The sequence below is a fragment of the Lithobates pipiens genome, unplaced genomic scaffold (assembly GCF_037356315.1).
Source record: "Lithobates pipiens isolate NorthernLeopardFrog02 unplaced genomic scaffold, aLitPip1_a1.2 Scaffold_19, whole genome shotgun sequence".
Lineage (NCBI taxonomy): Eukaryota > Metazoa > Chordata > Amphibia > Anura > Ranidae > Lithobates > Lithobates pipiens.
In genome coordinates, this window is record NW_027507764.1 from 345,858,471 (window position 1) to 346,146,828 (window position 288,358).

Sequence of the window (288,358 nt, forward strand, 5' to 3'; positions counted from 1 at the left end):
CGTATTATAACTTGCTTTTGGTCACAGAGAGACTTCAATGCGATTTTAGGTAGAGAAGTAGAGTGATATTTTTTCACTGGTAATTTAGCTAAATCGCTGAGTACTAAATCTCTAAAAATTTTCACTGCGGGAGCAATGGGTACCGGAGGGGAGAAAAGGGAAGGGTTAGATAACCCTGAGTGGACAGTGCCTGACGTGCTGGCATGGTAGTCTGTACGATACGGATTAGATGTAAGGTATCTTTGAATATTCAGCTTCCGTGTAAATTTGTGTATATCTATAAATGTGGAAAATTTATTGAGTTTATTAGGGGGTGCAAATTTTAAGCCCTTGTCTAAAATCAACATCTCTTCAGATGTGAAAGACTTAGAGCTCAGATTAAAAACCCCCTGCCCTATTAGAGCCTTCTTCTCTTTCCGTCTTTGTAATCTCCTTCCCCCTCTACAACCTCTCCTCGTTCTTGACCCCTTTTTTTGGGGGGTGGGTCCTCGTGAAAACCCTGTTCATAGTTGGTATTGGGAGGATTGTAAGGATAGGGGGAAGGAGAATGCCTGGTATAAGTGATGTCAGAACTCCTCACATCGCGTAAAGGTGCAAACCTGTTTTGCGAAGGAGGTATGTCCTCATAATGTTGGATACCTCTATTATAGTAATAGGGGGGGTTGGTTTCCCGGGGAGGGAGATAATTTTGATGGCTAGAGGAGTATGGTGTACGTGGTGAAAGGTAATATGGTGAATTATTATAATCCACAGGGGCTGAGATATTTCTATGATCAGAATGATCTCTTTGATGCCCACGTCCTCCTCTCTTACCTCTTGGGCCCCCCCTGCCCCTTTTGTGATTATTTGTCCTATATGGGCTAAAATGTTGAACATTGTGTGTTCCATTATCAGGCCCCCTCTGAACAGCCTCACTATATGTTCTGGGAGGTGGTATATCCTGGGAGGCAGAAGTACCAGGATTAGAGCCAACCTCCATATTCACAGAAGGGGAAGTTTGATTGAGAGGTGGTGCTAAAAATAATTTTTGCCATCTGAATACATTGTTTGTCTTATAGTCATTCGTGTCTCGGGAATATTTTTTCTGTTTTTTATTTTTTTGGTCTCGATCCTCTTTTTCCAAATGATTGAGTAAGTTGGACGAGAGAGAATTATATTCCGGCGACCCTTTATATGTATTTAGTTTATCTCTAATCTCCTTAATTTCCTTATCTATGTTTAATAAACATGCCTTTTTCTTTAAGATAAGGAAAGAGAGGAGATTGGTACCTGCCTCATTGAAATATTTGAACCAAGAATCAGGGTCTGATTCTCCCTGTTGTGGGCAAACGTCCCATCTGAGGCTACGGGGAACCATCTGTTCCGTGATATACTGTTGTAAAAATACCAAGTCCCACTCCAGGTGTAATTCGGTCGACATGATATTTTTCAACCTTATAAAAAGGCCTCCGATTTCAGTGTTGCTACTATCGGGGACAAATACACCATCTATGTTCACTTTATGTGAAGCTCTGTAGTCAAATACATCCATTGTAATTACGGGTGTTTCTTTACAAATGCTGCAATATTAATCCACTAAAACCACAAGAGAGATGTACACCAACAATATTGCGCAAAAGGAAAATTATAAATTGAAATAGATAAATACAAAGAAATGTATATGATGAGCAGCCAACACGCTAAAACTAGGGATTTTTTTTAGCTGGAAAATCGATAAAAAATGTAGTGCAAGCGCTCAGCCTATACACACTTCTTATAGTGCTACAAAATAATATGTGCTCAAATATATGTATAGTATTACCCAAAAGGAAAAAAATATAGATACAATGTAATAAAAACACAGAATATGAAATTGTATAAATATATACAGTGACCTATATATATACCAAGAGAAGAGGGTAATGGGATGTTGTATCTCTAAAAGAGAAAACAGTGACTATGAATATTTGTAAACAATAAACACAGTGATAAAATCCATAAATAACTGTGAAAACAGTGACTGTGAAGCTATATAGGTAAATATAATAAAAAATGCTGTGTTTACAACCACTTTAATGGTAGAATCACCCAGGTAATGTTTTAATGAGAGTTGCATTTTTACCATAATTTAAAATTACTTTGAAATTACATTAGCGCTTTTTAAAGCTAGTATGACATTTTTTGTGATTTAGTTTAGTCATACTTTAAGGTTGATTTTTTGAATTTATACAAATAAACCTTTTCATAATAGGAAATTGACTTAGACATTTGTTTCACTGATTTCCCACAAAAATGTTTCTCCCTACCTATACTTTGAAACTCTACTGAATACTCTATATACTGACAGGTTTGAAAATATAAAGAATGGAAAAATCTTTTAGTGGACAATCATGTCCCCTCTCATTAGTGCATACTTGCTTGATAAATACAGTCTGACTTTCAATCATTTGGTTTCATGAGCATTACCTTGAAATGAGCAGGGATTTAACAACTCTAAATGTGTTATTATCTTGCTAAAATTAGATTCCTGCTTAAGTGCTAAAATGAACTTTTATAATGATACTTCAAAGTTTTATTACTTTTATAAGAATTGCAGTACCTATACTGAGTGTAGTACTGGAAGCACTGTATATTGATATGGTTCTCATCTATATCTTACAAAAACGTGCTTTTAGAATAAAGACATATATAGGTGATGGAAATTAGGTTATCCTGCAGGACTGATGACATTACACCTTGTTGGTCTGGTCTTGCTTTCTTCAGTGATTGCTAAGTGGCTCTTGCTGGAACTCCTTCAAATTGTCCACCTGAAATACCATGAGTCTGATAAAAAACGTGCTAAAGGGATTATATTTTACAGGCATACCCCACTTTTAAGTACACAATGGGGTTTATTTACTAAAGCTGAAAAGTGCAAAATCAGGATCACTTCTGCATAGAATCCAATGAGCTTCTAACCCCAGCTTGTTCAATTAAGCTTTTGTAATAACGCTTGTAAGCTCATTGGTTTCTATGCAAAAGTGAGCCTGATTTTGCACTTTTCATCTTTTTCATCTGTAAAACACTTTTCATCTGTAAAACAAATGACAAAGACGATAACAGAGTGAAAGAACCAGTACTTAAAATAAAATACAAAATCGCAAGTCATATTGGAGGCGGAATGGTAGGGAAATACCTCCTTGCGCTGCTCGTATAACAATACTAATCCGGTGCCGGATTCAAAAGTGTACCAAATAAGATTCCACAAATAATGAGTATACAGGTTCTTTATAAAATAAAATAAAATTTAAAAAAAGCAGTTCTGGCCCTGATACGCCAAGCAGTAATAGAATACTTCTTATATCAGGAGATTCACAATCCCCTCTTCCTTCTAAAATAGGACTCATCTACTACTATTAAAAAAAAAAAGAATAAACTAATAAATAACCATGAGATGTATCTAGTTATAGACTCTCATCTCTGATATATCATAAAAGTAGAAAAATTTGCACTTTCCATGAAATATATTAAGGGAGACCAGATTTTCCTAAAATAGGGATGTCAATCATGAAGTTGTACTGATAATTCTTCCATTCTCATAAGTATTTGATTTGAGATCTCCAGTGCCTAGATTTAGCTGTCCTTGCAGCTACTAAGGAAAAAAAAGGGAAGATTTCTTTCTTGACTCTAGAAACAGATTTAGAAAACACTGATAAAAGTGCTATTTGAGGGGTCTGAGAAACTGTCTGAGGGCTGAGGCAAAAGAGTTATACATTTTTAAAACTTTATTCCAAACTGGGCCTGTAATAAGACCACCATATACTGTATGTTGCATACTGCCATCTTGAGTCAAACAAAGCCAACAACAATCAGTTACAGTTGGGAATATTTTATGTAAAAGAGAAGGGAATAAATATCATCTTGTGCGGCTCTATTTTTAGCGGCGTTTTACCGTCATTTTAGCGGTGGTATTCGGCTGCTATCAGGGTGGTTTAAACCCCTGCTAGCAGCTGAAAAAGGGTTAAAACCGCCTGCAAAGCGACACAGCGATTTCAATGGGTAGGAGCAGTTTAGGAGCGGTGAATACACCGCTCCTTCACCGCTCCAAAGATGCTGCTAGCAGGACGTTTTTTTACTGTCCTGCTAGCGCACTGATCCAGTGTGAAAGCCCTCAGGCTTTCACACTGGAGTGAAAGGGCCCGTTTTTTTAGGCGCTATTTTTAGTGCTGTAGCACCTGAAAAATGCCTCAGTGTGAAAGGGGTCTTAATGTCAGGCCCTTAAGTGGAGGCTGACACAGAACCCTTTATGGAATCTAAGCTGGAGCGACCAGATACAACAGGACTGCTAGTCCTGTGTTTGGGATCTGACATGTTGCACTGCTTGGTGGGCTCAGAGTACCTTTTTACCCCAAACATTGTATACTTTAACACCAGCTGCTAAAATCAGCAGAGGTTCAAATGGCCAGAGATGACCAGGTCAATGGAGACAGCAGAGAGGACTAACCAATGAGCAATAGCAAGAAGGGCTGAATAACGGAAACGGAGCACAAAGTGCACATGCGACAGTACCCTTAGTAACATCCCTAAGCCAGGCTGGTCACTTTTTTGTTTGCTGGTGTCCAAATCCTCCAGTAGGTAGCAGTATGCCTCAATTTGAATCATGTGCCTCTCAATAAAGGAGAAAAATAATAATTTCTGTAAATACACTTAAAATATGTGTGCTGGCAGGGTCAAGAAGACTAAATTACACATAACTTCCCCACTTTTTGCTAGGAGATGCAGGAGTTCTATCACCTGTTGTCCACATTGCTTTCTATGTTCTTTCATTAACAATTTTAGGTGTCAGCTTGTCAGACTCAGCAATGATCTCTAGAGCTATAGGGGTCAGCATATCACTGACATAATAACTAGCTCCCATTGTTGCATCTACGATCCAGCTCTTCTCTGAAGTTCGGGACTAGCAGTGTATCCCAGTAATAGTAAGTGCTGAAATAAAAGGTAGAAGCTGAAAAAGCAAGATATGATAGTCCCATAAAAGTGACTAAAAGTTCAAGTATGCAAAGTGAAACATAATAGAACAATGTCTGGTTAAAATGCCCTTTGGAACACACATCCTTTGTGATTTTCTAGTACCATTAGTTAACAGTGTGTTAGAAATTCAAGCATGAATGTGTATCTGGTTAAGAGTATCGTAACATTTAGGTAATGAAAGGAACTTTATGATACTTCACATAATTCATGCTCTAAAAATATTTCCATGGATAATTTGAATACATTCTAATATAAGAAACGCGCTTTGGAATTTATGAAACCAGTAGAGAAGTGGCTGACATAGAGCTTAATGTTTGTGTGTGGGAGCTAATGACCAGTTAGCATAAAAAAATACCTTAGATTCCAGCCAAACAAAAGCACATACTGAAAAGAAGTCATTACTCACTATTTACAACATGTCAGGTAAATGGAAAGCATCTTTGCTGACTTTACTTCTGATATAAAATATTTAATAGCACCATTCAACCATTCAATTTTGTTTACAATGGTCTGATTTTATAGTTTACACACACACAGATTATAGATTATATATATATATATATATATATATATATATATATATATATATATTATCTCACAAAAGCAAGTACACCCCTCACATTTTTGTAAAAAATGTATTATATCTTTTCATGTGACAACACTGAAGAAATTACACTTTGCTACAATAAAGTAATGTAAAGTAAAGTAAAGTAATGAGTGTAGAGCTTGTATAACAGTGTAAATTTGCTGGCCCCTCAAAATAACTCAACACACAGCCATTAATGTCTAACCCGCTATCAGCAAAAGTGAGTATACCCCAAGTGAAAATGTCAAAATTGGGTCCAATTAGCCATTTTCCCTCCCTGGTGTCATGTGACTCGTTAGTGTTAAAAGGTCTTGGGTGTGAATCAGGAGCAGGTGTGTTAAATTTGGGGGTGACAGAGGGTGGGGTGTTAGCAAGGTATCGGTGGGGTGCCAGGGGTGATGAAGATGAGGATGAGGATGACAGAGGGGGAGTGTTAGCAAGGTATCAGTGGGGTGCCAGATGTGATGAGGATGATGGGGTAGTGTGTTAGGAACTTTGCAGTGGGGTGCCAGGTGTTAGGAGGATGAGGATGACAGGGGGTAGTGTGTTACACACATTTTGGGCACAATTTGTATTATTTATGAATTTATAATTTAGCACTAACACCCGAAGGAGCTGCTGGTTTGATTGGGCTTACCGTTGCCTTCTTCCCCCTCGATTTGCGCGTCTAGGGGTTCCCGTGGTAGATGGCCCAGAAACTTTTGAGACTGACAACAGATCCACTTAAAGGGATTTTTATTTGCAAAAACGTAGTTAAGGAACAGTCTCTCAGTATAGGATCAGAGGGTTAGAAGGAAAAAGTCCAGGTACTCTTAGTGTCAAAGTCAATAATAAAGAACTTTCTTACTTTGACTAAATCCAGAGAATAGCAATTCACAGCTGGATGTTCACTCTAGTTGGATAGTCCCTTTCTTTGATCTGAGCATGCGTGGCACTTTGTCCGATCGGAATTCTCTACAAACGATCGGACAAAGTCCGATCGGATCATGTTGTCGGAAATTTTTTATATCCAGCTCTCAAACTTTGTTGGTCGGACATTCCGACGGAAAAAGTCAGATGAAGCCCACACACGGTCTGATTATCCAACAACACGGTCCAATCAGACATTTTCCGTCGGAATATCCGACTGTGTGTACAGGGGCTTAGACAGGGAAGTGGGTCCATATCCCTGACCCTAGATATTACATTGTACATCTGAGGTCAGTTTGTGAGAAAAATTGAATATGACCTCTAATGGTAAGAAGCAGAAATAAAAATATAGAAATTTGTACCTTCATCCAGAAATCAAATAGTATAGAAATTGGTAGCCTGATCCCCAACCAGGTTACCAGAAAATGGAGGCAGTTTGGACTATTACGGTACAATAAAAACAGTACAATGAATAATGTAACAAAATTATAATTATAAAAGATACAGATGATTTTATTGATGCCAAAAAACAAATCATCATTTACATATTAAAAACAGTACACGTATATCATCAGTGAGTAGTCACAATAAAGCTGTTGATCACAGATATCAGTTTCCTCGACTAGTTTTGCAGACTTTTTCCGCTTCATCGGGAGGTTTATCTGTGATTAGATCAAAAAAAAAAACAATAAGGTAATCAAAGCATTGAAAAAATAATAAAATGTTACCATACAGCATCATAAGGTCAGTTTGTGTTCCCACTTGGTATGGACTCCAGTTGTGCCTTTTTGGACCAATTGCACTGTCTTTTGTGTTTTGTTTTTGACAATGTGCTTATGTGGTTATGTTTACCTGAGTTGTGTATGTTGTAAATATTTGCATATATTCATTTGGTATGTTGTTTATATAATGCACTAATATTCTGATTTTGAATTATGTGGCAAATGCAATTTATTTTGTATTGTTCTAATGTTGTTTATGCACTACTGCATTTCTCTTAAAGTATAAGTAAAGGTAAAACATTTTGTTTTTCATTTTGTATAGAATGGAGAGGGATTAGAACACCTGTTAGGTATTTATTAGTTCTTCTGCCCCTATTAGGGTGATCTACCCTCTCTATTTGTCCTGTTTACCATTATTATTGAGAGTGAAAATCACCAGAAAAGTAATAGCGGGTAAATCTTCCAATGGGGGCACTAGCTCCCTGTGACCTGGGGGCCCCAAGGGATTCCTTTAATTTGCAGGGATTTTCTCACACTTCTTGTTTTGGCTATGGGACATGAAGTGAAGTTAAATCTCACCAATGGGACACATATGTAAAAAAAAGTGAAAGGGGTTATAACCCTTCCTTACTCTATCCAAAAAAAATAAAAAAATAAAAACAAAAAAAGGCTTTGCCTATCATTCTACTTCAAGTGAAAGTGTACAGGCATGTCCTGTGTACAAGCTATAGTTAAAGTAGAACTATATGTAAACCTTTTCTTTTTCTATTTGGATAGAGTAAATGAGGGTTATGACCCCTGTAAGTTTTTTTTCGCCATCTGTGTCCCATTGCAGAGATTTCCCTTCACTTCCTATCCCATAACCAAACAGGAAGCAAGAGGAAATCCCTCTTGTGTCTAGTGTCCCCTTTGGAAGAGTTACTCTATTACTTCTCTGGGGACAACCCAAAATCTGGGATTTTTTTTACTTTCACTTTCACTCAATGATAATGGTAAACAGGACAAATAAAGACAAACTGACATATATTCTAATTCTTATGCATTCTATTCAAAACGAAAAAAAAATGTTGCCTTTAGTTATACTTTAAATTGGATGTAAAACCCATTCATGAAATTTCAGCTGGGCACATATATATGTTAAGAATGAAAAGAACCGCGCTATTAACCACCAGGAGTAGATAAACCCAAGCCTTAGCCGGATAGTTATGAATACTCTATATGTCTAGTATACCTGTATGTAAAACTTTATATAAGGCTGCTGCCCCCCGAAGAAAAGGAATCCCCTAATAGGGGTTCTGTTAAGAAAACAATATAATATAGCGACCGGGGTAAAATGGCGCTGCCTAAAACCAGGCTCTCATTCCATCTGGACTCATAAAGGGTAGATGTAGGTGAAAATCAGGGTTCTTATCCAAAGAACCCAATGGCCTCCCTAAACCTTATACTATTGGACCCAGGAATAAATGTAGAAAAAACAGCTGCACCCAGGAAATGTTATAGCAAACAATATGTGTAATATGTCTCCAAAACAGCAGGAATACTGGTTTCAAGAACTGAAATTCTAATATCAGGGACTGATAATCAAACAACTTAAATAATATGTCTCCAAATCAACGGAGATTCTGATATCAAAAAACTGTTAATGCTAACTGTGATTCAACACAGAAACATAACAGTGCTGAAATAAGCCAAAAAACAGTGCTAAGATAGGCTAAAAACTCCCCACTGAGTATAATACAACAACCTCAATTACAAAAAACTACAAAATTTAACCAAAAAATAGTAGGATCCCACGTGTACCAAACTCCATGTATGACCTACTGCGATTATAACTCAAGTCGCATGTATACAAACATATATATAAAATGTGTCATTTAATAGTAAACCTAGTGACCTAAGATCCCATAAATACACTATACCAGTGTTTAATAACAAAGTATATATGTAATGTCTCAGTCAATAATCAACCTAAAAACCTGAAATTACATAAGTAACTATATCAGTGTTTGGTGACAAAAAATTTTTTTATACCCAATAAGTAAATGTGAAAAAATGTGTAAACACTCAGAAACCAAAAAACATGACAGACCCAAAATAAAATGTGTATATCTATACACACAAGGGGTTAATATAATACTTGATAATATAGTACGACCCCTAGTGATGAAAACCCAAAAAGATGCTCTAAAACATAAAGACCTTATATACAAAAATAGAATTAAGAATAAAATTAAAATAAGAATAAAAAATTAATTCATAATAAAGTGCAGGAAAATGTATAAAAATATATGATAAATAACAAGAAAAAATATATAAAAAAATATATAAAAAATATATTACATGAGTCCCAAATAAATGTTCATTAGTGCAAATCCAGAGAAAATTCAGAAAAAAATTCCATAAAGTGACTTTAGTGCTTCCCGTGCAATCTTCACCGTGACTTCTGTGCTCCCCCACCAGGAACCCCACTCACCAGAAATATGTACCCCTGCAGGGGTTGTTCGCCTTTAAGATTAATCTCCGGATATCCGGGTCTTTACTTCATAATTGGTGACTGAACATATTCCAACATGGATTCCAAATATCCTCATAAGAAAAAAATGGGAGCCTCCATAGTGTAAACCATATAAGAATTGATTTATTTGCACAAAAAATATAAAAATATATAAAAACAGCCGTAAAAAACAAAAGGACAAAACAAAAAATGAAAAATACTGAATATAACCACAACTCTCATGTATTGAGATACACTGTGGAAACACAGTCCACCAGGGGATTAATATGATAATCCCCCCTAATGTTCCGGAATTGCTCCAGAAAATACCATAAAAAATGAATAAATCTTATTAGAAGAACAAACGCTGATGTAATCTCCGTCTCAGGGGAACCAGAAAACCTCCTACTAGGGAAATGAAAAATTCGGGATAGAAATAAGAACCCCCTTGATTAGGGTACTTCTGCCGGAATTTATCCTGTAAAGGTGGTGAGTCTTAACTGTATTCCCCCCTGGGATAGAGTCTTTATCGCGTAGTGTTCAAAAAATATATCTCCTTGGAAGCCGTACGGTGGATATGCGGTTTGCGCTCCACCTGCGTTCCAACCACCGACGGCAACCCGGAAGTGACGTAATCAGCGTAGCTCCGTCGAACGCGTTTCGTCATTGACGTCTTCAGCGGCATATATATGTAGTGTGTTCTTATCTCTCCTCAAAGCCCTACATCCTGTGGCTTTCTCCTACTCCGTTCTTCTGTTATCAGCATGATAACTTCTGAGAAGTTCTTGGTCAACTGATAAAACCAGGCTGAATTTCATGTCAGGGTGGGTGCTTTAAATAGATTAGCAGAGAGCTGGCCTATTAACAGCACGGCTCTGAAAGTATCTTCCTATGTGAAGGGGGCTTTGCCTTCCTCCAATCAGCTGTCTCCCAGTGTGAGCAAAGAATCCACACCTAGTGCTGAAGGTGGAAGTGAAAATTCTAACAGGATGTGCACTTTCTAAACAGTGTGTAAAGCTGAAGACAGGAGTATGTAGGGAGATTTGTTTCATCTCTGTGTATCATCTGAGGCTGTTCACTTCACTGGGTATCCACTTTAAAGCTGGGAGTAAGGGTAGGCAGGGTTTAATGTATTGCCTCCTTTAAGAAGGTTTCCTTTTGAAGTCCTCCCAGGAAGGGGAATGATTTCATTTAGTACCTGGCAGGATCATTTATAAGCCTGGGGTGGAGCATAGCAAATGGGTATCCAGGGAGAGGCTAGACTGGCTAATGAGAAGAGAAGAGCCAAGAGAAATAGATGGTGGGAGGACTCAATTCTTTCTTTGCTACTCCTGGGACAGGCATCCCCGCTACTGGGCACAGAAGGTACACTCTTACAGATGGAGAACCTGCTCACTGCTGATTTACAGAGAATTCACTCTTTAGCTGTTATGTAAACAACCTCAATAATGTGGTGAAGTAGGATAGTTCCCTGTTAAGCCTATGCTAAGTTTAACAGGGCACATGGGGGAAAAGGATCCTTGTGAAAGCAACTCAAAGAAGTGTCCCCAGCTGGAAAAGTGTCACTATTTCAGGTGACAATGAGTATGGTGAGTGGGTGTACAGGGCACTCCATGTTTATGACACACTGTATGTACATGTGTGTGTGTACAATGGAGTACATAAACTTTAGGAGATAACACACACGCACACACATTGTAAGGATAATGACTTTGTATTGTACTTGATGAGGTTCTTATGTGACCACGGCTTGGTGTGCTTTGGAAAAGAGACTTTAACGGACCAGCCACACACATGGAGGGAGCCTGCCAAGCAAGGTACACCTTATCCCCTGAAGTTAATAAACATTTAACCCTTGTAATGGGGTGGACACAAAAAAACAAGAGAGATAGCCCTGGGACTGTAGATGAGGTGAGAGAGGTTTAGCCAATGTTCACAGGGAACAATGAGACAAAATCTATTTATTTGTTTCAAAATGTTATGTTACGGAGCGGTAACAACAATGATTGTGAGTTACCAGGCATAATAGTACACAACACAGATGAAAGTAAATATATAAAGAGGTCTTTGCTTCAGACCTCTCTTGCCAATCATTCCGCTTGCCCCCATTAATCAAAAACATACATGTATTGATGTTATCACTTACATTGCAGATACAACATTCATGCATCCGCCCCTAAAGGAGCGAGCAGGGTCTCGCGAAACGCGTAGGGCTTTATTGATGCTTGTTTTCTGCCAGTACATTCTGGGTATTTTTTATGTCTGCACTATGTTTACATACTTCCCTGTCCATATGTATGTACATTTTATTTTCTTATTGTGTATGTGTATCTACTGGCCTAGCAACTTTAAAGTTTTTATTGTTGCTCATTGATGTATAACATTTGTAATAAATATTTATACATTAAATTTCATCTGTGTTGTGCACATTGACTATTATGCCTGGTAACTCGCAATCATTGTTTTTACCGCTCCGTTACATAACATTTTAAAACAAATAAATTGATTTTGTCTCATTGTTCGCTGTGAACATTGGCTAAACCTCTCTCACCTCATCTAAAGTCCCAGGGCTATCTCTCTTGTTTTTTTGTGTACTAATAGGGATGGAGATGTCAGAGGGGTCACACCAGACCTTAATTTCTTTTTCTTCTTCTTCTTCTTTTTTTGTAATGGGGTGGGGCCCCCACAACAAGGGTAGTTTTCTCACAAACAGAATCAATAACACCCTATTCTGGCATCATATATTTTGAATGTGTAAATGATAACTTTTGCTTTTTTAGATTATTGCTTTGCTTAAATACAGTATCAGCAGCACCGCAATTTTATTTTGAAACCTAATAGCTTTTGTAGGTATTTAGGGTGCTGATTTTTTTATCCAGCAGTAATACACCTAAAAAAAACTGTGGACACAGCAGCCACAACATGTGTAAAAGCCAGGGCCAGTGCTACCACTAGGTAAACTAGGCGCCAGCCTAGGGCGCACTGCTGCCTAGGGTGCCCAGCCATTGGTGTTCCTACTCTCTTCTCTATGCAGCAAGCAACTAAGTCTCAGCATCAGCAGGCAGCCACCGCTCTGTTCGCACATAGTGTCAGAGGCCAGCTGCAGAGGAGGACTGTGCCTGTGTCCTGACTCCCGAATGAATGTAAGCAAGCAAACATTCATTGATGGGCACTGGTAGGCTGCATTGATGGGTGCTGGTGGGCTGGAATTGATGAGCACTTCATTAAAAAAGTGGGGTATACATGGGCAGGGCAAAGGGGGCGGAGTCAGGGGTGCAGCCAAGGGGGGGAGGCAAAATTAGGTTTCGCGTAGGGTGTCAAAAATGCTTGCACCAGCCCTAGTAAAAGCTACAGGAAATTCAAAATACAGACTTCAGCTATGTGTTTGATAGAAGATAGATAGCGCCAAGACAGTAACTAAGCTCTTAAGTGTCAGACTTTTTTTTATGTATCTCCTGTCTTAACAGCCCTGTTTTAGTATGCAGAACCTCAGCCACCATAACAGATGCAACTAATACACCATGCCCAAAAAAATGTTTAGTTGCAAAGTCCTAGAGTGGAATTGAGCAAATGGAATTGCATAAAAAAGGATACCATCAATCCCAGCACTCACAAAGTTGCCAAACCTGATTCTGCAGTTTCAACCACTTCTCCCTGGCAGGAAGACATTGACCTGAAAGGTATCTAGAAGAAAGCCCAAGTACTCCAAGTGATGTAACAGAATCAGAGATGACTTCTCGAATTTCAGGATCCTTCCAAGGTCCCCCAAAGTCCACATTTTGATGGACACATCGGAACCAAAGCCATGGAAGTCTGCTTTTTCACAGCAATTATCTAGGTATCCAGGAGTGGAATGTTTTTAAGATGAAGAAGACCCAGACCTTCTGCAAGGACCTTTGTGAACACTCTTGGGGCTAAGGCAAGTCTGAAGCGAAGAGCTTTTTTACCTGGAAAGATATTAATGTGTAAATATACATCCCTTATGCTGATGAATGCCAATAAACTGCCATGATGGAGACAATAACAGACCAAGTAGATTCAGACCTGAAGCAGACCATTTCTGGATAAAATCTGCCACAAAGGGATAAAGTGCAAGAAGCTGCTTAGAGGCATGAAATTGTTTGTTGAGATGTTTCCTATCATTGTAGATAAAATCACCAAATAGAAGAAATGCTTTGTTAGAACAAAGGGTCTATAAAAACCAAGCACTGTGTTAGAGAAAGGAACAGTGTACCTTTCCAATTTTAAAGTGAAACTAACAGCCTCAATTAGAAAGGATATAGTTTCCTTGAGTTTAGGCAGCAGAGTTTCCACTTCTAGAACTTAGGGAACGAATAATGCTCTGGAGACTCCCTGACAGAATCAGAAATACTAGCCATCTCTGCTGGGGAAGGTGGAAGGCATTTTAAACTTTTGCAATTAGGAGTAGAAACAAGTCATAAAACCTTGCATAACAGAAGAAAACACTCTGCTGTGAGGCAGGTAGAGAAATGAGCACCCAAGTCTGAAAGGGCCGTATCAGAATTGGCTGACAGTGCAAATGGTTCAGATCTGATGCGCGTCAGTTCCGATCGTGTGTAACCTAGTCCGATGGACAAAGTGCCACGCATGCTCAGAATAAATTCTGAGATGGAAGCTCGGCCAGGTAAAACTACCGTACGTAATCGATATAGCACATTCACCACGTTGCAATGTTAAAAATTGTTTAATGCAGCGCATTCTCTTTTTCTTTATAATGCTACAAGAATGAAGTTGTTTTGCTGCTCATATTCACACACACTTCTCCCAAACTTATTTCTTTATTCTTTTTCCTAATTTCATGAATACAATATTTTAATTCGTCACATCTCCCCAATAATTTTTTATTTATTTTTTCTGTAAATTTTGTGGTTGGTTTTTTATTCAAGATCTCCTTTTATGACATCTTGCTCATCTTCATAATTTTTTTTGTGTGTTTTGTGTGTCAACTTACCACAACACCATTATTATCTTTTTATTTTATTGTTTTATTTTTTAAATCTCTAGGAGGTTGTTTGGTGTTGGTGCCCCTTGTTTTAAATTGACTTTGTATTTTTGAAATATACCTGTCCACTCACAAATAAACTGTCCTTTTTGAAGTAAAACACATAGGCAAGTATTTATTGAACCAAAAAAAAACTTTATTTAGGTGTCATAAACAAATAAAGAGGGAGGCAGCACTGGAGAAACTGGGGAAATTAGTGAAGCCTTTGGCCCCCAGGGCACACATCAACTATTTAAACCCAAAAATTGAGTACATATCTGAGGGAGAACAGTCTGGTCCTGAAGTCCAAGAAACCCGCAAAAGCAGCAGATGACATCTATGTCCCCAGGCTGTGGTCATACAAGAGCCTGCATCTTCTGTCAGACCAGACTGAACCCAGGTCATCACTCTCTGGTCTTCCTTCCCCGCTTCCTTCCAGGCTGTGGCTGTGGTGCTGGAGGTGTGGCAGAAGGAGGAGGAAGAGGAGCATGGTCCAAATCACACAAGTGTGTTTATGTGATTTAGCCCTTCAACCCCTTATTGAGTGTTTGGACAATTAGCTCTTCACACATGGGGTGTTGCCCCTCCTCCATTTGCTGGAGTTTGCAGGCAGCCAAGGCGACAAAGGCCTCTTGATATGTGGCGGTGGCTTTGAGGGCCACTGAAACCTTCCCAATTAGCTTGAGAGCCAACTCCTCCACATTCCCCCCCCCCCTTTCTGGCCCTTTTGGGTGGAAGGTGGAGGGGAGGGATTCAATCAGGCTCCTAGGCCTGCCCACCTCTTGACTGCCACTTACCCCTGCCTTCTCCTGGCTGCCCGGTTCCACAGCCACCTCCTGGCTGCTGAATTCCACACCCTCCTCCTGGCTGAGGTCTTTTTGTGTATGAAAAAGGGACATAGATTTAATTTTTGGCTCATCAAACACACACAATGTTCAGCTCTTTACTGTTGCAAATTTTTAACAAATAGAAAAGACTATTATTCTGAGCCCAGCATTTTTCATTCTTGGCCCAAATGTTTTGGCCACTACTGTCTATTGATATGTGAAACACTTTCTAAAATCAGCAATTAGTGAACAAAAATCAAGTTAACATCATTCATTTTTACTCCAAAAATATGTAGAACAATACTATACCTGGTTCAAGCTGGGCTCCTCCAGTTCTTCCTGTCTGGAAGGCCCAGGTTGGGCACCGGAAGACTCAGCAGGGGTGGAATGAAGTGTAGAAGGAAGCGTGGAAGGAAGAGTAGAGAGGGATTCCCTGACCTCAGGCTGGTCTGACAGAAAATGCATCCTCTCATAGTACCACAGCCTGGGGACATAAACTTTATCTGTTGCTGCTCCAGTTTTCATGGACTCCAGCACCTTCTTGCGCTCCCTCAGATATGTACTCCTCAGGCCACCAATTTTATTTTTTAAAAAGGTGATGTCTGCCCTGGGGACCACTGGCTTCACAAACTCCAGCAGTTTCTCCATCACTGCCTGCCTCTTTAATTTGTTACCGTAGTGTGGATGTGTAGCTTGCCACAGACAGGGCAACTCCCTGTACTTATCGATGAACAGAGGGAGGAAACTATGGTCGTTAAAACCCATCCATATTCTCTGCAAGACACAACACAAGACAAACCCTAATGTCAGGCTAAACTCTACTAAATCTTGTCGCAATACAGGCCTCAATATAGAAGCAGTATAGGCTAGTGATGTATCAAGTTAAAATTGTACCTTAGTTTGAACGATCGGCACATCAGCTTCTCCCTCTGCTTCTCCCTCTGCTCACAGATCGTACGTACTACACACGCGTGTTGTGTTTTATATACAGTGCGCATGCGTGAAACTCCGCCGGCCCCTGACGTTCTTTCTAGTCTATTGCCCGCCCCTTCTCTTTCGGCGCAGTGGGGACTGGGAGAGCACATGGCAGAGACACAGTAGGGGCATGATAAGAATTCCACTAACGAGGAGGAGGACGAGGAAAGCCCAGAGCCTGAAATGTCCCGATCCCGGAGGAGAAGATTTAAGGTCTCAATTATGTCTTTTGGAGAGATGTTGGAGATGGTGGACATATTGACATATTGAAGAGGAACGACTATGATGGGAAGTATGGCCCTTACCCAAACCCAAATGTCAGAAAGGCCAAGATCATGACTAAAGTTGTGAAGAGATTTCAGAAGAATTTTGCAGTACGACGATCCAAGGATCAACTGAGAAAACGCTGGTCAGACTTGAATATAATAATATGAACACACAACAGCTACTTACTTTTTTGAAGCACTCGCTTGATCCTTCTGTACTGAGGGAGCACAATCAGTATAGAAGGATCAAGCGAGTTCTTCAAAAAGGTAAGTAGCTGTCGTGTGTTCATATTATTAGCTTGCGTACTGCTCCATGTGCTTTGATTTAATTTTGTACAGTTTAAAATGGCCACTTTCACGTTCATGGGTTCAATCATTCGTAATAAACATCGTTTGTTAGCCCACTCCAAAGACGATGTTTTGGCAAGTTGCACTTGACTACATTTGTTCACACAACAGGTAAGTATTCCAGATTTAGAAAGTGTCAAAAATAATGTTTTCACCTTTGAACTCTGCTAAAAAACACAATTGTACGACACTTCCAAGCAATGTTTCATATTCCTATTTCTGCCCTCAAATATCTGTGTGCTAAGTATTCCTTTTTTACATTCTCATAGGGGAGAGAAGACTCGGGACTAGGGATGAGCTTCGTGTTCGAGTCGAACGTACGTTCGACTCGAACATTGGCTGTTCGGGCGTTCGGCGAATTCCGAACGTTTTGGCCGTTCCCGTCAAAATTCGAGTGGCGCGCGCGCGGACCACAATGCACTGCGTTGGCGCAGTGCATTGCTGCCTCATGATTGGCCAAGCATGCATTGTGACCCCGCATGCTTGGCCAATCGCAGCGCCAGCAGCGAGGAGAGCCATGATTGGCCACAGGCATCCTGCCTGTGGCCAATCATAGCTCAGGCTGTGTAGTGCACGCCCCACACTATATAAGGCTGCCTTTGAGGCGGCCTCGTGTAGTGTGTTAGCATCTGAAGCAGTGGGTGTTCTGTGTACCTTCAACACAGTTACACACCAATCGTTTTTGGCTGATTTCCTATCTTGCTGCTGTGTAGTGGTTGTTGTCTGTGCCCTGACCGCAGTATACACCACTATATTCACCTCACCTATATAGCTAGTGATCTAGCTTTAACCACTTAACAACTGCCCATTGCCGATTAACGGCTTCAGGGCGGTTGTTTAACTCTGAGAGGCCGTTAATTAACGGCCTCCCAGAATTCTGCTCTCGCGCACCCCCCTGGGGCGCGCACTCGAGAGCATCCGTGACCGCCGGGTCCACAGGACCCGGCGCATCACGGATCACGGTAAACGGCCGCTCATAGCGGCCGTTTACCACGTGATCGCTCTGTCAAATGACGGAGTGATCACTTGTAAACAAACCGGCGTCATGTTATGACGCCGGTTCCTCCCTCCCCTCTCTGTACCGATCGGTACAGCGGAGGGGAAAGAGATCGGTGTCAGCAGCGATGTGGGCTGCATCTCCAGTGCCCACATCGCTGCTCACCGAATTTAACCCCTCAATTCCCTGCCAATACTCTGCAATACCAGTGCATACTCTGCAGTACCCTGCCATTACTCTGCAGTACCCCGCCATTACTCTGCAGTACCCCGCCATTACTCTGCAGTGCAGTACCCTGCCATTACTCTGCAGTACCCGCCATTACTCTGCAGTACCCCGCCATTACTCTGCAGTGCAGTACCCTGCCATTACTCTGCAGTACCCTGCCATTACTCTGCAGTACCCCCCATTACTCTGCAGTAACCCCCATTACTCTGCAGTACCCTGCCATTACTCTGGAGTACCCCCCAATACTCTGCAGTACCCTGCTATTACTCTGTAGTACCCCGCCAATACCCCGCCAATACTCTGCAATACCCTGCCATAAATTGCCATACCCAGCCATACTCGGAGATACCCAGCCATACTCGGTGATACCCTGAAATACCCAGCCATAGACGCCCCCCACCCCTCACCGCCCTCCGGTGCTTCTACCAACTCGCCAGTACGATCAAAGCCAGAATCTTTTTTTTATTTTTTATTTCAGGCTTCCCAGCCTAGAGGTGAGATGTGGGGTCATATTGACCCCCAGATTTCACTGTAAAGAGGACCTGTCACCCCATATTCCTATTACAAGGGATGTTTACATTCCTTGTAATAGGAATAAAAGTGATCAAAAATATATTTTTGGGGAAAAAAAATGTCAAACTAAAATAAATAAAGTAAAATGAACAATAAAAAAAAAAAAAAAAATTAAAGCGCCCATGTCCCCATGTGCTCGCATGCAGAAGCGAACGCATGCGTAAGCCCCGCCCACATATGAAAACGGTGTTCAAACCACACATGTGAGGTATCGCCGAGAACGTTAGAGCGAGAGCAATAATTCTAGTCCTAGACCTCCTCTGCAACTTAAAACATGTAATCAGTAAAAAAAAATTAAAGCGTCGCCTATGGGGATTTTTTAAGTAGCGACATTTGGCGCCATTCCACGGGCATGTGCAATTTTGAAGAGTGACATGATTGATATCTATTTACTCAGCATAACTTCATCTTTCACTTTATGCAAACATTGGGCTAACTTTACTGTTTTTTTTGTTTGTTTTTTAAGCACGAAACTGTTTTTTCCCCCAAAAAAACGCGTTTGAAAAATTGCTGTGCAAATACCGTGTGAGATAAAAATTTGCAACGACCACCATTGTATTCTCCAGGGTCTTTGCTAAAAAAAAAATATATATATAATGTTTTGGGGTTCTCTGTAATTTTCTAGCAAATAAATGATGATTTTTACATGTAGGAGAGAAATGTCAGAATTGGCCTGGGTGCTCCAGAACGCCTGATGGCGCTCCCTGCATGTTGGGCCTCTGTATGTGGCCACGCTGTGTAAAAGTCTCACACATGTGGTATCGCCGTACTCGGGAGTAATAGCAGAATGTCTCCCAGGACCTCCTGCTCTCTAGCTCCCTCATCACCTCCTCCCATATCCGCCTACAGGACTTCTCCCGAGCCTCGCCCATCCTCTGGAACTCACTACCCCAATCTGTCAGACTGTCTCCAAATTTATCCACTTTTAGGCGATCCCTGAAAACCTTCCTCTTCAGAGAAGCCTATCCTGCCTCCATCTAAGAACTTCACTATTCTCTCCATTAGCTCATCCCCCACAGCTATTACCCTTTTGTATAACTTGACCCTCCCTCCTAGATTGTAAGCTCTAACGAGCAGGGCCCTCTGATTCCCCTTGTCTTGAATTGTATTGCATTGTACTGTCTACCCCAATGTTGTAAAGCGCTGCGTAAATTGTCGGCGCTATATAAATCCTGTATAATAATAATAATAATAATAATGTGTTTTGGGGTGTAATTTGTGGTATGCATATGCTGTGTGTGTGAAATAACCTGATAATATGACAATTTTGTGGAAAAAAAAAAAAAAAGGAAATAGGCCGTCAGTACTTCAGGTGTGATCAATTTTCAGATATTGGCACCATAGCTTGTGGACTCTATAACTTTCACAAAGACCAAATAATATCCACCAATTTGTACTTATTTTTACCAAAGATATGTAGTAGTATGAATTTTGGCCAAAATTTATGAAGAAAAAATGACTAATCTGCTAAATTTTATAACAGAAACAAAGAAAAATTCATTTTTTTGCAGAATTTTCTGTGTTTTTTTCTTTTATAGCACAAAAAATAAAAAACTGAGAGGTGATTAAATACCACCAAAAGAAAGCTCTATTTGTGTGAAAAAAAGGACAAACATTTCCTATAGGTCCAGTGTTGCATGACTGAGTAATTGTCATTCAAAATGTGAGGGCACCGAAAGCTGAAAATTGGTCTGGTTATTAAGGGTGTTTAAGTGCCCAGTGGTCAAGTGGTTAATAATAGAGCTTGCAGTCACTAGTGTTAGGAGATAGTGTGTGCTGTCTGCGTGCTGTCTGCGTGCTCTGTACCCAGTACATACCGCTATAATATAGGGCAGGCCCCTACTTTCAAACATCCAACTTACAAACATCTCCTACTTGCAAACGCAAGGAGACAGCAGCAAGTGAGATGAAAAAAGATGGACGACAAAACAAATTATACAGGGGTGATAACCCTTCCCTATGTTTTCCAAAAAGCTTTAAAATAGTTTTTTTGAATGGAGCTACACTTTAAAAATGTACCAGTTGAAAATTACAAACAGATTCAACTTAACACAACAAACCTACACAGTCCCTATCTTGTTTGCACCGCCTGTATACTGCTGTTCTGAGTATATAGGGCCTCGGGGCCACACGCATTTCCTTTTTTTAATATGGGTACGGGGTTCCCCTTAATATGCGTACAAGACCTAAAGGGGCTGGTAATGGGCAGGGAGGGCTACCCATGCCATTTTTCTCAATGATTTTCAACCATATTGCAGGAACCAGATATAACATTAAAACCGCAAGCAGTTTTAAATGGTGTTATTTCCGTTTAATGTCATTTGGTGCAGGGACTGTTCTAAACACGGGAAACACGTGGCACTTCACAGGCATACTACAGACACCCCCCAGGCACCATATTTAAAGGAATATTTCACTTTTTTTTTTCACTTTAATCATCATTAAAATCAGTGCTCCCGCCAAAACGGCCGTTTTTAAAACTTTTTTTTGCAGTGACCCATGTCCCCTGAGGCAGGAGGCAGGTCCCCAAACCCTTTTTAGGACACTACCTTCCATATTAGCCGTTAAAATTAGCACTTTCCATTTCGAACGTTCGAGTCCCATAGACTTCAATGGGGTTCTAACGTTCGTGCCGAACGCGGGGGTCGTTCGCAAGTTCTGGTGCGAACCGAACCGGGGGGTGTTCGGCTCATCCCTACTCGGGACATCTGAGGACACCAGGGACCCCACACCTCCCAAAGAAGGGGAAATATCAACACCAGAAGCAGAGGAGGAGGAGGAAGGAGAGATTGAAGAAATTGGCGAAATTGGCTTCACAACAGGTGAGTGTCTGAGACCACAGCTTCTGGTAAGCTAATCAATGTATGCCTGCATATTTATAATACGCAGTGTTTTTTTTTTGGTTTATTTTTAGGTGATGTGGATTTTGCGGAAGAAGAATCTCATTTTACCAGTGAAAGTGCCCAGATCCTCATTGGAGAGATAATGGGGTGCAATCGCGATTTAGAGAATATCCAGAAAAACATCAATGATGTTCATCAAAAAAGGAAGAACATCATTGATGTTTTAGGGAGAATCTGAAACACCCAAAACTAGCTAGCATCCATTTACATTTTTCAATAACACTTTTATATTTTTAGAAAAGCCAAATTTGGAAGATGCACACATTGTGTCAACATGTCCTATCGCCCATCATGGGGGATCAATGTACGCATTTTGTGGGTGCAACCCCTTCCTTGCTACTAAAGTGGCTGAGATGAAGGGGTTTCACCCCCAAAACAATTACATTGATACCCCATGATGGGAGATAGCACATGTTGACATTAGGCATGGGATCAGGAGGAAATTGGCCACTTTTTGATTCTTAATTTGTGTGCATCTTCCAAATTTGGCTTTTACAGGGGTCACACCCCATCTGATGAAGGCAATATCAGCACAGTTTGTACATACTCATGTCTGATATTGTCCTCACTTTTCAAAGTTGAACTTTGTAAGTTCCTGTGTTCTGTATGTTACTGTATGCTTTGATACACGCCTGTTTACACAAAAACGGCAAGCTAGAAAAATGTTAACAAAAATAATGTTTTATATACAAATATGTTGGTTTGTTGTAAAAACCCTTTTCTAAATGCACATGTGAATGTGCTTTGAGTAAAAACTTAAATTAACAACAATGAGTGGCTTCCTTTTTCAATGCGCAAAAGCAGTATTTGTAGTAAAGTTGTTGTTTTCTGTGAGAATGGGTGTTATTTACTAAAGGCAAATTCACTTTGCACTCCAAGTGCAGTTTCAGGTGCACTTTTGCAGTGCACTTGTAGTGCATAGTGGATTTGCCATTAGTAAATAACACCCACAGTGATTTTTAAATTTCCCCAATCACGCCATTTTCATGACCCCACATATTGGTGCTGAAAATGAGCAATATTTTTGTCAGTAATGCACTACATACATTAACAACAAAAACAAGGTGTGTGTGTAGCAGACCTACAACATAATAAGATTATCTGAAGAAGAGACTGTCACCTCATCTCGCTCTGAAATTGGGTTTGCACTGTTGTAGAAAAAGGCCCAAAAAAACACAAAAAACATAGGAGAGACCTAAAACAAAGCCAAGCAGTAAATGAAAACAAAGATTATTGGAGTTTGAAAGAAAAATTTATTAAAAAAATGCCTCTCAGACATTGTCTGGCATATTAATGGCCCCCCTACCCACAAAGTACTCCACATATCTTGTTCTGACCTCGTGGGCCAGCGTCAAGGACCTCGCGGGCCAGCTTCAAGGGCCGTCAGGTTGGCATTTTCAGGTAAGTCTGCATCAGGCCCAACTGAGGCCACATAGTTTGGTGAGTGTTTTTTCAACAAATTGTGCAGAATGCAGCACGAAAGCACAATATGATTGAGTTTATATTCCGCCATGTGGATTGGAGTCAGAAATAGGCGGAACCGGCTGGCCATTATCCTGAAAGTGTTCTCCACTACTCTACTGGCTCTGGCCAGCCGCAAATTAAAGATCCTCTGGTCCGGGGTGAGGGTCCTCATTGGGTAAGGTCGCATCAGATGGTTTGCCAGAGCAAACGCCTCATCCGTGACGAAAACGAAGGAGAGTCCTTTCACATATAATAATAGTAATATAATAGTAATACATAACATAATAGTAGGATTCCTAGTTGTGGGGTGGGACGATGCGGGCATATTTCCCATCAATTGCACCTCCACAATTGGGAAAGTCCCAACGGTTGGCAATGTGGGAGGCCACAGTCTGCCATTCCTGTGGCGTTGAAGGAAACTGTGGAGTCAAACAAGAAAAAAAATAGTCATTTTGCACATCAACATTGCAAGCAGATTAGACACAAACATTTTTGGCCAAGATCAGTATAACATTTTTGGAAATGAGTATTTAAAGCCAAAAATATAAGGTCCCCTTATCAGATTCCTCAAACCCCCCCCCCCCCCCAGCTGATGGCCCATTGCAAAAAATTAGGGGGAGGGGTGTTTTGGACAGGTAACACGCTCCACTTCATTGAGAGCTTAAAGCATAAATAATTTGTGATACTTTGGCAAGCCCCTCCTTACTTACACTATTGGCAGCCCACCGGACAGGTAAGAAGTGTCATAATAGAAAAAAAAGGAACAAATGGAAGCACATTTTGACATTCTACTATTACCTATCAAGATAATAATAGGAGAAAAAATACTTTAAACTGTAGCATGTGAAAGTATTGAGGCAGGCCCTTGCACTACATGCTTTGGTGAATTCGTCCATAAATCTGACCACAAAAGAGGTAGGTATAGTGTGTATTGGGTTTGGCAAAGTCAGCAAATAGAGGATTGCTATCAGCTGACCTAGCAGTTGAGGGGAGGGGGGTTTCCTAATGAGTTTGGCCCACCAAAAAAACCCTCTGTCACTCTGCATAAATTTAAGCACACACATAACATTTGTACACATTTTAGGGGGTGTTTAGGGGAAAGCAATACTATGGGGCTGACAAAATACATTGCTAAGTGACTAGGTTATAGGTTTATGGGCCCAGAAGAGCATGCTGGAGAAGTTAGTAAAGGCAAATATGCATGAAGGACAAAAAATGAACTTTAAAAGCTTCCAGCATGCATCAGGACAAAGGGGCACAGCATATTAATTACAGCATATTGCAATCATGGTAAGTAGGGAATGAGGAAAGAAATACAATACATTAGCAAACATTAAATACATAGAATGTGATGTTAAAGGAGAAAACTTACCTTAATATAGTCCTTCTGCAGGACCTGTATGATGGCAGAATAGGTCTCTGGAATAATGATTCCCAGAGCCTGGGGGAAGATGCCTGTCGAGAACTTGAGGTCCTGAAGACTTCTCCCTGTCGCCAAGTACCGCAATGTGGCAATGAGCCTCTGCTCCGGAGTGATGGCTTGCCGCATGCAGGTATCCTGCCTGCTGATATAAGGGGACAGAAAAGCCAGCAGACGGGGAAAAACGGGGTCTGTCATCCGGAGATAATTCCTGAAATCATCAGGATTATTCTCCCGGATCTCACGAAGCAAAGGCATGTGCGAGAATTGGTCATGCTGGAGCAACCAATTCTTGCTCCACAAACTCCTCCTCGCCCTGTTCATGGACTGGGCTTGTGTCATAGCTAAAAGCCCAACACCAAGCCCCTGCACAGCATGAACTCTACGACGAGTACTTACATGAAACATGGCTTCAAAACGGTCACTGGTCAGAACGGGCTAACAGAAAGCACCATTAAACAGCAAGGCCTGAAAGAACGAACTGAAAACCAGAAACGAGCGGACAATAAGCATTGGAAATCAAAGCGTACTATATAAAATATAGGCCGCAATGACCAACAAATGCAAACTGACTACACGCACTGATAAGCAGATACGTACCGACAAGCACAAACTGAAGAGCAATAACGATCTGAAGCACAAATCTGAAAAGCATGAATCGTCTCTAACCAAACTTCTACTAACACGCGATAAACACAAGATCAGCAGAAGGAGCCCAAAGCGTGGCGCATGTGGTGCTGAACTTCCCTTTTCTAGTCCCGTCATACGCGGTTTACGCCACCGCATTCTTGTCAACCGGAAATTCTGACAACTTTGTCCGACCGTGTTGATGCAACACCACTTCCCGACTAAATACGTCAGAAATTATCAGACGGGTTTTGTGGTTGGAATGTCCGACTGTGTGTACAAGGGCTAAGACAATGTCAATTCAGTTTGTTGCAGCTGTAACTGACTGATGTTTTCCTAGGCAAAAGATGGAATATTTGTAGGATTGTTGCCAGAGGCAAGAGGGGTTATCAATAATTTAAATATATTTTAATGCAAACTGTTAGACAAGGTCAATTTGGTTTGTTGTAGGCTGGTTGAGCTGGGAATTTTTGTTTGTTGTTTTTTGACATGCGTCGCCCTTACATGTGCTCCTTGCTGCAAAGGCCAGTTATTGGTTGGGGTGGTTGTATTTGTTTTTACTATTAGAACAGATGAGCCTGCATTCAGCATGCTGTATCCAGCTGGATTTGTGCATAGAACCCTGAGTTTGGCACATATATTTCTGATTGAGGCTACATGATGTTAGGAAAGGTAAACTATTTATCCAATAAGCTTGTGCTAAACACATATCCAGTTGGAATTTAGCCTCACCTTTTTTTTCATGTTGAGGCTGTATAATATTAGGTAATATGAACTATACATCCAGGGTTTTTCCAGCGGACAAAGAAATATAACAACTCCAATTGACCAATATGCAGTTTTCCATATGGCATCCACTCCTCCTTTCCTTAGAAGAGAGTCTGCCTGTAGTATGGTCTGGAGAAACGCACATCAATTTGAGAGTCTCATAAACACAGGTTTCTCAGTTGAATACATTTATACATCAGCAACACCACATAATCCCGCCAAGGGCCAGCGGGTATGTGTAGTTTATAGTACTAACATTAAAGTTGCAGTGATGAATGTGATACACGGAACATTAGATGTACACAAATCTGTTCAAACAAAAAACAAAATTGTCAGCTGTACATGACACAAATCTTGAATAATATTCCAAATATTGGCAGTAATTTAACTGGTAATGCTACTTTTGTGGCAAAATTAAAACAGAATGTGAACCATGATGTAGCGCTAAGAAAACAATAGAATGAATATCATCTGCAGTATATATCATAAAGTGCATGTGGGTCAGACAGCAGTGCTGAATAATAAAGTGCTAAGTGCAAATGTGCAAATTCACTATACAATCCCTATAGATGATCCTTGAATTGGAGCCAAGGGAGAACATGAACCATACAGGAAAGGAACATCCAGTGTTTGCAGTCACAGCCGTGTAATTTCCAAGCAAAGAGGAGAGGAGACTAACATTGAGGATTACATAGATACTTCACTAGACCCATTGGGGGTCTTCCTCAGAGGTGAGAGGCTGGGCACACTGTGTGTGGATTGAGAAGAGAAAAAGAGCACTGGATCACTTTATGCACATTTCTGTTTATTTAACTGCTTGCTGACCAGCCGTCGTCATTATACTGCGGCAGATCGGCATGATCCTGCAAGCCGTCGTAGCTATAGGTCGGCTCCTTTAAGTGGAATAGCTGCACTGCGAGGGTGCCGATGCTCGTGGCCGGCGGTCATGATGACCGCTGGCCACAAGCGATTGCAGGCATGAGATGCAGAACATGGACGTATGTGTGTAAACACACAAATCCCTGTTCTGTTCTGTGAGGACAGACAGATTGTTAGTTCCTAATAGCTAGGAACCACGATCTGTCATTTCCTCTAAGTCAGTCCCCTCCCGCTTCAGTTAGAAACACACACAGGGAACACAGTTAACCTCTTGCTCGCCCCCTAGTGTTAACCCCTTCCCTACCAGTGAATTTTTTTATAGTAATCAGTGTATTTTTATAGCACTGGTCGCTGTATAAATGCCATTGGTCCCAAAAATGTGTAAAAAGTGTCTGACGCGTCCACCATAATGTCGCAAGTTCCAATAAAAATCGCAGCTCGCTGCCATTACTAGTAAAAAATAATAATAATACAAATGCTATAACTCTATCCCCTATTTTGTAGACGCTATAACTTTTGCGCAAACCAATCAATATATGCTTATTACGATATTTTTTTACCAAAAATATATAGAAGAATATATATTGGCCTAAACGGAGAAAAAATTACCTTTTTTAAAAAAAAAATGGGGGTATTTATTATAGCAAAAATTACAAAATTTGTTTTTTTTTCAAAATTGCCGCTCTTTTTTTGGTTATAGCGCAAAAAATAAAAACCACAGAGATGATCAAATACCACCAAAAGAAAGCTCTTTCTGTGGGAAAAAAGATGTCAATTTTGTTTGGGTGCAGCGTCGCATGACTGCGCAATTGTCATGTAAACGATGCAGTAACGAATCGCAAAAAATGACCCAATCATTTACCAGCCAAATCTTCCGGGGCTGAATTGGTTAAAGAGACTATTTTCACTTTTTTTTTTTTTTTGCACTGGACATATATATTTTTTGCACTGGACATTTTTTATGCATTGGTTTCTTCATCTTTGCACTTTGATGCTTATTTGTACATTCTTTGAGGATTTGCACAGCCTTATTGATAGCATTTTTGTTGAAAATTATTGCAACATTGCACAGATTGTATTGCACAAGTGTAATCATTTAGCGCTGCTCCACTTCATATATTCATTCATTCTTGGTGCTGGTGACATTATAGGAGTCCAGCGGCTATACACTCACTATTGCAAATATATATATATATATATATATATATATATATATATATATATATATATACATTTTACACAGAGTAGCGCCCAGAAGTATGCTTTTATACTATATTTCTCAGAAAATAGGTGTAAGTACTTTAACTTACCGTATATACTCGAGTATAAGCCGAGATTTTAAGCCTCTTTTTTGAGGCTGAAAGTGCCCCCCTCGGCTTATACTCGAGACATCGCTGTCTGCCCGCTCGATCAGCGTGACGAGCAGACAGACAGCGGCCATTCTGATTCAAAAGCCGCGCCTCCGGCTCCGCCTTCGCCTGTGATAGGCGGAACACTGAATTTCCCAGCAGCCTGTGTTCCGCCTATCACAGGCATCCGCTCATCCTCGTACTACGGACGAGGATGATACGACGTCCGTGATAGGCGGAACACAGGCTGCTGGGAAATTCAGTGTTCCGCCTATCACAGGCGAAGGAGGAGGCGCGGCTTTTGAATTTTACAATGGCCGCCGACGAAGAGGGCATGGGACGGAGGCAAGGCAAGGCACGGCACGGCACGGGACGGGACGGGACGGGACGGGACGAAGGCAAGGCACGACACGGGACGGAGGCTCGGGACAAAGGCTCGGGACACAGGTAGGCTGGACACACACACACACACACACACACACACACACACACACACACACACACACACACACGGATGGAGACACACACACACGGATGGATGGATGGATGGAGACACACACACACACAGGGATGGATGGATGGATGGATGGATGGAGACACACACACACAGGGATGGATGGATGGATGGATGGAGACACACACACACAGGGATGGATGGATGGATGGACACACACACACACAGGGATGGATGGACGGACACTCAGGGATGGACGGACACACAGGGATGGACGGACACACAGGGATGGACGGACACACACACAGGGATGGACAGGCATGTCTCACCCTCGGCTTATACACGAGTCAATAAGTTTGCCAGTTTTTTTGGGGGTAAATTGGGGGCCTCGGCTTATATTCGGGTCGGCCTATACTCGAGTATATACGGTACTTGCTTAATGTGAATTTAGAGTTTGCACACTACTGGGACTGTGGTGTCAGGGGAGGTTTAATGGAAACCTAGTCACTCCTCTACCCCTTTTGGCCTGTAGCCATAGACTCTATACAGGGGTAAATGCTGCTGAATAATGGTTCTTGAAGTGTTATAATTGCCTACTTCTTAGTTGGCTTAGTTGGCTTTGCCACCAAGTTTACCGACTGTGTCATATCCAATGCATGTTACTGTTACATGTTATAAACTCTTTGTGACGGAATTTGCTACCATTAATTTGCCATTAAAAAAATCTACTTGGTTTACTTTGCATATGTGTGAGCCTTTAAATTCTTTGTTTACAACAAAAATGTCAGAACCCAGAGTATTGGAGGTGTCGGAGGACTTGCAAGGTCAGGGAAACCAGTGCGGTACAGAATCTTTGAGTGGCCCTCACGGGGGTAGAGCTATGCTCCAATACCAAAATCTGAATTTTTTTTTATAGTAGGCCATGAGGGGTACTTATTCATTCTGTAGTGCATAAAGTCTCCACAAAGCTCTCAGCTGGTCTCGCCACATCCAGATGCCTAAATTAGGAAACTGGGATATGTATACTTGATCAGCAATTCCTATAACAATATGTGCATAATGTATTTATGCAACACAAGAGTATTTCTCTCTCATCAACTTGTGCGTGCAGCCGTATCAATCAAACAGAAAAGTAGCTACAGTATACATAGGCTCAACCAAAAATGCATAGCTACATGTTGGTTTGGTTTGTAATGAAACACAATATGTGAACTTAGTACAGTTAGATTAAGGTACAATATATGGTTTTTAAAATGCCATTAAAATGTAACTGAGATACAACGATCGAATGCTTCTGCAATACAAGAAACTCATTTGGATTCTAAAGGGATTCCAGTAAGATTATTTGTTTGTATGCCTACAATTTGATAAATGCAAGGAAAAATAGAAATGAACATCTCAGAGTTATTACTGAAAATAGCGCAAGGCTGAAAAGCAATGTGAAAGAAGTAGGTAGTATACTATATACAGTGTGTGTGTGTGTGTATATATATATATATATATATATATATATATATTTCTTTCTAGATATATATATATATATATATTTATATTTACATATATATTGAATTATATTTGTTGCGGCCATAACCCTTTGCAGGGCGGCCTTGACTTTTTGGCTTACTGGTTACCTCCGCTTGGCTTGTTCTTCCACGTCTAGGGGTTCCCAGGGTTGATACCCAACAACTTTGGATGCTGACACCAATAAAGTCCCTTTGAAAGGTTTTATTTTGGAGGGGTAACATCCAACAACACAGTATCGTATAGGAACAGAGGGCAAGGGTGAAGAACTCAGGCACCTTGAACTGCAGACATAACAAAGTCTCTAGTACCACCCAGAGAGTAGCCACTCGCAACTGGGTGCTTCAAGGCTGAACAAATCTCTAGCCAGAGATTATGGCAGTCAGCACTTTACATAGTTACATAGTTAGTAAGGTTGAATAAAGACACCAGTCCATCCAGTTCAACCTGAGTGAGTGTCTACAATTGCCCCTATCCCTGTACATTGCACACTCACATCGGTCCCTACCCTCAAGGATCCAACAATACAAGGTCCCCATTCATATACTAGGGCCAATTTGGGACAGAAGCCAATTAACCTACCTCCATGTCTTTGGAGTGTGGGAGGAAACTGGAGTAACCGGAGGAAACCTATGCACGCACAGGGAGAACATGCAAGCTCCAGGCAGGTAGTGTCGTGGTTGGGATTCAAACCAGCGACCCTTTTTACTGCTAGGTGAGAGTGCTAACCACTACACCACTGTACCGCCCACTTTTCAGAACTTGTAAACTCTCCGACCTTGAACAAGTTGTAACTGAAAGTGAACAGGAACCTTTTCCTCAGTACCTGGAACGTACTCTGTCTCCTTGATAGTACTGGAAAAGCGTAAATTTGTCAATGTCCTTCCCAACTCAGTAACCAGGCACTTCTCAGGATGCCAGCTTGTTGGCCTCCCCCGGTCACCTTCATGAGCTGCGGTGCCTCTCCAAGCCGAGAGCACACCCGGACACCTTGAATCCTCCCTCAGTTACTGCGCCTCGGACCAGCCGGTTCCGAGACTCGGAAACAGACGGATCCCTTCCCCAGTCCAGGAGGGTCTATTTGGGGTAACCAACTGAAGCATGTTGTGGAGCATCAAAAGTTCTGTGACCGGGACCCCTCACAGGGCTACCCCAGTCCAGGAAACAGAAACAGCCCGATAGGGCCTCACGAGCTAAACCACCCGTAACACGTGACCTCAACATCTTTAGTACCCCTCCCCAGACTCCTCAGCGGGGCCCGGCACACCCACTGATTGGCTCAGAGGAAGCTGATACCCAAACCGTCCAACCAGGCCTGGTTCTGGCCTGTCATGTGCACCTTACTGTACACATGACCAGGCAGAACTCTAACACAGCCCAGCCGAACTGATGTCAAAGTTAACCTATATAATTAACTCTCAGAACCCCATTACCAATCTGAGGCAAAAAATAAATTTACAATCTAATGACACTTTGTCCAAAATGTCATCTGCTACATATTGAGAACTTTTCATGCACAATTACTTATATTATTATACATGGTTATATTCTAATTGCACCCCTCCGCAGTTGCATACCAATAAAGCCCCATACACACTATCAGATTTTCTGCTGACTTTTTCCTTCAGATTTACCAAAACCATATAATATGAGGTCAAACCTTAGGAGTTTCAATTTGTATGCAATCAGGCAGGCCCTTCTACTACATGGTTTTGGTAAATCTGAAGACAAAAATCAGCAGAAAATCTGATAGTGTGTATGGGACTTAACATTGACAGGCATGTCAAACTGGTGTTTTTGGGTTCGGTTCAGACTTCTCATACTATATTTGTGGCCCTTGGTGGTTTTAAGGATTTTAACTGAACAAGGACTCTTCTCCAGGTTGAAAAATCTATACTTCCTTACTTAATTTTGCAGCTCAGTACTTCAGGAAATGTTTCCAAGTACCCTTTCATGGGTAAAATTGTGTAAACAATAGTAACTACAGTGATGAGCACCAAAGTACTGTAGATCTTCTTTTTTTTCTGGAATTGAGTAGATTTGGCGCTCAATAGACATGATGTTACCATTTGAAAATTAAATTAATTCTATTTAGTCTGTTGTTTCATTTGAGTTAACTTTGACATATTCGGCCTAGACCTTTACACATCCCCAACCTGAAAACCTTTTTATGTGTGCTTAATTCACTGTATGTTCTTCTTTTACACCTCATGATGGAACATCAATGCTCACTCATGCTACTTGGTTACATGCATTTGAAATGTAATGTTAAACAGATTGAATTGGAAGCATCAGTTTTTAATGTAGCACCTGTCCATTCAGCCCACCCTGTCCAGCAAGGTATACTCACTCTTCTATGCTCCAGTCTACCCACTGACGGGTTCAAGCTGCCATGTCCGATGGAGTCAAAGCTTTCATGGGTGGTTGGCATCACTACCGTTCATGTGACAGTACTGTCACATGCTCTGTAAAGCGATGGAGCAAGGAGCACAAGAAAGGTGATTATATCTTGTGAGAGTGTAGGTTATCAGGGGGCACTGTCACATTGCCCTGAATGGTCAAAATGACTGTGTAAACCTCCACTGAAGTTGCCTGTTGATATGGCAGCTCTAGCACCTTACACTTAAGCCTCATACACACGATAGGACTTTGTACAAACTTTCCCTTGGATTTTTGTACAAAGGGCGTCGGCCCTGAACTTGCATTGCATACACACAGCAGGACTTTTTCAGCCAACTTTCACCAAATCATGTGGTTTTTCTGCTCTTTACCGCCACCTTTGGTCAACTTCTGTATTGTTGTCTGATCTTTTGCATGGGTTCTGAGCATGCCTGTTTGTACTTTGTACAAAAGTCCTATGGTTTTCTGTACACACAATCAGACTTTGCTCCATCGGACTTTTGTTGCCAGAAAGTTTGTCCGTTCGCACAGCCAACAAAAGTCAGATGAAAACCAAAAAAGTTTGTCCGATGGAGCGTACACACGGTCGGATGTTGCTCCAAAACAGCTAATTTGCATGTTTGTTGTCAAAAAGTCTGATCGTGTGTATGGGCCTTTAGGAATAACTAATTTAGTCTGTAACATAATGACTATGCTCACTAGGCTTGTGCAATTCGTTTCGTAAATTCGGCCGAATTTTGCATCTTCTTTCGGACATTCGGATGCATTCGAATGTCTGAATAAAAAAATTATGAATAACAACGAATACAAAAGACATATAACGAATGAATTCGAATGAATTCGACATGATTCGGTAATTCTTTAAAGATCTAATGAAACAAAAGGTCAGCTCAAAGTAAATTTTATAGTCCAATCAGCTAATTAATTTTGTGCCGGAGGATGGATTACTGGCAAAGTGCATTCCTGAGAACTGAGTTAGAAGGGTGTTGTATTGTATTTGAGCCGAGGAAAAGAGATGTCGTCATTGTGTGTGTTAAAAGATTCAATAAACAAACGACTTTCCAAACTACGGATCATTATCACGAATGTCTATACGTACATAAATAGCGAATTTCAACAAATACGAACGAATGAATTGGACACTCTATGAATAATAACGAATTATCCGAAAATGTATTAACGTAACATAACAAATATAACAGAACGAAATTATGTATTTTACGAATGACAACGAACCGAAACTAAACTAAATTTTCCGTTGTGCACAAGTCTAAGGCCGCGTACACACGGGCGGATTGTCTGCCCAACTTAGTCCGCTGAACCGTGTTTCAGCGGACAATCCGCTCGTGTGTGGGCTTCAGCGGACTTTTTCAGCAGACAGTCTGGCAGACTAAGTCTTTCGGAATTTCCGTAATTTTGTCCGTCCAAACTTGGTTTTGTCTGTCCAAACTTGGTTTCAGCGGACAGTCCGCTCGTGTGTAGGCAATTTGGACGGACTAAGTATGGCGCATGCTCAGAAAGGATTTACACGGCCGAAGGTTGCATTGCAGTGTATTGGACGTCGTTTTTCTAGTCCCGTCGTACGTGCTGTACACGTCATCGCGCAAGCTTTCAGCGGACTGTCTGTTCATCGTGTGTGGTCAAGTCCGTTCATTCAAATGTTGGACGGACTGTCTGTCGGATTGTCTGACGAACTTAGTTGGGCAGACAATCCGCCCGTGTGTACGCGGCCTAATGCTCACACTTCTCTTAAGACATGTTATGTTTAAGACATATATTACATATTTTACAATACCAAAGCTACATCCTGCTGCAATCCAAAGGGAGATTTTTAACGCACTGTACACACAACACATCGAAATGCATGGGTGTGAATGCACCCCAAATTACGCCAAACTTTCCCATGACCTAACCTCTTTACAGCTGCTATAAGGTATGAGCCAGAGTGTATTTGTAGATGGCAAGAGCTTTACATCAACCCTCCCAAGTATGCTAAAACCTTCCTGATGTAAAAAGTCATTGCACCACATAGAACCTAATTTACTAAAATAAGTGAAAAACGAGCAGGGATAATCGCATAGCCTATCTGACTAATCATACACCGACATTCAATACATATTGTACAGTCCTAGTTTTCTGTGTACCGTATATACTCGAGTATAGGCCGACCCGAATATAAGCCGAGGCCCCCAATTTACCCCCAAAAAACTGGAAAACTTATTGACTCGTGTATAAGCCGAGGGTGAGACATGGCTGTCCATCCCTGTGTGTCCGTCCATCCCTGTGTGTGTGTCCGTCCATCCATCCCTGTGTGTGTGTCCATCCATCCATCCATCCCTGTGTGTGTGTCCGTCCATCCATCCCTGTGTGTGTGTCCATCCATCCATCCATCCCTGTGTGTGTGTGTGTGTGTGTATCCATCCATCCATCCATCCCTGTGTGTGTGTGTGTGTGTGTGTGTGTATCCATCCATCCATCCATCCCTGTGTGTGTGTGTGTGTGTGTGTGTGTGTGTATCCATCCATCCATCCATCCATCCCTGTGTGTGTGTGTGTATCCATCCATCCATCCCTGTGTGTGTGTGTGTGTGTGTGTGTGTGTGTGTGTGTGTGTGTGTGTGTGTGTGTGTGTCCATCCATCCATCCCTGTGTGTGTGTCCGTGCAGCCTTGTGTGTGTGTCCAGCCTACCTGTGTCCCGAGCCTCCGTCCCGAGCCTCCGTCCCGAGCCTCCTCCGTCCCGAGCCTCCTCCGTCCCGTGCCTCCTCCGTCCCGTGCCTCCTCCGTCCCGTGCCTCCTCCGTCCCGTGTCGTGCCGATGGATCGCCGCTCTTCTCGGCGGCCATTCTACAATTCAAAAGCTGCGCCTCCGCCTCCGCCTGTGATAGGCGGAACACTCAATTTCCCAGCAGCCTGTGTTCCGCCTATCACGGACATCCTCTCATCGTCGTCCGTAGTATGAGAATGAGCGGATGTCCGTGATAGGCGGAACACTGACTGCTGGGAAATTCAGTGTTCCGCCTATCACAGGCGGAGGCGGAGAAGGAGGCACGGCTTTTGAATTTTAATGTCCGCCGTCTGTCTGCTCGATACGCTGATCGAGCAGTCAGACAGCGGTGACTCGAGTATAAGCCGAGGGGGCACTTTCAGCCTCAAAAAAGAGGCTGAAAATCTCGGCTTATACTCGAGTATATACGGTATGTTGGATATCTAAATAATGTTTTCTATAATGGATCCTGTAAGACACAGCACAAAATATGCATGCCAATATTTTGTAAAATATAGATTGGAAAAAAAATGTGACCAGTTTACTAGGAAATGAAAGGCACATGTACCTGTGTGCTCTGTTGTCATAGGATAGGAAAAAAGCAATGTATGAATGGGTATTATCACTGTAATCTCTATTTCAAGCACTATTAAATATTGTGTTTTCAGTTACCACTCAAACATCTGCCAATACACAAAAAGACTTAGACATTACTCTTCCATCTATGGGTGTAGCATAAGGGTTTGAAAGGGTCACAATCGCAACCCCGCCCCTAGCTCCAGGGGGCCCCTGCAGCCTCCTTGTCATTCTATCATATCCTCCACAAAATCCAGCTCCGATTTGCCCTAGGGCCCCACAGCCATGCTCCAGTACTGGGCTTCTACTTTGCCTTCCACAGTCCACACCCCTCTGTTCCCATTGGCTGGGGAGAAGCCATTTCCTGAATGGAGAGCAGCATGAGGTGAGAACAGCCCAGGATGGCGAAGTGTCTGTGCTGGCAACATGGAATGGTAACCGACCTCAGCGAGGCAAGAAGAGGAGAGTGCCGTCCTGTAGCCACTATGGGACCGATGTCACTGGTGAGGTATGACAGTGCTCAGTGTCTCCTAGTCACCAGCTGGGATTCTCTGTACCCCCCACTCAAGGATGTCTACTTACCCCATTTCCCTGACAACTGGGGAAAAGACACACACCCCTGGGAGTTGACCTTCCCCCAACACCTGCCAACACTGACAGAGACACCTTCAGAAATTGCTAAAACAAATCCCTTAACACCTCCTCAGGGGGCCCCTTAAGGGCTGCAGGCTCAAGATTTTGTGTCACGTGGCTTTGCCCTCCCAGATCTAAGTTGCCTTCCCAGATCTAAGTTGCCCCCCCAAAAACCCCTGACCACCCCCTCCACCCTGCATGCTATGCCCGGCTACTGAGCTCCTCTGCCATTACAGCACTCTATACTGTTCCTCCTCCGCAGGGCTGAAATCAAATTTCTTTACAGCACAGAAAGTTAGTCATGATCTGCGCAGGGTGTATCTGCCTACTGCAACTACACTGCTGTTCCGACCAGAGAATTTCACAGGTCAGAAGTGCAACATAAAAGACTGATACACCCTGTAAAGACTGTGTGTAAAGGAATGTGATTTCAGCCCTGTGTAGTGTGGGGGTGGGAAGCTGTATACAGTGCTGGCATGGGAAAGGAGCTCTGCCAAGTCACCTGCCAGGGGTCCCTGTCCTCTGATTCTCCAGTGGTGATCCCTGTCCTCTGATGTAAAGAGGAACACTGGGAACTCAAAATTCTTAAGCCACTTTGAGTATCTTGGCATGCGGTGGATGTATTTGCGTGCATGTTCTAAGTAGTGGGGGGAGGGGCCAAGTCAACTTTTGCATCAGGGCCCACAAGCTTCATACTACACCTCTGCTTCCATGTACATATTTTTTACATTGCATGGATTTTTAAAAGCCTTCTTTAGAGATAGCAATGTGTACTTGGTATAGTTTTATTCCAATATGGTATACGCATTTAAAAATACTAATTAGACAGACCCAAAAGTAGCAGAGAAATGTTTATTTTATATACATTGGGGCTAACCTGGAGTCTGTTCAGGCACTGGAGCGTACATTCCATAGAAATTCGAGCTTGTTATTAAACTCTGTATATAAGTGCAGTAGCGATATGCACATTTGCACATATCGCAGACACATGCATAATCTTTAGTAAATCAGGCCCATTTTGTCCTCCAAAACTTCATATGATTAGCAAGAAAATCTGTATTTTTTCCAAAACTAACAATCACCAATCTAGGGAATTCAGTTCAAAGGATTTAAACATATTTTATTGTTTTTGCACAATGGAAAAATTCCAAAGTCCAGAGTACAAAGGTGCAATGTGCATGTTAAGCAAGCATAAACTATAATGACATATAATAACGCAAATAACATCTGCATACTTGGAACCAACCCTGCTTAAGCCTTGCCGTCCTGTGACAAAGCCAAGCAGATCTGTCTCATATGTGATTTCTCATCTTGCCGTACAAGATTTCTGAAGTTAATTGTGCCTAATGCCACATACACACGACCGAACTTTCCGGCAGACTAGGTCCAACGGAATCATTCCGTCAGATAGTCCGATCGTGTGTGGGATAGTGTGATAATTTTTCTTTAAAAAAATCAGATGGACTTAGAAATAGAACATGTTTCAAATCTGTCCGACAGACTCAATTCCTATCAGGAAAACAATTCGTCTGTATGCTGGTCCGACAGGCCAAATACGACACAAGGGCAGCTATTGGCTATTGAACTTGCTTTTCTAGTCCCATCATACGTCATCACATTCAAAACAAAGGACTTTATGAACGGACTTTAGTCCGTTCGTGTGTAGGCAATTCCGTTCATTCGGAAGTCCATCGTAACTCCTTTGAAAGTCCGTCTGACCTTTTATGGTGGAAAGTCTGGTCATGTGTACGCGGCATAATTCGTTGCCTAATGCCGCATACACATGACTGGACTTTCCAACAGAAAAGGTCCAACGGTCTTCCCGACATACTTTCGACTGAGTTACAATGGACTTCCGAACGAACGGTCTTGCCCACACACGAATGGACTAAACTCCGTTCGAAAGTCCATTTGTTTTGAATGTGATGACTTACGATGTGACTAGAAAAGGAAGTTCAATAGCCAGTAGCCAATAGCTGCCCTTGCGTCGTATTCGCTCTGTCAGATCAGCATACAGATGAACATTTTTCCCGATAGGAATTGAGTCCGTCGGACAGATTTGAAACATAATCTATTTCTAGGTCCGTCTGATTTTTTTTTAAGAAAAACGACTATCCCACACACGATCGGACTATCCGACAGAATGATTGTGTCGCACCTAGTCTGCCGAAAAGACCAGTCATGTGTACGCGGCATAATGGTGTGCTAAAGATCAAAACAAAACTGCCTGATAGACTGCATTTTCTCCCTATAGCTACATGGTTATAGCTACATACAGTATCTCACAAAAGTGAGTACACCTTTCACATTTTTGTAAATATTTTATTATACCTTTTCATGTGATAACATTGAAGACATTACACTTTGCTACGATATAAAGTAGTACATGTACAGCTTGTATAACAGTGTAAATTTGCTGTCCCCTCAAAATAACTCAACACATAGCCATTAATGTCTAAACCGCTGGCAACAAAAGTGAGTACACCCCTAAGTGAAAATGTCCAAATTGGGCCCAAAGTGTCAATGTTTTGTGTGGCCACCATTATTTTCCAGCACTGCTTTAAGCCTCTTAGGCATGGAGTTCACCAGAACTTCACAGATTGCCACTAGAGTCCTCTTCCACTCCTCCATGGCGACATCATGGAGCTGTTGGATGTTAGAGACCTTGCGCTCCTCCACCTTCCATTTGAGGATGCCCCACAGACGCTAAATCGGGTTTAGGTCTGGAGACATGCTTGGCCAGTCCATCACCTTTACCCTCAGCTTCTTTAGCAAGGCAGTGGTCGTCTCGGATGTGTGTTTGGGGTCGTTATGTTGGAATACTGCCATGCGGCCCAGTCTCCAAAAGGAGGGGATCATGCTTTGCTTCAGTATGTCATAGTACATGTTGGCATTCATGGTTCCCGCAATGAACTGTAGCTCCCCAGTGTCGGCAGCACTCATGCAGCCCCAGACCAGGACACTTTTCCACCATGCTTGACTGTAGGCAAAACACATTTGTCTTTGTACTCCTCACCTGGTTGCCGCCACACACGCTTGACACCATCTGAACCAAATACGTTTATCTTGGTCTCATCAGACCACAGGACATGGTTCCTGTAATTGATATCATTAGTCTGCTTATCTTCAGCAAACTGTTTGCCCGTTGAGCACATGCACGCAACCTTTTTGTTTGAACATGGTTTGCGGGCTTTCTTGAGCATCATCTTCCCACCCCTTCAATCTCTGCAGCAATGCTGGCAGCAGTCATATGTCTATTTCCCAAAGACAACCTCTGGATATAATGGTGAGCATGTGCACTCAACTTATTTGGTCGACCATGGCGAGGCCTGTTCTGAGTGGAACCTGTCCTGTTAAACCACTGTATGGTCTTGGCCACCATGCTGTAGCTCAGTTTGGGGGTCTTGGCAATCTTCTTATAGCCTAGGCCAGTGGTCATCAACCCTATCCTCAGGGCCCACTAACAGGCCAGGTTTGCAAGATAACTGAAATACATCGCAGGTGATATCGTTTGCTGTTAAGTGATTGCAGTATTCTAGTCTGCATCTCCCCGAAGGTAATACATAAAACCTGGCCTTATTAGCGGGCCCCAAGGACAGGGTTGATGACCACTGGCCTAGGCCATCTTTATGTAGAACAACAATTCTTTTTTTCAGATCCTCAGAGAGTTCTTTACCATGAGGTGCCATGTTGAACTTCCAGTGGCCAGTATGAGAGAGTAAGAGTGATAACACAAAATGTAACACACCTGCTCCCCATTCACGCCTGAGACCTTGTAACACTAATGAGTCACATGACACCAGAGAGGGAAAATGGCTAATTGGGCCCAATATGGACATTTCCATTTCGGGGTGTACTCACTTTTGTTTCCAGCGGTTTAGACATTAGTGGCTGTGTTGAGTTATTTTGAGGGGACAGCAAATTTACACTGTTATACAAGCTGTACACTCACTACTTTACATTTTAGCAAAGTGTTATTTTTTTCTGTGTTGTCACATGAAAAAATATAATAAAATATTTACAACAATGTGAGAGGTGTACTCACTTTTGTGAGATACTGTAGTTATGTATGCTTGATGTAATGGTAGCTTGACTTTCTTCCATGAAAACTGACTTTGTTGTGTATGTGTAGAACTTTGGTAGAGGTATTAGTCTGTAAACTGTTTTGGGTGAAGGGACTGGTGTAAATGATTAAAGTGGTTTTAAAGGCTGAAGGTTTTTTTACCTTCATGCATTCTTTGCATGAAGGTAAAAAAACCTTCAGGGTACTGCTCCCCTTGCATCCCCGCTTATACTTACCCAAGCCTAATCCCAATCCAGTGATGTGCTTGAGTGCCGAGTGCCCCTGGTTGGTTGAGACAAATGGCTCCTGCTGCCAGGAGCGATAAACACACAGACGTGGCTCAGTGCCCCAGAGAATTGCTATAGGGGCACTCGGCAAGGGATAACGTGCAGCCTGACCTCCATGCTGGGGTCTTAATAGCTGGTAAGCGTCTAGTGAGTGGGGTGTGCACTGTTAGGGTGTGAAGAATCCTTCTTCATTCACTTTTGAAATACTGGATTTTGTCAACCCTAAATGTTTATATGATCTTTTTTGTACGGAAGAACTTTATTTCCTGGTCTTTATGGATTGTTTATGGATTTTTCTATTACTTGCACATATGTTTTAAATCACATAGTTTTCTTTTTCACTTGATTGTATGATTATCACAATATTCATATGCACTTTCTAATGATAGTGCAACACAATATTTGTTTTATGCTATACAGAGTGCAGAGTGAGCTCATTGCTGCTTGGGACCAGATCACTTGCCACTGTTCTATAGGAATTTCCACATTGAGAGCTTTCTCCCATCAAGTCATATAGGCATGTTTTCTTTGTGTTTCTAAAGCCGCGTACACACGTAGCCGTCTGTCCGACGGACTTAGTCTGGCGGACTTCCCGCCAGACTGTCCGTCGGACTTTCCGAACGGGCTACTTGCCCACACGGTACTTTTTCAACGGACTAATACGGCGTACTAAGTCCACCGTACTATACGCCCTACTTTTGAAATGAACGGACTCGCCCACACACGCCGAGGAAAGTCCGCTCATTTCAACGCGTCTCCAGGTAGGCGGGGCCCGCGAAGGAGACGTCGCTGGCCCCGCCACCTGGTATGGACTTAAAGGGGAACCCCAACGCCGAAAAAAAACGGCGTGGGGGTCCCCCCACGGTCCACAACAGACCCTTGTCCGAGCACGCTACCCGGCCGGCCAGGAAAGGGGGGACGAGCGAGCGCCCCCCCCCCCTCCTGAGCCGTACCAGGCCCTCAACATGGGGGGTGCCTTGGGGAAGAGGGGGCCGCGCGGCCCCCCCACCCCAAAGCACCTTGTCCCCATGTTGATGAGGACAAGGGCCTCTTCCCGACAACCCTGGCCGTTGGTTGTCGGGGTCTGCTGGCGAGGGGCTTATCGGAATCCGGGAGCCCCCTTGGCAATCTTCTTATAGCCTAGGCCAGTGGTCATCAACCCTATCCTCAGGGCCCACTAACAGGCCAGGTTTGCAAGATAACTGAAATACATTGCAGGTGATATCGTTTGCTGTTAAGTGATTGCAGTATTCTAGTCTGCATCTCCCCGAAGGTAATACATAAAACCTGGCCTTATTAGCGGGCCCCAAGGACAGACGAAGCTTCGGAAAATCTCTGAAGCTGAACGGCGCCTGCGCCGTGAGTGGAGGTGGTAGCCCCACCATCCAAGCGGACATAGGGTTGTGAATTTTAGAGGGCCCCCCCACCCTATGTGAATGAGTATGGGGTACAATGTACCCCTACCCATTCACCTGTAAAATAAAGTACAAAAAAAAACACAACACACAAGATAAAATAGTTTATTGGACAGCTCCGGGGGTCTTCCGTCTTCGGGGGTCTTCTCGCCGGACTCGGGGGTCTTCTCGCTTGTAGCTCTTTTGCTAGCTGAGGAGCCCGGCACTCTTCTTCGTCGCCGCGGCCTCTTCTTCCGACTTCGGGGTCTTGTCCCCCTCTTCGGTTCTTCTGCCGGGCCACCGCGCCTTCTTATAGCTCTTTTACAGGCGGTGGCCCGGTCTTCTGTCCCCGCCGTCACCATCGCCGCCGCCGCCGCCTTCCGTTCTTCTTCTTCTTCTCCTTCTTCTCCTGGAGATGTTGACTCAAGGCTCTCTGCGGCCGCAATGCCAGGGACGCGCTGCGTGGCGACTTTATAGGGACAAGGGGCGGGGTCATCGGTTGATGTCACATGGGTTTATGTCACATGGGTTGATGTCACATGGCGACAGTCCCAGCATCATCCGGGACTGTGACATCGTAAGGGGGCGGGGTCACCATGTGACATCAACCCATGTGACATCAACCGATGACCCCGCCCCTTGTCCCTATAAAAGTCGCCGTTCAGCGCGTCCCTGGCATTGCGGCCGCAGAGAGCGTCGAGTCAACATCTCCAGGAGAAGAAGGAGAAGAAGAAGAAGAATGGAAGGCGGCGGCGGCGACGGCGGCGACAGAAGACCGGGCCACCGCCTGTAAAAGAGCTATAAGAAGGCGCGGTGGCCCGGCAGAAGAACCAAAGAGGGGGACAAGACCCCCGAAGTCGGAAAAGAAGAGGCCGCGGCGATGAAGAAGAGTGCCGGGCTCCTCCGCTAGCAAAAGAGCTGCAAGAATATAGCGGAGGAGTCTGGCGAGAAGACCCCCGAAGACGGAAGACCCCCGGAGCTGTGCAATAAACTATTTTATCTTGTGTATTGTGTTTTTTTTTTCTGTACTTTATTTTACAGGTGAATGGGTAGGGGTACATTGTACCCCATACTCATTCACATGGGGTGGGGGGCCGGTGTCTTGTCAAATAAGGTCCTCCATCGGATAGTGTCCACTGCATACTGCGCATGCGCAGTACACAGCAACACAGATTCCGAAAATTGCAGAGGATGAACGGCGCCTGCGCCGTGAGTCCAGGTTCTAGCCCCACTATCCAAGTGGACATAGAGTAGGAATAAAAAAGAGCCGAGCGCAGCGAGGCCGAGCCCGAAGCGTGGCGAGCGAAGCTCGCCCGCGAGGGGCCCTCTAAAATTCACAACCCTATGTCTGCTTGGATGGTGGGGCTACCACCTCCACTCACGGCGCAGGCGCCGTTCAGCTTCGGAGATTTTACGAAGCTTCGTCTGCTCCGTACTGCGCATGCGCAGTACGGAGTGGACACTATTTCATGGCCGGACACTATACGACAGAACACCGGTATCCGGGGGCCCCTTAATTAAAGGGGGCTCCCGGATTCCGATAAGCCCCTCGCCCGCAGACCCCGACAACCAACGGCCAGGGTTGTCGGGAAGAGGCCCTTGTCCTCATCAACATGGGGACAAGGTGCTTTGGGGCGGGGGGGCCGCGCGGCCCCCCCTTCCCCAAGGCACCCCCCATGTTGAGGGCACGCGGCCTGGTACGGCTCAGGAGGGGGGACACTCGCTCGTCCCCCCTTTCCTGGCCGGCCGGGTAGCGTGCTCAGACAAGGGTCTGATATGGACCGTGGGGGGACCCCCACGCCGTTTTTTTTCGGCGCTGGGGTTCCCCTTTAAGTCTATACCAGGTGGCGGGGCCAGCGACGTCTCCTTCGCGGGCCCCGCCTACCTGGAGACCCACTCGAAATGAGCGGACTTTTCTCCGGGTGGGAAAAGTCTGTTCATTTCAAAAGTACGGCGGACTGGCACACACGGCCGGATTGTCCACCGAAATGCAAGTCCGTCGGGAAGATTGGAGTGCAAAACTACTTTCTAAGTCCGCCGTACTTTCGGGTCAAAAAAGTATGCCGGAGGCTACACACGGGGGGATTGTCCGGCAGACTTGAGTTTGCCGGACTTTTCCACCCGCTTGTTTGATCGTGTGTACGCGGCATAAGGGGTAAGTATTTAGTATCTTATAACTATCGGAAATTAGGCCCTTCTGAGCAAAGCCTGACAGAATTAGGTTTGGTGCTATGTTTAGGGCGTAGTGGCGTATTTGCAAATACCCCAAAAAACACCAGGCAAGGCAGATCAAATTTGGTCTGAAGTTCAGTAAAGGGCAATAGTTTGCGTGATCTAGGGTCCCCTAGGTTCCCAAAGTCAAATAGATTCCGTGATGTCCACAGATATGACATTTGGTGGGGGAGGCTATCTGGCACCTTGGGATTGCAGACAAATGAAGTCAGGAGTGATCTTTCTGATGACAGTCCATGTAGGTGTGACAGTTTTCACCAAAGTCTCCGAAGTTGTGACAAACGTTTGGGGGCCACCCCCGCATTCACTCCAAAGTAAATTATTCGGGTGTGCCGGGATAAGTCAAATTTTTTCGATTTCTGTACACTTGTTATAGGATCGTTGGGTAAACCACAAAGCTATTGCACGAAGCTGGGTCTCCTGATAATATTTGATGAGGTTAGGAAATGCAAGGCCTCTGCCCGAGCTTGCCGCCATTAGTCGAGCGGAAGGGGGGGAATTTTCTTGCTATAGGGTGGGGAATTTTGGGGTGATGTGTATCCCGAGGTACTTTAAGGTGGTAAGTTTCCAATGGTAGGAAAAGTTGGCCTTCAGATCAATTTCCTCTTCAGGAATATTAATTGGAAAGGCCTCTGATTTAGATGCATTCATTTTATATCCTGAGAGGGCTCCATAGCGATCCAGTTCCCCATGGAGGTTCGGGAGGGAGATTCTAGGTTGAGTCAGGGTGAAGATGATGTCATCAGCAAATACCTCAGATAGAGATTCTAGGCTTCAACACAAAGTGCAAATAGCAGGGGTGAAAGTGGGAACCCCTACCGGGTGCCGTTAGCCACGGAGAAAGAGGAGGAGAGGGTAAAGGGAGTCCTAACTTGGGAAGAAGGCTTGGAGTAAAAGTGCCGTATCACTCGTAGGAAAGGCCCCCTGAACCCAACATGATGTAGCGTGGCGAATAGGAAGGGCCACCCAAGATGGTCAATGGCCTTTTCAGCATCCAAGCTGAGTAGCAAGGATGCTGAGTTCTCCCTGTTCGCCACATCTACCAGGTCGATCACCCTTATGGTGTTATCACCTGCCTGTCTGAGGGGGACAAAGGCCACTTGATCCTTGTGGATGAGAGAGGGGAGAACTATATTCAGACAAATTGAGAGTAGTTTTGTGAAGATTTTAAGGTCCAAGTTCAGCAGGGAAATGGGCCTGTAGTTGGTACACAGGATGGGGTCTTCGTCTGGCTTTGGGATCAGAATGATAAAAGATCGCTGCATGTCCGGTGGAATGGGGTGTCTTGGAGGAAGGCATTGAAAAGTTTGCACACGTAGGGGAGTAAAAGGAGAAGAAAAGATTTGTAATATTCATAAGGTAGTCCGTCCGGGCCTGAGGATTTGTGGGATGGTAGGGATTTAATAGTCTGTTCTAGTTCTTCGTCTGTATTCGGTGCATTTAGGGATAAGTCAGAGGGTTGGAGTTGGGGAACTCTGCTCTGCTCGAGATATTGTTGCATGGAAAGGTCTGGGGAGGGGGGGTCACTCAGGATGTCAGGATTATTATAAAGGTCTATGTAAAATTCTACAAAGGTATGGGGTCTGTCTTTGGGGTGAGATAGTAGGCAGCCTGATCTGTTCTTAATCTGGTGAGGTGTTGTCATGTGGGAGTTGTCATGTAGCTTCTAGGGTGTAGGGTAGGGTGTAGGGTGTGGGCTTTGTTGCCTTTGTTGTAATACAAATGTTTTATTCTAATCAGAGCTTTTTCTACTTGGCCCAATGCCAAATCGCTAAGGGTCGTATGCGGGTTTGTAATCTTCTTGAGGAGAGAGAAGGTAGGGAAAAGATGTAGCCGGCGCTCTAGGGCCTAAGCTCCCTCTTGGTCTGCAACTTTGTGGCCAATGCATCTTTTTTAATGGTGGAGGATAACACCATACATCTACCTTGGAGGACTGCCTTATAAGCTTCCAAAGTGTGGGAGGGATATGTTGGTAGTGTCATTTTCAGAGTAGTAGAATTTTAGGGTGGGGTTTAGTTCCGTTCTTAATGGGAGGTGTTGGAGAACGAATGTGTTTAGTTTCCAGTTGTAAGGCCTATGGTTGAGGAGCCTAGGTCTAATGTGAGGAAAATAGGGGTGTGGTGGGACCATGAGATCGGGAGTATGCATGCTGTGCGTATTATTCTCAGTGTGGGGTTGTTGATAAACAAAATAGTCAATGAGGGAGTGTGTGCAGTGGGGGGGCTGAGTAATAGGTAAACTGTCAATCTCCTGGGTGGAAAGCCCTCCAGGCATCAAAGAGAGCATAACGTCTGGAGAGTTGTCGAAAGAGATTTCGAGTCCCTGAGGGCTTGAGCCGGTAATGCCCAGAGGTTCACCACGTGGCGATCCCCAGTTGCAGATTGGGTCAAGTCGCCCCCCACCACCAAAAACCCATGGTCAGACCGAAAGAGGCAGGTGTACACCTTAGATAGGAATCTGTGTTGTTTAATATTCGGGGCATACAGTGCACAGAAAGTGACCGCTTGTGTTTGCCACAGGCCTCGAGTATGATGAAGTGGCCATGAGGGTCGCTATAGTGTTCAGAGCAGGTGAAAGGGGGCCCGTGTTTAATAAGTATGGCAACTCCAGCTCGCTTATGAGGTCCCGAGTTGAGGTAGAATTGGGGAAAATGTTTAGAGGCAAATGCGAAGGAGCCCCCTTTATCGAAGTGTGTCTCCTGGACAAAAATAACATCAGCACCTGACTGTCTAAACTCCCTTAGTGCCAGGTCCTCTTTATATTGGAGTTTAGGCCTTAGACATTCAGAGATAAGATCTTAGCCATGGTGTTGGGTAAAAGCAAGGGAAGGGAGAGGGTGCTTATCTGATGTGGTGAGGAGTTTCCGCAAACAGGAGACCAGGAGTAGGCACCCTTCAGCAAAAGATCCAGGCAAACCCCACGAACTGTGCAGTGAGCCATACGATGACAGAAGAGAAGAGGGGAGAGGGGGAAACTGAAAAAGAGAGTGAGAATTAGTGCGCAAAAAACATTGAGAGTATTGAACAAACGTTTTCACGAGAGGCTAACAGACCTAGGTCAATACAGTTTCCCAGGGATCCCCCTAACCTTGATCCAAGGGGATGGTTCAGATGGATACCAGGGAGCCCAAAACTGGTCATATAAAACAAACAAAAAAAACTGCAGTTAACTCTAGTCAGTTAACCGGGGGGTGCTGGATGAGTACCTACACTCCCAGGTCTCATCCAAGACATGCCTATGGGGTAAACTGGCGATTAAAACTGGGGCACCAGAGGGGACTAGAAGCTCAGAAGTGTCCAGGGCAGGGTCACCAGCCCGATTGGTTGGTGAGTCATTCAATAAGCAGGTATCACAAGAAAGGGAGTGCATATAGTTCAGCCGTTTCTGTGTTTGGTGGCTTTGCGGGATGCATCCGTGCTCCGAGGGCAGTTGGATGGGGGATCCCAATCCGGGAGTTGGAGGGCAGGGATCCCCAGGATGCCACAAAAGGTGGTTAGATCTTCTGGATATCACAGGGCAGCATATATTGTCCCTGGTGTTTAGCTGTGAGGCTGAAGGGGACCCCCCAGCAGTAGGGAATGTTTTCGTCTTGGAAAGTGTGCAGTAAGGGTTGAAGAAGTCTGCATTTTTGTAGGGTAATCCATGAAAGGTCTGGGTACAATTCTATTTGGACGCCCTCGATTGTCACTTTGCGTGCCAGGCGAGCCTACAGATGATATCCCTCGGTTTGGAGGTGGCGCTCTTAGGATATAGGGCTTGATGGGCTCTGTCCATTTCAATATGTTTAGTGGAGGGCTTGCCTAGTAGGTTGTTGAACACAGTCTGTAAAGTAGACTGTAGATCCTCGGGGCCTTCAGATTCTGGAATTCCTCTTACTGCGCCCCCTGTTGTCCAGGTCCTCTACGTGGATGCCTGTGCGGGTGGAGGGCCCTTATACTTTGTTCTCCAGAGAGATGGAGGGCAGGGGAGCGAGCCTTCTGTGTATAGGTGGCTGGCAGTTCATTATGATCTCTGGAGGAGCTGGGGTCTTGTGAAAGAGGCAGTCTCTGGGCTTTAGGGGGGGCAGTGCAGTAGCACTGGGGTTCAGATATTTCCCTTTCAGTGTGTGCAGCAGTACCCTATCTCCCTCTATTTCCCTGACGTGGCGCAGGAATACTTCTTTTCCACAGTGCAGTAGCAGAGGCACAAAAGGCCGCATGAGTCCTGCAGGCTCTTACAGTGGCTGGATGCAGGGGTACATAGGGCCTGGGAGGGCCGGGAAGTCCACAGAGAAGTCTGAGGAAGCAGGGGATCCAGGATCAGACCCGTGGACACAGGGATCCGACGCTGTCCTCAGTAATCTTGGGTAGGTGTCTGAACACTGTGTATATTGCTGAGGGGGGGCCGGGCATGGTGGCCTGTGGTCCGAGTGGCGAAGCCTCAGGAGATGTGGAGTGGTAAGGGGGACTCACCGCTCCTGAGAGTGAGGAAGCGTCCATGGGGCCCAAAGCAGCCAGCGGGGAACCAGCGGAGGTCCGGTTCATTGTGTGAGCCAGGGGAGAGCTGCATGGAGTTCTGGGAGTGGGATGTGGAGGCGCCCGGCGCCATCTTGTCGGCCCCGCCGGGTGGCATGTCCGTCTGTGAAAATAAGGACTGGAGGTCCGTGAAGGAACCTGACGGGGGCTGTGAAGATCCCTGGGCTTTTGACGAGTAGGTGGTCCAGGATTTGTCCATGAAAGTGCAGCGGAATGTCCCAAAATGTGTCTTTATATTATGGGCTTTCAGGACGAATTCCGGTCATGCCCCTTTATATATTGTTTTGTTCGATTGTGACACAATTATTTGTATGGTGACACTTTTACTTGACTTGTTTCCAATTTTATACTTTTATTGCTTTTGGACTCGTACTTATTGCCCAGGTGACAATCCCCCCCATCCCATTTCTTATAATGGGTCTACAGGCAACAATCAAAAGCCTGAAATTGTAAGGCTACTTTCACACTGAGACACTTTACAGGTGCTACAGCACTAAAAATAATGCCTGCATAGTGCCTGTAAAGAGCCTCTCCTGTCTTTCCAGTGTGAAGCCTGGAGCAGTGCGCTTGCAGGAGAGTCAAAAAAGTCCTGCAAGGGGGGGCGTGGCCGGCCAGCGCGGAAGATGGACGCTTAAGAACTGAGCTCCGTCGTGAGGGGAAATAACGGAACGTTTAGGATCCGAACGAGACCGTAATTCCGTCCGAAAACACTACTAAATAGCGAACGGACATCCCGTGTAACGATGTCACGAAAAAGAACGGGTGAATACCGACCGAAAAAACTTACTACACTAATGTGCGCTCCCGAAGAGCAGGTCAGTGAAACCCAAAATGGCGCCGACGGCACCTCAGCACCTCAGAAACATTACACAGCGCTCTCCTCAGAACAACAGGAGACTACAATTAAAGGGGAATTACCTAAATCCCCTACTCAAAATACTAATACTGACTCTATGTTAAATAGTCCAGCCAGAGCAAAAATGAGGATGGACACATTAATACCACAGCAAAAACTCACAATTACTACAGCCCCAGGCTTCTAATTCTCCACAAATCACCCAGGCCTTACAATCTCCTATGGAATCATTCCCCACATCTGGACAACCAGTTATAGACACTACATTAAAGGAAATGCTAATTTCGCTACATTCCTCATTAGTCTCAGATTTGTCAAACCTTTTCCATAAATTGAGTACCGAAGTAAGCTCATTAGACAATAGAATCTTTACTGTGGAAAGGGGAATGACAGAATGTTCACATACAGTAAATGATCTTATTGATGCTTATGATGAGGTAAAAGAAGAACAGGAATGGGTCCGCAATAAATTGGCAGATTTGGAAGACCGTTCAAGACGTAACAATATCAAATTAAGAGGTGTCCCTGAAAGTATTTCTACATCAGATCTGCCCAAATATGCAAAACACTTAATTCGATTTTACCAGATATCACCCCAAGAGACTTAATAATTGACAGAATTCACAGAATTGCAAAGCCACAACACTTGGCAGCTTCAGTACCAAGAGATATACTTATGAGGATTCATTTTTTTCATGTAAAAGAAAAAATGATGTATGAAGCTAGATCTAAAGGTCCACTCCCACGCCCATTTGAAGGAATACAAATATTCCCTGATCTCTCCAAGCACACACTACAATTAAGGAGAGACTTGAATCCTATAACCAAAAGTATGCATAATCATAAAATCCTATATAAATGGAGATATCCTGCCACATTGCTCATTACTAAAAATGGATCGACACATGTCATTAATGATCTTCAAAAAGGCATCAAGCTTCTAAGAGATTGGGGGATAATTCTAGATCTTCCCAAGACAACTGATCCTTCTTCATCAAAACGTATACCTCTGCTACATCAACGCAATCCGGATGCCCGAAAACTTCAACCAATGGAAATATCCAGCTCTTAAATGATCCATTTACATCGTTTATAAATACCCCCTCATCGAAAACATCTCTTTCTTCCGTTTCACCGGCATTAACTGTTTCCTCCAACAGCGGTTTTAGCTGTACCAGCTCATATTTGTGTTTATCACACACCGCCGAATTTTTGTTATATCTGTGATTGATAAGATTACAACTCATTGTTGCTATTTTGTGTGTTTTTTTTTTTTTTTTTTTTTACTATTGACTGTTCTAGTAAAGTTTTCATTCCAGGTTCATTATTCACTAATACATATTTGTATATTGGTCAAATCAACTTACTACAACGCCGTATCTTGATCATTCTTCCACGATCCACCTACTGCCTACTAACTGTAAGTGATACCCTTTCCCATTTATTATTCTCATTTATTGCAAGTACCATGCCAATTAAAATATTATCCCTAAACGTTAGAGGACTTAATCATCCGGTCAAAAGACAATCCCTTTGGCATTCAGCAAAAAAATTTGACAGCGATATTCTTTGTATTCAAGAGACACATTTAACTCCTACATCATCTTCCCTATGCCGTAATAACAAATTCCCCCATATTTTTCATTCTACCTTCACTACTAAAAAAAAAGGAGTGCTAATAGCAATAAGCAAAGACATTGACTTTACTTCACTACAGGAAATATATGATCCTAATGGTCGCTTCATTATTCTAATCTGCAAAATTAATGGAACTATATATACAATTCTCAATCTTTATGCTCCTAACTCACATCAAGCAACTTTCCTTAAGAAAATCTTCACCAAAGTCAACAAGATAAAACAAGGTCTTCTTCTTGTTTGTGGAGATTTCAATCTGGTTGCAGACATTTATATGGATACTACCTCAGCGGCCAAAAGAAACCCATCTCCTTTGAACCAACTACTAACCTCATTTGATTTGTATGATGTGTGGAGATGTTACCATGGAACAGAGAAGGACTATACATATTTTTCCCCCCATCATAAATCCTATTCCAGACTTGATATGTTTCTTGCTGATAAATACTTGTTACAAAATGTTAGCTCATCTATTATCCACGCCATGACATGGTCTGATCATAATCCAATATCTATTACCATTGATGATACCTCCCCCAAACGTAACTCCTTCCTATGGAGAGCTAATAATTACATACTACAACATCCAGTATATTCTATAGAAATCGCTAACCACTTGAAACAATATTTTGAACTAAATGTTGGCTCAGTATCGGACGATGCCATGGTATGGAATGCACATAAAGCAGTTATTAGAGGTATTATTATAAAACTTTGTTCGGTTTACAAAAAGAAAAGAACTCAACAAATTGACTCCCTTACCTCCCAAATCGCCAAATTAGAATCTGAACACAAATCTCCCTCACAATCCAATACCCTAGCTCAACTAATGCAGCTCAGACAGGAACTTAGATCTCTCCTTTTACACAAATATGAGTATATGCAACGTAAATTTAAAGCCACATCATATTCCACAGCTAATAAAGCTGGTAAAAAATTGGCTCAACGTCTTAAAGGTATACAAACTAAATCTAAAATCCACTATCTTTTCCATCCACACTCAAAAGACAAACTATCTAGGGGCGTGGCCTGACCTCTGTCGAAGATGGCAGCTTAATCTGAGAGCTCCCGCTGAGGAGGACATAATTCGGCATCTAACGGAGGCCTTTACCCTTCTAATCTACCTGAAATCATGGGAACCTCTTCCCGCAGTTCATCGGCATCCCGATCGCGTTCCCCGAGAGACGAGGCTGACAGGAACCAGCAGAATATACCCGAGATGTTCCGCTCCTATACCTCCAACATGGCCGCCTCACGAGGCCAGCCTGCACAGGCCGCACGACGCGCCAGTCCCTCACAGAGGATTACCCCGAGGACGGATGAGGTAATTCTCACCCCTCACCACCAACCGAGCCTCCACGACCTGAGATCCGTAGCGGCGGATATTAAAGAATCCCTTACGGCAGCCCTGACGGGAGCGATAGCGGACCTAAGGATTGACCTTCAAGCTATGGCGTCCCGCATCCAAGATGTGGAAAAAACCACGTCTGCACACTCTTCGGTTTTGAAGAAGGCATGTCAGCTTATAGACACCCATACCCTACAGCTTCGTGATCTTAACCGACACACAGAAGACTTAGACAATCGTGGCAGACGCCACAACATTCGTCTGAGAGGCCTTCCGGAATCGTCGGATTCAGATCACCTCAAAGCCGATGTTATAAGCCTGTTTAACAATATCCTAGACCGGCCTCCGGATACCCTGATCGGCATAGAGCGGATTCATAGAGCCCTACGTCCCAAAGGCAAAGATTCGGACCCTCCCCGAGACGTTGTGTGTTGTGTTGTCGACTATATACTGAAAGAAGAAATCTTGCAAACAGCGCGAAGGGCTACCGAACCGATCACATACAATGGCGCTCACATTACTCTATTTCAGGACTTGTCCCCCATTACTCTGCAGAGGCGCAGAGAACTCCGCCCTCTTCTGGATACGCTTCGTGCCAAAGGCATTCCCTACCGCTGGAGGTTCCCCTTTGCGCTGTCGGCTTCCTATGGGGGTAGATCCGCCTTACTGAGAGTACCGGAGGACTTACAACATTTTTGCGAATCGCTAGACATCCCATTCACGGAGGTACCGGATTGGTATGCCGAATTCCGCCCTCCCTCTACCAGGGGTACAACATCTGCTGAGCCCATGGATTACCAACGCTCTCGATACAGAAGACGCCGATCTCCATCGGACTCCGGATCCCAGCTTAACCGGCACGGAATGGATTCGGACGCCTTGCCTCAAAGAACACCCCATTCCAGAAGAGCCCGCCGAGACCGCTAGGCCCGGTCCTGCTTGCTGCATTTCTGCCTGACTTGTTGATCTTCCTTTATCTACTCTCTCCTCACCCCTTGCTTTTTCCTCCTTCACTTGCTCTGCCTCTCTGCTTTCCTATTTAACACTCTAGCTGAGCTCACTCATCCCTCTAATGTTTCGGCCTCCGTCTCACTCTCACTCCCCCTACCTCTCTATAGTTTCACCGCATCCGCACTCTCTTGCTGCAAACGACTCTTGACAGACTGATGCTGGGTTACCTGCACCGTTCGGGTCTGCGTGAAGCCTACTTCCCACCCGCATGTGTTATCCGATCGGCTCTCCCAGACGTTTGACTGAGCTCCGCCACGGTCACTGTTGTGTCACTATACGACACGAGGTCTGTAGCGCAATGCCTCCAGATAGCTCGGATTAGATGTCGGTGCTCCCGATCTGGACACATCTACGCTGCGATCAACATCGCAGCAAGTTTTACATCATCTGGTGGAGATGACTCTTTTCTTTAACTTTACCCGATACCGGTTTGTTTTGGCAGGTATGGAAGATATCATCTCTCTGCCTTCAGCAGCACATGTTTTGATTTTATTCGTATAAACTTTCGCTTTAGCTTTATGTTGAGGATGATTAGGAGTGCTACAGTTATGTTTGCTCCCGTAGATGCATAGTAATATGTAGTTCTTTATCCAGATACCTGGGGATTACGCAAAGGGTGGGGGAGGGGTTGTCGTGTCCCCCCTCTCTCATTTTCATGTTTGTATTTTGACCCCTGTCATTCTTTGATAGTTTGGGGTTGATCGATTTATTCGGGGTGCAGAGAGTTTTCTCCCCACATATATAGCTTGGAGTGCAGTCCTGTTACTCACCTTTTTGGGTTTAGTGAAGATAACACAGGATCCTGACTTCACTATGTAATAGAACTGCTACCCCAATTGCTGAGAATCCAGGGGACTACACACGCAGTTTCTAATAGTTAATAGTTAATATTGGCTTTCTGTTATCTTGTCAGCTGATGAAGTGATTAGGCATTAATTTTGGAGGAAAGAGCAGCTAATCCACATCACGGTAACTGTCTGACAGTTTGAGGTGAACATGGATTCTCCTGCTGTTTTCTACCAATTTGTCTTTCCCCCTTTTTTTTTTTTTTTACTGTTTATTGTTTGTGCTCTAGTTTGACCAACAAGGTGTCTGATTGCCTTACTAACAATTTCACCTGACAAGGTAGTCGAAATCTCATTCCAACCCTACATCACGCTTATATATAAGCTAGATTTTGAGGGCAGTCTGGGTGTAGGCGTATCCATCTGCAACCCGCTTTCTTAGTGGATGCCGTAGGCCTGGGCTATGTAGGGGTACCTCTGACACTATCATAGTCCAGATTACGGGTATACACCCCGGCTTATTATATTATTAGATTGAGCTACCTGCATACTAGTCTCTTAGTCACAAATACACCATTGGATAATTCATGCTTTAATTTTAATAGAGGGTAGGGGGTTGGTGTTGTATACATTAATCCTATAGGTAGATGTCTCGGCTGAGTCTCTCCTTTAGCCTCCCTAATTGCAGGATCCCAGGGTGACTGGGATCCCTCTTTTTTAATTCCTCCCTCAGCGGACTAAAAGATGTCCTTCACGCTTTATTTTCTCTTCCTTGTCTTCGATAGTCTCAGGCTCTCCTCCCACACGGTGGTACTTTCCTTTATAAGTTTGTTGAACCTTACACCTTGTTTACCCACCGACCGTTCTAGGGGCCACCCCTGGGACTTGTAGTGGAAGTGCAAGCAGGACTTGCTCTTCTCCGGTTCACTTTTAGAGGTTCACTTTTAGAGGGACCCTCGTAATATTTTCGGTTCTCTCTTCCCTTTAATTGTTCTCTCATTTACTAGACCTGTTTAATTTTCCTGTATTTCTAAATTTGCTTCAGGATATATATATACTTTTTTTTTTTTTTTTTTTTTTTTTTTTTTTTTTTTTCCTTTTCTGGCACATTCTATAATCTTTTTATACTTTATCTACATTTTTTCTATTACAAGTTTATCCTTCATTCCCTGTGGTGGGACTCCGGTTTCCTTTCCGACATAATCTTATTCAGTGACACATCATTCCCCTAGACCAAATTCTCATAGATTCGTTCTGGTTGATCCTTCATTCTGCATAGTGTGAGCTGGTCGTACTCCATTCCTTATTTTTTCACACCATCTAAAGCGCTTTAACTCCTAAAAACATGTCCCCCAAACCCAAATTGAACGCTCGAGACTCTCTCAAGATAGTTTCCCTAAACGCACGAGGTCTCAACATTCCCGAAAAGAGGTCCCAAGTTCTGCTCTTTGCTCACAAATGCAAAGCAGACTTAGTGCTATTACAAGAAACCCATTTTAAATCTAACTCCATTCCCAAATTATCCAACCATCGTTACCCTCTGGTATATCACGCCCCCAATCCTAACATGAAATCTAAAGGTGTTTCGGTCCTTGTACCTAAACGGTGCCCTCTCCAAATTGATAACATCATGATGGATCCCGAGGCCAGGTTTATCTTTGTGAAAGGCAGTCTGGGTGACAAACGTATCACTTTAGCTAATATATATGCTCCAAACACTGGACAACCGGCTTTTTTTAAATCAACTTTGGCCAAACTATCCTCGTTCCAGGAGGGCATGCTCATCCTAGGGGGGGACTTCAATGTCCCTCTTGACCCGATTCAAGATTCCTCTACTGGCTCTTCCTCTCTCACTTACAAAGCGTTACGCACCATTAAGTCGCACTTACATGAGCTTTGCCTACATGACTCTTGGCGCACAATGTATCCCCAAGGGCGGGACTATTCCTTTTTTTCTATTCCTCACAATAGGTATTCCAGGTTAGATTACCTATTCATCACACAAAGAGATTTACCTTGCCTACGTTCTGCGTCCATAGAAACCATGTATATCTCTGATCACCACCCGGTCTCCATGACCATACAGATTGCCGATAACCCACACACTCCTCCGATTTGGCGATTAGATCCCTCCTTGTTGTCTGATTCTGCCATGGCATCCTCCTTTCAGGAAAAACTGACCGAGTACTTCTCAGAGAATCACTCCTCTACGATGGATCCCATGTCGATTTGGGAGGCCCATAAATGTACAATACGGGGAGAATTTATAGCTGCTTCGGCGAAAAGGAAAAGGGAAAGAATTAATGCTATTTCCCAGCTTTCCAATCGTATTAAATCCTTAGAAAAGGTCCATAAACTCTCATTAGCCCACAATGTACTCTCTGACTTACAGCAGGCGAGGCAGGAATTACTCCAAATTCTAAACTCCCAAATTAAAAGAAACTATATGCTTTCCCGTAAACTTTTCTACGAATACGGCAATAAATCGGGCAAACTTTTAGCTAGAGCACTAAAAAAACAACATGCCGCTAGAACCATTCATTCTATCACGGACCCAAAGGGTAATAAAGTAGTGACCAACCATAAGATCGCGGACCAATTTGTTCAGTACTACTCCAAACTCTATAACCTTCAAGACAACCTACCCCAGGCGGACAGGGCCCATAGAAAACTTTTAATTGACAAATTTCTCAACGAATATGCTCCAGCCCCAATTTCTCCTGAGCATGCTCTTTCTTTAAATGCTCCCCTCTCAGCTCAAGAATTTGACATGGCCCTTAAACATATGAAACCTGGGAAAAGCCCAGGCCCTGATGGCCTGACGACCTGTTACTATAAAACTTTTTTTGCTACCCTACAAAAGCATTTCCTAGCAGCTTTCAACTCATTGTCCCCTGAAAAACCACCCCCGCGAGACTCACTAAGAGCACATATTACTGTTATCCCGAAACCTAACAAGGATGATACACAAGTGACAAATTATAGACCTATTTCATTACTAAATGTTGACTTAAAGATCTATGCCAAGATCTTGGCGAACCGTCTTCTCCCCCTTCTTCCCCAGCTAGTGTCACTTGATCAGGTGGGGTTTGTACCGGGAAGAGAGGGGAGAGACAACACGATTAAAGCAATCTCGGTGCATCATTGGCTGACTTCCACAACGAAACAAGGATTTTTTCTCTCATTGGACGCGGAGAAGGCGTTCGACAGAGTGGCTTGGGACTATATGGAAGAAGTATTAAGGAAAATAGGTCTCCCGGACCGTCTGCTTTCTTTTATTATGGCGTTATACGCATCTCCTACGGCTCAGGTCAGGATCAATGGTCAGCTGTCGGACGCCTTCTCCGTGTCTAATGGGACTCGTCAGGGTTGCCCACTTTCCCCCCTTTTATTTATCCTTACCTTAGAACCCCTTCTCCGTAGATTACACTCCAATCCTGATGTTAAAGGGATACAGATCGGACCCAAGATTCAAAAAATTGCCGCATTCGCCGACGATATACTGCTTTTCCTTACAGAACCTCTTGTCTCCATTCCTAATCTCCTTCAGGACCTAGACAATTTCAAAACTCTATCCAACCTACAAATTAATTTCTCTAAATCGGAAGCTTTGAATATATCCCTAAATAGAGATACCATAGCGCTGTGCCAAAAAAACTTCCCTTTTTGCTGGAATACGTCTGCAATCACTTATTTAGGCATCAAACTACCGTCCAAATTGGGAAACCTATACTCCCTTAACTTTCATCAAATACTCCAGACCATCCAAAATGACCTAAAATCCTGGTCTACCGGCCTATTCTCTTGGTTTGGTAGGGCCTCCATTATTAAAATGAATGTCCTACCTCGCCTATTGTACCTTTTCCAAACAATCCCTATCAAACTTCCCCCAGCCTTTTTTAAATCTCTCCAGTCTATCTGTGCCAACTTTATTTGGGCTGGTAAGCGTGCCAGAATAAGCTTTTCTAGACTAACCCTTCCGAAATCTAAAGGAGGGATTGGTCTACCCGATTTCAAAAAATATTATTGGGCGAGCCTCCTAACTAGAATTGTAGATTGGAATGTGCACTCGCAATCCAAAGCTTGGGTAATAACGGAAAGCGCTTTCTCTCACTATCCGATTAAATCCCTGCCATGGCTGCTCCCAGAGCACGTCCCCCGACAGTGTTCACAACATCCCCTCATTGCTAGTACTTTGCACGCCTACCACGCAGCTTGTCATGCTCACCACATTTCCTCGTATCATAGCCCAATGACCTTAATCAATAATAACCCGGAATTCCCAGCAGGTCAATCAGACACATTTCTATCTGGCCTATGGCAATCTCCCGATATTAGAGCTATGTTTTTTTTCTCTAACTCCCAGTTTCGACCTATAAATGATCTCCCCTCACAACCCTCGGGTCGCCCCTTCCCGCGGTGGGTGTATTTCCAAATCAGACACTTCCTGACGGATAGGCGCTCTAAACTTGATTTTGCCAGGCAGCTTACCCCGTTTGAAACCTTGTGCAACCAGTCTGAACCCCAACGTCACATCATTTCTTGCATATATGCCATGTTTTTCACGGCTCACTCCCCAAAAGACAATCTAGCGGTTCATAGTTGGGAATCTGATTTATCCTTGCAACTATCGGATTCAGACTGGTTGAACATCTTTACATATATCCACAAAGGTTCCCTCAATGTTTCAGTTCAAGAAACCAATTTCAAAATTTTCTCCAAGTGGTATCTCACGCCTGTTAAACTTCACAAGCGATATCCTTCTACCTCCCCTTCCTGCTGGCGATGCGCAGACGGGGCTGGATCTTTTCTACATATTTGGTGGGACTGTTCTCGACTTCAGCCATTTTGGGCTGAGGTTCACCGCCTAATCTGTCGAATCACCACGCTCCCCATTGATTTCTCCCCAGCTATGATGCTCCTACACCACTCCACCATTCCAATAAATTCATATCACCGCTCTTTGACACAACATTTGCTGAATGCCGCGAAAATGTGTATTCCTTCCCGATGGAAATCGTCCACACCCCCCTCAATTTCGGATTGGATTAAGAGAGTCTCCACTATAGCAGACATGGAAAACTTAATTTCGCAAGCCAAAGATACCCCATCCAAATACTGGGCTACTTGGGCGTGTTGGCTCCATTTTCGCTCATCAGATGAATGCGCCCAGCTGGTAACCGGAGTCCCTCCCACTCCCACTCCCAGGCCCTAATGTCCTTCATGCTTTCTCAATTCTATCTTCAATTATCCCCCCCCCCCTTTTTTTTTTTTTTTTTTTTTTTTTCTTTTTCTTTTTTCCTTCTCTGTTGTTGGCGCACTCTTTATAGTATACTACACCCTTTTTATACAGCTTTCTGCTAAGCCCTCCAACTGAGCTGATCCATAGAATTTATCTCCCGGATGTTTACGGGACTTGACGGCTGGAAGGTATACTCTTTCTTTGAACCTCTTTGACCCGGTACTTCCTGTTCAAGTCTAGCAATTCGAGCCGTACTCTGGGCCCTCTTGAATACTATACCTGATGCAGTTTGACAGTCATACTGGCACAGAAATAATACCTGCATGTTGTTTACACGTAATTTGTTTCTACTATGGTTGTTATTACACGATTATATTCTGTTATGAAGATCTATTGTACTGGATTCTTTGTTTGTATATGTTGAATCCTTCAATAAAAGCTTATTGTAAAAAAAAAAAAAAGACAAACTATCTAATCCACAAGATATAGCGAATGCTTTTAGTGATTATTATAGTGATCTCTATAACCTTCGTACAGATACTTCCACCCACCAACCGTCTCCAGAAGAAATTGATAAGTTTCTTAATCAGGTTAACCTACCTACCCTAACTGAATCCCAATTAAACTACTTAAATACACCATTTTCTACCACAGAAATCCTTGCAACTATTGCATCATTACCAAACAACAAAGCTCCAGGTCCAGATGGTCTTTCGGGGGAATATTTTAAACAATTCTCCACATATCTGACTCCCCACTTAACGAAATTCCTCAACAAAGCTGCATTATCTTCTACTTTCCCTAAAGAATCATTATCAGCAATTATTGTTACAATTCCGAAACCTGGAAAAGATCCAACCTCACCCCAAAATTACAGACCAATCTCCCTACTTAACCTAGACCTAAAAATTTATGCTAAAACTATAGCTAGACGTCTAGAATCCATTGTGCCTGACCTAATACACAAAGATCAATCTGGCTTCATTAAGGGAAGACAGGCCCCTGATGCAACACGAAGAATGATAGATTTAATTCACTATGCAGAATCAACTGGAACGCCTTCTCTGCTTCTTTCTTTAGATGCAGAGAAGGCGTTTGATCGGGTACAGTGGACATATCTACAAAAAGTTCTATCAAAATTTGGATTTAAAGACTATATATATGGAGCTATTATGGCATTATATACACAACCATCAGCTCAAGTATTTTCCGCCAACATGCTTTCTCAACCATTTCAAATATCAAATGGCACACGCCAAGGCTGCCCATTATCACCTCTAATCTTTGATTTAGCAATAGAACCCTTAGCCGAACATATCCGCAAAGATTCTAAGATTACGGGAATAAACTTGGGTTCCACCTCTCATAAAATTAGTCTTTTTGCGGATGATATAATACTTATATTAACAAATCCTACCTCCTCACTAGCCACAGTATGCGAAACATTAGATTGGTTTAGCCGAGTATCCTTTTACAAAATTAATACAACAAAATCTCATATATTAGACATGAAACTTAATGCTACCACCAGAAACCTCCTGCAAGCTCAATATCCATTTACTTGGTCTGAAGATAATATTTCTTATTTGGGTATACAACTCACTAGATCCACAAAACATCTTTTTAAATCAAACTATAAACCATTGCTGAATAAATTACGTACAGAATCCATGAAGATTACTAAATTGGAACTTTCATGGACTGGTAGATTAGCAGCGTTCAAAATGATGCACTTACCTCAAATACTTTACCTATTCAGAACTCTACCAATCCCCATTCCCAAATATTTCTTTACATCCCTACAAAGGCTACTCAATCAATGTATTTGGTATGGAACAAAACCTAGATGTGCTCATTCCAAATTAAGAAATCACAAATTGGCGGGTGGGTCAGGCTCTATTGATTTCGAAGATTACTATATAGCAGCAATAACTGATCAATCTAAAGAATGGTTCCAAAACCCTCCAAGTAAACTCTGGAGTAACATCGAACATACCTTTCTATTAAGTCCCGGACTAAAGAACTGGCTTCTAAGCACTCCACTAGGGACTAAAATACCCAAAGATTTACCTCCCACCATGATTGCCACGACCAAAGCTTGGAAATTGTTAAACCAAGAAATTCATTGTGAATCTAGTATACCCCAAATGACGATTCCTATCGAATCCTTACATCATCTATCACATGATCTATCTCTTCATCATTGGACTCAAAAAGGCATTAATCATATTAACCAACTTATTACAGGTACACAAATACAATCCTTCTCTGAGCTACAAAAACAATTTAATTTACTTCATTCAGATATATCTACATATATCCTACTACAAAATTGCCTCAACAAAATCAAACTTCCTCTATACAATATTTCGCCAACAATATGGAAATTTCTTAATTCCTCCTTAACTCATAAAAAAGGAATCTCCTTAATTTACAATATTTTACACCTCAAAAGTATATTTACGAAATCCACCTCTCATTCACATTGGGAAAATGATTTACAAAAATCCTTTACGGATCAACAATGGGAACAAGCACTTAAAAGTATCTATAAAACTACTAAAAGCTCAGCACTATGGGAACTTACTCAAAAAATTTCACTTAGATGGTATTTGACGCCATCAAGACTAACATCCTTTAATTCATCTTTGTCGGATTTATGTTGGAGATGTAATTCCGCTAAAGGCGATATGTTTCATATTTTTTGGAGTTGCGACAAACTCCAAGAGTTCTGGAAAAGTGTCTTTCTTATATTAACAGACATAACTCAAATGCAGATTCCACTTCTACCTGAGTTAGCGATATTAAATCTAACTATAGAAAACATACCATACCCTTTTCGTCATGTAATGACACACGTCTTTCTGGCAGCCAGACTGTCCATAACCAGATTATGGAAATCTACAACACCTCCAACTGTCTATCAACTTTTAGATACTGTATCCTTACACTACAACTATGAATTAATGATGGCCTCCATTGCAGGCAATTTATCAAAAGAAAAATGTAGGTGGTCACCTTGGGAGGGATGGTCAAAATCCGCTGATTTTCTGAAAAAATCTTAAACAATATTTAGGCATACTTTACTGAGTTTTCAATTTCTGGTTTCATTATTTTTGGTTAATTTTTAGCTCTATATGTCTACAATGCTTAATATTAGCAACGTTTCCCTCCCCTAGGACACAGCTGAGTACCCATAGAGGTGTTTAAGGGAGGCTAATATTTTTCACTTATACAATTAAAATATTTGTATTAGTTAACTTTATGATTTTATGTACGTACTCTATTATTAATATCTTATTGCGTGAACTAAACGTCTTTAAGAATATCAGAAAAATATATATATATTTTTTTGTTTCTATTTTTCATTATTGTTCTTTTGTTTACGCGTATTTGAAATTTATTGTACAATGTACTTTATATATGCTTTATTTTTAAAAATCAATAAAAATCGATTGATCAAAAAAAAAAAAGTCCTGCAAGCCACATTTTTGCAGCACTATAGGAGTGGTGTATACACCGCTCCTAAAGTGCCCCTGATCATTGAAAACAATGGGGCAGCGCTGGGGCAGCACTGCTAAACCGCTAAGCCCCTGTACACACGGTCGGAGATTTCCACAACCAAATCCGTCGGATTTTGCCTGTCGGATTTTGTCCGTTGGATCTTGTCCGAAACTGTTGCATACACACGGTTGGACAAAGTTGGTGAAAAATCCAATCTTTTAGAACGTAATGATGTAATTTCGTTACGATGGGACTACATTCAGGCTAGTAGCCAATAGCTTTGATGTAGGAATTTGATCTGAGCATGCGTGGCACTTGGTCCAATCAAAATTCTCTACACATGATCGGAGTATGTCCGATCGGCCCAGTTGGTCGGGAAATATTTCCAACATGTTGGAAAATTGGGTCCGACGGATATTCCGACGGAATCAGTCCGATGCATACCACACACAGTCGGATTATCCGACGACACGGTCCGATAGGACACATTCCGACGGATTCTCCGACCGTGTGTACAAGGGCTAAAACTGGGAAGGCATGAGAGACAGTTTTCAGGCCCTTTACAGGCGCTATTTAAAAAAAAAAAAAAGTGTGTGAAAAGGGTCTTATACATAAACTGGCCAATAAGGAATCCCATTTAAACACATAATTCGTCTCAAAAGCAGTTGATCAAAACATTCATTATTAGCCTAACACCACAAAAATGATGTCAACATTATCTTGGCAAGTTCATGCTATTTATACTACAGCTATTTATTAGCAAAACATCAAGCTGCTCTTATGCGTGTTTAAAATATATTTCATTATTTACTGACTCACAAAGAGTATCTGCTATTTTTCTTTTCTTACAAGACTCCAGAGAGTAGAACACACAAAAATGTCAGTTGAAACACATCCTTTCTTGTGGTTTCCACTTATTGCCATCTTATGTCTGATGTTCAGAGATGTGCAGCACAGGCCACTCCTTCTAATGCTGCACTGAAGTCTATTCTCATGCTTAGTCTCAGTAGACTGATATAGGACTCGGCTATAAAAAATATTCCCTTTTTTCTTTGCGTATACTGTTACACCACTCAGAAAGAGGTTTGCTGCCCTCTAGTGTCCCTCAAGAATATATTTCCTGCAGTAAAAAAAAATAATAATAATTTCCAGAGGCACTAAAAAGAAAAACAGTAGTAACTTGTCAACAATATATTAAGTTATATTTTGGTGTACTGAGTTCACTAGTAAAACTTTCTTATGCAGATCTATTCATAAATAATGCAAATACAAACATTCCATATAGGAGGCTCCTAGCAGACAGGGTTGAGGATAGGGTTGCCACCTGTCCAGTTTTGACCCGGACAATTCGGGATTTGAATGATGTGCCTGGGTTTCCCTCTGCCTCAGACCCGGACACCAGGGCTGCCGACAGGGGGTACCACCGGGCCTTCTGTAGGGGGCCCAAGCACACAGGGTTACCTGGACAGCAGGGGGATCGGAGCAGCGGTGCAGATGGCAATTACAGAGGAGACAAACTGGGAGAGAGAGAGAAGTGCCAGGTAGCCGCTGGTGCATTATTTTTTCCTTTGATTAAATGTTTAAATACAAACAATCTGCAATGCACACACACATGTCAGAGAGGTAGGCATATCACAGTCTGTGAAGTCTGTCATTCTCCTGATCCACGCTGATCGCTGAATCACTGGAGAAAGCCGGTGTTCTGCCGTATAGTGTCCGGCCATCATATAGCGTCCGCCCCGTACTGCGCATGTGCAGTACGGAGCAGACGAAGCTTCGGAAAATTCCCGAAGCTGAACGGCGCCTGCGCTGTGAGTGGAGGTGGTAGCCCCACCATCCAAGCGGACATAGGGTTGTGAGTATTAAAGGGCCCCTCGCGGGCAAGCTTCGCTCGCCACGCTTCGGGCTCGGCCTCGCTGCGCTCGGCTCTTTTTTATTCCTGCTCTATGTCCACTTGGATAGTGGGGATAGAACCTGGACTCACGGTGCAGGCGCCGTTCATCCTCGGCAATTTTCGGAATCTGTGTTGCTGTGTACTGCGCATGCGCAGTACACAGCGGACACTATCCGATGGAGGACGTTATTAGACAAGACACCGGTACAAGGATACTCCAGTAAACTGTTAGCCTCTGATTATGGAGGTGTGGTTAAGCCTCAAAATTATTCTGATTGGTCACAGTGTCTCAGGCTGACAGGTCACTGGAGTTCCCCGCGGCTCTATCCTTGTACCGACTTCTTCCAGTGATTCAACGATCAGAGCAGCGTGGATTGGGAGAAGGCTGACAGCGGACTTCACAGACTGATGCCTACCGCTCTGACATGTGTGAGTGCAATGCAGATTATTTGTTTTTAAACATTTAATTACCACTTCAATGCCAGGCACTTATACACCTTCCTGCCCAAACCAATTTTCAGCTTTCTGCACTGTCGCTGTTTAAATGACAATTGCGCGGTCATGCTACACTCTACCCAAACAGAATCTTTATAATTTCGTTCCCACAAATAGAGCTTTCTTTTGGTGGTATTTAATCACCTCTGCGGTTTTTATTTTTTGCTAAACAAATAAAAAAAGTGGAAAAAAATAAATAGTTTTACTTTTGTTTCTGTTATAAAATTTTGTAAATAAGTAAGTTTTCTCCTTCACTGATGGGTACTGATAAGGCGGCACTGACGGGCACTGATAAGGCAGCACAGATGAGGTGGTACCAATGAGTGGGCACTGACAGGCACCGACAATGGGCACTGATATGCGGCACTGATGGGTGGCACTGATATGCAGCACTAATGGGTATTGATAGGCGGCATTGATGGGCACTCATGGGTGGCACTGGTGGGCACTGATAGGCAACACTGATGGGCACTGAAAGGCTGCAAAGAAGGGTATTTATGGGTGGCACTGATAGACAGGACTGCTGGGTACTGATGGGCACTGATGGGTGGCGCTACTGGGCACTGATGGGCATTGATACATGGCACTGATGGTCACTGATACGCGGCACTGATATGTGACACTGATAGGCATCCCTGGTGACACTGGTAGTGGTAGGCATTGTGAGTGGGCACTGATTGCATTTCCCTGGTGGTCTAGGGGGGGCATACCTAGTGGTCTAGTGTGCATGGCCATCCTGGTGGTCCTGGGCGGCATGATGGTAGTCCTGGGCTGGATCCAAGGGGGGGCTGAGCTGATAAACAGTCAACACAGGCCCCCCTGTCAAGAGAGCCGCTGATCGGCTCTCCTCTATTCGTGTCTGTCAGACGCGAGTGAGGAAAAGTCAATCAATGGCTCTTCCTGTTTACATCTTGATCAGCCGTGACTGGACACGGCTGATCACGTGGTAAAGAGCCAAAAATGGGAAGAGAATACCGTTCTGGGCAATAAGGCACCAGAACTAATAGCCTGGAAAAGGTTTATTGATGATATTCTGTTCGTATGGGATGGCGATGTTCAATCTGCAGAGTTATTCCTATCCCATCTGAATAGTAATGATTGTAGCATAGTACTTAGTACAACTAAGCCCCACTGAAATCCACTTTTTGGATCTGAGGATCTCAATTGTGGACAACAGTATTGTTACCACAACGTTTTTTTTTAAAACCGATAGGAATGGCTATATCCCTCTGGATTCTTGCCACTAGGGATGAGCTTCGTGTTCGAGTCGAACGTACGTTCGACTCGAACATTGGCTGTTCGTCCGTTCGGCGAAATCCGAACACTTGGTCCGTTCGCGTCAAAATTCGCGTGGCGCTCACGGCCCACAATGCACTGCGATGGCGCAGTGCATTGCTGGCTCATGATTGGCCAAGCATGCACTGTGACCCCACATGCTTGGCCAATCGCAGCGCCAGCAGCGAGGAGAGCCATGATTGGCCACAGGCAGGATGCCTGTGGCCAATCATAGCTCAGGCTGTGTAGTGCACGCCCCACACTATATAAGGCCGCCATTGAGGCGGCCTCGTGTAGTGTGTTGGCATCTGAAGCAGTGGGCGTTCTGTGTACCTTCAACACAGTACACACCGATCGTTTTTGGCTGATTTCCTATCTTGCTGTTGTGTAGTGGTTATTGTCTGTGCCCTGACCGCAGTATACACCACTATATTCACTATTCACTTCACTATATTTATATATCTTTAATAATAGAGCTTGCAATCAGTAGTGTTAGGAGATAGTGCGTGCTGTCTGCGTGCTCTGTACCCAGTACATACCGCTATATCCACCTACATAGCTGTTCTCTATTTGAGCCCACTTGCCATCTGCAGGAGTTATTGGAAGTTGTGTGTGACTCCAGCACAGCACAGTATACATCTGTATATACCCCTTTATCTCTGCTGTTTTCTGGTTGTTGTCTGCGTGCCCTGACCGCAGTATACACCGCGATATTCACCTCGCCTATATAGCTAGTGATCTATCTTTAATAATAGAGCTTGCAGTCAGTAGTGTTAGGAGATAGTGCGTGCTGTCTGCGTGCTCTGTATCCAGTACATACCGCTATATCCACCTACATAGCTGTTCTCTATTTGAGCCCACTTGCCATCTGCAGGAGTTATTGGAAGTTGTGTGTGCCTCCAGCACAGCACAGTATACATCTGTATATACCCCTTTATCTCTGGTGTTCTATAAAAAAGGCATCTGCAGGAGTTAGTGGGTGTTGTGTGCCTCCAGCACAATATAAACTACCCAACTGCTGTTTTACCCAACTCCCTTCAGGCCATTACCATGTCTTGAAGGCCAGCAAGGAGAGGCAGACAGGCGCGAGCCGATAAAAGAGGGCAAGCAGGCTCTGTGTCTAGAGACAACAGTGCTGGTCGTGGACGCGGTGCATTGTCATCAGCACGTGGCCATGGGACATGCTTGTCCTTCTTTTCGGCAGCTGGACATGTTGAACCGCAACATGCCAACGACTTGGTAGAGTGGATGACCAAGCCCTCTTCATCCTCCTCATCCTCTCTCACCCAGTCTCAGGGTAGTAGCAAAGCAGCTGCCAACGCATCGTCTTTCCTCCTCTCAATGTCATCATCAGTGACTCCTTCCCTAGACCCACCACGTCCTCCTGAGGAGTCTCCTGAACTCTTTGAGCACAGTGTTGGGTACATGCTCCAGGAGGATGCCCAGTGTTTTGTGGGCTCTGATGATGACACTCAGCTAGAGGAAGGCAGTAGCGTGAGCGTAGAGAGAGGGGATGCTCAAGAAGGACAGCAATCTGGCAGTCATGTTCCACAAGCTGCAGCATACTGCCAGGTTTGCTACAGCGATGAAGAGGGAGGGGATGATGAGGGCACTGACTCCACGTGGGTGCCTGGAAGGAGGGAGGAGGAGGAGGAGGCACATGTCCAACGAGGCAGGATGCCCTCCGGGGGCCAGCTTAGGGGCAGCACACCGACTGAATCACACCGCAGAGCTCCGCCTGTGCAGAGCGCTGCCTCTGCGCGTTATTCTAAAAGTTCTTTGGTGTGGGCCTTTTTTGAGACGAGTGCATCAGATCGCACCGCTGCTATTTGCAACATATGTCTCAAGCGTATCTCACGTGGCCAAAACATCAGCCGCTTGGGCACCACATGCTTGACCAGACATATGTTGACCTGCCATGCAGCTCGTTGGCAAGCGTACCTCAAAGACCCACACCAAAGAACAAAGCGGACCTCTCCTTGCTCCTCATCAGCTGGCATCTCCAACCCCACTAGACCTTCAGTCCTCTCTGAAACCTGCTCTGAGAGGAATGAAGGTGTAGAATTAGGTGTGTCACAGCCAAGTGCTTCCGGGAACTCTGCTAGCGGTACACCCACGTCCGATTATAGCAGGCAAATGTCCCTGCCCCAGCTGCTGGACCGGCGGAAGAAGTTTACTCCCAGCCATCCACATGCCCAGCGGTTGAATGCTAGCTTGGCTAAATTGCTAGCACTTCAACTGCTGCCTTTTCAGTTGGTAGACTCGGCCCCCTTCCGTGAGTTTGTACAATGTGCGGTTCCTCAGTGGCAGGTCCCCAAACGCCACTTTTTCTCACGGAAGGCGATTCCGGCTCTCTACCGGCATGTGGAAGGCAATGTCCTTGCCTCGCTGGACAGGGCGGTCAGCGGTAAGGTGCATATTACTGCTGACTCATGGTCCAGCAGGCATGGACAGGGACGTTACCTGTCTTTCACGGCCCATTGGGTCACTCTTCTGGCTGCTGGGAAGGATGCAGGACAAGGTGCAGTAGTGTTGGAGGTTGTTCCGCCACCACGCCTCCAAAATGCTACTATTGGTTGTGACACACCTCTCTCCTCCACCCCCTCCTCTTCTTCTTCCTCCATGGCCTCTTCCAGTGCTCTGTCCTCAGAACCAGCGGTGCTCCGTAGGCGTTCCAGGGGCTACGCAAGTACGCAGGCAAAACGATGCCATGCCGTGCTTGCGCTGGTTTGTTTGGGGGACAGGAGCCACACTGGGGCGGATGTTTTGTCAGCTCTGCAGGGGCAGGCCGAGAGGTGGTTGACGCCACGCCAGCTTAAGCCAGGAATGGTGGTTTGCGACAATGGCACCAACCTCCTCTCCGCCCTCCGACAGGGACAACTGACCCATGTGCCCTGTGTAGCTCACGTCCTTAACCTGGTGGTGCAGCGGTTCTTGGGCAGGTACCCCGGCTTACAGGATGTCCTGAAGCAGGCCAGGAAAGTCTGTGTGCATTTCCGCCGATCATTTAATGCCTGTGCTCGGCTGGCTGAGCTCCAAAAGGAGTTGAACCTGCCCAAGAACCGCCTTATATGTGACATGCCCACCAGATGGAACTCAACATTGGCCATGCTGCAGCGGCTGCACACGCAGCAGAGGGCCATCAATGAGTACCTGTGCGACTACGGCACCAGGACAGGGTCAGGGGAGCTTGGTTTTTTCTCACCACGCCAGTGGGGCATGATCAGGGATGCATGCACTGTCCTGTCACCGTTTGAGGAGGCCACAAGGATGGTGAGCAGTGACAGTGCATGCATCAGTGACACTGTACCTCTTGTCCACCTCTTGGAGCATACGCTGCGTGGAATAATGGACAGGGCACTTGAGGCAGAACAGAGGCAGGAAGAGGAGGACTTCCTTGCCTCTCAAGGCCCCCTTTATCCAGACAGTGTTCCTGCTGTGCCACCCATCACACAGGAAGAGGATGAGGAGGAGGAAGAGGAGGAGGAGGATGATTGTGTCAGCATGGAGGTGGAGGCTGGCACTCAGCATCAGCATCAGCAGCAGCAGCAGCAGTCTTATAGGGATGATTTACAGTCCCAAGAAACACGTGGACTTGTACGTGGCTGGGAGGAGGTAGCTGTGGATCATGTTGTCCTTAGTGACCCAGAGGACTCCGGACCGAATGCCTCAGCTAACCTACGCTGCATGGCCTCCCTGATCCTGCAAAGCCTGCGGAAGGATCCTCGTATTCTTCGGATCAAGGAGAGGGACCATTACTGGCTGGCCACTCTCCTTGATCCACGGTACAAGGGTAAGGTTGCCGACCTTATCTTGCCATCGCAGAGGGAGCAGAGGATGAGACATCTCCGGGAGGCCTTGCAGAAAGGTCTGTGCAACGCGTTCCCAGAGACTGGGAGGTTACAAACTCCTGGTCCTGGACAACGTGTTGCTGAGGCATCGGTCAGAAGGAGCGGTGGAGAAGGTGGCCGTCTGACTGATGCTTTCAGACAATTTTTTAGTCCGCAGCCCCAAGGTATGATTGGTTCCAGCACCCATCGCCAGCGTCTGATTTACATGGTGCAGGAATACCTAGGGGCAAGGTCAGACTTGGACACCTTTCCCACCGAAAATCCTCTGGCTTACTGGGTCTTGAGGATGGATCACTGGCCAGAGCTTGCACAGTATGCAATTGAGCTACTGGCCTGTCCTGCATCCAGCGTTCTTTCGGAACGCACCTTCAGTGCTGCTGGTGGCTTTGTTACCGATCACAGGGTGCGCCTGTCCACCGAATCAGTTGATCGACTGACCTTCATCAAGATGAATCAGTCTTGGATCACCCACAGCTACCAAGCACCTGAAGCTGCTTTTAAATATCACATCCCTTCAAGACTGCCTATGCTGATGCTGAGTGACTGTCCTGTTATGTTGATTGTCTATCCTCTTCCTCCTCCACTGATATGTTGGAAGAACATTTTTGGTTCTGGGTGATGCCAGCAGCCCAATTTTTCTGCCCCTGTTTAACAGGGGCGTTTAATTACAATTTTTGATGCAATGCTTTGCAGCAGGGCTAATTCCTGCAATAAAACTAGAGTATATGGCAGAGGTTGCAGTGTGGTGGCACCAGCACCAGTGCCTAAGGCCCAATTTTTCTGCCCCTGTTTAACAGGGGTGTTTAAGTACAATTTTTGATGCAATGCTTTGCAGCAGGGCTAATTCCTGCAATAAAACTAGAGTATATGGCAGAGGTTGCAGTGTGGTGGCACCAGCACCAGTGCCTAAGGCCCAATTTTTCTGCCCCTGTTTAACAGGGGCGTTTAAGTACAATTTTTGATGCAATGCTTTGCAGCAGGGCTAATTCCTGCAATAAAACTAGAGTATATGGCAGAGGTTGCAGTGTGGTGGCACCAGCACCAGTGCCTAAGGCCAAATTTTTCTGCCCCTGTTTAACAGGGACATGTAATTACAATTCTTGATATAATATTTCACAGGAGGGCCCGTTCCTGTGCCCACCCAGAGTAACGGTGAGGACTTATAGTGTTGTGGCACCAGCACCACAACCACCAAAGGTCAATTTTTCTACCACTGTTCAACAATGGCATGTAATTACAATTCTTGATATAATCATTCACAGCAGGGCGCTCCAGCGCCCACCAAAATTTCACTTTCAGGGCTTACAATGTTGTGGCAAAACCAACACCTTGTTCCGCCATTTCTGCAGAGCATATAGGGCAGGCCCCTACTTTCAAACATCCAACTTACAAATATCTCCTACTTGCAAACGCAAGGAGACAGCAGCAAGTGAGATGAAAAAAGATGGACGACAAAACAAATTATACAGGGGTGATAACCCTTCCCTTTGTTTTCCAAAAAGCTTAAAAATAGTTTTTTTGACTGGAGCTACACTTTAAAAATGTACCAGTTGAAAATTACAAACAGATTCAACTTAACACAACAAACCTACACAGTCCCTGTCTTGTTTGCACCGCCTGTATACTGCTGTTCTGAGTATATAGGGCCTGGGGGCCACACGCATTTCCTTTTTTTAATATGGGTACAGGGTTCCCCTTAATATGCGTACAAGACCCAAATAGGCTGGTAATGGGCAGGGAGGGCTACCCATGCCATTTTTCTGAATGATTTTCAACCATATTGCAGGAACCAGATATAACATTAAAACCGCAAGCAGTTTTAAATGGTGTTATTTCCGTTTAATGTCATTTTGTGCAGGGACTGTTCTAAACACAGGAAACACGTGGCACTTCACAGGCATACTACAGACACCCCCCAGGCACCATATTTAAAGGAATATTTCACTTTTTTCACTTTAATCGTCAGTAAAATCAGTGCTCCCGCCAAAACGGCCATTTTTAAAAACATTTTAGGCATTGACCCATGTCCCCTGGGGCAGGAGCCAGGTCCCCAAACCCTTTTTAGGACAGTATCTTGCATATTAGCCATTAAAATTAGCACTTTCCATTTCGAACGTTCGAGTCCCATAGACTTCAATGGGGTTCTAACGTTCGTAACGAACGTGGGGTCCGTTCGAAAGTTCTGGTGCGAACCGAACCGGGGGGTGTTCGGCTCATCCCTACTTGCCACCATAATTCTTGGTTAGCTGCTGTACCCAAGGGTCAATTTTTGCGTTTAAGGTGCAATTGTACTAATTTGGATGATTACCATGAGGAAGCATTGATTTTAAAAAATAGATTTTTGGCTAAGGGATACGATAATAAAACCCTTGACTCTGTTATATTGGAAGTCAGGGATAAAGATCGTCAGGCATTACTGGCTGACAAGCCCTCTAGGGCTGGAAACACTGAAAATTATGGTTTGGCTTTCATTAAAACTTTTCTAGCCAGCATTGGGCCATTAAAAGGATAATAAGAAGACATTGGCCAGTAATAAAGAATGACCGTGTTTTGGTCCCTCTTTTGTCGGAAAGACCGAATGTTATCTTCAGAGGTGCCACTAACCTCAGGAATTTGATTGCTCCCAATGTTCCCGACCCTCCAAAAAAGCCTGCCTTTTTTGGTGACTTAAAAGGATTCTACCTTTGTGGTAAGTGCAAAGCTTGTAAGCTAAATGCACAGAGAGGAAGGAGATTTACAGAGTTCATTTCTACTAGAACAGGGCTCAACTAAGTGCATGGTGTATCTTCTTAGGTGCCCATGCGGCTTGGAATATGTGGGACGCACGGTCCGTATGTTGCATATAAGGCTTGGTGAACATATAACAAACATCTGCAAGGGCTTTGACAAACACAATGTCAGTAAACACTATGATTTGAAACATAATCGCGATCCCAGGGGAACTACCTTCCTGGCTATTGAAAGTTATGTTCCACAATGGCGTGGGAGTAATGGTAAGCGCACTATCTCACGAGCCAAAACAAATTGGATATTTAAGCTGGGGTCGCATGTCCCTGGGAGTCTCAATGTGGAGTGGGACATCAATTGTTTTATTAATAATGGTTAATGTCCCCCTCCTCATCAGTGTGGGAGAGTTGATGTTCCTTTATTGGGAGGGGTTTTTTCCTTATAAGTAGGACTGATTGGTGTTTAACAAATAATTTTTTAATATTTTTATTTTTATTCTAATATATTAATATATGTTTTATTTAAAATTTATGTGGATCACTTAATTGGTTAAACATTGATCTTTTATGTTAGAATTATGGGTCTATTATAATATGAGCAGGCCATTGGCAAAGGCAGGCAGTATGCCTTTTTTAGAATTTGATTGTTGCATTGGCAGTTATACTTTTTTTTTTTTTGCAAATATAAGTTTTATTCAGAATTTTCACACATATAGGGTGGAGACCCCAAACAAGAAAGTACAGCATAGACAGTGAAGGACGCAGCCTCCCGAGTGCGCATCACAGTGACAGAAAGTGCGATTACCAACCTTGCAGTACAGTGTAATTAATGAGTGGACCCCACATATATCACTCCCTCTACCGAGTGCGGAGGGAGGACCAAAGACACACCAAGGCCGCTTAACAGCTCCAGGCCCAGGCCCGCAGATAGAGGTCAAGGCTATCTTGAGCCGGCGATAGGTTGCAACCATACGAAGAGGCATAAAGTGAGCGCACAAACAAAAGAGAGAGGGGGGGACAAGAGACTTGGGAAGGGGAGTGGGATAGGGTAGGGGAGCAGTGAGGGGAGAGGAGGGGGGATTGAGGGAAGAGGGGAGTAAGGGAGGGAAAGACAGGGGATTAATTAGGAAAGAGGAATGGGGGTGATTCAGAGTTCCCCCCGTGGATGCCTGTTGATCAGCACCGCTCCGCTCAACGCTCCAAAAGGCTCCTGCCTTCAGTCGAGTACACAAACGTATTCCAAAGCGACCAGGTCCGTTGGTAAACTTCTTGCCTATCTTGGGCAGTCATGATCAAATCCTCCATTTTGTTAATATCCTCCACTCTCCGCAGCCACATTGCCACGGAGGGGGGAGTTTGTTGCTTCCAGAGCAAAGGGATACAAGATTTGGCTGCATTGGTGAGATGACGCAATATGGATCGTGCATATATCTTAGGAGATATATCCGACACGTGTAAGAGGAAGAACGCCGGGTCATGCGGGATCTGCCACTCAGATCAGGACCAAAAGATATGCAGGACTGTACCCCCCATCTCCCCACAACGCCAGCAACAGGCCGATACGTCCGGGAAGATAAGGTGGAGTCGGCTGGGAGTCAGGTACCATCTCGTGAGGATTTTATAATTCAGCTCCTGTGTTTTAGTGCATATTGAGGATTTCAGGGTGAACCGTAGAACCCGCGTAACTTGCGCGGGTGTGAAGGTGCGATCCAGATCCCCCTCCCATTTCGCAAGACTAGAGATACGGTGTAGGAGGTGGGGTATTCAATAATGCATACATTTTAGAGAGAAGTCGGGAGATGGGTTCCGTGCCAGAAATGTATTCCTCAAACACTGTCAGCGGTCTGGAATAAGCCGTAGGGTTCGGGATGGACTGTAGGAAGTGATGTAGATGCGCGGCGTTCCAGAAATCCAGACCATAAAGACCCTCGTGGTCCATAAGGTCACCAATAGAGACCCAACCGTCGCGTGTTACAAACTGAGGGGCCCTAGTAAGGTTGGAGTCCCGTAGCCTCCTGAACTGCGTGGTCGGCAGACCCGGCAGGAAGCCAGGGTTACCCAGGATCGGTGTCAGTGGCGACTCCGCGGTCGTCAGGGAACATCGCAATGCCACCTTCTCACTCTGGTAGAGAGTATTGCCTATGAGGGGGTGAGCTTTCACCTCTCTCGGCAACGTGGCCCTACACCAGAGAGCAGACTGCAATGGAGCCGGACATTGGCGTTGCTCAATTTGGACCCACAATTTGGTGGTGGGGTTGCGACCCCAATCAATCACTCTACTCAGTTGGGAGGCGCTGTAATACTGCCCGACGTCCGGTAACGCTATACCCCCGTATCGTTTCGGAAGGGACAGTTGAGACCGTGGTATCCGAGGCCGCCTCTGTGCCCAGACAAAACGGGTAAACAGGGCCTGTACCTGTCTAAAATATGCAGGGGGGATTTTGATCGGTAAAATCTGAAACAGATATAAAAATTTAGGTAAAATGCACATTTTCAGTAGATTACATCTACCGAACCAGGAATGTGTCCCCCTTTGCCACGAGTCCAGAAGCAGCCGCGTCTTAGTAAGTAAGGGGGGGAAAATTGCATACGTACAGATCCGAAAGGTCTGGAGGAATGCTAGTGCCTAGATAAGTCAGGAGCGGTCGTAGTCCACTTAAAATGAAAGCTAGAGCGTAAAGTTGGAAGTAACCGTGGCGGTACCAGTATCCCCATGGCTTCCGATTTGGTGAAGTTAATCTTTAGGTTGGATAACGTTCCGTACACCTCAAACTCCTTGAGCAGGTTCGGTAAGGAAATGCTGGGGTTAGTCAACGTGAAGAGCATATCGTCAGCATAAGCCGAAAGTTTATATTGCGCGTCTCCCATAACAACCCCCTGTATGTCTGGGTTCAGTCTCACCGTGGCTAAAAAGGGTTCTAAAGATAGCGCTAACAGGAGAGGAGATAGTGGGCAACCCTGGCGCGTCCCATTGGTTATCGGGAAGGGAGTTGATAGTGTCCCATTGATTTTAACTTGTGCTGTCGGTCCGGAGTAAACCCCCGATATACGCGCCATCATCCGTTCCCCCAATCCCACATGTCGGAGCACAGCAAACAGAAACGGCCAGCTCACACGATCAAAGGCCTTTTCAGCATCTGTGTTCAACAAAACACACGGTGTTCCCGCCGATCTCACCACGTAAATCAGATTAAGCACCTTCGTGGTACTGTCTCGGGCCTCACGGGAGGGAATGAAGCCGACCTGATCTAAATGGACCAATTGCTGGAGATGGCTTGCCAGCCTAGTGGCCAAGATCTTGGTGTAAATTTTTAGATCCACATTTAGGAGAGAAATCGGACGGTAACTACCGCAGGATGCCGGGTCCTTCCCTTCTTTATGAATCACTGAGATGTGAGCAGCTAAGGAATCTCTAGTGAATTCCCCTCCCATCCCTATGGCGTTGAAAAGCGCAAGCATGGGCTGCCCCAGCAGGTCTAGTAGTCGTTGATAGTATTGCAGCGTATAGCCGTCCGGTCCCGGAGCCCTCCCCGGCTTCATCGTCCCTATAGCGTTACGGATTTCGGTCATGGTAATGAGGGAATCTAGTTCCTCCCGCACCGCTGGTGACAAAGAGGGCATCTGGGATCTCTCGAGATAATCGGTCAAAGCCGTCGGAGGTGGGGGATGCGCCCGCAAATTATACAGGTCCGAGTAAAAATTCCTGAACTCACGGTTAATATGCATGGGTAAGTGGACCTTCCGGCCCCCCGGCGCCACGACATGAGGAACATAAGTCAGAAGTCTACGCTCCCTTACCAGTCTCGCCAGTAGCTTCCCACATTTGTCGCCTGCCTCGTAAGTCATCTTGCGGCAAGATTGTAGGGCTGCTTTAGCCCTATAATAAAGTATATCTGTAATCTGCTTCCTGACGATTAGTAGGTAATTTTCAGAGGATTGGGAGGGGGCATGTTTGTGTCTGGCCTCCATGACGTGTAGCTGTGCTAAAAGCTGGTCCAACTGTTTGGTGCGCTCCCGTTTTATCCGTGCCCCATGTTTTATGAGGATCCCGCGCGCTACTGTTTTGTGGGCCTCCCACAGAACACCCGGAGCACAGTCAGGGAGGTCATTTTCTTGAAAATAACAACGCAATGTTTTGGTAACATCCTCCAAGACTTCCGGGGTCTGTGGCAGTTATACTTTGCCTTCACTAGATGGTGCTATATTATTAGAATCATTATTTCTAAAAATTGGATCATTGTGTCTGTAATTTGATTCTGCAACCACTAGATGGCGGTGTTTCTTTTTATACGTGGAATGCTTGTTTTTCACTTTTGTTTGACCTTTGTAAGTATTGGGCTGTTTATGTTTTATTTCTGTTAGATTTGATACACCCTTTGTTTGTATAAACCTTTCTGGGATATCATTTGTAACTTTAGAGGGCGTTGTCAGCTCAGCCTATGGCAAGGTCTGCTCCCCTTGCCAATGGATTATATAAGCACTCAGCGCAGGAGTGTGGGCGAACCCCTGATGATGTCAGACCTGCGACAAAACGATTGTCGGGTAGCCACGTCCACACACAGCCTGCACATGGGCTTAAAAACCACATACAGGTTTTTTTATTTGCTAGCAATTTTATTTCTCGTTTTCACTGCTGTTTGTATTTTAAACGTTATCTGTACATTGGAGACTCGGTGGAGTCCTTTTTACAGCATCTTACTTTTTTGGAGTTAAAACATATTACACGATTCGGAGCACTTTTTATTTTGCAATAGACTTCATGCTGGCAAATATTGGGGAAGTTTGCGGTGACTGATCACCTGAGCTGCGGAGTCTGCAGATAGGAGACACTCGTTTTTTCACATCTGGTTGTCTGGAGCCAGAATTTGTGACATTATACGCGCTGACTAACCTCCCTTAAACAGGGGGTTGCTGATGATCTGGTAAGCCCCCATCTTATTAAACATGACGGGTCCCACGTGGTCAAGTATATTATTTTTATTCAATCACACTCAGTCACACTATATGTTGGATTTTTTTTATATTTCTATGGACATTTATTTATGATTTATGGACTCACATATGAATTCATTTTTATTCATTTTTTATTGCACATTTACATGTTAATATTGATTTCGTTTGAATGCTACTTTATTTTGGTTTTGGATTGTCACCATTTTTGCACATTTCACTTGTGCGATTATTTAATCATTTATTTATTGAACAAGCGCTGCACCTTATTTTTTTTATTTTTTCTGTACAACACAGTGCCTAACTTGCAGGGCCTAGGAGAGTGTAATGTACAGGGTGCAGAGGTCAGGAGTGCATAAAACACAGAGTGAATGGTTAAGGAGGGCATATCACACAGCATGCAAGGGTAAGGAGTTTGTAAGGCTCAGAACACAGGGGTCAGGATTGGGTATCACAGAAAGTGTAGGGGTCAGGAGTGAATAATGCAGAGTGCTGGGGTTAGAAGTGCGTAACAAAGAGTGCTCACATCAGAAATGGTAATTACAGAGTGCAGGAGTCAGGTTTGTGTAATGTAGAGAGAGTCCTGGACTCAGGAGTTGTTATCACACAGAGTGCAGGGGTCAAGAGTGCATAATGCACAAAGAGCAAGGGTCACAAATGGTTACAATAGAGAGTACAGGGGGTCAGGAAGCATTATTGCATAGAACACAGGGAACAGAAGTGCATAACAGAGTGTGCAGGGGTCAGGAGTAAAAAGCACACAGGCCAGTGTACAGAGTACAACCAAATATTATACCCTCCTCCCAGTACAAATACTCCTTGTCCACCCCAAGCCCTTATTCTCCACAGCACAGGTTTCCCCTCAAAGCCCCAATTTCCCACCAAGTACAAATTTACCCCCAAACCCAGCAGATACCCCTTCCCAGCTCCTTGTAGTACAGACCCCCCTCCTTCCCAGCTCCTTCTTAGTATATACCCCTTCCTTCCCCAACAGTACAGACCCCCTCCAATATAGACCCCTCAGTCCAGACCTTTGTCAAGTACAGACCCCTCCCTCTCCAACAGTACAGACACCTCCTCTAGTACAGAGCCTCTCCCTTTCCACCATTACAGAACATCTCTCTCCCCATCGGTGCTTACCCTCTAGTGCAGATCCCCCTCCTTCCTTACCAATACAGACCCCCTTGCATTACAAAGTCCAAACTCTCTCCCTTCCCACCAGTACAGACCCCCCCCCCCCCCCCCCCAGAACAGACCTTCCCCCTTTCCGACCAATACAGACCTCCCACCATTAGAGATCACCCTCGAGTAAAGCCCTTCTCCCTCCCCACCACTTCAGACCACCCTACAAGTACAGGCCCCCTTTCTCTCCATCAGTAGAGAACCCCCTTCCTCCCCACCAGTACAGCACCCCTTCAGTGAAGACCCCTTCTCTTATCACCAATACAGACCTCCCATTCAGTACAGAATCCCCTTTCCCACCACTACAGAACCCCCTCCTGTACAGAACCCCTCCCCTTCAGTACAGATCTCCTCCCTCCAATTCAGATTCCTTGAGCTCACCCACCAGATGCAATGGAGATATGCAGAAGCAAAGGAAGTGATCCTTTCCAGTGTGCAATGTGACAGGAGCTAAGAAGGAGCTATACTATTTTAATATAAATTATATAAATTTAACACAACTACAATGGCAACGCACCTAAAGTTTATTCTCCAATATTTGGTAGAATTGTATCATTCTTGGGGGCTTATTTCTGTATGTTAGTTCCTGAATTTACACACCTACTGCCGTCATTATGATGGATTTATATTACCCCAATTGGATTTTTTATTTGTTTTATAGTATAGTTCAGGGGTCCCCAACCTCCGGGCCATGGATCCATTCCGGTCTGTGCTCTGCTTGCAGCCAGGCCACAAAGTCTGCACTGGTCGAGGTGCAGTGGGTAAGCAGAGAGGTGACATCACACCCACCCTCATCACCGCTGTTCTGTACTGTAAGATAGGACAGAACACGGCAAAAACTGTGCATGTGCCAGTCTTCCCGTTCAGCTGGATGCAGTAGTTCTGGGGAGAGGCTGCGAGGCTGCAAGAAGAGGGTATGAGTAAGGCAAGTTCTTTCACTGCAGAAAAAAAAAAATAACGAATTGGCCTTAAATTCTTAAAGGGACAAGCGTTTGGTATTTTTTGGTGGCAGGCTACAGTGACATTCTACATCTGGTTGCAAAATAGTGGAAAGTTGCATCTGGTGGCAAGTGACAAGCTGCAACTGGGTGGCAGGCGACGGTAGCAAGTGACAAGCTGCATCTAGTGGCAAGTGAAAAGCTACATCTGGTGGCAGGGGACGGTGGCAAGCTGCATCTCAGTGGCAGGCAATGGTGGCAAGTGACAAGTTGTATCTGGGTGGCAGGCGATGGTGGCAAGTGACAAGCTGTATCTTGTGGCAGGCGGCGGTGGCAAGTGATAAGCTACATCTGGTGGCTTCAATCATCCTGATACCATGTCAACCATGGTGTGGTGATGATTGAAGCGCTAATACCAGCCATTGCCCCAACAAATGACCATGTAAATGTGAGCGAGAACAGTGAAAACTCCCGGATGAACAGGTGGGGATTATGGCAGGGAGATCTCACTATTGGAGTACCCAAGAGATATAAAAAATTAAGGGGTTGACTGAACCCATCCAGCACCATTGATAACTAAATTATCACTTTTGGGTAGACTGATTTTTTAATATGTTGATCTTTACCCAGTATTAAACATTTAAAAAACACATAATGTGAATAATGTGAATAAAGAAAGGTATAAGTAGAAAAGCACAGAATATCACCATCCAACAGATTACCAAAATAGATAGGAGATACTATAGCGTAGATGAGTATTCTTTACAAAGTGAACTTTCACCAGATTGTCTACACTAATGCCCCGTACACGAGTGGAAATTCTGCCAGCAAAAGCTTTTGGTCCGAAAATGCGACTGTGTGTATGCTCCATCGGACTTTTGCTGGCCAAATTCAAGAAAACACAGGAAACACATTCATATTACACCCTCTTACAAAACACTATTTCACGCTAATTACCCACCAATATTTAATAACATCAAAAATATAATGAAAATATGGTCATCATACCAAATATCATTCTCCAGAAGAATAGTGGCCAACGAAAATGGTTATACTACCCAAACTTTTATTCTTTTTCAGAGCCCTTCCCCTTGCATTGCCCAAAAACACATTAGATTCTCTCCAAAGAGAAATCAACAAATTCATTTGGCAAAACAAAAAACCAAGGTTCAGTTACTCCTCAATGTTTAGGCCCCAACTAAAGGGAGGTCTAAATATCCCAAATTTATTTAATCTGTCAGCCAGATTTAATCAACTAGCACAATGGTATGCTCCATCCTCCCAAATCCCCTGGCTTCTGTTCGAAGAACAATCGGTCCTCCCATACCACCTACAAGGACTACTTTGGTCCAAGTCTATCTCGCCACAAAAAATAAGACCGTTGAATATAATTGTTACACATACCTTACAACTGTGGAACAGACAAAATACCAAATTTAACATGTCCTCCGACATCCCTCCCCTAGCATCCTTTCTAGGAGACCCTCACTTCGCTTCTTTAGATAATAACCAAAACTCATTAACAATATGGAAACAACACAATCTAACAAATTTAAAAGCACTTATCCATAACAATACATTTTACTCCTTCTCTGAACTACAAATAAAATACGACCTTGCACCTACAGAACAGGAAATGTATATAAAGATAAAACAATTCTACCAAAAATTCTACTCACTTACCCTACACCCCCCCCCCCTCACAATTCAAACAGATTTGTATTTCCTCCCCACGAGACAAAGGATTAATCTCCAAATTTTATAAAAATCGAAACAAATTCAATATGCCTGAAAAATCACACCCCATGCTTCAATGAGAATCAGACCTAAACGTTTCATTCTCCCCCGAACAATGGGATACCATATTTGAAAATCTACACAAATCCACCAAAACTACCACCATCAGGGAATCTGCCACCAAACTGCTCTATAGGTGGTATCTTACCCCTACCAAACTCAACTCATTCTACCCTTCAACATCCCCACTCTGTTTCAGACGCTGCCCTACACATGGGACACTGCTACATATATTTTGGGACTGCCCCCATCTAAAAGACATTTGGCACAATGCTAATCTAATGACCGATCGTATTTCAGGCAGAAAGATCCCACTAAGACCCCAAATGTGCCTTTTATTCTTCCCTATACAAGATATTCCAATAGCAAGTTCTAGACTAATCCATACTCTATTCAGCTCTATCCACTGGACCATCACCTCCAACTGGCGTTCATCCAACGTTCCATGGCCTCAGGTTCTCAACCGTATGGCAAACATCAAACTATCAGAAAGAATACCCCACACGTTATATGACACAATGCATATATACCAAAAAAATGGACTCTATGGGAAACTTCACTATTAATGTAATATTCACTACTGTTATTTTACTCAAGCACACCTACAGATCCAAAGAGCAAAGATTATATAGATTTTTAGTCCACTGTGTGTATCTTGTCATTTGATTTGTCTTTACTCATGTTATAATGTATTACCCAAATGAATCTTTCACTTGTACATCTCATACCACTGTCAAAATCTTGTACTATGACCTTACCCATAATAAAAACCGTTTGTAAACAAAAAAGAATTCTAGCCAGCAAAAGATTGAGAGCATGTTCTCAATTTTTTGGTTGGAAAAATTTCCGATCAGAAATTCCGATCGTCAGTACCAACTCCAACGCACAAAATTCATACGCATGCTGGGAATTCCGTCAGAAAAACCATCCAAGATTTTACCGACGGAAATTCCACTCGTATGTACGCTGCATAAGGGAAAATTCCCTTGTAAAATAAACAGCCTATATAACTTTAGTAAATAAACCCTACAAAGTCCATTGTATTTTACAAGAAAGAAAAACTATCATATCTAGGAGTGCTTTTAGCTCAGTGATTACCTAGCTTTTTCCTTGTATCCAAAAACACATAAAATATTTCAAACTCTGAGCAACAAGTGATTTAACAGCAGAATTGTAATGCATACATATCACTGTTAACTTAAGCTGCAAGGATATACATTGCAATTTTCAGCAGGTAGCAGCTTCAGAAATAACAATATAGTCACCATAAAATGGCTCATAGAAAAATGTAACATCAGTTGATCTGCAATTGGTCATTTTGTACCTCATATTGTATGCATATTTTTTCATCCCTGAATGAGTTTTGTCTTGTTTCCTTTGCTTTAGAGAGTCTTCCTTTTCTATAAAGAAATGTGTGGAGCTGTAAAAAGTTGCTCAGCTGGCAACTCACGACATTCAGAGCTAGAATTCTGCAAATTGGGGCAAAATTTGTTATTTTAACATATCAGATAAATCAATTATTTTGAAGTTCCCTCTGAAGACCTATCAATGTGGGAAATATCAGCTGCACTTTCTGATGATGATTTGTATTAACAGAAAAACATTTGTGTTCTATGTGTAATCCCGTGTGGCAACTATTTGGTGATCTCCAATAGCAAGACCTACAGTATAGATTTATTTAGAACGTGTGCTTTATTTTTGCAAAGAATATTCTGCTCTTAAGCCGGTTCTGAGCACACACCTAAGAACCTTCATTTAAATAGACAAGGCATGTGTGGTACTGCTCCTCATTATACCCCCCAGCTCTCTCACTGTATTTACTGGAAAATTTCAGCTGTCATTTTGATGCCTGGGACTTTCACATGAGCAGTCATTGTAAATTGATAGATTATTCTTTCAATTACCCATAATCGGAAATAATTGACATCTTCCTCCCCTTTTTCCTTTAGCTATAATTTTGATGCAGCTATTGCCAATAAATATTACCCCAACAAATTGTAAGATAATATTTTCCAACTAATGCAATATATTTTGTTATTCTAAAGAATTACCACACATTTTTACATTATTTAGTTCTTGATAGAACAAAGTACATGTAGCACTTTGTCCAACCTTTCTAAGTGTGCTGTTGCACAGGGCGTCCGTGCACCAACGGGATGCCAAACTTCAGTACTTAAAAATCTCCATAGGCGATGCTTTAGGGGATAAAGGATAAGTTCACATTTTAGAACCCACCCCTCAGTGTGATAGTGCAGTAAATCTTCTCCCCGCACTTTAGCTGAAGCATCAAGGTGGGAGGGTGTGCTTAGCAAACACCTCCTTCAGATGAATGTGTTTAATTCCGCGTTAAGGCCTATGCTTCACTTGCCTTCATTGCTGACTCATTATAATATAGATTTATTTCTTTATATTAATCTGGTTACTTTGGCCTGGACTGGAACTGGCTATTCCTTCAGCTATTTTTCAGGTGCCAAGTGTGGTTTGTTCCTAACTTCACCTTGTATGATATCCCAATACTGCATTGCATACTTCCCAACATTTTGAGATGGAAATGAGGGACACCTACTAGAAAATGTATGTAGGCATAGGATACGCCCCCTGCCACACCCCCCTTAAAGGAGAATTAACCAAGAAAAAGGTTAATTAAGGGCTCTTTCCCACGGGGCGGATGAGTGATCATCCACCTTGTAGACATCCGCTTGCTCAGCAGGGATCGCTCCGTCGATCCCCGCTGAGCAGTAAGATTACAGGTCTGTCTCTGCACACTGCGCATGGATGGACCTGTCAGAGCGCCGCTCTCCCCTATGGGAGACCAGGTGACGATGGACCGCAGTCCGTCTGGCTGGAGTCCGCCGTCACCCGATCCAATCCGATGACGGATGGAAAAGTAGGTTTTTCCTCCGTCACACTTTTTCTGATCGGAGCGGGTCGGCTGTCAGCGGACATGTCACCGCTGACATCCGACGCTCCATAGAGGTCTATGGAGCATCCGTTCAGGTCCACCTGAAAAACTGACAGGCAGGCCTGAATGGATCGGCCATGTGAAAGAGCCCTAAATCAACAAGGGCTTTTTTTACCACTACTATTCCTTTATATTGGCTTTTAAAATTTACAAATGCAGCAATTTAGAAATTGGATGAAAGGTGTAGCACTGGGAAACACGTTCTGAAAGATAAAAAGTGAATTTTAGATACGACTATATAGATCAGATCAAAGTGAGGGATAAATGAGGAGGAAAGAGGGAGAGATGGGCATTGCTCCAAATCAGGGACAGTCCCTCGAAAACGAAAACAGGGACAGTTGGGAGCTATGGCATTGCCTGTCTGCTGCAGCTGATCTTTGCCTGTTCCTGACCTGACATCTCTACTTGTTGTCCTGGTACTGTCTGTTCACTTCTATCCAGTCCCAGCCTGATCAATTTGTACTCACCTTTCCAGCCAGCTCAGACTAAGCCACTGTTTCATTTTACAGAAATGTTGTCGCTCGGCTGTCTTAAAGCCTTTTGTTGTCATACGCCAGAGGAAAAAAAAGTAGAGAGGCCATCTGCGGTTCAGTTTCCAGTTAGGTGTGAAATATCAAATTTTATCCTGCTGTTACATAGCATTTTATACAGAGAGGAAACAATGAAAATGATAAAAATAGCATTTGCAAAATATAATGGTATATTTTTTCCACTAAAAGCTTCTCAGTAAAGTTCTTTTTTAGATGGGAAAGTTCTAGCATGAAGTTACTAAACATAGTTCTCTATTTGAGTTTATATTTTATTATGGCCTAAAATAGAAGCCACGCTAAATTTTGGAGTCCAGCAGAAATCACTAATTGATTTGTGTAGAACTGACACTTTTATTGCATCCCTTTACAGAGACTATTAAAACATATCTTTCCGTATTGGATCATACAGTTTGACAAAGCAAAAAAAAAAAAAGAAATCACTAAAATGTATTTCACATACTAAAAATATATTATACTTATACTGGGGTGTTCAAGAACGTTCACTACATTCAGGCTTTGCTTACTTTTACACTGTTTACTGATAGACCTCTAATTGTTTGCCTACGTCATGTAAAGCACTAACCAACCCAGAAATGTTATTGGGGGATGATGACGATTAAAGCCTCGTACACAGAATCGGATTTTCCGCAGACAAAACCTCAGACTTTTGTCTGAAGGCATGTGCCTGGATTTTGTCTTGCATATAAAAGGCAAGGAATTGTTGGCCAACAAAAACAAAACGTAGTGAAGTACTATGTGGTTTTTCAGCTCTTTAGTGCCACCTTTAATTTTGTGTTAGTAGACGTTTGGTGAGCATTGATTTGCGCTTTTCAGTTCATGCTTTTCATTTAGTGCTTTTCAGTTCACGCTTTTCATTTCATGCTTTTCAGTTCGTTTCTGAACGGCCGTTCGTCAACCAGCCATGTTGCAGAATCAGAGGAGATAACGTGTTATTTATTATTGGCCTTGGAGTTATTGCTTTGACCCAAGTCCAGAGCAGGAACAGAAGGAGGAGGATTTCTTGGACCAAAAATTGGTTGCTTTATTAATTGTGACGAATTATGTCATATGCCCTTTCCTGGGGGAAGCTCCAGGAGAATAATCCAGCTGATTTTTGGAATTATCTCCGGGTGACAGACCCCTGCTTTCACCAACTCTTGGCATTGAGCCCCTATATTAAGCACAGAGAAACAGAGCGCACACCAGCCCTAGTGCATTAAAGTTTATTTAACTCAGTAAAAGGTTAAAAAAGCCAGGTATGTCACTCACAAACATCCGTTGAGTAGTAGCATTGGTGTTTACAGCCTCCACTGTTGCCTCCTTCCCCGATTTTAGGCTCCCTGCAGTAGCTAGCAATACGGATGGTTAAGTACTCGGTTCGCTTGCTGGCTGCAGGTACACTCTCTCTCCACGCCTCACACGCACGGACCTGCCGGCTCTGGATGACGTCACTCACAACGGGGGGGCGGATCTCTCAATGTGTGTACTGACTCTGACGCTGGCTATAACTGTTCCCAAGACAACATGTTTCGGAGGCGTGGCCTCCTTCTTCAGGTGACGCCCTAATGTGTGCTTACAGCATAAATACGCTGACAGCCTCCCCGCCCTCCCTGCTAGTGCCAATCACAGGGAGCCTAACATCTAGGGGAGGAGACAAGCCCATCTACCAATCAAGAAGAGCGACAAGGAAACAAGGATATTATAAGACTACTATTACAATCATAGCTATTAGAAGTTCTTTCAATGTATATCTGCATGTAACCATAACAAGGAAATAAAATAAAATTATATATACATAAAATTAAGATAATACTAAAGACTGAACCAACAAAATTAGTATATATAAAGAATTAAATTAGAAAAAAGAATTTTATATCAAATTAAAATAAAAAATAAAACAAAAATAAAGCCCCTATATTAAGAAGCAGGACATATGCATGAGGCTTTTATTAAATTTTTTGGTTGAATAATAATGATTTGATTATATTTTCTATATTTTTGGATGCATAGAATGCACTTTTTGGTTAAGTTCTATTGGCATATGTGGTTTACTTCAAATGACAGTTTGAGAGTAGGCAGTTACATTGAAAAAAATATAATGTAAAATTAACAAGGGACAACAACATACAGTAGTTGCATAATAATATTATTATTCTTGATATCACTAGAAAAAAAAAAGCCTTTGAAAATTTGTTTGCAATAACTCCATCAGTATCCCATTAAAAAATAAGAGAATGTGTGCTGCATTTCAAAATTTCATAATTTGCCACATCACGAATGTTAATTCTCTATTACGAACGCTAGTTTACAAGACCGACCACTTCTGGCTCGTCCTTTCTTCCGAGTATGCGTGTTTGTACTTTGGACTTTTTTCCGACGGACTTGTTTACACACGCTCGGAAAATCCAACAGCAGACATTTGTCTGGAGAACATTTTAAAACCTGTTATCCAACATTTGTCGGTGGAAAATCCAACAATTATCCGATGGAGCGTACAAACGGTCAGATTTTCCGCCAACAGCCTGTCATCACACAATTCCCATTGGAAAATACTATTGTGTGTATGAGGCTTTAGACCACCCAAAGATATTAATTTATATAGGGGGTTGTGCCTACCTACAACACCTGTCCTGATTGCTACAAACGATAATTGTGCACAAGGTTTATATGGAAGTTATTCAGCCCATCAGAACAGAACATAAGTTGAGACAATATCGAGTAAAGTGAGCCAAAAGTTCACAAATTCCCACCTGCAGTGTTCTCTCTAATTCATGTAAAATCCTTGTTTGTGCAGACCAATCCACTTATATTTATTGACAGCAAACAAGGGAGACATTTTTTTAAAATCAGCATGGAAATATAACCGTTGCATGTGCTTACACATGTAGTGGTACCCCTGTAGGGGCTGCTGAGTAACGCAATACCCCACTGGCTACCCCGACTCTGCGGATCCTCTCTTACCTCTGACACCTCGGGTTCCATATTGTAAAGTGATGTTGTCAATGAGAATCACACAACGAGCTGCTGAATATTTAAGTAAATTTACTGTAATATATGCTGAACATAAATGAAAATGCAATTCGACATAAAAAGCAAGTAACAATTGACAACATTACATATATGCTTTATGAGGTTAGATCAAACAGTTACCATAAGATATGTATGCAAACAGGCAAGAAATGGGATAAGCGTCCAATACACCGAACTCATATACTAAACGCCTTCCTCCAACCCCAGAGCATACACACCAATTCTGCAAAAGATGCTATGCACATAAAACAGTACAATACACTATATTGATATTCTGTACTCAAGGATTCCCCCTAGGTTGAAATACAATGTTCTGAATGCAAAGTGAACTATGATGTTCTGTGAAAGATGATAGAAGTCTCTTGTTTTCTTTATCTTCAGCTAGCTCAGATTATTAGACTGCAGTATTTGTAAATTCAAACAGGGAAACAAGTAAGCAGTAGATTGTAGAAGGAATAATGCGCTGATAGTTGTGTACTTGTGACAAAAGGTTCTTATAATAATTCCTCCTTAGCGGTGAATGTGTTGCAACATTAACTTTATAGCACATGGAAAGCAATCCTGCAGTTCCACTGTATGGAGACTATGAATGAATGAAAATACTTCTTTGGGACTGCAAGTCCCACCAGCAGTCTGTAACTACGTAACACGGCAACAGTACAGTATATTGATATGGACAAGTGCCCGCTCACCACAACAGGCCCAGATGCTTGCAAGGTTCCTTTCCTGGTATCTCAGTCCCGATCCAAGCTGGCGCCGTCACACTGCACCGCTCCTTCTGATGACTGATGTAACTGTAATGCAGGAAACCCTTAGAAATTTTGGATCCTCAGGTCCATCCGCATGCTGGTCCAGCTGACTGCTCTGAAACTCCTCAGAGGCCAAACAATTCGACTCCACGCCTTCCAGGTCGCAGTCTGATGTTCACACACAGACCTCCCTGCAGGCAGGCATGGAATGGCATCCCAAGAGGCTGGACAATGGCTGCGCCATCCCTTTTATTTGCCTACTCAGCAGGCTGTTCTGTGACCCGGCATTGTGGGTAGGTGCACTGGGCATTGTGGGTAGGTAGTTCCCAAACTGAGTTTAAGCCCATGAATCACTTCCTTCTTCACTACATCACCCACAATGCTTTGGAGCGTGGCTTTAATGAAACCAAACAAAAGTCTTAATGGCATTAAATAGAAAGGACACTAGAGGGAGCCAAACTCTTACTTATAACCTACTGCAATGCATAATTTAGCAAAGCATGGCTACATACAATAAATTGATTGCAAACCCTTACATTTAGCCTAGGTTCCCACTAACAGTAGTAATGAAATCGTGGGAATTCAGCTGAACTCCCACGATTTCATTCCCACATGTCAGTCCCGACTTCGGGGACAATTTCAGAGACATCTGTGCGGGTTTTTGCACAGGTGTCTAATGAAGTCGCTCCCTGAAATCAACAAAAGTAGTACAGAAACTACTTTTGGGAAAAGGGGCAGCGTCGCGATTCAGCGCGATTAAGGTGGTGCCATTACCAGCAATAGTTATCAATATGGAGAACCAGGGCTCACCCAGTGAAGTGACTGGCCTCAGGTGATACACAGAGATAAAACAAATTCTCCTACATAAGTTATTCATGTTAATCTTCAGCCCTCTATCCTCTGCTGTCTTCCAAAACACATGTAGTGCACCCCACTTAGGAGCCGCATGTGAAAAGGGATCCCCCACCTTGCACAGCCAGGCACACCGAATTTCCACAGGCACACTTGAGTCAGTGAACTGTCTAGTACTTTGTTTTGTATTTATTTGAGGGATTTGAACTTGGATGGGGTTAAGGTTATTATGGGATGACCATTTGAATTCAGAAAAACTCTTCAGGGATAACTTTTCCTATATACAGCTACTGTCTCAATGTACGTTCCTCTTCTTCCTCCAACACTCACTTGCTTGCAAAACAGACTCAGCTGAGACACTTTAGTGAATCTGGCAAAGCACTCTGACAAAGCCAGATAAAGCTAAAGCCCTTTACAGGCAGGGCCCCCGGAACCCTTTGGTTGTGTAAGAAAGTCCAATGTCCAGCTTACATACCTGTGGCTACTTATTCCAGAACCACCTCTTCAGGCACTGCCAGCCCGTCTGGCTGCAGCTGCCCCTTTTACTAGCCTTCCTGGCTACTTCTCCTCAGTCCACCCAGACTGACACCACAGTCCTCCTAGACTGCACACTTAACAACCCAACCGGCTGGCTTCTCCTGAAGAACTCCTAGACGTGCTGACTCTCTTCCACTGTCCTCACACTTGCTCCCGTGTATCCAGGAAGGATATTCTCCATGTCATAGAAGGTCCCTCCAGTACCTGAGCCCCAGGCCTGAGCTCCCCCGCCAAGACTAGGGGGCACCCGCAAGGGCCACGGACAGGACCCAAGAATATTTAAGAAGTGCCCGCACCCTGCCAACCCACCTGTTGGGTATTGGCTGGGGCCCTCCTCAATACCCCAAGCAGCTCCTCCTAGGCTCCACCCTCTACTTCTGGAAGCTTCTCCAAGGTTCCAGAGCAGGGGGAGTTACTAGAGATGCTCCCATGAGTCATCCAGCCTCCCTGAGTCAATAATCCTAGGTCTGGCTCTCATTGATTTCTCAGCAGTAGAAAGAAAGGGGTGGGGACCTGACATCACACACGCTGTAGAGCTAGAGCACAAAGATTTATGAAATCTGATAGCTGACTGGAGGGAAAGGACATACTCCCCTCTAACAGGCTCATAGAGAAAAACACAGAGCTGATTCTTCAAGTCACCTGCTGTGTGCTGGAGTGGGGCAAGCCATCTCCCATCTCCCATGAGGCTGACAAGTTGGCTTAATCTGGCCATATATGCATCAAAATTCAGCCAGTTCAGCAGGGACCAGCCGAATTTCAGTCAATGTAAGGGCTTGCTGGTTGTACACAACATGGGCTTAAATATAAGGGTCACAGGAGTCACAACTGCTACCCGGCCCCACGCTTCAGGGGGCCCCTGCAGGTCTCCTGAAAGATTTGTCTACTCCTTGATAGGAGGGGTGGTGCGGCTTACATCCAATCCATTATCCTCCTGGCTTCTGCAGCCGCTGAATGCCTGCGGGAGGGAAAGGAAGAGAAGCAGGCTTTTAGCATCTGCAGAAGCCAGGAGGATAAAAGAGGTGATCGGTTCTTCTATAAGGCACTACGCTGTGATGCCCCTCCTATCCAGCCTGGTGCCCTGATCCATTGATGTTTACAAGGAGACATCAGTCCGCCTCTCAGCTCTGCCCCCTTGACTCTGACGCCCACTCCTCCAAGCTGCTCCTGCCTGGTAAGTCTTGCTTCCTGGCTGAAAATGCATTCTCTGCCACAGTTCACTGCCCATCTCTGGAGCAAGTATAGTGTGTCCTCCTGTCATACTGCCCCCTCTTCCTGTCATACTACACCCTCCTTCTGTTACACTGCCCCCCTCTTCTCACACTGCCCACTGTCACACTGCCCTCTCCTGTCACATTCCCTCCCCCTGTCAAACTGCCCCCCTCCTCTCAAACTGCCCCCTTCCTGTCACACTGCCCCACTTTTGTCTCACTGCCCCCCTTCTATCCCTCGGCCTCCTCTCCTGTCACACTGACCCCCTCTCCTGTCACATGGCTCAGGTACCCTTCTCCTGTCACACTGCCCCCCTCCTATCACAATGACCTCCTATTCTGTCACACTGCCCAGGTACCCCTCTAAGATGGTATGGCAGCATTAATTTTCTTTCTTTCTTTTATTTTCATCTGGTGATTTGGTCATAAATCTATTTTTCAACAGAAAAAGCGGTCCTGTAGCAGTTAGAGGGATATGACAAACCGTTTACCATGAACAGGGGTGCTTACAATGATCAGCTTTTATATATTTATGTAAAACCTTTATCCCAAAAGGAACAAAAAAAAAACAGTTTTCTGTAACTGATTATGACATGTTAGCTAGAGTTTAGCTTTAGTTTGTCAGTGTATTTAAATGTGCATTGTGTGGACAAAAATCCTTGAACCCGCTTACTTGTTTTGTTGAACAGGTTACTTGTTTTCCTGCTGTCCCTAGGCCCCTATGGCCTACCACGGTCCCCCTCTTCCCCTGCAGTGCTGCTGGCTTCCTCCTTCCTTCCCCCACCGGCTTCTACATTGGATGCTTTCAGGATGGAGAGCAGGAGAAAGGTAAATATGTCATTTACAGGCACCTTCCTTTCTGAATGGACACTATGAGTGATCGGTACCGGTCATTCACTGTGTCCATTCATAACTTAAGCATAATAAACTGTGAAACATAGTAAACTGTGTCCTCCTGTCACACTGCCCCCTCCTCCTGTCATACTCCGCCCTTCTTTGGTTACACTGTCCCCCCCTTTTATCAGACTGCCCCCCCTATCTTCTTTCTCTATCGTAAAGGTGAAACATCAGAGGTCTGTTTAGACCCCTAAGATCTCATCAAAGCCCTCCATCGGGGCTCCTAAAAAATGTAAAAAAAAAAGCAATAAAAAATATTGTAAAAAAATAAATTAGTAAAAAGTAATAAAAAAAATAAAAAACTACTGACCCCTTTCACTGCCCTATTAACCCAGTCGTCTGCCCTACTTACCATGTCCACTGCATTACTGACAAAGTCCACTACTCTACTGACTGACGCTATTCACAGTCCTACTGACACCAGTGGCTGATCTGCCAGATCGGCTACAGAACATGTGAAAGGGATCCACTGTGGGACTGTAATAAAGGGCCCTGCAACAGGAGTAAACTGGGAAGGGCTCAGAGTGAGGGGCCCAGGCCTGGGGGCCCTTCAAGGTTTCTTGCACCGGGTCCCTGAAGGTTCTAGTTATGCCTCTGCATTAGACCATTTTTTTTACTCTGATTCTGCCTGCCTGGACCTAATGCCTGGACTACTCTTTTAATCAATACCTTACTGACATAGTGGGCCTCTCTTAATCAGGGCTACGGTGTTACAATCAGCAAAGCTTATGAACGCAGAAGTCTTCTGTACAGCATACTGCCAGGAATAGGAGTTTTCTTTGGAGGCTGGGGCTTTCCAAAAACAACAAGCATTAAGACAATTATCACTTGTTATTTTGAGTCATCTTACTTGGGTCTTTTTAATGTTTGTATAAAGCACCAGTGAGCTTTAACCCTAAAGCTGAAGTAGCAAAAAAAAACAAAAAAAAAAAACATTCTCTATGGTTTTAGTAAGCTAACCTACCTGTAATTAAATATATCTCACACCATGTGGATCCTTGAGAAATCTTCACTGCAGGGATGCCCTGTTTTCTTCCTGTGCCCTGTCCCAATGAGGAAGAGTCCCCTATGCCCTCACTGGATTCACTGAATCTGGGAGAGTGTAATGAGTCACAGGATTCTCTCCTCCATTCCCTTATTGTGTTTAAGGGAATGAAAGCAATTAAAGAAGATTTCCGTTTGAAGGAGGAGGGCGCAAATCCTCATTGGAAAATTTTCCACTGCAGTTTCGCAAAAGACCCAAAGCTATTAACCTCCACAGCACCAAAAGATGATGAATGGCTGAGGTATAGTGTACTAGAGTATATAGTTTTGAGTGAGGTACAGTCTGCTAATCCTTAAGAACTGGTAAAGGGCCACAATATATAGGGTTGAGGTACACTACTGCTGACTGCTGCCCTATTCTGAAGCAGTCCTTTATCAGTATAGGGACTGAGGTACAGTCTGCTAATCACAACCTACTAGTTCCACAAAGGTCCTTCTAAGGACTGGTAAGGTATAGCGTACTAGAGTATATAGGGTTGAGTGAGGTACAGTCTGCTAATCCTTAAGGACTGGTATAGGTCCACAATATATAGGGTTGAGGTGCACTACTGCTGACTGCTGCCCTATTCTGCAGCAGTCCTTTATCAGTATAGGGCAGTGATGGCGAACCTTGGCACTCCAGATGTTTTGGAACTACATTTCCCATGATGCTCTTGCACACTTTAGTGTGGTTGAGCATCATGGGAAATGTAGTTCCAAAACATCTGGGGTGCCAAGGTTCGCCATCACTGGTATAGGGACTGAGGTACAGTCTGCTAATCACAACCTACTAGTTCCACAAAGGTCCTAAGGACTGGTAAGGTATAGCGTACTAGAGTATATAGCAGGGATCCTCAAACTACGGCCCTCCAGCTGTTGCGGAACTACACATCCCATGAGGCATTGTAAAACTCTGACATTCACAGACATGACTAGGCATGATGGGAATTGTAGTTCCTGAACAACTGGAGGGCCGTTGTTTGAAGACCCCTGGTATATAGGGTTGAGTGAGGTACAGTCTGCTAATCCTTAAGGACTGGTATAGGTCCACAATATATAGGGTTGAGGTGCACTACTGCTGACTGCTGCCCTATTCTGCAGCAGTCCTTTATGAGTATAGAGACTGAGGTACAGTCTGCTAATCACAACCTACTAGTTCCACATAGGTCCATCTAAGGACTGGTAAGGTATAGTGTACTACAGTATATAGGGTTGAGTGAGGTACAGTCTGCTAATCACAACATACTAGTTCCAAAAAGGTCCTTCTAAGGACTGGTAAGGTATAGCGTAGTACAGTATATAGGGTTGAGTGATGTACAGACTGCTAATCACAACCTACTAGTTCCACAAAGGTCCTTCTAAGGACTGGTAAGGGTGTACTATTTAGTGTGCAGTATATAGTTGTGTAATACACGTATAAAATACTTGCACATATAGAAAGCATAGTATAGTGCGTTTCCACTGTGCAGCATTGTGACTGCTGAGCGGTTCTGCAGCGATACTACAAAGAGTGACAAACGCAATCCAAAAAAAAAGTATTGTAACTGGTGTGATAGACCAGTGGCCCCCAAAAACAACAGATTGAAGCGGGGTGTTATATACCTTCTTCCACATACATACTGCACGTCTCTAGAGAGTTTTGTCATAGGGTCATTTAAAAAATGACAGGCAGAGGAAGAGGCAGGCCCTTTTGCAGGGGTGGTAGGGGTATGGCAGGAGCAACAGGCTTGAGCCAAAGTGGGAAATTGCAGAAGGTGCATACGATTACGTCAAAGGAAGCACCTGAATTGGTTGAGTGGCTCACTCAGCCTTACTCTTTTGCAACCTCCTCATCCTCTCGATCTGCACCCTCTTCTTCACTCTCTGCTATGTGCACCCCCAAAGACACTACCACCAACAACACCACCATCACCACATACCTTCCGTTTGAGTCACAGGAATTATTTTCCGATCCATATCAAGACATTTCTGATGCACAGCCACTCTTGGCATTGGATCAGGAAGGGGAGGTAGCACTCAGCAGTCTGACGACAGTACCCAGATGAGCCCAAGGAGGAGGTTGGTCCCCGGTGTTGCTGCCTACTCCGAGATCTCTACTTATAGCGGTGGGGAAGGTGACGTCGATGATGACGTGTCTAGTGATGTCATGTGGGTGCCCACAAGAGAGGAAGAGGAGGGGAGTTCAGAGGGAGATATGGACCATCAGATAGGGAGGAGAAGCAGGAATAACTTACATTGCACAGGAGGGACAAAGCAGACTGCTAATGTATCAGGAGCGAGTCATCGACCATGTACGGTCACATCTGGCGCTCCCAGGACGCCTACACATGGCTCCGCAGTGTGGGCTTTTTTTTAACGTGTCCGCTGCTGACAATAGTGTTGCCATCTGCAATCTTTGCAGTCAACGCATTAGTCGCGGTAAGCCCAACACTCACCTAGGGACGACTGCCTTAAGAAGGCACATGAGCTGCCATCACCAAGCCCAGTGGGAGCAACAGAACACACAAAGCCAAACTCCAGGCTCTCACCGTCCAGCCTCGTCTTCTACTTCTCCTTCTCCTCTCTCCTCACAATTGTCCTCCACTCCACCTTCCATCACACCAAGCTCACGTTTTTCTGCAAAAAGGCAGGCTTCCGTGGGCCTAATGTTCGAGCGTAAAAAAATGATGACGCCGGATAACCCTCTTACCCAACGGCTGACGGCTGGCTTGTCAGAACTGATAGCCCGCCAACTACTGCCATATAAACTGGTGGACTCGGAGGCCTTTTGAAAATTTGTGGCCATTGGAACACCACAATGGAAGGTCCCAGGAAGGAAGTATTTCTCACAGAAGGGCATCCCAGAGCTATATGGCCATGTTCAGCGGCAAGTGAATGTATCTCTGGCACACAGTGTCGGTGCCAAGATACATCTGACCACAGACACGTGGTCTAGCAAACACGGGCAGGGAAGGTATATCACTTTTACTGTCCACTGGGTGAACCTTCTGACGGCCGTCAAGCATGTAACCCGTGGCACCCGTGTAGATTTGGTTTTACCACCACGGATTGCATGCAGGCCTGGCTCTTCTTCTCCTCCTCCTCCTCCATCCTCCTCCCTCTCCTCCTCGGCTGACTCCTCCTTTTCCGCTGCTAGCGTCTCTTCCGCTGCGCCGACCAAGCTCCCCAGAATCTATTCGACATGCCAGGTGAGACGTTGCCATTTCGTGCTGCGTCTGTTGTGCCTGGAAGCCAAGAGCCACACTGGCCCGGCACTCCTTTCAGCTTTGCTTTCACAGGCAGATCAGTGGCTAACACCACTCAATTTGACAGTTGGTAAAGTGGTGTGTGACAATGGTGCCAATCTGCTTAGTGCATCCAAACAGGGCAAAATTACTCACGTGCCATGCATGGCACACGTCTTAAACTTGGTCGTGCAGTAGTGGTCGTAGTTGTCAAATACCCTGGGGTCCAGGACATCTTGCAGCAGGCAAGGAAAATCTCGGCCCATTTCAGAAGATCTTACACGGCCATGGCTCGCCTTGCTGACATTCAGCGGCGACACAATCTGGCGGTCAGACGTCTTATTTGCGATTGCCCGACGCGATGGAACTCAACCTTCTATATGCTTGATAGGCTGCTCCAGCAGAAACGTGCAGTTAACGTCTACCTGTATGAACTCTGCGGCAGAACAGGTTCTGGGGAGCTGGGGTTTTTTTCACCGCGCCAGTGGCTGCTCATGCGCGACGCATGCAGACTTCTGCGCCCATTTGAGGAGATCACAAAACTGGTCAGTCGCAGCCATGGCGCCATCAGTGACATGGTACCTTATGCCTTCTTTATGGAGCGTGCATTGCATCGTATCATTGATCAAGCTGTGGAGGAGCAGGAGCGGGAAGATGAGGAAGTCGCAATGCTGGATGAATTCCCAGGGGGGGCTACTCTATCTGAGACAAGTGAACAACAGGAGTCTGAAGAGGAGTCAGAGGAGGATGGTGCCGGGGCGGATGAGGAGGAGCAAGAAGAGCATGCTTTAAACCTTTCTGGAATCCCTGTTGTGCATGGATGGGGAGTGGAGAATGAAGAGGACGACATTATCCATATGATGAGCAGGAGCCAGGCCACCACACCGCTTCCAGTTTAGTGAAAATGGGGGGCCTTCATGCTCCAGTGTTTTAACAGGGACCCCCGTATAAAAAGCATAAGGGTCAAGGACCAGTACTGGGTGGCAACGTACTTAGACCCCCGGTACAAACACAAAATGGCGGAAATGTTACCGCCGTCACAGAGGGCTGTCAGAATGGAGCACTTTCAGGCCTTGGTTTGAGAAATGCTGCATTCTGCTTTTGCGTGCGCTGGCAGAGGAGCAATTCCCACTCCCAGAGAAGGAGTTGCGGGTACCAATCCAACAGCGACTGCAAGAAGAGGCCGGTTTGAAGATGTGTTGGTGACTTCTGATATGAGGTCATTCTTTCAGCCGACCCATCGACGGGTGTCATCCGGATCCAGCATCAGGGAACGCCTAGACCGACAGGTGTCCGACTACATCAGGTTAACGGCCGATGTGGACGCTCTGAGGAGTGATGAACCCCTGGACTACTGGGTGGGCAGGCTTGACCTCTGGCCAGAGCTTGCCCAATTTGCAATCGAACTGTCGGCTTGCCCCTCGTCCAGTGTCCTGTCCGAAAGGACGTTCAGCGCAGCAGGGGGGATCGTGACCGATAAGCGTACTCGCCTAGCTCACGGCAGTGTTAACTACCTCACATTTCTAAAAATGAATGAGGCATGGATCTCGGAGGAATTCAACACATGTGACCAGTAGACCATGTATATGTCTAGAAACTATTTTTTTAATCGAGCACACAGACCTTCTTTCTTCATTTGGCTCACTTCCTTGTACTAAAAAAGCACACCGTACTATATGCCCATACCCTCCTGTTTGAAGAGCTTGAGCGGTGTTATATTTCTCCTGCGGCTGCTTAATATGAGGGGATCCCACCATCCCTGTGCTGTGCTGACTTCCTCCTGGGGCTGTACCTCTGCTGTGCATATTATGAGGGGCTCCCACCATCCCTGTGCTATGCTCATTATGAGGGGCTCCCACCATCCCTGTGCTGACTTCCTCCTGGGGCTGCTTATTATGAGGGGCTCCCACCATCCCTGTGCTGTGCTGACTTCCTCCTGGGGCTGCTTATTATGAGGGGCTCCCACCATCCCTGTGCTATGCTGACTTACTCCTGGGGCTGTACCTCTGCTGTGCATATTATGAGGGGCTCCCACCATCCCTGTGCTATGCTCATTATGGGGGGCTCCCACCATCCCTGTGCTGTGCTGACTTCCTCCTGGGGCTGCTTATTATGAGGGGCACCCACCATCCCTGTGCTATGCTGACTTACTCCTGGGGTTGCTTACGGTGCAGGTGTCAGTGCTGTATATCACGGTGCTGGTGTCAGATCACTCTATCACGGTGCTGGTGTCAGATCACTCTATCATGGTGCAGGTGTCATTGCTGTATGTCACGCTGCTGATGTCAGTGCTCTCTATCACGGTGCTGGTGTCAGATCACTCTATCACGGTGCAGGTGTCATTGCTTTATGTCACGCTGCTGATGTAAGTGATCTCTATCACAGTGCTGGTGTCAGATCACTCTATCACGGTGCAGGTGTCATTGCTGTATGTCACGCTGCTGATGTCAGTGCTCTCTATCACGGTGCTGGTGTCAGATCACTCTATCACTGTGCAGGTGTCATTGCTGTATGTCACGCTGCTGGTGATCATCTCCTGCACCCTCTTCTTTGCCTACCCTGACCTTCCCTCTCCTTCATGCACTCCAAAGTCCTGAATTGTCACAATTTCACATATAAAAAAAGAATGCTTGTAGTTGTCGATCCCAGATTCACCTCATATATGTGTTATGTCATTGGCCATGTGGTGGGACTATGTGTGCACAGCTAGTAATTATTTTGTGGCTGCAAATTTGACCTGTAGGTTTGTAAATTTCACCTCCCATTGAAGTCAATGGGGCCCGCCGCGAACGTTGCGGTTCGCAAACTATCGGCCGCGTTCGCAGTCCGCGTTCGTGAAACGTCCCGTCGGAAGTTCGTCCATCACTAGTTATGGGTATATAGGGTATCTCAGCCAATGGGCAAGGGTTTTCTTGGATCCCTTGGCCTGTTGGGAGAGCCTATATATTTGGATGAGATCAGGTGATCTGTGTTCTGTGCCACCTGGACGGCTGTCTGAGTGGACGTATGTCGTACGTCCCGGACTGCTAGGCCAGAGATTGGGCCTATCCCAGGTACATCTAGCCGCTAGGCTTTGTGAGGGCCTATCCAGAAGTAATGAGAGCAGCGCAGGGTTGCCAAAGAACCTGTCAGTGGTTAGAGGTAGAAGGGAAACTGTCGCCACAAAAGGGACCAATCACCTTTACCAGGGACCACAGTGAGTAATTGAAGCAAGTAGCAAAATCCGCTCTGCAGAGGATAAGGAAGTGCTGCCACATGTGTCTGATTGTGAGTTAGTGAAGGAGATGGCGCAGTTCCTGAGTGAGATGACGAATTGGGAAAAGTACGCTCCAGGCAACTGCTTTGGCCTTAGCAGCGGAAAACCTGTCCTGACTGATACCGGAGTGCAGTATGCACTGAATGGCCAGCTTGCCTTGTATACAGCTGGGGGATATGACCATCTCAGATTCGGATATTCTGTCTGATGGTCTGTCAAAACTCTTCTCAGACAACCTGTCCTACTCAGAAAAATGAGGAGAAAGTGAAGACGAGTCAATTAGTAATGTGCAGGAGGATAAGGTACTTGCTACCACTACTATGAGAGTGCAGATTACGCTGTCAGCCAGTGCAGCACCGCTGATTAGCATTACCGGTCCTGTGAGGAGGATCAAGGGAATCAATGGGTTCCTATGGTCCAGCCTATCACGCTTATACCAAGTTCCAAAGCAGATCATAAGCCAGAGATGGTTGCTGAGTGTTCAGTCCTTTCAGTCCTGCGTGCCCCAGATGCAGGACTGGTGCAAGGATTTCTGACACCCTAGGCGAAACCTCATCATTTTGTCGCCCCAGTTGGCTCCGCCCCTTACCCCACCCCCTTTGCCCTGCCCATGTGACAGGAGGTGGCGCTTTACAGGAAGCATTGGCTCTGCTTCCTCTAGCACTGGTTCCAGTGCTGCACTGTGCCTCTAATTACACTACCAGTTGGATAGAGCAGCTTCCTGAGAGTTAGTTACATGCTGTAGCCTGCAGAGCAAGCAGACGCGGAGGGAAACCAGTGGCCCGGCGCCCCTAGGCAGCAGTGCGCCCTAGGCGGTTGCCTAGTTTGCCTAGTGGTAGCACCGGCCCTGCCCAGATGCACGTGTTCTACCTGGGTGCGGAGAACCTAAGACCCTGCCTCGGCTGTCCAAAATACAGAGCATTATAATAAAGAAAGTAGCGTCTGAATACAGATACTTGTATCCATTCATACCAGCTCATCTAGAAGATGAGATCTTTGATAAAGAGGTTCAGTGGGTGGATGAGGCTGTATGCAGTTTTCTGCATATTCCTCTCCACCTGGGTTTTACTAAGTTGTCACCTAACAGCTGCAAAATACCACTCTATAGTAGACACCTGGAGCTACTATCCAAGATCAACTTGCATAGTGTGGTTATCCGCAGACCAGATAAAAGAGACATTAAATGCTTTTTTAATGGTGAACACCAAGGGAGAAACTTTGATCTTGCCCAATCCCGGGTATTACTGGTAACCGTTGCAGGAAAATACCAAAATCATCTCTTTTTGTGGATTACAAATGTGCAGTTGTGGAGTCAAAGGACGCTTTGCTGAAGTTACTCTATTTTTTCACAAAGTTCTTTGTTAATGGGGACCGCCTCAGAGAGCTGTATCGCCAGGTCTGCTGGCAGATACAGTGAGTGATACCTTAAGCCACGTAGAACTGAAGTTGTTGGGGTGTTTCACCCTGAAGAGCGATCTGTGGACTTTGGCAGATTGTTGTTTGCAAATGATGAAGAGAATCTCTTTGTCTTCATGTGGACAGACTGGGGATGCCTTTGCATGGGGGACCCGTATCCTGAAGTGTGGTCCCTTGCATCATACTTTGGCTGCTTGTTGCCTGAGATGCAGCCATGCCCTTTTGCCCAGAGTTGCCTTTGGAATAAGAAAAGGAACTACTGGGAAATGTAGACCATTCGCAGTAAAGTTAATGGACGGTAACCTGTCATGGACACTGGGCATGTAGATAGTTAGAATAGGCTGTGATAAAGAAGTGATTGCCTATTTCTTCAAATAATTGACTCAGACACCTACGTCAGGACTGTTACTGAGCAAAGCATCGCTAAAGTTTTATAGTTCTATGCTAATTAGGAAAGGGGTAGGCATTCTCAACGAGAATGGGGCCTGCTTTCATGATGTAAATAATGTAGAAATGTATAGGATGTTTTTATATTGTCATGCTGCCCATGGCTGGGGATCAAATCAAATCACTGTGTACATATTGCACTCCCCCAAGATGATGTGATCCAATCATACACCCTCAGAACTCCTTTTGTTTGGCGGGACCAGCTCAGAAATCCTAAAAGCCCAGAAGAACGTCAGTAGAAAGGCCATTCTGAATAGTGCAGCCTCAAATTCTGACGCACAGATACCCGGGGTTACCCCACACAACCACGATAGCATTACCCTTGATATAGGCTGCCCCATATCTGGCATATAATATGTTCGGTAGCAACCCTTCAAAGCCTGTTTTACCGCAAAGAAATGAGTACAAGCCGGGAGTAACCTTCTGTAAAGGCAGAAGGTTTTTTTTATCTTAATGCATTCTATGCATTAAGATAAAAAAAAACCTTCTGTGTGTAGCAGCCTCCCCAGCAACCCCCAATTACCTACCTGAGCTCTTTTTTTCTCCAGCAATGTCCACGATCACCTCACCCATCCAGTACACTCCTCCTGATTGGCTGACACAGAGCAGCAGTGCAATTGGCTCCCACAGCTGTCAATCAAAGTCAGTCAGCCAATCGGGGGAGAGAGGCAGCGGGGGTGAGGTCGGGGCTAGGATCAGCAAAGAGGCACCTGAGAAGAGGAGGATCCGGGCTGCTCTGTGCAAAACCAACTGCACAGAGGAGGTAAGTATGACATGTTTGTTATTTTTTTTAAAAGGAGCCTTTACAATCACTTTAAAGAAAAAGGAAAGACCGGCCAGCATTTTCACTATGTGAGCATAAGATAAGCGTAACACCATCAAGGATGAAAGAAAAGACAATTTGGTACCTTCCGAAGGGTCCTCTGGAAAACCCGGTAATCTTGGCAAAGTTCACCCATTTGCACCAGGAAGACTCATAGTCCGCCCAAGTATGTGGGGTGACCGAATACTTAATATCCCAAACCACTTTCACCAAATCAGGGCCCATAAATGTGCAGAAGTTGCCAAAACCGAGGGATCTGTAATCGAGACAGGGAGTCAGCGAGAATAATACATTTATCAGGGACAAACTTAGCTTTCAACCAAATATTATATTTTAAACACAAAAATACTAAGTGGCGTAAAAATTGGATGACAAATAGCGATTTTGATCACAACCAACACCGTCTATAGCACACCCTTGTTATCTGTATGCAGTATCATACGCTTGTTAGCGAACTCAGAACCCCACAATTCAACCGCCACTACTATCTGAAAAAGCTCTAGTAAGACAATATTCCTAGTAGCTTTTTTGAGAACCCAGGATTCCGGCCAGCCTCCACAATTCCAATGTGTGTCTCATATGGCTGTAAATCCATGCGACCCTGCCGCATCCATGAACAACTGCAGAGCATCTGCATCCATGAAATCCTCCTGAAAAAAGTGCCTGGCATTAAAGGACTCTAAAAAAAAAAAAATCGACCAAACCATCATATCCTCCTTAAAAGAAAATGTAAGTCAGATATGAGAATAAGGAGATTTGAGGCCTGACGCAGCTTTGTATAGCAGCCTGGAAAATATTCTTCCCATGGGCATAACCCTGCCTGTAAAGGCCAAGAGGTCCAACAATGTCTGCATGTCTTTAAGTATGACCTTCTTCCTTCTCAAAAAACTGCAATAAATAACCTAATCTTATCCAATTTACTGACTGGCAACTGAAATTCCAACAAGGATAGTGATACCTAGAAACTACATAGTAACTGACGGAAACACTGTTTTCTAGGCTGCTAGTGGAACTCCAAAATGATCTAACTTTAAGAATTGAAGCAAATCAGGACAAATATTAGTACCTGGGGGACCTATAAATGAAAAATCATCCAAATAATGGACCACTCCCTCCCAACCTGTTTCAAAGCAGACCACCCAGTTTAGGAACAATGAAAAATCTTCAAAATATGCACAAGATAACGCACAGCCCATAGGCAGGCATTTATCAAAGAAATAAAAACTATCAAAATAAAACCTAATGAATTAAATGCAGAGGGATGAACAGGCAAGAGCCAAAAAGCTGACTTAACATCAGCTTTTGCTAGTAAAGTTCCTATGCCGAAAAACCCACATTTTAGCAATAGCATCCTCAAAAGTTGAGTACGACACTGAACACATAGATTCGTCAATCTCTTTGTTTAGTGAAGAACGTGGAGGAAAAGAAAGTTGAAATGTTTGGTGAAATAACCTAAAAGTATTGGGCTCTTTTTTTTGGGGACCACACCAAGTGGTGAAATTCTAAAACTCTGAAAAGGGGCGGGGGGACAGGAAAGGACCTGCAATACGGTCAGCCTCAATTTCTCTCCTAACCTTCTCCCATGTCTGTAGCAACAAGATATGCTCCACTTGCATTGTGATTAATTAAAAGCGACGCATACCCCTTTACGATATGCCGGAACTGCTGCCCGATTCCGTGCCGGTGCTCTATTTCCACTGGGTTTTTGTGGCAAAATGGAATTCAACCACAACCACACATCTTTCATTCCCGAACGTAAGGATGGGTGGACGGACAACTGACGAAAGGACTCATTATATTGAAACCATCCAAAACCCTCAAAATTCTTATAGGTCTCCAGGACATGATCAACGTGTTGAAAGAGGCCCCCACATAGCTCTGGACACCTTTCCACCATCAAACCGATGAAAACGCAAAACCCTTGCAGCCAATAAAAAAATGAGGGGGTGATTGGCCTACGCCTGTCCTCATTTGACCTGTCATCAGATTTACCTCCACTTCTAAAATTAACATCTTTTGCTGAAGTCAGCAGGGACAGAACTTCTACAAACTCCCCTTTCCATATTTTCTGTTTTAAAGCAACTAGAAGATGAAAACCTAGGGGATAAACTTCACAAGGTAACACTTCCTTTAAACAAACCTCTGGCACATGCAGCTGAACAGCCACCTCCTTTGGTACACTAGGCACTGCCACTGCAAGAGGAGCAACCACTACAGGAGCCGGCACACTAACAGCATTGACAGGGTTAACATGAGCCATTGACTGCATGTGCGCTGGACATGCCTCTTCTCTCTATCTGACCAGTCCGCACTGAAAGAGGAGATGGGGCCCATCTCTTCTGTCCTCCTTGTCTGTGCGCTGCCTCCAGGTGCACCTCCTCCTCATAGCTTCTTCTCCTCACAAATCAGCGCTTCCTGCTGAAAAAGCCACGCCTGCTGGCGTAATCTGTAAGGGGTAGAAGAACATACTGAAGATACCTGGAACCTGTAGTGAGCAGAATTGGAGGGCTCAGTAGCAAGCAATCCATCCACAAGCTGCAGCCTCTAATGGCGATGTCCCCTATGGTGGTCTAAGCAATTTCTACATGCAAGTTATTTGTTGTGCACCAACATTAGTGCACTTTTACATGTGAATGTAATTTTATTCTTCACATTTTTTAATAAATTTGTGATTCATATGGAAAGCACTATGATGGTCTGTATTGTTTGCTTCTGAGTGATTATTGGTGGAATGGTGGGAGTCATACATATGGTGTAAATGGATCTGGAGGAGAGTGGTTTTATCTGGTGACATCCCTTAAAGGGACAAGCACATATGACCTATTGCCCATAGGTCAAATTGGGAGGTGAGCTGCTATTGGTGAAGATAAGGTTTATCAAGTATCCAAGGTGTATCCTGAAGAGAACTATATGTGAACTTTTACATTATATAATTTTATATTGGCACTGGATGCAGACTCTTTTTTGTAATCTTTTCCATGTCTTATCATGTTTATTGATTGAATATTAGTTGATTTTTCACATACACACGATTGAGTAGTGGTGTGGCGCTGAGTCATTTTAGTTCTATTTTTGCATAAAGGACTAGTACAGGGGTCAACAACCTTTTTCCACTAAAGGGCTGAATTCAATGTATGTGAATTCACCTGCTAACAAATTAAGATAATAATAATCTTAACATAGTAATAATAACAGTACAGGTTTAACTCACTTTAAAGTGCTTTACTAATACAAAGCCAGTTCACCCTGAGGGGGCATGTGGCGGGGGTTTTGGATTATACTGCCCCATCCTGGCACCCAAGGGTGGCTGATGCCAGCCCTGCCAACTAGCATGGTCTGGAGATGGAGTTCCTGTCCCTAGGGAAAATGGGGTTCCTGCCCTTAGGGGATGTGGGGGCCCCGTGCCTAGGGAAGATAGGGTCCCTGTCGCTAAGTGAGAAGGGGTCCCTGTACCCAGGGATGAGAAGGGGTCCCTGTCCCCATGTGAGAAGGGGTCCCTGTCCCCAGGGGATATAGGGTCCCTGTGCCTAGGGGAGAAGTGGTCCCTGTCCCCAGGTAAGAAGGGGACCCTGTCCTCAAGGGTGAGATGGGGTTCCTGTCCCAGGGGTGAGATGGGACCCCTGTCCTCAGGGGTGATGGTGTTCCTGTCCCCAGGGGAGAAGGTGTTTCTAATAGGGTCCCCCAATATTGCAATTTCCTCTGTTCCCTCTCACATCACTCCCATAGTGTCCTCTGCCCCCCTTCCCCCATATAAAGTTCTCTGTGCCCCCCAAAGCAGTGTCCTCTGTCCCCTGCAACCCCCCTCTGCCCCCCTGCACCCCACACACACTGTGTAGTTAGAACTCTCCTACCTTTTCAGAGGTGTACAGCACAGTAAAGATCGGCATCACAGGTTTGGATGGGGGTGGGAACTGCTGAAGTTACCTTTTCACATGAACAGGCCGGTGATGAATTGCTAGGATCGCCAACCAATCACCCGCTGTTTAATGTAAAAAGTTAACTCCAGCAGTTCCCACCCCCATCCGGCCCTGTGATATCGCCCGCTCGCCACTGTCCGATGAAGAGGGCGGTGGTGAAAATGTCCTCGGCCGGGGTGCCCGTGAATTAATCACGGGCACTGGCGGGCTGGATATTTACCAGTGGCGGGCCGGGTGCGGGCAGTGGGTTGCCGACCCCTGGACTAGTAGTTGCTCAAAGAAAGTGAGTTGTTGCTACCACTCCATTACCAAGCAACATAAACTATTATTATTATTTTATTTATTATTGACTTTTCAGTCTAAAAGCCATTTAAATAGCATCTTCAAAAAGAAATCAGCAGCTGAAGACTCAATGTTTCTTTCATTATAGGTTTACACTTTGCGCATCTCATTTATTACAGTATAATATAAACAATATGTGAACATCCAAACATAACTAGGCAGCAGCTATAGCTCTCTCAAAGGCTCCTTGTGGCAGGTGTGCTTGGTAAGCGAGTTCATACTGGGTTAATAGGCAGCAACTAGCAAGAAGTCATGCTCCAACAGCTGTGAGGCACAAGGCCAAACAAGACTTGCCTTTCTTTTATTGAAAAAGCTAATCGACTGGAACAGAAGATTCCTTTCAGAGTACTGGTAGAGTTAAAAGCCACAACTGGTTTAGACATTTGATTGACAGTTCGAATGCTCCAATCATTTTAACAGCACTAGAATATATTTTAAAGAGAGAAAAAAAAAACTGTATTTTTTCCATGCATGTAAATGCCTGTGTCTGAGCACACAGTGGAATAAGCTGAACATGGAAAGTTGGCTTCTGCAACAGGATGACTGCTATGCTGAATGTTGGAAAAAAAGGAAACTGCTATAAGCATACAGTATAACAAAGGTTTTTGGAAGCCTAGCTATACAGACACAATTATTAAAGCAGATTAAGTTGTCCCTATTGACTATGATCCACTTCCATGTAAAACTTCCAACCATTAAAAAAAAAAAAACATGATCAGTAATGAGCAAGGCCTGTAAAAGGAATGAGAGCAGGGCCCTATTGCAGCCATAACAAGGCATTAAATAAATTGTTCCTACATTTGATGGTGATAAAAAGGAGAATATTGCCTCTGAAACAAGCAAAGATATCTTATAGGAGTTAAAGGACTTCAGCTAGTTTGAATTGCCAAATCACTCTACTGTATTGAACTTGTTCTCCTCTGACAGCTGAATGTCAAAAAAAGAATTGCTGGCTAAAATATTTGCAAAAGAACATGGCATGGGTTCCCCCTCAAATCCATGCAAGGCCCTTCAGGTCTGGTATGGATTTGGAGGAGAACCCCAGTCCAAAATTTAAAAAAAATGGCGTGGTGCCCCCCCCCCCCCCCCCTAAATCCATACCAGAACCTTATCCGAGCATGCAGGCTTGCAGGTCAGAAAAGGGAGGGGACTGAACCATACCAGGCCAGATGCCTTCAACATGCCCTCTGCCCCCCATACCCTAAAGCACCTTGTCCCTATGTTGATGGGAACTTCTCCACAATCCTGGGCTTAAACAAGGGGGTTCCCAGATCCTGCCCCACCATGTGAATGAGTAGGGAGTACATTGTACCCCTACTCATTCACCAAAAAAGTGTCACATAGAAAAAAAAATACAAAGACAGTTTTTGATAATTCCTTAATACCCACTTGCCCTCCGGAAAGGTTTAACCCCCCCCCCCTCCACTTCATGACCAGGCCGTTTTTTGCAATATGGCACTACATTACTTTACCTGACAATTGGTTGGTTGTGTGATGCTGTACTCAAATACAATTTATGTCATATTTTTCCCCAAATATAGAGCTTTCATTTGGTGATATTTGATCACCTCTGCGGTTTTTATTTTTTGTGCTATAAACAAAAAAAGACCGACAAATATAAAAAAAAATCCCAATATGCATGTATTGATTGGTTTGCACAATAGTTATCACGTATACAATCTATTGGATAGATTTATGGATTTTTTTTTTTTTACTAGTAATGGCGGCAATCAGCGACTTATAGCATGACTGCGACATTGTGGCAGACAAATCCGACACTAAGTGACACTTTTTGGGGACCAGTGACACTAATACTATGATCAGTGCGAAAAATATACACTGTCACTGTATTAATGATGGGAAGGGGTTAACTTCAGGGTCAATCAAAGGGTTAAATGAGTGCCTAGGGAGTGCTTGCTTACTGTGTGGGGGTGCTTGTACTATGGGAAGGCAGAGTGTTCCTGCTTTGTAGGAACACAGGATCACAACCTTTCCCTTCTCACAGAACGGTGATCTGCCTTGTTGACATAGGCAGACCGCGGTTCTGCCTGTGTCCCAAACGATCGGCAGGTCCCAGCGGACATCACATCTGCCAGACCCGCTTATTGGCTCCCGCTGTGTCCCGCTGGGTCGCTGGCGACGTGTGCGTTCCCCAGATCCAGAAGTGTAGGATAACGTACAAGTATGTGATCCTGCTCAGGAGAGCCGCCTTGCCACCGTATATTTATTTTTATTTTATATTTATAAAAAAATTATGTCCCCCGATGTAGATCAAATGCTAATCATGTCGCAAGCTGCACATCGAAAAAAAAAGAGCTCCGCATTTTTCAAAGGGACATTCTTTTTTTATTTTTTATTTAAAAATTGCCAAAATTGTCTGTGGTTTTTCTTCTAAGTGACACTTTTTTGGTGAATGAGTGGGGGTACCATTCATATCCGGGGGCAGGATCTGGAGACCCCCATGACTACAGCCCAGGGTTGTGGGGAAAAGACCTTTGTCCCCATCAACATTGAGTGGAGACAAGGTGCTTCTCGGTGGGGGGCTGTTCGGGAGTGGGAATGCTGCATGCTCGGATAAGGGTCTGGTATGGTTTTAGGAGGGGACCCCACACCATTTTATTCTTTAAATTATTTTTTTTTCATTCCGCTGAGGACTGATGACTCATGAGTTGTTAAGGACACGGGGACCGGCTTCCCAGTCTGCTTCCTAGCAACCAACTATATACAGTGTTTTTAAAGGGGGGGAGGCTGAAAACTGCATGCAAAAACACATCAAAAACAGGGGTTTAAAAATACACGTTACACGTGCACGTTAACACAGTATATTTCAGTGCATTATTGCACGTTTGCCAAAGTATAATGCAGTGTATTAGTGCACGTTTAACGCCGTATATTTCAGTGCAATAGTGCAATAGTTCAGTGCAATAGTGCACATTTACCGTAGTATATTGCAGTGCATTAGTGCACATTTAATGCAGTATATTTCAGTGCAGAATATTTTAGTGCATTAGTGCGTTAATGCATGTTTAAACCAATATATTTTAGTGCATTGGTGCACGTTTAACACAGTCTATTTCAGTGCGTTAGTGCATGTTTAATGCAGTATATTTCAGTGCGGGAAATCTCAGTGTATTAGTGCACTTTTATCACAGTTTATTGTAGTGCGTTAGTGCACCTTTAATGCAGTATATTTCAGTGCAGTATATTTCACTGCGTTAGTGCTGGTTTAACGCAGTATATTTCATTGCATTAGTGCACGTTCACCACAGTATATTGCAGTGCGTCAGTGCAGTTTTACTGCAGTATATTGTAGTGTGTCTGTGTAGTGAGTTAAAGTGCTTCAAACCACTTTCCATTGATTAAAGTGCATCCACGTGCACATTTCCCCATATTTGTTACATTTTTTAATAAGCCCCCCCCCATCATGTCTCAGAGGCCAACAAGGAGAGGCAGATGTTCCCATGGCACTGTGAGGAGGCCAGCAGCGCCTGTGTCCACAGGCAATGGTGGATGTGGTACGTCCTCAGGCAAGGCATAATTTCTTCTGTTTGGTGATGTTGCACGTGCTATCCAGCCAAAGCATGCAGAGGAGGTGGTGGACTGGCTTACTAAACCATCCTCATCCTCCATCATCCAAGCAGAGGCTAGTGCGCAGTCCACCACAGCTGCCAGAGTGGCTTATTCTGCCTCCTTGTCTACAGCTACTCCTGCCAGCCCCAGCATCACACATTGAGGAGTCAGTTGAGTTATTTGAACACAGCATCAGCCACTTGCTCCTTGACGATGCACGGGCATTACTTGATTCAGATCTTGGTTCTGAGTTCAGAGAAGGTAGGAACATGAGCCTATGGAGAGGGTAGAACACTGGTAGGCAACAAATTGGCAGTCATGTTCCCCCAGCTGCAGGGTATGGCCAAGTTGGCTTCAGTGATGATGAGGATGGAGGGGATGATGATGAGGTCACCGATGTGACTTGGGTGCCAGATAGAGCAGAGGAGGAATGTGAGGGTAAAGCCTAACCCCAACGAGGTAGCTAACCCGACCCCATTGATTTGATTTTAATCTTTAAAAAAAAAAAATTGCACACACTTCAGTCCAACAAGCTAACATCCTACCATGATAAACCATCATGAATTGAGTGGGAAAGCAGTTTTGAAAAAGGAGTTTCATATGCAGAAGAACAGCTCGATTCCATTTCAATAAAGATAACACATGATATGTTGAATGTAATATGGGATTTATTAACAGTATTGAAATACCACTTCTAAAGTCTTTTCAAGAACTGCCTAACCAAAATTAAGAATTACATTCAAGAGCATTGCGTATCTTTCTAAAAGGAAACACCTGTTAACAGTTTTGGTAAGTGAGCATGAAAACAACCACTTGGATAGATTTTATAAAATGGCCAAATAAGTCCTGTAGGGTCCTCAAAAGGAGAAATACCCCACTCCATGTGTTGTCTAAACAAGGATTAAGTGCAATTAACCACTTGCTTACTGGGCACTTAAACCCCCCTCAGTCCCAGACCAATTTTCAGCTTTCAGCGCTGATGCACTTTGAGTGACAATTGCGCGGCCATACAACACTGTACCCAAATGAAATTTTTATCATTTTTTTCCCACAAATAGAGCTTTCTTTTGGTGGTATTTAGTTACAGCTCGGAGTTTTATTTTTTGCTAAACAAACAAAAAAAGATGCAAAAAAAAAATAAAAAAAAATCATGTTTTAATAGTTTGTTATAAAATTTTGCAAACGGGTCATTTTTCTCCTTCATTGAAGTGCGCTGATTAGGCGGCACTGATAGGCTGCATTGGTGGGCACTGATGGGCTGCATTGGTGGGCACTGATGGGCTGCATTGGTGGGCACTGATAGGCTGCACTGGTGGGCACTGATAGGCATAGTTAAGGCGGCACTAATAGGCACAGATAAGGCGGCACCGATGGGCACAGATAAGGCGGCACTGATGGGCAAAGATGGGCACAGATAAGATGGCACGGATGGGTGGCACGGATAAGTGGCACGGATGGGTGGCACGGATGGGCACTGATAGGTACCACAGATAGATGGGACTGATGGGCACTGATAGGTGGCACTGATAGGTGGCTCTGATAGGTGGCACTGCTGGGCACTGATGGGCGGCACTGCTGGGCACTGATGGGCGGCACTGCTGGGCACTGATGGGCGGCACTGGGGTGCAGCACCTGAGGCAGATTTTGGGTGGCACTGTGGGTGGCACTGCTGGGTGGCACTGTGGGTGGCACTGTGGGCACTGCTGGGTGGCACTGTGGGCACTGCTGGGTGGCACTGTGGGCACTATGGGCACTGCTGGGTGGCACTGACAGGGGGGCACTTACTTTATTTCAGGATGGCACTGCGGGTGGCAGGTGGGCACTGGCAGGGGGCAGGTGTCCTTTTAAATTGCTGGCCGTGATCGGGACTGATGTCCCGAACACGGCCGCCGGCGATCGGCTTTTTTTTTTTCTCCTCGCGCTGTCAGCGCGAGGAGGAATACTAGCCGATTACCGGCTCCGTTTTATCACATGATCAGCTGTCATTGGCTGACAGCTGATCACGTGATAAGGGGTCGGGATCGACCCCTTACACGGATCGGTGATCAGGCGAGTCTCACGGACTCGCCGATCACAGAGCGCGCCGCGCGCGCCCCTCAGGGGGCGCGCAGGCCGCTCGTAACCGGGACTACGTCAATAGACGTAGTCCCGAAAATGTGGGTCCGCGCTATTGCCGTCATTTTGCAATAGCGCGGATCCCAAGTGGTTAAAGAAACAAAAGAAAGAAAGATGCTATGGACATTGTAGGCCTTTGTTGTCTGCTGGGGTTGCCGGTTTTCTAAAAACAGTGGAAACCTGGCGAGTTAGAGAAAATGTCTAAGTTCACCCTAAATATTAAATAAATACAGGGAAGGACCAGATATCTTAGCAAAGACAGTTCATTGCATAAAACCCCCTTTTGTAAGAGTCAAATATAAAGCTCTGCTGATGCTGACGTGCTTGCTTCAAAGTGCCACAGCCAAAACTGAGAAAAGCAGAACACTATTTGTAGTAATACTGTTGTAAATAGAAATGATCTTGCCAAACCTCAGAACAGCATTTGCCAGATCGGAAAGTATTAAATTCAGTATATTGCATTGTGCATCTGTAAACAATTAAAAATGCTTATATAAAACAAATTCCTCCTGCAACATATAGCTAACATTGTAAAATTTTCCACCCTATTCTTTTGAATTTTCTCCTCACTACACTTGAAATTGAATATTGATTTGATCACGATTTAAAAAATAAATAAAATAAAAAATTGAACAAACAAAATCCTAGTAGTGTATGGGCAGCTAAAGCTACAATGACAGGTTCACAATATGATTAATGTGGGACTGGAGACAAAGGAGCTCATTCATTCAAACTGAACTCAAAAAATTAGTACAACTGTGGAGTTGTATAAAGGAGACTCAGATTACATTATTTTCATACTATGTAAAAATTAAACAAGAAGACTTCTCTAGCTGTTGTAAAGTAGATGTAAATGCTATTCATTTTTTTTTTTTTTCGTTCAACCCAGCTGGCTGAATGGAAAAAAAAACGGAAGAGTTCGGGAGGAGCCACTGTACTAACTATGCAATGTTCGTGTTCGACGAACAGCATGCTTGCTTAGAAACTGAAAATACTGTATGCATTATACCTTTCTATGCAGCAGGTGGCGCTGTAGTATTATAGTGTATAGTGAATGTATTCTATGATATAACAGTATGTATTCTCTATCTAAGTTCAGTGCACTTGTTTGTATTTAGTTTCTGTTTCATGTTTCCAATGCTGTAAGACATGTATTGCTAATCCTCCATAAGGCTTGATTCACACTAATGTGTTTTTTGATCAATTTTGCATTTTGCAGAAATGCAGGGAATTTTTTTAACATGGGTTCCTATGGAACATGTTCACATCAATGCATTTTTGTGCCTCTGCGTTTTTGGAAAGGGTCGGGGGCTTTTTTTCATGCAAAATGCAGTGTTTTGCATGTAATAGAAGTCAATGGACCCGCATCCAAAACGCAAGTACCGCGTTTTTACCACGTTTTTGCCACGATTTGCGTTTTGCTTTCTTTTTTTTTTTTTTTTTTTACACTGTATATAGCTGGTTGCTAAGCAACCACACTGTAGAAAAAAAACCGCAAAACGTGGCAAAAAAGCAGTAAAAACGTGTGTCCAAAAATGCTCTGCAGAAAAGCTCAAACACAACATGCATAGATGTGAATCGAGCCTTAAAGAAAAACTATTGCTGTAAACAAGCAGCTTCCAGTGCTTATTGCAATATTCAGCACAATAGGTTATGGGTCCAGGCACACCCAGCAGCACCCAGGCACTTGAAAGAATTCTGCAAATCTGTGAGTACTGTAAACAAACTGCTGAAAAATGGCAAGCAGTTCAGATGTGAAGTTTGCAATAGAAAAGCTGAACAATGCCAATTACCAGCTGTGGAAGTTTAAACTGGAAGTGTTTCTCCCCAAGGATGACTTGTGGCAAGTGCTGAATACAGACAGACCCACAGACGGAGACACAGAGGACTGGAATAGGAAGGACAGACAGAAGATGACCAGCTTATCTCCACATAATAACAGAGAAAACGGCCAAAAGTATTTGGACTTAATTACAAAAACTGTATGAGCGTTTAAGTCTAAACAGTAAGCTGTTTCTATTATGAAAGCTTTATAAATGAGACAAGAAGAAGGCCAGCAAAGGTGTGACCACGTGAAAGCTATGCTAGAGATCATAGAGCAGCTACGCGCCATCGGAGAGGACATCAAAGATAACCATACTGTTGCTCTGCTGCTCTGCAGCCTTCCAGAAACATATAGTGCTCTTATTAACGCTTTAGAAACCAGACCCAAGCAGGAACTGACACTGGAATATGTCAAAGGCAAATTAATTGATGAATATGACGAAGGAAAGAAAACACGTACCATGATGAGCAAGCTCTAAGGATGTACAAAGGCACAAAGCACAACAAGGAAAGCAGAGTCTGTTTTCGCTGTAGAAAGACCAGTCACTTAACCGATTGCCAACCGCCGTACACAGATATATGTTGGAAGAATGGCACAGGCAGGGAAATGGGCATATTTATTTCAGGTACTTATATAGTGCCATCAATTTACGCAGCGCTTTACATATACATTGTACATTCACATCAGTCCCTACCCTCAAGGAGCTAACAATCTAAGGTCCCTAACTCACATTTATACATACTAGGGACAATTTAGACAGGATCCAATTAACCTACCAGCATGTCTTTGGAGTGTGGGAGGAAACCCACGCAGGCACAGGGAGAACATGCAAATTCCAGGCAGGTAGTGTCGTGGTTGGGATTCGAACCAGCGACCCTTTTACAGCTAGGTGAAAGTGCTATCCATTACACCACTGTGCCGCCCCATGTATAGGTACATCCCTTTAAATTTTCTGCCTATCGAGTGCCCGCCACACGCCACGGGAGCATGCTTGTGGATCTCAGGAACTCGATGTTTGTCGGCGGCCCGCGATTGCGGTTTGGAGAGGTAGAAAGGGGAGATGCCTATGTAAACAAGGCATTTCCCCATTCTGCCTAGAGACAAGACAGAGATCTACTGCTCCCTGTCATCAGGAGCAGTGATCGCTGTCATGTCCTAGGTAGCCCATCCCCCACAGTTAGAATCGCTCCCCAGGACACACTTAACCCCTTGATCGCCCCCTAGAGTTTAACCCCTTCCTTGCCAGTGTCATTTACACAGTAATCAGAGCATTTTATAGCACTGATCATTGTATAACCACTTCAGCCCCGGACCAATAAACACCTTAAGGACCAGCGGTCTTTTTCCAATTTCGCACTGCGCTGCTTTAACTGGTAATTGCGCGGCCATGCAATATTGCACCCAAACGAAATTTGCGTCCTTTTCTTCCCACAAATAGAGCTTTCTTTTGATGGTATTTGATTGCCTCTGCGATTTTTATTTTTTGCGATATAAATGGAAAAATAGCGAAAATTTTGAAAAAAAAAAGATATTTTCTTCTTTTTGTTATAAGAAAAATCGAATAAACTAAATTTTAGTCATACATTGAGGGCAAAATGTATTCAGCCACATGTCTTTAGTAAAAAAAATGTCGATAAGCGTATATTTTTTGGTTTGCGCAAAAGTTATTGCGTCTACAAACTAGAGTACATTTTCTGGAATTTACACAGCTTTTAATTTATGACTGCCTATCTCATTTCTTGAGGTGCTAAAATGGCAGGGCAGTACAAACCCCCCCCATGACCCCATTTTGGAAAGTAGACACCCCAAGGAAATTGCTGATGGGTATGTTGAGCCCATTAAATATTTATTTTTTTTGTCCTAAGGGATTGAATAATGACAAAAAAAAAAATTTTTTACAGAAAGTTGTCACTAAATGATATATTGTTCACACATGCCATGGTTATATGTGGAATTGCACCCCAAAATGTATTCCGCTACTTCTCCCGAGTATGGGGATACCACATGTGTGGGACTTTTTGGGAGTCTAGTCGCGCACGGCACCCCGAAAACCAATCACCACCTTCAGGATTTTTTCTAAGGGTGCAAATTTTTGATTTCACTCCTCACTACCTATCACAGTTTCGAAGACCATAAAATGCCAAAATAGCACAAAACCCCCCAAAATGACCCAATTTTGTAAAGTAGACACCCCAAGCTATTTACTGAGAGGCATGTTGAGTCCATGGAATATTTTATATTTTGCCACAAGTTGCGGGAATATTACAAACTTTTTTTTTTTTGCACAAAGTTGTCACTAAATGATATATTGCTCACGCATGCTATGGGCATATGTGAAATGACACCCCAAAATACATTCTGCTGCTTCTCCTGAGTACAGGGATACCACATGTGGGGGACTTTTTGGGAGCCTAGCCGCGTACGGGACCCCGAAATCCAAGCACCGCCTTCAGGATTTCTAAGGGCATACATTTTTTATTTTACTCCTCACTACCTATCACTACCTATCACAGTTTTGAAGGCCATAAAATGCCAGGATGGCACAAAACCCCCCCAAATGACCCCATTTTGGAAAGTAGACACCCCAAGCTATTTGCTGAGGGCCATGTTGAGACCATTGAATATTTTTTTTTTGTCCCAAGGGATTGAATAATGACAAAAAATAAAAATAAATTTTTTTTTTACAAAAAGTTGTCACTAAATGATATATTGCTCACACATGCCATGGTTATATGTAGAATTGCACCCCAAAATATATTCCGCTACTTCTCCCGAGTATGGGGATACCACATGTGTGGGACTTTTTGGGAGTCTAGTCGTGCACGGCACCCCGAAAACCAATCACCACCTTCAGGATTTCTAAGGGTGCAAATTTTTGATTTCACTCCTCACTACCTATCACAGTTTCGAAGGCCATAAAATGCCAAAATAGCACAAAACCCCCCAAAATTACCCAATTTTGCAATGTAGACACCCCAAGCTATTTACTGAGAGGCATGTTGAGTCCATGGAATATTTTATATTTTGCCACAAGTTGCGGGAATATTACAAACTTTTTTTTTTTGCACAAAGTTGTCACTAAATGATATATTGCTCACACATGCTATGGGCATATGTGAAATGACACCCCAAAATACATTCTGCTGCTTCTCCCGAGTATGGGGATACCACATGGGTGTTAGCGGTACTGGCACTAACCTAGCGCTGCCTGGGGCGACGCAGACCCTGACCCTAAAACCTTATTGATATCACCCGCCGGGTGATCAGGGGATTAAACCTTTATTGGGTAATAAATGGTGGGTGCCCTGATGCTATAAAAAGCAAACTAACCAGAGTCACCCGTAACACTTGTACGGTGATCAGTGGTGAAAGGGTTAACTAGGGGCAATCAGGGGGTTCAAATTTTTATTAGGTAGTATATGGGGGTCCCTGGCGCTATATAAAAACCTGACGGGGAACCTAAATAACTAACTGGCTAACCAGCGTCACCAGTGACACTTATACTGTGATCGCTTGTGAAAGGGTTAACTAGGGGCAATCAGGGGGTTAAAACCATTATTGGGTAGTATATGGGGGTACCTAACGCTATAAAAACCTGGCGGTGAACCTAAAAAAATAACTAGCTACCTAACGACACTAGTGACATTAATGCAGCGATCAGAAAAACGATCGCTTAGTGACACTGGCAAAAGAGGGTGAAAGGGTTAACTAGGGGCAATCAGGGGGTTAAAAACATTATTGGGTAGTATATCGGGGTACCTAGCGCTATAAAAACCTGCCGTTGAACCTAAAAAAATAACTAGCTACCTAGCGGCACTAGTGACACTAATGCAGCGATCAGAAAAATGATTGCTTAGTGACACTGGCAAAAGGGGGTGAAAGGGTTAACTAGGGGCAATCAGGGGGTTAAAACCATTATTGGGTAGTATATCGGGGTACCTAGCGCTATAAAAACCTGGCGGTGAACCTAAAAAAAAAACTAGCTACCTAGCGACACTAGCGACACTAATGCAGCGATCATAAAAATGATCGCTTAGTGACACTGGCAAAAGGGGGTGAAAGGGTTAACTCTAGGGGCAATCAGGGGGTTAAACCTTTATTGGGGGGGGTAGGGGGCTACCCTGGACCTAACACTAACTGCCCTGACAGTTTTTACTGTTACAACTGACACTGAATGCAGTGATCAGTAAATAAATGATCAATGCAATCAGTGACACTGTGACTGGGGGGGGAGGGGGGCAGGGGGGATCGGGGGGCGATCGGGGGGGATCGGGGGGGATTTGTGTACCTATGTGTACCTATGTGTTAGAGTAGTGTTTTGGTGCACTTACTTTTAGTCTTCTCCTCATAGTCCGGTCAAAAAGACCGCCCGAGGAGAATGACATCACTTCCTCCTTCCTGTGTATACAATACACAGTGGGAGGAAGCTTCTCATTGGCCAGGAGCGATCCAGAGGGGGTGGCCAGAAACCAACGGCCATCCCCTCATCACGGATCGCTCCTGAAGCGAACCGGACCCCCCACCCGCTGGAAGGCAGGCACGTACATGTACGTGCTTGTGCCTGCCTGTGCCATTGCGATGACGTACAATGGCAATACGGCGGTCCTTAAGTGGATAAAGGACAATGGTCCCAAAATAGTGTCAAAAGTGTCCGATGTGTCCGCCATAATGTCACAGTCATGATAAAAATCGCAGATCCCCGCCATTATTCATAAAAAATAATAATAATAAAGATGCCATAAAACTATCCCCTATTTTGTAGACACTATAACTTTTGCGCAAACCAATCAATATACGCTTATTGCGATTTTGTTTTACCAAAAATATGCAGAAGAATACATAGCTGCCTAAACTGAGGAAAAAATGTTTTATATATTTTTGAGAGATATTTATTATAGCAAAAAGTAAAAAATATTGCTTTCTTTTTCAAAATTGTCACTCTTTTTTTGTTTATAGCTCAAAAAATAAAAACTGCAGAGGTGATCAAATACAGCAAAAGAAAGTTCTATTTGTGGGAAAAAATGGACATCAATTTTGTTTGGGTACAACATCACATGACTGTGCAACTGTCAGCTAAAGCGACTCAGTGCCGAATCGCAAAAAATGCTCTGGTCAGGAAGGGAGTAAAATCTTCCGGGGCTAAAGCAGTTTAAAAAAAGGACTGCTCTATTTGGAAAACCGAGCAGCAAAAGCTAAAGCTATCCACAAAAGAGATTCAAAGCACTCAAAAAGAAAACTGCAAACACATCATGGAGTGGCACCTTTAAAGTGATGGTGCATAGACTCAGGAGCGACAAGCCACATGACTAGCGATGAGACCAGGGGCGTACCTAGAGCATTTGGCACCCGGGGCGGATCCTATATCTGGCACCCCCCCACACCATAAAATGTAAAAACACCCACTGTGTCCCCTGCATACCTCTGCACCCTTCGATATCTTTTTGTCACTACTGTGTACCCCCCCCTCCACAACTGCACCTCTGGACCCCTTTACATTACACAGGACCTTGCGCCTAAGGACCTCTTTACATTACACAGCAGCCTGCACCTCTGGACCCCTTTACATTACACAGCTCTTGTACCTCTGGACCCCTTTACATAACACAGCACCCTGAACCTCCTGACCCCTTTACATTACACAGCCCTTGTACCTCTGAACCCCTTTACATTACACAGCACCCTGAACCTCTGGACCCCTTTACATTACACAGCCCTTGTACCTCTAGACCCCTTTACATTACACAGCACACTGCACCTCTGCACCCCTTTACATTACACAGCCCCTCACAGCTCTGGACCCCCTGCATGTTATACAGACCCCCTACAGTGCAGACCCCCCTCCCTACCATACAGACCCCCATCTACAGTGTAGACCCCCCTACAGTACAGAATCCTCCCCTACAGTGCAGACCCTCCTACAGTACAGACCCCTCCACCCCATAGCGCAGACCCCCCCCCCTACAGTGCAGACCCTCCTACAGTACAGAATCCTCCCCTACAGTGCAGACCCCTACAGCGCAGACCCCCCTACAGCGCAGACCCTCCTACAGTACAGAATCCTCACCTACAGTACAGACCCCCCTACAGTGCCGAATCTTCCCCTACAGTACAGACCCCTCCCCCTACAGTGCAGGACTCCTTCTACAGTGCAGACCCCCCAACAGTGCAGGACCCCCCTACAGTGCAGGACCCCCCCACAGTGCAGGACCCCCCCCTACAGTGCAGGACCCCCCCCCCCACAGTAAACAGACTCCCCTAAGGACCCATAATGTACCTGGAGCCCAAGGCAGTGGCATTGCAGGGGGAAGGTGCGAGCAGCACCCGAGTGGAGTGACACCTGAGGGCTCAGTGATCCGGGACCCGGCACAATAATCCCCTTCTCTCTGTGGTCGCGTGACTCACGTCTCGCGGCCGTTCTGATCAGTCTCGGCAGCGGCTGTCACTCACAGACGAGCAGAGTGAAGCCGCCTCCCCCTCCTCCATGCACAGTACGTTGTAGACATAAAAGAGGAGGGGGAGGCGGCTTCACTCTGCTCGGCTGTGAGTGACAGCCACTGCCGAGACTGATCAGAAAGGCCGCGCGACGTGACCACAGAGAGAAGGGGATTATTGCGCCGGGTCCCGGATCACTGAGCCGGCAGGTGTCACTCCACTCGGGTGCTGCTCGCACCTTCCCCCTGCAATGCCGCCCAGTGCCAGTGCCTCGGGCTCTCTCTGTGTGGGCTGCGAACCCGAGGCACGGCGCTGTCTCCTCTTCAGTTGCGGGCGGGGGGGCGCTGTCCTGACACCCCCCCCAGTGTGTGTCACCCGGGGCGGCACGCCCCCCCCCCCCGCCCCCCCACTTAGTACGCCACTGGATGAGACCTTCTTCACAAACATTGATTACAGTGCAAATGACAACGTTTTCAGAGCAAACAGGAAAAGCATCAATTCAGAAGGTAAAGGCCAGGGTTTCTTGAATTGCATTACACCACAAGGATGTAACCAGAGTATCTTTGTAAAGAGCGTGCTGTATGTTTGAGAACAAGAAGGCAGCCTTCTATCAGTGAAAAGTCTTGCAAACAATGGTCTCACAGTAAAGTTCCAAGGTGATGAATGCACAACTCACAATAATAAAGTGATTCCTCCCCAAAAAAACTGGATGATCACCTATACAGGCCCATCAACACAGACCAGCAAGTCATTGTAGTCTCTATTTGCCTACACAGCAAATGTATTCAACTTATGGCACGGGCAGCTGGGGCACAAAAGTCCAGAAGCTATACAGGACAGCAAAAGCCCCCTTCCACACGCATATCAAAGATAAACTACCCACACCTTGCAACTCATACCCAGTGATGTATGCGGTCCAATGAAAACTCCCACGTCAGGCGGAAACAGATATCTACTGACCTTCATTGATGATTATTCCAAGTAGACAACTACTTATCTGATGAAACACAAGAATGAAAGATCAGAGAAACTTCAAGAGTTTGTTGCCCTGTCTAGCAACAAATTCCAACACAAACCAGGAATAATACGCACCGACAATGGAGGAGAATACATAAGCGAAGAAGTGGCCTCATATCTTAAGAGACCAGGAATAGTAAGCCAGACAACCACACTATACACTCCTGTGTAGCAGAAAGGAAAAAATCACACTCTTATAAAAATGAGCAGATGTGTATTGTCAGATGCCAACCTACCTCATAAGTACTGGGGAGAATCAGCCATGACTGCAACCTACATACAGAACAGACTACCCTCAAGACCCATTAAAACTACTCCATTTGAAATGTGGCATGGATTGAAGCCTAGCATAAGACACATCAGAGTATTTGGATGTAAAGCATATGCCTATATTCCAAGTGAAAGGTGATCTAAGCTGGAGAACAGAGCCATAGCGGTCATTCTAGTAGGCTATAGTGAACAAACTAAGGGTTACAGAATCCTACATCCAAAGACTGGCAAAGAAACAATAAGCCGTATTGTCTATTTTGATGAGAGCCCATCACCAGAAAACACAGATCCCTGAAAGCTGTAAAGTAAATATGCCAAGCAAACCAGAAGAAAAGGTCAACCAAAGCGAACCTTTGCAGGAGTCAGAACAAGGAGGTGGAACTCAGACTTCAAAGGGGATACCACCCAGTAAGGTGTCATACACTGTCAAAACACACAGCATACTTGAACCAACATCCTGGGAAGACATAGAAAAACTGCCAAAACATGAAGCCAATAAATAGAGAAAAGCAGCAGAATTAAAGACACATAAAGACACATAAAACCTGGTCACTCACCGCAAATCTATAGGAAGTAAGTGGACTTTCAAAGTAAAGTCAGACGCAGAAGGGAATATCCACAAATACAAAGCCAGACTAGTTGCCAAGGAATACCCCCAGAAATTCGGTGAAGATTGCGAAGAAATATTTGCTCCCGTCGTAAAACACGCCACCATCAGAGCCCTTCTTAGCGTTGCAGCCAGGAAGGGCATGCAAGTCAAACACGTAGATGTTAAAACTGCTTTCCTGTTAGGAGACATTAAGGAAGATCTCTACATGGAGCAACCACCAGGGTTTGAGACAAGGAGACAGCCTTGTGTGTAAACTTCAGAAGAGCATCTATGGTCTTAAGCAATCTGCAAGAATGCTAAAGAGGAATTCTCAAGAAGTAAAGCAGACGCCTGTCTCTACTCCAGGAATCAAGAAGACACATGGATATACATTTTTATCTATGTTGATGACATTATAACTTGTTTTGAACGAGAAGGGGATTACAGTCAGATAGTTCACAAGCTGAAAGAAAATTTTGCAATCAAAGGACTTGGGAACTTTAGCTACTATCTGGGAATCCAAATAGAGAGAAGATGGACGTTATCTTCTCAACCAATCTCAGAAAATCTCCGAAATCATGGAACGATTCCATATGCATGATGCAAAGGAAGTGAAAACTCCTATGGAACCAGGTGATCTAAAGAGCAATGAAGCAGAAAATTTGCTACCCAACAATGACATGTATCGCAGAGCAATCGGCAAGCAATCGGTAAGCCACTGTGACCAGACCAGACATAGCCACAGCAGTGGGCATACTATGCAGGAAAGTTTCAGCTCCCTGTCAACATGACTGGAATGCAGTAAAAAGAGTGATGCAGTACCTCAAAGGAACAATTCAGATGAAGTTACGGTTAACAAGGAACATCCAATCCAAAACTGGTCAGCTATATGGATGCTGATTGGGCCGGAGACTCTACACACTGCAAATCCACAAGTGGATTAATCTTCATCCCAGTTTGGGAAAGGAACCATAAGTTGGTCTAGTCGAAATCAAGCAACTGTCGCACTCTTCAACTGAAGCAGAGTACATTGCAGCAGCAGCATATGCATATCAAAAAGCTATATGGCTTTGTCAACTCTTTGTGGACATTGGGATAGACATGCCAAAACCAATTCCCATTTTTGAAGACAACCAGTATTATGCATTAAGCTTCTGAAATCAGAAAAGGTCAATCCTAGAACCAAGCACATTGATGTCAAGTATCACCTGAGGTATAATCAAGAGCAAGGTGTTATTGACATTCAATACTTAATTCATAATACATTCAATTGTAATCTTCAGAGGAGATATCTACCAATGTACTCACCAAGCCTTTGTTGAAGGAACATCATAGTTATTTCCAGAAGAAGCTGAATATAATTTGACAAAGCACCTTCTTGTCACAGTCCCTACTGTGCCTTGCAGACAGCCAGGCGTGGTCGCGCCCCAAGTGGCTCTGGGTGGTATTAAACTCATGACTGTCTGTTCTTGCTCCTGTTTCTTTACCTCTGAGCCACACCTCAGTTCTATTCAGCCTGCTTTCCAGCCATGTCTAGTTCTGCATGAAGTACTGAGGGCGATACTCTGATTGCGCCTGTCACTCTTGGATCAGCTGAGGCAGGTTACCTAATCTGTTGAGTATAAAAGACTGCCTCACTCTGAGGGCCTTGTCAGTTCATTGTCTCATTGTCACCAAATGGCCCTGGTTTTGTTGCAGTGTTCCAAGACTGACCTCGGCTTCTGACACTGGCCGTCATTTATTGTTTATCCTATCTTCCAGATTCCTTGACTATGGCTTTACCTCGACTATCCCTTGGCATTTTCATGTTAAAGCCCCCGTGCACAGATTTACAGCCCAGGTAGCTTATCTCTTTGTTACCGTGGGCTGTGTGTATTTGAAGGGTGAGCGTACATCTCTGCGCCATGGACTCCAAACTTCTGTTAGAAGGGGTGTTGGAAGAACAACAGCATAGTTGCTTATAAACTGGCAATAGTGTATGCATTATACCTTTCTATGCAGCAGGTGGCACTGTATTATTATAATGAATGTATTTTATGATATAACAGGATGTATTGTCTATCTAAGTTCAATGCACTTGTTTTTGTATTTAGTTCCTGTTTTATGTTTCCAGTTCTGTAAGATATGTATAGCTAATCCTCTATAAAAGCAAAGCTATTGCTGCAAACAAGAAGCCTCCAGCACTTATTGCAATACTCTGCACTGACTGCCAGAACACCGCGGTCCGTGCTTTCAGCCATTGGCTCCTTAACCACTTCAGCCCCGGAAGATTTGGCTGCTCAATGAACAGGTCATTTTTTGCGATACGACACTGCGTCGCTTTAACTGACAATTGCACGGTTGTGCAACGTTGTACCCAAACAAAAATGATGTCCTTTTTCCCACGAATTGAGCTTTCTTTTGGTGGTATTTGATCATCTCTGCGTTTTTTATTTTTTGCGCTATAAACAAAAAAAGACAGACAATTTTGGAAAAAAAAAGCAATATCTTTTACTTTTTGCTATAATAAATATCCCCAATTTTTTTTTAAAAAAAGCACATTTTTTCCTCGGTTTAGGCCGATAAGTATTCTTCTACATATTTTTGGTAATAAAAATTGCAATAAGTGTATATTAATTGGTTTGCGCAACAGTCATAGTGTCTACAAAATAGGGGAAAGATTTATGGCCTTTTTATTATTATTTTTTTTTTAGTAATGGCGGTGATCAGCAATTTTTATCAGGACTGCGACATTATGGAGGACAGATCGGACACTTGACACATTTTTGGGACCATTGGCATTTATACAGCGATCAGTGCTATAAAAATGCACTGATTACTGTGTAAATGTCACTGGAAGGGAAGGAGTTAACAGTGTTACTTAGGGAGTGATTCTAAGCCCTTGTACACACGGTCGGAGAATCTGTCGGAATGAGTCTTATCGGACCGTGTCGTCAGATAATCCGACTGTGTGTGGTATGCATCAGACTGATTCCGTCCGAATCTCCGTCCGACCCAATTTTCCAACATGTTGGAAATATTTCCCGACCAACTGGGCCGGACGGACCTAATCTGATCATGTGTAGAGCATTTTCATCGGACCAAGTGCCACGCATGCTCAGATCAAATTCCTACATCAAAGCTATTGGCTACTAGCCTGAATGGAGTCTCATCGTAATGAAATTACGTCATCACGTTCTGAAAGATCGGATTTTTCGCCAACTTGGCCCGACCGTGTGTATGCAACAGTTTCGGACAAGATCCGACGGACAAAATCCGACGGGCAAAATCTGACAGATTTGGTTGTGGAAATCTCCGACCGTGTGTACTGGGGCTAACTGTGGGGGGATGGGACTGCCTGGGTGAGGTGACCGATCATTGTTCATATTTAGTATGAACAACAGATCCCTCTTCTCATCCCTGACAGCACTGAAATTGGTCTGTTTACACAGACTGATCTCTGTTCTGGCTCTGTGTGGAGTGATCGTGGGTGCCCGGCGGAAAATGCTTCGGCTCCGGCGCTGCGCCGCGGCCATGCCCCCTAGTGGTCAAAAGGCGAGCCAACGTACAGCTATGACAGTCCGCCCAGGGGGGCCAACCTGCCACAGTATAACTGTGGCGGGCTGGTCAGTAAGGGGTTAATAGGTGAGATTGTGTTTGCTGTGTATCATAAACAATGGCCTGTATAATGTCCATTGAAATGTAGTCTCAAAAGTTTTGAAAATGACACAAATATTAATTTTCACAAAGTCTGCTGCTTCAATGTTTTTAGATATTTTTGTCAGATGCTACTATGATATACTGAAGTATAATTACAAGCATTTCATAAGTGTCAAAGGCTTTTATTGACAATTACATTAAGTTTATGCAAAGAGTCAATATTTGCAGTGTTGATCTTTCTTTTTCAAGACCTCTGCAACTCATCCTGCCATGCTGTCATTCAACTTCTGGGCCCAACCTGACTGATGGCAGCACATTCCAACATAATTAATGCTTGGAGTTTGTCAGAATTTGTGGGGGGGTTTTTGTTCACCTGCCTCTCGAGGATTGACCACAAGTTCTCAATGGGATTAAGGTCTGGGGAGTTTCCCGGCCATTGATCCAAAATGTCATTGCATTGTTCCCCAAGCCACTTAGTTATCACTTTTGCCTTATGGCAAAGTGCTCCATCGTGCTGGAAAAGGCATTGTTTGTCACCAAACTGTTCTTGGATGGTTGGTCTCGGAGGATGTTTTTGTACTATTCTTTCTTCCTGGCTGTGTCCTTGGGCAAAATTGTGAGTGAGCCCACTCCCTTGGCTGAGAAAAAACCCCGCACATGAATGGTCTCAGGATGCTTTGCTGTTGGCATGACACAGGACTGATAGTAGCGCTTCCCTTTTCTTCTGCGGACAAGGTTTTTTCCAGATGTCCCAAACAATTGGAAAGGGGATTCATTAGAGAAAAATGACTTTAACCCAGTCCTCAGCAGTCCAAACCCTGTACTTTTTGCAGAATATCAGTCTGTCCCTGACGTTTTTCCTGAGAGAAGTGGCTTCCATGCTGCCCTTTTTGACACCAGGTCATTGTCCAAAAATCTTCACCTCACTGTGCGTGCAGACTGTAGGAGACGGTCCTGGCGCTTGCAGAACAACACTGAAGAAATTACACTTTGCTACAATGTAATGTAGTGAGTGTGCAGCTTGTATAACAGTTTACATTTGCTGTAACCTCAAAATAACTCAACACACAGCCATTATTGTCTAAACCGCTGGCAACAAAAGTGAGTACACCCCTAAGGGAAAATGTCCAAATTGGGCCCAATTAGCCATTTTCCCTCCCCGATGTCATGTGACTCGTTAGTGTAATGCCACCTACACACGAGCGGAATGTCCGACAGAAAAATTCAGACGGAAGCTTTGCATCGTATAATCCGATCGTGTGTATGCCTCATCTGACTTTTTACATCCGAAATTATGACGGACCTAGAAATAGAACATGTTCTAAATATTTCCAACGAAACCAATTCCGATCGGGAAAACCGCTCGTCTGTATGCTGTTCCGACGGACCAAAAACGTTCTGAAGCAAGTATGAGACGGAAGCTTTCGGTGTGGTAAAACTAGCGTTCGTGTTGGAGCTAGCACATTCCTCACGCTGCTGATTCTGTGATCTTTTAATGCAGCGCTTTCTTTTCTTCTTTATAATGCTAGAAGTTGCTTTGCTGCTCATATTCACACAGAGTTCTCACAAACTGATTTATTCATTATGTATCCTCATCTCATGAATAATATTCAATTTTTTAAAAGCCCGATCTTCATAAATAATGTTTACAATTATTTTTTTATACTCATCTTTTATAATTTTTTATTTCATCAAGATTTATTTTATGATTACTTAACCACTTTCAGACCGGACCATTTTGCTGGTAAATGACCAGAGGTCTTTTTACACTTTGGCACTGCGCTGCTTTAACTGGTAATTGCGCGGTCATGCAATGTTGTACCCAAACAAAATTTGCGTCCTTTTCTTCCCACAAATAGAGCTTTCTTTTGATGGTATTTGATTGCCTCTGCGATTTTTATTTTTTGCGATATAAACGTAAAAAGACCGCAAATTTTGAAAAAAAATGATATTTTCTATTTTTTGTTATTAGAAAAATCCAATAAACTCAATTTTAGTCATACATTTAGGCCAAAATGTATTCAGCCACATGTCTTTGGTAAAAAAAAAGTCAATAATTGTATATTTATTGGTTTGCGCAAAAGTTGTCACATCTACAAACTAAGGTACGTTTTCTGGAATTTACGCAGCTTTTAGTTTACGACTGCCTATCTCATTTCTTGAGGTGCTAAAATGGCAGGGCAGTACAAAACCCCCCCAAATGACCCCATTTTGGAAAGTAGACCCCCTAAGGAAATTGATAAGAGGCATGTTGAGCCCATTGAATATTTTATTTTTTTGCCTCAAGCGATTGAATAATGACAAAAAAAATTTTTTTTTTTTTACACAAAGTTGTCACTAAATGATATACTGCTCACACATGCTATGGGCGTATGTGAAATGACACCCCAAAATAAATTCTGCTGCTTCTCCTGAGTATGGGGATACCACATATGTGGGACTTTTTGGGAGCCTAGCCGCGTACGGGGCCCCGAAAACCAAGCACCGCCTTCAGGCTTTCTAAGGGCGTAAATTTTTGAGTTCACTTCTCACTACCTATTACAGTTTTGAAGGCCATAAAATGCCAAGATGGCACAAAACCCCCACAAATGACCCCATTTTAGAAAGTAGACACCCCAAGCTATTTGCTGAGAGGCATGTTGAGTTCATGGAATATTTTATATTTTGCCACAAGTTGCGGGAAAATTACAAACTTTTTTTTTTTTTTTAACAAAGTTGTCACTAAATGATATATTGCTCATGCATGCCATGGGCATATGTAAAATGACACCCCAAAATAAATTCTGCTGCTTCTCCTGAGTACGGGGATACCACATATGTGGGACTTTTTGGGAGCCTAGCCGCGTACGGGGCCCCGAAAACCAAGCACCGCCTTCAGGCTTTCTAAGGGCGTAAATTTTTGAGTTCACTTCTCACTACCTATTACAGTTTTGAAGGCCATAAAATGCCAAGATGGCACAAAACCCCCACAAATGACCCCATTTTAGAAAGTAGACACCCCAAGCTATTTGCTGAGAGGCATGTTGAGTCCATGGAATATTTTATATTTTGCCACAAGTTGCGGGAAAATTACAAACTTTTTTTTTTTTTTTTCACAAAGTTGTCACTAAATGATATATTGCTCACGCATGCCATGGGCATATGTGAAATGACACCCCAAAATAAATTCTGCTGCTTCTCCTGAGTACGGGGATACCACATATGTGGGACTTTTTGGGAGCCTAGCCGCGTACGGGGCCCCGAAAACCAAGCACCGCCTTCAGGCTTTCTAAGGGCGTTACAGTTTTGAAGGCCATAAAATGCCAAGATGGCACAAACCCCCCCCCAAATGACCCCATTTTGGAAAGTAGACACCCCTAAATTTAGGGGTACACTAGTGAGACTAGGTAATAAATGGCGGGTGCCCTGAAACTATAAAAAAATAACTAACCAACCAGCGTCACCTGTAACAGTTATATGGTGATCACTGGTGAAAGGGTTAACTAGGGGGCAATTAGGGGGCTTTATGCGGTAGTATATGGGGGTCCCTGGCGCTATAAAAAGCTGCAGCGAACCTAAATACCTACCTGCCTAACTAGCGTCACCTGTGACACTAATACAGCGATCAGAAAAACGATCGCTTATTAGGCTGGGTTCACACTGGAGCGATGCGGGAACGCCACGAATGCGCGGCGGGTTCCCGCATCGCATGCCTCCCGGCGGCAGTTCACACTGCCCTATGCGAACTGCTGGGAGTGTCAGTGAAATGTTACTGACACCCTCAGATCAGTTCGCATATCGCAGTGCGATCTGCAAACTCGGATCGCATGGTGTGAACACCCATGCGATCCGATTCTGCTGCGGGCCAAAAAAAGGGTCCCGTGCGAATTTGCGGCGGGTGCGGCGGGTGCGGCGAATGGCTGAACTCGAATCGCACAGAGATCGGATGTGATTTGCACTGCAGTGCGGTGCGAATCACATCCGTTCTCATAAACCGCTGCAATGTGAACCCAGCCTTAGTGACACTGGCGACGGGGGGTGATCACGGGGGTTAAACCTTTATTGGGGGGGTTAGGGGGGTACCTTAGAACTAAAGGGGGCTAACCCTAACTGCCCTAACAGTTATTAGTCACAAATGACACCCGCCGGGTGATCAGGGGGTTAAACCTTTATTAGGTAATAAATGGCGGGTGCCCTGAAACTATAAAAAAATAACTAACCAACCAGCGTCACCTGTAACAGTTATATGGTGATCACTGGTGAAAGGGTTAACTAGGGGGCAATCAGGGGGCTTTATGCGGTAGTATATGGGGGTCCCTGGCGCTATAAAAAGCTGCGGCGAACCTAAATACCTACCTGCCTAACTAGCGTCACCTGTGATACTAATACGGCGATCAGAAAAATGATCGCTTATTAGGCTGGGTTCACACTGGAGCGATGCGAAAACGCCGCGAATCCGCGGCGGGTTCCCGCATCGCATGCCTCCCGGCGGCAGTTCACACTGCCCTATGCGAACTGCTGGGAGTGTCAGTGAAATGTTACTGACACCCCCAGATCAGTTCGCATATCGCAGTGCGATCTGCAAACTCGGATCGCATGGTGTGAACACCCATGCGATCCGATTCTGCTGCGGGCCAAAAAAAGGGTCCCATGCGAATTTGCGGCGGGTGCGGCGGGTGCGGCGGGTGCGGCGAATGGCTGAACTCGAATCGCACAGAGATCGGATGTGATTTGCACTGCAGTGCGGTGCGAATCACATTCGTTCTCATAAACCGCTGCAATGTGAACCCAGCCTTAGTGACACTGGCGACGGGGGGTGATCACGGGGTTAAACCTTTATTGGGGGGGTTAGGGGGGTACATTAGAACTAAAGGGGGCTAACTCTAACTGCCCTAACACTTATTACAGTCACAAATGACACCAATGCAAAAAAAAAAAAAAAAATGACATTGGTGTCACTGTGACTGGGGGGCAGGGGTAATTGGGGGGGTGATCGGGGGGTAAAGGGGGGGTGTGAGTGTGCCTGGCATGTTCTACTGTGTGTGTAGAGTGTTGGTGCAACTCACCGATCCGCTCTCCTCCGTGTCGGAACGAAAAATACCGACACGGAGGAGAGAATACATCACTTCCTCTCCTGTGTTTACATTACAGGAGAGGAAGTGATGTCACCGGGGATTTCTATTCGTCGGGAGCGATCGCGAGGGGGTGGCCATGAATGAATGGCCGCCCCCTCGTCCCGGATCGCTCCCGGACGAAAACCGACCGCCGCAGGCACCGGGCGGGGGCCCGATCGGGCCCCCGACCCGCGGGAGGCAAGGGACGTACATGTATGTCCTTATGCCTGCCCGTGCCATTCTACCGACGTACATCGGCGTGCGGCGGTCGGCAACTGGTTAAACATTATTTTCTAGTGGTCTCCATATAATTAGATTTTTTAGGTGTCAAGTTACCACAATAACATTATTATCTTATATTTTTTATTAACCTCAAGGAGGTTGTTATCCCTTGTTAATTTGACATTGTCTTTTTTAAATGTACATGCCTAGTCACAAACTGTCCTTTTTTAATAAAAACACATAAGAAAGTATTTTGTGAAAATAAAATATCCATTTATTTTGGGTAAAAAAATAGAGAGGAAGTCAACGCTGGAGAAACTTTTGGAATTTGCGAAGCCTTTTGACCCCCAAGGCACACACCAACAAGTCTGTGGAAAAGAAAATTGTAAGCTTGAGGAGTCCATATAATAGGGAGCACAATCTGGTCCAAGAATCCCAGAGATCAAGACCAGCAGCAAACTACATATCTGTCCCCAGGCTGTGGTATTACAACAGCCTGCATCTTCTGTCAGACCAGACTTAACGCAGGCCATCACTTTCTTCTCTTCCCTGCAGACTTCCCTGTAGCCTTCCCTGCAGCCTTCCTTGGAGGCTGTGGCTCTGGTGGTGGACTTGTGGCAGGAGAAGGAGGAGGAGGATATGCTCATATATGTGGCTGTTCTCAGTCAGCTGGCCCCTCAACCCGTTCTGAAGGGCATCATAAAAAATTCCCTCACAGAGGAGGTGTTGGCCCTTCTCCAATTCCAGCAACCTGGTGGTTTGATAGCAGCCATAGGCCTCTTCAGCGTTGGGTAGGCTCCTGAGAAAATCGCTGGCTTCCCTAATGAGGCCCAGTGCTGCCTCCTCCGTCATTGTCCCCTGCCTGGGCCTTTTGGTAGTAAGGCAGAGGGGAAGTACCTGGGATTGGGTTAGGCTCCTACTGGGCCCGGCCTCCTCCTGGCTGCCACTGGGCCCGGCCTCCTCCTGGCTGCCACTGGCCACGGCCTCCTCCTGGCTGCCACTGGCCACGGCCTCCTCCTGGCTGCCACTGGGCACGGCCTCCTCCTGGCTACCACTGGGCACGGCCTCCTCTTGGCTGCCACTGGGCATGGCCTCCTCCTGGCTGATGCTTTCCAGACCCTTCTCCTGGCTGAGCTCATCCTGTGTATAAAAAAGGGACATAGTTGTAGTTTTTGCTTCATCAATCACACTCAATTTTCAGCTCATGACTTGCAAATTGAATGTTAATAAATAGAAAAGACTATCATTCTGATCCCAGCATTTTTCAAGCTGGTCCCAAACATTTTTGGCCACTACTGTCTAGTGATATGTATACATCATTTTTTGGATAAAATCATTGATTTGTAATCAGTTATAACATCTAGTTAACATCATTAATATTAGGACAATAAATATGTCAAAAAATAATATACCTGGCTCCAGCTGGGCGCATCCACTTCTTCCAGGATGGAAGGCCCAGGTTGTTCCTCATCAGCCTCTGCTGGGGTTGAGGGAATGGTGGAGGGAAGGCTGCAGGGAAGGGTCGAAAGAGATTCCCTGGCTACAGTCTGGTCATCCAGAAACAGCAGTTTGTTGAAGTACCACAGCCTGGGGACATAAGTATTCTCTGCTGATGCTCCTGATCGGAGTGATTTCTGGATCTTATTATGCTCCTTCTTATACATGTTCTTCAAGATCGCAATTTTTTTTCCAAAAATGTCATGTTTGCATCGGGGACCTGAGTCTTCACAAATTCCAGAAGTTTCTCCAGCGATGACCCCCTAGCTTGTTTATTATAACATAATCTGTGTTTCACCTCCCTCAAATTCCTCATCTCAGTGTATCTGTCTATGAAACTGCCCATGAATTCAGGGTCCTTAAAGTGATTTATCTTTCCTGTAAGACAATACACAAGAAAACAAACAAAAATCTCAGCGTAAACTCTCATTATCTTATCCCAATATAGGCCTCAATCTTGCAGCAGTATAGGCCATTGTGATGGGCCAAGTTCAAATTTTACCTTCGTTTAGCACGCTCGCCACTTCCATTCGTCCTTCCTCCACACACAGATCGTACGTACGACACATGCATGTTAGCTTGATATCCACTGCGCATGCGTGAAACTCTGCCTGCATTGCCCGCTCCTGAGATTCTTTTTCTTGCATATTCCCCACCCCTTCTGTCTTCAGTGCTCAGCAGGAGCAACATGGCGGAGACCCAGCAGGTGGTTGGAAATTATTCCAGTAACGAGGAAGAAAGCCCAGAGCCCGAAATGACACCATCCTGGATGAGGAGATTGAGGGGCCCCTCTGATAATCCAGAAGAGAAGTGGCAGCTGTTCTTGCCGGAAAAGCACAGAGACATGGCCATTTGGGAGCCGAGAGGACTCTTCAATTAGTAAGGGACAGGTTCTGCTGGCCTTACATGAGGAAAGAAGTGGAGAGTTACTGTCATTCCTGCCTCAGGTGCATACAATGGAAGACATTGCCCCAGAGGGCTGCCCCAATGGGCAATCTGGAGAGTCAGGGCCCAATGGACCTGGTCTGCATAGCCTTTCTTTGTTTAAAATCTGACCTGAATGGGCAGGGGGACATCTTAGTGGTAACAGATCACTTTACCCGCTATGCCCAGGCATTTCTTACTAGAGACCAGCAAGCAACCACAGTGGCAAAGTTTGAAAAGTTTTTCATCCATTATGGCTTACCTCAAAGGGTACATTCGGACTAAGGAAGGGACTTTGAGAACAAATTGATAAAAAGACTGTTGGATCTACTAGGCATACAAAAGTCCAGGACTACTCCCTATCACCCACAAGGGGACCCTCAACCAGAAAGGTTCAACAGGACCCTCCTCAATATGTTGGGGATGTTGACTGCAGAGCAGAGACCCCAACACTGGTCCATGCCTAAAATAGCACCAAAAGTAACGCCACTGGGTTTTCCCCTTATAGATTGAAGTTCGGCCGTGAAGCCCGCTTACCAGTGGACCTGGCCTTTGGTACCTCCTTGGATCACACGTCAGAGACCTCCCATAGAGGATATGTGGACAGACTGAGGAGGAAATTGAAGATAGCTTACGAGCAGGCTCAAGCCACCTCGAACTCCAGAGAGAACAGGAACAAGAGGAACTTCAACTGAAAGTAAGAGTTCAGGATCTTCAACCAGGTTACCGGGTTTTGCTGAGGAATTTAGGCATCCCAGGCAAGCATAAGTTGGCTGATCGCTGGAGATCACAGCCTTATGTTGTGTGTAGGAAGCTTCCAGGGCTACCAGTGTATGAAATCAAGCCAGAAGGAAACACTGGGCCTGTGAAAACCTGGCACCGGAATCATCTCTTACCTCTTACTGAGGCAGTCAAAATAAGCACAGAGGAGGAACTCCCATCCCCATCCACTGATGTGTGTAGGCCAATAACCAGATCTCAGCTTGCACCCTCTGTAGATGAAGATGAAGAAGTAGAGATGGCTGTGGCCTACAGAAATTTCAGAAACATATGCTGATATCTTTTCAGAAGTGGAGATAATAATGGAACTCTCAGGGTAGAGGCCCCAGAATTTGTACCAGCAACTCATCCTGCAGAAGAGCCCAGTACTCTTATTCATTCTCCATCTTTAGTTACTGAAAGGGGGGATGAAGATATTTGTCAGAAAGAAATGGATACCCTGAAAGTGCAAAGAGCAAAGAGAGACATTCGCCCACCACGTAGACTGACTTACGATACATTGGGCGAATGCTCTGAAGCATCTCAGTTTGTCAGCAAGAGATACCCTGAACTGCCTGGTCCTTCTACTACTGATAAAGTAAGGGACAACCCCACCTCACCCCTTGGCACATCTGTACCAGACATGGTAGTATCAGCTGTGAGTGCACAGGATAGCTCCCCATCATATGACAACTGGTGGGAAGCTCCTCTGTCTGTATTGTATGACCGTATAGAGGCTAAAATACAGGATAGAGCTAGCAATTTGAACCTCTTTGGGGACCAAAGAGATAAAGTAGAGGGAGTTTGTAGTGCAGACATCCTTGTGTATTGATATGTGTTTGCATACTTTAATATAAAGTTTATGGACATTGCTACGGTTCAGCATTTAGAGTCATCTAGTGACTAAATACAGGTAATGCACTCTTATGATTATTTTACCTCAGAACAAACACAAAAGACTTATATGGGAAGTGACTGTTATTTGGATTGAGAAGGTAAACCTTATTACCCAGGAGTCTGTGTGACCTACCCATGAACACTCTCTTAAGCAGTGCATTCTGGGTAGGAGATAAAAGGGACCCGAACGGCTATTTTAGGTCTCTTGGGATCGCGTTGCCTGCCTGTGCAGATCTGCGAGTAGGCTTCCTGGAGACAGCGGCCCACAGCCATTGCGGAGCGCAACCCCGTTTGTTTGTGAACTGGCCTGAAGGTGCCTGAGAGACGGTGACCAGATTGAGAAGGTCCAGCGACACTCATCGGAGCATCAGAGGACCGAATACATCCAGCGGAGCGGTACGGAGCGACTGGCCCAGCTGACAGAGAAGGAAGCTGCAGTCGCCGGACCAAAGTTACCACACCGAGCTCCGATCCAGTTGGTGAGCGGGTTAAGGCCCACCGTTTGTTAACTTTTACATGCAGTTAGACTCACATACAGGCCTCACTGGAATTTGCAGTTCCACAGAGGAGGAGCGGAGCAACTGACACTGAGCAGGCTTGAGGCCTATCTACTCTGGCACCTCAAGCGTTGTAAATTAGTTATTGGAGCCACACCAGGAGCACCTCAACCTAACTTTTCATAGACTGTGGATTACAAATCACAAAGGAGTTACTTTAGCTAGCAAAGAAAGAAGATCATGGACTAAGTACTTTAAGTGAGATCTCATGCATAGCTTTTAAAGTAGGGGGAGTTCCCAGGTATAAATATAAATATATATATATATATATATATATATATATATTGTTTTAAATTGTTCCTATTGAAATATATTGTGCTGTTGGGATGACAGCACAATTCCTGTAACCACCTGTTTTGAATATTCTACAGTAAAATATATTTCTGGTTAAGTATCCAGTGTTGTGGCGTACTGTTTTCCCCACGAGGTGGAGCCAGCGGATCCTGACGCTATAATACAGGTACTTTGCATTTGTATTATATTATATTGTATTGTATTGCACCACAGCTGTGTCAAGGGGATTGAATCAAGTTAGTGGGGTTATTGGTAGAGTGCAGGCCCAAATCAAACCAGCAGCTCCTTCGGGGGTTAGTGCTACATATTAGATAATTTTTTTTTATTAATAAAAATTTGATATTGTCTGGCATTGCAATGGCCCCCCCTACAGGGCAGTATGCCAACATGATAACGACCCCAAACATACCTCCAAGACAACCACTGCCTTGCTAAAGAAGAAGCTGAGGGTAAAGGTGATGGACTGGCCAAGCATGCCTCCAGACCTAAACCCTATTGAGCATCTGTAGGGAATCGTCAAACTGAAAGTGGAGGAGCGCAAGGTCTCTAACATCCACCAGCTCCGTGAGGGGTGTAATCATTTTAGTAAAATATTTACAAAACTGTGAGGGGTGTACGCATTTTTTGTGAGATACTATATATGTATGTGTATATATATATATATATATATATATATATATATATATATATATATATATATATATATATATATATATATATTATGTATATGTGTGTGTATATGTGTGTGTGTGTATACACACACATATACATATATATATATATATATATATATATATATATATATATATATATATATATATATATTTATATATATATATATATATATATTATAACCAGGACTATTTTTTCTTCAGGACTTTTTAGCTGCATTATTCTAGTGTGGAACTGACAGAGTTAAAGCGGAGGTCCACCCTAAAATCGACCTCCGCTCATCGGAATCCCCCCCCCTCCGGCGCCACAATTGGCACCTTTCAGGGGGGAGGGGGGTGCAGTTACCTGGATAATCCAGGTAACTGCACCCACTTCCGGGATAGCTGTCTGCGGAAAGGGGCGTAGATTACGCCCCTTTCCGCAACTGCCCGCCCCTTTGCGCAAGTGCCCCGCTGCCTGCTGGGAAACACACAGTTCCCAGAGGCAGCGGGGACCGTCCGGATTGCGCCGCGCGGCTCGCGCATGCGCAGTAGGGAACCGGGAAATTAAGCCGAAAGGCTCCATTTCCTGATTCCCATACCCAAGATGGCGGCGGCAGGACCCGACAGACGACCTAGCGATCGGCTTCGGGTGCCGACATCGCGGGCGCGCTGGACAGGTAAGTGTCACTATTTTAAAAGTCAGCAGCTGCAGTATTTGTAGCTGCTGGCTTTAAAAAAAAAAAAAAAACGCGGAGTCCCGGTGGACTCCCGCTTTAAGTTGAACAGTTACTTATCTTAAAAAAAATCAGTAGCTGAGCATTTAATAATAATAGGAGTGTGGAAGCCACCTTTAACCACTTCACACCCGTATGACGTCCTGGAATTTCAGTGGGGATACGGGGAAGATTCCTGTAGCTACTGACATTAGCCTGGTATCTTTTTTTTCTGCCAGAGTTTCACTTTAATGTTAAAGCAATCCTAGCATCTAAATAGTCGCTGGATTGCATTTACATGCAGTGGGAGAAGGTCCTCACTCCTCCCGCTCTCCATACCACTAGAGAGACTGGGACTGAAGCTGCCAGCTTACCAAAATGATGACCGAGGACCGGAATGTCCCTATCATCTCTATGGTCCAAAAAACTGAAAGCAACAAGCATTTTTTCACTTCCTGTTTTACCAGGATGTAAAAAAAAGCTCTTACTGGCTTGTAAAAGCATCTGATCAAACCAATCTCAGTTTGATCAGATGCTTTTAAGGGCAGAGGAGAGATCAAGGATCTAACTGACCCTAGATGTCTCAGTAAAGAGTCTTTTATAACATATCTCTATCAAAACAAAAAGATAATATGAGGCAGCGCTGTGAAAACATCCTAGATTACAAATCTCAGCAAATACATATATCAACCATGACAAAAAAAAACACTACAAATCGCATTAAAATAGTGTCCATTTAGCGACTAAAATCCAAAAGCACCCATGACAAGTGCAACAAATATTTCAGATCATGCTTCCATTGGTATATATTGCTTCTTTGCGAATCAAATCAACCAACCCACCATGTGAAAAAGTGCATCCAATCCCTATCACAAGATCATATTGCCTTTCAAACACACACACAGTCGAACAAAGTTGTCAGAAAATCCGATCGTACTTAACGTGATGACGTTATTTCGTTAAGATGGGACTACGTTCAGGCTAGTAGCCAATAGCTTTGGTCTAGGTATTTGATCTGAGCATGCGTGGCACTTTGTCCGATCGGAATTCTTTACACATGATCGGACAAAGTCCGATCGGATCATGTTATCGGAAAATTTTATAGCCCAGCTGGAAAACTTGGTCCGCCGGATACTCCGACGGAAACAGTCCGATGGAACCCACCCTCAAGCGTTGTAAATTAGTTATTGGAGCCACACCAGGAGCACCTCAACCTAACTTTTCATAGACTGTGGATTACAAATCACAAAGGAGTTACTTTAGCTAGCAAAGAAAGAAGATCATGGACTAAGTACTTTAAGTGAGATCTCATGCATAGCTTTTAAAGTAGGGGGAGTTCCCAGGTATAAATATAAATATATATATATATATATATATATATATTGTTTTAAATTGTTCCTATTGAAATATATTGTGCTGTTGGGATGACAGCACAATTCCTGTAACCACCTGTTTTGAATATTCTACAGTAAAATATATTTCTGGTTAAGTATCCAGTGTTGTGGCGTACTGTTTTCCCCACGAGGTGGAGCCAGCGGATCCTGACGCTATAATACAGGTACTTTGCATTTGTATTATATTATATTGTATTGTATTGCACCACAGCTGTGTCAAGGGGATTGAATCAAGTTAGTGGGGTTATTGGTAGAGTGCAGGCCCAAATCAAACCAGCAGCTCCTTCGGGGGTTAGTGCTACATATTAGATAATTTTTTTTTATTAATAAAAATTTGATATTGTCTGGCATTGCAATGGCCCCCCCTACAGGGCAGTATGCCAACATGATAACGACCCCAAACATACCTCCAAGACAACCACTGCCTTGCTAAAGAAGAAGTTGAGGGTAAAGGTGATGGACTGGCCAAGCATGCCTCCAGACCTAAACCCTATTGAGCATCTGTAGGGAATCGTCAAACTGAAAGTGGAGGAGCGCAAGGTCTCTAACATCCACCAGCTCCGTGAGGGGTGTAATCATTTTAGTAAAATATTTACAAAACTGTGAGGGGTGTACGCATTTTTTGTGAGATACTATATATGTATGTGTATATATATATATATATATATATATATATATATATATATATATATATTATGTATATGTGTGTGTATATGTGTGTGTGTGTATACACACACATATACATATATATATATATATATATATATATATATATATATATATTATAACCAGGACTATTTTTTCTTCAGGACTTTTTAGCTGCATTATTCTAGTGTGGAACTGACAGAGTTAAAGCGGAGGTCCACCCTAAAATCGACCTCCGCTCATCGGAATCCCCCCCCCTCCGGCGCCACAATTGGCACCTTTCAGGGGGGAGGGGGGTGCAGTTACCTGGATAATCCAGGTAACTGCACCCACTTCCGGGATAGCTGTCTGCGGAAAGGGGCGTAGATTACGCCCCTTTCCGCAACTGCCCGCCCCTTTGCGCAAGTGCCCCGCTGCCTAATGGGAAACACACAGTTCCCAGAGGCAGCGGGGACCGTCCGGATTGCGCCGCGCGGCTCGCGCATGCGCAGTAGGGAACCGGGAAATTAAGCCGAAAGGCTCCATTTCCTGATTCCCATACCCAAGATGGCGGCGGCAGGACCCGACAGACGACCTAGCGATCGGCTTCGGGTGCCGACATCGCGGGCGCGCTGGACAGGTAAGTGTCACTATTTTAAAAGTCAGCAGCTGCAGTATTTGTAGCTGCTGGCTTTAAAAAAAAAAAAAAACGCGGAGTCCCGGTGGACTCCCGCTTTAAGTTGAACAGTTACTTATCTTAAAAAAAATCAGTAGCTGAGCATTTAATAATAATAGGAGTGTGGAAGCCACCTTTAACCACTTCACACCCGTATGACGTCCTGGAATTTCAGTGGGGATACGGGGAAGATTCCTGTAGCTACTGACATTAGCCTGGTATCTTTTTTTTCTGCCAGAGTTTCACTTTAATGTTAAAGCAATCCTAGCATCTAAATAGTCGCTGGATTGCATTTACATGCAGTGGGAGAAGGTCCTCACTCCTCCCGCTCTCCATACCACTAGAGAGACTGGGACTGAAGCTGCCAGCTTACCAAAATGATGACCGAGGACCGGAATGTCCCTATCATCTCTATGGTCCAAAAAACTGAAAGCAACAAGCATTTTTTCACTTCCTGTTTTACCAGGATGTAAAAAAAAGCTCTTACTGGCTTGTAAAAGCATCTGATCAAACCAATCTCAGTTTGATCAGATGCTTTTAAGGGCAGAGGAGAGATCAAGGATCTAACTGACCCTAGATGTCTCAGTAAAGAGTCTTTTATAACATATCTCTATCAAAACAAAAAGATAATATGAGGCAGCGCTGTGAAAACATCCTAGATTACAAATCTCAGCAAATACATATATCAACCATGACAAAAAAAAACACTACAAATCGCATTAAAATAGTGTCCATTTAGCGACTAAAATCCAAAAGCACCCATGACAAGTGCAACAAATATTTCAGATCATGCTTCCATTGGTATATATTGCTTCTTTGCGAATCAAATCAACCAACCCACCATGTGAAAAAGTGCATCCAATCCCTATCACAAGATCATATTGCCTTTCAAACACACACACAGTCGAACAAAGTTGTCAGAAAATCCGATCGTACTTAACGTGATGACGTTATTTCGTTAAGATGGGACTACGTTCAGGCTAGTAGCCAATAGCTTTGGTCTAGGTATTTGATCTGAGCATGCGTGGCACTTTGTCCGATCGGAATTCTTTACACATGATCGGACAAAGTCCGATCGGATCATGTTATCGGAAAATTTTATAGCCCAGCTGGAAAACTTGGTCCGCCGGATACTCCGACGGAAACAGTCCTATGGAACCCACCCTCAGAGAGATCCCCGATTGCAGGTAAAACACCCGACCGGCGCAACACCGGAGGGGGTGGAGCTTTCTCCTCGTCGCCTCCTTGCCTCCGGTGTTGCACCGGTCGGGTGTTTTACCTGCAATCAGGGATCTCTCTCTGATCCTCGATGCAGCAAATTGAGCTCCACCGGCGCAGCTCTTCAATGAGTTTCTGTTGACGGAGTGAGACAGTGCGTGTTCTCGGAGGCCATAAGACCTCCGATACAAGTAGATGGTGTTATGTTACCATGGTTACAATTGGAATGCACGCCTCTCCCCTCCCCTGTGGTCACGTGGTCCCCCGATCTGCGGGCATCACGTGACATATATGGGAAGTGGGAATAGCATTTGAGCAATACGCACTACACTTTCACTGTTTGTTTCTTTTTGATTTCGGTCTCTTGGCAATGTTTGCCTCAGAAAATGTCATGTTACATTTACTTAGGCCCCCTTTCATTAGGACAGGTTTATACATGGTTAATTTCTTTTGTCTTCCATAATATACAAATATTGGTCACCCCGGAAGTGTATTAGCTAATACATTCGGTTTCCAGAGATGGGGACAGAGTATACAGATCTTATAAATATAAGTGCTTAGTTTACTGTTTGAAATATATTTTTTGCACATATTATGATTTCTGTTTATGCCTCGACCGGGTGATTAATTGTGTCATGAAGGAAGGTTATTTTCATATGTATATGTAATTTTTGTTTGCAATTGGGATAAACCTGCAGACGGGTAGCCATATGTGTTTGAGATATGTTATATGCTAACATATCCAACAACTTCCTGTCCCGCCCACTTTCAGGGCAAATTGATTTCAGATGAATGCATTTATAGAGCAGCAATGTGGGGGGACACAGTATGCCTCTGTTGAAGACCGTTAGTGTCGAAACGCGTCAGAAAGCATTACGTGCACCCCTTATTGCTTTTTGCTAGTCTCTTTTGTGATCGCTTTTTATTATAATTCTTTTGTATACTATATATTTTTAATAAAAACCAACAGTTTTTTTTTTATCTGCACCATCCGGAGCCCCTTTGCTTTCTTTTTCCTATTTTATGTACCATCCGTTCGAGCCCCTATTCGCAAAGTAAAGTTCGGATACACTGGGTTCCCGAAACAACATCGCTCTTGAGTCTGGAGAATATCGGCTGGTGACCTTTGGGAATACTTACCTTTATCCAGAATTGAGGACGTCTACATGGGGATTATATACTAGGATTCACTGCATTAAAGCTGGAACCTAATCCTTTGGGATTACAAGCACTGTAGATCCACTGTCATAAGACAGGTGGGTCCAACATTTCCGGGAAGAGTATCCATCTTGTAACCATAGAAGGTTGAATCCTCAAATACCACTTCAGATAAACAGGCTACTGTTGTTGGTTTCCTCACCGCCTTGATCTATGATTTAGATGGGAAGATTTATCGCTTCTGTCTAATATGATAAGAGGACTTCTTTCATAATCAGATGAACTGACTTTAGTCCATTTTTCAGTATTTGTACCATACAGCTTTATTTTTTGTCACGTAATTATTATTTATGACATACAGTTGTATGTATATTGTACTGAGTGTTGCATACCACACGTAATATTTTTCGCAGTTTTTCTCACAATAAGTGTGAGACCTCTCCCTTTAGCACGGATTATTTTTATCTATTCACTTTTTATATGTCAATGTGTTTTTCACTTTAGCGCTACATTTTTTGTTTCACATAAAAATATATCATGTTTGGGGGTTCTAAGTAAATTTCTAGTAAAAAAAATATGATTTTTACATATAGGTGAGGAATGTCAGCATTGGCCTGGATGGGAAGTAGAGATCCTGCATTCACTATATCTGGTCTCCCATAGTACACAGAACATGGAAATGCAATTATTTTAGTAAATATAAGCTGCTAAATACTCTCTCATCAGCAGTATATAGCAGTCTTGTAACTTTTATTAGTGTCTGCCCAAGCACTGGTTAAAGCTTTTAGGAGGAGATTTCATTCTCCCGTGACTGTTCTATGAGGTTGCATGACCTCTGACTTTCTGTCAGAACAGTGCTGATTGGTCCTGTGCTGATCACATGCACCCTCCCCCCAAAAAAAAACAACCTCTCTAGCAATGCACACAAAACTGAGCATGTGCAGAGTGCCCCTAAGGCTCTGCTCTATCAGCAGATGGATTGGAGAAATTGGCTTCCCCACTGACAGATGAATGTAAAGACAAAGAATGCCGGCATTGCCTGGCAATAGAAATTTTTTAAGAAAAATGGCGTAGACACATTTTTTTTGTTTTAAAGGGTGTGGGTCCCTCCCAAAAAATCCATACCAGACCCTTAGCCAAGCATGCAGCCTGACAGGTCCGGAAAGAGGTGGCACGAGCAAGCACCCCCCTCTTGAACCATACCAGGCCACATGCCCTCAACATGGGGGGAAGTGAGAGCCCCCCATCCCAAAGCACCTTGTCCCTATGTTGATAGCTACAAGGTCCTCTTCCTGGCAACCCTGGCCTGTAGTTGTCGGGGTCTGCGGGTGAGGGCTTATGGGAATCTAGAAGCCCCCTTTAACAAGGGGGCCCCCAGATCACATCCCCCTTACCCCTATGTGAATGGGTATTGGGTACATTGTAGCTGTACCCATTTACCAAAAAAAGTGTCAAAAAGTAAGAAACACAGGAAACAGTTTTTGACAAATATATAAAAAAAAGTGTCCCTCGATGTCCATCGCGATACCCGTTGGCCCAAAAAATAGCAAAAAAAATTGAAAAAAATGCTCCGCCTCCTAAGGGGCTACTCGCCGACTGCCCTCTCTTCACTTTGACAGCTCTTATATAGGCAAGGGGCAGGGCCACCAGGTTACATCACCTGGTGATAGCACCCCCTTCTGATGTAACATGGCGTCACACATCGGGGGGTGGGGCCACCGGGTGACATAACTGGGTGGCCCCACCCCTTGCCTATATAAGAACAGTCAAAGCCGAAGATAGGGCATACCATGGGTAGCCTCTTAGGAGGCAGAACTTTTTTTCCATGTTTTCTATTTTTCGGGTCGGCAGGCTACTATTTTTTTCTTTTGTAATAAAGCACTTGTTTTTACTTTGACACTTTTTTGGTGAATGGGTATGGGTACCCCGGAATTTGGGGGGGCTGCCTTGGTAACAGGGGTTTCCAGATTCTGATAAGCCCCCACCGCAGACCCCGACAACCCTGGGCTGGTGCTTTGGGGTGTGGGGCATAGAGCCTCCCCTCCCGCAAAGCACCCTCCCATGTTGCGGTCATGTGACCTGGTATGGTTCAGGGGGGCGCTCGCTGGGCCTTTCCTGACCTGCCAGGTTGCATGCTCGGATAAGGGTCTGATATGCAGTTTGGGGGGCTCCACGCCATTTTTTTTACGCTTTGGCATAGGGTTCCCCTTAAAATCCATAACAGACCCAAATGGCCTAGTATGGCCTGGGGGGGGACCCTACCCCATTTTCTTTAAACATTTTTCTATTTCCGGCATTCTTTATCTTTACATTCATCTGTCAGTGGGGAAGCCCACTGACAGATCATGACTCATGGCTGTGAAGGGCGCAGGCTTCCCAGCCCGCTGCTTAACAACCAGCTATTTCTTCACACAGAATTTGAATAGGTCGAACGTTTTTCGACCAATCTAAATTCTAATTGTTCTGAAAATCTGGAATTTGTTAGAAAATGAAAAAACAACACAAATTTTAACAAATTTCAACAAAATTCTTTACTATCCGTTACTATTTCATTCAGAGATTGGGATACATCCCATTCTCCGAATAACCAAAAATGACCCCAAATTTGTGTTCGGACCAAAACTAATTGCACATGTCTAATACAGAGACATTTTATCCAGCGGCTCCTCTGGGGGTAACGCTACATATACAGTACTGTATATATATATATATATATATATACACATTCATGTCTACCACTTTAACAGATCTCTGGCCTTGTTAAATAGCAATCAGACATGTTTTCTCAGTGTTCCAATTTGTAGCATTTGCTTTAATTTCTACCTGATCAAAACCAGCAGAGGGCACACACACACACTAAAAACATGTGTTACTCATCAACTGAACTTTTGGACCTGGCTTTACCTCTAATCTATATGTACTTTGTTTGGTAACATTTAAACCAGACATACACATAGATCTAATATTTGTGATAATTTTGCACCTAAACTGCTTGCCTGCAAAGGTATTGTGATTCCACCATGGAACTCAAAGAGCATGAGGGTTGGTGCAGGACAGAAATTATACTTTGACATGCATTGAGCTTACATGTTTTTACATGTTTTGCATTTTGTAGAGATCCCATGTTAATTTACATAAATGCAAATGTAGCTAAATACGTCAAAATGTACCATTTCTGACTTTTTCACATGTGTTCTGCAATGCTGGCAGGTGGTAACCCTGAAAGTAGCAAAGGTAGGAAATTGTTAGCATTTGGATTCAATCCTGTAACTTGTGTCCTTCTATATAGCACTCTGTACCACTGTGCTTTGCCCTGTGTCTTTATCTTTCAACCTGCCGCGTGGCCACCTGTATCTGCTTTAATAAATCCATGATGGCAGCTCCTTCTTTTCTCAGTGATGAATTAACTGTGCATTGTGTGGATTGTGTGTACCTTAGCCTATGTTCTTGCATGTTATGCTATCCTGTCTGTTAAGCCCCTTTCACACGGGCATTCCGTATGTCTATTTTTCCTCTATCCGTTGACGGATTAAAAATGGACACCAATGTATTTCTAAGGGCAAGCAGATAATAGTTGATAATCATCCATCAACATCCGCTGACAATCGGAGTTCGTTAACATCCATTTTTTGAAACTGAAGGAAGCCCTATGTTCCTTCCATTAAAAAACAAAAACAGAAGCTGACCTAAATGGATGTTACCAAAATGGTCAGTTTTTTGCATTCGTTTTTGCATTGGTTCTTAAGAGCCTCCACCCGCCAGCGTCCTAACAACCAGTGACTTATCTCTGCTTCAGTTTGGAATTCTGTAAACAGTGGGGGGGGGGGCAGGAAAGGGGCCGTGTTTACAGGATGAGGGGAGTTTGTAAACAGAGTATCTGTTACTTGCCAGCAGCAAATTATATTGTTATTTCTCCCCTTCGCTAAAGTAAAGGGACAGGGTCATCCCATAACATCACCTGGAGCTGTCATTTGTCGGCTCTAAATCAACACATGGAGAAGTAGAGTTGTCATTTGGCCGCGCTGCTAAAGTAGACAAAGGGGCGGGGTCACCCAATGACGTCCCCCGCTAACAGATGTAAAAAAACGGACGTACACAAGCAGATGTAAAAACTGAAGTCCAGTCCTGTTGTTTATCAGATTTCTTAAATAACAAAAACGTGACTGAATGAATGAAGCAAACAGAATGCTTGTGTGAAAAGGGCCTTACTCTGGTTACTTCCCCATCCTTTTTCCTATTGTTCAACAGTGTGATGCCTGACTTTACCTTCTACCTGTTTTCTGTATCTGCCTTAAAGAGGAAGTAAACCCTGATGAGTTTACTTCCTCTTTCATTCCCTGCAAAGGCAAAGCATAATGGACTACTATGCATCGCATAGTAGCCCATTATGTGTCACTTACCTGAGACAGGAGCCAGCGAAGTCGCCGCTGTCCCCTGTAGTCCGCCGCATCCATCTTGCTGGTGGGGTCTCGCAGCTCCGCCGCTGTCATTCGGCGAAGCGGCGATGACGTCACTCCCGCGCATGCGCACGGAAGCCGACACGTGCGGCAGCTCCGTCGCTGAGAATGCCATGCTCAGTGCGCCTGCGCGCCGCTGTCTACGGCGCATGCGCCGTAGACAGCGGTGGCCGTTTTTCGGCAAATATCTCCTAAACCATATAGGTTTAGGAGATATTGCTTGGACCTACAGGTAAGCCTTAATCTAGGCTTACCTGTAGGTCAAAGTGGTTTGTAAGGGTTTACAACCACTTTAACTTCTGTTTGCTTCAGATTCCTGCTGGTTTCAACTCAGACAACCACCTGCCCTGACATTTGCCAACCTATGGCTACACTTTTGCTTGACAGTATGGTCTTTGGTGGCTTTCCCTCTCACTAGCTATCAGCAGTGGGGTGAAATCAAAGCCAATGACCTCGCAGTGACATGCAGCAAGCCTAAAACCACCATGTAGAACACTGAGCATTCTTCGGATCCTTCACCTTGAAGAAACAGATGCTTACAATTGCTGACACAGAGGATCTTCAGCACGTGTTCAGGCCATTTCAGTCTCATATCACTTATCACTCAACCAGTAGTTTTCTGCTATCCATCATCTCTACTATCCATGATGGTTAAGGGAGAATTACTAAAACTCGTGCACACAGAATATGGTGCAGCTGTGCATAATAACCAGACAGCTTCTAACTTCAGCTTGTTCAATTAACCACTTCAGCCCGGGACCAATTGTCAGCCTAAGGACCAGAGGTCTTTTTACAATTTCGCACTGCACTGCTTTAACTGGTAATTGCGCGGTCATGCAATGTTGTACCCAAACGAAATTTGCGTCCTTTTCTTCCCACAAATAGAGCTTTCTTTTGATGGTATTTGATTGCCTCTGCAATATTTATTTTTTACGATATAAAAGGAAAAAAAATTGAAAATTAAAAAAAAAATAAAGAGATTTTCTACTTTTTGTTATAAGAAAAATCGAATGATCTAAATTTTAGTCATACATTTAGGCCAAAATGTATTCAGCCACATGTCTTTAGTAAAAAAAAATGTCAATAAGCGTATATTTATTGGTTTGCGCAAAAGTTATAGCGTCTACAAACTAGAGTACATTTTCTGGAACTTACACAGCTTTTAATTTATGACTGCCTATCTCATTTCTTGAGGTGCTAAAATGGCAGGGCAGTACAACCCCCCCCCCCCAATGACCCCATTTTGGAAAGTAGACACCCCAAGGAAATTGCTGAGGGGCATGTTGAGCCCATTGAATATTTTTTTTTTGTCCCAAGTGATTGAATGACACAAAAAAAAAAAAGTTGTCACTAAATGATATATTGCTCACACATGTCATAATTATATGTGGAATTGCACCCCAAAATATATTCTGCTGCTTCTCCTGAGTACGGGGATACCACATATCTGGGACTTTCTGGGAGTCTAGCCGCGTACGACACCCCGAAAAACCAATCACCGCCTTCAGGATTTCTAAGGGTGCAAATTTTTGATTTCACTCCTCACTACCTATCACATTTTCGAAGGCCATAAAATGCCAAGATAACACAAAACCCCCCCAAATGACCCCATTTTGGAAAGTAGACACCCCAAGCTATTTACTGAGAGGCATGTTGAGTCCATGAAATATTTTATATTTTGCCATAAGTTGCAGGAATATTACAATTTTTTTTTTTTTGCACAAAGTTGTCACTAAATGATATATTGCTCAAACATGCTATGGGCATAAGTGAAATTACACCCCAAAATAAATTCTGCTGCTTCTCCCGAGTATGGGGATACCACATGTGGGGGACTTTTTGGGAGCCTAGCCACGTACGGGACCCCAAAAACCAAGCACTGCCTTCAGGATTTAAATATAAAACGCTACAAAAAAAAACTGTTAGCGATCGCAGGGATCAGGCCTGACTAGCGCTATAAAAACTTGGCGGTGAACCTAAAAAAATAACTAGCTACCTAGCGGCACCAGTGACACTAATGCAGCAATCAGAAAAACGATCACTTAGTGACACTGGCAAAAGGGGGTGAAAGGGTTAACTAGGGACAATCAGGGGGTTAAAACCATTATTGGGTAGTATATGGGGCTACCTAGCGCTATAAAAACCTGGCGGGGAACCTAAAAAAACGCTGCAGTTATGTGTTTAGTGTTTTGTAAGTGACAGTGATCGATCGATACTGCACTTGGGTGGGCTGGGCAGAGGGGCAAAACGCAGGTGCTAGCAGGTATCTGGGCTGATCCCGCTAACAAGGCATTTTTTTGGAACCCTAAACTGCTGAGGACGCTACTATAGATCTGATCAGATCAGATATTGATCTGTTCAGATTCTATACCACTACGGGAGGTTTATGCTTTGCGCGTGGGTGTTAGCGGTACTGGCACTAACCTAGCGCTGCCTGGGGCGACGCAGACCCTGACCCTAAAACCTAATTGATATCACCCGCTGGGTGATCAGGGGGTTAAACCTTTATTGGGTAATAAATGGTGGGTGCCCTGATGCTATAAAAAGCAAACTAACTAACCAGAGTCACCCGTAACACTTGTACGGTGATCACTGGTGAAAGGGTTAACTAGGGGCAATCAGGGGGTTAAAATCTTTATTAGGTAGTATATGGGGGTCCCTGACGCTATATAAAAACCTGACGGGGAACCTAAATAACTAACTGGCTAACCAGCGTCACCAGTGGCACTTATACGGTGATCGCTGGTGAAAGGGTTAACTAGGGGCAATCAGGGGGTTAAAACCGTTATTGGGTAGTATATGGGGGTACCTAGCGCTATAAAAACCTGGCGATGAAGCTAAAAAAAAAACTAGCTACCTAGCGGCACCAGTGACACTAATGCAGCGAACAGAAAAACGATTGCTTAGTGACACTGGAAAAAGGGGGTGAAAGGGTTAACTAGGGGCAATCAAGGGGTTAAAACCATTATTGGGTAGTATATCGGGGTACCTAGCGCTATAAAAACCTGGCGGTGAACCTAAAAAAATAACTAGCTACCTAGCGGCACTAGCGGCACTAGTGACACTAATGCAGCGATCAGAAAAACGATCGCTTAGTGACACTGGCAAAAGGGGGTGAAAGGGTTAACTCTAGGGGCAATCAGGGGGTTCAAACTTTATGGGGGGGTAGGGGGCTACCCTGGACCTAACATTAACTGCCCTGACAGTTTTTACTGTCACAACTGACACTAAATGCAGTGATCAGTAAATAAATGATCACTGCAATCAGTGACACTGTGACTGGGAGGGGGGGCGGGGGCGATTGGGGGGGGGGGATTTGTGTGCCTATGTGTACCTACATGTCAGTGTAGTGTTTGGTGCACTTACTTTCTCTGTTCTCTTCGCAGTCCGGTCAAAAAGACCGCCCCGAGGAGAATGACATCACTTCCTCCCTGCCTATGTTTACAATACACAGCGGGGGAAGCTTCTCATTGGCCAGGAGCGATCGAGAGGGGATGGCCATAAACCAACGGCCATCCCCGCATCCCGGATCACTCCTGAAGTGAAACGGACCGCCGCATCCAGCGGGAGGGGGTCTGACCGGACCCCCCACCCGCTAGAAGGCAAGCACGTACATGTACGTGCTTGTCCCTGTCGGTGCCATTCTGCCGATGTACATTGCCATGCGGCGGTCCTTAAGTGGTTAAGCTCCATACACACTATTAGATTTTCTGCAGATCTTTGTCTTCAGATTTACCAAAACCATATATTATGAGGTAAAACCTTAAGGCCGCGTACACACGGGCGGATTGTCTGCCCAACTAAGTTCGTCAGACAATCCGACAGACAGTCCGTTCAAAATTTGCATGAACGGACTTGACCACACACGATGAGCAGACAGTCCGCTGAAAGCGTGCACGATGACGTGTACAGCACGTACGACGGGACTAGAAAAACGACGTCCTATACACTGCAATGCAACCTTCGGCCGTGTAAATCCTTTCTGAGCATGCGCCATACTTAGTCCATCCAACTTGCCTACACACGAGCGGACTGTCCGCTGAAACCAAGTTTGGACGGACAAAACCAAGATTGAATGGACTGTCTTACGGAAATTCCGTAAGACTTTGTTCGTCAGATTGTCCGCTGAAAAAGTCTGCTGAAGCCCACACACGAGCGGATTGTCCGCTGAAACACGGTTCAGCGGACTAAGTTGGACAGACAATCCGCCCGTGTGTACGCGGCCTAAGCGTTTCAATGTGTATGCAATTAGGCAGGCCCTTCCACTAAATGATTTTTGGTAAATCTAAAGACAAAAATCAGCAGAAAATCTAATAGAACAAAACCTAGAAGCTGATTGGTTACTATGCACAGCTGCACCAGATGCTTTGTGCACCAGTATTAATAACTCTCCCCTTATATTTACCATATGGTAGTTTCAGCATTGAATTCCAGCCATAACTTCAGTTCTTCGCTGTTTGTTGAAATTGATTACTCTTAGTTCATTGCACTTCAGTGTGAATCAGAAGCTGCAGCAAGTCCAATAGCGCCTGCCTCATTTTCTGCCTGGAGGACATCGAGCAGAGCCAGATCTAGCCTGTCTGATTAGGGGGTGCAGTAAAACATATCAGGGGGTAAGACTGGGTCGGAAATTTGTAGGGCAGTGTACAGAGGCCATCAGTTTTACCGGCCTCAAACATGAATGAATGAGAGACAATAACTGTAGAATGAGGAGAAAATGAGAGCAGTTTTATTCTGTCATGTTCTGGTTTTCTCAACTTTCTTTCCACTGTTACATGTGAATATAACACTTCAATAACATTTATAACATTAAAGTGGTTGTAAACCCATGGGGGAAAAAGAAAAAAAAGCAACCTTAGCAAACTAGCTCATTATGAATAACTTACCTGAAAACGAAGCCCCTGAAGCGGTCCTCCGTCTTCATGTGCGCCGCTGCCATGGATCCCGGAGGGACTTCCGGGTCTCGCTGCTCCGGCGCTGTGATTCGTCAGAGCAGCGATGACGTCACTTCCGCGCATGCGCACGGGAGCCGACACTCGCGGCATATCGCCGTGATCTGCGGCCTGCCCAGTGCGCCTGTGCAGTCTTTTTGTAAATATCTCCTAAACGGTGTAGGTTTAGGAGATATTTCTTGGACCTACAGGTAAGCCTTGATCTAGGCTTACCTGTAGGTCAAAGTGGTTTGTAAGGGTTTACAACCACTTTAACAATATGTACTGTGCCTAGGAGCATGTGTCTTGTGTTTCATTTACACAATGATATACACACTCAGAGATAACAAAACAGATTCAAAACAATTGCGGTTTGCATAACTTTTAAATGTGAAATATTTCCTCTTTCTTGTGGCTCTTGAATGGTATATGGCAGCTGACATTTTACATGTCTGTATACTGCATGGCCAAATACACCAAACAACATAACACAAACTAAGGCCTAACCTTTGAATCCATCAGACATGACACATTATTTTTTATATTTTTTATATATATTGTGTATATTATATATATACATATACACACACACATTACCTCTGATGCCAGTGGCAGCACAGTGTGAAAGGGGTCTTAAACAGTTCTGAATACTTGTAGAATGATGAGAAAATGAGAGCAGTTTTATTCTGCCATGTTCTGGGTCTTTGTCAACTATATTTCCACTGTTGGCAAGAACATCACTTCCCCCCTTGTTACAGTGTAATGCGCCACCCACATGTTGCTTCCAGAGCATCTTTTACAGAACTCAAACTTAACCGCTTCAGCCCCGGGCCATTTGGTTGGCCAAAGACCAGAGCACTTTTTGCGGTTTGACACTGCATCAGTTTAACTGACAATTGCGCGGTCATGCGACGTGGCTCCCAAACAAAATCGACCCACAAATAGAGCTTTTTTTTGGTGGTATTTGATCACCTCTGCGGTTTTTATTTTTTGCGCTATAAACAAAAAAAGAGCACCACATTTTTTTACTTTTTGCTATAATAAATACCCCCAAAAATATATAAAAAAAACTTTTTTCCTCATTTTAGGCCGATATGTATTCTTATACATGTTTTTGGTTAAAAAAAAATCGCAGTAAGCGTATATTGATTTGATTTTTATTGTGACTGCGACAGTATGGCGGACACGTCAGACAATTTTGACACATTTTTGGGACCACTGACAATAATACAGCGATCAGTGCGATTAAAAATGCATTGATTACTGTAAAAATGTCACTGGCAGTGAAGGGGTTAACACTAGAAGGGGAGTGAAGGGGTTAATGTGTGTCCTAGGAAGTGTTCTAACTGAAGGGGGATGGGGACTGTGCAGGGAAACTAACAGATCACCTGTTCATACTCTGTATGAAAGAGGATCTGTCAGTTCTTCCCTCAGAGAACCGGAAACTGTGTGTTTACACACACAGCTCCTGGTTCTCCGTGTGCCCCGAGCGATCGCGGGAGCCCGGCGGTGAATGAGACAGCCAGGCACTCACATCTGCTCCATGGGGAAGCAGGGGGCGTGCACGCGCCCCCCTAGTGGCCGCCTATGGTACCGACGTACCATGACGGCGATTCGCCTGCCTGTGCCATTCTGCCACGCCGCAGTACCGACTTACCATGGCGGCAATTTGCCTGCCTGTGCCATTCTGCCACAGTATAACTGCAGCAGACAGTCGGCAAGTGGTTAAAATGGAGTTCCGCCTAGGTAAAAAAATAAAAATTAAAGTTTTAACCTCCGCTAGCGGCCGAAATATAGCATTAAAACTGCCCTCAAAACGCCGCTGCGGTTTGTTGGCGGTTCTGCGGCGCTGCCTTGATTTCAATGGGCAGGGGCGATTTAGGAGAGTTGTATTCACCACTCCTACAGCACTGCAAAGAAGCTGCTTGCAAATCTTTTTGTGACGCCCTGCCATCGCCGCGCTCCAGTGTGAAATCACTCTGGCTTTCACACTGGGAATGCAGTTGAGGCTTTTTTTGGGCGCTTTACGGGCACTATTTTTAGTGCTAAAGCACCTGAAAAATGGCTCCAGTGTGAAAGGGGTGTCATTGTATTTCTGCTCTTTTAAGCATGGAGTCTCAGCATTACACGTGGGTGTTATTTAGGCAATCTGCATGCAAATCCAGTCTGCATAGAACTGTCTTCTCCTTCAGACTACCCATGAAGGCATTATGATATTTGCATAACTTTTCCCAAGATCCTGCCCATTGCTTGCGTCAGGGTGGATGGCTCTAGAGCGGAGTACTGGAGCAGGGTGCTGTGATGTTTTCATGAAGGATGAACAGCACCCTTCTGGACCCTCCCACCAGTCATGATATGCCTGGATTACAGAGACCCAGTGATGACATCACAAGGTCTAAAATAAAGTATGCAATGAAAATGGAAAGGTTTTATTTATAAAGTTAATTAGCATGTTTATGAGGAGTAAAGAAGAAACCTGGGAAAGCTAACACTATACGGACAACCAGGGCAATTTTCTATTTTTTTACTGGATTCTGCAACCAAAGTCATTCTTCTATAATATTTTATGATTTATGGAATCCATAAAAGTAAATGTTAATTCAAAAAGCCTTCCAGAAAAGTTCACCAAATGACGGATAACTGAAATAACATTAGGCCTGGCAGCGAGCTGTCAAGTGACCTATCATTAAGATTTTGAACTAACGAGAAACTGGTAAAGAGCATCAATTGTATTCCAGCAATATTTGATATTTATAAAAGTACAAAACTATGCCCAAATTAAACACCCATTTGCCCTTCTTGACAGCTCTTACCTGAATCCAGGAGAAAATACTTGCAATAATTTTTATGCTGACAACTATGGAATGGACAGTATGCACATTTTTATGGGTAGCATAGGATAATAGCTAAACTGATGGAGATTTTTTTTAAAGTGGTTTTCTAATGCCGCATACACACTACCGGACTTTCCAGCAGAAAAGGTCAGACGGTCTTGCCGCCGGAGTTTTGACGGACTTTCGACTGAGTTACGTCGGAGTTCCAAACGAATGGACTTGCCCACACACGAACGGATCAAAGTCTGTTAGTTTTGACTGTGATGACGTACGACGGGACTAGAAAAGGAAGTTCAATAGCCAGTAGCCAATAGCTGCCATCGCGTCGTATTTGGTCCGTAGGATCAGCATATGGACGAACGGTTTTCCCGATAGAAATTGATTCCGTCGGATAGATTTGAAGCATGTTCTATTTCTAGGTCCATCTTACTTTTTTCTTCAAAAATTCAGACGAAGCCCACACACGATCATAATATCTGATGGAATGATTCCATCTGACCTTTTCTGCTGGTGTATGCGGCATTAGTGTTATTTAGCAGTAAATTCAGCAGTAAAATGTAAAATTCATTACAAATACAATATAGTTTTCCAGCAAACTTTAATTTGTGTTCATAAACTGCTTAGTATGATGGTGTCACCATGACCACACCGCGTGCTCACCTTTTACCAATTATCTAAGTGACAAGCAAAAACAATGTGCATTGTGTACTATACATCAGTATTATACACAGCATAAAATATGTAAACAGCTTGCTCTAAGGCAATCTAATTTCAAGGAAAAATCCAGCTCATTTTTAGCACTAGGATATAGCATCAAATTATATGTAAAGGGAATTTTCATAATTAAAGCAACCATGTAACATAACAAACCTTCCAAGAAACCTTGCACATGTAAACAATGTTAATATTTGCTTCTCCTGGTGCCCACACTGCTGAAAATCGCTCAGCTAAAGAGATATCTTCTGAAACTAAAGCCAGGCATACATGGATCGCAATTTGGCCGGTCCATGTATGGAACAGGGTGCTTGTACAGAAGTTGATCTACCAAACAACATTTGTGCAACTGCCCTGTCAGATCTTTTGCTGCTCATAACAGCTATAGCCGGCAGCTCTGATCAGTGTATTCTGACAGCGGGGAAATCTCCCCACCATCAGAATACAAAGGCTCAGCGGGGAGGATTCCCCCATTTGGAATGTGTAGATCAGTGTTGCCAACTACCCGAAGTGAAATTTACTGGCAGGACGCCAAAATTTACAAATGGCACCAATTTTTTACTGGCAAAAATGTACTGACGGATCCACATTCTTTACTGGCACTGCAAAAAAGTACCTAAAATTAGAGTTCTCCCTTACATTAGAGTCTGCAGGATAGCAACCAGAGACCACCTTCCGCAGAGTGAATACACTAACGTAAGGGGGGGTGTGGGTTAATGATATAGGGAGGAACCTTTATATCGGTGTCCCCTTACATTATTATATTCACTCCCCTCCTTACATCAGTGACCCTCCCCTCAGACTGGCCTGGCGGCGCTGTCACTGACCTCCTCTCAGGTTCTCTGTGCAGGGCTCAGTCAGAGGGATCCGGCTTGGTGGCTCTGGTTTTATTCTATAGTCTCCTCTCCACTGTCCACACATGTCTGTGTCTTCCTGTAACCCCCATCCTTCTCTTTTTGGGTTCCCCACCGGTTCTTCTGGCTCCTCCTCCAGCCGAGTCACCCTATCTGTGACTAATGACTCAGACATCATGCCTCAGCCCCACCCTCCGCCCCCTCTGTACTGGCTGTGATTGACAGCAGCAAGGGCTAATTACTCTCACTGCTGCCACTCTGTCCAATGAAAAGAGAGAGCTGCTACACTCATACACATTTTTGGATCAAGATCGGTCTCAGATAAGTATAAAGGGGTGGGGGGGGGGGGGCGCTGTGTCCAGAAGGTTTATTACCCTAATGCACAGAATGCTATTCTACCTTTAGAACCACTTTAAAGGAGAACTATGCCACCCATCTTCTTGTTAGTGCAGTAGTTCCTGATGTAATACCCTGATGATTTTGAGCTCTGTACCTTAATTAAAGTGGTTGTAAACCCTTACAATCCACTTTTTGCTACAGGTAATCCTATAATAAGGCTTGCCTGTAGCTATCTCGGATATCTCCTAAACCTGAACGGTTTAGGAGATATCCCCTGTATCTGCATGTGCTGACGTCATCGCCACATGCGTATGGAAGCACTGGCACATACGTGACATTGGCTTCAGTGAGTGTGGCATTACCAGTGGCTCCCACGTGCATGCACGGGAGTGACATCATCGTGGCTCCGGCCAATCATAGCGCCGGAGTCAGGATACCCAGAAGTAGCTCCGGGGAGAAATGTTGCTGGACGGTGCTGTGTACGGGCACTGCAGCAGGGGCTTCAATCTCAGGGGTGTATTAAATAATGAGCTAGTATTCTATGCATACTAGCTCATTATGCCTTTGTCTTGCAGGTCTTTTTTTTTTCCATGTGGGTTTACAACCACTTTAATCCTGTCCTCTGAACTGTGGGCCTAACTTAATCTTGACCTCTGAACTCTGTGCATTACTTATTCTTTTCCTGCTGAACTCTGTGTATTACTTAATCGTTACCCCTGAACTTTATGCTTTACACTTTATGCTTTACAGTCTATGCTTTACACTCTCTTGAACCACAGCAGCATAGGTTCAGGTTTAATGCAACCATTACCTTTTAAGCCCTGTCTACTGTTACTATAATTTGGCCACACCTACAATTTGATGCAAAAATTCACTTGTAGCAGTATATTTATATTTTATCAAATGGGGGTGTGGTTTGATGGGTGCGGCTACAAATGAGGGTGTGGTTTTGTAGGTGTGGCTTTGTGGGCATGGTCAGCAGGATGTCCCCGGATTCCATTTTTAAAATCTACATGCAGTCTCGAAAGTTATTATGTCACATTGTTGTTTTAGGCTGCTTTAACACTGGGCGGTGGCTCCATTAGCGGTAAAGCGCCACTAGTTTTAGGGTGCTTTACTGCTGCTTAAGCAGCACTTTTCAGGCGCTTCGGAAGCGCTGCCCATTCATTCTAATGGGCAGGGACGGTGTGGGAGCGCTGTATATGCTTATGTGCTATAAAAGCTTCAGGACAAACTGGATCCTTCCTTAAATTCCAGGAAGAGATCATCACAGCCCTTCTGTTACCAGACTGTGTTGTGGCCCAACTTCCCAATGTAAATGCAGTGATCCGGCTGCATGGGAGGCATTTTACGTATATGTCCTCCCTGGTACCCTACCAATCGATCACCCCAAAGAAGATGTTGTGTCTGTAACAAGCACAAATTTAGGCATGACACCTGCTATTGTCCCTCCTGTCCTGACCAACTTGATCTCTGCATCGGTGAATGTTTCGAACGCTACCACACACTAGTGGAGTATTAGAGTAGGGTACAGCACTGCACAGACTAGGGCACACGTACACAGAGTCTCCAAAGATGCCATTGCATGTTTAGAGACCCAAACCTGGAACCGTTACAACTGTTACAGTTACAAATAAAAGTGTAAAAAAAAAGGTTGAAAAAAATAATATATAAAATAAAAAATCCAAAAATAGTTGTTGTTTTATTCTTTCTCTATTCTCTCTATTGTTCTGCTCTGTTTTACTGTATTTTTTAACTACAATGTTTTATTGTTACTCTGTTTTATCATGTTTGCTTTTCAGGTATGTAATTATTTTAAACGTTACTGTTTACTGTGTTTTATTGTTAACCATTATTTTATTTTTCAGCTGCAGCACTGATATATTTATCTTGACAGCAACATCGTTTGCTCTCACGATACATAAATCAGCGACTCCAGTGCTGTAGGAGGTGATGTCACCACTACAGTTTAAAAAAAAAAAGAGCATATATGCCAAAGCATGGGGGCAAGTGTGGAGGGGCGATTTGCCCCTAACATTAGAGGTGGATTGCCCCCATGTTTCATAATTTTTTTTACTCTTTTTTTTTTGGCACAGAGTGTTGTTGTTTTATTGAGTTAATGTTTTATTGTTACCATTGATTGCCTTTCAGGAAAACAATTCACTGCAGCATTGATTTATTTATCTTGACAGCAACAGCGTTTGCTCTCACGATACTGTGTTTTTTTAAGCGCCGATAACACCAGGTTCAAATCCCATGGGGGTAACGGTGGACACACCAGAGGGACTACATGTTGTACCCCCTGAATGAAGGTACTCACTAATGAGTGAGATACCAGGGGTCGCTGAAAAAAGACAGCCAAGGCTGAAATTTGCCCCTTAATGGTGCTTAACGCCAATTTCTGGTCTACTCCTTGCTGAAGAAAAAGCAGAATCCTGGATATAGAAAAGGAGCGTGGATACCATCCTTTCTCCTCACAGAAGATTTTCGTGCTCTTAACATAGCTGGGATCACCGAGTCCGACAGACCCCGGTTCCTCAACACCTGGCTCTCAATTGCCATGCCGTTGAAGCCAGCGATGGTAAAGCAGGATGGAGAATCAGACCTTGAGACAGAAGGTACTCTCGCAATGGCAGTTGCCATGGGGCATCTGCCACAAGAAGCACCAGGTCTGCATACCAAGGATGCTGAGGCCAATCTGGGGCAACCACTATTACTGGGATCCCCTTGGCTTCCACTCTGCGAAGCAGGCGTGGTAACAGTTTCAGTGGAGGAAAGGTGTAGATCCACTGGTACTGATCCCACGGAGCCACCAGCGCGTCTGACGCATCTGCCCACGGATCTCTTGTCCTGGACTAAAATCTTGGCACCTTCCGATTGAGACAGGAGGCCAGAAGATCCACGTCTGGTGAGCCCCACTTCAGGCACAGTAACCTGAATATCTCCACATGCAACGTCCATTCTCCTGGGTCCAGCATCTGGATAGTCAGATAGTCCGCCTGCCAGTTCTCCACTCCCGGGATGTAAATGGCCGACAGGGCCGGTACGTGTCGCTCTGCCCACCAAAGTATGTGAGCGACCTCCCGGGCAGCGGCTGAGCTTCTTGTTCCCCCTTGGTGAATGAGGTATGCCATAGAATCTGTTTGGCGGCCAAGAGAGGATCTATCTTGTAGCCTTGTTGCACCGGGCTGCAAACTCTTGAAGGCGACCCCCCACCCGAGACATGGGTGGGGGCAAACCTTCATGCGGTAGCACTTTTATTTGCAGGCTTGGTGGGCTTGTGGTTCCAGGGACATTTTTGTCCGTCCATGGTGATCCTGTCAGGCTGGTGATGTTTTATCGAAGCTCCGGGCGGACGAAAAAGCCATTTGTGAGGGGAAAAAGAGAGCCCTTGCCTACAGCGTGGCTCCTTAGCCTTCCTGGCTAGTGATGGACGAACTTCCGACTGGATGTTTCACGAATGCGAACCACGAACGCGGCCAAAAGTTTTTAAACCGCAAAGTTCGCGGCGGACCCCATTGACTTTAATGGCAGGCAAACCTTAAAAATCTACAGGTCATATTTTCAGCCACAAAATACTTACTAGCTGTGCACACATAGTCCCACAACATGGACACTGACATAACAAAAGTATTAAGTGAATCTGGGATCGACAATGACAAGCATTCTTTTTTTATCTGTGAAATTTTGACAATTCAGGAGCGCATGAAGGCTATGGAGGAGAGGCAAGGTCAGGGCAGGCTATGAAGGGGGTGCAGGAGATGATCAGTGCCACAGTCAGGGCAGTGCAGTCCTGTGCCAGTGTCCCAGTGTGCCAACCTGTACTTGAGCCCCTCCCTCTGCCCGGCCCTTACCCCCACCTATGCAGGGCTCCACTGCGGTGGTCCGGAGGTGCCAGTCCAGTGCTGATCCTCAGCCATAGTGCTGGCACTGCCTGCTGATTGGCTTCTCCGCTGCTATCTCCCTCACTGTCTGAAACAGCACCGTGATAGAGACCGAGCACTGACACCAGCACCGTGATAGAGAGCACTGACACCAGCACCGAGATAGAGAGCACTGACACCAGCACCGAGATAGAGAGCACTGACACCAGCACTGTGATAGAGAGCACTGACACCAGCACCAAGATAGAGAGAACTGACACCAGCACTGAGATAGAGAGCACTGACACCAGCACCGAGATAGAGAGCACTGACACCAGCACCGAGATAGAGAGCACTGACACCAGCACCGAGATAGAGAGCACTGACACCAGCACCAAGATAGAGCGCACTGACACAAGCACCGTGATAGAAAGCACTGACACCAGCACCGAGATAGAGAGCACTGACACCAGCACCAAGATAGAGCGCACTGACACAAGCACCGTGATAGAAAGCACTGACACCAGCACCGAGATAGAGAGCACTGATACCAGCACCGAGATAGAGAGCACTGACACCAGCACCGAGATAGAGAGCACTGACACCAGCACCAAGATAGAGCGCACTGACACAAGCACCGTGATAGAAAGCACTGACACCAGCACCGAGATAGAGAGCACTGATACCAGCACCGAGATAGAGAGCACTGACACCAGCACCGAGATAGAGAGCACTGACACCAGCACCGTGATAGAGCGCACTGACACCAGCACCGAGATAGAGAGCACTGACACCAGCACCGTGATAGAGAGCACCGACATAAGCACCGTGATAGAGAGCACTGACACCAGCACCGAGATAGAGAGCACTGATACCAGCACCAAGATAGAGCGCACTGACACCAGCACCGAGATAGAGAGCACTGACACCAGCACCAAGATAGAGAGCACTGACACCAGCACTGAGATAGAGAGCACTGACACCAGCACCGAGATAGAGAGCACTGACACCAGCACCGAGATAGAGAGCACTGACACCAGCACCAAGATAGAGAGCACTGACACCAGCACCAAGATAGATCACACTGACACAAGCACCGTGATAGAAAGCACTGACACCAGCACCGAGATAGAGAGCACCGATACCAGCACCGAGATAGAGAGCACTGACACCAGCACCGAGATAGAGAGCACCGACATAAGCACCGTGATAGAGAGCACTGACACCAGCACCGAGATAGAGAGCACTGATACCAGCACCAAGATAGAGCGCACTGACACCAGCACCGAGATAGAGAGCACTGACACCAGCACCGTGATAGAGAGCACTGACACCAGCACCATGATAGAGAGTGCTGACACCAGCACAGAGATAGAGAGCACTGACACCAGCACCGCGATAGAGAGCACTGACACCAGAACTGCGATAGAGAGCACTGACACCAGCACCGAGATAGAGAGCACTGACACCAGCACCCAGAACTTGTGGGTACCCATGTGACATCACTAGACACGTAATCTTCGACATCACCTCCCCACCGCTATAATTAGAGATCTCGGAGTAGGCAGCAACACCGGGGATAAACTTCCTCCTTGGGCTGATCTAGGTACTGTCGCCAGACTGCTGAGTGGCGGTTGTTGCTACCTCCTCTTCCTGATCCAATGCTAAGAGTGGCTGCGCATCAGTAATGTCTTGTGATGGATCTGAAAATAATTCCTGTGACTCAAGCGGAGGGTATATGGTGGTGGTGGTGTTGGTGGTAGTGTCTTTGGGGGTGCACACAGCAGAGAGTGAAGAAGAGGGTGCAGATTGAGAGGATGAGGAGGCTGCAGAAGAGTAAGGCTGAGTGAGCCACTCAACCAAGTTTGGTGCATCCTTTGACGTAATCGTATGCACCTTCTGCAATTTCCCACTTTGGCTAAAGCTTGTTGCTCCTGTCCTACCCCTACCACCCCTGCGGAAGGGCCTGCCTCTTCCTCTGCCTGTCATTTTTTAAATGACCCTGTGACAAAAGTCTCTAGAGAAGTGCAGTATGTATGTGGAACTGTCCCTCAGTCCCTACACTGATAAAAGACAGCTGCAGAATCGATCAGCACTCAGCTCAGCAGTCAAGTATAATAGGCTTTCTATATTTGAAAGAAAGTATATTATACGTGTACAACCCTATATACTGTACACCTATAGCAGTCCTTAAAATGACCTTTGTGGACCTAGTAGCTAGTGATTTGCAGACTGTCCCTCAGTCCCTACACTGATAAAAGACTGCTGCAGAATCAGTCAGCACTCAGCTCAGCAGTCCTGTGATTAAACTGACTGTCCCTGCTCCACACAGCATCCTGTCCCTACACTGACAAAAGACAGCTGCAGAATCGGTCAGCAGTGCACTCAGCAATCAGCAGCACAGCAGTCAGCAGCAGTGCACCAGAACCCTATATACTGTACACCTATACCAGTCCTTAAAAGGACTTTTGTGTACCTAATAGTAATAGCTAGTGATTAAACTGACTGTCCCTGCTCCACACAGCGCCCAACCCTATATACTGTACACCTATACCAGTCCTTAAAAAAACTTTTGTGGACCTAATAGCTAGCAATTTGTGTCACTACAGTCTGTCCCTGCTCCACACAGCAACCTCTCCCTACACTGACAAAAGACAGAATGTAAAATAGCCGCCAGATCAGGTCTAATTATAAGGTAGGGGAATGTCCAATTGTCCATGTGCTGAAATGTCTCAATTGGCTGTCCTGTACCCCATGATGGATGTGTCATCATGGGTCAAAGTTCTTTCACAATGTAAACGCATATGTTCGCCGCGCGAACAGCACTAGAAGTCAACTGGTTTGGCGAATCGCAAACACGCAAAATTCGCAGCAAACCGGCCACTGGGCGAACTGCAAGGCCATCCCTATTCCTGGCCTCTGGGAGTAAGGTACTCTTACCACCGGTGGCATTTTTAATAATGTCATCCAAAGAGGCTCCAAAGAGCCGGTCGCCAAGGAAGGGAAGATCCGTCAGGGCTTCTTTGGATGCCTGGTCAGCAGACCAGCATTTTAGCCAAATCAGATGCCTCAGCACCACAGCTGACACTGAAGCACTGGATAACAGAAGGAGAGTATCTAGGGCCGGGTCACAGATGTACTTAAGGCCTTGCACTAGTTGGTCTGCTAGTTCCACGCAGACAGGAAAAGCCTGTTGCTCTCCCAATTGGCGGTGCAAACATTTTGCCCACTCAGTTAGTGTCTGCGACACAAGTGCGGATGCCAGTACTAGTTGCATGGCTGACCCCACAACCGTAAACAAGGAACGAGCCACTGCCTCGGCTTTCCTGTCCGTGGGATCCTTGAATGCAGGAGTCCCCTCAACCGGGATCGTGGTTATTTTATTTAACCTGGATACTGTGGGGTCCACGACCGTAGGAGCCGACCATTTTTTGAGAAGGCTCTCCTCAAAAGGGTAACGCACCGCCATGTATTTGGGGACCGAAAAGGTCCGTTGCGGACGACCCCATTCCTTGTAAATGAACTTGTCAAAATAAGTCAGACACGGGAACACCTTAGGTGAACGTGCTGGCTTGTGGGACCCAAAAGGGACCAGTAAATCTGCAGAGGGATCTGCTGGCTCCTGAATCTTCAGGGTATCACGTACAGCTGTGATAAGTGCTCCAACAAGTGCTTTGTTGCGCAAGGACCCTGGTCAGCGTCGTCTGACAAGACAGAGCAGGGGTCACCAGCCTCAGCAGGACTCGAGTCTGCGTCAGAGCTCTCCCCAGAGGACGGGGGCAGTGGCCGCTTTAGTGCACCTTTCTTCCCACGCACCAACTCCATCTTGGCAATGAACGAATTGAGGACCGCCGTCAGGGTGTCCATGGGCACTGCTCAGTCTGCAGGTGACCCGGTTGCAATTGCCTAGATTTCAGGGGAAGAAACACCAGTTTCTGAAGCTATGCTGACCCTACCCTGTCTGCCACCCTAAGGGGACTTAGGACAGAGACAGTCCCACCCTCCTTACTTCCACTGGCTGAGGGGCTCTTTATTGCTGGACTCACCACCCTGAGGATTTCTGCACTATCCAGCAAGTAGTGCCTGTAGTCCCTGTGGGCTCCCAGGTGCAGAGGAAAACAGCTGCAAATAGCGCCAAAACCGTTCTGAAGTGTGCTCAGGCTTCAATAAAATGACCGCCCAGCGTCCAGTACAAAGACATAAAATACAGGGAAAATGTCTGTGAGAGCTCAGGAGCACATGCTGCCACTAGAGAACACTGAAAAAATGTGTTCAGGCTCCAAGAAAATGGCTTTCAGTGTCCTGAATAGGAGATCACTAGGAAAATGGCCGCTGAAGCCCAGGATAACATGCTGCCTTTGCCCAAACCTAAAATGGCCACCGAAGTAGCTCCATGAGGTACAGGAAGAAAACGATGGCAGTGACCACAGCGCTCTATGGGACATCAGCAAAACCTCACAGACACCTTCCAGGGGCATGAAGAACAGGACCCAGGACTCCACTAGCCAGCGCAGCCCCCCCCCCCCCCAGGTGAGAGCCCCTGCATAGACACACACACACCGCTCAACAGCCACATGCAGCATCCCCCCACAGGGGGGGGCGATAGGGACAGGGAAGAGACGAGAGGGAGGTGAGGGACCCCCGAATCGACCTCCCAGGGAATGCCCAGCTGCTCAGTCCCCGAGGCAGGGAGAGCTGTACTTACCAGTCCTGAAGAGCTGGGAGACATTCCATCACAGACCCACTCACTGATCAGTACATCAGTGCCTCTCCACTCACTGATCAGTACAGGGTGGCTGCTGCCCCGGCATATTGTGACGCAGACATCAGTAGCCCGGTTATATGTATGCCCCGGAACATAAAAGATCACGACCACCTCTGGAGCTGAGGTTTCATCATGGCCTGCCGAGCGTGTAGCTGCGGCCTGCACACGATCGATGGCCGGACTGGGCAGACTACAAGGATAAGGGTATCCAGCCTGTCAGCCAGCCGGCTGTTGATAGTAGATCACAGGATCATTCATCTTGCGCAAAAAGTCACGCTTCTGCATAAAAAAGCACGGACTGATGGGCCCGCAGGTTTCCTAGGTCCTTCTCCTTCACTAGGCAAAATAAAACTGATGGCTGCATGGCAGGCTGGAGGGTTGTTGCCCAAGGGACCGCCCCTGGGCGGAACTAAGAGTTCTGAGTATTGTATTACAACTAATGCCTAGTATCTCCTAGTAATAGGGCATAACAACCCAATGGCTAAGAGAGGAGCTGTCTCTGTCGGTGAATATAAGAAAAATTGCGTTTGAAAAATCTGCACAAATATTGTGTAAACAAATAAATAAAATTGCATCACCCACCATTTTAATCTGTATGGACTTTGCTTTAAAAAATATATAATGTTTGGGGGTTCAAAGTATTTTTCTAGCAAATGAAAAGTTTCAGAAAGGGCTTTGTCTTCAAGTCATTAGAAGAGTGGGTGACGTGTGGCATAAGCTCCTAATGTTGTGCATAAAATACCAGAACAGGTCAAACCCCCCCCCCCCCATTACCCCTTTTTGGAAAGTAGACACCCCAAGCATATGCTGAGATGCATGTTGAGTCCATGGAATATTTTATATTTTGCCACGAGTTTTTCAGGAAAATTACTATACTTTTTTTTTTTTCACAAAATTTTCACTAAATGATATATTGGTCAAACATGCCATGGCATATGTGGAATTACACCCCAAAATACATTCTGCTGCTCCTCCTGAGTACAAGGATACCACATGTGTGGGACTTTTTTGGAGCCTTGCCACGTACAGGACCCCGAAAACCAATCACCGCCTTCAGGATTTCTAAGGGTGTAAAATTATAATTTTACTTCTCACTACCTATCACAGTTACAGAGGCCCTGAAATGTCCAGATAGCACAAAACCCCTCCAAATGACCCCATTTTGGAAAGTAGGCTAAGAGACATGGTGAGTATTTTGCAGCTCTTATTTGTTTTTGAAAATGAAGAAAAGAAAAAATATATTTTTCTTTTTTCAATTTTCAAAACTTTGTGACAAAAAGTGAGATCTGCAGAATACTCAACATGCTCTCAGCAAATAACTTACCCCAAGTCTACTTTCAAAAATGGGGTCATTTGGGGGGGGGGGGGTTGTGCTATTTCTGCATTTCATAGCCTCCGAAAATTTACGCCCTTGGAAAGTCTGAAGACGGTGCTTGGTTTTCGGGGTCCTGTACGTGGCTAGGCTCCCAAAAAGTCCCACACATGTGGTATCCTTGTACTCAGGAGAAGCAGCAAAATGTATTTTGGGGTGTAATTTCACATATGCCCATGGCATGTTTGAGCAATATATCATTTTGTGACAACTTTGTGCAAAAAAAAAAGTTTGTAATATTCCCGCAACTTGTGGCAAAATATAAAATATTCCATGGACTCAACATGCCTCTCAGTAAATAGCTTGGGGTGTCTACATTGCAAAATTGGGTAATTTTGGGGGGTTTTGTGCTATTTTGGCATTTTATGGCCTTCGAAACTGTGAATTTTTTTTTGTAATTTTTCAATCACTTATGACAAAACATAAAATATTCAATGTGCTCAACATGCCTCTCAGCAAATTCCTTGGTGTGTCTAATTTCCAAAATGGGATCATTTGTGTGGGGGGGGGGGGGGGTTGTACTGTCCTGCCATTTTAGCACCTCAAGAAATGAGATAGGCAGTCATAAACTAAAAGCTGCGTAAATTCCAGAAAATGTACCCTAGTTTGTAGACGCTATAACTTTTGCGCAAACCAATATACACTTATTGAATTATTTTTTTACCTGAGACATGTGGCTGAATACATTTGGCCTAAATGTATGACTAAAATTTTGTTTATTGTATTTTTTTTTTTAGAACAAAAAGTAGAAAATTTCTTTTTTTTTTTCATAATTTTCAGTCTCTTTTCGTTTATATCGCAAAAAATAAAAACCGCAGAGGTGATCAAATACCACCAAAAGAAAGCTCTATTTGTGGAAAAAAAGATGCAAATTTTGTTTGGGTACAGCATTGCATGACCGTGCAATTACCAATTATAGCAGCGCAGTGTCAAATTGTAAAAAGTGCTCTGGTCAGGAAGCGGGGAAAAACCTTCCGGGGCTGAAGTGGTTAAGTAACACACCACATCTAAGGAGTGGTAAACTGCACTACATTACGTTTTTGTTTTTAGGTTTAAATATGCTTTAAGTATACCTGGGGGCTCCCCTTTAGTATACACTTTTTACTGTAGGATAAAAAGAAGCTGGGATTCAAAGCTTATTTATTTAAAACTTATGATACGTCTTATGTGGAGATGGCTCATTCACTGATAAGTAATGTATTGTGCAACTATAAAATCTTGACTGAAGATTTTGATATAATCAACTATCCATTTTAACTACTACTAGATTTAGAGTGGCTAGGTTTGTTATCGGCCAACGGAGATAAGCAGAGGCAAGAAAATCAAGTGTCCAGTTTGGAGAGCAGCTTGCACTCAAAAAATTTGTTTTAGTTGCAGGTTCACAAAGTTTTGGCAGTTTGCAAGTTGGTTAGTGCCAAACTTCTGTGACATTATCACACTGGGGTGACACGCTATTTGCTTCTCAATCTATCTCTATTTAGTCAGGTTAAAGAGGCATTCCGCCTCCCCACAAAAAAATGAAAAGTCAGCAGCTACAAATAAAAGCTATTGACTTTTAATATTAGGACACTTATCTGTCCAGGGTTCCTGTGATGTCGGCACCCAAGCCAATTTTCGGATCGGCTCTGCGGTGCTGCTGCCACCCTTAATGGTAGCGAAAATTGTCAGGGAAGGCTTTTGGCTTCACGGCCAGTTCCCTACTGGGCGTGTGTGAAGTACGCTGCAATTTCTAACTGGCCAGGTGGCGGAGGAAGGAGGAGGGGGTCCGAACTTTCCCAGAAGTGGGGAAGAGTACCTGTCAAAAACAGGTACCCGTTCCCCCCTCCCCCCTGAAAAGTGCCAAATGTGGTGCCTCCGGTGCAACATTTGCCACTTTTCAGGGGGGAGGAAGCAGATAAGCCGGGGTCCACTTTTGGGTGGAACTTCGCTTTAAGTTTAAGGGTTACATTTAGGGTTAGAATTAGAATTTAATGGGTTAGATAGAGTTGGGTTTTAGGTTAAATTAGGGTCCATTAACATACATTAACATCTGTGAGAAAATAAAAGAAAAGAGGGTGCACTGGCCTAGTGCATTATCCAACATAAATTTATTGTAAAAAAATTGTTAAAATGTCTACTCACAAACATGAATGAACAATTCGCTCAACAAGTCACATGCGTGGCTGATCTGGAAGGACACCTGGAAGGATTGTCCTTCAGCCAGCAAGGACCTGGTATTGGGGACCTGGTATTGGGTTGACATGAGATATGAACAAGGCATATCCGTTTATAGTGTATATTTGTCTCAATCCAGAGCAATAAATGCCATTTCTGTTTGCTGCCTCATTCCACTACTATCTGTATTAATATTGCACTGTCACATCTGAAATGTTTTCCAGACACCGAAAGAAAAATGGTGATGGGAGGAACCTCCAGCTGATTGACAGCCTCAACTCCTATGTTCCTGTGAGCTGTGTGAAGGGGGTGTGTTTCTTCCCTCCATTCAGCCCTCAGAGCTTCTCCTCACTGACCTCTGCGAAGTGTAATTTCAGCTCTTCACCCCTTTTTTCCAAACTCTCAGACAAGCTGTATAACCGCTTGAAGACCAGGCCTTTTCTGGCACTTTTTTCGTTTACATGTAACAATCTTTTTTTTTTTTTTTTTGCTATAAAATTACTTAGGATCCTCAAACATTATATCGTTTTTTTAAAGCAGAGGTCGTAGAGAATAAATTGGTGGGCTTTGCAATTTTTTTTATGTCACATGGTATTTGCGCAGCGGTTTTCAAATGCTAGTTAGCCACTCCAATTGCTACTACAAGACAGCCGATTGTTGGCTCTCAAAACACAAAACAGTATCGGGGTGATGCCTGTGGCTGCAAGCATTACCCCCCCCCCCCAGTACAACCACTTGAAGTAAAATTATATACTAGGTACGCAAGTTGGCAGCAAGTGGATAACTTCTGGACTATGAATGAATGTAGAGAAGACTGCAGATAAACAGGTACAACTTATGTAAGAGGATTTGTTTCATCTCTGTGTATCACCTGAGGCCAGTCACTTCATTCAGTATATGCCAGAGCTGCACAATTAATTGTTAAAAAAATTGCGATCACGATTCAACCCCCCTCACAATTTTAATACAGCATTTCCCCTATTCATGTTAAACAAGTGTGGAGCCTTCTCTGCTCATGGTAAACATTTGCCAGCTGAGTTTTTTTTTTCAACAGTGATAAAGAGAAACCATGTATCTCTCAGTTCTTTTAGATCAAAGGAATGACCTTCCATCTGTAAATGAGGTCTGTTTAACCACTTAAGGACTAAACCTTTTTTGACACTTGCTGCTTACAAGTTGAAATCAGTATTTTTTGCTAGAAAATTACTTAGAACCCCCAAACATTTTTATATATATATATATATATATATATATATATATATATATATATATATATAGATATATATATATATATATATATATAGATATATATATATATATATATATATATATATATATAGATATATATATTAGCAGAGACCTTAGAGAATAAAATGGAGATCGTTACAATATTTTATGTCACAGCAGCTCTAGTATATGCAAGGGTTTACAACCATTTTAAGGATACACGATCGGACTTTCCGCAAACAAAACCGTGTAATTTTGTCCGAAGGGTGTTGGCTCAACTTGTCTTGCATACACACGGCCACACAAATGTTGGCAAAAAATTATGAACGTAGTGACCTACTAGATGTACTACATGGTTTTTCAGTTCTTTAGCGCCACCCTTTGGGCTCCTTCTGCTAATTTCGTGTTAGTAGAAGTTTGGTGAGTGCTGATTCGCACTTTTATTTTCGTGTTTTTTCATTTATCGCTTTTCATTTTGTGCTTTTCAGTTCGTTTCTGAATGGCCGTTCGTCAACCACACATGGAATCGGTGGAGATAACGTGTTACTTATTATTGGTCATGGAGTTATTGCTTTGACATTTTTTTGGTTGAATAATGATTTGATTTGGTATATTTTTGGATGCATAGAATGCACTTTTTGGTTATTTTCTATTGACAGATAGCATGTCTAATTGTGTAGAATAATACTTGGCTATGTGTTTTACTTCAAATGACAGTTTGGGAGTAGGCAGTTACATTTTAAAAAATACAATGTAAAATTGACAAGGGACGCCAACATAGTTGTATTTCTGTTCTTAAAAGCTACGGGATAATGGTGTTGTGGTAACTTGCACAAATAAAAATAAAAAATAATAATGATATTATTTTTGATATCACTAGAAAAAAAAAGCCTTTGAAAATTTGTTTGCAATAACTCCATCAGTATCACCAGCAAAGCAGCTACATTATTATCCTATTAAAGAAGAAGAAAATTGTGTGCTGCATTAGAAGATTTCATAATTTGCCACATCACGAATGTTATTTCTCCATTACGAACGTTAGTTTACAAGAACAACCGCTTCTGCTTCCGAGTATGCGTGTTTGTACTTTGGACTTTTGTCCGACGGACTTGTGTACACATGATTGGAAAGTCCAACAACACACATTTGTTGGCGGAAAATTTGAGAACATGCTAGCCAAAATTTGTTGGTGGAAAGTTCGACAATAATTGTCCGATGGAGCATACACACTGTTGGATTGCCAACAACCTATCATCCAACATTTCCCATCGGAAAGTCTGATCGTGTGTACAGGGCTTTAGATTTAAGTTAAGTTTTAGGATACATGTAAGGTTTAAAGGTCATGGTAAGGATTTAAGTGTAATAATTAAAAATATATAAAACGTTGGCACTAACTCAAATACATATACATTTAGTGCATGTTAAATGACCACTCAAACAAATGACCATAAACCAAAAAAAAAAGAAAAGTCCACTTTAAGGAGTCCAGACACCAAAAGGAAAAAGTCTGTGTAATGACAGGTGCTCTTAGTTATCCATGCTCCACCATCACTCGTGTATTAGGAGAAATACAGACTCACCAGATAACTAGATATTAGGAGATATAGTAGGCTCAGATCCTTTAGAGGGTGTATCGCATCCCTTGATGTATTCTTGTACTCATAGGACAAAATAGCTCTATATAAGCAGAATGATTCACATAGCTAAAAATGCTTTGATGTACACAGATGCCAAATAGTGAAAAAATGCACACTTACATTGTAGGGTGCTAATAAGCTAGCACCAACATGTACAGCGATATCACTGAGACACCGTCTCAGGGTGCGTTCCACCACAGCAAGGATTGGAACCAATCATACCAGAAATTACGTCAGCAAGAGCAAGCGCGCAGCAGCCTCAATGCATTTCGTGATCAATGCGTCATAAGGAAGCTTGCTCGCCACCATTTTCTTGTAGCCTTTTATACCCTGTTAAGCTGGGCTAGGCAATCTAATTGGTAAACAATCATCATACGTCTTTCGGTGTAAAGTCCCAGAAAAAAGTTTATTTTATAAAAAATTGGTAACAGCTGTACATTTTGGTTACTCAAATAGATATACAGACGGTAAAACAAGTGTGGCTAAACAATGACACTAAAAGTTAAAATCATTATTAATACATAATAGCAATCCTCCTGATTATACATCATACTTTAATAATAATCCCAATTTCATCACATATTTACATAACAACATTCTTAATCCAACTAAATAATTAACATAAATGCTATATTTAATGTAGGTTCAAACTAAGAATAATTAATTCCCAGTATATGACAACGAATTAGCTAGATATTATTAATAGCACCACCTAGTGGTCAAAGAAGTATAGTATATGTGTAGATGTTCCTTTTCACATACTAATTTAACACAGATTTATTTTACTCAAGGTTAAAAAATCTTTCTACCTATGAGATAAACATATGGAAATATAAGTATGTATCAATAAAGCTCATATGCATATTAAGGATAAATACTATTATAAAAAATTTAGAGGAACCTCTGCTAGAGATAAAGTAATCCCAGAATTCAATTTTTGACATTTGGAATCACTAAAGATTCACACACCCCTAGTCCCTTAATCGACTAGAGCATTTACAAGGGAATGAGGGCTACATTACAAATTGTCAAATAGAGACCCTAATTCTGCTTACAGATCATTGTTATCGGCTATACACCCCACTATATTATACATGCTCCAAAATGAAACATGTCTAGAAAGGGTGACAACCTTTGGCAGGAAGATGTCTAAAAATGGTGGCAACCTTTGGTAGGAAGATGGTGGTTTCCCCCTGATTGGCAACTAGTGTCAGGGAACAACCAGCTTGTGATGACCCACAAGGAAGCACCACCTAATTTTAACTAATAATTCAATATTTAAAAATTTAGATCATGTTTAATACAACTCGTCTTGATATTGTTAACATGTTTGTTTATTTTTTTAAATAAGGGTCTAGTGGTGACACCTACATATTTTAACCCGCAAGGGCAGGTGAGAAGGTAAGAAACACATTTCTTGAACATTAAATGTATTAATATATATATATATATATATATATATATATATATATATATTTTTTTTTTTATTTTTTTTTATTTTTTTCTTTTATCACTAGTGGTCCTGCAAGAGATACACCGGCCACATCTAAAAAAAACTTTCCTTTCAAAAAAGGTAGTAGGTCTTTTTGGAGGGTCCAATACTACTAGCTATTCTATTCTGAATCCCTGGCGCTTTCCTATATACTGTATAAATAATGGCTTTTGTGGGAGTGCTTTTTTTTAAAGTGGAGTCTTTTATAAATGTCTAAAAGGAAAAAATAAACTGCGCTTAGGTGAAGCAAAAAACAAACAAAAACTACTAACAATCTATAAGGAAGGCGGCAGCAATAAATGTGATACAAACACCTAACAGCAATAAGAAAATACAAAAAGCTGCGCCAACATAAAATTAGCCTGTAAATAAAAACCCCTAAAAAAGAAATATTATTTCTATATATATGTGAAATGTGAATAGTTGATATATTCCAGGCTTTTAAATAAAAAATAAAAAATAACAATTAATAGGAATTCCTCCTCAAAAAGTTCATAAAAGAGTCCATAAATGATCAACAGTTGCAGTCCTAAATAAAAACACCACGGTGGTTGAATACACTCAGATGCGCACAAGTGCCCGTCACCATATAGTGGGTGCGCTTACCAGATGGAACTTAGGTTAGAGCGTTATAACTATATCCTCAATCGCGTCAGAATATTCCTCTTTTAAGTAGATCAGCTCGCCGAAATGAACAACAGCACTCTTATAAGCACATCTTATTCCACGATCCCAAACAATACTAGCAGTAGCTCAAGGGAGAAAAGAGGGAACTGACATAGTGTGATACTGTTTGGAGGATTTATTAAAGTAAAAGGTAGCGCACTTACATGAATATCGAATATGTACAGCGTGCATAGAAAAAACATAAAAAGCCGGCCGGCATTCAGGAGCCCGTCCTCCTCTCTTACAACGTGATGGCGTCACTGCGTGCCTTCCCAGACGCGTTTCGTCATACCTGACGTTGTCAATGTCTGACTGGAGAAGACTATACAGTTGTGCTCATAAGTTTACATACCCTGGCAGAATTTATGATTTCTTGGCCATTTTTCTGAGAATATGAATAATAACACAAAAACTTTTCTTTCACTCATGGTTAGTGTTTGGCAGAAGCCATTTATTATCGGTCAACTGTCTTTACTCTTTGTAAATCATAATGGCAACACAAACTACCCAAATGACCCTGATCAAAAGTTTACGTACCCTGGTGATTTTGGACTGATAACATTCACACAAGTTGATATAAAGGGCTTTGAATGGCTATTAAAGGTAACCATCCTCACCTGTGATCTGTTTGCTTGTAATTAGTGTGTGTGTATAAAAGGTCAATGAGTTTCTGAACTCCTAACCGACCCTTGCATCTTTCATCCAGTGCTGCACTGACATTTCTGGATTCTGAGTCAAAAGAATTGTCAAAAGATCTGCAGGAAAAGGTAGTTGAACTATATAAAACAGGAAATAGATATAAAAAGATACCCAAGGAATTGAGAATGCCATTCAGCAGTGTTCAAACTCTAATCAAGAAGAGGAAAATGAGGGGTTCTGTTGAACCCAAACCACGGTCAGGTAGACCAACTAATATTTCAGTAACAACTTTCAGGATAATTGTACAGGAAGTAAAACCTACAAATAACTTCATGTGAAATACAGGATTCTCTGAAAACATGTGGTGTGACTGTTTCAATATGCACAATAAGAAGGCATTTGAAGAAAGATGGGCTGCATGGTCGAGTTGCCATTACCATTACTATGCAAATGCCACAAAGTATCCCGCTTACAATACGCTAAACAGCACAGAGACAAGACCCAAACATTCTGGCACAAAGTCATTTGGAGTGATAAGACCAAAATGGAGCTTTTTGACCACAACCATAAACGCTACATTTGGAGAGGAGTCAACAAGGTCTATAATGAAAGGTACACCATTCCTACTGTGAAACACAGATGGATCACTGATATTTTGGGCATGTGTGAGCTACAAAGGCACAGGAAATTTGGTCATAATTGATGGCAAGATGAATGCACTATGTTATCAAAATATACTGGAGGAACATTTGCATTCATCAATCAGGAAGTTTCGCATGGAACGTACTTGGACATTCCAACATGATAATGATCCAAAACACAAAGCCAAGCTGACTTGTCATTGGCTACAGAAGAATAAAGTGAAGGTTCTGGAGTGGCCATCTTAGTTTCCTGACCTCAATATCATTGAGCAACTCTGAGGAGATCTCAAACGTGCAGTTTATGTAAGACAGCCCAAGAATTTACAGGAACTGAGAAGATTAAGAGCCTCATCCACAAATACCACAAAAGACTGTACATAAATACTTGCCAATTTTTGTTAGAGAGGTTTTAAGAGAAAGGTTATGAAAGAAAAAAAATATTAAAAATAAGAGATGAGATTGGCCAGATGGAGAGTAATGATCTTCTGATAAAAAAAAAAACAAAGAGAGAAAAACAAGGTGATATGGCCTTTATTACAGACTTCCACACCCAATACAAAAGTGTAGAAAAAATTATACGTAAATACTGGCCAATATTTTTAAATAATAGAGCTGCAGAAGGCAGCAAGAGGGGGTATACGTCCCCTCCCACTCCTTGTAATAGCAATCGAGCAGCTAGTTAGCCACTTTGATTGCTTCTACAAGAGAGCCGACCATCGTCTTTAAAAAAAAATGGTAATGGGGTGTACAACTACTTGAAGCCATATTACATAATAGGTAGATGAGTTGGTGGCAAGTGGATAACTTTTGGTCTTTGAATGGATGTAGAGAAGAGAAGACTGCAGATAAACAGGTACAATTTATGTAGGAGGTGTCACGTACCTGGTGCAGGGAGCGGCCTCTCGTAAGCCTCTGGCTCGAGAATCCCTGAAGGTGGGAACAGGAATTCAGGAGTTCAGAGGGCACAAGTGCCGAACTGGTGAAGGACAGGTCCGGACCTTGAGTAGTGGAGGAACCACAGGAGAGCTGGAATGTAGACACCCGGCAGACTGGTCAGACAGCAGATGGAAGCAGGTACAGACGGTCAGGCTGGAACAGCAGGTGGCAGACAGCAGCAGGCACAGGCGGTCAGGCTGGAACAGCAGGTGGCAGACAGCAGCAGGCACAGGCGGTCAGGCTGGAACAGCAGGTGGCAGACAGCAGACAGCAGCAGGCACAGGCGGTTAGGCTGGAACAGCAGGTGGCAGACAGCAGCAGGCACAGGCGGTCAGGCTGGAACAGCAGGTGGCAGAAGCAAGGTCAAAGTACAAGCCGGGTCGGTAACAGGCGGGCAGCAACGGTACACAGGAAGAGGCAGAAGCGTAGTCAGACAGGCCGGAGGTCAGAGGCTGGCAGCAAGCAAACGTCGTCAGGAACAAGCCGGGTAACAGGAATCAGGGGCAATCAGGTAGCAGAAGACAGAATAACCAGACACGCTGTCGACTGAACAGCAAGGAGGCACAGTAACAGGTTCCTTAAGTAGCCCTTTGGGTGCCAAGAACGGTCGCACGGCGTGTCTGCGCGCGCCCGCGTGTAACCGTGCGCCCGTTCGTGACCCCGCGCACCTGCGTGCGCCCGTTCGTTCCATCGCACACCCACGTGCGCTCGTTTGCAACATCGCGCACCCGCATGCGCCCGTTCGTACCAACACGCACCCGCGTGCGTCCGTTAGCGCCAATGCGCGCCCATGGATACTGATTAGTTCTCAACGTGGGGATTCCGTGAGCAGGCCTTCCATATGCCACTGGATTCCGGGAACGACCATGACAGGAGAATTTGTTTCAACTCTGTATCACCTGAGGCCAGTCACTTCATTGGGTATATACAAGGGTTTACAGCCGCTTTAAGGATAAAGTACTAAGATTTAGGTTACGTTTTAGGATAAGTGTAAGGTTTAAAGGCATTGGTAAGGATTTAAGTGTAACACTTTCATGTACTTTTAAACTTTGAAAAAGATTATAGTTCTCCTCCTGACATTGCCTTTTCCACAGCACTGGAAAGGGCAGTGAAGCTCCACGTGAAGCTGAGGTGACCCATGTGCAGAGTTCAAGATGGCACCAGCTTCCTGTCTAGTGGGCGGTGTTGCTGGGCAGAAGGAGAACATGCAGGATTGCCAGGAGGGGAAAAAGAACATTCCACAAAAGTGCAGCCTCGTGTCTCTCTGTCATCTATATGTTATGTGCTGCCTCCTCTATGTTTCCCATGCCAAAAGGCCTCTATGCAAAGTAGTGTGACGAAACCGCTTAGACTAGGTTAGATGCTGCCTTCCACCAACCAGCAATTCCTGCCCTCCAAGCCATTCCGAGCAGATCGAGAGCTAATACTAGCTCTTATTACCCAAAACATCGTACACAGACAAGATGTGAGGTAAACGCCCAAAAAATGACTGTTTATTGAACAGAAATAAAGGCTTTTTATACATTTGAACAGTAGGTCGCTCACCACATGAACAAAAAAGCCAAATGTTTACCCAATACATCACACAATGGTTTATGTAACGAGGTAGAGCTGGCTAATCCCATCATAGAGGATCCTCCAAGAGTTGGCAAATTAGCCAACATATACTAAAAACATTAAGTTGATTAAACAACTAGGCAACTTGATGTCTCAGTACCCAACCAGACTATTCAGCAACAAGCACCTCCACTGTGGGTACACAGTACAAAATACATTATTACAAATATTAACACATCCCCAGCCACATCAACAGTTTGCTATTTGACAATAGGTGAGTTAATTCGCACAATTAACAATGGGTGAAAGACCTTTAGGAGGCACATTAAACCTACTTACAATAAACACATAGCAGGCGACCTCAGACAGGTGGCTTGAGTTGATGACATCACCATCTGCTTTGAGTCTCAGCGTTTGAAACAGTCACTATTGGTAATACTATACAGGGCCCCTGGACCTAGTGTCCCAGAGTCTGTGTCTTGGGGAGACATGGACTTGAATCCAAAGTAACATTACTCCAAGGGTCCCCCCAGCATACACCTCACAAAGAGTAGTGTTTCCTTAAAAGTCAGGGCCTATAGTCAGTAGGCAAGAAGCTAGCCTGCAGTCCCCTCCAAAAGCCTCTGCCCCGGGTGAGTATGCAGCACCTAATAATTATCTCACAGCAGCACCAAATTGGCTACCCAAATCTCACAAGTTATTAGTGCCAGTAATAGGCACTGGCCTTACAGAGATGGCTGCTGGAGCCCTGTGTAGAGGACAAGTCATGTCTTCACTGAGGCCTTTGTGCCTAGAGAATAGCTAGGGTCATGTAACTGTTCTGTACTCTAAGTACTAAGCGAACACCAGGACACCATCCTGCCCAGTATTACTGATCAGGTGTACATGGAGAGAGGTAGACAACACCAGCACCCAATCTTCCATAAGTCACACCCCTTTACATACTGTGCAGTGGTCCCAAACAATATAGAACGTATAGTCACTTGAATTAGAAGGTGTACATAATGTTACAATGTGTACAGAAAAAAGCCAAAATTATGCCCACTCCACAGTTGTCAAGAACACACATATAATTCTAAATATTGAGAGGAGGCCTTACTGTGCATTACTATGTTGCTCATCCAGATTTGTGTGCACTACTGCAGTTCAAAATATGCTGTAGAAGGCAAGATCAGTAAATGTAGTAGAATAATTTTATTAAATCAAAATGGAGACTTCAATGAGTGTATACAATGCCAAGATCACCCTGAAGCACAGGAGGGGTCAGTAGTGCCACTATCATGTTCATCTCTCATAACCACAGTATGACTCATGTTTATTTCTAATGTTTGCTGCTTTTCTCAGGCTTTGCACACTGCAATGGTAATACAACTAAACACATTTATTTGCTTATTATACAAGGTTGTGCAAAGCACACTAGTTCACAGTTACCATTCCAAAACCCCTTTACTATTGTAACCGCAATGTGGATGGAAAAGTGGATTACTATAATTGCTGTGGGGTACTATTCTATGCATATAGTCATTGCACTTTCCATCTTTACAGAAAACTATAGGAAAACAAATATGTGTAATCGATTGTGATTTTTGATTATTTAAAAAATTTACTTCAAGAAGAATTATTATTCTCAAAACTTTAAAGACATACAGTATGTTGATCACAACTACAGGAACAGTATTTTGCTTATGATTTACCACAATCGTCATTCCCTTGCTTAAAGTGGTTATAAAGCTTATAAAAATAAAAATAAAACATGCTTATACTTGCCCGATCCTTTTCTTCTTGGGTCCCCAACCAGCGCTCCTGGCTCCTCCTTTTCTTTAGGTGCTCTCAGGGAAAGCCGTTTTCCCATGAGGCACCCCTGTGTGCTCGCTCCCAAATTCCGCTGCTGCATCCATGAACACAGACAACAGATCTCGGCCTGCCCCTGCATCACCAGATTTGATTGACAGCAGTGGGAGCCAATCACCGGAGACTGACTGACAACTTCCCTCCATTCTGGGACAGGGCTTAGTAGGTACTGTCTCTGGAGCCAAATTCAACCCTGCTACACATTGCCGAGAATCTGTCTCCAAGACAACAAAAGGCTGATCCCAAGTCAACTTGACAGTAGCCTTCACCCTGCTCCAACATCTTCTCCCTTATTTCAAGCCTCCATAGTCTTACCATCCCCTCTGCGGGAGTTCTGTTCTCGGGCCATTTACTTAAAGGCTGTTAGGTACCTGGTGGTGAGCCTGACTTGATGGAAGAAGACCTCGCTTACAGCTCTGGTTCAGGGGCCACTGGAATGGAGACAGTGGTCCCGTGAGCGCAGCGGGGTAGGAGTGTCTGACTGGAAGCAGCAGCTGGGTCCTCCTGGAGACTGGCACTGCAGGGTACATGATGGATAAGCAGGCAGAGGTCAGCAGACACAAGAGCAACAGCAGCAGGACCAAGGTGCAGCACATTTGAACAACAGAAGGATAGTCAGGCAGGCCGGGTCACAACAGATAAGGCAATCGGATATGTTCAGCAGGCAGAAGCGAGGTACAGGCAGGCAGAGGTTCGGTAACAGAAGTTCAATCCAAAGCAAGGTCAAGCAGGCCAGGGTCAGGGCAGGAGAGGTCAGCAAAGTCAATCGAAAGCCGGATCAGGAATACAATCAGCAGGCGGATTACAGGAGACTCAGATACAAAGCTGCAGACAAACAGCACTGAGCAAGTGCAGCTGCCCTCCTTAAGTAGGGCCACTGGCGCCGAACAGCGCTAACGCGCGCACGCGCCCGTCACGCACGTGCATGCGCCTGGGATGCGTGCTGGCGCACACACACACGCACGATGCCTAGCTTGCCCAGCGGCGCACACGCTCATTTGCCCGTTTCGTGTGGGAAAAACCCTCACAAAGGCTTGATGCAGGAAGGATGTATCCTTCTAAGCGCATAATCTTCCTTCCCAGCTAATGGGACCAGTAACATTCTAACAAGGTCAGTATTCATCCCAATCAGCATCGAGTTTCGTCTAGTCCCCGGTGGCACACAACAGCCAGCTTGTCGAAGATTTCTGTCTTCCCTGCCACTGACGGCCCAAAGGTGCTCTTGATTGAGCCATATTCATCTTAGGGGAATTTCTCAAAACCAATCTCCTAGGTCTCCAACTCTTCCAGCTTACGCAAGGGAATGTGCTTCAAGGGTTTGTTATAGAAATCCCGGTATAACAGCGTCACCTGTATCCAGTATCTAAAAGCACTTTAGTGTAGATGCCCTCCACCTGTACTGACACTATTGGGGAAGGGCCTATGAGCTTTTCTGGTAAATCGACTTATAGAACGAGCTCTTCTTGCTAACAGTTGAAATGTCCTAACAGCAGCTCTGAGCTGTGGGGATGCATTGACTTTGCTATTTTTCCCTGCTCAGGTGGCTTGTGATCCAGCTTGAATAGGGACGTAGCTGAACGCTTTGAGGTCTTCTTTCCATGACTCTGTTTAGACTTCAGATTTTTCAAACCTTTGGAGCTCCAGTTTCTGTCAGGGCCCTCGGTCAACGCCCTTACTGAGGCCCCCTCTAAGGACCCGCCCCCTTCTTGGCGAGAGAATTTTCTGTAATATCTTCAACACTTTCGCTGTGAGATCTGCCTCAGCCTTCTTCTGTGGGCACTGAGCCTGGAAGTGTTCAAGTTCTCCACATTGGAAATACCCCCGTTCTGCGCTAACTATGGCTCCAGCCCTCCTCTGATTTGACTTTGTCATTTGCATTTTTGCTTGGGTTTCCATTACACGTAATAGGGCTTGCTGCATCTCGTGAATTTGAACAACTTGGGTCAGTAACTCAGCTGGGACAGCTCACCTCTTCTTTCCCTGTCCACAGCTCCACTCTGCACCCCTATTCACAACTCATCTTTGCCCCTCCCCGCATCAACATCTCACCTCTGCACCCCTCTAACTATAGCTTACACCCCCAGTCCACACCTCACCTCTGCACCCCCATCCATATTATCTCTGCTCCCCTTCTGCACCCCATCTAAATCTCACCCTAATCCAGAGCTTTCACCTTTGCCATCCCCCATGTTTCACCTCTGTACCCCCAGCTCCCCCTACAGCTCTTGCCTCTGCACAACCTCCACCAAAGCTCTCATTTTGCACAACTTGCCCTCCCCCCTCCATATCTCTCACTTTGCACAACCTGCCTTCTGCAGCTCTTACCTCTGTACAAAGCTCCCTTCCCAGTACTTCACTCTGACCAAATTTCCCTCTCCACTTTCCCAGCCCTACTCTCTGCACAAATTTCCCCACTTTCCTAGTCCTCCTCTCTGCACAAATCCCTCTCCCCATTTTCCCAGCCCTCCTCTCCGCACACCCCCCCCCCCCCCCACACACACTTTTCCAACCCTCCTCTCTGTACAACCCCCCCCCCCCCCCCCCACACACACACACACACACACACACACACTTTCCCAGCCCTCCTCTCTGCCCAAATCCCCCAATTTTCCCAGCCCTCCTCTCTGCACAAATCCCCCCATTTTCCCAGCGCTTCTCTCTGCACAAATGCACAAATCCCCCCCTCCCCCACACACACACACACACACACAGACTTTCCCAGTTCTCCTCCATGCTCAAATCTCCCACACACTTTCACAATCCTCTCTGCACAATCACCCCCCTTCTTTCACAGTTATCCTCTCTCCGTGAACTCTGTCTCTGGAGGGCTCTTCCACCCCCCCCCATTTTTCATTCACAACTCCCTCACTTCTTCCACCACCAATCAGTGCTTTAGTCCATGTGGTATGCGCGGGCTTTTCAGCCGATTGAGGAGCTATCAGAACTGTAGCTGGGGCGGAGTTTCAGGGCTCCTCCGCTCTGTGCTACAATGTGAGTAGAGGTGGGAACAAAAAAGGCAGCTGTATGTCGCCATGCTTGGACCCAAAGAACTCGAAGGCAGCAGCCTGCACAGCACTAGTGTGTGTGTGTTATGACAGGTTAGAGCAAGAGGGCTGTCATAGGTGTTCTGGCAGAAAAAAAGACATGGTTCTGGAGTTCTGGTGCAAACCGAACCAAGGGGTGTTCAGCCCATATCTACTGAGAAATGACCCCTCATTCTGTCACCGAAATGTCTTGTACTTCAACCCACATATTTGATGTTGCATAGAACGCAGGTGACTAAGTATATAACAAATTTGGTGTGGCAATTGACCAAATGTGTAATGCCAGTGGAAAAACCATTGGAGCATAAAAAAATGGTATATGGGTCTCCCAAATGATTGCAGCAAGAACACCTGGTTGTCCCACAGCTGTATAGACCAGTGGTATTTAATCAAGTCCGCGGTGGAGAATTAGAAATAAAAAACTGGGAAATATGTTTTCTATGGTACCTGCCCTCTTGGCTACAAATCGAATGCCTCTACCCAATATCTTGTGATAGCTGTTGTCCCCGTACAAGATAGGAAGGTGTTTAGATGTGGTACATTTAATATCCTGAAATTGTAGGGTATAACCTGTGGAAAATACAAGTGGACTGATGGATTCAGTTGATTTAGGATGGCGTTGTGGGAATAAATCAGTCCTCGATAATTTTCTGGCATATAGGCGGGCCTGTCTTTCATTAGATTTCTCAAAGTTTTGTTTCCAATGAGAAGCAATTGCGTATAATCCTGATAAACTGATCATATGGAATAGCCTTAATGCTGTGTGTGGGGTGACAACTGGACACATGAAAGAGTGCGTTCTTAGAAGTGGATTTTCTGTATGCTGGCACCATGACTTGGTGGCTCTAGTAACTCCCTCTGCTCTCTGAAATTTTGGAGAAGCATCCAGAAGTCAAGGGTGGAGTCTAGTAAGAGCTGCTTGGGGTATTGATGAGGGTCCCAGACAATCCCCAGCAAAAGTGGGCTTGCAGGGAGTGACCACCTCCTAAATACTCTGGGGTCATGCCAGCAGGTGTAGTCAGGTGGAAGATGGAGAAGGATTGCAGAGGAGGCTGTTGTGACCCTTAAGGGTGCCTCCTGGTCTAGGGGGGTGACCTTGGGACAGGGGATAGGGTGCTGGAGGGACCCTCTACAACACATGGTGAATATCCTTTCTGGAGGCACGGAAGCAAGGGGAGGACAGCATGTGCAGGTCAGCATGTTCAGAAGTTCTCCAGGAGAGTCAGCCAGGTGGGCTGGTGAGTGTGCAGTCTGGGAGACTGAGAGGAGTAGCCAGGAGGGCTAGTAAAAGGAGCAGCTGCAGCCAGGCAGGCTGGCAGTGCCTAAAGAGGTGGTGCTGGGATCAATAGCCACAGGGATGTAAGCTAGTCACTGGACTTTGCTACACAACCAAGGGGGCCAGGGTTCCCTGCCTGTAAAGGGCTTTTGCTTTGATTTGGCTGAGTGCCTTGCCAGATTCACTAAAGTGTCCCAGCTGAATCTATTTATTCAAGGAAGTGAAGTGCTGGAGGAAGACGAAGAAGTGTATATAGACTGTATATAATAGAAATGTCCCTGAATTTTTTTGAAGTCAAGTGGGCATTCTGTAGTACCCTTACTCCCCATCCAAGTTTTACCCCCTTAATAAAATACAAAAACAAAGTACTGGACTGTTCTCTGACTCTGGGAGCCTGTGGAACTTCAGTGTGCCTGGCTGAGCAGAGAGGGGGATCTCATTCCACTTGCGGCTCCTATGTGGGTTGCTCTACATAGCCTTTATTATTGTTTCTCCTATGTATAGCACCTTTTTATATACCATACGTTTTTATTTTGGTCATATCAAGGTAGGATTAATTGATGCATTTCTCATAATATACATTGATTAATGCATATATATAGATGGCACATTCTGCTTTAAATCATTGATGGTAGATAGTAAAAAAACAAATCGCTAATGAGCTCCCATTATGTCTGTGGTTTGGGGTGTCTTCTCTTTTTATTCATTTTAATTCTGTTCTAAAGCATATACATTCAGTGTTTTTAATTTTTTCCTCAATAAATGTTGTTGGTTTTAATCATGCTCATTAGGCTGACTCACGAAAGTATACTTTTTTCCTTTTGGGGGGGGGATAAATACATCGGTCACTTTAAATGAATAACTTATTAACAATAATTACATTGGTCACCTTAAATCAGGGGTCTCAAACTGACGGCCCTCCAGCTGTTGCAGAACTACAAGTGTAGTTTTGCAACAGCTGGAAGGCCGCCAGTTTGAGACCCCTGCCTTAAATGAATAACTCAATAATTTTGTTTTGCAATTTTTTGCAAGTTTGTTATTCCATTTTTCCACATATATATATATATATATATATATATGCTTTATAGAAATTTTGATGCTTGTGACCAGCTTTGATGTTTGTGGACGTTTTTATGCACTTGATTGCTTGCTTGAGCACCTGTGTGTCATCCATTTCTATCACACAACTGCCATCTCCATTAAAAAGCTCCAAGGGGTGGAGCAAAAACACATTGGGAGCGTGGCCATTCTTCTCACTTCATGCATATAAGCCTGGATCATGATGTGTGGCTTAAGGATCTTTTCCTTATGCCAGACTCACACTTTCCCTGTTACGTACCTGGTGGTAGAGTCTGGTATGCAGAGGGAGGCCTCTCTTACACCTCTGACTCGAGGCCCCTGATAGAGAAAACAGGAGGCGCAGGAGTGCAGAGTCGCACGAGTGCCTGGCAAGGTTGCTAGAAGACATGCTGGACTGGAACTGAAGCAGGAACTGGAACGGACCCAGGAACAACTGTCAGACAGGAAACTGGAGCTCAGGTAGGTGCAGGCAGATGGACTGGAAGCATAGGCACACAAGTCCAAAGCAGGTGGACACTGGAGCAGGGACAGGTGCAGGCAGGTTCGGCAACAGGCTGGCAGCAAGGTAGCAGATGGAGCAGGCAGAAATGTGGTCTCAGGTACAGGCAGGTTCGGCAACAGGCTGGCAGCGAGGTATCAGAAAGAGCAGGCAGGAATGTAGCCAAACCGGGCCAAGTTCAGATGCAGGCAGATAAGCAGGGATAGTCAGGAGCAAGCCGGGTAGGGTCAACTGGAGCAGGATACAGGCAAACAACAATCAGGGGTCTCGGGTAACACTGTAGACCAGACAGCACTGATCCACGTGCCTGTGCGCTCCAATGTTTGCATTTAGTTCAGCTCTAGTGCGCAAGCATTTACACGTGTACAGTGCCTTGCGAAAGTATTCGGCCCCCTTGAACTTTTCAACCTTTTGCCACATATAAGGCTTCAAACATAAAGATATAAAATTTTATTTTTTTGTGAAGAATCACCAACAAGTGGGACACAATTGTGAAGTGGAACGAAATCTATTGGATATTTTAAACTTTTTTAGCAAATAAAAAACTGAAAAGTGGTGCGTGCAAAATTATTCGGCCCCTTTACTTTCAGTGCAACAAACTCATTCCAGAAGTTCAGCGAGGATCTCTGAATGATCCAATGTTGTCCTAAATGACTGATGGTGATAAATAGAATCCACCTGTGTGTAATCAAGTCTCTGTATAAATGCACCTGCTCTGTGATAGTCTCAGGGTTCTGTTGAAAGCACAGAGAGCATCATGAAAACCAAGGAACACACCAGGCAGGTCCGTAATACTGTAGTGGAGAAGTTTAAAGCCGGATTTGGATACAAAAAGATTTCCCAAGCTTTAAACATCCCAAGGAGCACTGTGCAAGCAATCATTTTGAAATGGAAGGAGTATCAGACCACTGCAAATCTACCAAGACCTGGCCGTCCCTCTAAACTTTCAGCTCAGACAAGGAGAAAACTGATCAGAGATGCAGCCAAGAGGCCCATGATCACTCTGGATGAACTGCAGAGAACTACAGCTGAGGTGGGAGAGTCTGTCCATAGGACAACAATCAGTCGTACACTGCACAAATCTGGCCTTTATGGAAGAGTGGCAAGAAGAAAGCCATTTCTCAAAGATATCCATAAAAAGTCTCGTCTAAAGTTTGCCACGAGCCACCTGGGAGACACACCAAACATGTGGAAGAAGGTGCTGAAACCAAAATCGAACTTTTTGCCCACAATGCAAAACGATATGTTTGGCGTAAAAGCAACACAGCTCATCACCCTCAACACACCATCTCCACTGTCAAACATGGTGGTGGCAGCATCATGGTTTGGGCCTGCTTTTCTTCAGCAGGGACAGGGAAGATGGTTAAAATTGAGGGGAAGATGGATGCAGCCAATTACAGGACCATTCTGGATGAAAACCTGTTGGAGTCTGCAAAAGACCTGAAACTGGGATGGAGATTTATCTTCCAACAAGACAATGATCCCAAACATACAGCAAAATCTACAAAGGAATGGTTCAGAAATAAACGTATCCAGGTGTTAGGATGGCCAAGTCAAAGTCCAGACCTGAATCCAATCGAGAATCTGTGGAAAGAGCTGAAAACTGCTGTTCACAAACCCTCTCCATCCATCCTCACTGAGCTGTTTTGCAAGGAAGAATGGGCAAGAATTTCAGTCTCGCAATGTGCAAAACTGATAGAGACATACCCCAAGCGACTTGCAGCTGTAATCGCAGCAAAAGGTGGCTCTACAAAGTATTAACGCATAATTTTGCACGCCCCACTTTTCATTTTTCACTTTTCATTTTTTATTAGTTAAAAAAGTTTCAAAAATCCAATAGATTTCCTTCCACTTCACAATTGTGTCCCACTTGTTGGTGATTCTTCACAAAAAATAAAAATTTTATATCTTTATGTTTGAAGCCTGAAGTGTGGCAAAAGGTTGAAAAGTTCAAGGGGGCCGAATATTTTCACAAGGCACTGTACATAGGTGTGCGCAAATGTGCCCGTGCAGCCCTTCTCAGCAGGACATGCAGAACAGGGGCACATCTATAGTCGCCATCTTGATTTCTGGCATGCCCTTCCTGACAGTCCTTCTGAAAGCAAGCAGGTATGGCCCCCTTATGTTCCAGTAGTGCACGGGTGCAGTCTAAGCCAAACTCTGTTTTCATATCAATGAGACCCCCTGCTACCAAACTCTTCACCAGTTGCCATACTTCCCTTTCAGTCCATTCACTCCCAGTTATCTCTACTAGTGTGCATAGCTCCAGATGACTGCCTTGTTTTTGGCCCCATGCGGCTGCAGTGGATGGGTCCATCTGCTCCTCATCTCTTGGCTCATTACTTCGCTTGCTAGGGTCAACCACAATAGGGATCTTGGACGAGCCCCCAAATGTTGCAATACACCGTAAGGGCCGCTGGAAGTTGCTTGTAGCCATTGGTTGCCTTGACCTTGCAAGATCCCCAACACCTCTGATGCTCTGGATTATGACATATTTAAAGCAGACCTGAAATGCAAAGACACTAACAGTAAGGTTTGCAAGTTAACACACTACTGGAATATTAAGTCAAACAGACTATAATGGATACAGGTGTAAACCAAGTTGAGTAATAATGCAGTAAAATGAATTCACAGGAACACACAAAGAAATAAGAATAACAATAAGTCAAGTTGTTATAATTAATTGGTTGAAAGGGGGATTTATGACCCCAAAACAAGAGGGAGAAGGGGTACTTTTAGTCAGTCCACTCCCTCTAGGCCCTGATACCACAAGAAGTAGAAAGTAAACAATATAAAAGGTCTGTGTAGGAGTTCCCCTTTAATAAATAGTAGTGTAGCAGTTAGTAAGTTATATTCTGACACAAATTCTGTAAGCAGAGTGTTTTTTGAAGAAAGGAGTTCCTTAAAGTGTAGGTATCTTTGATCTTCAGCTAGCTATGATAGGGCCCAAAGATGTTACAAGGCAATGAGACTGAATGTAAAAAGTGTTATATTTTCCCAGCAAAGACCCTCCAATTGGTTAGGTGTAATGGTGTCTGCATGCAGTATCCTTGAGAACAGTGTGAGAGATCCTTGAGAACCTGAGCTTGCTATTATCGCTAGCAACTGCTATAGCCGCTAGCAATAATCACTGTCTTCTCCCAGCAGGGACCGCTTCCCCCGCCCACCCCTGCTGGGAGCAGACAATTGCTCAGAAGGAGGGATTCCCCTGTCAGCACTGTTTGTGTTGATGAGGGAATCATGCAAATTTCTTTCCTGCAATCCGTGGTTGCAGGAAAGAAATTTGCACCATCTATGGCCTGCCTTATTTAGGTACAGACCTGTACTTATTCCTATTTTACTCTAAAATAGAAATTAGCATGGGTGGCACAGATAGCCCTGAAACAGGTCCATCAATTTAGTTAATATGGCACACACCACTCCTGAGTTTCCTGCGCAAAAATGGTGCAGGAATCCTAAGTAATTTCTTGGTATTTTTTATATGCGTAACTTATAGTATATGTCTAGCCAAAACTTTTTCTCGATAGACAGTTTTTTGAGTGGGGAAGAATTAGAACCCTTGTCTGATCTTTACAGCTATCTCAGGCTTTGTTTACTGTCCAGGGAAAATGGTTTCACCTGACAGGAACGGAGGAAAAATCTGTAACAGGGATGTGTACAGCTATACAAAGTTTGGAAGGGGTTCTAGCCTCCTCCTCTACATATATCTGTCCAAAAGTTTGTTAGGTTTTGGATCCACTGTGCAAGGTTTGGATACTCTAATTGCATTGCTGTCTGTGTCATGTGTTGGAAGAGTTCCTCTCACTTTCCTCCAGAGACTGGTGACATTGTCACTGAGCTCCTAGTGCTAATCCATACCATATACTGTAGATGCACATTTCACGAATGTCCTACTGTCCATGATACATTTTTTTATTTGAACTAACATCCAAATTTGCGAAACAAGGTTTCAAGGTATTCCCTCTTCTTCAAGGTCCAACCAGTACTAATACACAAAGTTTTAGAAGGAAGTTAATAAGACAATCTGAGACATTAAAATGTTATTGTTTTTGTTGCATGTTCCCGTTGCAAGTGCCCTAAGGCCCCTTCCACATGGGGCAGACTCCGCCAGGAGTCTACTACTTAGTGGGGAATCTGTCCACTGATCTTCTCTGGGCAGGCGGATGGCTGGTCCTTCAGTGCTTCGCTTATGCAGAGCAGACACAGACACAGCCCGCTCTTCTCTATGGGCAGTTGGATGTAAATGAAAGGACCGCCTGTCCGTTTACACCTGATTGCCATCCAATCCAGCAGACGGATGGGAAACGGATCCCCGTCCCTGTGTTTGTAGCAGATTGGATTGTATTGGATGTCAACGGGTGTAAACAGACATATGTTAGCCACTTCATAGAGGATAATGGTCCGATTGGGTCCACCCAAAGAACTGACCTGTGTGAATGGGGCTATATACAGCTACAATCTTCTCAAGTTTATTTCCTGGTGAAACTTCTGTCACCAAGACAGCAAATAAGAAGTGAAATGTGAAATGCTGGATAGCAGTTAAAAATCCACTCAGACTTTGTAGGAATTCAGAGAAATCCATAAATTTCAGCTAACACTTGAATTTGTTGTACTGCCAGTGAAAATAGTTTAGATAACAACAGCTAACATTTTTCTGCTAAGCCTGATAGTGTGCATAGCTCCCAACTGTCCCTGATTTGGAGCAATGTCCCTCTGTCCCTCGTTGCCCCTAATTTGTCCCTCATTTTGATCTGATCCATATAGTTGTATATAAAATGCACTTTTTATCTTTCAAAAAGTGTTTCCCATTGCTAAACCTTTCATCCAATTTCTAAATCGCTGCATTTGTAAATTTTAAAAGCCAATATAAAGGAATAGTAATGGTAAAAAAAACTGTTGTGGATTTAATTAACCTTTTGTTTTGGTTAATTCTCCTTTAAGAGGGTGTGGCAGGGGGCTTGTCCTATGCTTACATACATTTGATAGTAGGTGTCCCTCATTCCCATCTCAAAACGTTGGGAGATATGATTCCTCATGTAGCAAATTGTAATGTAACCACTTAAAGCGGTTCTTCACCCTAAAGGGGAAGTTCCGCTAATCTGATCCCTCCCCCCCTCCGGTGCCACAATCAGCACCTTTCAGGGGGGAGGGGGGTGCAGTTACCTGGATAATCCAGGTATCTGCACCCACTTCCAGCAGACCGCCGCAGACCCCCGCAGACACCCCCGCCCCCCCCCCCTTTGTGTTCTGGGAAACACACAGTTCCCAGGACACAGCGGGGGACCAGAAGAGACGCGCAGCGCGAGTCGCGCATGCGCAGTAGGGAACGGGCAGTGAAGCCGCAATGCTTCATTTCCCGATTCCCTGACAGAGGATGGCGGCGGGGGCAGCAGCGAGACGAGCGATCGCTCGTCATCTGCCGCCGACATCGTTGGACCCTGGGACAGGTAAGTGTGATTTTATTAAAAGTCAGCAGCTGCAATATTAGTAGCTGCTGGCTTTTAATATTTTTTTTTTTAGGTGCAGAACCACTTTAAGCCCCGGACCAATTTGCAGCCAAAGGACCAAGCCCCTTTTTGCAATTCGGCACTGCGTCACTTTAACTGACAATTGTGTGGTCATGCAACGTGGCTCACAAACAAAAAGTGTCCTTTTTTCCCACAAATAGAGCTTTCTTTTGGTGGTATTTGATCACCTCTGCGGTTTTTATTTTTTGCGCTATAAACAAAAATAGAGCAACAATTTTGAAAAAAATGCAATATTTTTTACTTTTTGCTATAATAAATATCCCCAAAAAATATAGAAAAAAAAAATTGTTTTCTTCAGTTTAGGCCAATACGTATTCTTCAACATATTTTTGGTAAAAAATATCCCAAAAAAATATATAAAAAAAACTTTTTTCTTTGGTTTAGGCTGATACGTATTCAACATATTTTTGGTAAAAAAAAAAAAAAGCGCAATTAGCGATTATTGATTGGTTTGCACAAAAGTTATAGCGTTTACAAAATAGGGGTTTTATAGCATTTTTATTAATATTTTTTTTTTACTAGTAATGGCGGCAATCAGCGATTTTTATTGTGACTGCGACATTATGGCGGACACATCGGACATTTTTGACACATTTTTGGAACCATTGTCATTTATACAGCAATCAGTCTTATTTAAATGCACTGATTCCTGTGTAAATGACACTGGTAGTGAAGGAGTTAACCACTAGGGGGCAGTGTAGGTGTTATGTATGACGATATGTGTTTTTTTTTTATTGTAGGGGGCGTGGCCTGGCATGTGACGTCACTGATCGTCCTTCCCTATAAAAGGGAAGAGACGATCGGTGACAGTCACACAGGGAAGCACGGGGAGAGGTTTGTTTACACAGACCTCTCCTCGTTCTTCAGCTCTGTGACCCGATCGTGGGACACCAGTGGTGATCGGGTCCGTTGGTCCCGTGGCCATGTTCACGGAGCTCAGGACCAGCACGCTCTCGACCCATGGCTGGGCACTTAAAAAGCAACGTACAGGTACGTGCTTGTGCCCAGCCGTGCCATTCTGCCGACGTACATCGGCGTGAGGCTGTGCTTAAGTGGGTAACTGTAATGTCTGCTCTCATGTTGTAAAGCGCTGCGCAAACTGTTGGCGTTATATAAAACCCGTATAATAATAATAATAGTATTTATATTTTCGTATTAAAATGCTTAGTAAAAAAAGAAAAAAAGAAAATCTAGGTGTTGTTTTGCACTGTTATTACTACGCTAGTAATATACAGTAGGTGTATACTTGTTATGTCACTATCAAAAGTCCATCTAAGGCTGAATACCTTGTGCTACCTAAACTGAGTCGTCTTGTATTACCTGTTCTGCGCAACCAGCAATACATCTACAGTGCAGACAAAAGATATGTCAGAGATCTTGTGCAATCATGACCAGTTCATGTATCAGTAGCAGCATTTTCAGAAACCTCGACCTCAAGCCTGACAGTTCCAGTACGACTCAAATACAACAGGAAACACACTTGTTATTGCTATTGTAACAAAAGAATATCCATAGTTAGTCAAGTGATGACAGAGATTGCAGATTGCTCACTTACATCACTGTGCCTAAAACTACCAAAGCATACCCCGGATTCCGGTACTAACTAGAAAACCTGAGTCAGAAGAATAGAATTCAGTGATTTGTAATTCATTTGCTGATGTAAAATGAAAGCAACGACTTTACAATACCAGGCGGCATCATACTGGAGAAAGTAAATCAGATCTGAGTTTGGTAGTTTTGCAGCTGCTTAGGGACTCATTGCAAGCAGCAGATGGGTGGAAGCAGTGTGACTCCACTAGTCACTGTTCTGGGCAGCACAGCTGCATGTTCTGAATAAAGTATATGTCAACCCAACCACTAAAAGCTTATACCCGCTTTTACTAATTATTGCATAGCTCCCAGCTGTCCCTGATTTCGAGGGATTGTCCCTGATTTGGAGCAAAGTCCATCTTTTCCCCTCATTTGTCCCTCATTTTGGTCTGATCCATATAGTTGTATATAAAATGCACATTTTATCTTTCAAAAAGTGTTTCCCAATGCTAAACTTTTCATCCAAATTCTAAATTGCTGCATTTGTATATTTTAAAAGCCAATATAAAGGAATAGTAATGGTAAAAAAATAAATAAAAAATCTTTGTGGATTTAATTAAACTTTTTTTTTTTTGTTCATTCTCCTTTATGGGGGCGTGACAGGGGGCGTGCCCTATGCCTACATATGTTTGCTAGTAGGTGTCCCTCATTCCCATTTTAAAATGTTGTGAGGTATGCTATTGTCATTTTAAAGTAGAACTATAGGCAAAACATTTTTTTGTAATTTCATATAAAAGAAAAGAAGGGTAATAACCCCTGTCAGTTTTTTTTGCTATTGGGGGGGATTTATTTGTCCCAAACCCAAAACAGGAATGGGAGGAAATCCCTTCAAATTAAGGTAATCCCTTTCCCAGTTCACCAGAACTAGTGTCCCCATTGGAAGATTTTCCCTCTATTACTTTTCTGGGGGAGCCCAAAATTTGTGATTTTTTTTACTTTTTACTTTTGCCTAACGTTATACTTTAAAAATGTTCTATATTTTTACATATGCATCTTTTATTAAAATAATATCTGCATGATCTTCCCTTACAGATCCTTGTTCGAGCACTTCTTGGTATACAGTGACCTGTCTTATGCTTCTGTTTTGTCACCCTATCACACTGGCTTCCAAAGAAGATTAAAAATGTGGCTGAGGCAACCTGCCTTTAGAAATGTCAAGTAGCCTTTGCTGGAGTGCATGTATGTAGTCAAGCAGTGGCTGTAAATAGATTGCAGGCAATCAGCAGCACTGAGATACAACACAGGATAAAGCATATATAAAATAGGTGCAGCGCTAAGATATGTCCATGAATCCTTTCTGATCATCAATTGAAAAGGTTACTGATAAGGTCCATAGGGTACAGCAGAAAATCGTATGGGAGAGAATCGCCACCACCGGCACCCTGCCTCTTACCCTCCTCTTTGGACCCTTATTACAGGGGTCAAATAAGCATTGTGTGGAAGAGGGAAACCTCAAACCACCATAGACCACCGGGCACCAGCAAATATAGCAGACTGGATGCAGGATGTATAACACTCTCCACACTCGATCCCTGTTCTCATCAACGTTGAATCCATGTATGTGAATTGGCCCATGAAATAGATGTAAATGTGTAGTAAGCTTTATAAAACTGCTTTATTAATTTAAAAAAATGCTATATTGCACTCACATGTTCAAGGCAGTGGCGTAACTAGAACCTTCAGGGCCCCGATGTAAGAAATCATGAAGGGCCCCCTGAACCCCAGCCAGGGCCCTTCCCTCCGAGTCCGGCGGTGGAACTCCGGGGTGTGGTCACAGGTATGACCTTTGTGAGCCCTGTAGTTCCCTGTAGTCAGCCCTGGTATCAGTAGTTTTTATTTTTTTTATTTTTAGGTGCCCCATTGGGGGATTGTCCCTAGGCAGGATGGGGTCCCCGTCCCCAGAAGAGATGAGGTCCTTTTCTCCAGGGCAGATGAAGTTACTGCCTCCAGGTGAGAAGGGGTCCCTGTCCCCAGGGGGAGATGGAGGGGGTATGTAATGGTGTGTGGGGGATGGGGTCCTCTCACTCACCATGACCAAGCTGCAGGCCGTGCACTCATCCATGTTGGCCTGGGCTCCATCCAGTGTGCTGGACGGGCGATCAGCATATCTCCCAGAAAGACCTTTCATCATCTGTGTATGACGGGGGAGGAGGGGGGCTGGCAGACAAGCCTGCAGTGTCTTTCAGGGAGCTGTCTCTCATAGGGCTGCACTGCATCTGTGTGCTTAAAGTTTGTTTACCCGGGAGAAGTATGCAGTGCAGTGTGGGCTGGACTCGGGGGGGGCGGGACTCTGGCTGGGGAGAACAGACATCGGACTGTGCGGCAATGCATGGAGCAGGAGAGGGGTACTCTGAGGAGCCGGCCGAGGACACAGGTCATGCGGGGAATGCACAACTAAAGAACAGCCATTACGATAGTCGAGCATGGAGCTCTGCTAGTCACCCACCACCTCCAGCCACCCGTGTGCATAGTGCACTGGTACCCCTAGCTGCCTATGCTGCAGCCGGCCATATGTAGAGGGGGCTGCATGGGCCCCCTGCATCACAGGGCCCAGTTGCAGTCGCGACTGCTGCACCCCCTATAGTTACGCCCCTGTTTCAAGGTGAAAGAAAGGCACTGTACAGTAGCTTAAAACCACCAGCAAGATGGCCTCCGCGTCCCACATACACTCTTGTCACGTCATAGGCTTCTCCCTACTCGTTTCGTCATATGTTTTGGCTTGGCGTTCATATAGGTGCATTACATAGGCGGGACATTCAGGGATGAAATTGGATTTGTTTCACACAGCATAGACGGTAAGCAGAAGCAAAACCACTTAAGCCACCCCTGGCCGGAGCATCGCTTCAGCCACAATACTCAAATTTCCTGACTGAGCAAACCTATATTAAAAAGGTAAATAGTCAACTTGCTATCAGACAACTTTTAAACTTGCTGATACCGGTTTCTGATTGATCATAATTAAAACAGAACCGAATTATAATTGATATGCAGGAGGAAAACAACGCCATCTTGTGAGCTAAAGCCAAATTACAAATTAAAAAATGAATTTACATTGCAAACAGTACATGTATGATAGATAACTTCTTAACTGTCATTCTAACATACACTTACAAATAATTCTAGAGCAAAACAACTCATCATCAACCCATCATGCATTTTTTACTACCTATTCCACTCAACAATATGCTATAAAACACATTTTTGTAGAAGCATTGGAATGTGTTAAGGAATGACAGGGTTCTAGGACTTTTTCTTCTAGAGCGTCCTATGGTGGTATATAGAGGGCCCCCCTCTTTGAGGCTCAAGTAGCACCTAATGTTATCGATTCCCCTAATGGTATCTTTTTTCCATAAAGTAGGAGGTTTCTTTCCTTGTAGGAAGTGTTCTGTCTGCAGTATTAACATACAGGGAAGAAGGAAAATGGAAACTTTTCAATCCAATACCAATCAGGAGGGTTTTCCCATTAAACCTTTTATTACCTGTACTAGTAAGCATGTAGTTTATCTCATCAGGTGCCCATGTGGGCTTGAATATATAGGCTGGATGGTACGCATGCACCAAGTACAGCTGAAGGAACACATTGCGAATATTAAAAATGGCTTCCCCAAGCACAGCCTCTCCAAGCATTATAACCTTTGCCATAACCGAAACCCCAAGGGAACCTTATTTCTGGGGGTTGACAAATTTATGGGGAATTAGAGAGGGAGTCACATGACTAAGGGTGTGTCCAAGCTTGAAACCGAGTGGATTTATAGGGCTAAGACCTATAATCCATTTGGTTTGAATGTGGAGTGGGATGTGAATGCATTCATCAGTAATGCATAGGGTTTCCCTATTATGCTTTTAAATTCTGTTTTATAAATCTTTTGATGGTAGTATTGTTTTAGCTATCAGCAAGTTTAAAAGTTGTCTTGTTATATTGTACCAGCTGCTTGTCCTGTTAGTACTTTCGTTTTAGTGTTATTTAGCACAGCAGGCAGACAAGATAAAACATATCAGGAGACTTAAGGGAACTTAATATGTGCAATCTGGAGGAAAGGCGGGAAAAGACTGACAAGAAAAAAGCCTTTAAATACATCAAGGGGGTGAATAAGGTTCAGGAGGGTACTATTTTTAATATGAAGCCAAGATCAAGAACTCAGGGCATGACCTCAAACTAGCAGGACGTAAGCTCAAAACTAATCTTAGAAATTATTATTTTACTGAAAGGGTAGTTGATGCTTGGAACAGACGTCCAGCAGAAATAGGATTCAGTCAACAGTAAGTGGATTCAAACATGCTTGGGACAAACTTAGATCTAGACTCAAACAAAAAAGTTAGCAAAATAAACAAAAACATGTATACATTTAAAAAAAAGAGCAGACTCTATGGACCACTTGGTCTTTTTTCTGCCGTCACTTTTGTACATTTCAATGTCACTTGCCAACCGCCCACAGTACATATATATGACATTATTTTAACATTTAATACTGGGGTTATGGCAGCAGCTAGCTAGCAATTTGGCATCTGCTAAAAGTGTTCCCGGCAGCGGATTCACCATGGGATCACTTTTAGCAGATGTCAATACGAATCACTCTTAGCAGTGGTGAAAGCGGTGTCCCCTGCCGCTTTCCGGTCATTTCTGAATTTACTAGAGCCATCGGTAAACCTGGAAGAAATTCGATCCGTTGGATGGATAGGCAGGAGGTTAAGTGAGGGCAAGAAGGCCGCCACTCAGTTCTTTTCCCTTGGAGGACTGAAGCATCCTCCGAAATCACTTCCGGTTCTCAGGCTTAAAGAGGTTGTAAATCTCCCTTTGCACGTTGTACCTATAGGTAAGCCTAGAATAAGGCTTACCTATAGGTACTGTAAATATCTCCTAAATATGTGCCGTTTAGGAGATATTATTGTGTACTGCGCCGATGATGTAATCAGCGCATGCTCTGTGAAAAAACACCACCGTGCCGTTTCTTCACGAGACGCGCATGTGTGGGAGTGAAGTCACATGGCTCCAGCCAGTCACAGAGCCAGAATCCGCGGCCCCGGAAGGAAGAGGGGAGAAGGTGGATGCGGTCTGCAGTGTGGTCAGCGCATGCTTCATTTGCAGGTAAGTGTCACATAATGTGCTAGTATATGATGCATACTAGCACATTATGCTTTTACTTTGCAGGGAAAAAGAAAGGATGTGAAACCCATCAGGGTTTACTCCCCCTTTAAAGAGATTTTTTTTTCTTTTGAAGTCAAATTGTCAAAATGTTTTTTTTTTCTTTTGCGTTTAAAAGTAAATGAGAGATCGTGATCTTTTTGACCCCAGATCTCTCTGGGGGACCTGTCATGCTTATTTCTATTACAAGGGATGTTCACATTATTTTTAAAAGAAATAAAAGTGATTAAAAAACAAAAAAACAAAACAAAGGGACAGTGTAAAAATAAAAAATGGTAAAGAAAAATAAATAAGAAAAAAAAGTAAGGCACCCCATCCCTCCATGATTGTGCACAGGACCGAACACATATGTAAGTTGTGCATATGTATACGGTGTTCAAACCACACATGTGAGGTATCGCCACGATCATTTGATCGAGAGCAATAATTCTAGCACTTGACCACCTCTGTAATGCTAAATAGGTAAACTGTAAAAAACTTTAACGCTCACCTATGGGGATTTTTAAGTACCGTAGTTTCTCGCCATTCCACTTCATCATCTTTTACATTATACAAAAAAAATTGGGCTAACTTTTTTTTTTTTTTCTTTTTAGATTCATTAAAAATAAATTTTTCCAAAAAAATTGCATTTGAAAGACCGCTGCGCAAATACAGTGTGACATAAAATATTGCAACGATTGCCATTTTATTCTCTAGGTTCTCTGATGACAAATTATTATAATTATATATATATATATATATATATATATATATATATATATATATATATATATAACACTGATGCTCAAACGTATTTTCTGTGAAAAAGGTTTAAAACAAGAATGTGACCAATTGCTTCAGTAGTAGCGTATGTGATTGAGAATGTGCAGGCAGAAAGTAACTGGAAGACAACAATAAGGAACTATTTAGTAAAAACAATATTGTACAAGAATCACAAGCAGAAGATTGCTCAAGTAATGCTTTCTTTGAGAGACAGTACTGGAAATGCTATGCAGCTCTGAGTCTCCAAGAAGACAATAAAAAGTCCAGCTAGTGATAAAAACGGAAAATTGTATACTCACCTTTCCGTAATTTTCCTTTCCTGACGCATCCCATGGCAGCACACACACTGGGTTGTGACTCCGCCTCCACAACCTGATAGGACTGGTTAGCTATAAGATTTGAAGAGGAGTCCACCGTTGCATTCTCAGTAACTATCACCTTAGAGGGGTGGGATCTGTGTGCTGCCATGGGATGCGTCAGGAAAGGAAAATTACGGAAAGGTGAGTATACAATTTTCCGTTTTCCTGACGCATCATGGCAGCACACACACTGGGAAATAACTCGCTACATGGGAGGGTGCCTTTCAGAAGTTTTTTATTTACTCAAGTACAAGATATGGATGAATTTGATTGAATAATTGATCTCCCGAACTCAACCGTAGTTAATTGAGCCGGGTCTATTCTATAGTGTGACATGAATGTGGTTTTTGATGACCAAGTTGCTGCCTTGCAAACAGTCTCTGGTGATACTCTATTGTACGCTGCCCATGAGGCCGCCATCGCCCTCGTTGAATGCGCTTTCAGGTTTTCCGGTATTGGAAGATGTTGAACTAGATATGCTTTCTTGATGACTTTAATCAACCACGAAGATATTGTCCTTGAAGAAGCCGCTTGACCTTTTTTGGCGCCATGCGGAATGACCAGGAGGTTTTCTGACTTCCTGAATGGAGCGGTAGCCTCCAGTTAGGCAGATATTGCAGACTTCACGTCCAGAGGGTGCGGATTTCCATCTGTGTTGAGAAAAACAGGGAGATTGATCTCCGGATTAAAGTGGAAGCTAGATGCTACCTTTGGCACGAACTGTTCCGAAGGTCTGAGTACGACCCTGTCTGGGAAAAAGACTAGGTGTGGTTCTTTGATTAATAGAGCTTGCAGCTCTGAGACCCTCTTGGCCGATGTGATTGCAACTAGAAATGATAGTTTTAATGTCAAGTCCCATAGGGATACTGATCCCCCCGGCGAGAAAGGTTCTTTTGTTAAAGCTTCCAGCACGATCGACAGGTCCCAGGTCGGGAAAGTTGGTTTTCTGGGAGGCCTTATTTTTAGGCATGCCTTCTGAAACTGAATGATGAGGGGGTTTAAAGCCCACTTGATTCCTGTCATTGCGGATATGGCAGAGACGTGAACTTTTAAGGTGCTTGACCTTAATCCTTTCTCTAGACCTAGTTGTAGAAATTCTAACACCTGAGAGACTGATGGAGAAAGGGGGTTCCAGGACTGTAGTTGGGCTATTGCGGAAAATTTCTTCAAAATCTTATTGTATATGTTGTTTGTCGATTTCTTCCTTGCTTGTTGTAAGGTGGATATTACTCTTAATGAACAACCCTGATCTAGCAACCTTTCCCTTTCAGTTTCCGAGCCGTCAGGTGTAATCGCTCTGGTGACGGGTGTAGGAATTTCCCTTGTGAGAGCAAGTCTGGGAACAGCGGAAGTGGGAGAGGCTCCTCTGTGTTCAATTGCAGGATGGTCGGAAACCATGGTCTTCTGGGCCAGAAGGGCAACACTGCTATTATTGTGGAAGACTAACTCCTCAGTCTGGCCAGAAACCTGGCTATCAGGGGCACCGGAGGGAATATGTAACCTAGGCAAAATTCCCAAGGATGGTGGAGACAGTCGATCCCTGTAGCTGCTGGATAGGCGGTCCTTGCTAAGAAGCGAGTACATTTGCGGTTCGCTGGAGTTGCTGCCAGATCCATATCGGGAACGCCCCATTTGCGTGTCAGAAGAGTAAAGGCCTTGTGACTGAGAGACCACTCGTTGCTTGAAATAAATATATTCGTCCGCGAGTTGGTTGTGAATCGCGGGTACGTATACTGCCTTCAAATCCGTCAGGTAGACTTGAGCCCACTCGATTATAGGTCGAACCTCCTGCATTAGGACCTTGCTTCTGGTGCCCCCTTGCCTGTGGACATAATTCACAGCCACTGTATTGTCCATGCGCAGGAGGACACTCTTCCCTGAAAGAAGGGGACTGAAAGTTAGAAGTGCTTGCCATGCAGCCCTGAGTTCCAGAACGTTTGAGACTATCCCTTGTGGACAGAAGGGCCAGCGGCCCTGTGCTCCCCGGTCTAGATGATACGCTCCCCACCCAAGATAACTGGCGTCCGACGTTACTATTTCTGGGAGTGGATGAACGATAGGACGACGGCGTGCTAAATTGCTGGTTTGAGTCCACCATCGTACTGACTCCTTGACTGTCCTGGTGATTGTTATTTGTTGTGACATTGACACCCCGTTCCATTGTTTTAGGAACGAATTCTGGAATACCCTCGAGTTCCATTGGGACCACTGAACCATTAGAAAGGTTGATGACATTGAGCCCAGAACGCTTAAGCATTTTCTTGCAGACAGGTGGTCTACTGACAGTAGCTTTTTTACTTTGCGGATAAGAGGATAAAGTTTTTCCTGGGGAAGCCCTACTGTGTTGGATCTGGTGTCCAATTCGGCTCCTAGGAAGACCATTTTCTGTACTGGGACCAGGCTGCTCTTCCTCCAATTCACTATCCCCCCGAATTGCTGGAGTGTGGAAATCAGAATTGAACGATGTCGTAGAATTGTTTCTCGATTGTCTGCTAGAAGAAGAATATCGTCGAGATAGTGTAGGACTCTTAGACCCCTCTCTCTCAATAGTGCTATAACCGGAAGTAACAATTTTGTGAAGGTCCTGGGTGCCGTCGATATCCTGAATGGGAGGCTTTTGAATTGGAATTGTTGTCTGCCTATCGCAAAGCGCAGGTACTTTTGAAAGGTTTGATGCACTGGAATGTGTAGATAAGCGTCGGACAAATCGACCGAGAGCATCCAATCTTTCTCTCCTATTGTTAGTAATATTGATTGGAGACTCTCCATCCTGAACGATTCGACTAGAATCATTTGGTTTAACTTTTTTAAGTCCAACACAGGCCTCAGGTCTCCTGTTTTCTTTAACACCAAGAAAAGGGGAGAGTAAAAACCCTCTCCTCTCTGCTCCTGTGGAACTTCTATGATTGCTTGCTTTTGGAGCAACTCCATAATGTATCTGACCAAAAGCTTTCGTTTTAGGGGCGAAAAAGGTAGTTTGGTAGGTCTGTAGTGTTTTTTTGGCGGTTTTCGCTTGAACTTCCACCTGTGACCTTGTTGAACAGTGGATATCATCCAGGGTTCCTTTATTTTGTCTATCCATACTTGGGCAAATAGCCTCAGCCTCGCACCTACTATTGCGGGCTGGGCATGCGTGGCATCAAAAAGATTTTTGTTGGTCTCCCGGAACGGTTGTCTTTGGTTTTTGGACTCTCACAAAAGAGGGTGTGCTTCGCCAATTCCGTTTGAATTCTTTCCCGGGTCTATAAGATCTTACGTCCCGGTACCTTTCTGGCAAATGTCGTCTGAAGGGCGGATTTTTCTGTTGTTTGGATCTTCTGTCCGACGGTATTAGACCCGATTTTCCCCCCGTGACCTTTGATATTGCGGAATCTAATCTTGAACCAAAAAGGTTAGTGCCATCATAAGGGATCTTACACCAGCTGGATTTGGAAGTTGCGTCAGCAACCCAAGGTTTTAGCCAGAGAGCTCTTCTGGAAGTTACTGAGGCTAGCATCGCTCTTGCTGAGGACCGTATAACATCCACCGCTGCCTCTGCTACGAAATCACCCGCAAGGCTGAGTTCCTGCAGTGCTGAAATAATCTTGTCTTGGTCTGCTGCTTCTACAATTAATTTTTCAACGCCAGACATCCAGGAGGTTATGGCTCTACCGACCGCTGCTAGAGCAATTGCTGGCCTACAGGCCCCCCCCCCCCCCCCCCCCCGCTGCTGAATAGGCTTTCTTAAGGTCGAGGTCGATCTTGCGATCCATCACATCCTTAAAGGTTACGGCGTCTTCTATTGGTAGGGTTACATGGCGCGCTAAACGCATCAGTGAGGAGTCTTACCACGGGAGCGGAGATAAGAGGGTTCACTGCTGGCTCTTTTAGGGGATAGAGCTTTGCTAATCTGTTATTCAAACCGGACTTCTTTTCTGGTTTTTGCCATTCATCTTTTATGAGCTCCTCTAGCTCTTCAATAAAGGAGAAGACCTCAGGGTCTTTTTTTAGGTTAGGGAAATATTTCCGTAACTTAGGTGGGACGTCTCTCTCTTCTTCCCAACCGATCGCCTCCTTAACTGATTTCGCAAATGGGTTTATTAATGCGAAGTCGAAAACTGTAGGGGCCAGGGGTTCCTCATCCTCTGGGGAGTCATCTGGATCCTGAGGGGTGTGTGAAGTTGAGGCTGAGTTAGATGACCTGATTGGATCATATGCTGTCACCTGCAAGATTGTTTCTTTAACCGAGTCTCTTATAATATTGGAAGCTTCTCTAGCGTCAGCTTCCTTGTCTCGAGTTGCTTCCTCCAGACAGATTTGGCAAACAAGTTTACTAGGTAATGCTTGTGCTCCACAGACCCAGCAGGTATTACCGCAGGACGGGTATGGTGCTCCTCTCGGTGTGAGGATGACGCTTCTCTGCGATGACGGGAAGACCTTGACCGACTACGCCAAGAGTGAGAGTGTCTTGAGGGGGAACGTTCCTTTCTTTTAGAATGGGATGACCCCGATGACCTACCAGAGCTACCAAAATGAAAGGTATTAATTGGCAGTGCTCTCCTTTTCTCCTCTTCACTACTTACCAATCCATACGTCCCCTTACCTTGTAGTTCTGGGATGGTCTACTAAGGCAGCGGTCTCCATAGGGAAGAATAGAGTACACCTGTGACCAGAGGTTTTCTTTTTTTTTTTTTTTATATTAATCTTTATTAAATTTTCACAATATACAAACCACATTTTAAAGTAACGTTGCCAAAATTTCCATACATATTCCTTCCATTCAGGAGTCTGAGTTTTAAAATTCTATGAAGGGAAGGGGGACATGAAAATACATCCATACATCACATATAATTAACAAAATAAAAACAATATCTGGACAATACCATAACCCCCATTATCCTTCCTCAACTATTTTTGCAATTCCTACATTTTTCCTATTGATATAACCCCCCCCCCCCTCCCTCCCACCCTTTCTATCGACACCACCCCCCCCCCCCTCCCCTCCCCGCCAATATATATATTTGTGCTTTTATCCTACAATGTGTCATAAATGTGTTATAATGCTTCCCATACCTTTAATGTACTCTACCCTGCTCCTTCCCAATACCCATCCCCCCTCCCCCTCTCCTCTTCCTTTTCCTATCATGGTTTAAACTGGGGTATGCATCTCTTCTATCCACTCTCGCCAATTTCTATTAAACTCTTTTAAGTTATTTCGTTTTGCATATACTGCTCTCTCCTTACATAGGTATTCATTTACAGCACTTATCCAATCCTCTACTGTGGGGGCTAGATTTGATTGCCATCTCCTAGCTATCATCCTTCTGGCTTGGAATAGGCATCTTAAAATTACCGTTGTTACTCCCTTTCTCTCTACTTCCTCATTTCTATATCCTAAGATACACACTATGGGATTTAATTCTATCGCCGTCCCAAAGGCCCTACTTATTGTCTCTACCACTCCTTCCCAGTATCTAAATAATTTGGGACATTTCCAGAGCATATGCATTAAATTCCCTGACCCCCCACACCTGGGGCAACGGTCATCTGTTCTCTTACCAAATCTAAATAATTTCTGGGGAGTATAGTATGCTCTATTAATTACCATCAAGTGGGAAATCCTATGGGGAGGAGAGACCGAGATCTTTGGACATGCCGCTAGGATGCTGTCACCTGCAAGATTGTTTCTTTAACCGAGTCTCTTATAATATTGGAAGCTTCTCTAGCGTCAGCTTCCTTGTCTCGAGTTGCTTCTTCCAGACAGATTTGGCAAACAAGTTTACTAGGTAATGCTTGCGCTCCACAGACCCAGCAGGTATTACCGCAGGACGGGTATGGTGCTCCTCTCGGTGTGAGGATGACGCTTCTCTGCGATGACGGGAAGACCTTGACCGACTACGCCAAGAGTGAGAGTGTCTTGAGGGGGAACGTTCCTTTCTTTTAGAATGGGATGACCCCGATGACCTGCCAGAGCTACCAAAATGAAAGGTATTAATTGGCAGTGCTCTCTTTTTCTCCTCTTCACTACTTACCAATCCATACGTCCCCTTACCTTGTAGTTCTGGGATGGTCTACTAAGGCAGCGGTCTCCATAGGGAAGAATAGAGTACACCTGTGACCAGAGGTTTTCAGTGTAAGAGCCAATGCAGAGTATGGGCAGAAGGTGCTGACACAGAGATAAATGGTAAAGTACATAAAGATGATAGAAAACTGGGCTTACCAGAGATCAGGACGACTTGTCTTGCAAGGCAGCAAGCTGTGTGCAGAGATCAGGATGGTAGATGTTGTAGAAAGCACAAGCAGCACTTCAAAACGAAAATGTCAGTTTTTAAATAGCCCGCCGTCGCCGGAGGAGTGACGTCACCGCCGCGCATGCGCACTGGCCAGCCGCGCTGCCCTGCGCCATCTTGGATGCTGGCAAATGCAGAGGGCAAGGGGAAAACGTCACTTCCTCAGCGCCGAGCGTCCGAACGCGGCCGCCATGATGGAGAGGTCACAGCGCTGTGGAACTACAGGGCTCAGCGTGCCCAGAGCGAAAGAAAAAAGGAAAAAAAGGGAGAAAAAAACGAAAAACAAGCAGAAAGGGAGGCATGCCTGGGAAGTAAGTGGGAACCAAAACAGATAGGGGGGAGACCGCTGCAAGCTATTAAAACCTTTTTAAGGTTTTGTCTTTTAAAGGTCTGCTATGTTGATTTTGTTGTCTTGCCCCTGAGACCACCAGAGTGGGGCCCCCTGCGTTATAGCTCATTTAGAGGCTGTACGGACAGGGGCTTCCAGGTAGGAGACGCTGAACCTAGCTGGGGTAGTGCGGTAAGGGGTTCCATTGCTAACCGATCGCAAACGTGATGTCCCATTCAGGTGAGGAAAAAAAGGAGAATGCAACGGTGGACTCCTCTTCAAATCTTATAGCTAACCAGTCCTATCAGGTTGTGGAGGTGGAGTCACAACCCAGTGTGTGTGCTGCCATGATGCGTCAGGAAAGGAAGGTTCCAGGAGGCTGGCTGAGTAGGATATAGCCCCTTGTTATGCAACCCTGTAAGAGAAACTTGCACTGTCCCTCCCTGCTTCCTTTCTCATCCACTGTGACTATTCTCTCTCTGGCAAGCGGTGGTTCTGTCCAGGATTTCGGTGTCTGGTAGAAGAAGACAGACTCCCCAAAATGGACAGCTAGATCCTATGCCAGGGAACAACTTAGTCTCCGTGGCACCTGCTATACTGGTGGAGTGGCATGGTGCTACCTTCAGGTAAATGAACATTCAACATTACTTGCCTACACCTCCCTTGTTATGTCTATAGTTAACGCTGTCGAATTCTCTTGGTGTCAAGTACTGGCTCCCCTGAAGAAGCCTTTGTAAAGGCGAAAACATGTCAGGAAACTTTCGAACCAGCCAACACAACTTTGACCAAGTAGAATGAATAGATATGAATTTTAATGTACAAATTTGTCAATATGGTCTGTGTATCATTTTGACCACCTTTATATGAATTGTATAAATAAATTTAAAAAAAATTCTTCTTTTTATTATATGGTACCCTTTTCTCTTTCCCTCGGTATTCTATAATGTTGATCTAATTATTAACAACAATACTCACCCTTTTTTGTCTGCTAATTTGATAGGCACCGTAATAATCCCATTCCTTCCACCTTCCCTTCTTTTCAATTTACCAACATTGGGATGAGGTGCTGTCTAGTATTTGATCTCTCCGTCTGATTTTCCTCTTTGTTCCCATTTTCTGATGTTAAAATAAAAGCTTCACCACGGCAGGGGGCGGCGGTGATGCAAAAAAAGGGGGGACTTTAAATGAAGCTCAGGATGACAAAAATGAGTAAAATGGTGGCAAATAAAGATTTAATAATACGTAAAAAACAAGTTTACATACAATTCATTCCATGTATACAAAAATGCACCCATAACATGGTGTCACTCTGCAACCTGGTAATAATTGATAATAACATATTTACAACCATTAATATTCAGAATAAAATAAAGGGGGCCACCATACTCATAGTTGGATACAAATGTTAAGATAATAGTATCTGCACTGTCAATAGGCTCAAAAACCCAAATATGTTGAAAGAAGTATAGCACATATCATGATGGTTATGTAGTTCATACATCAGTAGCTCGACGCGTTTCGCGGCTTTAAACCGCTCTTCAGGAGCAGACATGTAAGATATCTGCAATAGGAACATATTTGTGGGTAAGTATATTAAATCAGGGTAGGGGGGATGGATAAAACCCCCCAAAAATTCTGTATAAGACAAAAATGGCTTACAAATATGCGTGCACTGGAAGGCAGGGCGCCAAAGACCCCAGGCCACCCCAAAGCATCGGTGTCGGGAGCCGAGAGGGCATGTATAGGGCGGCGATCATCACAGGCAGGCGTCCGGGTGAGCTCCAAGCATCCCTAGTGTGAATGTGAGAACTGGTGAGGTGTGGTGAAAACAATAATTGAAAACCAAAACCAAAAACAAAAAACAAAAAAACAAAAAACAAACCATGAAAAGGGACTGAAAACAATGTTGAAGGATGAATGTGTGGGGTGCGGGACCAGTGGATAAGGGTTAGTAAGAAAAGTGATAAATGTGAAGGTGAGGAAATGGAATCCAAACAGAAGTGATGGTGGAAGACCATGGTAAGAGGTTATCACCAAAACATTCAATGGATAAAGAGTTAAATGAAGATAGAGTGTAAGATATACCTGTATTAGCGAGGAAAGGAAACAGAGCATAATTAATGTGATGCCAATTGTGGTGTAGGGCTCAGAGGAACTCAGAGCACACCCGGACTGACGCCCATAAATACACGCCGCCACAGCCACGCCCCCTACGCCACAACCACAGACATGGAGGGGGGGGGGCCGGGGGGCCGCCGACGCCCGGACGTACATGCGCCAGGCGGTCGGCACCACCCCAGCCCCACCTACAGTCGGGAGAATGGACAGCGCTGAGCCGGAAGGACCGCGCAACAAAGGCGCCGTACAACCGGCGCGCACATGTGACGTCGACACACAGTGGCGGCAGACCCGCCCCCCGAGCGTCAAATGCGGGCGGGGGGAAAAACCCCAGTGTGCGTCACGGCTCCCGCACCAATTGAATACGGGCAGTGAAAGAGCTGAGACTACCCAGACAACCAGTGCACACAATATTGGAAGTAACAGTATATAGTGTTATACCATAAGGTAATCACAGTAATAATCAATAACAAATTTATACACTTAGAACAATTCTGCAGATAGTCAGGGGAGAGCCAATATTGAGCCAGTAAGACTAGGTGCAGGAATGACAATTTCAATTATAAAACCATAGATGTCATCGAGAGCTTCCATCCCAGAATGAATACTAAAAAAGGGGGGGAATTGGGGAGCTTGGGACTTTGAGTGAAGCCATGGCTGGGTAAAGTCATGTGCCTCCATCCCTATCATCTGAAAATAAAAGCTTCACCACGGCAGGGGGCGGCGGTGATGCAAAAAAAGGGGGGACTTTAAATGAAGCTCAGGATGACAAAAATGAGTAAAATGGTGGCAAATAAAGATTTAATAATACGTAAAAAACAAGTTTACATACAATTCATTCCATGTATACAAAAATGCACCCATAACATGGTGTCACTCTGCAACCTGGTAATAATTGATAATAACATATTTACAACCATTAATATTCAGAATAAAATAAAGGGGGCCACCATACTCATAGTTGGATACAAATGTTAAGATAATAGTATCTGCACTGTCAATAGGCTCAAAAACCCAAATATGTTGAAAGAAGTATAGCACATATCATGATGGTTATGTAGTTCATACATCAGTAGCTCGACGCGTTTCGCGGCTTTAAACCGCTCTTCAGGAGCAGACATGTAAGATATCTGCAATAGGAACATATTTGTGGGTAAGTATATTAAATCAGGGTAGGGGGGATGGATAAAACCCCCCAAAAATTCTGTATAAGACAAAAATGGCTTACAAATATGCGTGCACTGGAAGGCAGGGCGCCAAAGACCCCAGGCCACCCCAAAGCATCGGTGTCGGGAGCCGAGAGGGCATGTATAGGGCGGCGATCATCACAGGCAGGCGTCCGGGTGAGCTCCAAGCATCCCTAGTGTGAATGTGAGAACTGGTGAGGTGTGGTGAAAACAATAATTGAAAACCAAAAACAAAAACAAAAAACAAAAAAACAAAAAACAAACCATGAAAAGGGACTGAAAACAATGTTGAAGGATGAATGTGTGGGGTGCGGGACCAGTGGATAAGGGTTAGTAAGAAAAGTGATAAATGTGAAGGTGAGGAAATGGAATCCAAACAGAAGTGATGGTGGAAGACCATGGTAAGAGGTTATCACCAAAACATTCAATGGATAAATCATTTTCTGATGTTGTTATAACACTAATGCCCCGTACACACGATCGGACTTCCAAACAACAAAACTGTGGAATTTTGTTCGAAGGTTGTTGCTTCCAACTTGTCTTGCATACACACGGTCACACAAATGTTGGCCAACAATTATGAACGTGGGAATGTAGTGACGTACAAGATGTACGATGACCCGAGAAAAAGGAAGTTCAATAGCCAGTGCGGCTCCTTCTGTTTGATTCCGAGCATGCGTGAACTTTTGTGCGTCGGACTTGTGTACACACGATCAGAAATACTGACAACGTTTTATTGGTGGAAAATTTGAGAACCTGCTAGAAAACATTTGTTGGCGGAAAGTCCGACAACAAATGTTTGATGGAGCATACACACTGTCGGACTTCCAGGCAACAAGCTCACATCCAACATTTGTTGTCGGAAAATCCAATTGTGTGTACGGGGCATAAGGGTTCATGCATACTGGCTTAAAAATCCCTGTTTCTACAGGAGTTTTGTGTTTTGCCTGTAGAAGCAGCGCAATGTTATCCTTTGTGTCCGTGTACATTAGGGTGATAAGAGGTATATTTTAAGCTCAATTTAGAGGCAGGAAAAAACCTTTCTGGTTTTGCATTTCTGACAGTTGAACTGCCATTTTTTAAACCCCAGCATGCATGGAGCCTTATTGTTTAGCCCTGGTCAGGGGGAACCAATGCTCCTGTATTTATAAGGTGGAAGGGTCTGCAGTAACTTGCTACATCAGCATAACATTAGGAAGAAGAGCGTATTATGCCTTGTACACACGGTCGGATTTTCAGACGGAAAATGTGCGATCGGATCATGTTGTCGGAAAATCCGACTGTGTGTGGGCTCCATCTGACTTTTTCCCGTTGGAATTTCCGACGCACAAAGTTTGAGAGCTGGATCTCAAATTTTCCGACAACATGATCCGATCACGTCAATTCCAATCGTATGTAGCCTAGTCCTAGTGGCATGCATGCTCAGAATAAATTATGAGACGGAAGAGCTCGGTCAGGTAAAACTCGCGTTTGTAATGGATATAGCACATTCGTCACGCTGCAATGATAAAAATTGTTTAATGCAGCGTATTCTCTTTTTCTTTATATTGCTAGAAGAATGAAGTTGTTTTGCTGCTCATATTCACACAGACTTCTCAAAAACGTATTTCTTTATTCTTTTTCCTGATTTCATGAAAATAATATTTTTATTCGTCAGATCTCCTGAATCATTTTGTATTTTTATCTTTTAATATTTTTTAGAAATGTTGTGGTTGCTTTTTTAATCAAGATCTCCTTTTTTTGGTCATCTTCGTAATTTTTTTGGTGTGTTTTGTGTGTCAACTTACCACAACACCATTATTATCTTTTTATTTTATTTTGTTATTTTTTTAATCTCGAGGAGATTGTTTGGTATTGGTGTCCCTTGTAAATTTGACTTTGTATTTTTGAAAAGTACCTGCCTACTCACAAATTAACTGTCCTTTTTGAAGTAAAACACATAGGCAAGTATTTCTTTAAACAAAAAAAACCTTTATTATTAGATGTCATAATCAAGTAAAGAGGGAGGCAACGTTGGAGAAACTGGGGAAATTGCCAAAGCCTTTGGCCCCCAGGGTACACATCAATTATTTAAAGGCAAAAATGGGTGACCTGAGGAATCCGTATCTAAGGGAGAACAGTCCGGTTCAGAAGTCCAAGAGATCAGGAACAGCAGCAGATGACATCTATGTCCCCAGGCTGTGGTCATACAAGAGCATGCATCTTCTGTCAGACCAAACTGAACCCAGGTCATCACTGTCTGGTCTTCCTTCCACGCTTTCCAGGCTGTGGCTGTGGTGTTGGAGGTGTGGCAGAAGGAGGAGGAGGAGGAGCATGGTCAAAATCACACAGGTGTGTTTTTGGTGTCATTTGGCCCAACAACCCCTTATTTAGTGTTTTGAAAATGATTTCCTCACACATGAGGCATTGCCCCTCCTCCATTTCATGCAGTTTACAGGCAGCCATGGCAGCAAAGACCTCTTGATGGGTGGGGTGGCTTTGAGGGCCATAGAAGCCTCCCGAATCAGTCTGAGAGCCGACTCCTCCACATTTCCCCCCTTTCTGGCCCTTTTGGTTGGAAGGCAGAGGGGAGGGACCTGCGATTCAGTCAGGCTCCTAGGCCTGCCCACATCTTGGCTGCCACTAACCCAGGGGTAGGGAACGTCGGCTCTCCAGCTGTTTTGAAACTACAAGTCCCATGAGACATTGCAAGACCCTAACAATCACAGGCATGACTCCTAGAGGCAGAGGCATGATGGGATTTGTAGTTTCAAAACAGCTGGAGAGCTGAGGTTCCCTAACCCTGCACTAGCCCCTGCCTCCTCCTGGCTACCACATTCCACAGCCACCTCCTTGCTGCCACATTCCACACCCTCCTCCTGGCTGAGGTCTTCCTGTGTATGAAAAAGGGACATAGTTTTAATTTTTGGTTCATCAAACACACACAGCTCTTGACTGTTGCAAAATTGTTAACAAATAGAATAGAATAGAATATCATTCTGAGCCCAGCATTTTTCATTCTTGTGCCAAATATTTTGGCCACTACTGTCTATTGATATGTAAAACACTTTATAAAATCAGCAATTAGCGAGCAAACATCAAGTTAACATCATTCATTTTTACTCCAAAAATATGTAGAACATTACTATACCTGGCTCAGACTGGGCTCCTCCCCTTCTTCCTGTTTGGAAGTCCCAGGTTGGGCGTCAGAAGCCTCAGCAGGGGTGGAACAAAGCATAGAAGGAAGCGTGGAAGGAAGAGTGGAGAGTGATTCCCTGACCTCAGTCTGGTCTGACAGAAAATGCAGCCTCTCATAGGAACAACAGCCTGGGGACATAAACGTCATCTACTGCAGCTCCAGATTTCATGGACTCCTGGACCTTCTTGTGCTCTCTCAGATATGTACTCCTCAGGCCACCAATTTTCGCTTTTAAGTAGGTGATGTCTGCCCTGGGGACCACCGGCTTCACCAACTCCAGCAGTTTCTCCATCGCTGCCTGCCTCTTTAATTTGTTGCTGTAATGTGGGTGTTTTGTTTGCCATAGACAGGGCAGCTCCCTGTACTTGTCTATGAACAGGGGAGGAAACTATGGTCATTGAACCCATCCATATTCTCTGCAAGACACAACACAAGACAAACCCAAATGTCAGGCTAATCTTGTCCTAATATAAGCTTCAATCTAGAAGCAGTATAGGCTAGTGATGTACCAAGTTAAAATTGTTCCTTCATTCGAACGATTGGCGCTTCAGTTCCTCCTTCTCCAACTCACAGATCGTACGTACGAAGCACGCGTGTTCCGTTTTATATACAGTGCACATGCGTGAAACTCTGTCCACCCCTGACGTTCTTTCTAGTCTATTTCCCGTCCCTTCTCTTTTGGCGCAGTGGAGAGAGCACATGGCGGAGACACAGCAGGTGTGCACTAATTATTCCACTAATGAGGAGGAGGACGTCGAAAGCCCAAAGCCAGAAACGTTCCGATCCCAGAGAAGATTAAAGGTCTCAAATATGTCTTTTGGAGAGATGTTGGAGATGATGGACATATTGAAGAGGAACGACTATGATGGGAAGTATGGACCTTACCCAAACCCAAATATCAGAAGGGCCAAGATCATGACTAAAGTTGTGAAGAGTCTTCAGAAGAATTTTGGGGTACGTTGATCCAAGGATCAACTAAGAAAGAGCTGGTCAGACCTGAAACTGAGGAAGCACAATCAGTACAGAAGGATCAAGCGAGTTCTTCAAAAAAGTAAGTAGTTGTCCTGTGTTCATATTATTATTGCTTGCCTACTGCTCCATGTGCTTTTATTTAATGTTGTGCAGTTTAAAATGGCCACTTTCCTGTTCATGGGTTCAATCGTTCGTAGTAAACATCGTTCGTTCGCCCACTTCAAATACGATGTTTTGGCAAGTTGCAGTTAACTGCATTTGTTCAGGTCTATTTCTAGACAAAGGAAGTTTCTTGTCTAGAGGGCTTTGTAATAGAATAAAATACAAACTTGATTCAGTGTAAAGGAGAGGACATTCAGTAGCTGTTTACACATCTGGACTCAGGAGTACTAGTGTGGAACACCAGAACACCCTTTTTATTAGGGTGTCCCACACACATGCTCCAGTGGATACTATAGGGGTGTCTTCATCTGTCAAACTTGCACACAACATGTAAGTATTCCAACTTCAGAAAGTGTCAAAAATAATGTTTTCAACTTTGAACTCTGCCAAAAAAGACAATTGTACAACACTTCCAAGCAATGTTTCATATTCCTATTTCTGCCCTCAAATATCAGTGTGCTAAGTAAGTATTCTTTTTTTACATTCTCATAGGTGAGAGAAGACTCGGGACGTCTGAGGACACCAGGGTCCCCACCCCTCCCAAAGAAGGGGAAATCCCAAAAGCACAAGCAGAGGAGGAGGAGGAAATTGGCGAAATTGGCACCACAACAGTTGAGTGTCTGAGACCAAAGCTTCAGGTAAGGTAATCGATGAATGCCTGCATATTTATAATACACAGTGTTTTCTTTTATGTGATGTGGATGTTGTGGAAGAAGAATCGCATTTTACCAGTGAAAGTGCCCAGATCATCATCGGGAGATAATGGGGTGCAATCGCGATTTAAGAACAAGAAAAACATCAATGAGATTCAACAAAAAATGAAGAATATCATTGATGTTTTAGGGAGAATCTGAAACACCCAAAACTAGATAGCATCCGTTTTCTTTTTTAAAAAACACTTTTAGATTTTTTTTAAAAGCCAAATTTGGAAGATGCACAGTGTGTCAACATGTGCTATCTCCCATCATGGGGGATGAATGTACGCTTTTTTTGGCTGCAACCCCTTCCTTGCTAATAAAGTGGCTGAGATGAAGGTGTTGCACCCCCAAAACACGTACATTGATCCCCCATGATGGGAGATAGCACATGTTGACATTAGGCATGGGATCAGGAGGAAAATGCCCAGTTTGATTCACAGTTTGTGTGCATCTTCCAAATTTGGCTTTTACAGGGGTGACACCCCATGTAATGAAGGCAATATCAACACAGTTTGGACATACTCATGTCTGATATTGTCTTCATTTTTCAAAGTTAAACTTGTAAGTTCCTCAGTTCTGTATGTTATGCTTTGATACTTGCCTGTTTCCACAAAAATGGCAAGTTATATTAATGTCACCAAAAATAATGTTATATACACCAAATATGTTGGTTTGTTGTAAAACTCTTTTATAAACGCACATGTGAATGTGCTTTGAGGAAGAAGTTTAATTATCAACAATGTGTGGCTTCCTTTTTCAATGTGCAAAAGCAGTATTTGTAGTAAAGTTGGGTGTTATTTACTAAAGGCAACTCCACTTTGCACTCCAAGTGCAGTTTCAGGTACACTTTTGCAGTTCACTTGTAGTGCATAGTGGATTTGCCTTTAGTAAATAACAACAGTGCTTTATAATTTCCCCCAATCACGCCATTTTCATGACTCCACACATTTCTGCCATGGCGCTGAAAATGAGGAATATTTTTGTCAGTAATGCACTACATACATGACTATTGTATACCAGATGTGTCTTACTTACTTATTAATACCATAACCTACCTTTAACTGCTACATCCCTCTTAACATAACACCAGAAATTGAGACCACACCAATCTGGAGTAAACATGGCCATAGCAGCCAATTATCTTTATTTATAAAATATCAAATAATTAACATAAATTAGCATAACTGAATAACTTAGTAAGGCACTTCCTCCATTAAACTCCACCTGTTGGTCTGTGCAGGACAACCCACCATCATATCATCATATCCATTAACGGCACTGCGGAACCTAAAACTATAATAGGCCTCCAACTGACATGTTGGCTCAGAGGCAAAAAACTGCCACAGTGCACCTGATAAACAACATCAGCTGAACTACTGTTAGCTGTACCACCACCCACGGGTACCATACCACCGATAGGTCCCGAACTTCCATATCTGGGGTAAATCCTTCATCCGCACAGACCAACACCATGCCACAGCACACAATGGCAAAACCTTACCCTTGTGTGCCCTGCCAAACCCTCAAGGCTCGCTGTATCCTGTCTTGCAGACCCAGGGACCACAAGTCAGTTCCCACATTGGTCAGGTGAACACCATCTCTCTTCAGGTAACGCCAGGTGTCCACCTCTAATTCCAGGTGCCGTATAGCCAACCCCCCATTCCTGACCACAAAACCGCTGACTTCCTTATTCACTTTCCTCCTGCGCCTATTGATTTTATCCAGCGACCTCGCCCCTCTCCAAGAGGTCCTAGCCACCATGTCCGGCCACACTATGATCATGCGTGGAAAGGCAAGGCGGAGCTGGCAAAAATCAAACTTTATGTCTTTCACTAGGTCCAACATAGTCTTGCGGCCCAAGTCATTGCCCCCCATGTGTAGTACTAACACCTCCTGAGGCCTGTCCAAAGGCGCAACTCTATGTACCTCCATACCTCCGCCCTGCCCCACAACATGCCAGGGACCCCCAACCATCTAATATAAGCATCCTGCCTTGAAAACCCAAGTTGCCTTCCATCTGTGCGATCATCACCTCTCCTAGCCCCCCCAACAAACATAGGAGTGGCCCACTATCCAGACCAGGCCCTGTGTTCTTTCTGTAAGAAAAAAAGAGAAGAAAAAACAACCCCAAGCCATCAGTATTGACCTAAACACAAATACAACTTCCACAGATACCCCTCCTTACTCCCACCTTATACAATTAAAAAGTGAGGACGCACATACGATTTAAATCTCCTAGATTCCCACCTTCCAATCCGTTTTACCGCAACCTCATCTAACCCCCACCTAACAGCTTCCGTAGCCGCCCCTAATCAAAACAAGTGAGAGGAAAACTTTTGATCCCCCAAACCCAAAGCCTCCAAACACTTTTTGAAAACTGTAACAAATTGAAATTGTGAGAGGGACAACCCATCCTGGTGCACTAATAAAGACCCCCCTACTACCGGGCGCACTGATAAGAAGTCCAGCACCAATACTATAGGGCACAAGGGCGATCCTGGCAGCAAAAACACCTGCACCATCTTTCCCTTGCCCCGCTGATCTGTTTTCGATCTGCGCACCAGTATGGACATCCTATCCCCCTCACACGCCACTTCAGCCACTCCCAAACCACCACTAATTCGCTAATCCTAAACGCCCCAAAAAATGCCAATGCAAACGCTGCTTTAAACAATAACACCTCGTACTCTGACGAACACGTAACCGATAATTCCCCCAATAACCTTCCCAAGAGCTCAAACGAAACTGGGCACCTTGAGTCCCTACTAGGTTGGGACCGCCTATAACCCTTCATGGCCTGCCTCACCCAAAAATCTTTTGTCATGTCTGGCAGACCCTTGTACTTGAACCAAAATGCCAACCCGGGGCAATTTTTTGTCTAACCCTGACACCCCCGCCTCCAAATTGACACAAAGTATAACACCAGCAAATGGAGGTCTTGCTCTTCCCGTTCATCCGTGACTTGCTGTACAAGGGCTACCCACTCGACCCACACCCTGTTATACGCTGACCACGTCGTATTGCTCACCGACCGTCTGATCGATCCTGCTACTCGTCCAAGACAATCCTCCAAAGCCACTCCAGACACGGGACCCCGTGCTGTTCTGCCCCCGGTGCCAACTCCCGAAACCTGTCCCACTGAATGCGAGACAAAGCATCAGCGATGATATTCTCCACTCCTGGGAGGTGCACAGCATAGATGAACACATTCAACTGCATACAGCGAAGTACGAGGTGCCTGAGTAAACTAACTACCAGCTGCGATGCCGCCGACACCTTGTTGATCACCTGTACCACTCCCAAATTATCCCCGTGGAACCTAACTTTTAAATTTCTGAATGCCTCCCCCTACAGTTCCACCGTCAGGACTACCGGAAACAGCTCCAACAGTAACATGTTCTTCACGAGGCCTGCCTCCTTCCATGACTCCAGTCATGGCCCTGCGCTCCATTTACCCTGGAAAAAGGCTCCGAAGCCTGCTGCCCCTGCCGCATCAGGGTATAATTCCAAGTCAAAGTTGCTAACAGGGCCCGACATCCACAATGCCCTGCCGTTGAAGTTAGCCAGGAAAGTGTGCCATGTTGCCAGATCCTCTCTATGAGCCCTCACCAAGCGTACAAAGTGCTTGGGGGATGTGACCACCGCGGTACTTGGCAAAATACCCTCCCCATTGGCAAGATGCGGCATGCAAAGTTTAGCTTACCCAACAGCGATTGCATGATCCCCCGAATCTCCGCCTGCAGCGCCGTCAATTTCTCCTCCGGCAGCCTGCATTCCATCTTCTCCGAGTCTAACACGATGCCTAAAAAACTCAACACCGTCGTTGGACCCTCCATTTTATATGGGGCTAGGGGAACTCCAAAACTTCTCTGCGATGTGTTCCAACATAGCCAGCAAAACCACGCAGACTTCTGACGCCGCCGGGCCCACGCAGAGGAAATCGTCCAAATAATGTATTATTGAACTCAATCCCGTGACGTCCCGAACCACCCATTCAATAAATGAACTGAACCATTCAAACAATGCACAGGATATGGAACATCCCATGGGCAAGCACCTATCGGCATAAAACTCTTCCTGACAGTGACAACCTAGCAGCCGAAAGCTGTCAGGATGTACCGGTAGTAAACGGAAGGCCGATTCTATGTCGGTCTTGGCCATCAGTGCTCCCTTCCCGTATTTCCTCACCCAGAATACTGCAGCATCAAACAATGTATACGATACCGCGCAAATCTCCGGGTCAATGGCATCATTTACCGAAGCCCCTTTCGGAAATGACAAATGATGAATGAGCCTAATTTTGTTAGGCTCCTTTTTAGGAACCACCCCCAACGGTGACACCTCCAAGTCCGGTATTGGCATCATGGGGAAGTGGCCCTTCATGCGTCCCAGCGCCACCTCCTTGTTTAGCTTTTCCGACACCACCCCAGCGTGTTGTAACGATGAGCGCAGATTGCGAGCTAACGGGGAGCGTTAACCCGCTGCTCCGGAATCCTAAACCCCTCTGAAAACCCCCGGGCCAGCAATTTCGCTGTTCCCCTATCTGGGTACCTATCGAGGAAAGGTTGCATCCTTTCCACCTTTACCGGAGTTGTCCCCTTTTCCCACAGCATCTCCTGTCCTACGTTTACCCTGCTTGAAGCAGTGGGACATAGGGTGTCCTCCTCCACAGCCAGAGCATTCGTGCTTCTACTTACTCTATCCCCCAAACTTGCAGGAGCACCTCATTGAATTGCCAACACAACCCCTTTATTCTTGTGGCCGATTGTCCGGGGTTAGTGGACCCACCCGCCACCCCTTGAAAAAACTGACTGGCTGGCTTAGCTGAGGTCATAAGGCGCCTCCATAAACCGATGTCCTTATGATCCCACCTCAAGGATGGGCGAATCGCCCTCCGCTGCCTAAAACTGTTCGTCATACCGCAGCCATGACCTTCCCCCGTACACCCTGTAGGCCTCCCCTGTGGCGTCAAAATAGCAGAACAGCGCCGAGCAATGTTCTGGGTTCTTTTCCCCTATCACACTAGCCAATATCGCAAACGCTTGCAGCCAATTTGTAAAGGTCCTAGGGATGAGTCTATACCTCCTTTTCTCTTCGTCCTCTTTTTTGTGGTCCTCCGGCCTCACCCTGTCCAGATTGAACTTCTCCAGCGGTAGAAGAGCGAAGATCTCTACATATTCCCCCTTCCAGATGTTCTCCCTGACCTCCGGTTTGAGATGAGCCCCGAGGGGCCCCTCGAACCACACATAAACCTCGCATTTTGCTGCGTCCGCCAACCTTACCAAGTCTTGTTTTTGAGTTTTATCAGTGGGTGCCTCCCCCACGGGCTTCTGCGCCACCTACTTGCCAGCAACCCCCGCTAACGCGGTTGTGGGCGCCGCTGGCTCCTGTGCCCCTGCCGTCTGTCCCCTGCCCTCCCCAGCACCCCCTCCGTTCCCCCAAATCCCATGCTGACACTGGGGCCTGACCGCCCCCCGTACCCGGTTCAAAACGTTGGACCAACTCCTTTAAACCCACTAAGAACCCCTGCAGCCCCATGTCCACTGTTGCCCAGTCCAAGACCAACGCGACCGGAGAGGAAGGCACGGTCGCAGCCGACCGCCCCGCTTGAGCCTGACCAATCTCAATATTACCCACAACAGTGCAAGGCATGGCAGAAACAACATTTGCAGACTTACCACGATGCCTGGATGGGGTCCCACCAGCCGAATGCCCGGATTCCACCGCCGCCGGCCGTCCTTGCTGCACATCGTCCTCCGACTGCGACAACTCGCCCTCGGAAGATTCGTCCACCACCTCCGCCTCGCTAGCTGACCGCCCTCCAGCGGATGCGTCACTGGATGCCGGGGATCCGCGGTCCTCCCTGCTCCTCCTCAACTCGCCAGGCCCACCAGCTGACTTCCTCACTGCTTTGCCTGGACCTCCTTGTCCCTTCTCACAGTGCCGCCCTGGGCCACTGCCGGCCGCCTCCTGCTGTCCTCTGTCTGCTGCATCCTTCTGTCCCTTGGCTGCTGAATCCTGCCATCCATCCCACTAGAGCTGCTTGCTGCACGTGTAAAAAGCCCAGCAGCAATGTCTCCAGGTGCCTACCGCCTAAGCCCCGCCCCTGCCGACTCCAGGCCTGGAGCAGGGGCCTCTCTTCCAGTCCCAGTCCTCCTTTTGTGCCAGCTACCGCTGTGGACCTGCCGGTGCTGCCACCCCCAGACCCCCTGGCCGACTGGCTTCTGCTCTTTTGCCACTCTTTTACTAACGGAGGAGCCCGGCTTTCTCCTTCGTCGTCATCGCCGTCTGGCTTAGGGGGTCTAGTAAATACTTAGGGGGTCTAGTACTTAGTAATTCTCTGCTTCCTTTGACAGGTGTTATAAATGTCATATGAAATGTACATGTTAAATACCCATTTAAAAAAATACAATTTAAAGTAGGCTGAAAAAAACTACCTGGGGAGCCTTTTTAATCAACACTTTTGGCAAAAAAATGGAACCTCTATATGTTCTTTGAATTGTGATAATATTATACTAAAAAGAACTAAAGGATTAGTTTAGTTCTTAGGTTTTTAAATCTAATTCCAGATAGAACTCCAATGGGGAGACTGCCTATGCTATTTTATTCCATTGACACCCTTTGTATTAGAATGTGACAGGTAGCTACCAGGACAGCAAGTGATGAAAAATATCCCCAACAAGGACAAAGGAAGCGATGAACACCCAAAAAGGTTTTTATTTGTTCCAAACCTGTACAGAGTTAAAAGTTTAGGCAGGATTTGTGTGTGTGTGTGTGTGTGTGTGTGTACACTATATTACCAAAATTATTGGAACAACTGCCAATACACGCACATGAACTTTAATGGCATCCCAGTCTTGGTCCGTAGGGTTCAATATTGAGTTGGCCCACCATTTGCAGCTATAACAGCTTTAACTCTTTTGGAAAGACTGTTACAAGGTTTAGGAGTGTGCGTATGGGAATGTTTGACCATTCTTCCAGGTCCGGCACTGATGTGGACGGGAAGGCCTGGCTCACAGTCTCTGTTCTAATTAATCCCAAAGGTGTTCAGGCCAGTCAAGTTCCTCCACCCCAAACTCGCTCATCCATGTCTTTATGGACCTTTCTTTGTGCACTGGATTATGGTGTGAGGTGGTTTTTTAGGGGTTGGGCTTGGCCCCTTAGTTCCAATGAAGGGAACTCTTAAGGCATCAGCATACCAAGACATTTTGGACAATCTAATGCTCCCAACCTTGTGGGAACAATTTGGGGATGGCCCCTTCCTGTTCCAGCATGACTGCGCACCAGTGCACAAAGACATGGATGAGTTTGGGGTGGAGGAACTTGACTGGCCTGCACAGAGTCCTGACCTCAACCCGATAGCACACCTTTGGGATAAATTAGAGCGGAGACTGCAAGCCAGGCCTTCTTGTCCACATCAGTGCCTGACCTCACAAATGCGCTTCTGGAAGAATAGTCAAACATTCCCATAGACTCGCCACTAAACCTTGAGGACAGTCTTCCCAGAAGAGTTGAAGCTGTTATAGCGGCAAAGGGTGGGCAAACTCAATATTGAACCCTACGGAGTTCCGACGGACATTCCGAACAAATGGACCTGGACACACACGAACGGACTAAGTCCGTTTTGAAAGTCCGTTCATTTTGAACGTGATGACGTAAGACGGGACTAAAAAAGGAAGTTCAATAGCCACTAGCCAATAGCTTCTCTTGCATCGTATTTGGTCTGTCAGACCAGCATACAGACAGATGGTTTTCCTGATAGGAATTGAGTCCATTGGACAGATTTGAAACATGTTCTATTTCTAGGTCCGTCTGATTTTTTTAATGAAAAACGATCCAATTAGCCCACACACGATCGAATTGTCCGACAAACCGATTCTGTCGAACCTAGTCTGGTCGTGTGTACACGGCATTAGGCTGCTTTCACACTGAAAGCGCCGGCCATTAGTACTGCTCATTTTAATGGTGCTTTTCTGCTGTTTAAGCACTGCTTTTCGACCACTAGCGGGGTGCTTTTAACCACAAAGAAAGGGTTAAAATTGCCGTGTTGAAAGAATGAAGGTAATAGGTTGCGCTAAGGAACTTATGTAAAAAATACAAAATATAAAATATATAAATTATGGAAGAAGAAAAAAAAATAGGTAAGAGCTGCCTCTATTAATATCCACCTGGTGGGGTGGAGAATGTTAGATAAGGGAGTACTATGAATAGATCTGGCGCTATACCTATATATCAAAAACTAAAATTACAAGTGTTACATCAATCCGGTGTATGAGTGCCAATGTGCAATATATTAGTGTTGAAATAAAATATAAACTATAAGCAAAAAATATGTGTATATAAAATGTTTGTCACATAGTAAATAATTGCCAGCGTGCTGGCTAAAAAGTAAGATTTAACTCAGGTGCAATAAAAAACCTAAATAAGTGATCACCTTATAAACTCTAGATCATATGAATACCTTAAACATGTGAACTACTTGATATATTGGTGATGAATTAGATAAAAATTATACATGTAAAATATAAACCACAAAATTAACACAGTTGTTGGGTTTAAAGTGCACAAATGTGACAAATGAAGTCTATGCGTGCAATGCTAAAATGTACAATAAATCTGTGATGAATATCAATACTTCACGTGAAACATGCCAAATGTTGGGAGTGAAAAAATAAAAATAAAAATAAAGGTAAATATAAATATAAAAATGAAAATAAAATAAAAATAAAAATAAAAATAAAATAAAAATAAAGATGAATTAAAAATTCCCAGAAAAATAAAATTGAAAATATTAGATATTTGTCCCAAAAAATATAAAAATATAAAAAATGTATACAAAGAGAAGATGAACGGTAAAAAAGTAAAAAAGATAAAAAAGCAAGCAGTCTCTGGTGCAGTGCAATTAGTGGGGGATTTCCCGTGGGTAAAGGAGGGGATGTGATGGATCCAAACAACTATTCTTCATGCATTGTGGACACTTCTAGGTTGTACTCTCACCAGAAAAATAACCCCATCCGGGGTGGATCAGCCTTCACAGTATGAGCTACTGTGTCGCTCTCTGGCTTGCTTCAAATAGGCTGCTGAGGATCCCTCGTTATTTCCAGGTGGAGTATGTCCCAGTGTATATATATTGAAAGAGAGGACCATACATAGTGTGATACTGTATAAATCAATTTATTAAGAAGATACTTAAAACTACTCACACTTTTGGTAGAAATAATGGCTTAAATAGATGCAGTATAAGGGTGCAATGTGAAAGGTATGGAAGCTGCTGGGAGCGTTCCGTTCGTCTTCCACGCCGTCTGTATTGGAAGTGTGTATTCGATAGGCCACGCCCTACGCGTTTCGTCACTAGGACGTCATCCGGAGCATAGACTTCATTTGTCACATTTGTGCACTTTAAACCCAACAACTGTGTTAATTTTGTGGTTTATATTTTACATGTATAATTTTTATCTAATTCATCACCAATATATCAAGTAGTTCACATGTTTAAGGTATTCATATGATCTAGAGTTTATAAGGTGATCACTTATTTAGGTTTTTTATTGCACCTGAGTTAAATCTTACTTTTTAGCCAGCACGCTGGCAATTATTTACTATGTGACAAACATTTTATATACACATATTTTTTGCTTATAGTTTATATTTTATTTCAACACTAATATATTGCACATTGGCACTCATACACCGGATTGATGTAACACTTGTAATTTTAGTTTTTGATATATAGGTATAGCGCCAGATCTATTCATAGTACTCCCTTATCTAAAATTGCCGTGTTGCAGGGATTCCTGAGTGCTTACCAGGTGCTTCCGAAGCGCTGCCCATTCACTGCAATGTGCTTTGAGTGCGGTGTATACACCACTCCCAAATCGCCCAAAAGATGCTGCTTGCAGGACTTTATCTAACGTCCCGCAAGTGCACCGCCTGAGTGTGAAAGAACATATTGAGGAGAATGGGAGGCAGTTTTCAGGCACTTTACAGTCGCTATTTCTATCGCTAAAACACCTGAAAACTGCCTCAGTATGCAGATACATGAAAAAGGGGAGGGGGGACTTTGTGGGACTTTTAATGAAACGTATGTAAATACGTCTTAATCTCTGATTCAGTAGAAACAAAAAAAGAAATGAATGGGACTTTATATGAGGTATATGCAGCAACAGAAAAGCAGTCAGTGTAAAAACACAATGTTTATTGCTTAATAATAATCACATAACATGTTATAATATATATTAAAATAAAATAAAATAAAATATTAAATATATATTAAAATATATTGATGGGTTTGTGTTTATATTGACAACACGTAACAAACATTGTATGTAGAACTAGCAACAACAACAAATTGATACATTGTATAATAAATATATAACCGCTGAAGCAAGATAATACATTGTAGGATATAACAACCACCCTAGATGACACGGACCACCTCAGGAACAGAGTATAAAGATAAATTCTGTATATATAAAACTGGTTGAACCATCTCATGAAGATGAGATCCACCAAATTAACCCTATTTGTTTCGAGGATTTATTCCACTCTTCAGGGGCAAATGCATTAAATATCTGTGCAAAAACCACAAATATAAAAAAAAAGAGAAAATATTATTGTATAAAACAATCTAGCAAGGGTGCCTGACAAAAAAAGAAGATTAGTAACCAAAGGGAGGAGATTGCTCCTCCCCCTTGGGTACTTACATAGGAGCTAAAATATGAAGTGGTGAGATTGCAACAAAAGTGCCGCTCAAGGCATCTGTCATGGGAACTGAGGTACTGGGGCCCAAGGATTGGAACAGGAGCATAAATCGAACCTTCACAGGAAAGGAATGTCCAGGGGCGATGTGTGTAGGCTCCAATACTATCATTTAAAGAAATGATTAAAACGGAGTTCCATTCATTTTGTAATGTTCACATCATCCGCTTCCTAACTGACCACAAAAAAAGCATTGGGCAAATATTTTTTTTTCTTTGCTTACATTTTTCCAAGGCTTTCTTTATCTTTTTGTGTCCCCCCCCCCCCCCCCCCTCTGCGGAGATGAAGGTAATTTCGGCAGCACATTGGCTCCTGGGAGATGTGTGTCATGATTGCCAGGAGTCAGTGTGCATCGCCACCTCTCCGCCTCTTATCTTCATTGCCACAACAGGGCTGGCCCTTCGTCTGTCGCCGCCCATTGAGATGGCAACCAGATACACTGTCTGTGCTTCGCCTTGCGTACAATGTGCATGCACGAGATAGGGAGGTGCATGCTGGGTAGCCAGCATGCACCTTATCCCAGAAGAGAGTCCTGGTGGGCTTCACATGCCAACAATCAACATGGAATCGCTCAGGCAGACAAAAAAATGTAAGTCAATTTTAAAAAAACATTGTAGCTATGACTAAGCACAGATGATGGTGTGAAACGCGTCAGCATCTTACCCATGCTTCTGCTGTTACATGAATTTTGATATTTTACAATAAAGGTTTTTTTTATTGGAGTGCGCCTGTCCAGATTTTTCCTTTTCTCACTAAATTTTAAAAAACATGTACTCAGAATGGGACTGAAATATAGACATGCTTTAATGTCTATTAAATATCCAAGAAGAGGGGATGCCGCAAAAAAAAAAAATGATGTGAGCGGAACTCCGCTTTATGTGAATTATATAAAACGACACTATAAAAAATTGTGAATGAGAGTGAATGGAACCTTCAACCAAAGACAAGCTAGAGGGAAGAAGAGCCACATGGTGAAATGAAATGAATAAAAACAGAGACAGATATACTTGAAGCAGAGTTCCACCAAAAAGTGGAACTCCCACTCATCTGATTCCACCCCCCCCCCCACCCCCCAGTGGCACATTTGGCACCTTTAGGAGGTGTTTTTCACAGGTATCCGGTCACCACTTTCGGGAGCCTGCACCATGGCCCTTGACGTCACCGCTCGGCTCGGCTCTTTTTGAAGCGGTGGCTTTAATAATAAAGAGCCCCCATGGGTAGGTGAGGGTGTGCACTCAAAAGACTAAAATAGTTAGAGATATAAGAACTCCAGTGATTACCTTGAACAAGAAGCCATGACCTAGATGAGTGTGTTCCGTGTGTACAGTGTATAGGGATGAGCCGAACACCCCCCGGTTCGGTTCGCACCAGAACTTTCGAACGGACCCCAAATTCGTACGAACTTTAGAACCCCATTGAAGTCTATGGGACTCGAACGTTCGAAATTAAAAGTGCTAATTTTAACGGCTAATATGCAAGATACTGTCCTAAAAAGGGTTTGGGGACCTGGCTCCTGCCCCAGGGGACATGGGTCAATGCCTAAAATGTTTTTAAAAATGGCCGTTTTTGCGGGAGCACTGATTTTTATGACGATTAAAGTGAAAAAAAAAAAGTGAAATATTCCTTTAAATATCGTGCCTAGGGGGGTGTCTGTAGTATGCCTATGAAGTGCCACGTGTTTCCCGTGTTTAGAACAGTCCCTGCACAAAATGACATTAAACGGAAATAACATCATTTAAAACGAATTGCAGTTTTAATGTTATATCTGGTTCCTGCAATATGGTTGAAAATCATTGAGAAAAATGTCATGGGTAGCCCTCCCTGCCCATTACCAGCCCCTTTGGGTCTTGTACGCATATTAAGGGGAACCCCGTACCCATATTAAAAAAAGGAAATGCGTGTGGCCCCCAGGCACTATATACTCAGAACAGCAGTATACAGGCGGTGCAAACAAGACAGGGACTGTGTGTGTAGGTTTGTTGTGTTAAGTTGGATCTGTTTGTAATTTTCAACTGGTACATTTTTAAAGTGTAGCTGCAGTCAAAAAAACTATTTTTAAGCTTTTTGGAAAACATAGGGAAGGGTTATCACCCCTGTATAATTTGTTTTGTCGTCCATCTTTTTTCATCTCACTTGCTGTTGTCTCCTTCCGTTTGCAAGTAGGAGATGTTTGTAAGTTGGATGTTTGAAAGTAGGGGCCTGCCCTATATGCTCTGCAGAAATAGCGGAACAAGGTGTTGGTTTTGCCACAACATTGTAAGCCCTCAAAGTGACTCTTGGTGGGCGCTGGAGCGCCCTGCTGTGAACGATTATATCAAGAATTATAATTACATGTCATTGTTGAACAGTGGTAGAAAAATTGACCTTTGGTGGTTGTGGTGCTGGTGCCACAACACTATAAGTCCTCACAGTTACTCTGGAGCGCCCTGCTGTGAAATATTATATCAAGAATTGTAACTACATGTCCCTGTTAAACAGGGGCAGAAAAATTGGGCCTTAGGCACTGGTGCTGGTGCCACGACACTGCAACCTCTCCCATATACTCTAGTTTTATTGCAGGAATTAGCCCTGCTGCAAAGCATTGCATCAAAAATTGGAATTAAACACCCCTGTTAAACAGGGGCAGAAAAATTGGGCCTTAGGCACTGGTGCTGGTGCCACCACACTGCAACCTCTCCCATATACTCTAGTTTTATTGCAGGAATTAGCCCTGCTGCAAAGCATTGCATCAAAAAGTGTAATTAAATGCCCCCGTTAAACAGGGGCAGAAAAATTGGGCCTTGGGCACTGGTGCTGGTGCCACGACACTGCAACCTCCCCCATATACTCTAGTTTTATTGCAGGAATTAGCCCTGCTGCAAAGCATTGCATCAAAAATTTTAATTAAATGCCCCTGTTAAACAGGGGCAGAAAAATTGGGCCTTAGGCACTGGTGCTGGTGCCATGACACTGCAACCTCTCCCATATACTCTAGTTTTATTGCAGGAATTAGCCCTGCTGCAAAGCATTGCATCAAAAATTGTAATTAAATGCCCCTGTTAAACAGGGGCAGAAAAATTGGGCTGATGGCATCACCCAGAACCAGAAATGTTCTTCCAACATATCAGCGGAGGAGGAAGAGGATAGACAATCAACATAACAGGACAGTCACTCAGCATCAGCATAGGCAGTCTTGAAGGGATGTGATATTTAAAAAAAAATTATTCGGTTACATCAGCTTCAGGTGCTTGGTAGCTGTGGGTTATCCAAGACTGATTCATGTTGATGAAGGTCAGTCGATCAACTGATTCGGTGGACAGGCGCACCCTGTGAACGGTAACAAAGCCACCAGCAGCACTGAAGGTGCGTTCCGAAAGAACGCTGGATGCAGGACAGGCCAGTAGCTCAATTGCATACTGTGCAAGCTCTGGCCAGTGATCCATCCTCAAGACCCAGTAAGCCAGAGGATTTTCGGTGGGAAAGGTGTCCAAGTCTGACCTTGCCCCTAGGTATTCCTGCACCATGTAAATCAGACTCTGGCGATGGTTGCTGGAACCGATCATACCTTGGGGCTGCGGACTAAAAAATTGTCTGAAAGCTTCAGTCAGACGGCCACCTTCTCCACCGCTCCTTCTGACCGATGCCTCAGCAACACGTTGTCCAGGACCAGGAGTTTGTAACCTCCCAGTCTCTGGGAACGCGTTGCACAGACCTTTCTGCAAGGCCTCCCGGAGATGTCTCATCCTCTGCTCCCTCTGCGATGGCAAGATAAGGTCAGCAACCTTACCCTTGTACCGTGGATCAAGGAGAGTGGCCAGCCAGTAATGGTCCCTCTCCTTGACCCGAAGAATACGAGGATCCTTCCGCAGGCTTTGCAGGATCAGGGAGGCCATGCAGCGTAGGTTAGCTGAGGCATTCGGTCCGGAGTCCTCTGGGTCACTAAGGACAACATGATCCGCAGCTACCTCCTCCCAGCCACGTACAAGTCCACAGGTTTCTTGGGACTGTAAACAATCCCTACAAGACTGCTGCTGCTGCTGCTGCTGAGTGCCAGCCTCCACCTCCATGCTGACACAATCATCCTCCTCCTCTTCCTCCTCCTCATCCTCTTCCTGTGTGATGGGTGGCACAGCAGGAACACTGTCTGGATAAAGGGGGCCTTGAGAGGCAAGGAATTCCTCCTCTTCCTGCCTCTGTTCTGCCTCAAGTGCCCTGTCCATTATTCCATGCAGCGTATGCTCCAAGAGGTGGACAAGAGGTACAGTGTCACTGATGCATGCACTGTCACTGCTCACCATCCTTGTGGCCTCCTCAAACGGTGACAGGACAGTGCATGCATCCCTGATCATGCCCCACTGGCGTGGTGAGAAAAAAACTAGCTCCCCTGACCCTGTCCTGGTGCCGTAGTCGCACAGGTACTCATTGGTGGCCCTCTGCTGCATGTGCAGCCGCTGCAGCATGGCCAACGTTGAGTTCCACCTGGTGGGCATGTCACATATAAGGCAGTTCTTGGACAGGTTCAACTCCTTTTGGAGCTCAGCCAGCCGAGCACAGGCATTAAATGATCGGCAGAAATGCACACAGACTTTCCTGGCCTGCTTCAGGACATCCTGTAAGCCCGGGTACCTGCCCAAGAACCGCTGCACCACCAGGTTAAGGACGTGAGCTACACAGGGCACATGGGTCAGTTGTCCCTGTCGGAGGGCGGAGAGGAGGTTGGTGCCATTGTCGCAAACCACCATTCCTGGCTTAAGCTGGCGTGGCGTCAACCACCTCTCGGCCTGCCCCTGCAGAGCTGACAAAACATCCGCCCCAGTGTGGCTCCTGTCCCCCAAACAAACCAGCGCAAGCACGGCATGGCATTGTTTTGCCTGCGTACTTGCGTAGCCCCTGGAACGCCTACGGAGCACCGCTGGTTCTGAGGACAGAGCACTGGAAGAGGCCATGGAGGAAGAAGAAGAGGAGGGGGTGGAGGAGAGAGGTGTGTCACAACCAATAGTAGCATTTTGGAGGCGTGGTGGCGGAACAACCTCCAACACTACTGCACCTTGTCCTGCATCCTTCCCAGCTGCCAGAAGAGTGACCCAATGGGCCGTGAAAGACAGGTAATGTCCCTGTCCATGCCTGCTGGACCATGAGTCAGCGGTAATATTCACCTTACCGCTTCCACATGCTGGTAGAGAGCCGGAATCGCCTTCCGTGAGAAAAAGTGGCGTTTGGGGACCTGCCACTGAGGAACCGCACATTGTACAAACTCACGGAAGGGGGCCGAGTCTACCAACTGAAAAGGCAGCAGTTGAAGTGCTAGCAATTTAGCAATTTAGCCAAGCTAGCATTCAACCGCTGGGCATGTGGATGGCTGGGAGTGAACTTCTTTCGCCGGTCCAGCAGCTGGGGCAGGGACATTTGCCTGCTATAATCGGACGTGGGTGTACTGCTAGCAGAGTGCCCGGAAGCACTTGGCTGTGACACACCTAATTCTACACCTTCATTCTTCTCAGAGCAGGTTTCAGAGAGCACTGAAGGTCTAGTGGGGTTGGAGATGCCAGCTGATGAGGAGCAAGGAGAGGTCCGCTTTGTTCTTTGGTGTGGGTCTTTGAGGTACGCTTGCCAACGAGCTGCATGGCAAGTCAACATATGTCTGGTCAAGCATGTGGTGCCCAAGCGGCTGATGTTTTGGCCACGCGAGATACGCTTGAGACATATGTTGCAAATAGCAGCGGTGCGATCTGATGCACTCGTCTCAAAAAAGGCCCACACCAAAGAACTTTTAGAATAACGCGCAGAGGCAGCGCTATTATAAAAGATAGATATATCGCTAGCTATATAGGTGAATATAGCTGTGTATACTGCGGTCAGGGCATGCAGACAACAACCACTACAGAAGAGCAAGATCGAAAAATCGTCCGATAACAATCGGTGTATATTGTGTTGAAGGTACACAGAACACCCACTAACTGCTTCAGACGCCAACACACTACACAAGGCCGCCGCGCTGGTGGCCTTATATAGTGTGGGGCGTGTACTACACAGCCTGAGCTATGATTGGCCACAGGCATCCTGCCTGTGGCCAATCATGGCTCTCCTCGCTGCCGGCGCTGTGATTGGCCAAGCATGTGGGGTCACAGTGCATGCTTGGCCAATCATGAGCCAGCAATGCACTGCGCCATCGCAGTGCATTGTGGGCCGTGAGCGCCACACGAATTGGGCGCGAACGGCCCATAACGTTCGGAATTCGCCGAACGGGCGAACAGCCGATGTACGAGTCGAGCGTATGTTCGACTCGAACACGAAGCTCATCCCTAACAGTGTATGATGCCAGAAGGAATAGCTGGAAACAAGTGAGAGTCTTATATGCTCCAAGTGCACATACAATCAGAATTGAATGTTTTAAAGTGGAATTCCAGCCTAACACTAACTAGTTTTAAACTATCCCCCCCCCCTTCCTCCTACCTATCCTGCCTACCATGTATAAAAGATGGAACGTGATCCTCTGTGTTAGTAGCAGCAACAGGGAAGAGGGGCGAATGCATGAAAACGTCTGGGACTTCCAGAAGCCATGACATCACTCATAGGCAGGGCCGGTGCTACCACTAGGCAAACTATGCAGCCGCCTAGGGCGCATTGCTGCCTAGGGCACCTGGCCACTGGTGTTCCTACTCTCTTCTCTCTGCAGCAAGCAACGAAGTCTCAGCATCAGCAGGCAGCCGCCGCTCCGTTCGCACATAGTGTCAGAGGCGCAGCGGCTCCTGCCAATCACAGCCAGTGAGCCAATGAGGAGAGAACAGGGCACAGCGCCGAGCTGCGGCTCTGTGCATCTTATGGACACCTAGAGCAGAGCTCGGGAGTGAGCATGCCCCAGTTATTTTTTATTTTTTGAATGAACCTTGAGCCCTGGTTTACACTGATCCGGTGCGGGAAACGCACACGATTCACTGCATTTCTCTGCACCACACTGCATAGCAATCGCACGACATCCATGAGATCTGCTGTACGTGTCAATTTTAGATTAACAACACCGCGGAAAACACATCGCAAAACGCTGTGCGATTACCAGAATCACATTGCATGGGTTTGAACACCCATGCAATGAAATTCAGGTGCGGATGTAAAATGTATGGCTCAAATCGTGCCGCACAGATATCGCATGTGATGTGCACAGGAATGCAATGCGATCACATGCGATTTCTGTAAATCACAAGTGTGACTGTCACTTTAAAGATAGGTAAATACTTATATCCTTTTTTTTTGTTTTACACAAGTTGGGCGGCATACATAGCCACCAGGAGGGAACATTTCTAAGAATAGTTAGGACTGGTTCAGACCAGATGCATCGGGGCGCGCTTGCAAAAATGCATTTCCAACACACAGCGTTAAAAAAAAAAAAAAGAATGGTTCCCTATAAATGCTGTATTACATTGCACTTGTGCCACGCTGAAAAAAGAAGTACACTTTTTTCAGCGCAACACGCACAAGCACGCTAAGGCAAAAATTACGTGTTAGGCTGGAATTCTACTTTAAAGGAAGGAAGGCAGGTTGGGCAACTACCCTTTTTTTTTTTTTTTTCTTCAGTTTATTGTAAATCAGCTGAATGAAACAAAGGTGGCGTTTTGTTTTTTTGCATGTTTTAGATTCCTGCTATCAGCTCTCATCCTTCATCCTCCTTGTCTTGAGCTGCAGCGCAGCTCTTGTCCACTAGGGGGCGCGTAGACTCCAGCCATCCAGACTGGGCAGGCTGCTGCTGCCTGTCACAAAAGTTTTCACTCCCTTGCTGAGTTTTCATGCCATGACAGCAATGTACATAAGCCTGGTTACATATGCAGTCGTTGAATAATAAGGTGTATGTACTTAGATATGCATGCATGACTTTGGATGGCCATGCACACCAAGCTGTGTGACATTTCAGATACCTGTAGAGCAGCCATTGCCCTGGAACACATTGACTCATGTATCATGTCCTCCATGATGCAGAGAACAGGAATCACCCTTGAGCGTCAGCAGGAGGGATGAAGGTGTGGCCTGGTGTAGAAATGAAGTCGTACTACATGATGTGTGTACCCTGTACTCTCTGCCCTCCCCCAAACCTGCAACGTGTACACCTAGCAGCAAAGGATGCTAAGCTGGGGGAGGATGGGAGGAGGAGAGGAGAGGAGAGTAGAGGAGAGCTTGTGCAGTCAGCAGCCATTCATCAGTCCTTCCTAAGACAGGCCAAACAGGTGTTCATCTCATGTGACAGTTTACCCAGGGGGAGGGGGGAGGGGATCTGCCTGCCCACTGCACAATGTGGAGGGCTGCAGACTGGTACCCTGCCTGGGAACAGAGATGTGCAGGGGCTAAAAACAATCCAAGCTGAAACTCCTTTAAAAGGCATGTATTTACAAGCTGGGAGATGACTGCCATACATTGCCTTAGGATGCTTAGTGCACAGGCTCAGAAAAGCTTGGGAGAGGATGTGTGATGTGCTGGCACGCCATTGCTATGACACAACTCCTTTGTAGTAACTGTTCGTGATCCTTTTTTGGGGTTTTTTTAAGGCTTATTCACACATGCTTCGGCCCTATGAAAAGTGAACAGTGGGGGATTGCTTTTCAGAGGACAATTAAGCCTCAAAAAAAAAAATCACACCAACTTCACAGTTACAGGGTGTTCGTGACTTGGCCCCATTCGCGTAAATGGGTACTGTTCTGCATTAAAAGCGGCATGACATTTCATTTTTGTGGCGGCATGTATACAGCCATGAACAGCTGAATGCTTTTGTTGGGGGGGGGGGGTAAAACCGTGGCTCAACCACGTAATTTAGTGCCTCTTCACCACTTGTGCGAATGAGCCCTAAGGCTGGATTCACACCTATGCATTTTTAGTGCATTTTGCAGATTTGCACTACAGTCCATTTGCCATGGTTTCCTATGGAACACGTTCTGTAGTGCAAATCTGCTAAATGCACTCAAAATGCATAGGTGTGAATCCAGCCTAATGGTTCATACTTGTGCGATGCGAGAACCCTGCGAATTCCTGCATCGCACCCAACACGGACGGCAGTTCACACTGCCATATGCAAACTGCTGGGGAGTGTCATTATATGTTAACGACACCCCCATTTCAGCTCGGATATCGCACTGCGAACTAACAGTTCGGACATGAATCGGATCGCATGTGTGAACAGATTCTGGTCCGAACAGAAAAAAGGGTCCTGTGGGTGTTTGGACCGAATGCAGTGCGATATCAGCCATACTATCTGTATGGCTGTAAGGATTATCTCCGGCGTGTTCGCATACTCCATGTGCAGAGCCCGCCAGGAAGTCAGCGCTGTGCTAATCACAGGCTAATCACAGGCAGTACTCCACTGTGCTGTTGCAAGTGCACTATTATGGCTGCAGTCACCTTATCTTTTGCATTGTTAGGCCTTTTTCGCATTTATGCATTTTCAGCGCTTTTTGCATTTTGCAGATTTGCACTACAGAACGTGTTCCATAGGAAACCATGTTAAATTGACTGTAGTGCAAATCTGCAAAATGCAAAAAAAAAGCACCAAAAATGCATAGGTGTGAATCCAGCCTTAGGACCCTTTAAGATGGGGTGAACTCCATCAAGCGGTCCACTTGCTCAGCGGGGAATCTCTCCATTAGCGATGAGCTCTGGCGTGTTTGCATACTCCACGTGAAGCGCTCGCCAGGAAGTCAGCACTGCGCTAATCACAGGCAGTGAGACATTGCCCAATCTCTGCAGCCACGCATCGGGGCAATGTCTCACTGCCTGTGATTAGCGCCACACTGCGCCGACTTCCTGGCGGGCTCTGCACGTGGAGTATGCGAACACTCCAGAGCTCATCCCTACTCTCCACTGATCCATGCTGAGCAGGCGGATGGCAGGTCCATGCTATGTAGAGCAGACATGGACACAGCCTGCTATTCTCTATGGGGCAGTCAGATTGAAACGGACCGCCTGCCCATTTCCATCCAACTGTCATCTGATCCGCCAGACGTTTCGTTTGTTTTTTAGCAGATCGCTTTGGATGCCCGTGGGTGTCAGCAGACACATCTGCTGCTCTATAGAGAGCTATGGATGGTCCAATAGGGTCCGCTTGTCAGTTTTTCAGATTTGTTCATCAGTGTGAAAGGGGCCAAAGGGCTCGTTTGTACAAGCACTCAGACCCGTACAGCCACCGCTAAGGATGACCTCAGGCGTGTTCGCACAGCCCACGTGCGGAGCCCGCCATGAAGTTGGCACTGTGCTGCACTAATCACAGGTAGTGAGACATTGCCCGATCTCTGCAGCCACGCATCGGGACAATGTCTCACTGCCTGTGATTATTGCAGCGCAGTGCCGACTTCATGGCGGGCTCCGCACGTGGGCTGTGCGAACACGCCTGAGGTCATCCCTAGCCACCGCTTGCCTGTTTCATCCAATTGCCATCTGATCTGCCGGATGGATGAGGAACGGATCCCTATCTGTCTGTTTTTTAGCGGATCAGATTGGATGCTGGCGGGTGTCTGCTAGGGTTACCACCTCATCCCTTTAAAATCAAACACATATTAATTACACAGGTTCTGTGGCTGAATAAGGTGGTAATTAAACTCACTTGGTGCCTTATCTGCATTAAATTAGTCTCAGAACCTGTGTAAGTCATATGCTTCGGGTTTAAAGGGATGAGGTGGCAACTCTAGTGTCTGCCGACATCCGCAGCTCCATAGAGAGCTATAGATGGTCTGATTAGGTCAGCCTGTCAGTTTTTCAGATTGGTTGGTCAGTAAGGATGAGCTCAGGCGTGTTCGCATACTCCACGTGCAGAGCCCGCCAGGAAGTCGGCGCAGCGCTGTGCTAATCACAGGCAGTGAGACGTTGACCCGATGCGCGGCTGCAGAGATCGGGCAATTTCTCACTGCCTGTGATTAGCGCAGCGCTGCGCCGACTTCCTGGAGGGCTCTGCATGTGGAGTATGCGAACACGCCAGAGCTCATCCCTATTGGTCAGTGTGAAATGGGCCTAAGGACTCTTTCACACTGACGCCCACCCCCATAGAGTGTGAAGAGCTATGTTTACTTTTCTGTTCTAGCTCTGAACTGTTTTGAAACAGCACATATAAGTAAATGGGCACTTAGCGGCTGTACAGACTCATCAACACAGCTGAGTTTGAGTTGTATGCAGGGACCGATGTGAATTGGTCCATGCATACCTGTCAAACTTGGATGTGCATGTGAGTCAAGCTGACACATGTCCATTCACTAATACAGGCTATCTGCATGTAGCTTAGCGCTAGAACAGAAAAGTAAACAAAGAGCTCTTTGTGCTGTATGGTAGAGCTGGGCAATTTTCTAAAAAAAAAAAAAATCTGCGATTTAAAAAAAAATAAGAAAACTCGATTCACGATTTGAATTGAGTTTTTAATTTTTTTTGATGGACACTGTGCCGGTCCTGAGGAGCTGCGGGCAGGAGTTTTTAGGCGAGGACTAGGCCGAAGCCGCGCCCTCGCCTAAAAACTCCTGTCCGCAGCACCTCATGACCGGCGCGGTGTCAGCGCTGGTCCTGGTGAAAAAAATAAAAAAATTAAAAGAAGTCGATTTGCTGAAATTTTGAATCGATTTGACCTCTCAACTCAAGATTTAAATAGATTTTTTTCCGCAGCCCTACTGTACGGGGCTGGGTGTCAGTGCGAATGAGGCCTAAGAGTTCATCTACACATTCCTTTTTATTCTGTGGCCATTGGCAGATTTAAGGGCTCATTCTCATTATGTGCAGTGACCTGCATTTTCTATGTTATACACAACGCTGGTATGATGTGCATGTGGAAAAATGCAGCATGTCTGCGTTTTTTTTTTTTTTGCAGTTTACTGGATGGCAACACTTTGCAAAGTAATGAATCAAGTTTCACTTCAAAGAAAGGTAAATAGAAAAGAAAAAGCAGAGTGACTGAAGCATGCATCTTACCACACCCTGCATGAGTTTATACCAACAGCTGTCCTCACGGTAAAATGCTGTGTTTAAAAAAACTGCGAGCAGGCCTCATTCACATAGGCACAAAGTTCCCTCCTGCAGCATGTATACTGTGGATACTTGTGGCTGGGTGTTCCAAACAGCAGCAGCTGCTCAGCCTGTACAACTTAATGACAGGAGCTGTGGCTTTCCACCACTATGAAGAGATATCCACACATCCCATAGGTACCTGAGATTAAAGACAGATGTCTGCCCCTGGATGGTGACCGCAAGTACCTACTGGATGTGTGGATGGTTACAGAGATGAAGAGTCATGGCTCCTGTCAGCCTGTCATTCAGTTGTGTAGGCTGAGAAGGAGACGCTGATTGCAACACTTGGGATCCATCCTAGGCTGCAGGTATACTCAGGGGGGGCACATGCCCTGGGTGCCAACTTAAGGGGGGGTACCAAATTCAGACGGTTCAATGCCTGCAGTGCTGACACTAGCTGGGATTTCGGAGGTTTAATCAAGCTGGGCTGACACGTGTGAGCTGCATTTACAGGAAGCTCACATACCACCAGCTGCTCTCTGAGCCCCCCACTGCAACTGATTGTAGGGGAGCCGGGATCTGGACCCCAGGGATTCAGCCTGCTACCTTGCTGCCTTGAAGTCAAACCTGGACAAGGAGGGGTGGTAGAGGCGGTATGCTATGACCGAACAGCTGTATTTTCCTCCTGCAGCAACTGAAAGAGGAAAATACAGCCAATGGCAATTGGTTCTAGTAAATGCCGCTCTCCTCACCACTCCTCTCCTCCTCCCTATCTGCTACCTGGGTGCCCCCTCATGTCTGGATGGAGAGCGGGGTCAGGGGCCTTTTCTGAATGAACAGTGAGTGATTAGTACTGATAACTCGCTCTGTTCATTAATAACTGAAGTACAATAAACTGTGTTTACTATGGTTTAGTTTGTGAATGAACAGGAAGCCACTCAGCACAAAGCACTTCCCATTCATTCACTGTCCAGTGCAGCTGAGGCTGCAGAGAAAGAAATTGAAGTATCTGTGTCCTCAATTCCTTTCTTTGTCCCAAAAGTAAGACACCAGGGGTTTGTTTAGACCCCTGATATTTCACTAAAGACCCCCAACGGACTCCTAACAAAAATTGTAAAAAAATAATCAAAATCAATACTGAAAAAATAGTTACAAAATATATAATTGTAAAAAATAAATAAAACGACTGACACTGTCCACTGCCCTACTGACACTGTCCACTGCCCTACTGACACTGTCCACTGCCCTACTGACAATGTCCTCTGCCCTACTGACACTGTCCTCTGCCCTACTGACACTGTCCTCTGCCCTACTGACACTGTCCTCTGCCCTACTGACACTGTCCACTGCCCTACTGACACCGTCCACTGCTCTAATGGCTGACACAATCCACTGCCCTACTGACACTGTCCACTGGTCTATTGACACCATCCACTGCCCACCCCCTGATACAAACCTCTCCCCTACTGATATGGTCCACAGCCTTACTGACACCAACCTCTCCCTTACTGACACTGTCCACTGCCCTACTGACACCAACCTTTACCCTACTGATATTGTCCTCTGCTTTACTGGCACCGTCCACTGTTCTACTGATACTGTCCACTGATCTACAGACACCATCCACTGCTCTACTGACACCAACCTCTCCCCTACTGATATGGTCCACAGCCTTACTTACACCAACCTCTCCCTTATTGACACTGTCCACTTCCCTACTGACACCAACGTTTACCCTACTGATATTGTCCACTGATTTACTGGCACCGTCCACTGCTCTACTGATACTGTGCACTGATCTACAGACACCATCCACTGGTCTGCTGACGCCAACCTCTCCTCTACTGGCCCTTTCCACTGCTCTATTGACACCATCCGCTGCTCTACTGATACCAACCTTTCCCCTACTGACACTGTTCACTGCCCTACTGACACCAACCTCTATCCTACTGGCACTGTCCACTGCTTTACTGGCACCGTCCACTGCTCTACTGACATCATCCACTGCTCTACTGACATCATCCACTGCTCTACTGACATCATCCACTGCTCTACTGACACCATCCACTGCTCTACTGATGCCAACCTTTCCTCTACTGACTGACACTGCCCAAACACTATCCTCTGTCCTACTGACAGTGTCCACACACCATCCACTGCTTTACTGACTGACTCTGTCAACTTATAAGGTAGGCCAAGTTCATATTTTTACAACATTTGTTTTAGTAATATTGTATGTTTTATGGGTACAAAAATGCTTTTTTTTTTATATAGCCATGCCCCTTTAAGCCCCAAATTGGCCATACCCACTGCTCACTGTGGCACGCTACATTACTACTCCCCTTGGGGCATCCAAAAGTGTTCCAGGTCTTTTACAATCCTATAGTGTATACAACAAAAAAATAAAAATGTGCCACTAAAGTGTTCAGAATTGGCTTAAAGAAAAGGTGGCAACTATAGCCACCAAGCCAAGAGAAAGCAGCAGCGCTTTATGTGGAGATTTCCAGCCTTGCCCTCACTGCGGATTGGGAGGGGTGTCACTGGGAAGGAAGAAGAGCACAGAGAAGCAGGCCTTAAAGTAGTTCTAAAGCTTAAAGAGGAAGTAAACCCTGATGAGTTTACTTCCTCTTTCATTCCCTGCAAAGACAAAGCATAATGGACTACTATGCATCGCATAGTAGTCCATTATGTGTCACTTACCTGACACAGGAGCCAGCAATGTCACCGCTGTCCCCTGTAGTCCGGAGCATCCATCTTCTTGGTGGGTCTCGCTGCTCCGCCGCTGTCATTTGGCGAAGCCGCGATGACGTCACTCCCGCGCATGCGCACGGGAGCCGACACGCGCGGCATCTTCGTCGTTGGCGATGCCGCGCTCAGTGCGCCTTCGCGCTGCTGTCTACGGCGCATGCGCCATAGACAGTGGTTCCTGGCTTTCGGCAAATATCTCCTAAACCGTGTAGGTTTAGGAGATATTTCTTGGACCTACAGGTAAGCCTTAATCTAGGCTTACCTGTAGGTCAAAGTGTGTTGTAAGGGTTTACAACCACTTTAAGGCTGGGTTCATACATACGAATTGGCTCCATTTCAGGTCTGAATTCAGGAAAAAATTTGGGCCTGATTCATCCCTGAAACAGAGAACAGGGACACACTGAACCCCTGCTGTCAGCTGCATCTGTTTCCAGTGTGAACCCAGTCTTAAGGTTTTTCACCTTAATGCATTCTATGCATTAAGGTGAAAAACCTTCTGTGCTGCAGCTGCCCCCTAGACCTCCCTTTTCCTTACCTGAGCACATCTAATCCAGCGATGTGCATGAGCGCAGTGGCTCCTGTTCTTTCTCTCCTTATTGGACAGAATGATAGCAGGAGCGATTGGTTTCTGCTGCTGTCAATCAAATCCGGTGCCACGGGGGGCAGGGCCAAGTCCCGCTGCCATCCTATGGCTTATCTATGTATATATTACACTTCCTTGTCTGGGCAGGGGGACTGGAAGTCTGTGGATGGAGAACTTCTCTCTGGGGTGGGGTGCCGAACTTAGTTTTTGCCCCGAGTGAAAGAATGTCTAGCTTCGCCACTGGGTATACTTGCAGCGGGAGGGCACTTTTTGCCAATGTGAATGGGGTTTAGGGTGTATTCTAAGTTGTGCCTGCGCAGACCTGAACTCATTTCAAGTTAGGAGTGTGTTGAGCAAGGCTTCCTAGCGAAGCCTAATGCATATAGTGAACATGCCATATGCTCTACAGTGCCTTGAAAAAGTATTCATACCCCTTGACATTTTCCACATTTTTAAATGTTACAACCAGAAACAAATGTATTTTATTGGCATTTTATGTGATAGACTAACACAAAAAGGGCACATAATTGTGAAGTGGATGTAAAATGATAAATGGTTTTCAAAATGTTTTACAAATAAATATCTGAAAAGTGTGCCGCCACCACCATGTCTCACAGAGGGGATGGTGTGTTCAGGGTGATGTTTCCGCCACACACATAGCGTTTTGCTTTTAGGGCAAAAAGTTAAATTTTGGTCTCATCTGACCAGAGCACCTTCTTCCACATGTTTGCTGTGTCCCCCACATGGCTTCTCGCAAACTGTAAATGGGACTTCTTATGGCTTTCTTTCATCAATGGCTTTCTTCTTGCCACTCTGCCATATGAGATTTGTGGAGTGCATGACTAAGTTCTCCCACTGGAGCTGTGGATCTCAGCAGCTCCTCCAGATTTACCATGAGCTGCTTCTCTGATTAATGCTCTCCTTACCCGGCCTGTCAGTTTAGGTGGACGGCCATATCCTGGTAGGTTTGCAGTTGTGCCATGCTCTTTCCCTTTTCGGATGATGGATTGAAAAGTGCTCCATGAGATGTTCAAAGCTTGGGATATTTTTTTTATAATCTAACCCTACTTTAACCACTAGGGATCCGCGCTATAGCCGAATGACGGCTACAGCGCGGACCTGCTTTGCCGGGACTACGTCTATTGACGTTGTCCCGTGCACGAGTGGCCTGCGCTGTATCTCTGACCTGTCTGGTGTGTTCCTTGGCCTTCATGATGCTGTTTGTTCACGTAGGTTGTCTAACAAATCTCTGAGGTCTTCACAGAACAGATGTATTTATACTGAGATTAAATTACACACAGGTGGACTATTTACTAATTAGGTGACTTCGGAAGGCAATTGGTTCCAGATTTTAGTTAGGGGTATCAGAGTTAGGTTACTTTCACACTAAGGCGCTTTTATAGGTTCTACAGCACTAAAAATAGCACCTGCATACCCGTAAAGAGCCTCTCCTGTGTCTCCAGTGTGAATGCCCAAGAGCTCTTGCAGGACGGTAAAAAATGTCTTGCAAGCCGCATCTTTGCAGCGCTGTAGGAGCGGTGTATACACTGCTCCTAAAGTGCCCCTGCCCATTGCAATCAATGGGGCAGCGCCGCTATGCGGGTGGTTTTAACCCTTTTTCAGGAGCTAGTGGGGGTTAAAAGTGCCCCGCTAGCGGCTAAATAGCGACGCTTTACTGTCCTTTTGGCGGCGCTATTCAGCAGCTAGTATCTCTTTACTGCCGACGCTTGCCCACCCCAGTCTGAAAGTAGCCTAAAGGGGGCTGAATATAAATGCACACCACACAATTATGTGCCAATTTGTGTTGGTCTATCACATTAAGACCCCTGTCACACTGGGGTGTTTTTCAGATGTTTTTGGGCTAAAAATAGCACCCGTAAAGAACCTGAAAAATGCCTCCCCTGCAGTCTCAGTGTGAAAGTCAAAGAGCTTTCACACTGGGGCGCTGAGCTGGCAGGACGTTAAAAAAAGTCCCGCAATTTGCATTTTTGGGGCCGCTCCTCTACCACTCTTGCCTATTGAAATGAATGGGCACATTTAACCCTTTATTCAGATGCTAGCAGGGGTTAAAAGCGCCTCACTAGCGGCCGAATAGCACTACTAAAACTATGGTAAAGCCCGGATAAAACTAGCAGCGTTTTACCGTCAATGCCCGTCCACCCCAGTGTGAAAGCCGCCTTAGGTCCCTTTCACACCGAAAAAAAAAAAGCACATGAAAAGCTCCCGAAAACCTATTTCCATTAAAATCAATGAATGCTTTCACACTGGGGCAGTGCACTGGCAGGGCGGTGAAAAAAATACCCCTCTCTTTTGAAATTTAAAGGGGTTGTAAACCCTCCTTTTTTTCTTTTAAATAACAAACATGTCATACTTACCTCCACTGTGCAGTTCGTTTTGAACAGTGTGGCCCCAATCCTCCTGTTCTGGGGTCCCCGGCGGTGCTATCAGTTCCTCCCCGCGTTGGTAAACCCCCTAGGAGAAGCAATCTCCCTGGGGGTTACCGTGTGGGCCCGCTCCCGAGTCCAGCATTTGCGTCCTTAGACACTCGGCCCTGGCGCCCACGTCATTGGATTTGATTGACAGCAGCAGGAGCCAATGTCTGCCCTGCTATCAATCTATACAATCAAGAGCTGAGGCAACGGACAGAGAGGTAGAGTGCGTCTCCGCCCAGGGAGCAAACAGGCTTAGGTGAGTAAAATGGGGTGCTGGGGGGCCAGTCAGTGTCAGAAGTTTTTTCACCTTAGGATGCATTAAGGTGAAAAAACACGAGGGTTTACAACCCCTTTAATGGAAAGCTCTTCAGCAGCTTTTCTTTTTTGGTTGTAACATGACAAAGTGTGGAAAATTTAAAGGGGTATGAATACTTTTTCAAAGCACTGTATATGCCACATGCTCCATGCAATGCGTTTCTGCTCCTAGTGGTTTTTATAACACTATAACTCTCCTGTGTAGCTCAAGTCTAATGCCCCTTGTATACCGGACATCTAGCCCCTATGCATACAATCCTAGCATTTTGGATCACCCAGGAGTCACAGGTGCAGCATTCAGCTCCGCTGCCTGCAGCCTATCAGGTCTATGGCAGGATAAAATACACCGTGGCTGGACGGGACTGAGCAGTGTACTGAGCGGTACACACTTTTAGGCCTGATTCACACCTGTGCATTTTCAGTGCTTTTTGCATTTTGCAGGTTTGCACTACAGTCCATTTAACATGGTTTCCTATGGAACACGTTCTGTAGTGCAGATCAGCAAAATGCAAAAAGCACTAAAAATGCATAGGTGTGAATCCAGCCTAACACCTGTGCATTCTTTAGTGAGTTTTCAGTTTTGCAGAAACGCGCTACAGTCCATTTGGCCTGTTTCACACCTATGCATTTTTAGTGCGTTTTGCATTTTGCAGATTTAGACTACAGTCCATTTAACATGGTTTCCTATGGAACACATTCTGTAATGCAAATCTGCAAAAGGCAAAAGCACTAAAAATGCATAGGTGTGAATCCAGCCTTAACATGGTTTCCTATGGAGGTAGTTCACATCTGTGCATCTTATGGAAAGGGCCAGGGACCTTTTTTTCTGTTTTTTGGCTCCATAGACTTCAATAGAACAAAAGCATGTGTTGAAAAATGTAATATGCAAACTGCATAGGTGTGAACCAGGCCTTAAAGTGCCAGGCCTTTACAACCACTTTTTTCCTACAGGTAAACCTATAATAAGGCTTACCTGTAGCTACCCTGGATATCTCCTAAACCGTGCATATCCCCTGTATCTGCATGTGCCGACGTCATCGGCACATGCGTACTGAAGCAACGGCACGCACGTGCCATTGCTTCAGTTAAACTGTGCCGTTAACGACAGGGCTCCCGTGCGCATGCGTGGCAGTGACGTCATCGCGGCTCCGGCCAATCAAAGTGCGGGAGCCCGTGATACCCGGAAGTAACACCTGGAGCGATGTCGCCGGCCGGAGCGGTGAACGAAGACCGATGTGGTTGCTTCGATCTCAGGTAAGTAATACATAATGAGCTAGTATGCTATGCATACTAGCTCATTATGCCTTTGTCTTGCAAGTTTGTTTTTTTTTGTTCGTTGGTTTACAACCACTTTCAGTGTACTTGCATTTGAAGCATTTGCCCCTGAATGCATGGGTCCGAACTAAGTACAGCATAGAGCCCCATCCAGTCACAGCATATTTCAGGCAGCAGGGACAGATGTTGCACCTATGCCTCCTGGGCCTACTAGATTGCACCTACGGCAGCTAGACGCCCCGCGTGCAAGGGGACCAAAAAGGTGACAGGCAACAAGTGGTTAAATCTCTCAGTATCAAGAGATTAAATTCACCCTTGTGGCTTAGCCCTAATATGAGGGGTCATCTTGTGTTGCAGGCTCGCTGGATGTGAAGTTTGCATGCTGATACTCTGTATGGTAGCACTTGTTGCTGCACTTGGAGGAGTTACCTCAGCTCCATGGCCTGCCTGTTGCTTTATCAGACAGACAGAACACATGCCTCATTACACCCTTGCCGACATTAGCTTTCTTTTTTTTTCTTGCCCTTAGCTCTCCCCTCACTCCCTCCTCCTTCCTGTGGGGTGTGGAGGAATTAGAAGTGGTGCTCTGCCTGTCTCCTTGGAGGTGAAGGGAGGGAGGGATGTAAAACTGGGTCAGGATGGAATGTAACTAGACTCTGCCCCTCCTGCAGATACAGGCTGCTCTGCCTTCCTGTTATAGAGCAGGATAGGCATTCCTGTGTTGATGTTCACTAACCAGCCGCCTGATGGTAACCAGGGGACCCGAAAGGATGTTTCTGTCGTCCTAGAGAAGGAAAATGTGGTTGCCAAAGTTACAAAGTTTGGTTTGAAAGCAGTGATGCAGTAACCTTCTTAGGTGAGCTCAAATACTGACAGAGCATTGTTAGCGATAGTCACCGGTAACCCTTTCAGGGCTAAGCTTTGCCCTGAGGGATAAAGTAAATCCCTTTGATAAACATTGACATTATAAAGTTCTAGACGCAAACCATGGTAAGTATATATCTATCAAATCGCTCAGTGCGAATGCCAGTACATCCTTCTGTAGGCTTCCCACAAGTGTTGTGTAAGCAACATCCTGCTCTGTCTTATGATTACAGTCTGTGGCCTTGAAGAGCTAGTTGTGTCTATATGTGATTACAAAAAGTATGCAGCCCATCCAGTTAGAGCAGAGGGAGGAAACATGGAGGCTGACGCTGCTGACTTCCCATAAAAATGCTAGTTCCATGGCTACCGTGCTGACCCACCTGCTTTAATGCTTTGAGTTACTGACTTAGAGCAAGTATGAAGATCACAAATTGTGGCTTTACCCTCCTCACCCCCACCCCTGTTAACCAGTTGGATAGTTAAACTTTTTTTATATAGAACTTTCAGCTTTCTCACTTTGGCAAAAACAACATAGCCTGAAGCCTCCTGAGATACTGATGTCATGTATTTCAAAAGGCTTCGGGCAATCTCCAGCACATCAGGGGCTGGCTGCAAAAATCTAGAGACATCCTGCATCCAAAAGACATCAAAATAGAAGATAGCAGCATGAGACCTGGCCAGTGGTGGCTTACACCAGACAACGCTGGATCCACTAGATGGATTTTTGAGAACAACCCAGCAGTCAAGGTATGCAGGGACCAAAAAAAGTAAAGGAGGAACGAAGTTCCTATTTATCTGTAGGGATGAGCTCAGGCGTGTTTGCATGGTCCACGTGCTGAGCCCGCCAGGAAGTCGGTGCAGTGCTGCGCTAATCACAGGCAGTGAGACATTTCCCCATTGTGCGGCTGCAGAGATCGGGCAATGTCTCACTGCCTGTGATTAGCGCAGCGCTGTGCCAACTTCCTGGAGGGCTCAGCACGTGGACCATGTGAACACGCCTGAGCTCATCCCTATTGATCTGTAATTTCCTGCAGATTCTGGTTCCTGGTTCTGTGTCAAACTATTGAAGACAGTTGGCCCCGCCTAATAGCCAGGCATCTAGCATTTTTCAGAAGGAGGAGCTCAGCAGCAGCATCCTTCCTGCTTCCTTTAGGAAAAGATTACTTTAAGACTGGCTTCACATCTAGGCATATCCATTTTATGCAATTTATTGTATATTGCTTTGGGCAGTAGGGTTGTCATGTGTTGACATGCACTACCTTTCTCATCAAAAGCCCCTTTAATTCATATTGACCGATAAAGAAAAACATTTTTTTTCTCAAGTTGTCTTCCAGGATGGCAGCCTGAGAGATGATTGGTCCCACCTGATAGGAAACACAATCAACAGAGGTTAAAACCCCCACCCCTCCCTGTGCTCCTCAGTTCTTGATTGTGTTTCCCCACAGCGAAACTGTTTGTTTTTTTCCAGGGAAAGACTCGAGGCCTGGGGCTGGTGGTCTTCCCCTGGGAGCTGGATCACAAGCTTGTGAAGCTTTTTGGGTCTGGTAGGATATCTTTCCTTCCTGGGGTGGGGGGTCTCCCTTTCTCTCAGGGGGGACAGCAGATTTGGAAGAGTCCCCCTGAGTACTGAAGGACCCTGGGTAGAGTGGGGTACCCAGAACTTAAGGGACCACTTTCCTGCTCCCTCCCCCTTACCTGACCGGGCATCTATTCAATAGGGGAGCTGGCAGTCAGTTTTTTCCCGTGGGAATGACAGCGTTCCCCTGATGCTGGGGTCTCCTGCTGGTTCGCGTGGGCGGCTGGCAGTGAGGAGATGGTGCCGGTCGGCAGTTCTCCTACAGAGGAGTGAGGGCATCTATTTGGCATTTGGAAGAGGAATGACGTGGCGTCCTCTCCAGCGCCGGAAATGACGGTGCTGCGTTCCTGGGTCACTTTCGGCTTCCGGGCTTTGAGAAAATGGTGGCTGCTGAGTTTTTCTCCAGGAGCAGAGGTCTGGCTGGCAGAGGAACAGGCGTCCACACCCTGCTCTCACCAGTCTGGTCAATACCTACCCACTTGAGGATGCAAGCGGTGTGGCGGATGAAGCAACAGACCACAGGGGGTGAGTCGGCCTAGCTGTGTCTTTTTACTGGAAAGGACGTAATTCACAAATTAGTGTGGAAAGGAGCATCTTAGGTCATGAGGGACTTTCTCTCATTACAGATGGAGATGCTTTCAACTCTTAAGGCCTTCCAAACATCCATTAATTCTAGGGAGCCGGAACCCCACACTAGCAGAGAGGGTTCTTACTCCCAGGAGGGCTCCTCCTGTAACAGGGCAGAGGGCAGTAGAAGGCATCCGGAACCCCTGAGATCTCTTCTATTTCAGGATTCTGAGGAGGAAGATGAGGCTGAGCCTCCTGACCACAGTTGTTCTGATCAGGGCTTAGTAGACAGGAGGAGGCAGTATATGCGTCAGAGGAAATACAGGAACCCACATCCCAGGTGTCTGTCCAGGACAGAATGTATAGAGGTTTGGTTAAGCCCCCAGCCAAAGTTCTCCCGGTTCATCAGGCCCTCAAGGATATCATCCTGAGGGAGCGGAAGGAACCTGAAAGAAAGCTTTTGAAGTTTAAAACATGGAAACTTAGGTGTCCCTTTAAGGAGGAATAAGAGAGGTTCTTTAAAACACCCAGACTAGAGGCTTCCCTGGCGCAGGTGTCCAAGCAGTCTGACCTCTCTTTTGAGGATGCAGGCAACATCAGAAACACAGACATGTGGGTTGTCAAACTAATGGATCATGTGTCACGAACCTCCAAATCCAAACAGGTATTGGACTCTCTAGAGGTGATAGGTAGACCAGTAGCCTACCTGGCAGATGCCACAGTCGAAACTGTGCGTACAACTGCCAAGACTGGTGCCTTGTTAAATTCCGCAAGGAGAGCCTTGTGGGTTAAGACCTGGGATGGGGACAACTTTTCTAAGACTCGGTTGTGTGGCCGTCCATTTGAGGGTTCCCTGCTTCTCGGCACAGGGTTGGGTCAGGCCCTTTCTAGGTCTACAGAGAAGGGCAAGACATTTCCCATTAAACCTAAGAACAGGAGAAATTTTTTTTGAGGCCCCCAGACAAAAAAAGGTTTGGAGATAGAAAGGGTACCATTAACAAGCGTTGGGGGTCTTTAAAGGCAAGCAGAAGGGAGTTCTCCTCTTCCCCAGCCAGAAGTCTGCCGACAAGGACACCAAATGACACAAGGGTAGGGGGAATACTTTCCCACTTCCTCTCTCAGTGGGAAAGGGTTACTGATGGTCCCCACATCCTCCAGATTGTAAGAGAGGGCTACAGGCTGGAGTTCCTCTACTCTCCTTCCCCAAGTTTCCTTTTAGCTCACTTGCCCAAGGATCCTCTCAAGGTAGCGGGTATCTTGCACAATGTCAGAGAGCTGGCAGAGCAGTGAGTGATAGTGCCAGTCCCAGAAGGACAATGCGGGCTGGGATTCTACTCGCACTTCTTTGTAGTCCCAAAGTCCTCAGGAAGGTACCATCTCATAATAAATTGAAAGAGGCTAAATGCCTTGCTGCAGTACAAGAGGTTCCGCATGGAAAGCGTTTATACTCTCAGAAAGCCCATTCTTAAGGATGCATTTATAATAACAATAGACTTGAAGGATTCACGTCCCTATCTTTCCAGAACACCAGGCTTTTCTAAGGTTTGCAATCCCCTCGGAGCAGCACTGGCAGTTCTCTGCCCTACCCTTCGGACTGGCTGCCAGTCCTAGAGTGTTTACAAAGATTCTGGCAGAGGTGGTCGCTTTCCTTCATCTCCAGGGGGTAACCCTGATCCCCTATCTTAACGACATACTGGTTTCCAGCCAGAATCGAGATCTCCTTCTCTCCGACCTGGCCAAAGTAGTGAGTACCCTGGAGTCTCTGGGTTGGATCATCAGCCAGGAGAAGTCCTCGCTGGTTCCTGCTCAGACCAAGGTCTATCTAGGATTCCTGGTGGATTCAACAGCACAAAAGCTTGTTTTACCCCAGGGCAAGGAGTAAAACATTTCAGCAGTAGAGTCCGTTCTAGAATTAGAGGAGGTCTCTTACAGAGGGATCATGAGAGTTCTTGGACTGATGACATCCTGTATTCCAGCGGTTCCATGGGCTCAGCTCCATTCCAGGCCTCTCCAGCAATTCCTCCTATCCTCCAGGGACGGAGAGAGAGGAATGCTGGATGACAGGGTTCCCGTTCCAGCAGAGGTAAGGGAGTCTCTACAGTGGTGGTTCTACCCTCAGAGGCTGCAGAAGGGCCACCTTTGGGGTCAACTCCAACCCCTCAGGATAACAACGAATGCAGGCGTCTGGGGTTGGGGGCCCACTTAGAGGAACTTCCAGCCCAAGGTGCCTGGAACCAGGGTCAGAGGAATGCTTCCTCCAACTTCTGAGAACTCTTGGCGGTCAGAGAGGTCTTAAGAGCCTTCGAAGAAAGAATCAGGGGCCAAGAGGTCCAGATCCTTTCTGACAATGCAACAGCGGTGAATCATCAGGGAGGCATCAGGTCTTGCGCTCAGCAGCAGCTCTTTCAGGGCACTTTGCAGGCGCTATTTTTAGCTCTGTAGTGCCTGCAAAGTGCCCCAGTGTGAAAGGGGTCTAAAGGGGGCATACAATGTCAAAGTGGACTATCTCAGTCGACAGCCGATTCACCGGGGGGGGGGGGGGAGTTGAATCCCGAAGTGTTCTCCCTTGTGTGCCAGCACTTTGGCAATCCAGAGATCAACCTCTTTGTCCACAGAAGGAACAGAAGAGTGAAGAGATTCTTTTCACTCTCTCGGGAAAGAGACTCAGAGGGGGTAGACATGCTGGTCCAAGTTTGGGACTTCTGCTTAGCATATGCCTTTCTCCCCTTAGTTCCAATCTCAAGGATACTGCAGAAACTAAGTCTTTCAGAGGGCAGACTGATTCTGATTGCCCCATGGTGGCCCAAGAGGACCTAGTTTCCTTCCCTGGGAAATTGGTCCATAGCTCCCACTCAGCATCTTCCAGTCTGGTAGGACCTTCTCCTTCAGGGCCCAGTCTGCCGCCCAGACCCCAGCTTCTTCAAGCTGACGTCTTGGCTCTTGAAAGGGAGAACCTACGAAAAAGGAGGTGTTCTGAGAGAGTAATCGATACACTTCTTTTAAGTAGGAAGCCAATTACCAGGCGTATTTACGCAAAAGTCTGGGGAGTCTTCACGCGCTGGTGCTAGGCGAAGGGGAATTCCTAACGAAAGATCCCTGCCATCCTGGACTTTCTCCAGGATGGCGTGGATCAGGGGCTAGTGACCAAGAAACTTAGGGTTCAGGTTGCAGCTTTGTCCTATTTTTTTGGACAGTGGCTCTGGACCCTCTGATTAAAAGGTTCTTGTCGGTCAGAGGTAGACTGTCCCCAGTGCAGATGAGCAGATTTCTGCTCTTGGACCTTACTGTAGTTTTGGAAGCGCTAACCAGGGCACTGTTTGAACTGTTAGCTCTTATCCCTCTTAAGTTTCTTACATTTAAAATAGCTTTCCTGCTGGCGGTTACACGCGGTTGTACATGAGGACAACACTATCTCCTGAAGGTAGCCTAAAAGTTTCACAGAACTCAAGAGATTGTCCTTAGGGATGGCCGAACGGTTCGCCCGGCGGTCGTTTCACGGCGAATTTTGGCTGTTCGCCGTCCGCCCGATCGGCGGACTATTCCACAAAGGTCCTTATAAGGACTGGTAAGGTATAGGGTACTACAGTACATAGAGTTGAGTGAGGTACAGTCTTCTATTCCTTAAGGACTGGTATAGGTCCACAATACATAGGGTTGAGGTGCACTACTGCTGACTGCTGCCCTACTGCTGCAGTAGTCCTTTATCAGTATAGGGACTGATGTACAGTCTGCTAATCATTCACAACCTACTTGTTTCACAAAGGTCCTTATAAGGACTGGTAAGGTATAGGGTACTACAGTACATAGGGTTGAGTGAGGTACAGTCTTCTATTCCTTAAGGACTGGTATAGGTCCACAATACATAGGGTTGAGGTGCACTACTGCTGACTGCTGCCCTTCTGCTTCAGTAGTCCTTTATCAGTATAGGGACTGAGGTACAGTCTGCTAATCATTCACAACCTACTTGTTCCACAAAGGTCCTTATAAGGACTGGTAAGGTATAGGGTACTACAGTACATAGGGTTGAGTGAGGTACAGTCTGCTATTCCTTAAGGACTATTATAGGTCCACAATACATAGGGTTGAGGTGCACTACTGCTGACTGCTGCCCTTCTGCTGCAGTAGTCCTTTATCAGTATAGGGACTGAGGTACAGTCTGCTAATCATTATTATGAGGGGCTCCCACCATCCCTGTGCTGTGCTGACTTCCTCCTGGGGCTGCTTATTATGAGGGGCTCCCACCATCCCTGTGCTATGCTGACATCCTCCTGGGGCTGCTTATTATGAGGGGCTCCCACCATCCCTGTGCTGTGCTGACTTCCTCCTGGGGCTGTACCTCTGCTCTGCATATTATGAGGGGCTCCCACCATCCTTGTGCTATGCTCATTATGAGGGGCTCCCACCATCCCTGTGCTATGCTCATTATGAGGGGCTCCCACCATCCATGTGCTATGCTGACTTCCTCCTGGGGCTGCTTACGGTGCTGGTGTCAGTGCTATATATCACGGTGCTGGTGTCAGTGCTGTATATCACGGTGCTGGTGTGAGTGCTTTATGTCACGCTGCTGATGTCAGTGCTCTCTATCACGGTGCTGGGGTCAGTGCTGTATATCACGGTGCTGGTGTCAGTGCTTTATGTCACGCTGCTGATGTCAGTGCTCTCTATCACGGTGCTGGTGTCAGATCACTCTATCACGGTGCAGGTGTCATTGCTGTATGTCACTCTGCTGATGTCGGTGCTCTCTATCACAGTGCTGCTGTCAGTGCTGTATATCACGGTGCTGGTGTTAGTGCTTTATGCCACGCTGCTGATGTCAGTGCTCTCTATCACGGTGCTGGTGTCAGATCACTCTATCACGATGCAGGTGTCATTGCTGTATGTCACGCTGCTGATGTCAGTGCTCTCTATCACGGTGCTGCTGTCAGTGCTGTATATCACGCTGCTGATGTCAGTGCTCTCTGTCATGGTGCTGGTGTCAGATCACTCTATCACGGTGCAGGTGTCATTGCTGTATGTCACGCTGCTGATGTCAGTGCTCTCTATCATGGTGCTGCTGTCAGTGCTGGATATCACGGTGCTGGTGTTAGTGCTTTATGTCACGCTGCTGATGTTAGTGCTCTCTATCATGGTGCTGGTGTCAGATCACTCTATCACGGTGCAGTTGTCATTGCTGTATGTCACACTGCTGATGTCAGTGCTCTTTATCACGGTGCTGCTGTCAGTGCTGTATATCACGGTGCTGGTGTCAGATGACTCTATCACGGTGCAGGTGTCATTGCTGTATATCACGCTGCTGGTGATCATCTCCTGCACCCTCTTCTTTGCCTACCCTGACCTTCCCTCTCCTCCATTGCCTTTATGCGCTCCACAGTCCTGAATTGTCACAACAATTTCACATATAAAAAAAGAATGCTTGTAGTTGTCGATCCCAGATTCACCTCATACATGTGTTATGTCATTGGCCATGTGGTGGGACTATGTTTGCACAGCTACTAATTATTTTGTGGCTGCAAATTTGACCTGTAGGTTTGCAAAGTTCGCCTCCCATTGAAGTTAATGGGGACCGCCGCGAACGTTACGGTTCGCGAACTATCGGCCGCGTTCGCGGTCCGCGTTTGCGAAACGTCCCGTCAGGAAGTTCGTCCATCGCTAATTGTCCTTCCTGCCTTTTGCACCAATCCTCAGAACGAGAGAGAAAGTTATTTTCATTGTTTAGATGTCAGACGTTGTCTGTTGGCTTCTTTAGATAAAGTAAAAGTTTAGAAGGTCCAGCCATTTATTAGTTAATTTTTCTGGCCAGAAGAAGGGTCAGCAAGCATCTAGGGCTTCCATTGCAGGATGGATCAAGCAGACTACTTCTTTAGCCTAAGATCAGGCTGGTAGGGCAGCCCTGAGTGACCTTAAAGCACATTCCACTTAGTCTCTGGCAGCCTCTTGGGCAGAAAGGGCCGGAGCATTGGGGGAGCAGATATGCCAGACAAGTCAGAGCACCTTCCTGAGACATTACAGGGTGGAGTTGCTGTCTCCTCAGGATCTGGTGTTTGGTAGGAAGGTCCTACAAGCTGTTGTCCTGCTCTAAGGTAGGTCTGAGCTACTTTCTCTTCTCTCCGGGTGCCGTCCTGGAAGACGACTTGAGAAAATGACCAGTTACACTTACCGGTAACAGCGTTTCTGGGAAGTCTTCCAGGAGGGAAGCCCTACTTCCAACCCGCTCTTTTTGGTATGTTGGTTTTGTATGGAGTTTTGACTTGTTTTTCACTCTCATGCACTGGTGTGGGTCAATACTTTTTCATAACTGAGGAGCACAGGGAGGGGTGGGGGTTTTAACCTCTTTGTTGATTGTGTTATCTGTCAGGTGGGACCAGTCATCTCTCAGGGTGCCGTGCTGGAAAACTTCCCAGAAACACTGTTACCGGTAAGTGTAACTGGTCATTTTTTTTTCTGGCTTGTATGTAACTAACACCATAGGAACAATGGCAAATGTGTGTTAAAAGGTGTGAATGGGCCAGAAGACCAGAGTTGAGACAGTTGCGCACTAGCACACATGTTAATTTGCTTCCTTTGTGTTTTGCGGTAAGCCAGCCAATTAATTTTGTAGGACAACTCGGATTTAATGAACCTTTAGCTTTTTATTTTATTTTATCTCCACACACCTCAACACATAAATGATGTTGTAGTGCACTAAGATGTACATGCATTGAGGTCAGGGTTGCCGACCATCTGTAAATTTACAGACAGTTTGTAAAATCCGTGATTTTTACATCTGTCCGTGAATGTCTGTTACGGACATTCACAGACAGATTTAAAAATCACAGATTTTACAGATTTTCACGGATTTTACAAACTGTCCATGTATTTACTGATGGTTGGGAACCCTGACTGAAGTGCCAGTTAAAATGAATGGCACTACAACATACCATACTTTTTTTGTATTACCATGTGTTGCAATAACACAAGCTTTAACACAATGAAATAGTGTGAATGGGCCCTAAAGCCTCGTACACACCACTAGTTTATCTTTAGTTCAACCCAGCGGGTTAAACAAAAAAAAGGTCAGCTCAGGTCGGAAACTGCTGTACTGACAATCCGATGTTAGTACATAAATCCCCTCCCCCCGCTGAGCTATTGTGTTCCAACAGGGGGACGGCCCTCCACCAGAACAAATTTACGATCATGCCCTTCCGACAGAGGCTGACCCGGCTGCCGTACACACAGGCCGAATGTCGTCTTTCGGCCCGTGAATACTAGGCTTTAGAGCGATTTCCATAGATGATTATTAAGTGGATTATCCCTCTTCTTGCTCCAGTGAGAACCGGCCATGACCTGGCCATGATTGCACTTGTTTGTCCCTGCCAATAACAGCAATTCTATGTTATTGCATTCTGTAACCTGCTTGGCTTTTTGCAGCAATGGGTTTCTGAAAATGAGCTGCATCATACCTCATTGGGGTTTCAAAACTGGAGTATAGAGTGGTGCGATTAAAAATAAAAGCAGTGCCTGCCTTGCAATGCTGCTTGTAGGTTATGTTCTACTTCTTGTCCTAATGTGGTTCACATGGACTTACTGCAGCCACATTTATGCCGCGCACACACGACCGGACTTTTTGAGGGACTAGGTCCGACGGCCTTTCCGACTGACTTTCGGCGGAGTTCCGACAGACTTTCCGAACGAAAAGGACTTGGCCACAGACAATCACACCAAAGTCTGACGGATTTGAACGTGATGACGTATGACCGGACTATAATAAGTAAGTTCATAGCCAGTAGCCAATAGCTGTCCTAGTGTCGGTTTTTGTCCGTTGGACTAGAATACACACAAACGGATTTCTCGGTCCAGCGGAGTTCTGGTGGGAAAATTTAAAATGTGTTCTATTTCTAGAGTCTGACGGATTTTTGGCAAGCAAAGGTTCGATGGAGCCCACACACGATCGAATTGTCAGACGGACTCGTTCCTTCGGACCTTTGCTGTCAAAAGGTCAGGTCATGTGTACATGGCATTAGTTAAACTGACCACTTTAGTAACTGTATGGTCCCTTCTTGTAGCCCGAGGTATAAAACATTATAAAGCTGAAGAACCCAAAAGCTGATGGCAAGCATTTTAGACACCTTTTGATACCCTACGATGCTCTGAACAATGCATATATGTTTCCATAGAAGTTAATTTCCTCATATTTTACAGAAAAAAAAAGGCAGCACTGCTCACATAATATAATCCCATTCTGAGAAAAAAATATTTCATTATTTGCTACAGCTATAAATTGTCAGGTTAAATGTGAGATTTACTGCATACTGGCTAGAAATAGTTGAAAACACAATGGTTGGCTCGCTACTGCAGTATGCGCTGCTAGACTATGGGTGGAAGAACAAATACTATTTGTTATTTGTATTGGATTGTAATTCTTTGCAACAATTTTTGTGATCCAGGCACACTTGTTGCACAGCTAGATCTTTGACCCTCATTGCAGCAGACGTACACTTAAGAACATACATCCAAACAGCTTTTTAGATGAAGAGCAAGCAACCACACAATGAAGAAGCATCACCACGTGCTTTCCTCCTGTTTTGTGTTCACTGCACTAGAGCCTCATTGCTTCCTCATACTTGATTTCTTACTCCCTGTCTCTTTGTGCAGGAGATTACAGGCACTCAACAAGCTTCAAGTAGTGCTGAAGCCTACTATCAGGTAGTTTATAGTAACAGGCAGCACTCACATTAAGATCTGTGTTTGACCTCCGAAAACTAGAATTTAAGGGTGCTTTATGCTAGGTTCGCACCTTAGCTTTTTTGCGGCCCACGTTTGCACGGGCACAGCAACCTATTCATTTCAATGGGCTGCCGTGCTTGCGTTTCCCGCAGAAAAAAGTGCATGCACCTTCTTCAAATGCGGCCCACAGGGAAATCGAATGGTCATTTTGACCATCATTCTGCACATGCACAGCGATTTTACATATGTGGGGGTTCCATTCAGATGTTTTCTGACAGTAGTGCGTTTTCCCGCAGCCACACGCATAGGTGTGAACCTAGCGTAAAAGCTAAATTCCAGGTATAGATTTTTTTACATAGTTTGATTCGGACCAATGTAAGCATACATATTCTATACTTGGCTTATCCCAGTAGAAGTAGAGAATTTCAGTAGTAGGTGTCACTACTACAGTGATTCTTGTTGTCATCTGGGTCCATTTAGAGAGTGCCTTGTATTCTTCTTAAAGAGGAAGTAAACCCTGATGAGTTTACTTCCTCTTTGATTCCCTGCAAAGGTAAAGCATAATGTACTACTATGCATCGCATAGTAGTCCATTATGTGCCACTTACCTGACACAGGAGCCAGCGAAGTCACCGCTGTCCCCTGTAGTCCGGAGGATCCATCTTCTCGGTGGGTCTCGCTGCTCCGCCGCTGTCATTCGACGAAGCCGCGATGACGTCACTCCCGCGCATGCGCACGGTAGCCGCCACTCGCAGCATATCGCCGTTGACAGCGGCGCGCTCAGTGCGCCTGCGCGCCGCTGTCTAGGAGACGTTGGTCCAAGCTGGAGTGAATTTTGTTTGAAAATGTTTGTTTCAGGAAGGTTTGTTTGATATTCCAATCATTAATGAGTTCAAATCAATGTTTGTTTTAACCGCAGTGATAAGAAAGTTTGAAGGAGAAGGATGGAAAATATTCCTTGAGCTTGAATGTAGTTTTCGTTCAGGAAATTACTTTCATTCCAAAATCAAACCTTAAAAGCAAAAGGAAATTCTGAACTACTTTTGAACAGCATTCATCAAGTCATCAAATGAACAGATGAGAATTTTCCTATATCAGTTGGTGCAAACCTTAGATTGTAAATCTACTAGTGTATTGCCAGCTTTAGAATCCAAAAGAGAAAGTAATAACGTCCGTACAAGGGGAGTGGCTGGAGTAGGTGAGTACCAAAGTCCGTCAGAAATCATTTTTGAAAACATTTTAACTTTGCAAGTGGGAGGGGATTTAAGATGTGCTCAAAGGGCTCATTTACTCTTGCAGTGCTCTCTGATTGCTCTTCAGAGGACATTTGACAGGTGGTGAGAAGGTGATATGACACTTCTTCACTGCCTGATTTAACCCATAAAAATCTGTACCATTCAGTTACATGGGTCGCATTCAGTGGGCTGTAGTGCACTCTGAACGTGACGGGGAGGGATAATTTGATGCAGGTGTACATTCCCATTTGCTGCCTTTACAGTTTAAGGAGAAGCAGTTGGAAGATGGTTGTGAAAACATGGCTAAACCCTGCATTTTTACCACCTCCCCAAACCACAAGTGTAAATGAGGCCTAAAGGCTTCAACGAGGCTGCTTGAAGCTGGGTAAAAGTTTTGCATGTGCTTTGTAAAAGCGTGTTGTACTCATTGCTCTTATGCAAGCTGAAGCTGGTATGTACAAGGCCTACCATCAATGTTACTACTGTGCCGTACTTCTACTACCAGATATCCAGCCCAGAAGTTTTCAGAAGGGAAAAGTTTTTTTTGGACTAAACCACAGCAACATACATTGAAGAATGCATATATACTAGTTACTCAGTGAAAACGAACTGGTGCACTATGTGTTCTTATCTATAGCCTATATGAATGAGTTCACATGATGTAGTCTCTAGTTGCAAATAATTAGCCTTAGGGCCAGCATTGCACAGCCACGATCAAGCAACCTCTCACTCCTAAACATCACACTTCAGTAATCTTTATGTAGCTGGGATAAGGGCACCAAAAAAAAATGCTTATTAGGACTAGTGATTTCTAGACACACAAATTACACTGATTATAACTTTGCGTCTCCAAGCACACACCTGCACTGTGGGGTGAATTCTTTTTCTCCACATTAGTGAAGCCAAGTGAAAAGTATTGTGCAAATTTATTTTATTGCCCTGGAAATACCCATATATACAGTATACGTCCTTAGGTAGTTTGTTTTATGATCAAAGCCTGATAAAGAAGCAGGAAACCAAAAGGGAAACTTATCAAACAGCTGAAACGCATACTGTATATACAACAGAAACTGCTTTATTAACAGATTTATCAAATTATGCATAATTGCATATATAATGGTGGACATATTAGCTGTGCGGGTGCACAGTAGTCTCTGAGGTCCTGGTGCCCATTACAAGTGTGGGTTGCACAACCTTTAATGGGCCCCAGAACCTCAGTAGTTAGATGATGACCAAGGTTTGTTCAGTCAATGAAAGTACCCCTGTCAGCGTCCAGTTCTGTTATACAATTCTGATGGTACAATCGTGCCTCTGATGCATAGGGTGTCCAGAGGAGCACCTGTTTCAGGTAAGTAACCACTCATACAGACAAACTGGGTTCCTTTTCCACTGACAGCAATGAATAAAGCGCTATTTCCCACTGGTGACAATAGAGACTCTTCCACATTGACACCAATAAACAGGGACCCTTTCTCACTCATGGCAAGCAAAAGGGTCCCTCTACCTATTGACACCATTGTAATGGGGCAATTTCCTACTGAACACCAATGACTGGGGGCACATCACTGACCACTAATGTAAAAGTGCCCTTCTGTTACTGAACACCCATGTAATGAAAGCATATATACCAACCATCAATGTAGAAATAAAATGAACGCTGACTTCAAATTTAACAGGAGTATTTACCCTGACCACCATGTAAAGCAATTATAGGCAGATGAAGGAAATCCAATGGCAGGTCAGACAGGCGCTGAGACAGTAACAAAGGTCACAGAGGCAAAGATAAAAAAAATATTCAGCACTGGGTCTGGGCATTCAAATCACCTGTTTGGCACAATTGTCAGTGATAGACATGGGCACCCATGCTGTGAGATGCACACACTGCATTCTGGACCACCTTACTTTAATACACATTGCTTTATTACCCAATTCTTTAGCATTATCAAAAAAGTTAGTTGTAGTGATTTACAAATTAGTGGATAAGAAAACACCAAGTAATGTAGTTATATGTGCATTTAAGGTAGTGAGATGGCAACATAATGCCTCCTTGCCACCTCACTGCCTCATTTAACCTTGTAAATGCCGTACTACCGAGCTGCAGTCGTTTGCATTGATCATGGTTGCGGCGTGGCCCCTTAGACTTGCGTTGGTCAAGCTCGAGAGTAGTAACATCCGCCATGAAAGTGGCATGCTTTTACATTTTTGTAGAATGTGTAGAGCCCTGAGTGGCTGCATGCTCAGGTTTAGGCAGACAGTTGTGGGGGGAGTAAAACTGCAGCTCCATTACCTGGTTTAACCGCCCCCAAGTCAACAGTGTGAACTAAGCCTCAGGTTGGGTTCACACTATTGTGAATTGGATGCGGTTTCCCCTCATCCAATTTGCATGTCAGGAGACTGTGACCAGCTCTCTATGGAGCCAGTTCAGTCCAGAGCGGCTCCGGTGCAAATTACACAGAAAATCTGACCGTGTGTACGCGGCATTAGAGTGAATCGGGATGTTTAGAGACTGCATCTAGTGCAGTGGTTCCCAACCTTGGTAATCAAATACACCCAACAGGTCATATTTTTGTGATTTTTCTTCATCTTGCACAGGTGCTTATAATCAATATCAATAAATTTTTATTTTTGACATTTGAATTATTAAAGGGAAATTGCCTAAACATGGCCTGTATGCTCTTATTTTGTCTATCAGTCTCCTGTCGTTTCTCTATAGAGCACCACTTAGGCTCTGCGCCAATAAAGCTGCATGCACATGGTTCTGACAGGGAACATTTCTACAGGTGGGGAGAGAAAGGCAAGCCATAGATGATTCAATTTTCTTTCCTTCCACAACAGGGGAAAGGAAACAAAATCCCTTGGTTCCCCCATCAACACCGATTGTGTACCGCCGCTGTTGTGTTCTGCCGGCAGGGAGCCACTGGCAGTAATCGCATCTAAAAAATCAGTCCCTGGTGAACTGCCCGAGATTCGATTAATCTGTGGCTAGCTTAATGACTCTTACTTCTCAACTGTCTAATATGTAGGTTGGGGTTGTGTTTTTGAATAAGATGTGTTTCCACTGCAGTGGGGGTCCAAGACTGACAAGGGGTGTCTGAATCACTTAGCAGGTAAAAGAATATACTTTTAGTAGTTCTCTTACCTTTTAATAAACTGCTGTATTAATGTGGCTATCATGTTAGTATGAGAACTAAAATTAGAGCCTTTATTGCTGCTGGTAATAATATTCTTATATGCAGTATGATCCTTTGTCAGGACTGCATACTAACCATCAAGCAAAGTATCAGCTATTCCTGTGCAAGAACAACGACATAATATTAGAGTTGAAGTCACGCATCACAGCTGTGTGTTAGTAGAAGCTGTCACTTGACAGTAGAGATGGACTTTGACAGCTGTGCAGCATGCATCACAGAAATGTATTATTAAGATTCACACAGGCCTATCTGTGAGGAGTGGAGAAAACATCCAGCTGTTGCTAATATCTTTATTCAGATTTGTTTTATTGCTTCTATTATATAGTTTATGTATGTTTTTTTTGTATGCTGTCCTCTACCCCCATGAATACAGTTTGTTTGATTTTATTTCATTTATTTATTCATTTTAGAGAGCAGTGGATCTTTCATCGGAACTGGACTTGCTCATTATCAGGACTAGCATCTATATCAAAAATTTGATATGGGTATGTACAAATATTTCCTATAGTAACTACAACATGATGAAACTAAAACGTTAATGTTTATTATCGATAATTTAAGTACCTTACCTATTAATTGAAGTAAACCTCTCTCTGATAAATGTACACAAAGCAAATATATTGATTATAAATAAATGCTTACCTAATAAACGTGCCAATAAACAAAGATGTCTACCTGTGCTTGGGCAAAGAGTTGTAAAGAAAGCAGCTAGTACAGTTTTGCAGGCAACGAATATAAAAACAATTTAGGATAGAGTGCAACGTTAATCCTTAAGCCTAGGTTCACATTGAAGTGATTTGGCATGCCAAATTGGCAGCTATTGCCAGAAATGGCACTGTCTGTATCTGTGTGACGCCGACTTTGCTGACACCGATTCCCAAAAGTCATTTCTGTACTACTTTTCGTGACTTTGGGGTGCAATTTGTATAGACATCTGCCCAGGACCCCGCACAGGTGTCTCCGAAATCGCTCCCAACGTCGGACTGACATGCGGGTATGAACTCGCACGATTTCAATACCGCTGTCAGTGTGAACCTAGGCTTAGGCCTCATGTACGCTGCTGTTGGTAAACGGATGTCCAGTGGCAGTTGGCAGCTTTTCTTTGAAGGCAAAAAAATGAGTTCAGACGGCGAAGTTTCAGACGCCAACCGCCGCTAAACACGGTACCGGCGTTTTGCCGCGTTTCATTTACAGGCGTTTTTCATTTTTGACTATTAAAAAAAAACACTTATAAATTCAAAACGTGAGATTTAATGTGTCAAGTTAAATCGTTCAGGAGAGGTTGTAAAAACGTCCGTGTAGATTAAGCTTTAAGGTCTACAAATATATGGCCTCATGCACACAGTACATTATAAAAATGGCATTAGCGTTAGCTGTAGCTGTAGAATGAGTTTAGCAAAACTTAACTCAGTCTCTCACAAAAGTTTATCATGCAAAAGCGCTGATAAATGCTGAATAGCCGCATTTTTCAGCATTTTTAAGCTTTTATTAGAGTTAGAGCTTATAGCTGAAAAACTCCTCTCAAAATCCACTAGTTATGGGGGGTTTTTACAGCCAGAAAATGCTGATAACAGCCTATGTGTGCATAGACACATACGATAACATGCTGGGGAGTTTACTGGCTGTAGACAAAAAATGGCTGATACCAAAAACAGCAGCTGTAAAAACATCCAGTGTGCATGAGGCCTAACAAATGTGTTAAAAATAGCATGCAACGCTAATCATTACATCAAAGTCTTAATAGAGCCTAATGAGACAATCCTTAGGGAGTATACAGTGAGTGACCCATCCAGATCGCCTGAAAGCGTGCTTAAAGATGTAATGCTGCCCACAAGAAAAGATATCCTTCACCTTCAATCCACACACACAGCCTCTTACCGCATAACATTGACCACAAAAATCAAGTAGTCAAAGAAGGCACTCATATCATATAGCGATGGCCAGACTTTCAGGATCCCACTCCACTGGTACATATATGCTGTAATACACTCCCAGGGAAAAGGACTACTCTGCCACGATGAAGATTTAACTTTCCATAATGCAAATATAATTCACACACTTATTAAAAGTTTAATGCACTCAAAGAAGTCAAAGCGCATTTATATATCATATTGTGGTTTCAAATCAACAAAATGACCATGGTCCATTACACGACGACATTACATGCTGTAGCTCCACCCTTCACGTTTCGTCATTAAAAGACATAGTCAGGGGAATAGCCAACGATGGTCAACGCACTTTTTATACTAAGCAGGTGAAAGAGCAGCTTCCCACTCAGTCCACTGCGCTCCAAGCACCAGATACAACATGCACGACCAGACTCGGAAGTGATGCAAAAGTCACAGACCGGAGTAGCGTGGCAAAGCGGATACACTGAGCTTTAAACATACCCATGGTCATATTTTTATGATAAAAAAATAATATATATTCGTATGGTCCAAAAGGAACATAATTAGTAAATAAATGTACACATAGCAAACTTACGGATCGTTTTTCTATTTCTTTACCTATGTACATAACAATTAGGCTCCTTTTACAGTAGCGCATCATGATTTCCAGTGCGACTTCGATGCAACTTTTGGGGCGACTTTCTCCAAAGTCGCATAAAAAGTCAGACCAAAGTAGTGCAGGAACTTTTTCTAAAGTCACAGCGACTTCTGTAGTGTCAGTAGGATCGACTCTCATAGAAATACATTGAATTTTACATGTCCTACAACTTGGGGGTCTTACAAGTTGGATCCCAAGTCACATAAGTGTGAAAGGAGCCTTACAGATTTGCAAACAGAGTAGCCACATGTACGCCTGCACTACTGTGCAGTAGTTTGACATGCTTAAAATATAATAAAGACTTACAGTATTACCTTTGCTGTTTCCATATTAACCGTTCAGATCCTCCATATTATGATTCTAGTGTATAAAAGGGAAAAGGTAAGTTTGTGCCATAAGCAAAACGTTTATACCACACTGATATATGTGTTGCATCACCATAATGAATTTCAGTGCCATCCATTTTAAATGCCATACCAAGGCACATTCCCCTGTGTACCCCCAGTGTACTGGAAAAAATGTGTATTGAAAGGTGTGGTGGAGTGTATTCAAATTGAAGGGATTGCCTTACTTTAATGCATGTCTCAGAAACGTGTTCGTTATTTTCATCTGATGCGTGATCTCTATTATTTGGCATGCTAATGCATTTTGCGACAAACCACAAAGCATAGGTTAATAGAATTAAAATGAATCAAAAAAGTAATTTACCTGTGAATGAAAAACATTTGGGGGTCTAAAGTGCACACTGAATTCCATCTCTGAATGCCTGTCTGTATGATCTGTTAATGTTTATCATATCAGGCTGGAATCTGCAATAGCACAGTGGTATCCAAAACTTTCCTATAGCTTAAAGCGGGATTCCACCCTAAAGTGGAACCTCCGCTGATCGGATCCCTCCCCCCCTCCGGTGTCACAATTGACACCTTTCAGGGGGGGGGGGTGGAGATACCTGTCAAAGACAGGTATTTTCACCCACTTCCGGGCATAGACTCCCGTGGGAGTTTACGCCATTTCCTGCCCTGCCGCGATGTCTGCTGGGACACACACGGGTCCCAGTGACAGCGCGGAGATTTCCTGTTGCGTGGCGCGGCTCGCGCATGCGCAGTAGGGAACCGGGAAGTGAAGCCGATTCGCTTCACTTCCTGATTCCCTCACCTAGAATGGTGACTGCAGCAGCCGAGAGCCGAGCGATCGATCGGCCTCGGCTGCCGGCATCGCTGGAACCCGGCACAGGTGAGTGTCCATTTATTAAAAGTCAGCAGCTGTAGTATTTATAGCTGCTGGCTTTTAATATATTTTTTTTTGGTGGAATCCCTCTTTAAGTATTTGTCTAATAAGAGTAAATTGACAATTTCTTGTTATTGTTGATAGAAATATCATAGCTAGTCTCGGCTGTATGTGACCAGTGTAGTGCTTTTCTCCTTGGTCAACCACTGAATCAGTATGCCAACTAGACTACTCCATGGTCATTCTCCTCTTCTCATGCCTTGTACACACGGTCGGACTTTCAGACGACAAAATCCATCGCGTTTTTTCCGACGGATTTTGGTCCAGACTTGTCTTGCATACACACGGTCGCACAAAGTTGTCGGAAAATCCAATCGTTCTGAACACGCTGACGTAAAACACATACAAAAGGGACTATAAACAGGCCAGTAGCCAATAGCTTTCGTCTTGTAATTTATTCTGAAGATGTGTGGCACTTTGTCGATCGGAATTTAAACGATCGGATTTTGTTGTCGGAAAAATTTAGATCCAGCTCTCAAACTTTGTGTCGGAAATTCCGACAGAAAAAGTCCAATGGAGCCCACACACGATCGGATTTTCCGACGACAAGATCCAATCGCACATTTTCCGTTGGAAAGTCTGACCGCGTGTACAGGGCATGAAAGTCCTGCTACTTGTAAGGTTCTGTTCACAGATACTGCAGTGACCTGTATTTTACTGCACTTGAAGAAAGCATGTCACTGCAAAAACACACAAAAGAACAATTGTTTTCCATGTTCTGTTCACACCACAAGGATTGTGTCATGTGTAGTGTGGAACATTGCGTTAAAATGTTACATTATGCCTTTTTACACAACAAAGTACATGTAAATGCATATCAATGCAACGCAAGCCTATTAAATAGAATTTTTTTTTTATTTATTTTTTTATTTTGTACCTTACAAAGAACCATCTTAGGCTCAGTTCAAACCTATGCATTTTTTTAATGCTTTTTGCAGAAAACGCACTACAGTCCATTTAACCTGGTTTCCTATGGGACACGTTCACATCTATGCTTTATTCAGCTGCTGAGTTTTTGGAAAGGGTCAGGGATTTTTTTTAAAGCAAGAAGGTGTGTTTTGGGTTTAACCACTTCCATACCGGGCCTATTCTAGCACTCCTCTCCTACATGTAAAAATCATAATTTTTTTGCTAGAAAATTACTCAGAACCCCCAAACATTATATATTTTGTTTTAGCAGACACCCTAGGGAATAAAATGGTGGTCATTGAAACTCTTTATCTCGCACGGTATTTGCACAACAATTTTTCAAACGTGTTTTTTTGGGAAAAAAAAGTTTCATGATTTAAAAAATAACAAAACAGTAAAGTTAGCCCAATTTTTTTTTATATGTAAAAGATGATGTTATGCCAAGTAAATAGATACCCAACATGTCACACTTTAAAATTGGGCACACTCATGGAATGACGCCAAACTTCAGTACTCCATAGGCGATGCTCTAACATTTCTTACAGGTTACATGTTTAGAGTTACAGAGGAGGTCTTGTTGCATGTACTCTAACGCGTGCGGCGATACCTCACATGTGTGGTTTGAATGGCGTTTACATATGTGGGCGGACTAACGATTGCGTTTGCTTCTGAGCGCAAGCTACTGGAGACAGGAGCGTTTAAAAAAAAATTTTTTTATTATTTTACTTCATTTTTTTTATTTTTACTTTCTTTTACAACTTTTTTTTTTTTTTGATCACTTTTATTCATATTACAAGGAATCATTTGTGACAGGTCCTCTTTATGGAGAGATGCGGGGTCAATAAGAACGCAAATCTCTCCTCCAGGCTGGAAAGCATGTGATCAGAAAAAAAAATCCACGATCCCATGTTTACCAGCCACGATCGCAGCATTGTTTACAACCGTGGCCCGGACATTACGTCATAACATCGTGCCCAGGCCTCCGACGGTCATAGAGATGACTGGTGACCATATGGTCACCGGAAATCTCTATGCTCGTCATCCGGCGGTGGGCGATTCTTTCTCTGGGTCTCCGATGGCACGGGAGAGTCCAGAGAAGCACCAGACAGCGGTGTGAGGGGGTGTGTCCCCTCCCGTCGCCTCTAAGAACGATCAAGTGGCAGAACTGCCACTATGATCATTCTTATTGTGCACAGAATCGCCAGCTGCAAACAAGGATATCTGAATGATGCCTATAGCTGCAGGCATCATTAACATATTCTCACTGAAATTCCAGGACATTATATGACGCCCTTGGGCGGGAAGTGGTTAATAGACTTCAATGGAGAAGCAGCAGAAAAGCATTTAGTGTGTTTTCGCCACGATTTAACTGTGATTTGTTTTCTGCAATTTTGCTGTGATTTGCTTTTTTTTTTTTTTTTATCTACCTTACAACAAATTGGGCATAAAAAAAAGCATAGAAAATATAAACCGCAAAACGCACAAAAAAGCATCAAAAACGCATGTGCAAAAATGCAATATGCACCGCAAAAAGCACTGAGGAAAAAAATCAAAAGCAAACTGCATAGGTGTGAACCAAGCCTAGAGGGGAAGTGAAAAGCTGGCTAGTGAGGTGTTCAAATGGCAGGATTTAGAGAAATAGATGAGTGACATTATAAATCCTGGTTTAACCACTTGAAGACCAGGCCTTTTTCTGACACTTGTTGTTTACAAGTTTAACTCAGTATTTTTTGCTAGAAAACCCCCAAACTATATATATATATATATATATATATATATATATATTATAATATAATATATCATTTTTTAGTCCTCCCTATTGAATAAAATAGTGGTTGTTGCAATTTTTTATATCCCACTGTTTTTTGCAAAGCATTTTTTTAAACGCAATTTTTTGGGAGAAAATACACTTTCATGTATTAAAAAAAAAAATGTAAAATATAGACCCCAATTTTTTTGTATAGTATGAAAGATGATGTTACACCAAGTAAATAGATACAATAGTGTGTGCACTCGTGGAATGGCACCAAATGACAGTACTTAAAAAATCTCCATAGGTGACACCTATAAAAATGTCTACAGGCTACCAGTTTACAGTTACAGAGGAGGTCTAGTGCTAGAATTATTGCTCTCGCTCTGAAGTTCACGGTGATACCTTACATGTGGTTTGAACACGGTTTACATACAGTATCTCACGAAAGTGAATACACCCCTCACATTTTTGTAAATATTTTATTATATCTTTTCATGTGACAACACTAAATAAATTACACTAAAATGTAAAGTAGTGAGTGTATAGCTTGTATAACAAGGTAAATTTGCTGTCCCCTCAAAATAACTCAACACACAGCCATTAATGTCTAAACCGCTGGCAACAAAAGTGAGTACACCTCTAAGTGAAAATGTCCAAATTGGCCCCAAAGTGTCAATACTTTGTCTGGCGACCATTATTTTCCAGCATTGCCTTAACCCTCTTGTGCATGGAGTTCACCAGAGCTTCACAGGTTTCCACTGGAGTCCTCTTCCACTCCTCCATGACGACATCACGGAGCTGTTGGATGTTAGAGACCTTGCGCTCCTCCACCTTCTGTCTGAGGATGCCCCACAGATACTCAATAGGGTTTAGGTCTGGAGTCATGCTTGGCCAGTCCATCACCTTTACCTTCAGCTTCTTTAGCAAGGCAATGGTCGTCTTGGAGGTGTGTTTGGGGTCATTATCATATTGGAATACTGCCCCGCGGCCCAGGGGATCATGCTCTGCTTCATTATGTCAAAGGACATATTGGCATTCATGGTTCCCTCAATGAACTGTAGCTCCCCAGTGCGGACAGCACTCATGCAGCCCCAGACCATGACACTCCCACCACCATGCTTGACTGTAGGCAAGACACACTTGTCTTTGTACTCCTCACCTGGTTACCGCCACACACGCTTGACACCATCTGAACCAAATAAGTTTATCTTGTTCTCATCAGACCACAGGACATGGTTCCATTAGTCCATGTCCTAAGGCCGCGTACACACGGGCGGACTGTTCGCCCAACTTTGTCCGCTGAACAGTGTTTGGGCGGACAGTCTGCTCGTGTGTGGGCTTTCAGCGGACAGTTTCAGCGGACAGTTGGACGGACAAGGTTTTTCGGAATTTCCGAAAAACTGTCCGCTGAAACCTTGTTTCAGCGAACAGTCCGCTCGTGTGTAGGCTTGTTCGTCAAACAAAGTTGCGCGCATGCTCAGAAAGGATTTACACGCCGAAAGCTATAATGCAGTGTATAGGACGTCGTATTTTTCGTCCCGTCGTACGTGCCGTTCACGTCATCGCGCACGGTTTCAGCAAACTGTTCGTCCGTCGTGTGTGGCCATGTCCGTCCATGCTAAGTTTGAGCGGACTGTTTGCCGAAACTGTTTGACGGACAAAGTTGGGCGAACAGTCTGCGCGTGTGTACACGGCCTTAGTCTGCTTGTCTTCAGCAAACTGTTTGTTGGCTTTCTTATGCATCATCTTTAGAAGAGGCTTCCTTCTGGGACGACAGCCATGCAGACCAATTTGATGAAGTGTGCAGCGTACGGTCTGAGCACTGACAGGCTGACCCCCCCACCCCTTCGACCTCTACAGCAATGATGGCAGCACTCATACATCTATTTCCCAAAGGCAACCTCTGGATATGATGCTGATCATGGTCCACCATGGCGAGGCCTGTTCTGAGTGGAACATGTCCTGTTAAATGGCTGTATGCTTTTGGCCCCCGTGCTGCATCTCAGTTTCAGTGTCTTGGCAATCTTCTTATAGTCTAGGCCAGTGATGGCGAACCTTGGCACCCCAGATGTTTTGAAACTACATTTCCCATGATGCTCATGCACTCTGCAGTGTAGTTGGGCATCATGGGAAATGTAGTTCTAAAACATCTGGGGTGCCAAGGTTCGCCATCACTGGCCTAGGCCATCTTTATGTAGAGCAACAATTCTTTTTTTCAGATCCTCAGAGAGTCCTTTGCCATGAGGTGCCATGTTGAAATTCCATTGACCAGTGTGAGAGCGATAACACCAAATTTAACACACCTGTTTGCCATTTACACCTGAGACCTTGTAACACTAACGAGTTACATGATGTCGGGGAGGGGAAATGGCTAATTGAGCCCAATTTGGACATTTTCACTTAGGGGTATACTCACTTTTGTTGCCAGCGGTTTAGACATTAATGGCTGTGTGTTGAGTTATTTTGAGGGGACAGCAAATTTACACTGTTATACAAGCTGTACAATCACGACTTTACTTTGTAGCAAAGTGTAATTTCTTCAGTGTTGTCACATGAAAAGATATAATAAAATATTTACAAAAATGTGAAGGGTGTACTCACTTTTGTGAGATACTGTATGTGGGCGTGACCTACATATCCGTTCACCACTGCACGCGAGCACGTGGAGACAGGGGTGCTTTCAAAAATTTATTTTTACACTTTTCCTTTAAATTTATTTTTTTATCACTTTAAGGCTGGGTTCATACCTATGCGAATTGGATGCAGTTTACACTGCATCCAATTCGCAGAACATTTTAAAATATATTTATTTCAATCAGTTTGGTTCACATATGTGCGTTGCATTCGCACTCTGCATTGCCCAAAAAACATGTGCGTTTTCTAGGCAGCGCAGTGCGAATTGCAGGCACATATTCTTTTATGGGAACGCATCTGATTCGCAGATGCCTTCCGTTGTGAACAGGCATTCTCTCCCCCTCCTCACTACACCTCCCCCCTCTCCCTGCTCAGCTGATCCGCAGATACAACGCATAGGCACCACTGAACAGCTGCTTTTTCTCTTCGCAGAGAAAACAGCTGAAATTCGCACTGCACATGTGTGAACCCAGCCTTGTTGCTATCGCAAGAAATGTAAACCTCTCTTGCGATAGCAATACACCATGACAGGTCCTCTTTATGGAGAGATCTGGGGTCAATAAGACCCCAAATCTCACCTCTACCTTTAAAAGCAAAAGGTAAAAAAAAAAACATTTTTTTTTCTATCTTTTGCTTTAGGAAATAAAAAAAAAAACATGTTTACATGGCATGAGAGCCAGAAGTGACGTCATGACATTGCTCCAGTCCTCCAAGGGCATCGAGATGAGCTGCAGCCATCTTGCCATCAACGGTATCAATCTTATATATACACATGTGTATAGTATCAGTCTTATATATACAGTACATGTGGGACATATTGGGGTTGATTTACTAAAGGAAATCAGATTGTGGGGATTATTTATGAAAGATAAATCCACTTTGCACTACAAGTGCACTGAAAGTGCAGTTACTATAGATCTGAGGGGAAGAGCTGAAATGAGGGGAAGCTCTGCTGATTTTATCATCCAATGTGCAAGCTAAAATTATGTTTTTTATTTTCCTTGCATGTCCCCCTGAGATCTACAAGGACTGCACTTTCAAGTGCACTTGCAATGCAAAGTGGATTTGCTTTTCGTAAATAACCCCAATTGTGTCACTTGTGAGCAGCTACTGCAATTCTAAATCATCTTCCACATTATTCACAAGTGGTAGCGCATAGGAATCCCTGTAGTTTCATCTTGCCATCGCTTATCTCTATCACCGGCGCCGGACAGTTTCCCAGGATCAGCGATCAGTATCATAAGCCCAGGAAGCGGTGGGGAGGGGACACCCCCTCCCACCCCTTCTAAAAGTGATCCCACGGCAAATCCACGCGTATCAACGCATTTCAAAACGTGCAACAGTGCACATAAAAATGCATGTCAATGCACATCCATTTTTCAAACATTTTCATAAATTTTTGCACATTTATGTAAACTACAGACCCTGTGTGTAAATTGCTACAATTACAAATTTTTAGGTGTTCTTTTTTGATTTTATTGGTATGACACAAAAAAGCGGAAAAATGAAAATCTGACACACTGATAGTACTTTTCTATTATTAATGAGATCTTATGTAGCACTAACCCCCGAAGGAGTGGCTGATTATTTTTGGGCTTACCGTTACCTTCTCCACCTCGTGTTCGTCTAAGGGTTTCCAGAGGTTGATGGCCCAATAAACTGTAGAGACACTTGAATCCACTTTAGGGATTTTTATTTGCAGAACGTTGAACAGAACACAGTCTCTCAGTAAGGAATAGAGGGTATGGGTAGTAAAGCTCAGGTACTCTTGGAACCACTGACACTTGAATGTCTCTCTCTATACAATCCAGGGAATAGCCATTTGCAACTGGATGTTACAGCTATTGGATATATATCCCCTTTTTTGTGGATTCAGCAACCGACAGATAATTCAAATAAGCATAGTCTCTGCCACAGATTTGGCTGTAGAACTTTAGAATGAGAAAAGTCTCTGCCACAGACTTGGTTGTAACTGAAGGATGAGGTTAGGAAATTTCATACGGTACCAGTATCTTGCAGCCGGTCCAGCGATACCGTAAGAATGTGGATTCACCTTTGTGTTCTTTCCAGCTTAGCTTCCAGGCTCTTACCGAGCAGCCAGCCCTCTGCCTGGCCCTCTTCCGAAGAGTCCTCCCCTGGTTGCGCTTTCAGTTGCTGGGTCTCTTCAAAACCGAGACGGCACTGGACCACCTTGGAACCCTCCTTCCAGCTACTGTGCCTTGGGCTAGCCAGCCACGAGATTCAGAAATGGATGGATCCGCACCCCAGGCCATGAGGGCCTCTGGGGGCTGGTCAGGAGGACCAGGACTAGGGAGTCAGAACATACTTCTGGACCAGAACCCAGAATCACGTGACCTCAGCACCTTAAGTACCCTCTCCTGGAATACACAGCGAGACAACGCACCCACTGATCGGCTCAGGGAGAGAGATTGGTACCCAATGCTTCCAACCCAATGCGTTCCAATGCCTGGCAAAGGTGACACCCACACCCATGACCAGGCAGAACACAATACAGTCCAGCCAAACTAATACTGAGACCATAATTTACTGTAATTAACCCTAAAACCCAACTATGGTCTTAGGAACATTTAAATTGACAAAAACATAGCGCGTGCTCTTCAGGAGCCCAGTGCTACACTTAAAAGGCACCAGAAAAATTTGACAACAAGTAAAATGTACAAAGTTTATTATACAAAAGTCAAAAACAATAATAGACAATAGGGTTACAATGTAGAGACTTCATAACAACTCTCACAACCATAATAAGTGGATATCCATCAAGCCACTGAAAAGGGATTCTAAAGCCTGGTACATACTACAGCTTTTTTTGTACAAAAAAACTGACAACTCCAGTCTGAGCCACTGTACTAACCATGTGTGGTTAGTTTAGCAATCCCCCCTGCTGAGCTGTTGTGTTCTGACCCCCCAACAGAACACTCCGATCAGCGCTCTCTGCCATTGGCTGAAAGTACTGATCGGGAGTCGGTCGGCTGCAGGTTTTCCAGCATGCATGTTTGTATGACACTCTGTATTGCAATGCATGCTGCGCTTTCAAAGAGAAAGCCCAGCACTACCTTTATGCTTTTTGGCAGACTGTTGATCTACTTATTATGACATTGGTAATAGGAGGGGAGCTGGTGTCTGTCCACTGACTCCTTCGGGTCTGTTGTTAGCATAGCCAATGCCTAAGGGTTGGTTCACACTGGGACGACTTGTCAGGTGACTTAGCCGCCTGACAAGTAGCGTCCCGTTCTGTACAATGGAACTGTTCTAATCGGAGCGACACAAGTCGCTCCGACGTAGAAAATGGTTCCTGTACGACTTTGGGGGCGACTTGAGGCGACTTGCATTGACTTCTATACAGAAGTCGTTTTGCAAGTTGCCACAGCGGTCACGTCCAGGTCGCCTGAGGCAGTCGCACTGCAAGTCGTGCTGCCTCAGTGTGAACCGGACCTTAGGCCCCTTTCACACGGGCATCACGGCAGCTTCCCCTGTTCTCCACAGGCATCATGACAGCTTCCCCTGCTCTCCCCGGGCATCATGATGGCTTTCATTTCCTCCCTCCTCCTTGGCAGCCAATCGGGACGCTTCTCCTTTTGGCCAATGGGGAAACGGCTCCTGATTGGCCAGGAGGAGGATAAGTGCTTCAATAGCAAATATTCATTCGCTATTGTAACACACCTGGATGGGCTTGTAGCGCAATGCTTTCCGCTCCAAGCCCACCCTATTCTGAAGCCTATTAGAGCCTCTGGCTGCTTCAAAAAAACAGAGGGCTCTACCTTTTGCTGAAAGTGGTCAGTATGAAAAAAATCAGGTATAGAGTTTCATGCAAGGTTGATCAAAAATTATTGTTTAAATGTAAATGTATTATTTTGAAAGCAATAAGACAAGGGGCACTAAAGGTTCGTGTTTTTTCACCTTAATGCATCCTATGCATTAAGGTGACAAAACACCTGCCTGTGACTGGCCCCCCAGCCCCCCCCCCCATTTTACTTACCTGAACCATCAAACTTGTCCCACAGGAGCACGCTCTCTCTCTGCAAGCTCCTGATTGGATAGATTGATAGCAGTGCAGCCATTGGCTCCCGCTGCTGTCAATCAAATCCAATGACGCGGCCACCAGGAGCGGGGGCGAGTCCTGCATACGCCATCTATGGACCCCGAATGCTGGACTCGGGAGCGCTCCCGCAAGGTAATCCCCCCCCCGGGAGAGCTCTTCTCCCAGGGGGTTATCTGATGTGGGGAGGAGCTGAGAGAGGTGCCGAGGGACCCCAGAAGACCAGGTTCAGGGCCGCTCTGTGCAAAATGAGCTGCACAGTAGAGGTAAGTATTTAAAAAAAAAAAAAAAACCTTTAGTGTCCCTTTACCCACTTGCCTACTGGGCACTTAAACCCCCTTCCTGACCAGACCAATTTTCAGCTTTTGATGCTCTCACACTTTGAATGACAACTACTCAGTCATGTAATATTGTACCCAAATTAATTTTTTGTCCTTTTTTTCACACAAATAGAGCTTTCTTTTGGTGGTATTTGATCACCTCTGGGGTTTGCGCTATAAATGAAAAAAATAAAAATAAAATTGCATTGATGTGGCACTGATGATAGATGGCACTAATACGTGGCACTGATGACATGTGACACTGATGTGGCACTGATGACACATGACACTGATAACAGATGGCACGTGACACTGACAGGTGGCACTGATGACAGATGGCACTGATACGTGGCACTGATGACACGTGACACTGATAACAGATGGCACGTGGCACTGGGGGCAGGTGGCACAGTGGACAGATGGCACTGACAGGTGGACCTGGGGACAGATGGCACTGACAGGTGGCACTGGGGACAGATAGCAATGATAGGTACTGTGGTCATGTGTTTGTGTGGGCACTGTGTTTGTGTTCACGCGCTCATGTTGAAACTGGAGGTCCCTCTCCCTCCTCACACGCGGTCTCTGTGTGAGAAGGGAGAGCCGGCGTTGAGAGATGATCTCATATGTTTACATATGAGATCACCTTTCATTGGACACTCAGATCGAGTGCTAAATGGCTGCTGTGAATGGCCATTTAGCACGTTCTGTGATTGGCTGTGTCCAAGTGACACGGCCAACACAGATTTTCCCCAGATGCGCACCTGCGGCGGCGTGCAGTAAGGATGTAAACAGGAGGACATCCAGGGACGCCCTCCCGGCAATTGAGCGCCGCGCTGTAGACGTCTTTTGTCTATATTATTATTATTATTCAGGATTTATATAGCGCCAGCAATTTACGCAGTGCTTAACAATATAAAAAGGAGGCAATACAGTTACAATACAATAAAATACAAGAGGATTAAGAGGGCCCTGCTCAGAAGAGCTTATAATCTAATAGGTTCTATAGCGCAGACGTGAGATGTGGTTAAGGGCCCGTTCATATTAGAATGCAGTGCAGGAAACTTGCGTTCCGTGCCTGTTTTTCCCTCACCGCATTTCAATCGCACTGCCCTTGTGATCTGCAGCAGCTGTCAGTTCCAAGTCAATGACAACCCAAACACAGGCCGGAATCTGGTGTGGTTCACCCGCACCAGATTGCATGGTACAAAAGTACTGTTGAATACGGTTATAGAAATGACAAGAGAAGCTATTGCTTTAATTTGTCTGGGTTGGAAGCACAGCTGGCATTAGAAATAATATTCCGATTGTTTAAAACCTAAATTTCTAATATTGTCTGTGTTGATTTTAGCGGTTTGAACAGACAGCAGTTGTGTTAGTAAGAGTCTTTAGGATGACTTGTTCTTGCTAGGATGTGAGGGTATGTGTTTGCATCTGTGAGCCATTCTTGGTGAAATGTGAGAGGGGGATGCTTAGAGATATTGGTCCATACAGGAAGACAACAAGAAGACGTTGAAGTTTGTGCTGTGAACTGTGAATCAGTGCACTGCTGGCTTTCTATTTTCCTGTTTGGAAACAGCAGTTATAGCAGAGAATATCTCCCTCCCCCTTCCTGTCAGGACAAGAAAGGGAAATAATGTGTTTGGTACAAAAGTAACAGTCAGTTAACTTGTCTTCAGCTCGCCTGTAACAGTGGTGATGGTAAAGGGAGAAGTTGACTTTTCAGTTCAGAAAGACGGCTATACAGCTAGATCATCATAGGAACAATTGTCATAGCGTGACTGCGGTGGGATCATGCTATTCTGTAATCTGACAGCCAGAAAATTGAATAGAACTATATGCAATTGCAAGCCCAATCACTAGCATTTCCTGCATGCTTTACCATGTTACTTTCATTGTTGTAGTATTTTTTAATATTTTTAAATTTGCAGTTTTCATTAGAATAATACTTTGTTCAGTCGCTTCTTGTAGTCGAGTGTCATGCTGTGTTCCTGTCTCCAAATTGTTCTCCCAAACCAACACCCTGTTACACACTTTCCCAGTGAATACTGCAAGCAATGATGCCAACATGCATTGGGTTATTTACTAAAGGAAAATCCACTTTGCACTGAAAGTGCACTTGGAAGTAAAGTCGCTGTAGATCCGAGGGGGACATGCAAGGAAAAAAAAAAAAAAACATTTTAACTTGCACATGATTGGATGATAAAATCACCACTCATTTCACACCCTTAGATTTAGAGAGACTGCACTTCCAAGTGCACTTGCAGTGCAAAGTGGATTTGCCTTAAATAACCCCCATTGTGTACACATGTTTTACTGTTGTCACCATCAGGAATTTCGCCCTGAGAAATGCCATGTTGTCATTGCTGGACTGTGCATGTACAGCGGGGTGTACACATAGGGTGGGGGGCTGGGATCCAGGGGCCCCCTTATTAAAGGGGGCTCACGGATTCCGATAAGCCCCCCGCCTGCAGACCCCGACAACCAAAGGCCAGGGTTGTCGGGAAGAGGCCCCGATAGTCTGATCGTGTGTATGTGGCATTAGACCAAAAGAGTGCTTCTACTAAATACTGAGCAAAGGGTCTGAATACTTGGGACCATGTGATATTTCAGTTTTTCTTTTTTAATAAATCTGCAAAAAATTTCAACAATACTGTGTTTTTCCTTCAATATGGGGTGCTGTGTGTACATTAACGAGGAAAAAAATGAACTTCAATGATTTTAGCAAATGGCAGCAATACAACAAAGAGTGAAAAATGTAAGGGGGTCTGAAAACTTTCCGTCCCCACTGTATATGAACAGTAAATGGCTGCAAAGAAGCTGACAATCCGCAGCACGGAGATGCCACAAAGAATAAAAAAAGGGAAAGAAAATATTTTATTTAAAGAAAGGCAATTGATGATGATCCTCTGTGTTTTAACAAAGTGCCATTCATATAAGCCCGGTGTACACCTGTACCAAAAGTTATTCAGCTTCAGATATACTTTAACTACTTCCTATCCGGGCAAATTCTGGCACTCCTCTCCTACATGTAAAAATCATAAATGTTTTTCTAGAAAATTACTCAGAACCCCCAAACATTAATATGTTTTCTTTAGAAGAGACCCTAGGGAATAAAATGACAATTGTTACAACTTTTTATGTCACACAGTATTTGCTCAGCGATATTTCAAATGCTTTTTTTGGGGGGAAAAACAGTTTCATGAATTTTATATAAAAACAAAACAGTAAAGTTAGCCCAATTTTATTGTATAATGTGAAAGATGATGTTAATGTAAACATCCCTTGTAATAGTAACAGTGCGTGACAGGTCCTCTTTATGGAGGGATGTGGGGTCTATAAGACCCCACATCTCTCCTCCAGGCTGGAAAGGCTGAGATCAAAAAATTTATAAACTCTCTCGGCCTTTCCAGCCACGTCCTGGATCAGAGATTTCTGGGGACCATCTGGTCACCGGAAATCTCTATGCTGAACTTCTGGCGGTGACCGATTTGTCCTCCAGCTCGTTGATCGCAAGTGGTGAGCCGGGAGAAGCCCCAGAGGGTGGCGGGAGGAGGGGGACGTCCCCTTCAGCCGCCTGTAAGAACGATCAAGCGGCTGAGCTGCCACTATGATTGTTCTTACGGTACACAGAATCGCCGGCTGAAAAAGAAGATATCTAGATGATGCCTGCAGCTGCACCCATCATTCAGATATCCCCACTCAAAGTCCAGAACGTCATATGATGGCCTATGGGCAGGAAGTGGTTAAAGTGATATTAAGGTATTGTTTTTTATTTGAAAAAAAAATAACAAACATGTTATACTTATCTTCTCTGTGCAGTGGTTTTACACAGAGCAGCCCAGATCCTAATAATCTAGGGTCCCACATTGGCACTCCTGGCCCCTCCCTACTGCCGGGTACCCCCAAAGCAAGCAGCTTACTGTGGGGACACCGAGCCGAGGTGCTGCTCTGTGTGTCTATTCACACATGGAGCCCTGGCTTGGCCTGACTCCCTCCATCTCCTGATTGGCTCACTGGCTGTGATTGACAGCAACGGGAGCCAATTGCACAATCAGGAGCGCAAGTCCCTGGAGAGGCAAGGCTCTCCTGGACATCGCTAGATCAAGAGGGGGCTCAGCTAAGTATTAGGGGGGCTGCTGCACAGAAGTTTTTTTTACCTTCATGCATAGAATTACCTTTGTGCCTTTACAACCACTTTAAATAAACTATCCAAGTAAAAAACTTTGAATAGTAGGTTGAAAAAGATACATGGATTGATTTTTCCACCAGTTACTACATTCTGAAAGACCGCATCAGTTGTTTTCATTGTATGATAATGTAACAGTTTCTATTGTGCTTAATGGCCAACCGTTTCACCAGAGAATGTTCATATAACGGCCAAATCAGATATGGAGTAGATCATTGGCCTCAGTAATGAGGGGACCTGTGTTTACAGTGTTCCAATCTCTCAGCACCTCTGTTCTTTGCTGAGTGACCGAACATTGATGTCTATGTTCAGTTCAGCACATGCTAAAGTGAATGCTTGCTGAACACTGTCACACTGTTTCTTGGGCTTCCCGGGTCAATACACTTTATATATGTGATTGAGTGCTTGATGTTACATTGTTAAGAAGGTTGAAAACAGACATGTCCATTAAATTTGGAACATGAGACGATTTTTTTTTTTTTATATGTATATACTGACAATTAGTGTCACCAATAAACATATAGCATCTGTGAAGATTTTAATGTATACTTATCAGTAGCTTTACAAATATGCAGGAACAAATTCCTGACATGTACAATGCTCAGCAACTGTAGAGCCCATCAAGGTTGCTTGAAAGGACCATTCCAAATGTTGCCTGAGAATAAGGTCTTCAGTTCATTGTAGGCTGCAAGATTGTATATCCTCATTTCCAGTCCCTTATGATTATTTCAAATGTAAATTATAATTTTACAGCAAGGAGAGGGTTAGCTGGTTTCCATCAAAACTGGTCTGCCATGAAAAGCTTTAGGCTTATTTTTAAAAACTAGCTAAATATATGTCTTACCAATATATAAAGCACAAGCACACTGCAGATCTTCCTTTTGCCAGTGCTTACACTTTTTAAAAAAAATTAAACAATAGTTATTGACTTAAAGTGTTTTTTAATCTTAAAAATATATTTTAAAAAAGCGCATATTAAAGTGGTTGTAAACCCTTACAAACCATTTTGACCTACAGGTAAGCCTAGATTAAGGCTTACCTGTAGGTCCAAGAAATATCTCCTAAATCTACACTGTTTAGGAGATACTTCCAAAAAGACAGGCACCACTGTCTACGGCACATGCGCCATAGACAGCGACACACAGGCGCACTGGACATGCCGCTGCTAACGGCAATATACCGTTAGTGGCAGCTCCCATACGCATGCGCGGGAGTGACGTCATTGCTGCTCCGGTGCTGTGAGTGGCCGGAGCAATGATACCTGGAAGAAGATGGACGCTCCGTGCTACAGGGGACAGTGGTGACATCGCTGGCTCCTGTGTCAGGTAAGTGACACATAATGGGCTACTATGCGATGCATAGAAGTCCATTATGCTTTACCTTTCCAGGGAGACAAAGAGGAAGTAAACTCATCAGGCTTTACTTCCTCTTTAAATGTTTAAGCACATAATATGTGCTTTTATATATACAGTAACTATTTTTTTTTCTGTTTCTCTTCTGTATTACCTGATTGATTTTGCCAGTTCCTCATTTCATAGTTGTAAACTGGCCACGCTAAGCACACAAAGCGATCTGTGCTAGCATGGTCAGTTTGCATCCCCTGTTAATCTGTCAGACAGGCTGTGTAAGTATACAGTGTGCCTTTATCTTCCATGGTCAGTGTGTAGCCACACCCCCATCCATCCCTCCTCCCTTGATAGTGACTTTCCCAGTAAGCCAATCCCATTATGGACACGCCCACCTGCAGGTCCGTGATGTACTAAGGAATATAATCAATCATGTGACTTGTATCTTACTGTAGCGGTGGCCTCACCACTTGGTTACTTAGCAATCTGCCAATCACCCTGCTGCCAGACCCCCATCTATCAGTTAAGACCATGAACAGTCATTTGCATGGTTTTATTATGTTTATTGCGGGATACAACTTGGGTGGGACAAAGGATGATATGAGATGCCCATAGCATTTGGTGTATTGCAAGACAATACTGAACAGCCTTGGCTTGAAAATTTATGCACATGTAGTATTCCCAATTTGCTTCTTCTGCAAAACTACTGAAACACTATTTCTTCACTTCCATTGAGACAGGAAAGAATCACTCTGAATAATTCCACCTTGCATACTATAATGGTATTTCCTCAGCGTATCAAAAAAACAGAGGCCTACACAACCTCTCCCCGATGGCTCAATGAATTAGACAGCCATACAGTCTTTTTGGAAGGTATTACCAATGTGCTAACCAGGCCAGAGATCACTGGAACCATGTCCTGTGGTCTGGTCAGACCAAGATAAGGTTATTTGGTTCAGATGGTGTCAAGCGTGTGTGGCGGCAACCAGGTGAGGAGTACAAAGACAAGTGTATCTTGCCTACAGTCAAGCATGGTGATGGGAGTGCCATGGTCTGGGGCTGCATGAGTGCTGCCGGGACTGGGGAGCTACAGTTCGTTGAGGGAACCAAGATTCAGGGTATGATCTCCTCCCTTTGGAGGCTGGGCCATATTCCAACATGATAACGACCCCAAACACACCTCCGAGACGACCACTGCTTTGCTAAAGAAGCTGAGGGTAAAGGTGATGGACTGGCCAAGCATGTCTCCAGACCTAAACCGTAGTGAGTATCTGTGGTGCATCCTCAAACGGAAGGTGGAGAAGCCCAAGGTCTCTAACATACATCAGCTCTGTGATGTCGTCATGGAGGAGTGGAAGAGGACTCCAGTGACAACCTGTGAAGCTCTGGTGAACTTCATGCCCAAGAGGGTTAAGGCAGTGCTGGAAAATAATGGTGGCCACATAAAATATTTACACTTTGGGCCAAATTTGTACATTTTTCTCTTAGGATGCAGAAGAGAACGCAGTGCCTATCTTGTAAGGAGAGTGTTCCTACAGTTGACAAATGGCTCTTCTAGTGGGGCCTAATGGGAAAGCAAAGTAATACTTTGGCATCTGTGGCCGAATAAAATAGTTGAGCAGCTGTGCCACTCTAGACCTTACCACATACATGGGAAATGATCTGTTCAACTTAGTCCACCATTTGGCCCCATCATTTGGGAGACATTTGGCAAAGGTCAGAACTGCCTGCAAAGCATCTCCCTTTCCTCCTATGTGAATTCAGCCTACTGTATGTCAAACTTATGTGAAAATGTACTCAGTACAATAGGCACAGACACCAGAAAAATGCAGTCTTTTGCTGAATCAGTTGTATTTGCAGTGTTTAGTTGTCCAATCAACATCCTTACCTTCCATAAATATGTCCAGCAATGCTAAAGTTCATTATTTTCAGCCAATTGGAGCTGCATCTATGGTATACTGCTGCAGCATAGTGATATATGTTTAATTTAATGCATACTTGGCAACAGTCCCTGATAGTAAAATGGGGTTGGGGTTAGCAGGGCAATTTAGCATGTAAAGGTATACTGAGAGGGGAAATAAGTGTGCAGAGAATTAGTAGAATTGTGTGGGGGACTGTAAGTACCCCTGTTGCATTGCTGGCCAGTGCAAATGTCTGAATTACATTGGTGGTTAGTGTTAATACACCTGTTGTGTTATGGTCAGTGTATGTCCCCTCTAACACCGGGGGTCAGTGTAAGGTCCTCCCTTACATTGGTTGTCCATGTGGAAATCCCCTTTCAATTGGTTGTGAGTATAAATTCTCCCTTACATTAGTGGTCATTGTAAATTTCCCCTTACGTTAATGATCAGTGTAGAAATCCCTCCTTGCATTGATGGTCAGAGTAAATTCCCCATTACATTGGTGTTCAGTGTACATTCCCCCTTACATTGCTGGACAGTGCAGAAATAACCTCTTACATTGGTGGTCAGGATAAATTCCCCATTACATAGGTGTTCACTGTAGGGCCCCCTTTACATTGGTGGCCAGTGTAGGGCTCCCCTTACATTGGTTGTCGGTGGAAATCCCCTTTTATACTGGTGATTGGTGAAAAATCCCCCATTACATTGGTGGTCAGTGTAGAATCCCAAAATACATACTTGTAAAAGATTTCCAGCTTTGCTCTATATGATTCAGAATTTGCAACAGTGTAATGCCCCCTAACTAGTTGTATTACCCATGATTTTTACCACCTACAAAATCCTACAACCCATCATCAATTACAACAGATGTTGTAGTATTTAGCAGAATGGTCAGTGTCAAATGATATTTTCTAAATATTTTATGCAGTTTGATTGGTTTTTATCATGGAATCCTCTGCAAGGATTGCCACACTTTAATTCGATTTTACATAATAACATAATAAGGTTGGCCTTACGCGTGGGAAATTTTCTTGTTCCGCCCCAAAATAGGGAAACCACTTGACTACCCCATCCACACAAAACAGATGGGGGAATCTCCTCTGGTGGCTATTGTATTTAAATGGCCCACAGCCATGGTTGTCTGAATACCCAGACAGTGACTGCATCTGACTGGATGATACATCTGATTGGATGCAGTCACTGCTTGGCTGATAATTTTCCACCCAGCTTCTTTGATTTTGAAGCTGGCTTTTGTTGAGCTGGGTAGTGCTGACAAGGCCACCCATGGCTCAAATTTTGGCTGATTCAGCAGGAGCTGGCTAAACAAACACATAAATATTTTTTACTAATAAACAATAGCTTCTTAGCTTTCTTTCTGCCCTTATTATGATAAATCGTTCTGTACATACAGTATTTTATAAATTGTACAATAGGTTAATGATAAGCCTCTATAACCTTGCCTATTAATGTCCCACCCATAATTAAATAAATTCTCCACTTACAATGTCTTGATGTGCAACAAAAAAAGGCATCCCTGGATTTTTTTTGGAAATGTTGGCAACTATGTAAATGCAGTGTTGCCACATACAGTATACCATTTTCTAATCAATTAGACAGTTTCTTCACATTTTTGCATGTTTACAAATCTCATTAGTAGCTGTAAACCCTCACATATACTCAGTGAAGTGAACAGCCTCAAATAATACACAGAGATTAAACAAATCCTCCTACATACATTTTACTAGTTTATCTGCAGTCTTCTCTTCCCTACACCCCTTCAAAAGGGTAGAAAAGTGTTAAAATCCTTCTTCATCTATCAGGAGCACATAGAAGGGGGAGAGGCTACAGTAACAGCGTGTGAGAGCTGATTGGAGGAAAGGCACACACCTCCCTCCACACAGCAGAAGAACTGTGTTCTAAATAGTAAAGCTGTCTGCTGAGCTCCCCCCACTCCCCACACAAATTTATCTCATATATCAGGAAAACTTCTCAGAAGTGACTCATGCTGATAACAGAGGAAAGGAGCAACACAGAGAAACTACACTTAGAGCTTTGGAGAGAGATAAGTAAACACTACAGATACAGTGGATATAAAAAGTTTACTGTTAAAATTTCAGGCTTCTGTGATGTAAAAAAATGAGACAAAGATAAATCATTTCAGAATGTTTTTCACCTTTAATGTGACCTATAAACTGTACAACTCAATAGAAAAACTAATTGAAATCTTTTTTTTGGGGGGGGGGGGGGGTAAAAATAAAAAAGTAAAATAATGTGGTTGCATAAGTGTGCACACCCCTTATAACTGGGGATGTAGTTGTGTTCAGAATTAAGAAATCACATGTTAAATAGGAGTCAGTACACACCAGCCATCATTTAACCCTTTCATGACTAAGCCTATTTTTGGAATTTGGTGTTTACAAGTTAAAATCCATATTTTTTGCTAGAAAATTACTTGAAACCCCCAAACATTATATATATTTTTTTAGCAGAGGCTCTAGAGAATAAAACGGCGATTGTTGCAATATTTTATGTCACACGGTATTTGCGCAGTGGTGTTTTAAACGCAACTTTTTGGGAAAAGGGACACTTTCATGAATAAAAAAAAAACAAAACAGTAAAATTAGCCCAATTTTTTTGCGTAATGTGAAAGATAATGTTACGCCGAGTAAATAGATACCAAACATGTCACACTTTATAATTGCGCGCACTTGTAGATTGACGACAAAGTACGGTACCTAAAAATCTCAATAGGCGACGCTTTAAAATTTTTTTACGGTTACCAGGTTAGCGTTACAGAGGAGGTCTACTGCTAGAATTATTGCTCTCGCTCTGACGATCGCGGCGATACCTCACATGTGTGATTTGAACACCGTTTACATACGCGGGCGCGACTTCCGTATGCTTTTTCTTTGCTTCGCGAGCTCGCGGGGACGGCGGGCGCTTTGAAATTTTTTTTTTTTTTTTTTTATTTATTTTATTTATTTTAAAATGACTAAATTGTTTTAAAAAAAAAAAAAATGTGATCACTTTTATTGCTGTCACAAGGAATGTAAACATCCCTTGTGACAGTAATAGGTGGTGACAGGTACTCTTTATGGAGGGATCGGGGGTCTAAAAGACCCCCCACCCCTCCTTTACACTTCAATGTATTCAGATCGCCGAAAACGGCGATTCTGAATACCGGATATTTTTTTTAAACCGGCGCCATTGGCAGCCGAGTAAACGGGAAGTGACGTCATGACGTCGCTTCCGTGTTTACGATGAGGAGACTGGAACGAAGCCGATTACGGCTTCGTTCCAGTTCCTCCCCAGCAGCCAGAGCCGACGGATCGCTAATCGGTGCTCCCGATCGAGCGGGAGCACCGGTAACAGCGGCGAGAGGCTTTTAGCCGCATCGGTTGTTATGGCTGGAAAGCCAATCGCCCGCTGTAAAAAACGGTACCGGGATGATGCCTGCAGGTGCGGGCATCATCCCGGTATACCCCCCGGAAGCCGAGTACGCAGATCTGCGTACGCTCGGCGGGAAGGGGTTAAAGTGCCTCTGATTAACCCCAATTAAAGTTCAGCTGTTCTAGTAGGTCCTTCCTGACATTTTCTTAATCGCATCCTACAGCAAAAGCCATGGTCCGCAGAGCTCTTCCAAAGCATCAGAGGGAACTCATTGTTAAAAAATATCAGTCAGGAGAAGGCTACAAAAGAATATCCAAGGTATTAGATAAACCATGGAACACAGTGAAGGCAGTCATCATCAAGTGGATAAAATATGACACAACAGTGACATTACCAAGAACTGGACGTCCCTCTAAAATTGATGAAAAGACTAAAAGAAAACTGGTCAGTGAGGCTGCCAAGAGGCCTACAGCAACATTAACCACTTGGGATCCGCGCTATTGCAAAATGACGGCAACAGCGCGGACCCACATTTCCGGGACTACGTCTATTGACGTGGTCCCGGTTACGAGCGGCCTGCGCGCCCCCCTGAGGGGCGCGCGCGGCGCGCTCTGTGATCGGCGAGTCCGTGAGACTCGCCTGATCACCGATCCGTGTAAGGGGTCGATCCCGACCCCTTATCACGTGATCAGCTGTCAGCCAATGACAGCTGATCATGTGATAAAACGGAGCCGGTAATCGGGTAGTATTCCTCCTCGCGCTGACAGCGCGAGGAGAAAAAAAAAAAGCCGATCGCCGGCGGCCGTGTTCGGGACATCAGTCCCGATCACGGCCAGCAATTCAAACGGACACCTGCCCCCTGCCAGTGCCCACCTGCCACCCGCAGTGCCATCCTGAAATAAAGTAAGTGCCCCCCTGTCAGTGCCACCCAGCAGTGCCCATAGTGCCCACAGTGCCACCCAGCAGTGCCCACAGTGCCACCCAGCAGTGCCCACAGTGCCACCCACAGTGCCACCCACAGTGCCACCCAAAATCTGCCTCAAAGGTGCTGCACCCCAGTGCCGCCCATCAGTGCCCAGCAGTGCCGCCCATCAGTGCCCAGCAGTGCCGCCCATCAGTGCCCAGCAGTGCCACCTATCAGAACCACCTATCAGTGCCACCTATCAGTGCCCATCAGTCCCATCTATCTGTGGTACCTATCAGTGCCCATCCGTGCCACCCATCCGTGCCACTTATCCGTGCCACCCATCCGTGCCATCTTATCTGTGCCCATCTTTGCCCATCAGTGCCGCCTTATCTGTGCCCATCGGTGCCGCCTTATCTGTGCCTATTAGTGCCGCCTTAACTATGCCTATCAGTGCCCACCAGTGCAGCCTATCAGTGCCCACCAATGCAGCCCATCAGTGCCCACCAATGCAGCCCATCAGTGCCCACCAATGCAGCCTATCAGTGCCGCCTAATCAGCGCACTTCAATGAAGGAGAAAAATGACCCGTTTGCAAAATTTTATAACAAACTATTAAAACATGATTATTTTTTTTTTTTTTTTGCATCTTTTTTTGTTTGTTTAGCAAAAAATAAAACTCCGAGCTGTAACTAAATACCACCAAAAGAAAGCTCTATTTGTGGGAAAAAAATGATAAAAATTTCATTTGGGTACAGTGTTGTATGCCCGCGTAATTGTCACTCAAAGTGCATCAGCGCTGAAAGCTGAAAATTGGTCTGGGACTGAGGGGGGTTTAAGTGCCCAGTAAGCAAGTGGTTAAAGGATCTGCAGGCATATCTGCCAAGTACTGGCTGTGTGGTACATGTGACAACAATCTCCCGTATTCTTCATATGTCTGGACTATGGGGTAGAGTGGCAAGACGGAAGCCTTTTCTTATGAAGAAAAACATCCCAGACCAGCTAAATTTTGCAAAAACACAACTGAAGTCTCCCAGAAGCATGTGGGGAAATGTGTTATGGTCTGTTGAAACCAAGGTTGAACTTTTTGGCTATAATTCCAAAAGAAATGTTTGCCACAAAAACAAAACTGCACATGACTAAAAGAACAACATACCCATAGTGAAGCATGGTGGTGGCAGCATCATGCTTTGGGGCTGTTTTTCTTTAGCAGGAACAGGGGCCTTAGTCAAGGTAGAGGAAATTATGAACAGTTCCAAATACCAGTCAATGTTGGCACAAAACCTTCTGGCTTCTGCTAGAAAGCTGAACATGAATGGTTCCAGCGGCCCAGCATACATCCAAATCAACAAAGGAATGGCTTCACCAGAAGAAGATTAAAGTTTTGGAATGGCCCAGCCAGAGCCCAGACCTGAATTCGATTGAACATCTGTAGGGCCCTTACAATCTGACAGATTTGGAGTATTTTTGCAAAGAAGAGTGGGCAAATATTTCCAAGTCAAGGTGTGCCATGCCGATAGACCCATACCCAAAAAGAATGAGTGCTGTAATAAAATCAAAAGGTGCTTCAACAAAGTACTATTTTGAAGGTGAGCACACTTATGCAACCATATTATTTTAGTTTTACTTTCCTCCACCTAAAAGATTTCAGTTGTTGTTCAAGTGAGTTGTACAGTTTATAGGTCACATTAAAGGTGGAAAAAGTTCTGAAATGATTTAGCTTTGTCTCATTTTTTTACATCACAGAAACCTGACATTTTAACAGGGGTGTGTAGACTTTTTCTATCCATTGTATATGTGCTTTGCACA